The sequence below is a fragment of the Triticum urartu genome, chromosome 3A (assembly GCF_056163025.1).
Source record: "Triticum urartu cultivar PI428250 chromosome 3A, HENAU_Tu73, whole genome shotgun sequence".
Taxonomy (NCBI): Eukaryota; Viridiplantae; Streptophyta; class Magnoliopsida; order Poales; family Poaceae; genus Triticum; species Triticum urartu.
The window spans coordinates 14,101,720-14,390,077 of NC_141875.1; the positions used below are offsets into that span (position 1 = coordinate 14,101,720).

Here is a 288,358-nt window from a genome sequence, read left to right on the forward strand (position 1 = left end):
AACTGAAAGTTGCGCTTGAAGAGATTGTCGTCACGACACCAGAGGAGTGACGACGGATGCGCATCATCAGGCTGTGGTCCTCGGACCATGCATGGGTAGAAGCCTTGAGCAATGGCTTCATCTCTGGTTCTCGGTAAGAGATTCTTGAAACGGATGTCCCCCCATGGTCTCCTGATGGCACTTTTCTCAGCATACTCCTCAGTGATGAAGCGGTATTTGAACCACTGTTCTGCCCAATAGCGTTGAATCCATTGGATTCGGGTCTTGCGCTGCCCATAGCTCTCTTCTGGATCTGTTTTGTACATTTCTGCCAAGTCTTCAGGCAGATCCTTGGAAGTTCCCTCACGTCTCTGTCTGCCCCCTTCCTTGCTGCTGCTTCTGAAGCCATAAACTTTAACTTGAAAGGCTTCAAAACTTTCAAAGGCTTCAAAGGCTTTCCTTTTCTGGACCAACAGGAACTGGCTTCAGGAGAGTTTATGTGATGCTGTAGGAATTCTGCAAATGAATGCAGACTATGAGAACCGAAGGATTCTCCCACGGACATGTACCTGTGACAGCATTAAGGTGCGAGGGAAGGGGAAGAGGTCATATGCATTCTCAGAAGGTTTTGAAGATTAATCGGTTTAGAAGACATTGACCTCATCGTGCGAAGACATTCACTCATAGATAAGAAGTTGGTTCCAGATTTGTACGAACCCACAGATCAGTACAAGTGAGGAATCTAAATACTTTATGAAGCACAAGTGAATATACTAGGCATGTTATGAGATGCAGCGAGAGATCTACCTAGTGTGAAGAGAAACTTCTTATGGTAGAAAGTGACAGAACCATGAGATCAAAAGAGGCTGTAAAAAGAAGTTTTATTTACCACACTGGAACTGCTAGACGGAAGGGAGTTGATGCCGAGCAGTTCAGTCCTCCGTGCCCTAACTTGGCGACGGAAAACACCTACGGCGACGGCGGAGAGGACGATGTCCGCGGTCAGCGTGAGGACGGCGTTGGAGAGGTTGCGGCAGCGAAGCGCTTCGTCTCCGGCGTCGTCGAGTGCTAGCGGTGGTGCTAGGGTTCATGCGAGGGTGGAAGAAGGAGATAATGACCGCGGTAAGTGTGAATTTATAGGCTCAGGGGCGGCACTGTCCTATTACACAGGTGCCCCTGGCGGTTCGCATTTGAGGAACGCGTGGCCAGTTAGCGAAAGTTTGGGGTTTGTTCCACGTCCCACGCGTGCCTAAATTGTCGGGCGGTCGTTCCTGCTTCTCCGGATTTTATGTGGAGGAATGAGCATTAAAACCGGACTTTATGGTTGTCTCTATATCTTCAGCTGACAAGGACACAGTGAAGACATTCGATAGTTTCAATAGAATGCATATGACTTGGAGAGATAGAATTTGAGATAGAAAGCATAGAGAGATTAGGGTCCGATCACATTCACATAGTTCAAAAGATCAACCAAGAAGACATAGCTATAAGTGAATGCTGTAGAGGACAGAACACTAGAGTATATATCTATATAATCAACGTAGTGAAGATAATCATGAAGACATGCTGAGTTCGAAGCCAAACCAAACATGAAGATATTTCAAGGTAACGCCATGAGTGAAACACTTCAAAATGGAACGTTTGGTGGTGGCGTTACCCACCGTATAGGAAGTATTAGACCCAGACACGGTGCACAATTATCGTGGCGCTCCGAAGTCAAATTCCACATTAATGTATTCACACTTAGAATGTATGTCTTCATTGATTGAAGATATACTTTACTCTATGTGTTGCACATCAAAGTCATCAATATGCATAAGCGTTAGGATGTGTGCCTGATCACAGGACATTTGAGGATTCCAAGATATTTAGCTCACACAGTAACTTGCAAAACCTCTTCTCATCCAAGGGCTTGGTGAAGATATCTGCCAATTGCTCTTCAGTGTTGACGTGTATGATATCAATTTCTTCCTTCACAACATGATCTCTGAGAAAGTGATGACGAATTTGAATGTGCTTTGTCTTCGAGTGCTGAACTGGGTTGTTGGCAATCTTGATGGCGCTTTCGTTGTCGCAGTATAGTGGCACTTGCTTCAGATGAATGCCATAGTCCTTGAGTGTTTGCTTCATCCACAGAAGCTGAGCGCAGCAAGATCCAGCAGCAATGTATTCAGATTCAGCAGTGGAGAGAGATACACAGTTCTGCTTCTTTGAAGACCAACATACAAGTGATCATCCCAGAAAGTGACATGTGCCTGATGTAGACTTGTGATCAACCTTGTCACCAGCATAATCAGCATCCGAAAATCCAACCAAATCAAACTCTGAGCCCTTTGGATACCATAATCCTAGAGTTGGGGTGTGAGCCAAGTATCGAAGAATTCGCTTCACAGCTAAGTGATGCGACTCCTTTGGTGCCGCTTGAAATCGAGCACACATGCAAACACTAAGCATGATATCTGGCCTAGATGCACATAAATAAAGCAAAGACCCAATCATGGAGCGGTATACCTTTTGATCGAACTCTTTACCATTGTCGTCAGGACCTAGATGATGTTTGGCTGGCATTGGTGTTGTGAAGCCTTTGTAGTCTTGCATACCAAACTTCTTCAGGCAATCTTTGAGATACTTCTCTTGAGATATGAAGATTCCATTGCGCTGTTGATGTATTTGAAGACCAAGGAAGAACTTCAGCTCCCCCATCATGGACATCTGATATTGCTCTTGCATCATATATCCAAACTCTTCACTGTACTTTTGATTGGTGCAGCCGAAGATAATGTCATCCACATATATTTGGCACACAAACAGTTCACCATCATATGTCTTCGTGAAAAGAGTGGGATCCAGGGAACCAGGTATGAAGCCTTTGCTCTTCAGGAAGTACTTGAGTGTGTCATACCAGGCCCTAGGGGCTTGTTTGAGGCCATACAGTGCCTTGTTGAGCTTGTATACCATGTCAGGATGTTTTGGATTTTCAAAGCCAGGTGGTTGTGCAACATACACTTCTTCTTCAATCTTGCCATTGAGAAAGGCACTTTTCACATCCATTTGATATAGAAGTATGTTATGATGATTTGCATAGGCCAGCAGTATGCGTATGGCTTCAAGCCTAGCCACAGGAGCAAATGTTTCATCGAAGTCAATGCCCTCCACTTGAGTATATCCTTGAGCAACGAGACGAGCTTTGTTTCTGACAACTTGACCATGCTCATCTTGTTTGTTGCGATATATCCATTTAGTGCATATAATGTTGTGCTTTCGTGGATCAGGACGCTTAACCAGTTTCCATACATTATTCAGCTCAAACTGTTGAAGCTCTTCTTGCATAGCTTGAATCCATTCAGGTTCCATGGAGGCTTCTTCAACTTTCTTGGGTTCTGATATTGATACGAATGCGAAGTGCCCACAGAAATTTGCTAGCTGAGTTGCCCTTGAACGAGTGAGTGGACCAGGTGCATTGATGCTGTCAATTATTCTGTCAATCTGCACTTCATTGGCAACACGAGGATGTATAGGGCGAAGACTTTGCTCTTGCTGATCTATGTTGTTGTTGGGAGGAATGTCTTCAGGCTGAGCAATGTCTTCATTTTGATCAGGTGCTGAGATGATAAGTTCTTCTTCAGGATGAGCTTCAGAAGGTATAATCTCTCCAGTTCCCATAAGCTTGATTGATTCACTAGCTGGAACTTCATCTAGAACATTTGGCAGTTGCTCTCTTTGTGAACCATTTGTCTCATCAAACCGCACATCCACTGTTTCAACCACTTTGTAATGGAAGAGATTGAAGACTCTGTATGAGTGTGAATCCTTTCCATATCCTAGCATAAAGCCCTCATGTGCTTTTGGTGCAAACTTTGAGGTGTGGTGTGGGTCCTTGATCCAGCACCTTGCTCCAAATACTCTGAAGTAACTGACATTTGGCTTCTTGCCAGTTAGGAGTTCATACGATGTCTTGTTCAGAAGCTTGTGAAGATAAACACGATTGATTGTATGACATGCAGTATCAATGGCTTCAGTCCAGAATTTTCTTGAAGTCTTGTATTCATCTAGCATTGTTCTGGCCATCTCAATGAGTGTTCTGTTCTTGCGTTCGACGACGCCATTCTGCTGTGGCGTGTACGGAGCTGAGAATTCATGTGTGATGCCCAAGGTATCCAGATATGTATCAAGGCCAGTGTTCTTGAATTCAGTGCCATTGTCACTTCTGATGTGCTTTATCTTGGCGCCAAAATTGTTCATAGCTCGATTGGCGAAGCGTCTGAAGACATCCTGCACTTCAGTCTTGTAAAGGATTATGTGCACCCAAGTATATCTAGAGTAATCATCAACAATGATGAAGCCATAGAGGCAAGCAGTAGTAGTAAAAGTTGAGTAGTGAGTGGGACCGAAAAGATCCATGTGGAGCAGTTCGAAGGGTTGTGTAGTAGTCATAATTGTCTTCGAAGGATGTTTTGCCCTTGTCATCTTCCCTGCTTCACAGGCACCGCATAAGTGATCTTTCTTGAACTTGACGCCCTCGATGCCTATGACATGCTTCTTCTTCGCAAGAGTGTGGAGGTTCCTCATGCCAGCATGCCCAAGCCTCCGATGCCAAAGCCAGCATTCTGAAGCTTTTGCAAGAAGACATACTGCAAGTTGTGGTCCTGCTGAGAAATCTACCACATACAAATCACCCTTTCGGTACCCTTCAAACACTAGAGACTTGTCAGATTCCATTAGTACTAGGCAACGATATTTTCCAAACATTACAATCATGTTCAAATCGCAAAGCATTGAGACAGACATTAAGTTGAAGCCAAGGGATTCAACAAGCATGACTTTATCCATGTGTTGATCCTTTGAGATTGCAACTCTACCTAGACCCAATACCTTACTTTTACCAGTGTCAGCAAATGTGATGTGGCTCTTGTCGGATGGATGCAGGGTTGAGTCCATAAGAAGGCTTCTTTTGCCAGTCATGTGATTTGTACACCCACTGTCAATAATCCATTCTGAAGACTTTGAAGACGCTGGTGTCGTACCCTACAGTGCAGTTAGGGGGATAGGCTTCACGAAGAGAATTGTGAAGCAAAAACATTTGACGAACCAGTGGGTTATGAAAACTTAGATCCAGATTAGGACTAATAGGGAGAGTAGCATGCGATTCAGGAACGAAGTACATAATGATGCCATTCGGGCATTTTATCTTGCGCCCTATAAGATTTTTAAGGTCCCCAGCAATAGCGTCAGAAGATTTTGTTTTTCTGCTAGAGACCTTTCCCTGCAAAAGAGAGTTAAGCTTTCTTAACCACCCACATCTTCAAGGGTGGCTTAGAAGCAATAAGTCTAAGTGCAGCATCTGAGAATTTTGGCTTTGAAGCCTTAGCAAACAGTCTTGCAGGTGGACAATAATACTCATAGGAATAAGCAGAATAATTTTTGGTCATATGAACATGACGGTTCGATGAACCGCTCTCATATTCATATGCCTGAGTATGGTTTCCCTGCAAAACATTTGCATTAGTGTGACTCAGGTGAGTCCTCTGTTCGTATGAAGCCTTTGGACCGTATGAAGCCTTTGGTCTGAGGTTTGTCTTCTTCAAGTGAGGTGTCATGAAGACATTCACAGGAAGATTTTCCAGACACTTTTTCGGAACCCAGATCTTCTTCATAGGCGGTCCATTCCTGCAGTTAGTACCAATGTACCTGGCAAACACTTCACCATTCTGATTCTTAAACAGTTTATAGTTTGCATCAAAGGATTCATCAATGATAATGGGGTTAGAACAAGTGAAGCTAGATAAATTGGGTGGATCTGCTGAAAGTTCCTTTGCAGCAACCCATGTGGTTTTGGGGTACTGCTCAGGTTTCCAGTAAGAGCCATCTGCATTTATTTTCGTCATGAACCCAACACCCTCTTTCCTAGGGTTTCGGTTCAGAATCTGCTTCTTGAGGACATCACATAATGTCTGATGTCCTTTAAGACTTTTGTATATCCCTGTTTCAAGCAATGTCTTCAACCTAGCATTCTCATCAGCAATAGCAGTGGTATCCTCAGCAGAGGGGTTAGTCACCACATCAACAGTTGAAGATATTGCAACAGCAGTAGCAGTGGAACATTCAGCAACAGAAGTAGCATTATCACGCTCAATGCATTTAAGACATGGTGGTTCAAATCCTTCCTGAGCGGAACTGATCTGTTCGGCGCGAAGTGATTCGTTTTCCTTTTGAAGATCTTCATGAGCCGCTCTCAATTTCTCAAGTTCTTGCTTCCTTTGAAGATAATCATAGGAAAGCTTTTCATGAGTTGTTGAGAGAGTATCAAGACGATCTTCAAGTTCTTGATACTTAACATGAAGATTTTTTATGTCTTCAATTAAGGATTCAGATCGAGTCATTTCAGCACCCAACAGATCATCGCTTCTGTCTAACAGTTTTTGAATATGTTCCATAGCTTTTTCTTGTTCAGTTGCAATTTTAGCAAGTGTTTTGTAGCTGGGTTTTGAATCACAGTCAGAGTCATCGTCACTAGATGTTTGATAGCGAGTAGTGCATGTGTTTACCTTGGCACCGCGTGCCATGAAGCAGTAGGTAGGAGTGGAGTCGTTCTTGTCATTTGCATCGGTGTCGGTGATGAAGTCATTGTCTTCAGTGTTGAAGATGGACTTGGCGACGTATGCTGTAGCCAGACTCGCAATGCCAGAATCAGACTCCTCCTCAGACTCCACCTCTGCCTCCTCAGAAGCGGACTCCTCCTTTGAATCCATTTCCTTGCCAACAAACGCACGTGTCTTGCCAGATGAGCTCTTCTTGTGTGATGAAGACTTTGAGGAAGACTTGGAAGAAGACTTTGAGTATTTCTTCTTCTTCTTGTCGTCAGAATCATATTCCTTGCTTTTCTTCTTCCTTCTGTTCTCATTGTCCCACTGTGGACACTCAGAGATGAAGTGTCCAGTTTTCTTGCACTTGTGGCATGTTTTCTTCTTGTAGTCATGAGCAGAAGCTTCATCATTCCTTGAGCTTGATCGTGAAGATTTTCTGAAGCCTTTCTTCTTGGTGAATTTTTGGAACTTCTTCACTAGCATTGCAAGTTCTCTTCCAATGTCTTCAGGATCATCCGAACTGCTGTCAGATTCTTCTTCAGATGAGGAAACAGCTTTTGCCTTCAAGGCACGAGTTCGCCCATAGTTTGGACCGTAGATATCTCTTTTCTTAGAAAGCTGAAACTCATGTGTGTTGAGCCTCTCAAGTATGTCAGACGGATCTAGTGTCTTGAAATCAGGACGTTCTTGAATCATCAGGGCTAGGATGTCAAACGAACTATCAAGTGATCTCAGCAGCGTCTTGACGATTTCATGTTTGGTGATCTCAGTGGCGCCGAGGGCTTGAAGCTCATTTGTGATGTCAGTGAGCCGGTCAAATGTGTGCTGGACATTCTCATTGTCATTTCGCTTGAAGTGGTTGAAGAGGTTGCGAAGAACACTAATTCTTTGATCTCTCTGGGTTGAGATGCCTTCATTGACCTTGGAGAGCCAGTCCCAGACCAGCTTGGATGTCTTCAAGGCACTCACACGGCCATACTGTCCTTTTGTCAGATGACCACAGATGATATTTTTGGCAGTAGAGTCCAGTTGAGTGAACTTCTTGACATCAGCAGCAGTGACACCTTCTCCAGCCTTGGGAACGCCGTTCTCGACGACATACCATAGGTCGACGTCAATGGCTTCAAGATGCATGCGCATCTTATTCTTCCAGTAGGGATATTCAGTTCCATCGAAGACGGGGCACACAACAGAGACTTTGATTATCCCTATAGTCGACATAGCTAAAACTCCAGGTGGTTAAACCAAATCACACAGAACAAGGGAGCACCTTGCTCTCATACCAATTGAAAGTGCGTTATATCGACTAGAGGGGGGGTGAATAGGCGATTTTTATGAAAGTCTTCAAAACATGGGAGTTATGAAGACAGACAACGAAGATTTTGCCTATTACTATGCAGCGGAAGTTAGATTACACTAGGCAAGCCATGGTCAAGTATTCAATAGAGTGAAAGCACAAAGACAAACAGCTGCAGTGTAATAAGGATCAGGTAGGAAGAAGTTATGAAGCCAAACAGATCATACATTCACGTTGTGAAGACAAAAGATAGAGCAAGCATGCAATGGCTTCACAATGAGGAACAGTAAGTAAAAGGAAGTGAAGATGAAACCAGTGACTCGTTGAAGACAATGATATGTTGGACCAGTTCCAGTTGCTGTGACAACTGTACGTCTGGTTGGAGCGGCTAGGTATTTAAACCTTAGGACACACAGTCCCGGACACCCAGTCCTGAACACGCAGCTCAGGACACCAAGTCCTCACCGTATTCTCCTTGAGCTAAGGTCACTTAGTCCTCGCCCAATCACTCTGGTAAGTCTTCAAGGTAGACTCCCAAACCTTCACAGACTTCGTTCACTGGCAATCCACAATGTCTCTTGGATGCTCTGAACGCGACGCCTAACCGTCTGGAGGATTCACAGTCCTCAAGTGTAATAAGTCTTCAGATCACACAGACAAGAAGACTTAAGTGATGCCCAATTTACTCTGGCTCTGGGTGGTTAGGGCTTTTCTCCTCGCTAGGAATTTTCTCTCAAAGGCTTCGAGGTGGGTTGCTCTCAAACGACAAAAGCCGTGCACTGAAATCTGAGCAGCCAACCATTTATGGTTGTGGGGGTGGGCTATTTATAGCCACTTGGCAACCTGACCTGATTTGTCCGAAATGACCCTGGGTCACTAAGGAACTGACACGTGTCTCAACGATCAGATTTCAAACTCTCATGGCAACTTTACTTGGGCTACAAGCAAAGCTGACTTGTCCGGCTCTGGACAAGATTCGCTCTCATTGTCTTCACTCGAAGACATAGGTTTTTGATTTAGGCATCACTTCAGTCATTCTGACTGGTTCTCCTGGACCCCACTTAACAGTACGGTGGTTCCTATGACTCAACACAAAATAAAATGAACTACGAAAGATCTAAGTCTTCGAGCTCCATAGGCTTCATAACGTGTCTTCTTTTGTCATAGTCTTCAATGTGAATATCTTCATATACCACCTTTGTCTTCAATGTCTTCATACATTTTTAGGGGTCATCTCTGGTAGTAAAACCGAATCAATGAGGGACTTCTACTTGTGTTTTCCTGCAATTCTCACAAACACATTAGTCCCTCAACTAGGTTTGTCGTCAATACTCCAAAACCAACTAGGGGTGGCACTAGATGCACTTACACATTTCACCTTAGTTAGCTCAAAAACGATGCCCTTCACCTTAGTTAGCTCATAAACGACCCATTTCAACTAAGTTAGCTCATAAATGATCCATTTCAACTAAGTTAGCTCATAAACAACCCATTTCAACTTAGTTAGCTCATATATGATCCATTTCACCTAAGTTAGCTCATAAATGACATATACTTCTTGTTCAAGTCTTCTTCTTGTTCTATTCACCTATTTCTAACTTTCTTATTTACCATTTTGTAGATTTCACTCACTTCATGGAAGCTAGCTTGCTATGATGGAGTGCTTGCTTTTTCTTTGCTAAAACTTTGCATTGTATCTAGCTTGCCATGATAGAGCTTGCTATGTTGATGAAACTTTGCTATGTAATATGTATATGGAACAATGTGTATGGATGGAACTTGCTATGTTGATGAAACTTTGCTATGTAATATGTATATGGAATTATGTGTTGGATATGTGATATGTTTGCTGTTAAATATATCTATATATGTCATATATATTTGCTATGAAAATTGTTGGATTAAAAAAAACAGAAAAAAAGAGACAATATGCAGGCTCTTTCCGTCTGCCACCGATGGCAAAGGGCTCTTTGTCAACAGCAGCCGACGGCAAAGAGGCCATGTGGCAGGCAACTGTGCTTCCTGGGAGGCTGACCAATTTGGTCAGTTTGCCTACAGTGGCTGACGGCAAAGGCTTTGCCGTCGGCGGCGGACGGCAAAGAGTAAAAAATTTGCCTACAGTGGCGGATGGCAAAGGCCTACCGTGTAGTGACGTCGGCTGACATCATTCGGCGGACGGCAAAGGCCTTCCGAAGTTTGCCATCAGCGGTGGACGACAAAGGCCTGCCGTTAACCACCTAACGGAGTAACAGCGCATTTATTGTCGTCTGCACTCTTTGCCGTCCGCTGCTGATGGCAAAGGCCCCTTTGCCGTCAGCCGCCCGAAGCAGACGGCAAAGTAGCTCTTTGCCGAACCTTACTTTGCCATCCCCTTTTGCCGTCCGCGGTAGACGGCAAAGACCTTTGTCGTCAGCCATCCATGCCTTTGCCGTCTGCCGTGGCAGATGGCAAAGTAGCTGATTCCTGTAGTGAGAGGGATAGTTTCATGCAATATGATAAAAAAACCCATCTTGTTATCCTCGATGGCAACGATACAATACGTGCCTTGTTGCCCCTTCTGTCACTCGGAAAGGACACCGCAAGATCGAACCCAAAGCTAAGCACTTCTTCCATGGCAAGAACAACCAATCTAGTAGGCCAAACCAAACTGATAATTCGAAGAGACTTGCAAAGATAACCAATCATACATAAAAGAATTCAGAGAAGATTCAAATATTATTCATAGATAGACTGGATCATAAACCCACAATTCATCGATCTCAACAAGCACACCGCAAAAAGAAGATTACATCGAATAGACCTCCACGAGAGAGGGGGAGAACATTGTATTGAGATCCAAAAAGAGAGAAGAAGCCATCTAGCTACTAACTATGGACTCGTAGGTCTGAAGTAATCTACTCACACTTCATCGGAGGTGCTTGGATGATGATGTAGAAGCCCTTCGTGATCGATGCCCCCTCCGGCGGAGCTCCGGAACAGGCCCCAAGATGGGATCTCGTAGATACAGAAAGTTGCGGCGGTGGAATTAGGTTTTTGGCTCTATATCTGATCGTTTCGGGGTACGCGGATATATATAGGAGGACGAAGTACGTCGGTGGAGCAACAGGGGGCCCACGAGGGTGGAGGGCGCGCCTGGGGGGCAGGCGCGCCCCCCTACCTCATGGCCTCCTGTTAATTGGCTTGACGTCAAGTCTCCTGAGTTATATTCGGTGAGAAAATCACGTTCCCGAAGGTTTCATTCCGTTTGTACTCCGTTTGATATTCCTTTTCTTTGAAACCCTAAAACAGGCAGAAAACAACAATTCTCGGCTGGGCCTCCAGTGAATAGGTTAGTCCCAAAAATAATATAAAAGTCGATAATAAAGCCCAATAATGTCCAAAACAGTAGATAATATAGCATGGAGCAATCAAAAATTATAGATACGTTGGAGACGTATCAAGCATCCCCAAGCTTAATTCCTGCTCGTCCTCGAGTAGGTTAATGATAAAAACAGAATTTTTGATGCGGAGTGCTACTTGGCATAATTTCAATGTAAATCTTCTTAATTGTGGTATGAATATTCAGATTCAAAAGATTCAAGACAAAAGTTCATTTTGACATAAAAATAATAATACTTCAAGCATACTAACAAAGCAATTATGTCTTCTCAAAATAACATGGCCAAAGAAAGCTATCCCTACAAAAGCATATAGTCTGGCTATGCTCTATCTTCACAACACAAAGTATTTAAATCATGCACAACCCCGATGACAAGCCAAGCAATTGTTTCATACTTTTGAAATTTTCAAAACTTTTTCGATCATCACGCAATACATGAGGGTGAGCCATGGATATAGCACTATATGTGGAATAAAATGGTGATTGTGGAGACGACTAAAAGAGGGGAAGATAGTCTCACATCAACTAGGCGTATCAACGAGCTATGGAGATGCCCATCAATAGATATCAATGTGAGTGAGTAGGGATTGCCATGCAATGGATGCACTAGAGCTATAAGTATATGAAAGCTCAACAAAAGAAACTAAGTGGGTGTGCATCCAACTCGCTTGCTCACGAAGACCTAGGGCATTTTAAGGAAGCCCATCATTGGAATATACAAGCTAAGTTCTATAATGAAAAATTCCCACTAGTATATGAAAGTGACAGAATGAGAGACTCTCTATCATGAAGATCATGGTGCTACTTTGAAGCACAAGTGTGGTAAAAGGATAGTAACATTGTCCCTTCTCTCTTTTTCTCTCATTTTTTGGGCCTTTTTTTATGGCCTCTTTTTTTCGTCCGGAGTCTCATCCCGGCTTTTGGGGGAATCATAGTCTACATCACCCTCTCCTCACTTGGGACAATGCTCTAAAATGATGATCATCACACTTTTTATTTTTCTTACAACTCAACAATTACAACTCAATACTTAGAACAAAATATGACTCTATATGAATGCCTCCGGCGGTGTACCGGGATATGCAATGAATCAAGAGTGACATGTATGAAAGAATTATGAACGGTGGCTTTGCCACAAATACGATGTCAACTACATGATCATGCTAGCAATATGGCAATGATGGAGCGTGTCATAATAAATGGAACGGTGGAAAGTTGCATGGCAATATATCTCGAAATGGCTATGGAAAATGCCATGATAGGTAGGTATGGTGGCTGTTTTGAGGAAGATATTTGGTGGGTGTATGATACCGGCGAAAAGTGCACGGTATTAGAGAGGCTAGAAATGGTGGTAGGAAGGAAAGTGTGTATAATTCATGGAATCAACATTAGTCATAAAGAACTCATATACTTACTGCAAAAATCTAGAAGTTATCAAAGCAAAGTATTATGCACATGCTCCTAGGGGGATAGATTGGTAGGAAAAGACCATCGCTCGTCCCCGACCGCCACTCATAAGGAAGACAATCAATAAATAAATCATGCTCCGACTTCATCACATAACGGTTCACCATACGTGCATGCTACGGGAATCACAAACTTTAACACAAGCATTTCTCAAATTCACAACTACTCAACTGGCATGACTCTAATATCACCATCCTCATATCTCAAAAGAATTATCAAGCATCAACTTTTTCTTAGTATTCAACGCACTCAAAAGAAAGTTTTACAAATCTTGAATACCCAGAATATTATTGTTAAGAAAATTACCATGCTATTATAACTCTCAAAATAATCTAAGCGAAGCATGAGAGATCAATAGTTTCTATAAAACAAATCCACCACCGTGCTCTAAAATATATAAGTGAAGCACTAGAGCAAAATTATATCACTCAAAAGATATAAGTGAAGCATATAGAGTATTCTATCAAATTCCAAATTATGTATGGCTCTCTCAAAAGGTGTGTACAACAAGGATGATTGTGGTAGACTAACAAGCAAAGACTCAAATCATAAAATACGCTCCAAGCAAAACACATATCATGTGGTGAATAAAAATATAGCTCCAAGTAAAGTTACCGATAGTAGTAGACGAAAGAGGGGATGCCTTCCAGGGCATCCCTAAGCATTGTCTTTTAGGTGTCCTTAGATTATCTTGGGGGTGCCATGGGCATCCCCAAGCTTAGGCTCTTGCCACTCCTTGTTCCATAATCCATCAAATCTTTACCCAAAACTTGAAAACTTCACAACACAAAACTTAAAGTAGAAAACTCGTGAGCTCCGTTAGCGAAAGAAAACAAAAGACCACTTCAAGGTACTGTAACAAACTCATTCTTTATTTATATTGGTGTTATACCTACTGTATTCTAACTTCTCTATGGTTTATAAACTATTTTACTAGCCATAGATTCATCAAAATAAGCAAACAACACACGAAAAATAGAATCTGTCAAAAACAGAACAGTCTGTAGTAATTTGTAGCTAGCGCAAGATCTGAAACCCCAAAAATTCTAAAATAAATTTCTGTACGTGAGGAATTTATCTAATCATCTGCAAAAAGAATTAACTAAATATCACTCTCCAAATAAAAATGACAGCAGTTCTCGTGAGCGCTAAAGTTTCTGTTTTTTACAGCAAGTTCAACAAGACTTTCCCCAAGTCTTCCCAACGGTTCTACTTGGCACAAACACTAATTAAACACAAAAAACACAACCAAAACAGAGGCTAAATAATTTATTTATTACTAAACAGGAGCAAAAAGCAAGGAATAAAAATAAAATTGGGTTGCCTCCCAACAAGCGCTATCGTTTAACGCCCCTAGCTAGGCATAACAAACAAGAATAGATCTAGGTATTGCCATCTTTGGTAGGCAATTCTTCAATGAGTCATCTATCTCCCTTAGGAATTTCTTTCTTTCTAGTGATTATCAAACTCTTAGGCACAAGATCGAAAAATTCATTTGTAGCAATTGGTTCCTTAATGATAGCAAAAAGATTGGGATGAATACTTATAGATTTAAGATCCGCAGTTTCCTTACTAGATGATTCACCCTTATTTTTAGGAACATACATAAGCTTCGCAATTTTAGTAGGAGGACTTGGAGTATTCTTTACGGAAGAAAAAGCGGTTCCCAAGTTTGTAATGATACCCTCAAGTTTATTAATTCTAGCGGAATCTAGATTTATTTTCTCATTAACTATGGGTTCCTTTTCCTTAATATTTTTCAAAGTCATTCCTACCTTAGATCCATATTGAGTAATTTGATTGTGGATCTTTTTATCTAGATTTTCAATTAATTAAATGGTAGCAACTTTATTTTCAATAATTTTAAGTCTTTGCATAACATGCTCCAAAGTTAACATAGTTGCATTAGCCAAAAGAGGTGGTGAGGCAAATAAATCTAACATAGCATTATAAGAATCAAAAGTATGGCTACCCAAGAAATTCCCTCCGGTAATGGTATAAAGGATATATCTATACCAAGGACTAGCACCTACATAAAAATTGCGGAGAAGAACTGAAGTAGATTGCTTCCTAGTAGATCTATTTTGAGCATTGCAAATTCTATACCAAGCATCTTTTAGATTTTCTCCCTCCCATTGTTTAAAATTTAGAACTTCATTCTCGGGAGACAACGGAGAAGATATGAGACAAGACATGACGACAAGCGAGCAAACTAACAAACAAGCAGACAAAAAGGAAAACGGGCAAAAAGAGGCAAATAGAGAAAGAGAGGGAGGATAGAGAGAGAGGGCGAATAAAACGGCAAGGGTGAATTGGGGGGAGAGGAAAACGAGAGGCAAATGGCAAATAATATAATGTGGGAGATAGGGATTGTGATGGGAACTTGGTATGTTGACTTTTGCGCAGACTCCCCGGCAACGGTGCCAGAAGTTCTTCTTGCTACCTCTTGAGCACTGCGTTGGATTTCCCCGAAGAAGAGAGGATGATGCAGCAAAGTAGCGTAAGTATTTCCCTCAGTTTTTGAGAAGCAAGGTATCAATCCAATATGAAGCTACGCACGAGTCCCTCGTACCTACACAAAAACAATAGCTCAACGCAACCAACGTGCTTAGGGGTTGTCAATCCCTTCACGGTCACTTACGAAAGTGAGATCTGATAGAGATGATAAATAATATATTTGGCATAGAGATGCAAAGTGAAAGTAAAAGGCAAAGTAAAAAAGCAAAGCAATAATAAAGGGATGGAGATTGATATGATGAGAAAGAGACCCGTGGGCCATAGGTTTCACTAGTGGCTTCTCTTAAGAGCATATGTATTCTACGCTGGGTGAACAAATTACTATTGAGCAATTGATAGAATTGAGCATAGTTATCAGAATATCTAGGTATGATCATGTATATAGGCATCAAGTCCGAGACAAGTAAACCGACTCCTGCCTGCATTTACTACTATTACTCCACTCATCGACCGCTATCCAGCATGCGTCTAGAGTATTAAGTTAAAAACAGAGTAATGCCTTAAGCAAGATGACATGATGTAGAGGGATAGTTTCATGCAATATGATAAAAACCCCATCTTGTTATCCTCGATGGCAACGATACAATACGTGCCTTGCTGCCCCTTCTGTTACTGGAAAAGGACACCGCAAGATCGAACCCAAAGCTAAGCACTTCTCCCATGGCAAGAACAACCAATCTAGTAGGCCAAACCAAACTGATAATTCAAAGAGACTTGCAAACATAACCAATCATACATAAAAGAATTCAGAGAAGATTCAAATATTATTCATAGATAGACTGGATCATAAACCCACAATTCATCGGTCTCAACAAACACACCGCAAAAAGAAGATTACATCGAATAGATCTCCACGAGAGAGGGGGAGAACATTGTATTGAGATCCAAAAAGAGAGAAGAAGCCATCTAGCTAATAACTATGGACCCGTAGGTCTGAAGTAAACTACTCACACTTCATCGGAGGGGCTTGGATGATGATGTAGAAGCCCTCCGTGATCGATGCCCCCTCCAGCGGAGCTCCGGAACAGGCCCCAAGATGGGATCTCATGGATACAGAAAGTTGCGGCGGTGGAATTAGGTTTTTGGCACCGTATCTGATTGTTTGGGGGTACGTGGATATATATAGGAGGAAGAAGTACGTCGGTGGAGCAACAGGGGGCCCACGAGGGGGGAGGGCGAGCCTGGGGGGGGGGGGCAGGCGCGCCCCTACCTCGTGGCCTCCTGTTAATTGGCTTGACGTAGGGTCCAAGTCTCCTGAGTTGTATTCGGTGAGAAAATCACGTTCCCGAAGGTTTCATTCCGTTTGGACTCCGTTTGATATTCCTTTTCTTTGAAACCCTAAGGCGCGCCCTCCCCCCTCGTGGCCTCCTGTTAATTGGCTTGACGTAGGGTCCAAGTCTCCTGAGTTGTATTCGGTGAGAAAATCACGTTCCCGAAGGTTTCATTCCGTTTGGACTCCGTTTGATATTCCTTTTCTTTGGAACCCTAAAACAGACAGAAAATAACAATTCTGGGCTGGGCCTCCGGTTAATAGGTTAGTCCCAAAAATAATATAAAAGTGGATAATAAAGCCCAATAATGTCCAAAACAGTACATAATATAGCATGGAGCAATCAAAAATTATAGATATGTCGGAGATGTATCAGTAGCGCATCGGATTAAAGTCTCCCCCAATAAGTAGCGGCAGCTCACAAGAGTCTATTTTATTTCGAAGTTCATCCAGAAAAACATAGGACATAGAATGGTTAGCCGGACCGTATACCACCATGATTTCTAGTAAAGAATTAAGGGTATGACGAGACACCACCGTGCTAGCCCAAAAAATACCATGGTCAAAAGCGACAAAATCAAACAAGTCTCTCTTTGTGCCAAGGAGGATACCACCCGAATGACCAACAGGAGCCACAAAATTCCAATCGAATCTGTAGGTCCCAGAAACGGCTGAGAGCTCATTTGGGGAGAAGGAAGGTTTGAGAGTCTCGACAAGACGAATGATATCAATATTTTCAGAATGAACCAAGTCTTTTAGTTGGTCCCTGCGCCCCTAGCGCTGAAACCCCTAATATTCCAGAATAGTGCCTTCATCTAAAAGAGAGGTTTTTAATGCGAAAGCTCGACCTGCTAGGAGCCATGTAGGATTTGCACGTTTACTAGCTCCACATTTAGATACAGCCGGGGGAGCCTAACTCCTATCAGATCCCCCTCATCCCCACCTGCCACAACCAGTGGGGCAGTAGACCCCAGCCCAACATCCTTGGCTTTAGCGATGTCAGCCTGAGCTGTTTCGTTTGCCCAAATAATACCAAGCAAGGAAGAAGGCGAATCCAAACTAGCATCATAAGAAATACCAACATCTTCTAAAATACGAAGCAAATGATCATCAGAGTGAGACGGAAGCACTAAATGAACTGGAGAATGAACAGCGGGGATAGGAGAGGGGGTGCATGGACGCAAACCTGAAGGAGGCAGATCCCTAGCCACAGCGCGTCGAGCGGCCCGATCTGCAACCCGCTCGCCATTGTTGGAGATGCGACCGCTCTTGTGGGCCGTGGACGCCAGTGAGCGCAACAATGCAAGGCGAGCATGGCAGGGGGACGCCGCAGCTGAAGACGGGCCTGAGGCCGTACCCATATCAGCATCCAGCCTATGCCAGAGCCCAGCCGTAGACTGCCTTGAATCACCAGATGCCCTACTTTAATTGGAGTACTTCTTGACCGATGACTTCTTCTTCTTTTTGGAGGCCAAGGGGGCGGCCGGGGGCAAGTCTTCAATGTCCGAGAGGGAAGGAGAGGCAGGGCGAGTTGGAAGGTTAGAGCACACCGCCAAGAATGGTGTTCCCTTCGCCCCACCAAAAGCCGCAGCCCCTCCAACCGAGTCCGACAGCGAATCATTGCCCCCCCCACCAGCCGGAGCATTCTCCTTCAGCAGGTCTTGGTCTTCTGGAGAGAGCCCATCCCACTCCAACTGGGTGAAGCGCTGATCATTGCCATGCATAGAATCCTTCGGAAAGCCGTCACCATCCTTGCTCTTGTCATCGTTGCCGGAAGCAGGAGGCGAGGGAGGGGGCGGAGGCTGAAGGAAATATGCCCTAGAGGCAATAATAAAGTTATTATTTATTTCCTTATTTCATGATAAATGTTTATTATTCATGCTAGAATTGTATTAACTGGAAACATAATACATGTGTGAATACATAGACAAACAGAGTGTCACTAGTATGCCTCTACTTGACTAGCTCGTTAATCAAAGATGGTTATGTTTCCTAACCATGGACAAAGAGTTGTTATTTGATTAACAGGATCACATCATTAGATGAATGATCTGATTGACATGACCCATTCCATTAGCTTAGCACCCGATCGTTTAGTATGTTGCTATTGCTTTCTTCATGACTTATACATGTTCCTATGACTATGAGATTATGCAACTCCCGTTTGCCGGAGAAACACTTTGTGTGCAACCAAACGTCACAACGTAACTGGGTGATTATAAAGGAGCTCTACAGGTGTCTCCAAACGTACATGTTGGGTTGGCGTATTTCGAGATTAGGATTTGTCACTCCGATTGTCGGAGAGGTATCTCTGGGCCCTCTCGGTAATGCACATCACTTAAAGCCTTGCAAGCATTGCAACTAATGAGTTAGTTGTGGGATGATGTATTACGGAATGAGTAAAGAGACTTGCCGGTAAGGAGATTGAACTAGGTATTGGATACCGACGATCGAATCTCAGGCAAGTAACATACCAATGACAAAGGGAACAACGTATGTTGTTATGCGGTCTGACCGATAAAGTTTTTCGTAGAATATGTAGGAGCCAATATGGGCATCCAGGTCCCGCTATTGGTTGTTGACCGGAGACGTGTCTCGATCATGTCTACATTGTTCTCGAACCGTAGGGTCCGCACGCTTAACATTACGATGACAGTTATATTATGAGTTTATGAGTTTTGATGTACCTAAGGAGTTCGGAGTCCCGGATGAGATCGGGGACATGACGAGGAGTCTCGAAATGGTCGAGACGTAAAGATCGATATATTGGACGACTATATTCGGACATCGGAAAGGTTCTGAGTGGTTCGGGTATTTTTTGGAGTACCAGGGAGTTACGGGAATACGGGGGAAAAGTATTGGGCCTTATTGGGCCATACGGGAAAGAGAGAGGGGCTGCCTAGGGCAGGCCGCGCGCCCCCCCAAGGCCTAGTCCGAATTGGACTAGGGGGAGGGGCTGCGCCCCCTCCTTCCTTCCCTTCTCCTTTCCCCTTCCTTGTCTCCTACTCCTACTACATGGAAGGAATCCTAGTTGGACTAGGAAAAGGGGAATCCTACTCCCGGTGGGAGTAGGACTCCCTAGGGCGCGCCATAGAGAGGGTCGGCCCTCCCCTCCTCCACTACTTTATATACGGGGGCAGGGGGCACCCCATAGACACAAGTTGATCTTCGTGATCGTTCCTTAGCCATGTGCGGTGCCCCCCCTCCACCATATTCCACCTCGGTCATATTGTAGCGGTGCTTAGGCGAAGCCCTGTGACAGTTGAACATCAAGATCGTCACCACGCCGTCATGCTGACAGAACTCCTCCCTGATGCTTTGCTGGATCGGAGCCCGGGGAGCGTCATCGAGCTGAATGTGTGCCAAGAACTCGGAGGTGCCGGAGTAACGGTGCTTGGATCGGTTGGACCGGGAAGACGTACGACTACTTCCTCTACGTTGCGTCAACGCTTCCGCTTCGGACTACGAGGGTACGTAGACTACACTCTCCCCTCTCGTTGCTATGCATCACCATGATCTTGCGTGTGCGTAGGAATTTTTTTGAAATTATTACGTTCCCCAACAGTGGCATCCGAGCCAGGTTTTATGCGTTGATGTAATATGCACGAGTAGAACACAAGTGAGTTGTGGGCGATATAAGTCATACTGCTTACCAGCATGTCACACTTTGATTCGGTGGTATTGTTGGATGAAGCGGCCCGGACCGACATTACGCGTACGCTTACGCGAGACTGGTTCTACCGACGTGCTTTGCACACAGGTGGCTGGCGGGTGTCAGTTTCTCCAACTTTAGTTGAACCGAGTGTGGCTATGCCCGGTCCTTGCGAAGGTTAAAATAGCACCAACTTGACAAACTATCGTTGTGGTTTTTGATGCGTAGGTAAGAACGGTTCTTGCTAAGCCCGTAGCAGCCACGTAAAACTTGCAACAACAAAGTAGAGGACGTCTAACTTGTTTTTGCAGGGCATGTTGTGATGTGATATGGTCAAGACGTGATGAGATATAAGTTGTTGTATGAGATGATCATGTTTTGTTGAAGTTATCAGCAACTAGCAAAATCCTTATGGTTGTCTCTCTATTGCATAAGATGCAAGCGTCCAATAATTGCTTTACTTTATCGCTATGCGATAGCAATAGTTGCAAGAGCAATTGTTGGCGAGACAACCACGTGACGACACATTGATATAGATCAAGATGATGGAGATCATGGTGTCATGCCGGTGACGATATAGATCATGACAGTACTTTGGAGATGGAGATCAAAGAAGCAAGATGATGATGGCCATATCATGTCACATATTTTGATTGCATATGATGTTTATCTTTTATACATCTTATTTTTGCTTAGTTTGACGGTAGCATTTTAAGATGATCTCTCACTAATTATCAAGAAGTGTTCTCCCTGAGTATGCACCGTTGCGAAAGTTCTTCGTGCTGAGACACCACGTGATGATCGGGTGTGATAGGCTCTACGTTCAAATACAACGGGTGCAAAATAGTTGCACACGCGGAATACTCATGTTATACCTGACGAGCCAAGCATATACAGATATGGCCTCGGAACACGGAGACCGAAAGGTCGAGCGTGAATCATATAGTAGATATGATCAACATAGTGATGTTCACCAATGAAACTGCTCCATCTCACGTGATGATCGGACATGGTTTAGTTGATTTGGATCACGTAATCACTTAGAGGATTAGAGGGATGTCTATCTAAGTGGGAGTTCTTAAGTAACATGATTAATTGAACTTAAATTTATCATGAACTTAGTCCTGGTACTATTTTGCAAATTATGTTGTAGATCAATAGCTCGCGTTGTTGCTTCCCTGTGTTTATTTTGATATGTTCCTAGAGAAAACTGTGTTGAAAGATGTTAGTAGCAATGATGCAGAATGGATCCGTGATCTGAGGTTTATCCTCATTGCTGCACAGAGGAATTATGTCCTTGATGCACCGCTAGGTGACAGACCTATTGCAGGAGCAGATGCTGATGTTATGAACGTTTGGCTAGCTAAATATGATGACTACTTGATAGTTTAGTGCACCATGCTTAATGGCTTAGAATCGGGACTTCAAAGACGTTTTGAACGTCATGGACCATATGAGATGTTCCAGGAGTTGAAGTTAATATTTCAAGCAAATACCCGAGTTAAGAGATATGAAGTCTCCAACAAGTTCTATAGCTAAAAGATGGAGGAGAATCGCTCAACTAGTGAGCATGTGCTCAGACTGTCTGGGTACTACAATCGCTTGAATCAAGTGGGAGTTAATCTTCCAGATAAGATAGTGATTGACAGAATTCTCTAGTCACCATCACCAAGTTAGTAGAACTTCGTGATGAACTATAGTATGCAAGGGATGACGAAAACGAATCCCGAGCTTTTCATGATGATGAAATCAATGAAGGTAGAAATCAAGAAAGAGCATCAAGTGTTGATGGTTGAAAAGATCACTAGTTTCAAGAAAAGGGCAAAGGGAAAAAGGGGAACTTCAAGAAACATCAAGCAAGTTGCTGCTCATGTGAAGTAGCCCAAGTCTGGTCCTAAGCCTGAGACTAATTGCTTCTACTGCAAAGGGACTGGTCACTGGAAGCGGAACTACCCCAAGTGATTGGCGGATAAGAAGGATGGCAAAGTGAACATAAGTATATTTGATATACATGTTATTGATGTGTACTTTACTAGTGTTTATAGCAACCCCTCAGTATTTGATGCTAGTTCAGTTGCTAAGAGTAGTAATTCGAAATGGGAGTTGCAGAATGAACAGGGACTAGTTAAGGGTGAAGTGACGATGTGTGTTGGAAGTGGTTCCAAGATTGATATGATCATCATCGCACACTCTCTATACTTTCGGGATTAGTGTTGAACCTAAATAAGTGTTATTTGGTGTTTGCGTTGAGCATGAATATGATTTGATCATGTTTATTGTAATACGATTATTCATTTAAGTAAAAGAATAAATTGTTGTTCTATTTACATGAATAAGACCTTATATGGTTACACACCCAATGAAAATGGTTCATTGGATCTCGATCGTAGTGATACACATATTCACAATATTGAAACCAAAAGATGCAAAGTTAATAATGATAGTGCAACTTATTTGTGGCACTGCCGTTTAGGTCATATTGGTGTAAAGCGCATGAAGAAACTCCATGCTGATGGGTTTTTGGAATCACTTGATTATGAATCACTTGATGCTTGCGAACCATGCCTCATGGGCAAGATGACTAAAACGCCATTCTCCGGAACAATGGAGCGAGCAACTGACTTATTGGAAATAATACATACTGATGTATGCGATCCGATGAGTGTTGAGGCTTGCGGCGGGTATCGTTATTTTCTGACCTTCACAGATGATTTAAGTAGATATGGGTATATCTACTTGATGAAACATAAGTCTGAAACATTTGAACAGTTCAAAGAATTTCAGAGTGAAGTGGAAAATCATCGTGACAAGAAGATAAGGTTTCCACGATCTGATCGCGGAGACGAATATTTGAGTTACGAGTTTGGTCTTCAATTAAAACAATATGGAATAGTTTCACAAATTCATGCCACCTGGAACACCACAGCATAATGGTGTGTCCGAACGTCATAACTGTACTTTATTGGATATAGTGCAATCTATGATGTTTCTTACCGATATACCACTATCGTTTTGGGGTTATGCATTAAAGACATCTGCATTCACGTTTAAAAGGGCACCATCTAAGTCCGTTGAGATGACACAATCTGAACTGTGGTTTGGCAAGAAACCAAAGTTGTCGTTTCTTAAAGTTTGGGATTGTGATGCTTATATGAAAAGGTTTCATCCTGATAAGCTCAAAACCAAATCGGAGAAATATTTCTTCATAGGATACCCAAAGGAAACTGTTGGGTACACCTTCTATCACAGATCCGAAGGCAAGACATTCTTTGCTAAGAATGGATCCTTTCCAGAGAAGGAGTTTCTCTCGAAAGAAGTGAGTGGGAGGAAAGTAGAAAACTTGATAAGGTAATTGTACCTTCTCCCTTATTGGAAAGTAGTTCATCACAAAAAATCTGTTCTTGTGACTACTACACCAATTAGTGAGGAAGCTAATGATGATGATCATGTAACTTCAGATCAAGTTACTACCGAATCTCGTAGGTAAACCAGAGTGAGATCCGCACCAGTGTGGTACGGTAATCCTGTTCTGGAAGTCATGTTACTAGACCATGACGAACTTGCGAACTATGAGGAAGCGATGATGAGCCCAGATTCCGCGAAATGGTTTGAGGCCATGAAATCTGAGATATGATCCATGTATGAGAATAAAGTTTGGACTTTGGTTGACTTGCCCGATGATCGGCAAGCAATTGAGAATAAATGGATCTTCAAGAGGAAGACGGACGCTGATAGTAGTGTTACTATCTACAAAGCTAGAATTGTCGCAAAAGGTTTTCGACAAGTTCAAGGTGTTGACTACGATGAGAGTTTCTCACTCGTATCTATGCTTGAGTCTGTCCGAATCATGTTAGTAATTGTCGTATTTTATGAAATCTGGCAAATGGATAAACAAAACTGCATTCCTTAATGGATTTATTAAAGAAGAGTTGTATATGATGCAACCAGAAGGTTTTGTCAATCCGAAAGGTGCTAACAAAATGTGCAAGCTCCAGCGATCCATCTGTGGACTGGTGCAAGCATCTCGGAGTTGGAATATACGCTTTGATGAGTTGATTAAAGCATGTAGTTTTATACAGACTTGCGGTGAAGCCTGTATTTACAAGAAAGTGAGTGGGAGCACTACAGCATTTTTGATAAGTATATGTGAATGACATACTGTTGATCGGAAATAATGTAGAATTATTCTGTAAAGCATAAAGGAGTGTTTGAAAGGAGTTTTTCAAAGAAAGACTTCGGTGAAGCTGCTTACATATTGAGCTTCAAGATCTATAGAGATAGATCAAGACGCTTGATAAGTTTTTTCAATGAGTACATACCTTGACAAGATTTTGAAGTAGTTCAAAATGGAGAAGTCAAAGAAAGAGTTCTTGCCTGTATTACAACGTGTGATGTTGAGTAAGACTCAAAGCCCGACCACGGCATAAGATAGAAAGAGAATGAAAGTCATTCCCTATGCCTTGGCCATAGGTTCTATAAAGTATGTCATGCTGTGTACCAGATCTATTGTATACCCTGCACTGATTTGGCAAGGGAGTACAATAGTGATCTAGGAGTAGATCACTGGACAGCGGTCAGAATTATCCTTAGTGAAATAAGGATATATTTCTCGATTATGGACGTGACAAAAAGGTTCGTCGTAAAGGGTTACGTCGATGCAAGTTTTTGACACTGATCCAGATGATTCTAAGTCTCAATCTGGATACATATTGAAAGTGGGAGCAATTAGCTAGAGTAGCTCCGTGCAGAGCATTGTAGACATAGAATTTTGCAAAATACATACGGATCTGAATTTGGCAGGCCCGTTGACTAAATTTCTCTCACAAGCAAAACATGATCACTCTTTGGGTGTTAATCACATAGCGATGTGAACTAGATTGTTGAATCTAGTAAACCCTTTGGATGTTAGTCATATGGAGATGTGAACCAATCACATAAAGATGTGAACTATTGGTGTTAATCACATAGCGATGTGAACTAGATTATTGACTCTAGTGCATGTGGGAGACTGAAGGAAATATGCCCTAGAGGCAATAATAAAGTTATTATTTATTTCCTTATTTCATGATAAATGTTTATTATTCATGCTAGAATTGTATTAACTGGAAACATAATACATGTGTGAATACATAGACAAACAGAGTGTCACTAGTATGCCTCTACTTGACTAGCTCGTTAATCAAAGATGGTTATGTTTCCTAACCATGGACAAAGAGTTGTTATTTGATTAACGGGATCATATCATTAGATGAATGATCTGATTGACATGACCCATTCCATTAGCTTAGCACCCGATCGTTTAGTATGTTGCTATTGCTTTCTTCATGACTTATACATGCTCCTATGACTATGAGATTATGCAACTCCCGTTTGCCGGAGGAACACTTTGTGTGCTACCAAACGTCACAACGTAACTGGGTGATTATAAAGGAGCTCTACAGGTGTCTCCAAAGGTACATGTTGGGTTGGCGTATTTCGAGATTAGGATTTGTCACTCCGATTGTCGGAGAGGTATCTCTGGGCCCTCTCGGTAATACACATCACTTAAAACCTTGCAAGCATTGCAACTAATGAGTTAGTTGTGGGATGATGTATTATGGAACGACTAAAGAGACTTGCCGGTAACGAGATTGAACTAGGTATTGGATACCGAAGATCGAATCTCAGGCAAGTAACATACGAATGACAAAGGGAACAACGTATGTTGTTATGCGGTCTGACCGATAAAGATCTTCGTAGAATATGTAGGAGCCAATATGGGCATCCAGGTCCCGCTATTGGTTATTGACCGGAGACGTGTCTCGGTCATGTCTACATTGTTCTCGAACCGTAGGGTCCGCACGCTTAATGTTACGATGACAGTTATATTATGAGTTTATGAGTTTTGATGTACCGAAGGAGTTCGGAGTCCCGGATGAGATCGGGGACATGACGAGGAGTCTCGAAATGGTCGAGACGTAAAGATCGATATATTGGACGACTATATTCGGACATCGGAAAGGTTCTGAGTGGTTCGGGTATTTTTTGGAGTACCGGGGAGTTACGGGAATACAGGGGAAAAGTATTGGGCCTTATTGGGCCATACGGGAAAGAGAGAGGGGCTGCCTAGGGCAGGCCGCGCGCCCCCCCAAGGCCTAGTCCGAATTGGACTAGGGGGAGGGGCTGCGCCCCCTCCTTCCTTCTCTTCTCCTTTCCCCTTCCTTGTCTCCTACTCCTACTACATGGAAGGAATCCTAGTTGGACTAGGAAAAGGGGAATCCTACTCCCGGTGGGAGTAGGACTCCCTAGGGCGCGCCATAGAGAGGGTCGGCCCTCCCCTCCTCCACTCCTTTATATACGGGGGCAGGGGGCACCCCATAGACATAAGTTGATCTTCGTGATCGTTTCTTAGCCGTGTGCGGTGCCCCCTTCCACCATATTCCACCTCGGTCATATTGTAGCGGTGCTTAGGCAAAGCCCTGCGACGGTTGAACATCAAGATCGTCACCACGCCGTCGTGCTGACGGAACTCCTCCCCGATGCTTTGCTGGATCGGAGCCCGGGGAGCGTCATCGAGCTGAACGTGTGCCAAGAACTCAGAGGTGCCGGAGTAACGGTGCTTGGATCGGTTGGACCGGGAAGGCTTCCGCTTCGGACTACGAGGGTACGTAGACAACACTCTCCCCTATTGTAGCTATGCATCACCATGATCTTGCGTGTGCGTAGGAAATTTTTTGAAATTACTACGTTCCCCAACAGAGGCAACACCGAGCCCGAGTCACCCTCCACCTGGACCCTGAGCCGGAAGCCTGCAGTCGAGGGGAAGACGTCGATGGAGCCACGGATACAAAGGGGATCAACACACCACACCCGCAGACGGACCGGCCCGAGAATAGCCAACGACTCAATATCAACCTCAATAGGTTTGCCGATAAGCACCCTGAAAGCCATCTGGAAAGTCGAGGAACGCAAAACGGGAGGAACATCATCAACTAGAACCCATACATCAGACAGGGGACAGATAGCATTGGAGCCATTAGACGCAGCCTTGACCGAGACTACCAGTTGATTAAGAGGCAGCGTAAAGCTAGTACAGGAGGATATCATCCGAAGGCTTTCCTTGGAGGGGAAAGTCGCAGCAAACTCAAAATCCGAAAGCTGACGGATTTGCCAATCCCACCCCCCCCCCACCCCACATCCCACAGCCGGAGCTCATCGAGAAGGACCTGCGGTGTGATGCGTTTAGACAATAATGATGCCGGAGTTGGAGAACACTGGTATAGGAGCAACAGCAGGGACCTCCCTATCTAAGGCAAAGAAGGAGCACCCAGGGAGGCCAAGACCATAATGGACAAAGATAGGTGCCTTGATACGGTTCTGACAGTCCACAGTGAGGTGACCATCTTCCCTACAAATGAGGCAGAAGGGGGGGTTTTGCCATCGGGACTAGAAATAACCAGGACGGTGACACACGAAGCAGGTGAGAGTAGGGTTGGCGACATGAGACTGAGGAGGAATGTGACCAGATCCACGAGGGGGAGGGGGAGAATGCCATCACCAGCTGCGTCAGATCCAGAACCGACGCCCCGCCCAGCAGCAGCCCCAACGGGATGGCGGACCGGCGCTCCAGACGCACCCCGCGGGACGAAGCGCGACGGACCCAACCAGCCACCGCCAGGGCCCGCAACGGACCACCTCCCTGGGCCGCAGCACCACGCTGAGGAGGCGGCGGAGCCGGGCCAGACGAACCATCCCGACTACCCGCAGCCGCCAACTCCCATGGATCAGCAGAGATCGGAGTAGATCCAGGCAAAGGCAGCAAAGGATCCGCCGGCCCAGAACTCGAGGCAAGTGGGGGCGAGCCGGACGTCGCCGCCGCTGACCCCGCCACCAGAGCGCGCGACGCCTAGAGCTTAGCGCCCAGCGCAGCCTCATACTCCAGATCTGCCGCCGCCTCGCCAGATCCATCACGCCCCCGCTTCTGGCTGGAGACGGCCTCGCTAGAGGACCGGCGCGAACGATCCATCGCGACCACCGCAGCAAACGAACGAGAGAGGGGAGGGGGAGGAGCAGATCTGGAGAAGAAGCGAATGGGGAAGAGGCGACGACGCAGGTCAGAAGAGGAGGCAGGGAAGCCTAGAAATGGGGGAGCCGATCCCTTCTGGATCCATATATATCCGGACCGAGCCAGGCCTAAGCCGACAGGGAGGGCCGAGGGGGGAGGGGGAGTGGGCCTGGGCCATCCACGACCCAGAAACCAGGAGAGAGAGGGGAGGGAAAACGGACACGCAATTCATGGCAGGCACCGACCCAGGCCCACCAGGCCCATCAAGCGGCACAAGGGCCCGCAGCCCAGACACAGAACTATCCACAGACCCCAGCGCCAGATCTAGGTCAGACGCCGTCGCCGCCGCCGTCGGCGGGGCCGGAGCCGACCCCCCCAGAGGACACACAGGTGGGGAAGGGCACCGCAAGGGAGGAAGGAGAGGACGCCGCTGACACCGCCACCCGTCCCTACCAGGGCCCATGATCCCCTGATCCGGAGACCAGGCCGCAGCATGGCGATGCCCACGGGAAACACGGCGCCAGCCATCCCCCTCCACCACGACGTCGGGGAGCCGCCTGCGCCCTCCAGGCGCAAACTTTCGACGGCGGCCCAGGGCCGAAATGACGAAGAGGCCGCCCACAGGCACCGGACGAGGAGGGGAAGGGGAGGCATCGGAGTCCGACCCCGAATCCTCCGAATCGAGGGCCCAGAACCTGTTGGCCTGAGAAGGGGCGGGAAGGGCGGCGCGAGGCGGGTGCGCCGGGGAGGAAGAGGGGGAGGAGAGCGCCGCCAGGGAGGAGCGAGAAGGAGTCGACGGGGAATAGGGTGGAGGCCGCACGTGGCGACGGTGCCGCCTGAGGAGAGGAGAGGGAGGGGGCGCCTCCAAGGGAAGGCAAGGAGAGGAGAGAGCCATCCTCCTCTGGTAGTTTCCTTTTGCTCTGATGGGCACTTTGCCCGCACAGATGCAAGGCTGCAACAGTAGTTGTGCTTTCTTTCCCGTATGCCCAGCAGCCATGGCAGGAGTTGCCGTTTCGTTTCTTGCCATGGCTACGACAACTTTCATCTACTTTTGGATATACGATCAACTATCTGTCCTAGTACGTGCAGGAAAGCCCAATCCTTTTCCTTCTCGCACCCCCTTGTAAGGCTGAAAGTAGTTGTGCTTTCCCGTTTGCCCAGCAGCCAGTACCGTTCGTGGTAGGAGCTGCCGTTTCGTTTCTTGGATCTGCCCTCTCCCATGGCTACGACTACTTTCATCTACTTTGGGTCTTCGTTGAATATGGTCAACTATCTTCTTGGTTCCCTCTTTTCTTTCTTTTTTTCGCTGGGTTCTTCATCTATTCGCTTTTTTATTTCATTTTTCTTTTGACGTGCCAATGACTCTGTTCGAAAGGAGTACTAAATATTCCTACGCAAATAATTATACTCATACTACTCCTAAGACCATCTACGGCCGGACTTGGCAAATCCGACTCCTCAAATGCCCGCGGACGCGTCCGGGCACATCCGCGGACAGTGACCGGTCATGCCTTAAAAATGCATTCCATATGCGGATACCTCAAATCCATATTATTACATGCAACTTGAAACCTAATATAAGCGGAGTTTGCCCGGCTCCGCCGTGGCCATGTCCGGCGGCTGGCTGCGCTACTCAGAATGTTGGTTCGGTCGCCGACAAGGTAGAGTAGGGCATGGGACACGAGCCGGCTCACGGGACTCAAGGCGTTGTCGTCTCCCATGCCCTACTCTTCCTCGTCGGAGCCCAAAACCCGAACGGTGCCAGTGGACATCAGATCGATGATAGATCCGTCCTGAGACGAGCCGCAGACGTCCACCAATACGCGGTTGCGGCGGTCGGACTGATGCGCCGTACAGGGCACCGGAGAATGCGACTCCACCTCGCCGACGTCCATCGCCGCGAGGGCTGCCGCCATCTCCCGCTCCCGGTGCCTTGCACGGCGCGCACGTCATGCCATGGCCTCGTCAGACGAGGCCCATGGTGCGTCCCCATGCTCCGCGTGCCACCAGAGGGGTTGCACGTCCGCCAGGGCGTTCGGACTCCAGACGGACCGCAGGGCCTCCGGCGAGGCAGATACGGTTGGCCTAGCGCTAGATCCATGCGCCATTTGGGTGGGCTCAATGGATTCCCGACGGATGGAGTCCGAGTGCTGCCTCGCACGGGCCTCCTCTCGGGAGCGGCGGAGCGCAAGCCGGACAACAATCTCCTCCTCGGGGCTGCGTGGGATGAGCTCGAGGTCGACGGATCTGAAGGTGAAAGACTCGGATCCGCTGCCCGCCATGCCGGAGACGGCCGGCAGGAGTCGGAGATGAGCTTGGGTGGCGGAGGGGAGGGGAGTCAAGTGACTAGGATTTAGTCCGGCTAGCGGATGGTGGGGGGATTTATCTGGGGTCGGGTGGGCTAGCGTGTGCCGGGGCCGACGTGGCGGGCGTGCCCATATCCGCCCCATTTTTAGGCTGGATATGGGTGGGTGCCGGTCAGCCCGGGCGTTTAAGGGGGGCGTCTGGATAAAAAAAAGTGACCGGACAACTTGTTCAGATGTATGAGACGGGTTTGAGATGTCCGGCTGCAGATGCCCTAAGGGCTGCTTTGATTCATATGAAGCTTTATAGAAATGTGATCCACGATTTTCTTTTCCTATGGGTGTTGTTTCATTTGTAGAATGCAATCCTTAGGAATGGTTCCATCCGACCGGCAAGGAGCCTGCCCAATGGGAGGAGTGGCGAAGTTTAGAGCCGTTGGTTCGACGTGGTCCGCGGTGACGGTCGGGTACTTGTCCTGCATGGTGTGCCGGCGACGCAGGGTGACGGATTTGAGCACCATAGTGGGCGTATGTAGTTTATATTCACTAGGTTTATTTCACTTTCATGCGGCTTGGTAGAGGCATGCGTATAACGTGTGAGGAATAAAGGTGATTAAAATCGACTAACATCAGTATCACTAGTTGATGGGTATTTATACAAGTTTCAATTGCTGTTGAGATTGATAGTGGTTGCTACAGTACCAAAGAAAACCTAAACTCCTAGTGGCATTTGCAAATGTTAATGTCGGTTTGCTAATTACAGTGAACCTTCATCTTCTAAAACTATCCCCAACAACACCAAACACCACCAACTTTCAAATTATTCCCGTGCCTAACAAGGATTCAGGTTCAAAAAAGAATACGGTGTAACCCATATCACTGCATGAAGGTGGTAAATTACTTGGAATGTACATACAAGTAAACCCAGAAATAAAACCGTTGACAGCAAATCCACTCGATATTAGTGTGTTCGACTAAAATTCCCTGCGGCCATATTGTTTTCCGAATCCACCTAACACAGAAGGAGGGCAGACAATAATGTGTTACACGACACATTTTCTTACATTAACTATAACATATCCCTTAGATTGAAGAAAGATGTGTTCTGCTAGGACTCTCAAGAAGGGAAGATGTCACTTTTTTTTTACTCAGCAACAATCCTAGAACAAAAACATATTCCACGTACAATATTCATGACCTCTCATAGAAAAATTATAACACAACTCAATACAAGGGAAGACACTGTATACATGGCTAGCCTTTTCACAGACGGTCTCTGCACGATGGTGTCAAAGATGCTTGATTTCTTTGAATTGTTGAAAGCATTCAGTAGCTGTTTCCTCCTTTTGTTTTCTTGTCGACGTTTCCTTAATGCTTCCCTGAGAGGCATTTTGTACAAGTGTGTATGGTTAGCCAGCCCGTTTCCGCCTACTTTATTTGCCAAGTAAAATAGCCCACCCTGCAAGCGGCGCTCTTTGTATCTTTGGATACTATGTCTGATAGTTTGCATTGAGCTATCGATGGCAAGCCGATGCTCTTCGTAAGCTTCCCAAGTAAGCATGCCGTCCCTCACGTGTTCATTATAGTCCTGGAGCGCTGATCTAAAAAGGATGCGTTTGTATGATTCACGATACAACGATGTGGTCCTGAGCATAAGGCGCCGATCGACAAATGGGAAGGTACCATACTCGTCGTTGCGGCAAAGTCTAAAACTTTTTCTTGGTATCTTGAATTTTTTCTTTCCATGGCTTTTGCTGCACAATATAAAAAGAGTCTCCTAATACTTTAAAATATAACGAAGGATTCGGAGTACTAAGATCGATTCCTGAAATTTAATTTAATAACCAATGTAAAAGGTTGAAATTCATACCGGGCGTCTCGGTTCCCCAGTAGGCCGCTGCTAGTCTCCTTCAATCCACCCATACGAGCAGATCCTCGACAACGATCGATCTGTTTGCCGCCTGCCGATATACGTACTCAGCTGGGTCCTTGGCGAGCTTTTTATACAACAAAAGCAAGGCTGATTGTGGTTATATATTGAAATGAATGGGCTTGAGCCATTAAAAATTTCTGAAATCTCAAAGTGGCTCATGTATAAAATAGCAAGTAGTGATTCTAAAGTTTAGTACCACCCTGAACGTTGAGGAAGTGAGAGACCTCTTTATATAGTTAGTTCTCTACACCACACTTATTGAGGTGTGAAGGAGACCGCATGCGTGCACGCTCGCCTCTCCATTTTATTTTTTGATGTCTTGGCAGAAAAGTTAATTATTTCGTGTTCGGTAAGTATACGACTAAGAATCCAAGTCGGTTTGAGATCATGATCGCGACACGATACCGCCTCCGGTCCTCTTATATGTACTTCTACCGGGCCTCAGCCAAAGATACATCGAAAACACCTAGGGTTTTGCCTCATCTTGCACCTGGCGTCTTCACCATAGTCTACTCTATCCCGAACACCGGTGTGCGGGAGAGCAGGTGTTCGAAACCGTTCGTTCTTGCAATCCTGCATCAGGTGAGCATGAATTAGGTTTTTTGGGAAGCGTTCTGCGCGACTACTTAAGTTCATCATCATGGGTCATCTTCCGTCCAAGTCGGGTGGTGCTTCTTATCATCGTCGTCGGCAATAGATTTTCACCAACAACGTCGGTCCCGCAGCAACTAATGAACCATACGTCCATCGTGATATGTTCATGTGTCTACCTATAGTTGTCGTTACATGTGCAATGTTGTTGTGCATGTTTTTCTATTCATCTAGTATGCTAGATTATTGCATGCTATTTTCTATTAGAGTCATAAAGTACTTACAGGAATTAATCATGAATTTGTTCATCTAATCAACAAGGACTAAACAACCCTAATCTATAAATTACTAATCGGAAAACAGGCATCGGGATTCTCCTCCTCGCCACCGCTCACCGGAGCGGAAGGCAGAGGGAAGGCGAATCCATGGGGTCGCCGGTAAAGTCTGGAGTGAGAGTTTGCTATGACCGCCTAAGGTCTGGGGACGAAACTATTGAGATGGGTTCTGCATCTCCCGAAAGAGTGTACTTCCTTCTCTCCATCTACATTGCCATGGGACGGCGCTGCACGTCGCATGAGGCGGTGGGAATTTTTGATCGGGGGACGAGGAGACGAACGCTTGCGAGACGCCTATGATCTGTTGGAATTAACATTAATTAAGCAGGCCGTGGTACTTTTGTCCGAGTAGTATTATAGGAATTCTAATCCAATCCGTACGTGGTATAGCATATATACCTAGCACCACCGTGCGTATCCAGCCGGACGAGATCTTCCGGCAAGATCAGTCCACACCACGTTCTGGCCAGAAAGCAATCGGCATAAAGCCGCAAGCTTCTGCTACGTACGAGCTCTCGCCGGAAAAGTCGGTTACGATGGTCGTCCCCGCGGCGGCATCTCCCAATCTTTACTTGCTCGACCTCGTGAAATCCGGCCGCATGCTCATCCACCGTGGCCTCGTTCTCGCGGACGGCGAGGTGGACAACATCTATCTCCCAGTCAACACGTTCAAGCTCTTGCGCATCGATGACAGTGTTGTGTACAAGAATGTCGGTGACATCAAGGTGGTCGACAGGAGCCACCTGTACCCTGGACAGGTGGTCGGGTCGGCATCCGACATGGGCGGCCAGATCGGCGTCGTCACCGGTGTCAACACCGTGCTCAACCTGGCCAAGCTCGATAACAACGGTGTGCCGACCAAGGTCATCAGGGGGGTGTCCCCGTCTAGCCTGCGGCGCGTCAGGAGTCTCAACCTTGGCGACTTTGTCATGTCCGGGCCGTGGCTCGGCCGTGTCGTCGAGGTGTCGATCGACGTTGATGTGTTGTTCGATGACGGAGCCATCTGCAGGATCACCGACGCGGAGTCCACGAACCTGGCCAGAGTGCGTGAAATCGGCACCATGGCGACCTTGCATCGCCACCAGATGAATAGTCAATTCCACCAGGGGCAGCATGCCACCTTGCCAAGCGCTTGTTCACTCTTCAAGGATGCTCGCTGGCTTAATGGCTACTGGCATCCTTACCGACAAGTAGGCACCATTATGAAGGTGGAGACGTCCGGCATCCTCGTCTACTGGGTTGCATCCAGACATTGTGGCACCGACAAGGGGCTAGTGGAGGCATCCGCTCCTCCAGCCTACCAGAACCCAGATGATCTTACGTTCTTCTGCGCCTCGTACAATTGCTGCTGGGGCTGACCGTTGTTTTTTTCTAGAAACTAGTTCCACCAAAGAGGATGCAGCTTGTGCTCCTGATCAACACGGTGATGATGATGATGATGAGGGGGTGGAGGAGGACGAGGACGAGGACGAGGAAGAGGAATACAATGCGTGCTCACAAGACAACCAAGAGGTGTGTGAAGCATCAACCTCTGAGGTGGTACCACCAACCAAGCAGAAGGATGAGAGGTTTTATCGGAAGCAGCTAAGGAAGGTCGTATTTGAGGGCCATAGACGGGCGCAACAACCACAAGTCATGATACATGTGGAGGTGGAGTTTCCTATGGTCGTCGCCGACACCTGCACCACCGTCGATGTGTTGTGGTAGGACGGCACACGGCAACATGGCAGACGTTCAGCGACTGTCGTCTCCTTTGGGATCTGGAATGAGCAAGAGTTCTTCCCGGGACAACATGTTGTCGCCACCATTCTCCCTATTAGTGCTGCCGTTGACAGTACTCGTGACCACGATGATGTGATAACTACTAGTGTCAACAATGACATTGCTGCGTCTGGAACTGGACCAACAGAGCGTGTGGGCATCATCAAGAACCTGCAATACAAGGATCAGACGGTTTGTGTATCATGGTTCAAGACGTCAGGGCACCCAGATGAGGCTAGGGAGGTCGAATGCGACCAAACCGTCAGTGCTTACGACTTAAAATTGGACTCTAACCAGTCTACTTACTATGGTGATATTGTCATTCGTATCCTACCATCGGGATCAACAGAAGACGGTGAAAGTGCACCCTTGTTATCGGGAAACAAGAAAAATGCCGTTCCTGCCGATCTTTCATGGGTGGGGCGGGTAGTTGAACTTCCTAATGGGCATATCCAAGTCAAGTAGGGTGATGGTAGCATGTCAACGGTACGTGGATAGTTTCTAGTACCTTTCTTAGATCTACATATATGTTACGATCTCGACTCAACTTTGTTGATTTGTTTGGGCGTGCTGCAGGTATCGCCCCATGAGATCGTTGTCGTCAAGGACAAGCACTACATGGAGCTATGGCTTGAAATGGGCGACTGGGTAGAGGACGATGGCATCGATGACGCACCCGAAGAACCGGTTGCTGCCAACACGGTACATATCTATCTTTCTAAACATTGAGTCAAATACACCACGGGTACCTCAACTTGTCCGGTGCGGTCACTTTGGTGCCTAAACTTGTAAAATACACAAAACTGGTGCCGTAACTTGTCCGAGCGTTCAAATATGGTGCCTCCGTCCATATCCGAGCATATGCATGCACTGCCCACATGGCGTGCCCACGTGGCATCGGCCCACATGTCAGTGGTGTGAGAGGAGTGTCATGGTTGTTTAACAGAAAACTCCTTGTACTTTATATAATTTTCACAAAAGCTCTTACTCCCTCCTTTCCGGTTTATAGGGCTTATCTCAAAATTTTAGTTTTTCCATTTTATAAGGCTCAATTTGGTTGTTCCCCATGACATGTTCAGACTTCAAGGTGCATTAAATCATTACATGCAAGTATTAAGAAAAAACTGACCAATGCATGCACTTTATGCATGCATGCATTGCAATTAATGCATTCGTAAACATAATTTTTTGAGGAAAACAAAAGCATTAATTGGGTGCTTTTACAAAATACAAAAAATATTCCACCACTCATCATCTACTTTGGTTGGTGAGATTTTTGAATTGAGCCTTATAAATCGGAAAATAGGGAGTAACATTTTATTTAAATACGTCAAACTGCATCGATCCCACCTATCACATCTAGGCCTTGCATGTCAGCACATGGGATAAAATAGTAATAAAAAAAGTTCCCGGCAGGATTCGAACTCAGTACAAGGGCGCACAGCCTACACACATGTGCTAATCACTACGCCTATAATAATTGACTGTGCAATATCCTAATACGCTTCTATTTTACCAAGAAACTGTTGTGGGGACTATTTTGGTTTCTCCTGGTAGGCAGCAAAGTACTATTTATTCTATGATAAATGATTATATGGATGGATACACCTCAATTGATGTGGTTATATGTGGTACATCTTATTTTAGGACATTGATCTTCAGAATCTAGATAACGATATCGAAAGCGTCAGCCCGGCAATGTCAAGGACAAGCCTTTTAGGCTTTTCATTCCGGTCTTTGCTCCAATTCACCAGTGACGTGGTAGCTCGAGGTAAAGGATACCTGATGAACTGGCGGCCCTGGTCGTCGTCACCAAGCTCAGAGTTACCCGCGCCCGCAAACGATGATAGTATTGGTGGTGCTGCAATGGGTACCAACGGTGCGGCTGTAGATTTGACCAGTCACGGTTTTGCCAGGGGGGCGAAGGGTGCAGATGCTACCTGTTGCTGCAATGAATCGTCCTGCTTTCCACATTTCGATGTACTGCAGATGAGCCCTCTGGATCACCACTACCTTGACAGTACGGACCAGGTAATTATATATGTTAGAAAATGATGAAGAACGGAGGTAATTAAGGTTAGAGTAAGGGATGTTTACATGCACAATATGGTTTGTCTAACGGTGGAATCCATCTTATGGCATTCGTTTTTTAATGCAAAACTAAACTCCCTAACTTAAAATAAGTAAACAACCACACAACATGTTACAAGTCATTATTAAACAAATTTTACTAAATGTAGAACTTTTATCTATACTCTTTTCTTTCAAAGGAAATGCAGGGCGCTAGTCGTGGGAAGAGTTGGGCCAAAACAGTGCAAAAGGAATGGAAAATTCTGAAGAACGACTTACCAGGTATGTGAATGCACCTGAAAATACACGGTCCATATGCATGATTATAAATGAATAGCCAACCATTTAATGTGCAGAAACCATCTACGTGCGAGTGTTTGAGGACCGCATGGATCTGCTTCGGGTGGTGATGGTGGGCGCAAACGGGACGCCATATCATCACGGCCTCTTCTTCTTTGATATGCAGCTACCTCCGTCGTATCCGGATGCCCCACCGCAAGTGTACTACCACTCCTTTGGCCTACGCCTCAATCCCAACCTCTACGAGTCTGGTACAGTGTGCCTCAGCCTGCTGAACACATTCGGTGGCGAGGGCACCGAGGTTTGGTCGTCAACAACATCAAGCCTCCTCCAAGTTGTTGTCTCCATCCAAGGCCTCGTCCTCAATGACCAACCATACTACAACGAGGCCGGCTATGAGACACTGGTCGGCAAACTGGAGGGCCACCGCAATGCGCTGCCCTACAATGAGAATGCTTACCTACTAACCCTTCGGACCATGCAACACCTTTTACGTCGGCCACCTCGGGGATTTGAGGAATTCGTCAAGGAACACTTCCGCCGTCGGGGAAAATTTTGTGCTTAGGACATGCAATGTGTGGCTTCAGGGAAATGTTGTCGACGATGCCCATGCCACTGAAGCGACTAGGAAGCGATCGTGCTCGGCTGGGTTAAGGCTTGCACTCACAAACATGATGCCAAGCCTCATGGCAGCCTTCACTGAGATCGGCGCCGAGGGGTGTGAAGAGTTCCAGTAGCTGCAAATCAAGTTGCCATGTGTTCTCAGCACAACTCACTAGATAGAGGAGTGTTTGATGGTGGGAACTTTGCTGCACATGGGGGGCAGGTTAGTTCAAAAGAGGGGTCCGTGGATATAGGATTTTTGGTGATGGTGGTGGTCTTGTAATCAGTCACATTTTTGTTCTACAACAATTACATACTCCTTTTTTCTTTATTTTCTCGATTAAAAAGGAGTTCAGCAAGAGAGGTATCATTGTGGACTACGTCATTTATCTATCAACATATATAAAGGCTGGGTGTATATTTATCATTGTGATGCATTAATACAATATTTATCTATCAACATATTTTGTGTATATTTATCATCTATATATCGCCAAGCATGGTCATGCTTTAAGAACGTGCGAGATCTGCTTTTGGATCCAGCTCAATCCAGTTAGCAACAATAGACGGAGATGGCCTAGAGGTTAGAGAGCAGGTTAAGCATGCACTTCCAGATGACCTGTTTATATACCCCATATATAGTAGTTACTGCAAAAAGAAATGAGGTTTAACTGAATCATTAGATAGAAAACATTCTTTGGTCTAAAGCTACAAATTAAGATGGTTATCATCACCATTTGTTTAGGCGTTTCAGAATTCAATCTGCTACTTGCATCTTAATTGCACGGTGTAAAGTTGATCTTGCTACTACTATTGTTTTCTTGAGATGAAGTAATCTGGCTAAACCAAATCTGTAGACAAGATAGGAGGCAATGTTTATTCTTTGTTTACCCCAAATCTTGTAGAGGGCTGCTGAGTCCTGCAAGCTTCTCGGCCATGATACCCTCGTCTACAGTCATGGTAAGCAACATTAGAAAGAATCACCATCACACTAGATTAAAGAACAGGAAAAGCAGCCAACTGACAGCAAACTAGTTCATAGACAGAGCGGGAGGGGGTAAACCTTTTGAAATACAAAGGAAATCAAAGGCAAACGTTTGGGCATGTACATCATCAACCAATGTATTACATAATATAGTAAGTAGGCAGTTGTCTGTTCAAATGCAAAGTATCTTAACTAAAATCACAACACTTATTTTGGAACGGAGGGACTACCTACGTATACATATATATATATATATATATATATATATATATATAGTCTTTCGCTGGAGACATAGCTTAAAACTGGTTCTCCGTGCAAATAGACACAACCAGTGGTGTGAAACACATCGTCTTACTACCAGACACACATAAGGTAAAAAGGGAAAACCCTAAAAAGCTGACATCAAAAAATAAAATAGAAAGAAACAAGGGGAAATCAAACAAACGTTAAACACAGGAGTTGTAAGACATAACAAAAAAAAACAGATCAAAATACCATCAGGTCCATAGATTACAGATACTTGATTCTATCCCAGAGTAAGAGAGTTGCAGATGGAACTGCATCAGTGCATAACCTACTGATACTAGCATGGAACATAAGGTATGTAAAAATTGCTAGCAGCATGGAAGTGGCGAATGCATGATCAACAAAAGAATCACACGCGTGATACAGTCTTGATGAGGAGGTAACGTAATTTACAGGACAATAGCTAAGGTCATATGGATAACACATGTCGATAGAACCAGAAGAGCAGGGGGCATAGGCCACATTATCTTGCGAAGAGCAGTTGCAGCTCATGGCACAACAACGTGGATCACACAGAGATATCACATAGCAAACAAAAACACCAGGTTGCTACACAAATATGAGCTCAATTAGGTTGGTCTTCAGATTTGGTGCGGCACAACCAGAGTGAGGGTGTGAAGGAAGAAAGTGCATCTAGTCATAACTCATAAGCATGGGGAGTCAGTAGATCCGGGTTTTCTTTTCTTGGATTCTGCACCACTCAGAGCTTTCTGTGATGGTGTTCGGCGTCTAGAGAAGACTGTACAAAGTCTATTCATAAACTGGCAGAGAAACACACTGTGGTCTACTGCATCGACGTACGGCATGTTCAACTAAGAGAGAAACCAAAACTCTACATCCTATCCGTTGTGGTCTTGCCAGGTGGTTCAAGCATTTGTCAAGCATCCTCAAGCGAAGATGTGGTAGGCAGATTGTACAATACCTGAGTAGAATCAGGCAGAGGAAGGTCTTCCTGGAACAGATTCTTTTTGACAGAACGATCCTGAAGCTCTTTGCTTTTACTGTGGAAAAGCACAGACATATTAACTGCAGGGACACAAGTGGTGGAGCCAAGGCAGAGCATAAAGAAGCTACTGGGTCGACTATGTGTACTAGGGATATACCTAGGTTCGGGAGGTTTCACCACAGATGGTGGCGTTGGAGGGATAGACATAGAAGGTGAGACCTAGTTTAAACAAAAATGTAAGAATCAACAATACTAAGATTGCATAATGAATCAATGAGAAAAGGAAAGAAGGATGGCAACACAAGCAAAGGTGCTGACCTCCAGGGCCGCCAGAGAGCTGAGACTGAGAATCTTTAGTAGAGGCAAGTAAAGCTACATTGGTTAATGCCTCACGGGCAGGGCTGAGGGCACTTCCAGCAGATTGGCTCGAAGAAGCTAGCGCTAACCCTGTCTTCAGATGGAGTATCGATGAATGGTAATTGTTGGCCAAACACTGCATCAATCCTATGGACCTGGTAAAGACGGCTTCTCGGCATCTGACTCAAAACTTTTGGTGCACAAGAGACAATAAATCGATAGTATCTGACACATCAGCCTCTGCGGATCGTTAACTGGAGCCGGAGCATAAGTACAGAGGGGAAAGTCCAGTTCAATATTAGATCTTTCTTCTAGAGTGGTGTATCGACCAACCTGATCATGAACAGGCCCACAACTGTCCGGTACATAAACTTCTTTGGCGCTACTAGAAACTGTCATTTCACAAACCATCCCATCTCCAATCAACTCCATGAAGTCCTTAACAAGATCCTGTGTGATTTCCCCATACTAGACCCGTTGCACCCCTGGCGCAAGGACCCAAATAGAGCAGGAATTTATTAGCTTACTAACATCGTGTTAGGTAGCCAGCTCCACTGCCACACCAATAAAAGTACAAATTGGTTGTGGCATAAAAAGGCTGATGAAAAAGAAGATAGAACGAGCAAGGACATACTATAATGAAAGGTTCCTATGTAATAAGGATGACTTGGAGATAATTTTTTACTTCACAAGTGAGATAAAACTATGGTTAAAAAAGGCGCGCCTAAGCACGCATCTAGGCGACAGTTAAATGCCTAGCGCTTAATGTGCGCATACCTGCGGGTTTTTTTAAAAGGAAAGAAAAAAGGTGCAAGTCGCTGCACTCTAGCCAGAAAAGTGCAAGTCAGTGCAAAACACGCAATCAAAGCCTAGCGCTTTTTTTTACTTTGGATAATTCTTTGAAGAATTCATGATTATGCCCGATAGTTGCATACCAGTATGTAGATCATTAATTTTATAAGGTACCAACATTTATATATCTCTAGAAGAACCAGAAGATGCATCATATGGTACTCAAGAATTCAGATCTACCATGGTTTACCATGAAAGAGCACCTATCCAAGCGCCAGTTACTAATTAGGGCATCAATATAAGATGCTTACCTCATCTATGAAAGGCTAAAGGTACCACCACCAACAGTAGCAGGACACTTTTGGTTAAGTACCCTACAAATCTACAAATGGTGAGAAAAACAGAGAAGAACTAAAAAGAAGGCAATCACATGAAAAGTTTATGAGGCAATAGCTACATGAACTTTGCTTGAGGAATTTCTATAGTGAAGGGATTCATCGCCCGAATATAACATAAATGAGGCTGGCATTCAGTTTTAAATTTCTTCCAACAAGAGTAAGGGGTGTCGATGAAGCTGAATGAGAAAAGGGGGCTGCAACTCATAATAAATTATCTTCTATAGGTTTATATTCTTGATAGGCACAAACATAAATCCAACCTGGTAAAATAAATAACTGCAGGCTGAAATAATCCATCCAGGCAAATCCACAATTCACACCTTTAGTCCTTTAGTCCTCAAAGGCCCATGTGTTATCCTTCCTGACTGCAATTTCCTGCTCTGGTGTGTAGTCGTTCTATAAAATCAGCTATTGCTGGGCTCTAACTAATAAAGCATCTAAAAGAAGCAAGTACTTAACATTACCTTCGTCCATAGAGTTCTAGAACTGGGTCACAAGATCCAGACGGAAAAACACAAAAAGTACCACATGAAGTGTAGTATGATAGCTGAATAAAAGATGCAGTTGCATTACTTAAATTAAACCACTGACAAATAATACTCAGAACTGCTATAAGCTATTTAGAGTCCATGTCGTCGATGACATGAAACAAAGCTGATATCTGGTTGCACTTAAGAATTACACATGCTAATATAATACCTTAAGTTGATGCGTTACAAACTAAGCCGAGGCACCATGATGTTTTAAAACCTAGTTCAAATTTAGCAATCTAAACATCCATTATCCAACATATACACATGATAATATAATACCTTAAGTGGATACATTACAAACTAAACCGAGGCCCCACAATTTTTTAAACCTTTGTTTAAATTCAGCAATCTAAACATCCATTATCTAACTTATAGATATATCTTAAGATGCGAAGAGTATCTAAACTCTGGCTCTGCTTTTAGCTAAAAACCTTCTAGATATAGCAATATGTAGAAGAACAATAAACATTTCATGTAGAATGGTGTTCTTTTGAAATTATAAAGGCATGGGATTGGTGCAAGAATCTGATTTGGCCTCGCATTTAATTTCTTAGCATGCCTATGTTGGAAACATTTTATTGTGGTGACAATGCTTGGATAAGGCCTCAACGGTTGGTTGTTAGGAGGAAGCTTTCTAGGCCCTCAAAAGATTTACAACATTGGTTCTTTTTTGTTAGCTCTATCTCGGAAGGGGATCTGGAGGACCAAACATCCAGGGGTTGTAATTGAATCAATCAGAGGCAACGGCAACGATTGCCTAGCGTTGTTCTTGTCGACATCAAACAGCTATCTGGGGTGAGCATCACCCAACAGCTATCTGGGGTGGGCATCACCCAACCATTCTACTTGGCAGCAAGTATGTGGCCTGTATAGAATTCCTGGTTGAAGACAAAGAGTGTGATGACCATGTAAAATACACAATATGAAAAGCAATGGACAAACAATTACCACTTGTTGTCTTGGGCAGTGTTCCCTTAAAGATGCTCCAGGGCAAAAGCTCCGTGGAGTCGGACCAAGGGACTGAACCGGGGACATAGGAAATGAAGGGTGTATGCAGAACGGATGGGGTGGAGGAAGCTCTAAAGGCACCAGACCACTGCAAAGTTATATGATACCTATCAAGTGAGTTGCGGACTTGCAAGAATCAATATTCATTCACATATCAGAATAAAAACCATCATTCACTTTTCGTGACATGAAGCGTGATAGGTTTTCAAATAAATGAAAAATACATAGAATTGCTGCAATAACTGGTTCAAAGGAAATTCTTAACAAAAACTTCTGAAGAACTATCATTATGGCAAACATGCTTATTTCGGCTAAGCTTACCTAGCAGGACCATATGTCTGCAAGAAATCATAATATACTCCCTCCATTCCTAAATATATGACTACCAAAACATCATATATTGAGGAACGGAGGGAGTAGTTGACAAACCAGAAATATGATCGAAATAGTACCACACTAACTTCACAAAACATAAATACACCTAAGCTTAACCTAATGATGTTAGTCGATCAAACATATCATCAGAACAACAACAAAAATGGTAGCTTCATTAACTATCTAGGCATTTGGGAACTTAAAACACAAAAACAGAGAAATATCAAGATAGTAGAAAACTGTGACAGAGTGATCTCAACATAGCATCAATGCATTATTGAAAACCTAAATGAATCCGGTGAAGACCATATAATATGAAAAAAACAATGGACAGAACAATTACAACTTATTGTGTTGGGCAGTGTTCCCTTAAAGATGCAGATTACAGGGAAAAGCTCCGTGGAATCGGACCAAGGGACTGAACTGGGGACATAGAAGATGAAGGGCATTTGCAGAACGGATGGGGTGGAGGAAGCTCCAAACGCACCAGACCACTGCAAAGCTATATGACGCCTATCAGTGAGTTGCGGACTTGCAAGAATCAATAATCATTCACATATCGGAATAAAAACCATCATTCACTTTCGGTGACATGAGGCTTGATAGGTTTTACTATAAATAAAAATACATAGAATTGCTGCAATAACTGATTCAAAGAAAGCTCTTAACAAAATCTTCTGAAGAACAATCATTATCACAAACATGCTTGTTTCGGCTAAAGCTTGCCTAGCAGGACCATGTGTCTGCAAGAAATCATAATATAGTTGATAAACCAGAAATATGATCGAAATAGTACCACACAATCTTCACAAAACATAAATGCACCTAAGCTTAACCTAATGATGCTTGTGGATCAAACACATCATCAGAAAAACAAAATAAATGGTAGCTGCATTAACTATCTAGGCATTTGGGAACTTAAAACACAAAAATAGAGAAATATCAAGGTAGTAGAAAGCTGTGACAGAGTAATCTCAACATAGCATCAATGCATTATTGAAAACCTAAATGAATCCGGTGAAGACCATATAATATTCGCACACACGTCTGCATTGAAGTTTGAACATACAAAATTTCCAAACAAATCGACAAGACAGGGCAAAATCCCTTGGTCGGAAAACCTCTCGCCTGATGCAATGCGCAATAAATCGGCATGACTACGCATATGCGCAACAAAGAGATGGGATTTCAAACAGTGATTAGATTACTTAGAATATGATGCCACTGAAATTTTGCAATGACTTCTCCAAAAAAATACTTGCGAGGATATGAATAACCCAAAAATGGGCTACGAGCTTTGTTCCTTGGGGTAGCATCCAGATTCACCCTATACTAAGATAATTAGTTGATCACTGAATTATGAAGAGAAAAATGTGCCTGGGCTTACACAACACCATTTGTCTTAGTAAACTTAATTATCATAGCACACACTTGGTAGATAACACAGAAAATTATAAACTGTAAACCAGACACACTACCACGATAAATTTTGAAATAAGATCAGCTCAAACATATGGAGAGACAAAGCATCAAGGGGGTGGGGAAGAACTCATGAGAGCAGAGGCAAAGGAACAACGAGTAGATCAGCTAACAGGGATAGAACCCCATACCAAACCTCTAATGCACAGACTGGTTTGCACCCTCGCCAGCAACATCAGATGTGGATCTGTAAGAGAAATGGCAATATGACACGAAGAGAAGTTATATATTGCAAGATCAACATATGTGTCTCAATATGCTCATAATTTAATCTGTATGAGAATCGAATGATGGACATGCGCCTGGGTCTTATTGTTACAGATTTGTAAGCATCTGTAGATTTTATCACCACATCTCACTCCCAAAGGAGCTATGGTCAGTGTAACCATCTAGGCATCTACTTGCAATTTCCAAGCCATTCTCTATAAATGTTCACACGCCGATGTAGCTGCATCCCAAAAAAATTAATAGTCATGTCTTGCCATAACGAAAGATGTTCATATGTGCAAAGGATTTTCACAAACATGACCGTGTAGTTTAGTAATACTGGAAAAAACAATGAAAACGAGGGGAGGAAGATTTCAATTGGGGTAGCACATAAAAATTGCAAGGACGGCCCCTGATGCATGTCACACACAACATTTAATTCTGCTGCATATTTCATTTCACGTGGGGAAAACTGCTCTGAACAATCAACTACCGTTCTCAAGTACTGATCATCATCCTAAAATCCCTGCACTAAAAACCTCGGTAATCGATATGACCTTGTCCTCGGGCCTCGGCGACCGGGGGAAGATGGACAAGACACTCTCGAGGGGCCTGGCGAAATGGCCAGGAGAGTGCTGTGGAAAGACTGGTGAGCTCGGATATCCTGGCCTCGTCAGGATCGATGTCGTATTTCATCGTAGCACTCGTGCACCTGCAGAGGAACAGAGAAGCAAATAATCCGTATGGGCATGTCGTCGAACAGATGGTGCGCGGGTTTGGGAAGTAGACGGGATGGGGAGGGCTGGGCATACAAATTCGCGGAGGTGAAGTATGTCGAAGAAGCGTTCGACGAGGAGAGCGTCGTACACGAAGATGTGGTCGCGGCCGCCGGCGGCATCGGAGCTCCATCTCCGCGGCGAAGAAGGGCGCGCACGAACGAAGGAAGACGGCATCAGCCTCGCTCCAGTCCGTGATGAGCTTGCCACGGCGGACGCGGGGGGCGGCGGGGTGGAGAAGGGAAGCCAGCACTTGGCGTTCTGCTGCCTGCTGAGGAAGGTGGTTGTCGAGGGTATGGCAGGCGGTCCGGGTCGAAGTAGGCCGGGATGCGGGAGTCGGCGGCGCCGGCGGGGAGCGGCAAGTTGAGGTCGAGGAGACCGCGGTGAGCTTGGGGTGGGGTGGGGGTGCGGCAGTTGTCGGAGGTCTGCGCCGAGAGGAGGGCACTAGGAGGGGAAGGTCGTGGGAGAGGAGGCTCCACGGCGGCCATGGAGCTCAGGTCCACACCGGCGACATCGATTTCGGCGGCTGGGTCGAAGATTTTTTTCCCCTTTATTTTCTTTTCTTTTTTTATTGGAGTAGGTCGAAGAACTGGGGTAGATGACACACGGCTTACCATTATTGTTACTACTCAACAGCCTTTTTTTAGGGATATATACTCATTTTCGCACAATGTGGCAAATCGAAGTGGCATGTTCTGATGGCCTCATTCAGCACAATGTGTGATGTGTGATGTGTGATCAGGATCCTAAAACGGCTGGGCAAAAACAAAGTCTCCGTCTCGGTTTGAGCTCATACGATGTCAGCATGAATAGTAAAATCCAAAAAAATTCAAAAGAATTTGAATTTTTTTTGTTGGCAAAAAATTGACAAATGTTTTGAATGATTGCAAAGTTTCATCAGGGAATGGCATTCGTTTAAATCATGTCAAAAAACATAATTTATGCTCCAATACAAAAGTATTTTGCAGTGCTGATTTTTTTTTACCACGACTTCCACGAATGTCATTCCCTCTTGAAACTTTATAAGAGCTCATACCATTCGTTAATGTTTGCCACAAAAATAATTCAGAATTTTTTGAAATTTTATCGCTTTTATGTATTTTACTGTTCATATTGAGATCATATGAGCCCAAATTGAGATGTAGACTTTCTAACACTTTTGTCACGAATGCAAAGGACATGCACATATATGTGTTGTTTTTCTGAACATTTTGATATCTTATTTTCATTCTCCGGAGTTAGTATCAATTCGTTATGAAGTTTTCAAAGTTACGGTCAAAGCGCAAAAGGATAAGAGGAGCAGACGAGCTTGGACAAAAATGAGGTTTTTTTTATTTAGGGGCAAACAAATGGGTGTGACACAACTAGTGGCTCAAATGTAACTATCCATATATAAATCAGCTGGACGAACCAAAAAAAATCCAAAGAAACGCATTGTCCTTTATTAGTAGATATAAATCGTTTAGATGTGATGCAAGCAAGAACGATGTGATGTGCCTGCTCACGCTCTTGTACATATAGCTCCAGGATGTCAATGTGATCATCCGAGGATCCTTGTTGCTTACAATATTTGATTTATGATCATATAATTGATTTGGTCCTTTTATTTGTTTGTTAGGTTATGTAACTGGTCCTCCTCTCCTTCGAGCAATGTGCATCCTCTTTGTCCTCTACGCCAAGCAGAGAAACATGGACCATGTCGTCTCCCTGGTAGTGCCTCGTCTATGTCCTCACCCCCAAGCAATGTAGCCTCAGCTCCACTTCCTCGCCTGATCAAAGTCGCCTACGTCGTATGCTTTATTGCACGAGCAACACTGCCTCCTCTACTTCTCAACCAACTATGAGATATCTTTGTTGTTTCTACCATTCAGCCCTTAATAATCTAGTAATGGGTACTATTATGGTATTGAATTTTGCAGTTACACTCAATTGTACAAATGTAGACATTATGTGCTGTAGTTTTGAAATTGTGTGATTAGTATGTTCTATGGCTTGAAGTGGATTCTAAGTCCATGGTCAGGGTAACAAAGCTGACCACAAGCAAGCTGGGGAGGTAATAAGTTTTGATCACCTCCTTTACCACTAGTCTACATATGACTACATTGGATGCTTCAAGCTCAATAGTCAAAAAATGTTATCGTCACAAGTGCACTGATAGATAAGCAACCAGAACTTTTAGGCAGCATTATGTAGCTACGTTCTTCAAACTTTACCTCTCATCCTCTTGTTATGGAAGTGTGAGATGCAATGGGCAAGATATGTAGACACGGATCCTCTTTACACTTAATCCCAAGTCAACATGATATAAAGGGAGAGGCATCTGGCTTCATTCCACATGGTTTAGTAGATCATATTTTTTTATTGTATTACCAGAAGTGTTGTAATCATGTTTTTTAGGTATGGATTAGTTCTCAAATCATGAACTCTAGATTTGTGCCCCGACATGGTTATTGTGTTGACACGTGTGTTCTGAGCCCCGACAAGGTCCATTGATAATATGAACAAGATCGCAGATAATCCTGCATGTGCAACTTTTCTTTAGTTAATTGATATGATAATATATCACACAAATTAATAGCATTATTTGACAACTAGAAGGTAGCCAATGTGATAGATGTGCAATCAGGGATACATAGCTTACCTTGTGTTGTAGAGAGGTGGTGTCACTTTAGTATGGCAGTAGCTCTCAAATCTTGTACTTGGAGCAACCACCCTGAGTTGTAGTTTAGTTATTGTTTTCACCTTATCCCTTTAACTTCCAAATTAATATGACATGCAAAGATTGTAATTGTACATGAATTTATTTCATCAGCTTAATGGTAGAAACTAAAAAGATGTGACAAAACAATGAGAAGTTGGCTTTGTCATAAATGAGCAACATTATTCCTGATTGGATATCACAAGCGAACGAGATTAGTTCCTCTCGAAGTCCAAAATTTTGCAAGCTTGGCAGTTGCTTTTTATGCGGGTGTGCTGGACTTGTCGGACTAGCTTCTACCATATTCGGAACAAAAAAAAATGTCCATTTTTAATACATGTGATGGTCCTAATTATTTGCATGCTACTAGGATAAGTGCAAACAATTGGGTAAATAAATATTGAGGCAGGCTATCTGCCAGGAATGGTTGTAACTGTCGGCAATTGCATTTACTAGCACATAATTCTACCTTCTCGGAAAATACCTAACTGCCGAGAAATACGGGGCTCCCTGGCATTTCAATTGCTGGGAGATATGTAACTATTGGGAAATATATTCACCGTCATACATTCGTGGGGCATATCTTACAGTTGCGAAAAATTATTTCCCGACAGTTTACTTGCCATTTTGAGTGTTTTTTCCTGAGAGTTTACTTTCCCTTTGAAGTGTATTTTCCCGGCATTTTTCGTGACCCTATATTAATGTTTTGGTGTAGTGCGCTGCATGAATAAGACCACCACAACCTCCCTAAATAGTAGCTCCTCAGCGGCTCGACACAAACGATGCCGGGAAGGCCACCGCCGCACATGCCAAGCCGCCGCTGCCTGCACGGGTTGTATCTTGCACCTGCACCCTGTGCAACTGCCTGATGCCACCACCGCAACCCCAATACACCGCCCTCATGCACTCTAAGCCACTAGAGCCCCACCACCGCCCGAGTGCCGCCAGCCTCCGAGTCCATCGCGCGACCCACTACCACCTTTGGAGGAAAAGTGTGCGGATGTTGCACTCGAGCCATGAGTGGTTCGTGGGCATATATATTTTTTAGATTAGGTTATATCTTATAAAACCAAAGCAACAAGGGTGGAAAAAGTTTACACCCAATATTTGCATAGTTATACTGCACACATCCCAAACAAGATAAACACGAGTAAAGACAATAGCATACGTAGATCGCAGGAAAGAAGACTTGTTAGTGCATTATTTACATCCCTATCAATATGGTAGAACTAAAAATCAAATGAACTAGAAATCCCAAAAAACCTCTGTCCTAGAATTGTTAGCGCATTTATTTGAACTAGCTAGGGTCAGAGGGCACTCTAACACCCATCAATTTGCATCCCTATCAATATGGTAGAAGTACATTATTAATGTTTTATTACTCTGCAGTTCGGATGATTTGTAGTGTACCCATGAGTAATTATAAGATGCATCATTTAGTTGTACTACTACTTTGTACTACTACTGAGATAACCTCCTTTTCAAAGAAAAAAAGTTGTACTATTAGTATTATTGAGATGCATATCATTCTAGTAGTAATCTAGAAGTAAAATAATAATTGGCGGTGGAGAGCAGCGGCCTCGCCGTCGCCGGGCGTCATCTCGAGCCTACTTGGTCGCGGTGGAGTCGCCGGCGTCGTCGTCGGGCAGGACGCCGAAGCTGTTGACGGGTGGGGAGATGCCGCGCGCGGGCAGCTCGACCGGCTCCTGGTCGCTGCCGCGGCCCTCGCGCAGCACGACCTGGACCTTGCGCGGCGCCGGGCGCTCCTTGACGGCGTCGATGGAGTCGAACCCGGGGGTCCCGCGCCTGGCCGGCGCGTCGGGGCGGGTGGAGCGGGCGTCGGGGATCGCGCGGGGAGGGCTCGGGGGCGTCATGGGCTTCGCTTCTCTCTCTCCTCGATCTCCTCTCTCTCTATATATCGGGGGCCGGGGCGGGGGAGGAAGGAAGGGGAGAAGCTCTGGGGCTTGACGGTGGGGATGGGATGGGAGGGATGCGGTTGCCAAGGCCCTGCTTATATAGATGGCGGGCGGCGCCGGAGGGGAAGCGAGAGGAGCTTCCAGAGGATTCCTTGGGCCTTGCCGTCGCTCTTTTCCGTTCCGTTTAGTGCCTGACGGAGTACTGTGATTAATGGTCCGGGCAGCTGAGACCCGCGCCGTCCGGCTTGCGCGGAAAGAAAGAGGCGGCGGTGGCATTTGCGTAGAGCGAGACGCCGTTTGCGAGTGAGGGGCGCCCAACCCTGACGGAGGAGGGTTACACTGGTCATTAATGCAACCAACGATCGTGCCCGCGCCTTGGGCGCAAAGAAAGCGCTCCGACGCCCCAAGGAGACATCTGGCCGTCCATCCCCGATAAGGGCGTGCCCCGTCCGTCCATCCTCCTGCCACCCCGCCTCTACCTATTGGAATGGGCCCACCACCTTCCCATTCCTCTCTCTATTTTATACCCGTATTTATATTTAGAGGCTGTTCGGAATCGCTCCGCTTCACAACTCCCGGAGCAAAGTTAGTGAAGCTGTAGTTTAAAACTATGGAGTTGCCATTTAGCCGCTCCGCAGATTTCGGAAGCGAATTTTTACCGAACAGAGTCTTAGTATAGCAACTACGCTTTGGTTTTGTGACTTCTTGATGGGGTCTCCTGTTTTTCAACTGCAGATGCGTTTCGCGTGTCCTAAACTAGACCAACAAACCCATTGCTTGCTTTTAGTTGAATGATGATGAAGTGTATCAGTGTCATGAATCTCACGCACTTTTCTACTGCCTACTACTACTTGTGTCGCTCATGTATTACAACATATATAGACCCCTCAAACCCTCTCTAAATGTTTTTAGGCACACAATCTGGTCACCGTCTGATCGCCCAATAAGACCCCTCACATATCTAGGCTTCCCAAACCTAACCCATATGTTGGGTGGATATAAGCGGACTCAATGTGTCTGCCATGTCGGAACAGTCTAGATCAGCTAAGTCCAGTGGCGGAGACAAAAGGGGCCAGGAACATCAAAGATGTAGTGCCAATTTGCCCGTTTACAGTGTAAAAATAAGTGATTATTTGCTCTTAAAAGCCTGTTTTCCAATGGCTTGGCCCTCCCCCATCAGTTTTATTAGCATTCGGCCCTACTGATAAAAAAATTTCTGGCTCCGTCATTGGCTCAGTCCAACCTCACATACACCCCACTTCATCACCACGACCAAATCCTAGACCACTGTTGACCGCTACGCTCACACCCCAATTCGTCTGCTCCCCTCCCTGCGCCACCATAGCCGACTCTAGCAACAAGTTCAACCCCTTCGACTCCCCATGGAGGAATTCAACTCCACCTCACATAACAAGGAGATCGCCATTTGCATTGCCCTCCGCCAACCGCAGATGGATAGCAGCTCGAGCTCGAGCTCCACACCCGCCCATGTGGCCTGGCAGGCAAGATCAAGCTCCGCGTGTGACCACATCAGCCTGTCGTGCTCCGCGGATGTCACCTCCGACCCCTCATCTGGCACATCAGCGTTGGGTGCTTGTGCTCGCACCGCTGAGCCTGTGGCTCCCGAATCGGAGGCACGGGGCAGCTGGCCGCGTGAGGCAAAGCTGCCCTAAACCCTAAAGCCTGTCATGTTGCCCTCCTCCTCAAAGGATGACCTCCTTCGCGACATCATCCGCCGGTCCTTCACCTTGGTGGAGATAGATGTTCGCCACAACTGCAAAAATGTCAAGGCATTGCGGCTCGGCATCGAGGAGTCTAAGAGGCTTTCCCGGTAGAGGGTGTCGAACACGGAGAATGTTGCACGCCGCGCCAAGGAGTAGTCTTGCGACACCCGACATATGGCTGGACTCCTCTTGCATCCACATCCTCGTTCGATGACGACACCACCACTGACAACGACGACACACCTCCGGTCATGGACAGCAACGCCGACGAGTACTACCGCTGCTCCAGACGCGCCAAGGGAACGACCCGACGAGGAAGTGGTGATTTCTACATGTATCTACTAGTATCTAGTTCTAGATCATATTTTGCTATTGAACAATCTATGTCTGTTTCTATGTTGAACTCACTATCGGGGCCGTGCCCCCCCCCCCCCCCCCCCCCCAGCCCAAATGAGATTCATTTTTTACCTGGTAATAGTCTACGTGATTTCCACATGCCGGTCTACTCCGTGGCCACCCCCTGCAGCTTTGGGAAATGCTCATCGGCATGCATGCAGCACGCACAAGCCCATCTTTGCTTTCATCACACACGCACACATTTCAGGTTCAGCTGCTTGCCCTCTATTTCCCAGCCATGCTCGCGCACGTCTACTCGCCTCTGTCCACGAACCAGGCAACCAGCCACCCTGCCGGCTGCCCGCACTCCCTTGACGCTGACGCCAGCTAGAAACTCGCCCTGATCCATGCACGGCTGGCGAACACTACTGGGCCGAGGATGGGGAACAAGGGCACGCCTATGACCGTCGTCTTCGGCTCTTCACCACTGGTCTGGCCCCCCCATAGATTCTTGTCAAGCTCCGCCACTGGTGTCCAATCCAATCAATGTTATGTATATGTTAATCTACGTTGTGCTATTTTCACGTCACATGAATTGCATGGATTTGGGGGTTTCCATATGAGGGAGAAATATGCGGACGCGGGTATTTGAGAGGTGGCCAAGCGCCGTGCAGGGACGACCAATTTTGGTGTTTTGACCCTTTCTTGAAAGTTAAGCCAGACCTGACCCTGGTTCATTTTTTTAGGATTTGACCCTTTTTCTACCGTCAAGTCGATGGTGGTAGGGTATACCAGCCTACCGCCAAGGCCCCCAGCGGTACGCAACTTATCCACATCAACGCATTGCAGCCCTACCGCCAAACAGGCCGGCGCTAGTCTGTGCAACCCTACCGCCGAGGTGCCCGACTGTAGGAGGGTACAAGCACTCACTAGTAGAAAAAAGGCCATTTGTCCCGGTTCGTAAGGGCCATTTGTCCCGGTTCCCGAACCGGGACTAAAGGGTCGGTACTAAAGCCCTCGGCCTTTAGTCCCGGTTCTTACACGAACCCAGACAAATGGGTCTCCACGTGGCCGATGCGGCAAGCCCAGGCAGGAGGCCCTTTGGTCCCGGTTGGTGGCACCAACCAGGACCAATAGGCATCCACGCGTCAACTGTTCAGGGGCTAGGGTTTTTGTTTTTTTTCTGAAGGGGAGGGATTTGGGGGTTTTGTATGGTTAATTAAGGTGTTTCATATATTGTGTTAGGTAGCTAATTAATTAATAGAGAGAAGTGTCCTCTCGTATCTCCATACTTGGTCGACGCTACGTACTATACGTATAGAGAGCACTCGACACGCTAGCTAGTAAGGAAAATGAAGGAAACAGAAGATCGTCATGAACATATGCATACAGAGAGATGTGATATCGACCTCTCCTTCTCCGAGAGATTGGTCGAACAACATGTTTTCGCATATCTATTCGACGCTACTGGCTACATATATACAATATAAGATCTCTTACAATATAATCCTCTAATTATATATGAACACAGGGTCCACATAGTATTCTCCGTCTTTATCGATCACGTGATCAAGAAAGAATGCCGCCAATTCCTCTTGAATTCCTCGCATGCGATCTGGTGCTAGGAGTTCATCCCGCATCCGAAACATCTAATTTGAAGAAGGTGGTCAATACATATATATGAATGAATGAAACTCAACACAAAAGATGGTAATAAAGTAAAATTCTGAATATTATTGCTTACGCACTTCATATTGTTTTTTAGTGTAGCCCCGCTCACAGGTCGTGTGGCGGATGGACTCGCAAACGTAGTATCCACAGTAATTATTTCCGGCTTCCTGCCACAACCACTTTACAAGAAATAGAGGCCAATCAAACTGATAAGCAAGCATGCTAAATAGTATTGATGAAACTAGCACTTGAATCACTAGGAGATGCGCGGAACATGCTAGTAGTACTTACTTTCGGGTGTTTATATTCGAGCTTCTTCGGCAGTCCCGGAGCTTTTGAGGTAAAAAAATTTCAAACCCTGCCAGACAAAGAAAACAATTACTTGATATCAGGAAGTGAACAAAGTTGCCGATATGGTGCGATAATGATCGATTTAACTTCTCGAGAATTTGAGTCATGTCCGCATAGTCCTTGGGATCTTTTCGTCTCGAGTCTAAGACGGTTACTAGTCCCTGCTCGAGCTTAATCTCTAGGAGAATATATTGGAACCTGCGCACGCATGCATAACTCATCAATTACATTACTATAACCTCGAGTAATAAGGGAAACCGAATATGCACAAGAAAGTAACACTGACTTGAATTTGTAAGGAAGAGTATTATAGCTTTGTTTTGATTTAATACCAACGATCGTAGCAAGTTGGCCTTGGTATCTTTTTTCTGAAATTCAACCGAATATGCATCTATGATATTTGTGTTAATGAACCCAATATCACCGATTTGTCTTTTCTTAATTCGGCGATCTTCAATCTGCATAATATAGTGAGGATAATTATAAATACATGCAATGAAAGAGCTGACCTATATATAGAGACTTAATGACAAAAGTAGTACTTACAGACAGTAGCAAGTGACTGTTAATTTATCGAGGGCCTTCTGATTGAAAAACTGGCAGAACTCCTCAAATGGAACATTCAACGGATCGGTTCCAACAAGGTCATGCTCCTCTTTAACTCTCAGCGTCAAAGTATTCGTCCCCCCAGACTCTCTGCAGGTTTTCATGTACCAATCATGGAATCTTCGCATCGTCGTTGTTAGAGACCTTTCATATTTGACGAGAGGCTTCCCGTACTCGTATATGTGTTCGTCCACCTCCAAGAATTCATAATGTACATCGGCGAGCAGGTAATCTTCAAGATTGTTATAACTGGGCACCATCCTTGAATCATTAGCGACGATATCGCTGGACACCTTGAGCGGGTGGCCTCGACAACGCTTCAACGATATGGGGTGGCCTCGACGACAACACTCATTTTAACTTGGTAAATTTGGGTGGCCTCGAGAGAGTTTGTCGGGTAGGGGCACGGCGGGAGGGGGTAGGAGACCAACATCGTTTTTTCTAGGGTTTGGGTGTCCTTGAGAGTTTCGGTCGAGCGAGAGGGCCGGGGGGGGGGGGGTGGGAGGTGCTCCCGTGGTATAAGTTATCACGGTCGAGAGGGGGTATATCGACAACGACGACATACGACGACCCCTCGACCCTCGAACCCTCGGCGACCCTCCACCCCTGGGTGACCCTCGACCATCTACCCTAGCTAGTTCCCGACCCTCGCCCCTCGAACCCTCGGCGACCCCTCCCCCCTCCCCCTCCCCCCCTCATGTCGAAGTTATTGGGGAGGGGGTATATCGATAACGACATACCCGATAGAAAATAAGAAAAGGAAGAAGAAGAAAAATAAGAAGAAAAAAAGAGGAGAAGAAGAAAGGAATAGAGGAGAAGAAGAAAAAAAATAGAAGAGTTCTATTTTTTTCTTCTTCTCCTCTATTCCTTTCTGCTTCTCCTCTTTTTTTTTCCTTTTTTCCTATTCTTATTTATTTCTCCTCTTCTTCTCTTTTTTCTTTTCCCTATTCCTAAACTAAACATAAACTAAAATAATCCTAAAACTAAACAAAACTTCTCCTCCTCCCTTTTTATTTCTTCTTATTCTTCTTCTTTTTCATCCTAAAACTTTATGAACAAAATTACAACAGAAAAAACAATAAAAATTCTATGAACAAAATAAAAATTCTATGAACAAAATTACAACAGAAAAAAATCATAATTTTTTTATAAAAAATGACATATTCTTTGCATGTGAATATACAAACATTTGCATATTCTACAATAATATCATCAAAAAATCTATGAACAGAAAAAAAATCCTAACTTTTGCATATGAACATACATACAACATCATCATCATCATCTACTACTACTACAATATGAACAAAAAAAATAAATATATATGTGAACAGGGAGCCTGCTTTGTCGTCGGCGTTGGGGCGAGCGGCGGCGTTGGGGCGGGCGCGCGGCGGCGTTGGGGCGCAGGGGAGAATGGGGAGAGGAGGGGGAACGGCATGGTGAGGCGCTCACAGTGCAGGCGAGCGGCGGCGAGGTCGGGGCAGGGCGCTCGGCGTGCGCGACGGCGAGGTCGGGCCAGGCAGCGCGCGGCAAGGTCGGGGCAGGGCTTGGCGACGACGAGGTCGGGGCAAGGCGCATCGAGGTCGGGGCAGGGTGCGGCGAGGCCGGGGTAACGGCGGCGGCGACGACAGAGACGGCGGACGGGGGTGCGCGGCAGCATGGCGGTGTTGATGTCGTCGGCGTCTTCGGGGCGGAACTGCGAGATGAGAAGTGAAAATTTTCACAAGGCATGCTTATATACCCAGAGCATTGGTTCTGGTTCATAGCACAAACCGGGACTAATGCACCCTTTAGTGCCGGTTGGTGGTTGGTACCACCAACCATGACCAAAGGTTAGTTTTCGGCAGCCCAAAGGGCGGGAAGCGGCGGCCTTTGGTTCCGGTTGGTGGCACCAACCGGTACCATAGGCCTCGTGCTTCCCATGGCCATAACTTTAGTCCCACCTTGCTAGTTGAGAGGGGTGCGTAGTGGTTTTTAAGCCCCACTGCCGCACCCCTCTCGAGCTCCTCTCGATTGCAGGCTTACAGGCTTAATTGTCACTGAGATGGCTGATAGGCCTACTGGGCCTTCTGTGGTCTTGAATTCTGGCCCATGGTAGGATTTCTAGTCCTATTCAGGCATGGTGGCCCAGTAGTTGGCACTTTTTTTTATTTTTTTGTTGCTTTATTTATTTTATTTTGTTTCTACTTACAACAAAAAACTTATTGTTGCTATTTTTATTTATTTTAATTTTATAAAGTTTATTTTGTTTCTACTTCTTTATTTTATAAAAGTTCATTTTATTTTATTTTATTTTATTTCTACTTATTTATTGTATTAAATTTTAATTTGTTTTATTTTGTTTCTACTTATTTATTTTATTAGAGTTTATTTTATTTTGTTTTGTTTCTACTTATTTATTAAAGTTTATTTTGTTTCTTTCTGCTTTCCATGTTTTGAACAGAAAATACTTTGATAATTTCAGTGGCATGCATTTTATATAATTTTAGTTTAAAAATACTAGAGGTTTATAAAATCATTTTAGTTCATTCCTTTTGCTATTAGAGTTTCATAAAAAAATAGTTAATTTTCTGTTTGCATGGTATCATCATTTCATCCACATAGTATGTGCAAGAAAGTAGAGAGGGTTACGGCAAAAACTGGATGCACTTCGTGTACAAAACGGACAATCTCTTTCGAAGTATGAGGGTTTCATACGGAAACTCGTGTGTTACAAAGGGATTTCATTTTTTTGAACTTATTTGAACACCAGACTTTTTCTATGTTCAAAATGCACCATTCAAAGCCACATCATCAATTTTCAACCCTTTCTGACTTCCTTTGTTATTTTTCATGCATTTACTGATTATTTTGAGTTATAAGACTCTGAAATTAAAAACCATGTCAAATGAACTCTGAAAAGGTTGAGAGTTGGCATGGTATCATCATTTCACCCGCATAGCATGTGCAATAAAGTAGAGAGGATTACGGCAAAAACTTGATGCACTTCGTGTACAAAACAGACAATCCCTTTCGAAGTATGAGGGTTTCATACGGAAACTCGTCTGTTACAAAGGGATTTCATGTTTTTGACTTGTTTGAACTCCATAGTTTTTCTGTGTTCAAAATGCACCATTCAAAGCCACATCATCAATTTTCAACTCTTCTGACTTCATTTGTTATTTTTCATGCATTTACTAATTATTTTGAGCTATAAAACCCTGAAATTAAAAGCATTTCAAATGAACTCTCAAAAGGTTGAAAGTTGGCATGGTATCATCATTTCACCCACATAGCATGTGCAAGAAAGTAGAGAGGGTTATGGCAAAAACTGGATGCACTTCTTGTACAAAACGGACAATCTCTTTCGAAGCCACATCATCAATTTAGTACATTCAAAATGGACCATTCAAAGCCACATCATTAATTTAGTACATATAGCTCTCATGAATAGATAAGTGACCAAATTAATACAAGTTCATCATCACATTAAAAACAAAGTACATACATAGTTCTCATTGAACAACATATATAGCCCTCCAGAGCATCTAGTTAGACCATACATTGAAACTATGTAAAACCTTTCAATGCAACAACAAATGCGATCATAATCACAACCAAGGTAAAAATTGATCCAACGGCATAATCATACCAAGCGTCGGTATGAATGGCATATTTTCTAGTCTTTCTAATCTTCAACCGCATTGCATCCATCTTGATCTTGTGATCATCGACGACATCCGCAACATGCAACTCCAATATCATCTTCTCCTCCTTAAATTTTTTTATTTTTTCCTTCAACTAAATTGTTTTCTTCATCAACTAAATTTAACCTCTCGATGATACGTCTCCAACGTATCTATAATTTTTGATTGTTCCATGCTATTATATTATCAACCTTGGATGTTTTATATGCATTTATATGCTATTTTATATGATTTTTGGGACTAACCTATTAACCCAGAGCCCAGTGCCAGTTTCAGTTTTTCCCTTGTGTCAGTGTTTCGCAGAAAAGGAATATCAAACAGAGTCCAAACAGAATGAAACCTTCGGAAAAGATATTTTTGGAAAGAAAGCAATACAGGAGACTTGGAGTGCACGTCAGGGGATTAATGAGGAGAGCACGAGGCAGGGGGTGCGCCCACCCCCCTGGGCGCGCCCTCCACTCTCATGGGCCCCTGCTACCTCTTGAGCACTGCGTTGGTTTTCCTCGAAGAGGAAGAGATGATGCAGCAAAGTAGCGTAAGTATTTTCCTCAGTTTTTTAGAACCAAGGTATTAATCCAGTAGGAGGCTACGCACGAGTCCCTCGTACCTGCACAAAACAAATAAATCCTCGCAACCAACGCAAATAGGGGTTGTCAATCCCTACTTGGCCACTTACGAGAGTGAGATCTGATAGATATGATAAGATAATATTTTTGGTACTTTTATGATAAAGATGCAAAGTAAAATAAAAGGAAAGTAAAAGCAAAAGGAAATAACTAGGTATTGGTAGATTAATATGATGAAGATAGACTCGGGGGCCATAGGTTTCACTAGTGGCTTCTCTCGAGAGCATAAGTATTTTACGGTGGGTGAACAAATTACTGTTGAGAAATTGACAGAATTGAGCATAGTTATGAGAATATCTAGGTATGATCATGTATATAGGCATCACGTCCAAGACAAGTAGACCGACTCCTGCCTGCATCTACTACTATTACTCCACTCATCGACCGCTATCCAACATGCATCTAGAGTATTAAGTTAATGAAAACAGAGTAACGCCTTAAGCAAGATGACATGATGTAGAGGGATAAACTCATGCAATATGATGAAAACCCCATCTTGTTATCCTTGATGGAAACAATACAATACGTGCCTTGCTGCCCCTACTGTCACTGGGAAAGGACACCGCAAGATTGAACCCAAAGCTAAGCACTTCTCCCATTGCAAGAAAGATCAATCTAGTAGGCCAAACCAAACTGATAATTCAAAGAGACTTGCAAAGATAACCAATCATACATTAAAGATTCAGAGAAGGTTCAAATATTATTCATAGATAGACTTGATCATAAACCCACAATTCATCGGTCTCAACAAACACACCGCAAAAAGAAGATTACACAGAATAGATCTCCACAAGAGAGGGGGAGAGATTTGTATTGAGATCCAAAAAGAGAGAAGCAGCCATCTAGCTACTAACCATGTACCCGTAGGTCTGAAGTAAACTACTCACACTTCATCGGAGGGCTATGGTGTTGATGTAGAAGCCCTCCGTGATCGATGCCCCCTCCGGCGGAGCTCCGGAATAGGCCCCAAGATGGGATCTCGTGGATACAGAAAGTTGCGGTGGTGGAATTAGGTATTTGGCTCCGTATCTGATCGTTTGGGGGTACGTACGTATATATAGGAGGAAGGAGTACGCCGGTGGAGCAACAGGGGGCCCACGAGGGTGGAGGGCGCGCCTAGGGGAGGCAGGCGCCCCCCCTACCTCGTGGCCTCCTCTTTTGTGTCTTGACGCAGGGTCCAAGTCTCCTGGGTCATGTTCGTTGAGAAAATCACGTTCCCGAAGGTTTCATTCCGTTTGGACTCCGTTTGATATTCCTTTTCTTCGAAACCCTAAAATAGGCAAAAAACAGCAATTCTGGGCTGGGCCTCCGGTTAATAGGTTAGTCCCAAAAATAATATAAAAGTGGATAATAAAGCCCAATAATGTCCAAAACAGTAGATAATATAGCATGGAGCAATAAAAAATTATAGATACGTTGGAGACGTATCAGCCCCTCGTGGCCCCCTGATGTATTTCTTCCGCCTATATATATATATATCCATATACCCTAAAACTATCGGGGAGCAGAATAGATCGGGAGTTCCGCCGCCAGAAGCCTCCGTAGCCACCGAAAACCAATCTAGACCTGTTCCGGCACTCTGCCGGAGGGGGAATCCCTCTCCGGTGGCTATCTTCATCATCCTGGTGCTCTCCATGATGAGGAGGGAGTAGTTCTCCCTCGGGGATGAGGGTATGTACCAGTAGCTACATGTTTGATCTCTCTCTCTCTCTCGTGTTCTTGAGGTGGCACAATCTTGATGTATCGCGAGCTTTGCTATTATAGTTGGATCTTATGATGTTTCTCCCCCCTCTACTCTCTTGTAATCGATTGAGTTTTCCCTTTGAAGTTATCTTATTGGATTGAGTCTTTAATGATTTGAGAACACTTGATGTATGTCTTGCGTGGGATACCCTTGGTGACAATGGGGTATTCTATTGATCCACTTGATGTATGTTGTGGTGATCAACTTGCGGGTTCCGTGACCTTGGGAATCTATGCATAGGGGTTGGCACACGTTTTCGTCTTGACTCTCCGGTAGAAAATTTTGGGCACGCTTTGAAGTTCTATGTGTTGGTTGAATAGATGAATCTGAGATTGTGTGATGCATATCGTATAATCATACCCACGGATACTTGAGGTGACAGTGGAGTATCTAGGTGACATTAGGGTTTTGGTTGATTTGTGTCTTAAGGTGTTATTCTAGTACGAACTCTAGGGCTGTTTGTGACACTTATAGGAATAGTGTTGGGTAACGTAGTAATTTCAAAATTTTCCTACGCACACGCAAGATCATGGTGATGCATAGCAACGAGAGGGGAGAGTGTGATCTACGTACCCTAGTAGATCGCAGCGGAAGCGTTGACGCAACGTAGAGGAAGTAGTCGTACGTCTTCCCGATCCGACCGATCCAAGCACCATTACTTCGGCACCTCCGAGTTCTTAGCACACGTACAGCTCGATGATGCTCCCCGGGCTCCGATCCAGCAAAGCTTCGGGGATGAGTTCCGTCAGCACAACGACGTGGTGATGATGATGATGTTCCACCGACGCAGGGCTTCGCCTAAGCACTACAACGATATAACCGAGGTGGAATATGGTGGAAGGGGGCACCGCACACGGCTAAGGAACGATCACGAGGATCAACTTGTGTGTCCTAGGGTGCCCCCTTGCCTCCGTATATAAAGGATCCAAGGGGGGGGGGTGCGGCCGGCCCTATGGAGGCGCGCAGGAGGAGTCCTACTCCTACCGGGAGTAGGACTCCCCTCCCCTTTTCCTTGTCCAAGTAGGAGAGGTGGAAGGAGAGGCGGAAAGGGGGGGCGCCGCCCCTCCCTCCTTGTCCAATTCGGACTAGGGGGAGAGGGGGCGCGCGGCCTGCCCTGGCAGCCCCTTCCTCTTCTCCACTTTAGGCCCATGAGGCCCATTAACCCCCCGGGGGGTTCCGGTAACCCCCCGGTACTCCGGGGTTATCCGAAACTTCTCCGGAACGCTTCCGGTGTCCGAATATAGTCATCCAATATATCAATCTTTATGTCTCGACCATTTCGAGACTCCTCGTCATGTCCGTGATCACATCCGGGACTCTGAACTAACTTCTGTACATCAAAATGCATAAACTCATAATAACTGTCATCGTAACGTTAAGCGTGCGGACCCTACGGTTCGAGAACAATGTAGACATGACCGAGACACGTCTCTGGTCAATAACCAATAGCGGGACCTGGATGCCCATATTGGCTCCTACATATTCTACGAAGATCTTTATCGGTCAGACCGCATAACAACATACGTTGTTCCCTTTGTCATCGGTATGTTACATGCCCGAGATTCGATCGTCGGTATCCAATACCTAGTTCAATCTCATTAGCAGCAAGTCTCTTTACTCGTTCTGTAATACATCATATCGCAACTAACTCATTAGTTGCAATGCTTGCAAGGCTTATGTGATTTGCATTACCGAGAGGGCCCAGAGATACCTCTCCGACAATCGGAGTGACAAATCCTATTCTCGAAATACGCCAACCCAACATCTACCTTTGGAGAAACCTGTAGAGCTCCTTTATAATCACCCAGTTACGTTGTGACGTTTGGTAGCACACAAAGTGTTCCTCCGGCAAACGGGAGTTGCATAATCTCATAGTCATAGGAACATGTATAAGTCATGAAGAAAGCAATAGCAACATACTAAACGATCGGGTGCTAAGCTAATGGAATGGGTCATGTCAATCAGATCATTCACCTAATGATGTGATCTCGTTAATCAAATAACAACTCTTTGTTCATGGTTAGGAAACATAACCATCTTTGATTAACGAGCTAGTCAAGTAGAGGCATACTAGTGACACTCAGTTTGTCTATGTATTCACACATGTATTATGTTTCCGGTTAATACAATTCTAGCATGAATAATAAACATTTATCATGATATAAGGAAATAAATAATAACTTTATTATTGCCTCTAGGGCATATTTCCTTCAGTCTCCCACTTGCACTAGAGTCAATAATCTAGATTACACAGTAATGATTCTAACACCCATGGAGTCTTGGTGCTGATCATGTTTTGCTCGTGGAAGAGGCTTAGTCAACGGGTCTGCCACATTCAGATCCGTATGTATCTTGCAAATCTCTATGTCTCCCACCTGGACTAGATCCCGGATGGAATTGAAGCGTCTCTTGATGTGCTTGGTTCTCTTGTGAAATCTGGATTCCTTTGCCAAGGCAATTGCACCAGTATTGTCACAAAAGATTTTCATTGGATCCGATGCATTAGGTATGACACCTAGATCGGATATGAACTCCTTCATCCAGACTCCTTCATTTGCTGCTTCCGAAGCAGCTATGTACTCCGCTTCACATGCAGATCCCGCTACGACGCTTTGTTTAGAACTGCACCAACTGACAGCTCCACCGTTTAATGTAAACACGTATCCGGTTTGCGATTTAGAATCGTCCGAATCAGTGTCAAAGCTTGCATCAACGTAACCTTTTACGATGAGCTCTTTGTCACCTCCATATACGAGAAACATATCCTTAGTCCTTTTCAGGTATTTCAGGATGTTCTTGACCGCTGTCCAGTGATCCACTCCTGGATTACTTTGGTACCTCCCTGCTAAGCTTATAGCAAGGCACACATCAGGTCTGGTACACAACATTGCATACATGATAGAGCCTATGGCTGAAGCATAGGGAACATCTTTCATTTTCTCTCTATCTTCTGCAGTGGTCGGGCATTGAGTCTGACTCAACTTCACACCTTGCAACACAGGCAAGAACCCTTTCTTTGCTTGATCCATTTTGAACTTTTTCAAAATCTTGTCAAGGTATGTGCTTTGTGAAAGTCCAATTAAGCGTCTTGATCTATCTCTATAGATCTTTATGCCTAATATGTAAGCAGCTTCACCGAGGTCTTTCATTGAAAAACTCTTATTCAAGTATCCCTTTATGCTATCCAAAAATTCTATATCATTTCCAATCAGTAATATGTCATCCACATATAATATCAGAAATGCTACAGAGCTCCCACTCACTTTCTTGTAAATACAGGCTTCTCCGAAAGTCTGTATAAAACCAAATGCTTTGATCACACTATCAAAGCGTTTATTCCAACTCCGAGAGGCTTGCACCAGTCCATAAATAGATCGCTGGAGCTTGCACACTTTGTTAGCTCCCTTTGGATCAACAAAACCTTCCGGTTGCATCATATACAACTCTTCTTCCTGAAATCCATTCAGGAATGCAGTTTTGACATCCATCTGCCAAATTTCATAATCATAAAATGCGGCAATTGCTAACATGATTCGGACAGACTTAAGCATCGCTACGGGTGAGAAGGTCTCATCGTAGTCAACCCCTTGAACTTGTCGAAAACCTTTTGGGACAAGTCGAGCTTTGTAGACAGTAATATTACCGTCAGCGTCAGTCTTCTTCTTGAAGATCCATTTATTCTCAATTGCTTGCCGATCATTGGGCAAGTCAACCAAAGTCCATACTTTGTTCTCATACATGGATCCCATCTCAGATTTCATGGCTTCAAGCCATTTTGCGGAATCTGGGCTCACCATCGCTTCTTCATAGTTCGTAGGTTCATCATGATCAAGTAGCATGACTTCCAGAATAGGATTACCGTACCACTCTGGCGCGGATCTCACTCTGGTTGATCTACAAGTTTCAGTAGTATCTTGTCCTGAAGTTTCATGATCATTATCATTATCTTCCTCACTAACTGGTGTAGGTGTCACTGAAACAGTTTTCTGTGATGCACTACTTTCCAATAAGGGAGTAGGTACAGTTACCTCGTCAAGTTCTACTTTCCTCCCACTCACTTCTTCCGAGAGAAACTCCTTCTCCAGAAAGTTTCCGAATTTAGCAACAAAAGTCTTGCCTTCGGATCTGTGATAGAAGGTGTATCCAATAGTTTCCTTTGGATATCCTATGAAGACACATTTCTCCGATTTGGGTTCGAGCTTATCAGGTTGAAGCTTTTTCACATAAGCATCGCAGCCCCAAACTTTCAGAAACGACAATTTTGGTTTCTTGCCAAACCACAGTTCATAAGGCGTCGTCTCAACGGATTTTGATGGTGCCCTATTTAACGTGAATGCGGCCGTCTCTAGAGCGTATCCCCAAAACGATAGCGGTAAATCAGTAAGAGACATCATAGATCGTACCATATCTAGTAAAGTACGATTATGACGTTCGGATACACCATTACGCTGTGGTGTTCCGGGTGGCGTGAGTTGCGAAACTATTCCACAATTTTTCAAATGTACACCAAACTCGTAACTCAAATATTCTCCTCCACGATCAGATCGTAGAAACTTTATCTTCTTGTTACGATGATTTTCAACTTCACTCTGAAATTCTTTGAACTTTTCAAATGTTCCAGACTTATGTTTCATTAAGTAGATATACCCATATCTGCTTAAGTCATCTATGAAGGTGAGAAAATAACGATATCCGCCACGAGCCTCAATATTCATCGGACCACATACATCTGTATGTATGATTTCCAACAAATCTGTTGCTCTCTCCATAGTACCGGAGAACGGTGTTTTAGTCATCTTGCCCATCAGGCACGGTTCGCAAGTACCAAGTGATTCATAATCAAGTGGTTCCAAAAGTCCATCAGTATGGAGTTTCTTCATGCGCTTTACACCGATATGACCTAAATGGCAGTGCCACAAATAAGTTGCACTATCATTATCAACTATGCATGTTTTGGCTTCAACATTATGAATATGTGTATCACTACTATCGAGATTCAATAAGAATGGACCACTCTTCAAGGGTGCATGACCATAAAAGATATTACTCATATAAATAGAACAACCATTATTCTCTGATTTAAATGAATAACCGTCTCGCATTAAACAAGATCCAGATATAATGTTCATGCTCAACGCTGGCACCAAATAACAATTATTTAGGTCTAATACTAATCCTGAAGGTAGATGTAGAGGTAGCGTGCCGACCGCGATCACATCGACTTTGGAACCGTTTCCCACACGCATCGTCACCTCGTCCTTTGCCAGTGTTCGCTTAATCCGTAGTCCCTGTTTCGAGTTGCAAATATTAGCAACAGAACCAGTATCAAATACCCAGGTGCTACTGCGAGCTCTAGTAAGGTACACATCAATAACATGTATATCACATATACCTTTGTTCACCTTGCCATCCTTCTTATCCGCCAAATACTTGGGGCAGTTCTGCTTCCAGTGACCAGTCTGCTTGCAGTAGAAGCACTCAGTTTCAGGCTTAGGTCCAGACTTGGGTTTCTTCTCCTGAGCAGCAACTTGCTTGCCGTTCTTCTTGAAGTTCCCCTTCTTCTTCCCTTTGCCCTTTTTCTTGAAACTAGTGGTCTTGTTGACCATCAACACTTGATGCTCCTTCTTGATTTCTACCTCCGCAGCTTTCAGCATTGCGAAGAGCTCGAGAATAGTCTTATTCATCCCTTGCATATTATAGTTCACCACGAAGCTCTTGTAGCTTGGTGGTAGTGATTGGAGAATTCTGTCAATGACGCAATCGTCCGGAAGATTAACTCCCAATTGAATCAAGTGATTATTATACCCAGACATTTTGAGTATATGCTCACTGACAGAATTGTTCTCCTCCATATTGCAGCTATAGAACTTATTGGAGACTTCATATCTCTCAATTCGGGCATTTGCTTGAAATATTAACTTCAACTCCTGGAACATCTCATATGCTCCATGACATTCAAAATGTCGTTGAAGTCCCGATTCTAAGCCGTAAAGCATGGCACACTGAACTATCGAGTAGTCATCAGCTTTGCTCTGCCAGACGTTCATAACATCTGGTGTTGCTCCAGCAGCAGGCCTGGCACCCAGCGGTGCTTCCAGGACGTAATTCTTCTGTGCAGCAATGAGGATAATCCTCAAGTTACCGACCCAGTCCGTGTAATTGCTACCATCATCTTTCAACTTTGCTTTCTCAAGGAACACATTAATATTCAACGGAACAACAGCACGAGCCATCTATCTACAATCAAACATAAACAAGCAAGATACTATCAGGTACTAAGTTCATGATAAATTTAAGTTCAATTAATCAAATTATTTAAGAACACCCACTTAGATAGACATCCCTCTAATCCTCTAAGTGATCACGTGATCCAAATCAACTAAACCATGTCCGATCATCACGTGAGATGGAGTAGTTTCATTGGTGAACATCACTATGTTGATCATATCTACTATATGATTCACGGTCGACCTTTCGGTCTCCGTGTTCCGAGGCCATATCTGTATATGCTTGGCTCGTCAAGTATAACCTGAGTATTCCACGTGTGCAACTGTTTTGCACCCGTTGTATTTGAACGTAGAGCCTATCACACCCGATCATCACGTGGTGTCTCAGCACGAAGAACTTTCGCAACGGGGCATACTCAGGGAGAACACTTCTTGATAATTTTAGTGAGAGATCATCTTATAATGCTACCGTCAATCAAAGCAAGATAAGATGCATAAAAGATAAACATCACATGCAATCAATATAAGTGATATGATATGGCCATCATCATCTTGTGCCTGTGATCTCCATCTCCGAAGCACCGTCATGATCACCATCGTCACCGGCGCGACACCTTGATCTCCATCGTACCATCGTTGTCGTCTCGCCAATCTTATGGTTCCACGACTATCGCTACCGCTTAGTGATAAAGTAAAGCATTACATCGCGATTGCATTGCATACAATAAAGCGACAACCATATGGCTCCTGCCAGTTGCCGATAACTTGGTTACAAAACATGATCATCTCATACAATAAACTTTAGCATCATGTCTTGACCATATCACATCACAACATGCCCTGCAAAAACAAGTTAGACGTCCTCTACTTTGTTGTTGCAAGTTTTACATGGCTCCTATGGGCTTAAGCAAGAACCAATCTCACCTACGCATCAAAACCACAACGATAGTTTGTCAAGTTGATGCCGTTTTAACCTTTGCAAGGACCGGGCGTAGACACACTCGGTTCAACTAAAGTTGGAGAAACAGTCACCCGCAAGCCACCTTTGTGCAAAGCACGTCGGGAGAACCGGTCTCGCGTAAGCGTACGTGTAATGTCGGTCTGTGCCGCTTCATCCAACAATATCGCCGAACCAAGGTATGACATGCTATTAGGCAGTATGACTTATATCGCCCACAACTCACTTGTGTTCTACTCGTGCATATAACATCAAACCATAAAACCTAGGCTCGGATGCCACTGTTGGGTAACGTAGTAATTTCAAAATTTTCCTACGCACACGCAAGATCATGGTGATGCATAGCAACGAGAGGGGAGAGTGTGATCTACGTACCCTAGTAGATCGCAGCGGAAGCGTTGACGCAACATAGATGAAGTAGTCGTACGTCTTCCCAATCCGACCGATCCAAGCACCGTTACTCTGGCACCTCCGAGTTCTTAGCACACGTACAGCTTGATGACGCTCCCTGGGCTCCGATCCAGCAAAGCTTCGGGGATGAGTTCCGTCAGCACAACGGCGTGGTGACGATGATGATGTTCCACCGACGCAGGGCTTCGTCTAAGCACTACAACGATATAACCGAGGTGGAATATGGTGGAAGGGGGCACCGCACACGGCTAAGGAACGATCACGAGGATCAACTTGTGTGTCCTAGGGTGCCCCCTTGCCTCTGTATATAAAGGATCCAAGGGGGTGGGGGGTGCGGCCGGCCCTATGGAGGCGCGCAGGAGGAGTCCTACTCCTACCGGGAGTAGGACTCCCCTCCCCTTTTCCTTGTCCAAGTAGGAGAGGTGGAAGGAGAGGAGGAAAGGGGGGGGGCGCCGCCCCTCCCTCCTTGTCCAATTCGGACTAGGGGGAGAGGGGGCGCGCAGCCTGCCCTGGCAGCCCCTTCCTCTTCTCCACTTTAGGCCCATGAGGCCCATTAACCCCCCGGGGGGTTCCGGTAACCCCCCGGTACTCCAGGGTTATCCGAAACTTCTCCGGAACGCTTCCGATGTCCGAATATAGTCATCCAATATATCAATCTTTATGTCTCGACCATTTCGAGACTCCTCGTCATGTCCGTGATCACATCCGGTACTCCGAACTAACTTCGGTACATCAAAATGCATAAACTCATAATAACTGTCATCGTAACGTTAAGCGTGCGGACCCTACGGTTCGAGAACAATGTAGACATGACCGAGACACGTCTCTGGTCAATAACCAATAGCGGGACCTGGATGCCCATATTGGCTCCTACATATTCTACGAAGATCTTTATCGGTCAGACCGCATAACAACATACGTTGTTCCCTTTGTCATCGGTATGTTACTTGCCCGAGGTTCGATCGTCGGTATCCAATATCTAGTTCAATCTCGTTACCGGCAAGTCTCTTTACTCGTTCCGTAATACATCATCTCGCAACTAACTCATTAGTTGCAGTGCTTGCAAGGCTTATGTGATGTGCATTACCGAGAGGGCCCAGAGATACCTCTCCGACAATCGGAGTGACAAATCCTATTCTCGAAATACGCCAACCCAACATCTACCTTTGGAGACACCTGTAGAGCTCCTTTATAATCACCCAGTTACGTTGTGACGTTTGGTAGCACACAAAGTGTTCCTCCGGCAAACGGGAGTTGCATAATCTCATAGTCATAGGAACATGTATAAGTCATGAAGAAAGCAATAGCAACATACTAAACGATCGGGTGCTAAGCTAATGGAATGGGTCATGTCAATCAGATCATTCACCTAATGATGTGATCCCGTTAATCAAATAACAACTCTTTGTTCATGGTTAGGGAACATAACCATCTTTGATTAACGAGCTAGTCAAGTAGAGGCATACTAGTGACACTCAGTTTGTCTATGTATTCACACATGTATTATGTTTCCGGTTAATACAATTCTAGCATGAATAATAAACATTTATCATGATATAAGGAAATAAATAATAACTTTATTATTGCCTCTAGGGCATATTTCCTTCAAATAGCCCAACAGATTGATTGGAAAGAATAACTTTGAGGTGGTTTCGTACCCTACCATAATCTCTTCGTTTGTTCTCCGCTATTAGTGACTTTGGAGTGACTCTTTGTTGCATGTTGAGGGATAGTTATATGTTCCAATTATATATGTTATTATTGTTGAGAGGACTTGCATTAGTGAAAGTATGAACCCTAGGCCTTGTTTCCTAGCATTGCAATACCGTTTGTGCTCACTTTTATCATTAGTTACCTTGCTGTTTTTATATTTTCAGATTACAAAAACCTATATCTACTATCCATATACCACTTGTATCACCATCTCTTCGCCGAACTAGTGCACCTATACAATTTATCATTGTATTGGGTGTGTTGGGGACACAAGAGACTCTTTGTTATTTGGTTGCAGGGTTGCTTGCGAGAGACCATCTTCATCCTACGCCTCCTACGGATTGATAAACCCTAGGTCATCCATTTGAGGGAAATTTGCTACTGTCCTACAAACCTCTGCACTTGGAGGCCCAACAACGTCTACAAGAAGAAGGTTGTGTAGTAGACATCACGCGACAATAGGGTCGGTTGGAATTTCCGGTTCAACTACCTCCTACATAAATAAAATCTATGTCACATTGGTCGGCATAATTGTCAAAAACAATAAATGAAGAAAATAGTTATAAAAAGATAATATATACCACATGTGAATCATTGACAGGACGAGGGCCGATGGGGGCAGATACCAAAACCATCGCACTATATAATAATAAGCAATAATAAAAGTTAGAAAATTAGACAAGTATCTATCTAAAGTAAGAATTATTTTCTTTCAGAAAGAAGATAAGAACAAGAGGCTGACCACGGTGGTGCCGGCGACGACAGTGGCGGCGCCAGGAAATGAAGCCTGGGTATTCATCCAATTTTTTTTTTGCTCTAAATGTAGTATATGAACCAAACAACACAACACTAGCAATATATGAACAAAACAACACTAGCATAACGGCAATGGCAATACTTCAATGTATCAGACCATAACGACATGAATACATAAGTACCTTTTGATTGATAAAGTGATGATATCCTTCTTACAATATAACTTTGCGGTCGCCTTTTTGGAAGAGATTGATGACATCTTCATCCTTCACTTGATTGAAAAATTCTCTCTCAACAAATGTAACCAAACAATTGTTCTAATATTCATCACCCATTTTGTTCCTTAGCTTATTCTTCACATGGCTCATTGAAGAGAACACCCTTTCAACACTAGCAGTAGCTACTGGCAGAATCAATACCAACTTAAGAAGCTTGTAAACAATATGATATTGTTCATGCTTGTTTGTCTCAACAAGCATAACTGAAAGCTGACACAGATTTTTCAGGTTTTGAAACCTTTCATCTCTACGCACATTAACAACATACATGTTTAGTTGCCATGGAAGTCTTGCCAGTTCATCACTTGTAAAATCAGAAGCATAAAACTTTGTAGCAAGCCTAACCAACTTATCTTGGTCATAAGCAGCAAATAGATGAAGTGGACAGAATGCTGCCATGCAAGAAAGTAGCTCCGTGTTTACCTCATCAAATCTGCCATTCAGCTCACTGATTTGCCTATCAATGACAGCCACAAACATATCAACCTTGAAGAGGTGGTAATTGATCACACCATTACATAAACCCCTTCTAGGCCGGCCAACGGGAAAGTAAGGACCCTCCATATCAACAACTTTGATCTTATGCTTTGTACAAAAAGATGTGACCTTTGTGAGAAAATCATCCCATCCAGCATCGGGCCTCAAAGCCTCCATGTAATACTTTGTGTCACCAACAAGCTCAATAGCATGAACAATATCTTCGTCTTGCTTTTGCAAAGCTCTACACAACTCATCTGTGTATCCAAATATTTCTTGCATCAAGTGTGCCATGAAAACAAACTCAAATGATCGAAATATTGTCTCTATGGATAGAGCCGCTTGTGCCTCCGCACCATGGTACTCGTCTCCAATCTTGCGAAGGACTCGTCGTAGTGCACCATACATAGAGATGACATGGTTCACAGTTTTGAAGTGAGAGCCCCAACGTGTATCACATGGCCTTCCCAAACCCATTTCCTGATTCAGCCCACTCCCTGTTTCTACTTCTTCCAATTCCAATGCATTAATGAGTTCTTCAGCCTAAGCTATCCGAAGCATTCTCATCTTTTTACAAGACATGCCAAGAGCATTTAACAAGTGTGCAAGCTGCTGAAAGAACCAAGTACAATCACCACTCTCCTTAGCAACAGCAACAAGAGTTAACTGTAGTTGATGGGCAAAACAATGAACATAGTAGGCAGAAGGGGACTCATCCATAATCAGTTTTTTCAGGCCATTAGCATTACCTCTCTTGTTACTAGCTCCATCATATCCTTGCCCACGAACCATTGCAAAGGTTAAATTGTAGTCCATAAGCATTTTCTGAATTGCAGCTTTTAGTGTCTGAGAGGTAGTATCTTCAACATGAGCAAGACCAAGAAAACTTACAACCGCCCTTCCTTTCTTATCAACATAACGCAAGAAAACAGCCAACTGTTCATTCTGATACACATCACTAGACTCATCTGCAAGTATTGCAAAATGACCACCATCAAGTTCTTCAATGACTAGTTTAGTAGTCTCTTGTGCACAACATTTTATCACCTCTTGTTGTATATCATGGTGAGTCATCTTGCAGTTCCGTGGAGCATTCTTGAGAACAACCCTGTCAACCTCTTCAAAATTTCCTGCTAGCCAATTTAGAAGCTCAAGGAAATTTCCTTTATTTAGTGAGTCTTCACTTTCATCATGTCCTCTAAATGCCAAGCCTTGGCGCAACAGAAATCTCACACACTTGAGTGTCCATGTCAAACGTTGTTTATACAAAGCCTTGTATTGTGAGGTGTTGGAAGCAACAGACTCCCGAATTGATGTTTGTGGTGTAGTGAACATATCATACTTCTCTTGAGCTTTAGCGTGAGCACTACTTACATCACCAACATGCCTTGTCAATCTTGCTTTCATGTTCTAGTTTCTAAACCCACCCTTAACAAATGAATCTCCACCGGGGCTTTTTGTTTTATCCTTGAACAAATAGCAAACAAAGCAGAAAGCAGCCTCTTTGTTCACACTATACTCAAGCCGCTTGTAATCCTTAAACCAAGAAGGACAAAAGCGACGTTGTAATCCACTTATGTCTCTGTACTCAAAATTATGTTTCTTTGGTTGACATGCCCCCAACTTGATGTATCTCCTTCTAACTTTATCCTGGTCATTGACATTGTACCTAGAGATGGGGATCCGTTTCCCGGGATCTGACTCAAGTGCGTCCAAATCTACTTCAAATTAAACTTCATCATTTGCTTCATCATCTTCTATAATTGGGGCTGGGGAGCCACTCTCAGGTTCTGTGTGACTATCATCCGGTTCATGTGCTTGCACTAGTGCCAGTTGCAGATTGCTGTCAACATCAGGAGGAATGCTACTGCTCTCAACTTCAACATCAGGAGGATTTGGTGTAGATGTGGAAGTTCTTTTATTTGCCTTTGAAGCTCTTTCCCACAATGCAACAATGCTAACACCCTTCTTCTTCATCTATGATACAAGATCAGAAAAAGATAGATTAGCAATCTACCAAAATATACACTCTGAAAATTGTAGGTTAAAAATTAAAATATCAAAATTTCAATCTAGCAACCTGGTCGTTCCACCAAACTAGATGTACTAGCAGTAATATGTACTAGGAAGAAGCAAGCAACCTGCTCTGCTGGTCGCTCCAGCAAACTACATTAAAATAGCAAAACTGCAGTCTAGCAAACTAGTGACCAGATACTAAATTAGGAACTGGCTGGCCTTAAGAACGATTGCAGATTTGCTATTTGTCCGGATACTAAACGCCAGCAAACTAGTACTAGTAATCATTTTAATCTGGCTGGGGGCTGGCCTTCTTACTTTCTTAGGGGAAGAGATCAAGAGAACTAGAGAGAGAAGACATGGACAAGGAGAATAGAACCTGGACGCTCGACGGACGCCGGCCGCCGGCGGCTCCGCTTGCCGCTGCTCGCATCGCCGCTGTAGGAGGCGCTAGGTTAAGTTGGGGAACGAACGACCGAGTGGGGACTGGGGAATGGATTCGGGTCGAGGTCAAACGAATCAGCGAAGCGAGGTGCCGAGGTGGTCAGCGTGTTGGACTCGCTGTGTGGGCTGCAATACTGGTGGGCTCTGGGCTGTAGGCTTGTGGGTCGCCGAATAATACATATAATAAATTTTTTGGGCCAAACCTTTGGTATTCACATGAATACACGTGAATACCCCTGCCGCCGCCACTGGGCGACGAGATCGGCCCGGGCGATCGACGGCCGTGAAGACGGGGACGGGACAAGACGGACCGCTAAACCGATGCAAATCTCGGGGAAAATGGAGCTTGGAGGTCAAGTTTCGAGAGGAGAAAGCTTAACTAGCGTGGCTCGGGCATTTCATCGAACACCTCATGTGCATAGGAGGTGAGCTAGAGCACCCAAATGTCCTCTCCTCGCCGGCCAGAAAAACAGAGCACTGTGGAGTGCTCTGCTGCAACGATGCATGGGGTATATATAGGCAACTCATTTTTCCTGGTTCATGTCTGGAACCGGGACTAAAGCCCAGCCTTCTGTCCTGGTTCGAGCCGAGAACCGGGACGAATGTTTGTGGGCCAGGAGCGAGGCCCATTGGTCCCGGTTGGTGCCTAGAAGCGGGACAAATGGGTCCATACGAACTGGGACCAATGCCCACGAGGCCCCGGCCGGCCCCCTGGGCTAAAGAACCGGGACGAATGCCCCCATGGGTCCCAGCCCGTGACTGAACCGGGACTAATGGGCTTGCCCTGCCCAAACCAAAGCCCTATTTTCTACTAGTGACTGTATTTAATACTTAGAATTTTATTACGGTAGGGCGTGCGACCCTACCGCCAAGGGCTTCGGCGGTAGGCGATTATACCCTACCGCCATCAACCCTGGTGGTAGGAAAAGAGGATCTCGAAAAAAATCAAACTGGGGTCAGATCTGGTTAAACTTCCGTAAAAGAGTCAAAACACCTAATTTGCCCCTGGGACACATCTGGTTATAGATACTATTAATTGCTAGCTCCGAGCCATATGTTCATCAGATATTACCGTTTTGACAAAGAATCTTTGTCTTTTTGTACTGAAGCGATGGACCGCATGTGCTTCTTCCAGTTCAGTTAGGGCATGAACAATGGAAGCAAAAAAAGACAGGTGCTCCATCAAACATGTAGGTGTGGGAGAATTGAGGCTATCGTTGGGACACATTGCCTGGAAAACAAAAAAAATCCTATGCACACGCAAGATCTAACCATGGAGATGCATAGCTATGAAAGGGGGAGATCATCTACATACCCTTGTAGATCACTGAGCGGAAGCGTTTATCAACGCGGTTGACGTAGTCGTACACTTTCATGATTCGTTTCGATCAAGCATCGAACATACGACACCTCTGCGTTCAGCACACGTTCAGCTCGATGACGTCCTCGCCTTCTTGATCCAGCAAGAGGGGCGAAAATAGTAGATGAGTTCCGGTAGCACGACGATGTGGTGACGGTGGTGGTGAAGCTGTTTCCGCAGGGCTTCGCCAAAGCACAATGAATTTAGAGCAGAGGATGAACTGTTGGGGAACGTAGCATGCAATTTCAAAAAAAATCCTACACTCACGCAAGATCTATTTAGGAGATGCATAGCAACAAGATGGGGAGAGTGTGTCCATGTACCCTCGTAGACTAAAAGCGGAAGCGTTAGCTTAACGTGGTTGATGTAGTCGAACGTCTTCTCGATCCAACCGATCAAGCACCGAACGTGCGACACCTCCGAGTTAAGCACACGTTCAGCTCAATGACGTCCCTCGAACTCTTGATCCAACAAAGTGTCGAGGGAGAGTTCTGAAGGAAATATGCCCTAGAGGCAATAATAAAGTTATTATTTATTTCCTTATATCATGATAAATGTTTATTATTCATGCTAGAATTGTATTAATCGGAAACATAATACATGTGTGAATCCATAGACAAACAGATTGTCACTAGTATGCCTCTACTTGACTAGCTCATTGATCAAAGACGGTTGTGTTTCCTAACCATAGACATGAGTTGTCATTTGATTAATGGGATCACATCATTAGGAGAATGATGTGATTGACATGACCCATTCCGTTAGCTTATCACATCATCGTTTAGTATGTTGCTATTGCTTTCTTCATGACTTATACATGTTCCTATGACTATGAGATTATGCAACTCCCGTTTACCGGAGGAACACTTTGTGTGCTACCAAATGTCACAACGTAACTACGTGATTATAAAGGTGCTCTACAGGTGTCTCCGAAGGTACTTGTTGGGTTGGCGTATTTCGAGATTAGGATTTGTCACTCCGGTTGTCGGAGAGGTATCTCTGGGCCCTCTCGGTAATGCACATCACTTAAGCCTTGCAAGCATTGCAACTAATGAGTTAGTTGCGGGATGATGTATTACGGAATGAGTAAATAGACTTGCCGGTAACGAGATTGAACTAGGTATTGAGATACCGACGATCGAATCTCGGGCAAGTAACATACCGATGACAAAGGGAACAACGTATGTTGTTATGCGGTCTCACCGATAAAGATCTTCGTAGAATATGTAGGAGCCAACATGAGCATCCAGGTTCCGCTATTGGTTATTGACCGGAGACGTATCTCGGTCATGTCTACATAGTTCTCGAACCCGTAGGGTCCGCACGCTTAACGTTACACTGGTAGAAAAAGGGCCTGTTGTCCCGGTTCGTAAGGGCCTTTTTTCCCGGTTCCTGAACCGGGACTAAAGGGTCTGTACTAATGCCTTGTCCCTTTAGTCCTGGTTCAATCCAGAACCGGGACTGATGGGCCTCCACGTGGCCTGTGCGCGGAGCCCAGGCAGGAGACCCTTTGGTCCCGGTTGGTGACACCAACCGGGGCCAATATGCATCCACGCGTCAACATTTCTGTGGCTGGTTTTTTTTGAAAGGGTGGGGGGGTTTGGGGGTTTTTGGGGGTTCATTTAGGTGTTTCATATATTGTGTTAGCTAGCAATAATTAATAGAGAGAAGTGTCCTCTCTTATGTCCGTGCTTGGTCGACGCTACATACTATACATACGTATAGAGAGGACTAGACACGCTAGCTAGCTAGTAAGCAAACGAAGGAAACAGAAGATCGTCATGAACATATATGCATACAGAGAGAAGTGATATCGACCACCTCTCCTTCTCCGAGAGATTGGTCGAACAACAAGTTCTCGTATATCTATCCAACACTACCGACTACATATATACAATAATTATCTCTTACAAATATAATCATACGGACTCATGGTCCACATAGTATTCTCCGTCTTCAGCGATCACGTGGTCAAGAAAGAATGCCGCCAATTCCTCTTGAATTGCTTGCATGCGAGCTGGTGCTAGGAGTTCATCCCGCTTCTGAAACATCTAATTTGAAGAAGGGGGTCAATACATATATATATGAATGAATGAAACTCAACACAAATGATGGTAATAAAATAAAATTGTGAATGTTGTTATTTACGTACTTCATATTGTTCGTCAGTGTAGCCCCGCTCACAGGTCATGTGGCGGATGGACTCGCAAATGTAGTATCCACAGAAATCATTCCCTTGTTCCTGTCACAACCACTTTATAAGAAATAGAGGTCAATCAAACTGATAAGCAAGAATGCCAAATCAATAGGAGATGCGCAGAACATGCTACTATAGTACTTACTTTTGGCGTCTAAATTGCAGCTTCTTCGGGAGTCCTGGAGCTTTTTTGGAGAATTTTTTCCAAACCCTGCTAGACAAAGAAAACAATTACTTGATATATCAGGAAATGAACAAAGTTGCTGATATGGTGGATAATGATCGATTTAACTTACTTCTCGAGCATTTGAGTCATGTCCGCATAGTCCTGGGGATCTTTTCGTCTTGAGTCTAAGACGGTTACTAGTTCCTGCTCAAGCTTAATCTCTAGGAGAATATAGTGGTAACTGCACACGCATGCATAACTCATCAATTACATTACTATAACCTTGACTAATATATAAGGGAAACCGAATACGCACAAGACAGTAACACTCACTTGAAGTTGTAAGGAAAGAGTATTATATCTTTGTTTTCATTTATTACCAACGATCGTAGCAAGTTGGCCTCAATAGCTGCGGCATGAAATTTAACCTGAGTTGCATCTATGAGATATGTGTTAATGAACCCAATATCACCGACTTGTCTTTTCTTCACTTCGGCGATCTTCAATCTGCATAATATAGTGAGGATGATTATAAATACATGCAATGAAAGAGCTGAGCTATATAGAGAGACTTAATGACAGAAGTAGTACTACTTACAGACAGTAGCAGGTGATCGTTGTTTTATCGAGGGCCAATTGATTGAAAAACTGAAAGAACTCCTCAAATGGAACAGGCAATAGTTCAATTCCAACGAGGTCATGCTCCTTTTTAACTTTCACATACAAAGTACTCCTCCCCCCAGAGTCTTTGCAGATTTTCAAGTACCAATCATGCAATCTTCGCATCATCGTTGATAGAGATCTTTCATCTTTGACGAGAGGCTTCCCGTACTCGTATCTTTGTATCTGCACCTCCATGAAATCATAATGTACATCGTCGGGCAGGTAATCGCCAAGATTGCTATAACCGGGCACCATCCTCGGATCATTAGCGACGTTGTCGCTTGGCACCTTGAGTGGGGGGCACGATTGCTTCGCTTGTTCGCCGAACTGGGCAATTTGTTTCCCAGCTCGTCGTTCTTTCAGCCTTTGATCACTGACAGTACTTCCCGACCGCTCCGCTTCGGCAGATTCCTTTCCAATAATGCGCTCATAGTTTCCTTTCGGCGGAGACTTGGGTGGTTTTGTCAGGGCAGCCAGAGTGCGCTTCTCTTTCACCGGATCTACCTTCTCCTCCGGAGGTGGCTGTTTCTTTGCTTTCACCCCTTCAAAGTAGTTCTTCACTTCTTCTCGTGCGATCTCGGCGTTCTCCTCCGGGGTCCTCTCGTATGGTAACTTCTCTGGAGTCTTCAGAGAAGGACCGAATCTGTATTTCCTCCTGCCTCTGGCTGTACTGCTAGACACCGGCAGAGCAGACGGAGCGGTTGTCTTCTTTACTTGCTTACGAGGCGGAGGAGAAGGACTACGACGCGCCGGAGCAGCCGGAGCGGCGGCAGGTCTCTTCTGCCCTTGCTGACGAGGCGGAGAAGGAGGAGGCTGGCTGCTCGGGCGCGTCGGCGCAGGCGGAGAAGGAGGCGGAGTGCCGCCACGCGCCGGAGAAGGAACCGGTCGAGTGCCCTGATCGTCACTCGCTGGAGGAGGAGGCGGTGGAGGAGGCGGGGTGCCCTGACTCGCCGGAGGAGGAGGCGGTGGAGGAGGCGGAGTGCCCTGACTTGCCGGAGGAGGAGGAGGAGGCGGAGGCATCCAGTTCGGAAGGTTGATGAGCTCCTTCCGCCATAGGCATGGAGTCTTCAGAGCAGACCCCAGCCTAGTCTCCCCTTCACCAATAGGATGGTCAAGCTGGAGGTCCTCAAATCCATCTGTTATTTCATCCACCATCACCCTAGCATATCCTTCTGGAATCGGCCGGCAGTGAAATGTTGCACCGGGTTCAGTAGGATAAACAGAGCCAACAGCCGCCTTGACCTTCAAATTCATCCATTGCGTCATAAGGTGGCAATTTTGAGACTCCGTGATAGCATCCACGGGATAGCTGGCAGGAGCCGTCAAGGCATGCTCCGGCTGAAGCAGCTCGGTGGAAGCCACGCTGCTTCTCCACTGAGATGGCGGGGTAGCTTCGGGGGAATCTTCAGCAATACGTTTGCTGCGATTTGCTTCTCGTTCCTCTATCGCTTGTACCCTTGCTTGCAGCACCTGCATTTGGGTCTGCTGCAATTTTTCCTCCTCTCCTAGGATTTGTAACCGCCTGCGTCCGGAAACCCAACCTTCCACGGAATGGAGCCTGGCGTGCCTCGTGTCCGTCCAGGGTGCTCAGGATTCCCGAGGGCCATTGTGAGCTCGTCGTTCTCTCTATCTGGAAAGAACGTCCCTTGCTCCGCTACTTCGATATACTGCTAAAGCTTCCTGACTGGTATGCCCATTTGATCGTTCATCCAAATGCACTTCCCTGTTACAGGGTCCAAGGTTCCGCCAGCCCCGAAGAACCAAGTCCGGCAACGGTCTGGCCAGTTAATTGTCTCTGGTTCGATCCCTTTATCAACCAAATCATTCTCAGTCTTGGCCCACTTAGGCCGGGCTATGAGGTAGCCACCTGACCCCGTGCGATGGTGATGCTTCTTCTTCGCAGCATTTTGCTTGTTTGTCGCCGACATCTTCTTACTCTTTTCCGATGTCTTGTGGGCCACAAATGCGGGCTAGTGATCTCTGATCTTCTCATATCTGCCCTTGAATTCTGGTGTCTCTTTATTTTTGACAAACTTATTCAGCTATTTCTTCCACCGCCTGAATAGTTCTGCCATCCTCTTAAGAGCAAAAGACTTGATTAATTGCTCTTTAACTGGCTTCTCTGGATCATCCTCTGGCGGTAGGGTGAAATTTGACTTCAACTCAGTCCAAAGAACATTTTTCTGCATATCATTGACATAAGACACCTCAGGGTCTTCTGTAGCCGGCTTTAACCCTTGCTGGATGCTGATCGGGATCTTGTCCCTAACCAAAACCCCGCACTGAGCAACAAATGTGCTCTTTATCCGAAGGGGTTCAATCGGTTGGCCGTCGGGTGCGAGTGCTATGATCTCAAACTTTTCATCCAAGCTCAACTTTTTCTTCGGGCCTCGTCTCTTTACCGAAGTTGTGCTCGATCCGGAGGGCTAGAAAAAAGAACAAAGACTTAATTAATATGTGTACATACCAAAGCAATGAATGCATCAATTAGCTAGTCAGCAGAAGCTTAACTAATATATATACCTGGCCGGACTCGGTTCGGTCACCGGAGATGACATCACGGTCTCCTTCTTGCACCGGCATTGGGTCATCGGAGCCGTCCTCACGGTCTCCTTCTTGCACCGGCATTAGTTCACCGGAGCCATCATAATCATAGCCAGCTGCTTCCAGACCATCGGTGTCGTTGAGAAACAACGAGACGACGGCGTCACTTCCTCGTGCGATTATGTCCCCCAACAACTCTTCTTGTACTTTGTCTCGGGCGGTGTCCATAGTTTCTACAAATATTGACAACATGGCAATTATTATTCAAACATGACAGATGGATATATTAGTGGCAAACGTAGAACTAATATTAATTAGTGGCCTCGACGCTGCTTCTCTAGGGTTTGGGGTGGCCTCGACGCTGCTTCTCTAGGGTTTGGGGTGGCCTCGGCAACGCTTCAAGGAAAAAAAAGAAGAGGAAGAAGAAAAAAAAGAGGAGAAGAAAGAATAGAGGAGTTCTTACTCCTCTATTCTTTCTTCTCCTCTTTTTTTTCTTCTTCCTCTTCTTTTTTATCGGGAACGAGGGTCGTCGAGGGTCACCGAACGGTAGAGGAAACCCTAAATATCAAGTATCGTGGGTGTGAGATACATGTGGCCGTCGGTGTCGGACACTACATCCACGTCCCACATGTGACGTGGGCGTCGAAGCCCGCGCCACTTGTGGGACGTGGATGTAGTGTCCGACACCGACGGTACATGTATCTCACACCAATGATACTTTCTATTTAGGGTTTCCTCTACCGCTCGGCGACCCTCGACGACCCTCGTTCCCGATAAAATAAAGAGGAAGAATAAGAAAAAAAAGAGGAGAAGAAAGAATAGAGGAGAAGAACTCCTCTATTCTTTCTTCTCCTCTTTTTTTTCTTCTTCCTCTTCTTTTTTTATCCTCTTCTTCCTCTCATGTTCGACGACCCTCGACCCCTCGGCGACCCTAGACCCCCTCTCGACCCCCTCATGTCGAAGTTATCGGGTAGGGGGTATATCGACAACGACATACCCGATACATACATACATACATATCACATGCATCCATACATATATGAACAAAATTAATATCTACTAATTAACAACCTAAATAAAAAAACTAATACATATAGGAAGAAGAAGAAAAAAGAAGAGAAGAAAGAATAGAGGAGAAAACTAATACATATCATGAGCGTGATATTGATAATTCGCTTTCTTCTTCTCCTCTTCTTTTTCTTCTTTTTTCTTCTTCTTATTTATTTCTCCTCGTCTTCCTCTCCCCTCTTCTTCTCCTTTCTTCCTCTTCTTATTTCCTTTTTCCTCTCATTCTTTTTCTTCTTCTTCCTTCTTAAAAATACATGAAGTAGTATTGCTTGTTTTTTTAAAATAATGTTCAAATAGAAATTTTAGAAAAAAAAGTAAAGGTTTTGCCTAATTCATTGTTCATATGAATATGCAAATATTTGCATATTTAAAATAATCAATATCACCAAAAAAAATCTATGAACAGAAAAAATACTATTTTTTCTGTTAATCTATCTTTGCATACATATACACACATACATATACTATACATATACATATAATCAGGAAAAAACATATATGAATTTGCAAAAAAATTAAAAACAGGGGGAAGAGGGGGGCGGTGCCGGCCCTGACCAAAGCGAGAGGCGACGGCGGCGTGGGGCGGCGACGGCGAGGCAGAGGCGGGGCAGCGATGGCGTCGGGGTGGCGACGCGGGGCGGCGACGGCGTAGGGGCGCAACCTGGGGCGGCGACGGCGTCGGGGCGACGCCAGGAGGTGACTGCGACGGCGCAGGGTGGCGCGCGGCGACGGAGTCGGGGCGGTGCGGGGTGGCGACGGCGTTTGGGCGGCGCGGGACGGCGTCGGAGGCAGGGGCCACAACGAGGCGCAGAGGGGCAGCCTGGCGGCGTCGGGCGGGGAAGACGAACTGAATGGAAATTTTCACAAGTTCTAGTTATATAGCAAAGGCATTGGTCACGGTTCGTGGCACAAACCGTGACCAATGCCCCCCTTAGTCCCGGTTGGTGCCACCAACTGGGACCGAAGACCTATTTTCAGCAGCCCAAAGGGCGGGAAGCGGCGGCCACGAACCGTGACCAATTGGGACTAAAGGGGGGCATTGGTCACGGTTGGTGACACGAACCGTGACCAATGCCCCCCTTTAGTCCCGGTTGGTGCCACCAACCGGGACCAAAGGCCTTGTGCGGCTGCTGCGTTGAAAGTTTACTCCCACCTCACTAGTTGAGAGGGGTGCGCAGTGGTTTATAAGCCCCACTGCCGCACCCCTCTCGAGCTTCTCTCCATTGCAGGCTTACGGGCCTAATTGTCACTGCTATGCCTGTGGGCCTACTCGGCCTCATGCGGGCCTGAATCCTGGCCCTTGGATGGGTTTCTAGTCGTATTCAGGTCGTGGGGCCGAGTAGGTGGCAATTTTTTTGTTTTTTTGTTGCTTTATTTTATTTTCTTTTGTTTTTTGCTTTATTTTTATTCCTTTTGGTTTTAGTTTTAGAAAAATTATGAACTTTCTGTTAGTGCCATTAGTTTTCAAATTTGAAAACACTTTTTTGTTTTTTGTTTTCTTTGTTGCTTTATTTATTTTATTTTGTTTCTAATTACAACAAAATACTTATTTTTGCTATTTTTTCTAGTTTTTTTGTTTTGTTTTTTGCATTATTTATTTTCTTTTGTTTTTTTCTTTAATTTTTAATTCTGTTTGCTTTTAGGTTAGCAAAATTATAAACTTTCTGTTAGTGCCATTAGTTTTAGAAAAATTATAAACTTTCTGTTAGTGCCATTAGTTTACAAATTTGAATAGTTAAAATTTGAATTCTTTGAAATTTGTGTGAATCACAAGTTTGTGATTAACTTACTAAAAAAATGAGAATAGATGCGCTTATAGAGAAAATTCAACCTAAATTCATGCTAAATTTCTATGAATTTCAGATAAATTCACTATGAATTTAGGTTAAACTTTTCTCTATTAGGGCATCTATTTTCACTTTGAGAGGAGCTCAACAAGGCAGAGAGGGAAGGACTTATAAACCGGTGTGAGCCCCCTTCGGTTGGCGAGGTGGGACTAAACTCTGCCCGCAACGAGGACCAACCCTTTAGTCCCGGTTTGTGGCACAAACCGGGACTAATGGTCATGGGCCAGCGGCGAGGAGCAAAATTATAAACTTTCTATTAGTGCCATTAGTTTTAGAAAAATTATAAACTTTCTGTTAGTGCCATTAGTTTTCAAATTTGAATAGTTAAAATTTGAATTCTTTGATATTTGTTTGAATCACAAGTTTGTGATTAACTTTACTTTTTCCAGTTTTTTTTTGTTTTTCTGCATTATTTATTTTCTTTTTTTGCATTTTTTAATTCTTTTAGATTTTAGGTCAGAAAAATTATAAACTTTCTGTTAGTGCCATCAGTTTTAGAAAAAATTATAAACTTTCTGTTAGTGCCATTAGTTTTCAAATTTGAATAGTTAAAATTTGAATAATGGTATTACGAGGGCCGAACCATAAGACATGAAAGCATTTCAAATGAACTCTGAAAAAGTTGAAAGTTGGCATGGTATCATAATTTCACCCACATAGCATGTGCATGTACAAAACGGACAATGGTAGCATGTTCGTGTGTTACAAAGTTGGCATGGTATCATCATAATAGTTGCGGGAGAAAGTCTTCACTTTTTCTTCGCTTGTGTCATTTGCTTATTGCGCCATAACCATGGATAATCTTCATTGTTTATCAGGATGCTTGGGTCAGCCTTGACATTGAAGGGAGGAACTTCATGAAACTTTTCATAATCTTCAGACATGTCTGTCTTGCCGTCCACTCCCAGGATGTCCCTTTTTCCTGAAAGAACTATGTGGCGCTTTGGCTCATCGTATGATGTATTCGCTTCCTTATCTTTTCTTTCTCTCGGTTTGGTAGACATGTCCTTCACATAGATAACCTGTGCCACATCATTGGCTAGGACGAACGGTTCGTCAGTGTACCCAAGATTTTTCAGATCCACTGTTGTCATTCCGTACTGTGGGTCTATCTGTACCCCGCCGCCAGACAGATTGACCCATTTGCACTTAAACAAAGGGACCTTAAAATCAGGTCCGTAGTCAAGTTCCCATATGTCCACTATGTAACCATAATATGTGTCCTTTCCGCTCTCGGTTGCTGCATCAAAGCGGACACCGCTGTTTTGGTTGGTGCTCTTTTGATCTTGGGCGATCGTGTAAAATGTATTCCCATTTATCTCGTATCCTTTCTAAGTCAATACAGTCAAAGATGGTCCCTTGGACAACAAGTACAACTCATCACAAACAGTGTTGTCACCTCTGAGACGTGTTTCCAACCAACTGCTGAAAGTCCTGATGTGTTCACATGTAATCCAGTCGTCGCACTGCTCCGGGTGTTTGGAGCGCAGACTGTTCTTGTGTTCATCGACATACGGGGTCACCAAGGTAGAGTTCTGTAGAACTGTGTAGCGTGCTTGAGACCAAGAATATCCGTCCCTGCATATTATTGAGTCTCTTCCAAGAGTGCCTTTTCCAGTCAGTCTCCCCTCATACCGCGATTTAGGGAGACCTATCTTCTTAAGGCCAGGAATGAAGTCAACACAAAACCCGATAACATCCTCTGTTTGATGGCCCACGGAGATGCTTCCTTCTGGCCTAGCGCGGTTACAGACATATTTCTTTAGGACTCCCATGAACCTCTCAAAGGGGAACATATTGTGTAGAAATACGGGCCCCAGGATGACAATCTCGTCGACTAGATGAACTAGGACGTGCGTCATGATATTGAAGAAGGATGGTGGGAACACCAGCTCGAAACTGACAAGACATTGCGCCACATCACTCCTTAGCCTTGGTACGATTTCTGGATCGATCACCTTCTGAGAGATTGCATTGAGGAATGCACATAGCTTCACAATGGCTAATCGGACGTTTTCCGGTAGAAGCCCCCTCAATGCAACCGGAAGCAGTTGCGTCATAATCACGTGGCAGTCATGAGACTTTAGGTTCTGAAACTTTTTCTCTCGCATATTTATTATTCCCTTTGAAGGAAATATGCCCTAGAGGCAATAATAAAGTTATTATTTATTTCCTTATATCATGATAAATGTTTATTATTCATGCTAGAATTGTATTAACCGGAAACATAATACATGTGTGAATACATAGACAAACAGAGTGTCACTAGTATGCCTCTACTTGACTAGCTCGTTAATCAAAGATGGTTATGTTTCCTAACCATGAACAAAGAGTTGTTATTTGATTAACGAGGTCACATCATTAGTTGAATGATCTGATTGACATGACCCATTCCATTAGCTTAGCACCCGATCGTTTAGTATGTTGCTATTGCTTTCTTCATGACTTATACATGTTCCTATGACTATGAGATTATGCAACTCCCGTTTACCGGAGGAACACTTTGGGTGCTACCAAACGTCACAACGTAACTGGGTGATTATAAAGGAGCATTACAGGTGTCTCCAAAGGTACATGTTGGGTTGGCGTATTTCGAGATTAGGATTTGTCACTCCGATTGTCGGAGAGGTATCTCTGGGCCCTCTCGGTAATGCACATCACATAAGCCTTGCAAGCATTACAACTAATATGTTAGTTGTGAGATGATGTATTACGGAACGAGTAAAGAGACTTGCCGGTAACGAGATTGAACTAGGTATTGGATACCGACGATCGAATCTCGGGCAAGTAACATACCGATGACAAAGGGAACAACGTATGTTGTTATGCGGTCTGACCGATAAAGAGCTTCGTAGAATATGTAGGAGCCAATATGGGCATCCAGGTCCCGCTATTGGTTATTGACCGGAGATCTGTCTCAGTCATGTCTACATTGTTCTCAAACCGTAGGGTCCGCACGCTTAACGTTACGATGACAGTTATTATGAGTTTATGCATTTTGATGTACCAAAGTTAGTTCGGAGTCCCGGATGTGATCACGGACATGACGAGGAGTCTCGAAATGGTCGAGACATAAAGATTGATATATTGGATGACTGTATTCGGACACCGGAAGGGTTTCGGAGAAGTATCGGATAAAACCGGAGCACCGGGGGGTTACCGGAACCCCCCGGGGGGTTAATGGGCCATTTGGGCCCAAAGTGGAGAAGAGGAAGGGGCTGCCAGGGCAGGCCGCGCGCCCCCTCTCCCCCTAGTCCGAATTGGACAAGGAGGGAGGGGCGGCGCCCCCCCTTTCCTTCTCTCCCCCCCTCTCTCCTAATTGGACAAGGAAACGGGAGAGGAGTCCTACTACCGGTAGGAGTAGGACTCCTCCTGTGCCCTCCTCCTGGCCGGCCGCACCCCTCCCCTTGGCTCCTTTATATACGAAGGCAGGGGCACCCTACAACACACAAGTTGATCCACGTGATCGTTCCTTAGCCGTGTGCGGTGCCCCCTGCCACCATATTCCACCTCGGTCATACCGTTGTAGTGCTTAGGCGAAGCCCTGCATCGGTAGAACATCATCATCGTCACCACGCCGTTGTGCCGACGGAACTCATCCCCGAAGCTTTGCTAGATCGGAGCCCGGGGAGCGTCATCGAGCTGTACGTGTGCTAAGAACTCGGAGGTGCCGGAGTAACGGTGCTTGGATCGGTCGGATCGGGAAGACGTACGACTACTTCCTCTACGTTGTGTCAACGCTTCCGCAGTCGGTCTGTGTGGGTACGTAGACAACACTCTCCCCTCTCGTTGCTGTGCATCATCATGATCTTGCGTGTGCGTAGGAAATTTTTTGAAATTACTACGTTCCCCAACAGTGGCATCTGAGCCTAGGTTTTATATGTTGATGTTATATGCACAGTAGAACACAAGTGAGTTGTGGGCGATATAAGTCATACTGCCTACCAGCATGTCATACTTTGGTTCGGCGGTATTGTTGGACGAGACGACCCGGACCGACATTACGCGTACGCTTACGCGAGACCGGTTCTCCCGACGTGCTTTGCACATAGGTGGCTTGCGGGCGACTGTCTCTCCAACTTTAGTTGAACCGAGTGTGGCTACGCCCGGTCCTTGCGAAGGTTAAAACGGAGTCAAATTGACAAACTATCGTTGTGGTTTTGATGCGTAGGTGAGATTGGTTCTTGCTTAAGCCCGTAGCAGACACGTAAAACTTGCAACAACAAAGTAGAGGACGTCTAACTTGTTTTTGCAGGGCATGTTGTGATGCGATATGGTCAAGGCATGATGATGAATTTTATTGTATGAGATGATCATGTTTTGTAACCGAGTTATCGGCAACTGGCAGGAGCCATATGGTTGTCGCTTTATTGTATGCAATGCAATCGCGATGTAATGCTTTACTTTATAACTAAGCGGTAGCGATAGTCATGGAAGCATAAGATTGGCGAGACGACAATGATGCTGCGATGGAGATCAAGGTGTCGCACCGGTGACAATGGTGATCATGACGATGTTTCGGAGATGGAGATCACAAGCACAAGATGATGATGGCCATATCATATCACTTATATTGATTGCATGTGATGTTTATCTTTTTATGCATCTTATCTTGCTTTGATTGACGGTAGCATTATAAGATGATCTCTCACTAAATTATCAAGAAGTGTTCTCCCTGAGTATGCACCGTTGCCAAAGTTCGTCGTGCCCAGACACCACGTGATGATCGGGTGTGATAAGCTCTACGTCCATGTACAACGGGTGCAAGCCAATTTTTGCACACGCAGAATACTCAGGTTAAACTTGACGAGCCTAGCATATGCAGATATGGCCTCGGAACACGGAGACCGAAAGGTCGAGCGTGAATCATATAGTAGATATGATCAACATAACGATGTTCACCATTGAAAACTACTCCATCTCACGTAATGATCGGTTATGGTTTAGTTGATTTGGATCACGTGATCACTTAGAGGATTAGAGGGATGTCTATCTAAGTGGGAGTTCTATAAATTTGATTAATTGAACTTAAATTTATCATGAACTTAGTACCTGATAGTATCTTGCTTGTTTATGTTTGATTGTAGATAGATGGCTCGTGCTGTTGTTCCGTTGAATTTTAATGCGTTCCTTGAGAAAGCAAAGTTGAAAGCTGATGGTAGCAATTACACGGATTGGGTCCGTAACTTGAGGATTATCCTCATTGTTGCACAGAAAAATTACGTCCTGGAAGCACCGCTGGGTGCCAGGCCTGCTGCTGGAGCAACACCAGATGTTATGAATGTCTGGCAGAGCAAAGCTGATGACTACTCGATAGTTCAGTGTGCCATGCTTTACGGCTTAGAATCGGGACTTCAACGACGTTTTGAACGTCATGGAGCATATGAGATGTTCCAGGAGTTGAAATTAATATTTCAAGCAAATGCCCGGATTGAGAGATATGAAGTCTCCAATAAGTTCTATAGCTGCAAGATGGAGGAGAACAGTTCAGTCAGTGAGCATATACTCAAAATGTCTGGGTATAATAATCACTTGATTCAATTGGGAGTTAATCTTCCGGACGATTGCGTCATTGACAAAATTCTCCAATCACTGCCACCAAGCTACAAGAGCTTCGTGGTGAACTATAATATGCAAGGGATGAATAAGACTGTTCCCGAGCTCTTCGCAATGCTGAAAGCTGCGGAGGTAGAAATCAAGAAGGAGCATCAAGTGTTGATGGTCAACAAGACCACTAGTTTCAAGAAAAAGGGCAAAGGGAAGAAGAAGGGGAACTTCAAGAAGAACGGCAAGCAAGTTGCTGCTCAGGAGAAGAAACCCAAGTCTGGACCTAAGCCTGAAACTGAGTGCTTCTACTGCAAGCAGACTGGTCACTGGAAGCGGAACTGCCCCAAGTATTTGGCGGATAAGAAGGATGGCAAGGTGAACAAAGGTATATGTGATATACATGTTATTGATGTGTACCTTACTAGAGCTCGCAGTAGCACCTGGGTATTTGATACTGGTTCTGTTGCTAATATTTGCAACTCGAAACAGGGACTATGGATTAAGCGAACACTGGCAAAGGACGAGGTGACGATGCGCGTGGGAAACGGTTCCAAAGTCGATGTGATCGCGGTCGGCACGCTACCTCTACATCTACCTTCAGGATTAATATTAGACCGAAATAATTGTTATTTGGTGCCGGTGTTGAGCATGAACATTATATCTGGATCTTGTTTGATGCGAGACGGTTATTCATTTAAATCAGAGAATAATGGTTGTTCTATTTATATGAGTAATATCTTTTATGGTCATGCACCTTTGAAGAGTGGTCTATTTTTGATGAATCTCGATAGTAGTGATACACATATTCATAATGTTGAAGCCAAAACATGCATAGTTGATAATGATAGTGCAACTTATTTGTGGCACTGCCGTTTAGGTCATATCGGTATAAAGCGCATGAAGAAACTCCATACTGATGGACTTTTGGAACCACTTGATTATGAATCACTTGGTACTTGTGAACCGTGCCTCATGGGCAAGATGACTAAAACGCCGTTCTCCAGAACTATGGAGAGAGCAACAGATTTGTTGGAAATCATACATACCGATGTATGTGGTCCTATGAATATTGAGGCTCGTGGCGGATATCGTTATTTTCTCACCTTCACATATGACTTAAGCAGATATGGGTATATCTACTTAATAAAACACAAGTCTGAAACATTTGAAAAGTTCAAAGAATTTCAAAGTGAAGTTGAAAATCATCGTAACAAAAAAATAAAGTTTCTACGATATGATCGTGGAGGAGAATATTTGAGTTACGAGTTTGGTATACATTTGAAACAATGCGGAATAGTTTCGCAACTCACGCCACCCGAAACACCACAGCGTAATGGTGTGTCCGAACGTCGTAATCGTACTTTACTAGATATGGTGCGATCTATGATGTCTCTTACTGATTTACTGCTATCGTTTTGGGGTTATGCTTTAGAGACGGCCGCATTCACGTTAAATAGGGCACCATCAAAATCCGTTGAGACGACGCCTTATGAACTATGGTTTGGCAAGAAACCAAAGTTGTCGTTCCTTAAAGTTTGGGGCTGCGATGCTTATGTGAAAAAGCTTCAACCTGATAAGCTCGAACCCAAATCGGAGAAATGTGTCTTCATTGGATACCCAAAGGAGACTGTTGGGTACACCTTCTATCACAGATCCGAAGGCAAGACCTTCGTTGCTAAGAATGGATCCTTTCTAGAGAAGGAGTTTCTCTCGAAAGAAGTGAGTGGGAGGAAAGTAGAACTTGACGAGGTAACTGTACCTACTCCCTTATTGGAAAGTAGTACATCGCAGAAACCTGTTTTTGCGACACCTACACCAATTAGTGAGGAAGCTAATGATGATGATCATGAAACTTCAGGACAAGATACTACTGAACCTCGTAGATCAACCAGAGCGAGATCCGCACCAGAGTGGTACGGTAATCCTATTCTGGAAGTCATGCTGCTAGATCATGATGAACCTACGAACTATGAAGAAGCGATGGTGAGCCCATATTCCGCAAAATGGCTTGAAGCCATGAAATCTGAGATGGGATCCATGTATGAGAACAAAGTGTGAACTTTGGTTGACTCGCCCGATGATCGGCAAGCAATTGAGAATAAATGGATCTTCAAAAAGAAGACTGACGCTGATGGTAATGTTACTGTCTACAAAGCTCGACTTGTCGCAAAAGGTTTTCGACAAGTTCAAGGGGTTGACTATGATGAGACCTTCTCACCCGTAGAGATGCTTAAGTCTGTCCGAATCATGTTAGCAATTGCCGCATTTTATGATTATGAAATTTGGCAGATGGATGTCAAAACTGCATTCCTGAATGGATTTCTGGAAGAAGAGTTGTATATGATGCAACTAGTAGGTTTTGTCGATCCAAAGGGAACTAACAAAGTGTTCAAGCTCCAGCGATCCATTTATGGACTGGTGCAAGCCTCTCGGAGTTGGAATAAACGCTTTGATAGTGTGATCAAAGGATTTGGTTTTATACAGACTTTCGGAGAACCCTGTATTTACAAGAAAGTGAGTGGGAGCTCTGTAGCATTTCTGATATTATATGTGGATGACATATTACTAATTGGAAATGATGTAGAATTTCTGGATAGCATAAAGGGATACTTGAATAAGAGTTTTTCAATGAAAGACCTCGGTGAAGCTGCTTACATATTAGGCATAAAGATCTATAGAGATAGATCAAGATGCTTAATTGGACTTTCACAAAGCACATACCTTGACAAGATTTTGAAGAAGTTCAAAATGGATCAAGCAAAGAAAGGGTTCTTGCCTGTGTTACAAGGTGTGAAGTTGAGTCAGACTCAATGTCCGACCACTGCAGAAGATAGAGAGAAAATGAAAGATGTTCCCTGTGCTTCAGCCATAGGCTCTATCATGTATGCAATGCTTTGTACCAGACCTGATGTGTGCCTTGCTATAAGTCTAGCAGGGAGGTACCAAAGTAATCCAGGAGTGGATCACTGGACAGTGGTCAAGAACATCCTGAAATACCTGAAAAGGACTAAGGATATGTTTCTCGTATATGGACGTGACAAAGAGCTCATCGTAAACGGTTGCGTTGATGCAAGCTTTGACACTGATCCGAACGATTCTAAATCGCAAACCGGATACGTGTTTACATTAAACGGTGGAGCTGTCAGTTGGTGGAGATCTAAACAAAGCGTCGTAGCGGGATCTACATGTGAAGCGGAGTATATAGCTGCTTCGGAAGCAACAAATGAAGGAGTCTGGATGAAGGAGTTCATATCCGATCTAGGTGTCATACCTAGTGCATCGGTTCCAATGAAAATCTTTTGTGACAATACTGGTGCAATTGCATTGGCAAAGGAATCCAGATTTCACAAAAGAACCAAGCACATCAAGAGACGCTTCAATTCCATCCGGGATCTAGTCCAGGTGAGAGACATGGAGATTTGCAAGATACATACGGATCTGAATGTTGCAGACCCGTTGACTAAGCCTCTTCCACGAGCAAAACATGATCAGCACCAAGGCTCCATGGGTGTTAGAATCATTACCGTGTAATCTAGATTATTGACTCTAGTGCAAGTGGGAGACTGAAGGAAATATGCCCTAGAGGCAATAATAAAGTTATTATTTATTTCCTTATATCATGATAAATGTTTATTATTCATGCTAGAATTGTATTAACCGGAAACATAATACATGTGTGAATACATAGACAAACAGAGTGTCACTAGTATGCCTCTACTTGACTAGCTCGTTAATCAAAGATGGTTATGTTTCCTAACCATGAACAAAGAGTTGTTATTTGATTAACGAGGTCACATCATTAGTTGAATGATCTGATTGACATGACCCATTCCATTAGCTTAGCACCCGATCGTTTAGTATGTTGCTATTGCTTTCTTCATGACTTATACATGTTCCTATGACTATGAGATTATGCAACTCCCGTTTACCGGAGGAACACTTTGGGTGCTACCAAACGTCACAACGTAACTGGGTGATTATAAAGGAGCATTACAGGTGTCTCCAAAGGTACATGTTGGGTTGGCGTATTTCGAGATTAGGATTTGTCACTCTGATTGTCGGAGAGGTATCTCTGGGCCCTCTCGGTAATGCACATCACATAAGCCTTGCAAGCATTACAACTAATATGTTAGTTGTGAGATGATGTATTATGGAACGAGTAAAGAGACTTGCCGGTAACGAGATTGAACTAGGTATTGGATACCGACGATCGAATCTCAGGCAAGTAACATACCGATGACAAAGGGAACAACGTATGTTGTTATGCGGTCTGACCGATAAAGATCTTCATAGAATATGTAGGAGCCAATATGGGCATCCAGGTCCCACTATTGGTTATTGACCGGAGATTTGTCTCAGTCATGTCTACATTGTTCTCGAACCGTAGGGTCCGCACGCTTAACGTTACGATGACAGTTCTTATGAGTTTATGCATTTTGATGTACCGAAGTTAGTCCGGAGTCCCGGATGTGATCACGGACATGACGAGGAGTCTCGAAATTGTCGAGACATAAAGATTGATATATTGGATGACTATATTCGGACACCGGAAGGGTTCCGGAGAAGTATCGGATAAAACCAGAGCACCGGGGGGTTACCGGAACCCCCCGGGGGGTTAATGGGCCATTTGGGCCCAAAGTGGAGAAGAGGAAGGGGCTGCCAGGGCAGGCTGCGCGCCCCCTCCCCCCCTAGTCCGAATTGGACAACGAGGGAGGGGCGGCGCCCCCCCCTTTCCTTCTCTCCCCCCTCTCTCCTAATTGGACAAGGAAACGGGAGAGGAGTCCTACTCCCGGTAGGAGTAGGACTCCTCCTGCGCCCTCCTCCTGGCCGGCCGCACCCCTCCCCTTGGCTCCTTTATATACGAAGGCAGGGGGCACCCTAGAACACACAAGTTGATCCACGTGATCGTTCCTTAGCCGTGTGCGGTGCCCCCTGCCACCATATTCCACCTTGGTCATACCGTTGTAGTGCTTAGGCGAAGCCCTGCGTCGGTAGAACATCATCATCGTCACCACGCCGTTGTGCTGACGGAACTCATCCACGAAGCTTTGCTGGATCGGAGCCCGGGGAGCGTCATCGAGCTGTACGTGTGCTAAGAACTCAGAGGTGCCGGAGTAACGGTGCTTGGATCGGTCGGATCGGGAAGACGTACGACTACTTCCTCTACGTTGTGTCAACGCTTCCGCAGTCGGTCTGCGTGGGTACGTAGACAACACTCTCCCCTCTCGTTGCTGTGCATCATCATGATCTTGTGTGTGCGTAGGAAATTTTTTGAAATTACTATGTTCCCCAACACCCTTTATATTCGACGAGAAGGCAGTCGTGACCTTCATACTGAGCAGGCATTCAAAGAAGATTTCTTTCTCTTCTTTCGTAAGAGCGTAGCTGGCAGGACCTTTATACTGCTTCGGAGGCATGCCGTCTTTTTCGTGCAAACGTTGCAGGTCCTCCCATGCCTCAGGTGTATCTTTTGTCTTCCCATACACGCCCAAGAAGCCTAGAAGGTTCACGCAAAGGTTCTTCGTCACGTGCATCACGTCAATTGAAGAGCGGACCACTAGGTCTTTCTAGTAGGGTAGGTCCCAAAATATAGATTTCTTCTTCCACATGGGTGTGTGTCCCTCAGCGTCATTCGGAACAGCTAGTCCACAAGGACCCTTTCCAAAGATTACGTAGTGTAAATCATTGACCATAGCAAGTACGTGATCACCGGTATGCATGGCGGGCTTCTTCCGGTGATCTGCCTCGCCTTTGAAATGCTTGCCTTTCTTTCGACATTGATGGTTGGTCGGAAGAAATCGACGATGGCCCAGGTACACATTCTTCCTGCATTTGTCCAGGTATATACTTACAGTGTCATCTAAACAGTGCGTGCATGCGTGGTATCCTTTGTCTGTCTGTCCTGAAAGGTTACTGAGAGCGGGCCAATCGTTGATGGTCACGAACAGCAACGCCTTAAGGTTAAATTCCTCCTGTCTGTGCTCATCCCACGTACGTACACCATTTCCATTCCACAGCTATAAAAGTTCTTCAACTAATGGCCTTAGGTACACATCAATGTCGTTGCCGGGTTGCTTAGGGCCTTGGATGAGAACTGGCATCATAAGGAACTTCCGCTTCATGCACATCCAAGGAGGAAGGTTATACATACATAGAGTCACGGGCCAGGTGCTGTGATTGCTGCTCTGCTCCCCGAAAGGATTAATGCCATCCGCGCTTAAAGAAAACCATACATTCCTTGGGTCCTTTGCAAACTCATCCCAGTACTTTCTCTCGATTTTTCTCCACTGTGACCCGTCAGCGGGTGCTCTCAACTTCCCATCTTTCTTTCGGTTCTCACTGTGCCATCGCATCAACTTGGCATGCTCTTCGTTTCTGAACAGACGTTTCAACCGTGGTATTATAGGAGCATACCACATCACCTTCGCAGGAACCCTCTTCCTGGGGGGCTCGCCGTCAACATCACCAGGGTCATCTCGTCTGATCTTATACCGCAATGCACCACATACCGGGCATGCGTTCAGATCCTTGTATGCACCGCGGTAGAGGATGCAGTCATTAGGGCATGCATGTATCTTCTCCACCTCCAATCCTAGAGGGGATACGACCTTCTTTGCCGCGTATGTACTGTCGGGCAATTCGTTATCCTTTGGAAGCTTCTTCTTCAATATTTTCAGTAGCTTCTCAAATCCTTTGTCAGCCATAGCATTCTCTGCCTTCCACTGCAGCAATTCCAGTACGGTACCGAGCTTTGTGTTGCCATCTTCGCAATTGGGGTATAACCCTTTTTTGTGATCCTCTAACATGTGATCGAACTTTAGCTTCTCCTTTTGACTTTCGCATTGCGTCCTTGCATCGACAATGACCCGGCGGAGATCATCATCATCGGGCACATCGTCTGGTTCCTCTTGATCTTCAGCAACTTCACCCGTTGCAGCATCATTGGGCACATCGTCTGGTTCCTCTTGATCTTCACCAGCTCCCCCCGTTGCAGCATCACCGTATTCAGGGGGCACATAGTTGTCATCGTACTCTTCTTCTTCGCCGTCTTCCATCATAACCCCTATTTCTCCGTGCCTCGTCCAAACATTATAGTGTGGCATGAAACCCTTGTAAAGCAGGTGGGAGTGAAGGATTTTCCGGTTAGAGTAAGACCTCGTATTCCCACATTCAGTGCATGGACAACACATAAAACGATTCTGCTTGTTTGCCTCAGCCGCATCGAGAAACTCATGCACGCTCTTAATGTACTCGCAGGTGTGTCTGTCACCGTACATCCATTGCCGGTTCATCTGCGTGCATTATATATAATTAAGTGTCCAAATTAATAGAAGTTCATCATCACATTAAAACCAAAGTGCATACATAGTTCTCATCTAACAACATATAGCTCTCCAGAGCATCTAATTAATTAAACCATACATTGAAACTATGTAAAACATTTCAATGCGAAAACAAATGCGATCATAATCGCAACCAAAGTAACAATTGATCCAACGGCATAATGATACCAAGCCTCGGTATGAATGGCATATTTTCTAATCTTTCTAATCTTCAAGCGCATTGCATCCATCTTGATCTTGTGATCATCGACGACATCTGCAACATGCAACTCCAATATCATCTTCTCCTCCTCAATTTTTTTTATTTTTTCCTTCAACAAATTGTTTTCTTCTTCAACTAAATTTAACCTCTCGACAATAGGGTCGGTTGGCATTTCCGATTCACATACATCCTACATAAATAAAATCTATGTCACGTTGGTCGGCATAATTTTCATAAACAACAAATGAACCAATAGTTATAAAGATAATATATATGCCACATCTGAATCATAGACAGGACGAGGGCCGACGGGGGCGGATACCAAAACCATCGCACTATATAAGAGCAATAATAAAAGTAAGAAAATAATACAAGTATCTATGTAAACATACAAGTAAGAATATTTTTCCTTTCAGAAAGAAGATAAGAACAAGAGGCTCACCACGGTGGTGCCGGCGATGAGCTCGGCGCGGGTGATCGACGGCGGTGAAGACGGGGACGGGGCGTGACGGACCGCTAAACCTAGACAAATATTATGGAAAATGGAGCTTGTAGGTCGACCTTGGAGAGGAGAAAGCTTAAGTAGTGTGGCTCAGGCATTCCACTGAACACCTTGTGTGGATTGGAGGTGAGCTAGAGCACCACCAAGCCCTCTCCCCCTCGGCCAGAGAAAAACAGAGCACTGGGGTGCTCTGCTCGCGAGCGAGGGGTATATATAGGCACCTCATTGGTCCCGGTTGGTGACATGAACCGGGACTAAAGGGGAGCCTTTGGTCCCGGTTCAAGCCACCAACCGGGACCAATGGTGGTGGGCCAGGAGTGAGGCCCATTGGTCCCGGTTCATCCCACCAACCGGGACCAAAAGGTCCACATGAACCGGGACCAATGGCCCACGTGGCCCGACCGGCCCCCTGGGCTCGTGAACCGGGACCAATGCCCCCATTGGTCCCGGTTCTGGACTGAACTGGGACTAATGGGCTGACCCGGCCTGGACCAAAGCCCTGTTTTCTACTAGTGTTACGATGACAGTTTTATTATGAGATTATGTGTTTTGATGTACCGAAGGTTGTTTGGAGTCCCGGATGTGATCACGGACATGACGAGGAGTCTCGAAATGGTCGAGACATGAAGATTGATATATTGGAAGCCTATGTTTGGATATCGGAAGTGTTCCGGGTGAAATAGTGATTTTACCAGAGTACCGGAGGGGTTACCGGACCCCCCCCCCCAGAGGCTATTGGGCCTTATGGGCCCAAGTGGAGGAAGAGGAGAGGCGGCCAAGGGGCAGCCGCGCCCCCCTCCCCCCCAAGTCCGAATTGGACAAGGAAGGGGGGCGGCGTCCCCCCCCTTTCCTTTCCCCTCTCTCCTCCTCCCCCCCCCCAAGTCCTAATCCAACTAGGAAAAAGGAGGGGAGTCCTACTCCCAATGGGAGTAGGACTCCTTCGGCGTGCCTCCTCCTATGGCCGGCCGCACCCCCTTGCTCCTTTATATACGGGGGCAGGGGGCACCCCATAGACACAACAATTGATCATTGATCTCTTAGCCGTGTGCGGTGCCCCCCTCCACCATAGTCCACCTCGATAATACTGTAGCCGTGCTTAGGCGAAGCCCTGCGTCAATAGAACATCAACATCGTCACCACGCCGTCGTGCTGACGAAACTCTCCCTGAACACTCTGCTGGATCGGAGTTCGAGGGACATCACGGGCTGAACGTGTGCTAAACTCGGAGGTGCCGTACGTTCGGTACTTGATCGGTCGGATCGTGAAGACGTACGACCACATCAACCGCTTTGTGCTAACGCTTCTGCTTTCGGTCTACGAGGGTATGTGGACAACACTCTCCCCTCTCGTTGCTATGCATCACCATGATCTTGCGTGTGCGTAGGAATTTTTATGAAATTACTACGTTCCCCTACAGTGGCATCCGAGCCAGGTTTTATGCGTTGATGTTATATGCACGATTAGAACACAAGTGAGTTGTGGGCGATATAAGTCATACTTCTTACCAGCATGTCATACTTTGGTTCGGCGGTATTGTTGGATGAAGCGGCCCGGACTGACATTACGCGTACGCTTACGCGAGACTAGTTCTACCGACGTGCTTTGCATGCAGGTGGCTGGCGGGTGACAGTTTCTCCAACATTAGTTGAACCAAGTGTGGCTACGCTCGGTCCTTGCGAAGGTTAAAACAGCACCAACTTGACAAACTATCGTTGTGGTTTTGATGCGTAGGTAAGAACGGTTCTTGCTAAGCCCGTAGCAGCCACGTAAAACTTGCAACAACAAAGTAGACGACGTCTAACTTGTTTTTGCAGGGCATGTTGTGATGTGATATGGTCAAGATATGATGCTAAATTTTATTGTATGAGATGATCATGTTTTGTAACCGAGTTATCGGCAACTGGCAGGAGCCATATAGTTGTCGCTTTATTGTATGCAATGCAATCGCCCTGTAATGCTTTACTTTATCACTAAGCGGTAGCGATAGTCGTGGAAGCATAAGATTGGCAAGACGACAACGATGCTACGATGGAGATCAAGGTGTCGTGCCGGTGACGATGGTGATCATGACGGTGCTTCGGAGATGGAGATCACAAGCACAAGATGATGATGGCCATATCATATCACTTATATTGATTGCATGTGATGTTTATCTTTTATGCATCTTATCTTGCTTTGATTGACGGTAGCATTATAAGATGATCTCTCACTAAATTTCAAGATAAAAGTGTTCTCCCTGAGTATGCACCGTTGCCAAAGTTCGTCGTGCCCAGACACCACGTGATGATCGGGTGTGATAAGCTCTACGTCCATCTACAACGGGCGCAAGCCAGTTTTGCACACGCAGAATACTGAGGTTAAACTTGACGAGCCTAGCATATGCAGATATGGCCTCGGAACACTGAGACCGAAAGGTCGAGCGTGAATCATATAGTAGATATGATCAACATAGTGATGCTCACCATTGAAAGCTACTCCATTTCACGTGATGATCGGTTATGGTTTAGTTGATTTGGATCACGTGATCACTTAGAGGATTAGAGGGATGTCTTTCTAAGTGGGAGTTCTTAAGTAATATGATTAATTGAATTTGAATTTATCATGAACTTAGTACCTGATAGTATCTTGCTTTTCTATATTTGATTATACATAGATGGCCTGTTGTAGCGACCCGACCTCAGACGGTCAAGTCTCTGTGCTTAAGTGTCATCCCTGGATCGGTATGCTGACACACATAGTACTCGAGGATTTATAACAGAGGTAAATCACATGTATAAAATAACGTAAACACTATTACCTCAATCCAAATAGCGGAAGTAACAAGGTTGTGGATTCCCATCAACACCAATGGCAAAGTTGAGTGTACAAAATCGTAACCCTAACGTACCACTTACTTGTCGTAAGATATTCCTGCAACATGAGATGTTGCAGCCACAAAGGGTCAGTACATTAAATGTACTGGCAAATTCACACCATAGAGAAAAATGATGAACAATGGCTATCACTACATGCATATTTGGCTGGTGGAAAAGCTCTATGGTTATATGTTTTTTGCAAAAAGCCAATTTTTCCCTACTGCAAAGGAATAAATTTTATTTAACTATCATGGTGGTTGTTAAACATTGAGAGTGTAGACACCCTGTAACGCCCTCGATGCGGCTATATCTCCCACGTGTCGAAGCCCGACTTAGAGGCATAACCGCATTCAAAGCAATGTCGCAAGTGAGGTAATCTTCACACAACCCATGTAATACATAAGGGAAAGAGATACATAGTTGGCTTACAATCGCCACTTCACACACTTACATGAATAAAGCATTACAACATCCAAATACAATCAAGGTCCGACTACGGAACCAAAATAAAAGAAGAACCCCAAATGCGACAAGGTCCCCGATCGACCCCAACTGGGCTCCACTACTGATCAACTAGAACGAAACAACACAAAGGACAAGATCTTCATTGAGCTCCTCCTGAGCTTGGTTGCGTCATCTGCACGGACTCATCGGCACCTGCAAACTGGTTTTGGAAGTATTTGTGAGTCACGAGGACTCAGCAATCTCACACCCTCGCGATCAAGACTATTTAAGCTTATGGGTAAAGTAAGGGTATGAGGTGGAGCTGCAGCAAGCGACTAGAATATTTGGTGGCTAACATATACGCAAAAGAGAGCAAGAAGAGAAGGCAAAGCACGGTCGAGAAACTATGATCAAGAAGTGATCCTAGAACAACCTACGTCAAGCATAACTCCAACACCGTGTTCACTTCTCGGACTCCGCCAGAAAGAGACCATCATGGTTACACACGCGGTTGATGTAATTTAATTAAGGTCAACTTCAGGTTTTCTACAACCAGACATTAACAAATTCCCATCTGCCCATAACCGCGGGCAGGGCTTTCGAAAGTTCAAACCCTGCAGGGGTGTCCCAACTTAGCCCATCACAAGCTCTCACGGTCAACGAAGGATAAACCTTCTCCCGAGACATTCCGATCAGGCTCGGCATCCCGGTTCTACAAGACAACTTCGACAAAAATAAAACAAGTCCAGCAACACCGCCCGAATGTGCCGACAAATCCCGATAGGAGCTGCACATATCTCGTTCTCAGGGCACACTCAGATGAGACTAGCTACTAGTAAAACCAAACCTCAAGTTTCCCCGAGGTGGCCCCGCAGGCAGCTCCGTTTGGACCAACACTCAGAGGAGCACTGGCCCGGGGGGGGGGGGGGTTAAATTTAAGATGACCCTTGAGTCCGCGAAACCCAAGGGAAAAAAGCTAGGTGGCGAATGGTAAAACCAATGTTGAGCATTGCTGGAGAAGTTTTATTCAAGGCAAACTGTCAAGGGGTCCCCATTATCACCCAACCGCGTAAGGAACGCAAAATCCGGGAACATAACACCGATATGACGGAAACTAGGGCGGCAAGAGTGGAACAAAACACCAGGCATAAGGCCGGGCCTTCCACCCTTTACCAAGTATATAGATGCATTAATTAAATAAGAGATATATTGTGATATCCCAACAAGTAAAGATGTTCCAACAAGGAACAACATCTCCATGTTCCAACAAGGAACAAACTTCAATCTTCACCTGCAACTAACAATGCTATAAGAGGGGCTGAGCAAAGCGGTAACATAGCCAAACAACAGTTTGCTAGGACAAGGTGGGTTAGAGGCTTGGTTCAACAATATGGGAGGCATGATAAGCAAGTGGTAGGTATCGCAGCATAGGCGTAGCAAAAGAGCAAGCAACTAAGAAAGCAAAGATAGAAGTGATTTCGAGGGTATGGTCATCTTGCCTGAAATCCCGCAAGGAAGAAGAACGAGCCCAGGAAGAAGACAAATAGACGTAGTCAAACGGATCCTCACAACGCGACGTTATTGGAACCAACCCGAAGAAGCAACGCCGGAAAGAAGCACACAACATAGTAAACAACCACCACATAAACATGACATGATGCACAACCAAGTATGATGCATGTCCGGTTTAATGAAGCATGGCATGGCAAAATGCACAAGCAACCTACAAATTAAGTGGAGCTCAATATGCAACTCCGTTGCATATTGACGAAACACCACATCAATTATTTAGTAATCTCTCGGTTATGTACCCAACAAAATTAAATGTTGTTAAGCATGGCAAGAGGGTGAAGCAAATGAAAACTACCTATCTAGTCAAGGTTAAATGAGGCCGGAAACAACGAACAACAAATTCCGGTAAATCCCCATATGCATATTTTAGATTTGGTGTTGTTCTGCCCTAAACACAATTTTAGAGTTGTTAAACATGCAAATCAAGTACACCATGATAAACTAGGCAAAATTATACCCCATATACATATAAAGTTTGTTAAGTTCGGAGCTACGGTTAATTTGTTATGAATTAAAGCATTTTAACATGGCATAGGAGAAAATTTAATCAAACAACATTTTAAACATTTCAAACGTGCATGAAAGTTGGATATTATTAAACTAGACAAAATTTTAAGCAACTTTCATATATAAAACATTTTAATCCGATGCACAGTTGTGAAGTTATTAAATGCATGAAGAACAGGGACTTAACTGTAAAACTATTTTACACTAGATATTAGACAAATTTGCTCAGGAAAAAAAACAACATGGGCTGAATCTGTTGGGCGCTGGGCTGTCTCACCATGGGCTTCAACTCAACTGGTGGGGAGGAGACCGGGCAGGCCGTCTGGCTGAGGAGGCCCGCTGGGCCCTGGACGCGCTGGTCGCAGCCCAGGCGTGGGTCAACGCGCGGCGGCGCTCGCTCCTGCTGCTTGATGCAGGAAAGTAGAGCACGCAGGGGCAATGGACTCGGCCATAGGCGGCGCGATGGAGGGAAGGTGGAGGACGGAGGGGAGCGGGGCTCGATGCTGGCGTGAACGAAGACGACGGCGGCAAGGAGGAGGTCCTGCGGGGTCGCTCCATGGGGCAGAAAGACTTGGTCCCGGCGACTATGGAGCTTCAGGTTCAGGAAGTCATGGCGTGGAGCCCCTCCTGCGAGGCAGGGGACGGCCAGAGGTCGGGGATGGACTAGTCCATCCATTCCCAGTCAGATTCCGGCGAAGGCTTGAGGTCCAGGAGCCAAGGCATCGGAGGGTGCTCCTGAGGTCATCCATGGGAGAGAGGGAGAGAGGTTAGAGAGGAATAAACTAAGGAAGGAAAGGAGAGAGGCAGGGCGCGGGGCTGGCCTGGAGGTCGAGGTCGGGCACGGCCGGTGCTCGACGGCGGTGGAAGGGTGGCTGCGCTCTGGTGGTGGTTGGCGCAAGGAGCAGGAGAGAGCTCGGGCGCACTGGGATCCAGGAGACGGGGATGGTGGGCGAGGAGGTGGAGCTCGGGCTCCTACGGGATTTGAGCGTCGGCAGTCGTTCACTCGAGATGGATCCATGGGATGGATGGATTGGATCTGGGTGTGGCTGATGGTTGGTGCAGGGGGAATGAGAGGATCCCGAGGTGGGAAATGAGTGTGGCGGCGGCGGCTGGGAGGATCCCTAAAAATTAGGGTTGTCCAAAATGGACTAGGGATAGACTATATATATAGTAGGTGGGTTGACTTAGGGGTATATCGTCCCTCCGATCGCAATCGAACGATCGCGAATAAAATAGCTAGGAAGTCCAAATAAGAAAACGGTTACGTTTTGTAGACGTTTGGGGATGATCCGGATCCAACGGTGACGACTGCCCGGGTCGGGTCCGGGACAATTTCGGACGCGCGCGAGGGGGGCTGCGGGCTGATGAGAGAGGTTAGGTTGGACCTGGCGGTAGGTAGTGAGCTGTGTAGACGGTCTCGAGCTGAGAGAAGAGAAGAGAGGGAGGCCCGGCGACTGTTTTCGGAGACCGAAAACGTCCGACATTAGACTGACTATATTGCCGCTATAGTTAACCGTTGGGGCGTCAAATGAACTCCGAATGCGACGAAAATTGACAGGCGGCCTACCTACAACATAAAAACACCGCACGCCAACTTTCATCCCATTCTAAGAACATTTTCCGGACACTTATAAAATAATATTTCGGACGTGCCGCGGACGCGTGCAAGTGTGTCTGGACTCATAACGGACAACGGAAGGAATGGGGAGGCCGGGACATATGCAAGTTTCGAAAAAATGAAGATGCAATGCACATGATGACATGACAAGATGCGACACGCAAGCAAATGGCAAAGCAATAACAGCGAATAACTGGAGGACACCTGGCACATCGGTCTTGGGGCATCACACACCCTCTCAATCCCAATTAAACATCATCATTAAAACCCAACAAAATTAATTAAAGTCACATGATGAGATTCACATGATAATCCAAGTACTAGATACTCAAGACATCCATAACCGGGGACACGGCTAATCATGATTAGTTTATACACTCTGCAGAGGTTTGCGCACTTTTCCCCACAAGACTCGATCTCCTCCTTTAGGATTCTCGCACTACATGGTGTTTGAGAAATGGATGACCGGGACATAGTTTTTCAGAAGCGCTAGCACTTTACGATCGGGTAGACCGTTACACCTACTTCCCGCTACATCTGCTAGTCTACCACTGTAAGAGTTTGCACGACTTAATCAACTATGATAGAATCCATAGTAGCTTGTGGCTGCACACGGAAGTTTCTAGTATGAATAATCTCATGATCCCTTTGAGCCTGGGTAGCGGTCCATAAAGAAAAACAGGCAGTCGCTGGAATACCCAGGTGCCTCAATCCACCCAGATGTGTGTTAAAGTTGCCACCTTAAGTTGAACCATTAATTAACCATCTCACATCAGTCATGGATTTCACTCACCCAAACCACGTCTACGAGCATAGCATAGCAATATAAGCAACGCGTAGAAGTAACTCCCAAGGGTTTGAATATAACAGGGCAATAGGTTCTACCTCATCAACTACTTCCCAACCCACATGTTACTCACATCTTAATCATGCAATGTTTGAGGATTGGAACTAATGCATAAAAACTGGGTATTAAAGGAATATGATCAAAGTGTGAACTTGCCTGCAATGTTGATGAAGATGATTCGCACTCATAACTCTTGATAGTTCGACTCGTCACACTCCGTTCAATCTATCGTGAGAAAGCAATAGTAACCACACATAAGCAAACACTCAGAAGATCGGGAAGAACGAAGAAGACAGTTCGGAAAACATCAAAACCAAGCAAATAACTCTTGCAACATAAAACAATTTCTAACAGTACCAAAATTATGTGAATTTGGCCTTATCAGAAAGTTTAGGTCAAGAGCTTCGATTTGCAAAAAAAATCAACTAAATAGGAGTTATAAAACTCAAGTTATGATCAAAAGAAGTTTGAATATAAATTTAAACAAAATTCGAAATTTGAAAATTTCAAAAAGTTGACGTGACAGGTTCACTGGATAGGTAAAAACAAGACGAAGCTATAGGCGTTGGTTTCATCTAATTTGAATGAACGAGTAAAAAGTTATGGCTATTTGAAAAATCAGGGCCAAGCTGTTTTACGGAAGAAAAATAGCTACGGCTAGGGTCTAATGTATAAATACGTAGACTAATTAATAATCTAATTATTTTATCGTATTAGTCTAGAAATAATAAACTACGGAAGTATAAAGAAAGATACCTTTATAAGACGGAGAAAAGATGACTTTGGAGAAAGGAGACAATTTCTAAAAGTCGCGTCGTAGAGGAGAAAAATATTTTTATCTAGTCAAACCAAAATAATGATTTAACCCGAATCGGATGATTTTTGGAGGCTCTGAGTCTATATTTATAGATGAAAAAAAGGTTTAAGGGTTAAAGGTTAGGCAATGTGGGACTACACGTAGACGAAAATATACGAAACAGAGATGGGAGGTGCGCCATGGGCCAAAAGGCCTTTAGGCGGTTCGGCCGGTCGCGCACTGTAAAATATTTTTTTTGAACAATAGAAAACAAAACAAAAACTATAGAGAAAAAATATAGGGAAGGAATATGGCCGGCTGGGCCTGGCCCATATAGGATAAAGGAAAAGAAAAGATGGGGCACCCGCTGGTATTATGATGCGCACGTGTGCGACAGTTAGTTTCGGGCGCGCACGCAGTTTTTGTTATTTATTTTTTTAAACAGAAAACGATAAACTGAAAACAAAAATAAAACTAAAAGTTTATATAGGCATATTATATATCAAAATTTTCAGAAAAAGATTTTCTACAAGCTGAAAATTTTCCTAGCATTAAATAAGATTAACACGAATTCAGATAATTCAAAGAGTGCCGCTGGTCTAATAAAATCCAATAAAAATCACTATAAAAATACCAAAAATAATTCAAATTTATTTCTCTCCAATTTTCTGATGTAGGGAATCATGTTACCCTATTTTCCATATATTTTATTTTTGGAGAAAAATAATTTGAATAAAACCCAAATAACTCCAAATTGAAAATAATTTCAAAAGGATTTTAAATTTTGATCCTTTTAAACTCCCAACTCATATTTTATATAATTTGAAGAAGTCACATTTTATCTTCTCTCATGAAAATCATTGAGTTGCTTGAAGTTTCTGAATTAAAAATATTTCCAAATGAAATTCAAATCTTTTCAAAACCCTTTTCATTTATTTAAATGGAAGAGGTCATGTAATCTTCTCTCGAGGGTTTTGTATTTGAAAAGAATTTGAATTCACGGAGATCAAAATGCAAAAGGTGAAAGTTTAGGAAAGTCCTTTTATTCCCTCTCATTTAACTTTCAAAAAGTTTCGAATTTTACTCAATCAATCACACAACAATCAATCAAATCTATCTATTTATTATAACATTCCAAAATTTAGAATTTTGGGATGTTACAAACCTACCACCCTTAAAATGAATCTCGTCCTCGAGATTCGGAGAGGCTAGCAAGAAAGAGGTTAGGGTTTGGGGTCTTCTCAAAATCCATCGATCATCACCAGGGTCTGGGGTGCTACCACCCTTAGAAACATCGTTACGGTCCCATCAATACTCATATACTCCATCCTTATTCTTGACAGGGCCGTTCTTCTTAGATCTTCAGGATAATTCTTTATCCGGGCTCTTCCGGTAGTGGCATAACCTTTACCACAAGTCTTCTGCCCTTTCATCTTGGTAAGGTTCTTCCATGAGTAGGTCTTCTTAGCTGACGGGTCTGGCGCCAATACTAAACAACTATCGATATCTCATGGCGGTCATCCAATTAAGGTTTCTCCTGCAGGGAATGGGTCTAGGCTTCTTTCTCACCGTATGTCCTACGATTGGCAACAACTGCCTTGTACAAGGGAAAATGATTATACCATTCCAAGGTTTAAACAAGGCTTAATATCGCCGTCTCTCTACTATAGGTAAGTCACTCAGATTTACCATCCCATATAGCAAGGCGAATAATAAGAGTAAGTCGGTATGGTGATCAATCCATCCCGCACCCAAATCATTACCTTGTATACGGTTTAGCGAATCTCGCATTCTAACACTCGGTCATCCTCACAAGCATTGCAGAATTTCTCTCGTTCAGTCCATGAACTGCGTTCGGAATAATCCATTGATTCTGCAAGCCAAACAAACATCTATCGTTCCTTCACAACTCTCAGGTTTTGCGTTACTTCGATAAAATCATCTGCCGATAAACGTCGTATCTTCCTCCAGGGTTTTTCCTTCAGCAAGAATGTGCTTGCTTCTTGGCAGGTCCTGGGGCATGTGGGTTATGGCCCATCTCATCACTTGTAGTCCTTGAACTTATCATCGGGCAACTGATCATTATTCCAACTTCCAACTTCCTAGTATTCTTAAATCCATCCAATTGTACTGTCTTCCTTCCTTCTATTGGCACCAAACTAGGACATGATTACTCAGACTCATCATGGAGTTTCCATTGATCCATATTTCCGACATCATACCTCCTTTATATCCAATAGTAATTTATCTCTTCATCCTCGTGGGATATCCCTCATACCGAGATAAAAACTTATACTTATGAAGTCCATATTCCACTTCGTGGAACATCATTATCCTTTCCAAGGTCAAGCGTCCTTACAGGGGAATATTGGCCATCTCTGCATGGCACTTCTTCAACTGGGAAACGTAAAACACATCATGAACTCCTGACAGTCCTTTGGGTGACTCCAACTTGTTGGCCACTTCTCCCATACACTCCAAAACTCGGTGTGGTCTTACAAATCTTGGGGCTAACTTTCCCTTAACTAAAAATCGTTTAACTGCTCGCAGAGGGGACGAAAACATGCTCTGTCTCCAATCTCATAGACTACCTCCTTGAGTTTTTGAGTCTGCATATCTCCTCTGTCTGGACTGAGCTACCTTCAGTCTATCTCGAACAATGTTAGGGATATCGCTTATCAGGAACTTATCGGTCGACCCATGATAAGGGGTTAATCGGCCAGTTTATCGGCATTTCAGCCGATTTATCGCCATATAGGCTGATTTATCGGCCGATTTATCTTATCGGTCTGACAGCGGTAAGCGATAAATCGGCCGATTTATCGGCATATCGGAAGATATCTTGAACAGTGATCTCGAATCAACTTAACATTCTCTTCTGACTCCTTGATCACATTTGGTCCAAACAACTGACGGTCTCCAAGTTCATCCCACATACTCTTCGGGTATCACACATATCGAGACAAAACTCATATTCATCTTGTCTGAAATCCACTCAATGGAGTATCCTTATCTTTTCCAGGGGTCAAGGGTTCTTACAGGGTACTACCACCCTTAAAATGCATAAATCTTCCATAGACCATATTTCTTATATCCTCAAAAATGGTCAAAATCTTCTTCATAGAGTAACAACTCATAAAATCCATATCAGTACCAACGATGCTAACTTTATTCACTCTCAATTGATTAAAATCTCAACTCAACACCTCGATATAAAAGAAAATATTCTCACTTCTACTACTCCATTTCTTTTCTTGCAAACTCAATTATCTAACAAAAGTCTCCTTCTCCTTGAGGCATTCTCTGGCAAAGTGCCCTGCTCCATTACAACGAAAACATATTACTTCTGACAATTCCCAAGGTTTCCTTGTGATTATATAGCATCCTTGGGTCCTTGGCTTCCTTTTTGGGCAACTGCTGAGGTAGTTCCCTGACTCCTTGCACCTGTAACAGGTGATATGACTCAGGTCCTTCCTGGGATCCAATATGCTTCCCTCCCTGGACCTTTCCATGCCAATCATGGCTTCTATTTCTTGTGGGTCATATTCTACTTCCTCTGTCGGGAATTATACTAGATCCCCATTCAAACAATTTTGGGAGATGTGTCCTTCTTCTCCACATGAATAGCATGACTTGGTGCAGGGTTTAATTGGTTCTTGTTTGGGTGTGTCCCCGACATCTTCCTTCATCACGGGTTCTTCTAAAATTCCCACAAGGGCTCCTTTCTTTACTTCTTTCTTCTGTTGTACGGTTCTTCGTACCATGGGGTAAATGTGACATTGTGCAGGGTAGTGGGTAGTCCCTTCACACAAGAAACAAGTAATCTGTCTAGTTGGGCATTCTTCAACTGGGTGACTTCCTTCACAATTAGGGCACTCATCCTTGTGTTCTTTATGGGTGTGTCCTATTTCTCCACAAAGCTTGCATGCACAAGGTGTCTTCATATCCTTTCCAGAAGGCTTCAATTTCTGGGACACAAACCGAGACTTTAGCAAAGTCAACTTAAAATCTTTCCAAGTGGTTAATCCTTGCCATCCATTTATGGTTTGGTACATCCTCCGCCAAGTAGCAGCACATCTTTCAAAGCACTAAAGAGCATGCTGGGTCATATCCTTTCCAACTATAGGGTTATTCTTCATATGATTCTCCATGTTCTGTATCCATCGGTCCGTCTCCAATTGACTCATCGGTCCAAAAAAGGTGAGCTCATCTCCATTCATCCGCTTAGGGTTTGGGGTGAGATAAGAGAGATAGAGAGGGATACACACAATGCAAACAACAGTTTTAAAAGACAGATTTTATTGTGGCTATCGGAAAACATCAAACAAATGACAGCTCACAATCGTCGCATCTAACGGAGGTATATGACAGGAGTTTGGTCTTCTAAAGGTCAATAAATCTTCAAGGTCGTCTAACTCTTCAAGTCTTGTTCATGCCTCCAATGGCTTCTTCTGATCATGCTTGTCTTTCTCAAGTCCTTTTGCCAGCTCATCTGTGTTGTAGCAAAGTCTCTCGTGACATCCTTGAATATTCTGGAGTTGCATTCCAACTTCTGGGTTTCAACATCCTTGGCATGAGCCATGGTCATACTGTCCTTCAGTTCCTGACAAATCTCCGGTATCTCGAGCTTGTAGCTCCTCCAGCTTGGCTACTTTCAGCTTTTGGTGCCTGAGTTCTTCACGAAATGATTTCTTGTCTAATACGGCTTCATGGAGCTCCACCTTAAACTTCTAGATATACTACTCCAGATCCTGGTGATACACTGGCTAAGGTTAAAACTTCGTCTTACTGATAGGTGCTCCATCAGCCTTCTTCCATTCAATCCATTCTGAAGAAATGCATCCTTAACTCAGCACGGTGACAATAGCATCAGCGGGCGATGACATCACGGATAACCGTGTTTCTGCCCTTGTCATTGCCATGAGCTATCTCTCCATAGTTGATATCCCCTGCCTTAGGGTTTTCCTTGACAAAACTTCGAGTTCTAATGCTCCATGTTTCAGTCTTTCTCCAACACACCTTGATCTCGGGTATTGACAACTTCCATAGTCTGATAGGTTCCATAAAGGTAGCTTTCCTAGGTCATACCAATCTGGAAATTCTTCAGAGCCTTCAAATTCGCCTAGTCTTCGGTCTTCAACGACATTAATGTGTACCTAAGGACATTAGTTGAAGAACTCTTACAGTTGTGGAATGGAACATGTGTACGTGTGTGGGATGAGCACATGGGGGAAGAATTTGACCTAAAGGCCTTGTTGTTCGTGACCATCAATGATTGGCCTGCTCTTAGTAACCTTTCAGGACAGACAAACAAGGGAAACCGCGCATGCACGCACTGTTTGGATGATACCGATAGTATATATTTGGACAATTGTAGGAAGAATGTTTACTTGGGACATCGTCGATTTCTTCCGAGCAGGCATCCCGTAAGAAAGAAAGGCAAGCATTTCAAAGGTGTTGATGTACATGATATGGTCAAGGATTTGAAGGTAATCTTTGGACAGGGCCCTGGCGAACAACCTGTTCTGAATGACGCTGACGGACGAGCACCCATGTGGAAGAAGAAATCTATATTTTGGGACCTGCCCTATTGGAAAGACCTAGAGGTCCGCTCTGCAATCGACGTGATGCACGTGACGAAGAATCTTTGCGTGACCCTGCTTAGCTTCTTGGGCATGTATGGGAAGACAAAAGATACACCTGAGGCACGGGAGGACCAGCAACGTATGCATGGAAAAGACGGCATACATCAAGGTCATGCCAGCTACGCTCTTACCAAAGAAGAGAAGGAAATCTTCTTTGAATGCCTGCTTAGTATTAAGGTACCGTCTGGCTTCTCGTCGAATATAAAGGGAATAATAAACATGGCAGAGAAAAAGTTCCAGAACCTAAAGTCTCATGACTGCCACATGATTATGACGCAACTGCTTCCGGTTGCATTGAGGGGCTTCTACCGGATAACGTTCGATTAACCATTGTGAAGCTATGTGCATTCCTCAATGCAATCTCTCAGAAGGTAATCGATCCAGAAATCATACCAAGGTTAGAGAATGATTTGGTGCAATGTCTTGTCAGTTTCGAGTTGGTGTTCCCACCATCCTTCTTCAACATCATGACACACGTCCTAGTTCACCTATGCGAAGAGATTAATGTTTTGGGTCATGTATTTCTACACAATATGTTCCCCTTTGAGAGGTTCATGGGAGTCTTAAAGAAATATGTTCATAACCGTGCTAGGCCAGAAGGAAGCATCTCCAAGGGCCATGAAAATGAGGAGGTCATTGAGTTTTGTATTGACTTTATTCCTGACCTTAAGCCGATTGGTGTTCCTGAATCGCGGCATAAGGGCAGACCGGATGGAAAAGGCACGCTAGGAGGGAATCAAAAAATATGTATGGATGGACATTCTTTCACTGAAGCACACTACATAGTTCTACAGAATTCCGCCTTGGTGGCTCTGTATATGGACGAACACAAGAATTTTCTACGCTCCAAACACCCAGAGCGGTCTGATGACTGGATTGCACGTGAACAAACCAGGAGTTTCGCCGGCTGGTTACAGACACGTACCATGCATGACGCCTCTATTGAAGATGACCTGTACTAGCTGTCCCAGTTACCATCTTAGAATATAATGACTTTCAAAGGGTACGAGATAAATCGTAATACATTTTACACGATCGCCCAAGATAAGAAGAGCACCAACCAAAATAGTGGTGTGCGCTTTGATGCAACAACCAAGACGGGAAAGGAAACATATTATGGTTACATAGAGGAGATATGGGAACTTGACTATGGACGTGGTTTGAAGGTCCCTTTGTTTCGGTGCAAATGGGTCAATATGACATGAGGCGGGGTAACGGAAGACCCGAAGTATGGAATGACAACAGTGGATCTCAACAATCTTGCGTATGCAAACGAACCATTCGTCCTAGCCAATGATGTGGCACAGGTTTTCTATGTGAAGGATATGTATACCAAGCCGAGAAAAATAAAAGATAAGGAAGCGAATGCATCATACGATGAGCCAAAGCGCCACATAGTTCTTTCTGGGAAGAGAAACATCGTGGGAGTGGATGACAAGACAGACATGTCAGAATATTATGAAAAGTTTTATGAAATTGCTCCATTCACAATGAATATTGACCCGAGCATCCAGTTAAATGATGAAGATTTTCCATGGCTACGGCTCAAAGGGACACACGCGAAGAAAAAGTTTCACACCCAAAAGATCTGGGATGTGATCGGCTTCACTATCATCACTTTCTTCTGTGTTTCACACCCAGGAGGGAATCTCTGTAATAGTTAGGGTAGTTATGTGTTTTGGCATTTGAAACGCGAAGAAATTTTATGTGCAAACAAATTCTTTCATGCATTTACTGATTTTTTTTAGCTATATGACCCTGAAATTGAAAAGCATTTCAAATGAACTCAGAAATGGTTGAAAGTTGGCATGGTATCATAATTTCACCCACATAGCATGTGCAAAAAAGTGGAGAGGGTTACCGCAAAAACTGGATGCACTTCGTGTACAAAATGGACAATCTCTTTCGAAGTATCAGGATTTCGGACGAAAACTCATCCATTACAAAGGCATTTCATTTTTTAAATAACCTAAGCATTACCAAATTGAATATAATGATAAAGCACACTAATATTAAACATAAAAAAGAATCACTGAAAAATCTATTTTCAAAGTTAAGTTATTCACAAACTAGTGATTCACACAAATTTCAAATAATTCAAAATTTCAAGTATTCAAATTTGAAAACTACCGGCACTAACATAAAGTTTGTAATTTTTCATACCTAAAGCAAAAATATTCACAAAGAAACTCTAAATACAGCAAAAAACAACTCAAAAATAAATAAAGCAAAAAATAAGAAAATAAAAAGCCTGCCTACTGGGCCAGAGCGGCCTACATACAACATGAAACCCAACATGTTGTTGGGCCAGGATGCAGGCCCGCAAAGGCCCAGTAGGCCCACAGGGAAGCACAGAACAGGTAGGCCTAGTAGGCCTGCTTTGGAGAGGAGCTCGAGAGAGCTGTCGCACTGGGGCTTATAAACCAGTGTGGACGCCCCTCGGCTAGCGAGGTGGGACTAAACTTGCCGGACCGCACCTGCGCCAGCGCACCCCCTTTAGTACCAGGTCGTGGCTCCAACCGATACTAAAGGGGGGGTCTTTATTACCGGTTGGAGCCACCACCTGGTACTAAAGGTGGGCGCTTCCCGCCGCTTGGCCTGGCCAAAACAGACCTTTAGTACCGGTTGGTGGCTCCAACCGGTACTAAAGGTGGGCTCTATGTAAGAAAACACTTCAAAAAAATCGTCAGTTCGTTCTCCCTCTGCTTCTTCTCCTCTGCCCCACCGCCGCCGCCCCTCGTCGCAGCCCCCGTTGCCGCCCCTCGCCGCCGCCCCCGTCGCCGTCACCGTCGCCGTCCGTCGCAGTCCCCGCCGCCCCCATCGCCGTCCGTCGCCGTCCCCGTTCCCGTCGACGTCCCCGTCGTCGTGCCCCGCCCCGTCCTCCCGTCGTCCCCGCCCGGCCCGTCCCCGTCCCCGTCATCTTCGCCCCGTCCCCATCCCCGTCGTCACCGCCCGTCTCCGTCCCCGTCGTCGCGCCTCACCGGTGAGCTCGTCTGCCCCGACCGCCATGTCCACACACACACACACACATTGTTATAGAAATGTTAGCAATTTTTCTTTTTTTAGTTATAGAAATATTAGAAATGTTAGTTATATAGAAATTTTATAATTTTTTCTGTTTCTTAGTTATAGATATATTTATAGAAATGTTAGAAATTTTTCTGTTTTTTAGTTATAGAAATATTAGAAATGTTAGTTATATATATATAGAAATGTTAGAAATTTTAGAGTTAGTTTTAGCTAGATGAATTAGATTAATGTCAAATTGTTAGAAATTGCATATAGAATTTTGACATATGCAATGATAGCATTTTTTAAATTTGTATATAAGAAATCACAATCCAATAATTTAAAAAAATGTTACTTTTGCGGCATATAGTATTTTTTTCTCGACGATGCCCGGCCCGCATCCTCGCCGTCGACCCATTCGCGACGATGTCCTGCTTTAGAGGACCCATGTCCGGGACTGGGCTCCGCCGGGCTGGCACTGGGAGGTGCTACCTTCAGGGGCTCGCCGCTTGGTGAGGAACCCGGGTCCCATCGTCGACCCTGATCTCCTTTGGTGGTGTTCACGTGGGCCACATTCGGTGCAGAGGGAGACGGCCCCGTCGGAGGTGGTGCGTCGCCGTGTCAGGGAGGAGGACGAGCACGTCCGTCGCTACATGGCTGCTATGGACGTCAGGTTCTCCAATACCTGGCGGGTTGTTTGGGCAGATGATCGAAGATATGATCCTATGATGGTTCCTTCTCTTTGGGTGTCCACGTGATTCTTCTGTAGTATTTGATATTTATTATCTACCTAGCCAGTGATTATTCGAGACGATGTATTCGAGATTATATATTATTCGAGACGATGTATTCGAGATTATATATTATTCGAGACAATGTATTCGAGATTATATATTATTCGAGACGATGTATTCGAGATTATATATTATTCGAGGCGATGCATATTATGTACTATATGATTCAGTTTTTCCTTATTGATTGCATCCATGCATTGTAATTTGAATACTAAATTTTTTTATATTTCTTCTTGATTAGTGTTAAATAAAAGCTATGGCGGACAATATCGGCAGAGAGGGAGAAGAGGCCATGTTCGATATCATACGCAGCCCTACCAGGCAAGATGATCTGAATGAAGCAGATGAGGGGTCCCAATATCTGAACAATACCGGGGAGGTTGATGATAAGATATTCGATCAGGACGACCGAGCTGATGAAGTCATGAACTATGATTATGATTATGATGACACAGACAATGTTGATCTAGAAATAACAAAGACTATCGGCGAGGTATATTTATATAAGCAGGCATCTAGTGATCATCACATGTTTTTTATTTGAAGATATATTAACGAATCGATCTTTCTTCTTTCAGCCCTCCGGATTGAGCAAATCTGCTTCTACAGACAGCAGGACAAAGTGAGGCCCGGGCAAAAAGTTGAAGGAGGGTGTAAAGTACAACATTGATTCCATCAAAGCGGGTCACGAACCCCTCACGCCTAAGAACATTGCGAACAAGTTCGTTCGTCAGTGCGGAGTTCTTGTGAAGGACCAACTCCCGATATCCATTCAAGAATGAAAAGAGCCAAAAACTAAACGTCCAGATGTTAATTGGGTCGACAACAGAGCAAAATCCAATCTTTGGGAATCTCTGATGGAACATTTCACCCTACCAGATTATTTCACTGATGCAGATGTGCAGAAAGTTAAGAACGCCGCTCTTAAGAAGATGGCAATTGCATTCAACACCCACAAGAAAACTGTATGGGCCAACTACCTCGCTGCAAACAGGAAGACTCCTGAATTCACGGGAATACTGGAGAAGCAAAGAGAACACTTGCCCGCTTTTGTGGAATTCAAGGAATCAGAATTATCTAAGGAACGGTCGAGAAAAAAAAGGCCAATGCCGCAAAAAATACACAGTTCCATAGGCTGGGGCCAGGTGGCTACGCGGTGGCAATGCCTAAGTGGGATAAGTCTGAGCAAGATATGGAGGATGCAGGGGGTCACTCCGGTTACTAGGAGCTGGCCCCCCAGGTGCAGAACTTGGTTCTATGCGCATGGGGGGAATTAGACCCAAAGACAGGCGAGGTTTCGAAGAAGGCAAGTCTAAAAGGAGCCGAACAAAAGTTACTTGACGCAATAGAAGATGCTCAAAATGGCGTGTTCACGCCCAGCAGAGAGAACGCCGAGCTTACGCGCGCCCTGGGAAATCCTGAACACCCGGGAAGAACACGAGGCAAGGGCGTTATTCCCTGGTATGAGGGCTTTTCAGAATGGAACGACAACTACAGGACCCATGCAAGAAAGAAGAAGGAGGAGGAGAAGAAGAGGAAGCTGGAGGAGGAGCAGAGGAAGCAGGACGCAGAATGCCTTCAAGGGCTAGAAGCAAGGTACGCGGACTTGGCACTCAAATTCCAGCAGGAGCAGCAGCAGATCAACTCACTTAGCCAGGAAAGGGGGTCTTAGCAGCGGCAGCAGCAAGCGGATGATCGTCTAGCATTGGATAGCACCGTCCCATCAATGCCGAGAAGCAGCGTTGGTTCCGCCCTGGGCGATGCACTGCTGGATACATACCCTATGGATGACATCATAGAGAACACTAACTGTGAGCTACACTTTAAAATGAAGAACATATCCATGAAGGTGGCTGACGTCCTTGCTTTTACAAATACCCCCGAAGCAACCTTCCATTGCACCCCGATTCCAACGGGCTATGCTCGTGTCTTGGTTGATGAGGTGGTGGACCAATATTCGAGGCTAGAGCTTGACATTTCTGGAGGTGACGACGAGCACACAATGGGAGAGGCCATACATCGTATCATCCTATGGAGAAAGGATTGCATCATATTTCGAAGGCCACCGACACCGCGTCAGCCGACTCCTGCTCAAAATCCGCCATCGAGTCAGGGGACTCCCGCTCCTCCAAGTCCATGAACGCGTGAGCCAACTCCTCCTCGAAGTCCGCCACCGTGTCTGCGGACTCCCGCTCCTCCAAGTCCACCAATGCGTGAGCAGACTTCTGCTCCAACTCAGCCACGTCAGCCGTCTCCGCCGCCTCAGCAATCGCAGAAGAGACACGCCGCAGCTACGGTGCGTAGCAGTACGAGTTGAGGTAGTACAGGAGGTACAGGCGGAGGCAAGCGATATAAATATGGTCCAAGCAGCCTCGCTCCTCTTCCTCAGAGGCCTTACGACATGACCGAGGAGCAAAACAAAGCCATAGTGAAGGCCCAAGTGGACGCCCATTTTGGACCGAAACCGGCAACGCCGCCAAGGAAGAAAGTGCCTGAGGAAAAGATTGACCACTTCATTCGTATGGCTAGAGCACCAGCTACCAAGCCTGTTAACTCTGACTATGAGCGCCAACTCAGGAAGGCACATCGAGCACGACTACAGAGGGAAGCAAGCTCGAGCTCGAGCCAACAAGCAGCTGCCAAAAAAGCGGGAAAACCGTTCCCCAGCTGGGAGAACAGGCGACGCAATCGACCCCCCCCCTCTTGTTGTGCCAACAACACATGAGAGTACGCGCGCCATATATTATTGTGGGCAAACAGTTCCCGAGCTGAACAATCTGGTAATAACCGAGGAGCATATAAGTCAGGCTAAAATGCTCGGTATCAGTGTTGGACAACTCCTCGATATCGAGCCCATGTCTCCTCTTAGAGAGGAGGAAATAAAACGTCAATATGTCCGCGGCCAATCTTTGGTCAAGCCCGAGGAGGTCAAGAACCTCCCAACGAGAATGTATGAATTGCATCAGTGGTACATGGACATTATCAAGATTTTCAACCAAGAGTCCCTCATAGTGAATGTCAAGGAGAAGCATTACTTCCATGAGAAAGCTCTGTCCGTTGAGTATTCAGAACTATTTCAGTTATATAATCAAGACGCACTCGACAAATCTCTCGTCAGTTGCTATTGTCTGTAAGTGATTTATTTCTGTAATTTAAGTCTCAAGCTAGCTGTATTGATCATTTTGATCAATCATTACCTGTAATTATCCCCATTATATTCTTTTCTGTGGTATTATGCAAGATGAAGATATATGAAATGGAAAAATCTGGACGCTATGGTATTAGGTTCATTGACCCTAATACCGTTAATGAGTACACATGGAATATTCCAAGTTATCGAGCAAGTTTAGAGGAAAGCATGGTAGAGTTCTTCATGCGTCTCAATAGCAATGAAGATATACTACTTCCTTACAACTTCCTGTGAGTCACACTGTTTTGTACTACAAATTCTGTTTTTGCTTACTAGCTAGCTAGATTTAATAATTAAGTGTATAGAGTTTAGGCTAGTTGATTAGTGTTGTGCACATGCCCCTTAATTAAGACATGCAAACGTGTGTGCATGCAGTTTCCACTGGATCTTTTTAATCATTAAAGTTGATAAAGGAACAGTTGAAGTACTGGACTCACTACTTAAGCTAGAAAGTGACTTCGCCATCCTGAAGGGGATAGTCGGCAGGTAATTTCAATTATTATTAACTATATCTCGGCCTATTTAATTAGTTCGCCATTTTCTGATATCAACTATTTAATCACACCTTTATTCATTTTCTTTGCTGGCGGGCAGGGCTTAGGCAAAGTTCATCAAGGTGACTCCAGGCAAATGGCGACAAAAGCTGTATTGGTATCGACCCAAGGTAAGTAATTAAGTATTACTAGCTAGCTTACCATCTCTTTAATTTTTGTTTCAATACCATTAATTAATTATCATGCTTGATTAATTATTATTTGATTAAATTTTATTCTTGTAAAGGCCCTGAGGCAAGCTCCGGGGAATAATCTATGTGCATACTACGTTTGCGAGAACATTCGCATGATCGCGTCCGAAAGGAGCAGATCTGATAAACAGCAATGGGTACGTTTGCCAGAACACTATTCACAATATTTACATCATTATCGATATCTAGTCACACAACTAATACACATGCATATTGATCTCCTTCTTAACAGTTCAAAGAGGTGCGGGAGAAACTCCTACCAACGGAGCGCATACTAACACTTCAAAAGGAAATAGCGGGATTTTTGCTCGACCAGGTCATAGATCCCAAAGGAGAATTCTATTACCAGCTACCGCCCCATGAACCATTTGTCATCGTGCTTTGAAGACACCAAGGCAACATGTAGGAGAAATTGTATAGGGTCGCGCTATTCATCACCCTGAGTGAGGAATTCTTATTCCTCACCCCAGTCCACCCTTACGCCACACTAATCCAAAGCATGCGAAGTAAACTTACGTCATTTGACAAGAAAGCAGACCCACAAGAAGTACCGTGAGGTAATTTTATGGGGAGGAGGTGGCGAACCAGACCAGCGCCCACCACAGCCAACACAAAAGCGTCAATGTAAATTTACCTCACATAGTTACGGTCATGGATCAGCACGCTTGCCCACGATGTGCCTCCAGCCGTCGATGCAAGTAGGGCAGATAGGTTATGCCCATGCACTTACGGAATGCACTGATTACAAATCGATAAACACCTTTTCCAAAATGACAGCTAGCTTGGACTTACAAAGCTAGAAACGTAGTTTACGTCCATGGGTCAGGAAGTTCATCTTATGAAAAACTGGACCCGCTTATGTTAGTATAATATACTACTATTAAATTTCAGGTCTGCTCAATACACATAGAGACCGTGTTCCTGATATTGGGCGTATTTTATACCAGGTCTCCTACCAACATACCAGGTCTCTTTGCAAAATAAAAGACCCACCTCGCCTTGTAAAAAAAAGATATCCCTTGTTATTGGTGGTTCAATAAGACATTCGAAAGCTAGTAGAATATTCTTCTCCAAGGGGCAACAACTTGTTGAGATGGAATAAATGTTACTAGTAAATATGGCAAAATCAAAGTTAATGCCAACAAGTTTCTTGTCAAAAAATTCACATCAAAGGGATGCATGTTGCGCGGTTATAGAGGTTATAGTGGCAATACACATGAGTGGCTCCATTCTAAATGCTAAAATGCATTCAGTTGATAAGGATTCCCCAAAAGTCGGGGCAATATGTGAAATTACATCAGTATACTTGCAAACATAGACAGATCACACACATTGTAATTTTGCTAATGGAGAGACCTTCAGCTCTGATCCCGAAGTTAATATTCTTCATCTTCTCCGTAACAATGTAGTTATGCCCAACCTTTCCGGTCACACACACACACACACATGGATCAGGGACTGATTACATGCCACAATTACAACATGAGCGCGAGCTTCAGCAAACAAACAGGGCGAAAGACAGAAAATGTGTTGACTGCATAACCTGTATAGAAAACATTTGTACTACAGTAATGTCCCTACGATCTACATACTAAAAATAGACTGCATAACCTGTATATACTTCCAATCAAACTCAATTATCAAAGAAATCGAGCCACTAATTTAAATGGGCAAAAAAGGATTTGATTATGGTAACCAATCCGAACACAAGGTAATGGTGGCTCCCTGCTTGAGGTCGGTGAAACATTGGGCATGCCATTTATACGGCCCTCTCCATCTGCAAGGGAGAACGACGAGACAACCACCAAAGAAAGTCAAAGTGTGACTGGGATATGGAGGATACTTCTTCCCAGAAACCATATGGTAGGTACTAGACACAATAAATAAATGAAAAAAATAGAAGCTACTATTCAACAAGAAAAATCTCGGCCTAACTTCTGTGATAACAAGTTCAGTTTGAATGTGAAATTTTAGCCGACGACAGTAAGAAACATTAATATGAACAGCTGAGGAACATATCCCTCCAGAAATATCATCAAATAAGATTACTAAAATGATTATCGCAGTTACAGTTATGTCACTTGGTCTGCCCTACCTGAAGTCATTATCTGAGGCTACAAGGAGATGGTTGTAGGAGGCACTTAGATAAAGACAATGTCTTCCCCTCCGACCAACACGGAATCCGCTGCCTTCAGTCTGTCCTCGTTTTGCCATTGTACTTCCTACCATGCACCGATTATCCATGACAGGCTGACAAGCGACGAATCAGCTGGAGCACCACATAGAAGTACATCTGATTCATCAGGAAGCTACTTTTCTGTTTGAGAAAACCATGTGATAAACTCATAAACATGTTAACTCACTTGTACTGCTGCTCACACATAGGACATGATAACTATCACAATAAACCTTCAAAACTAGCAACAACTTTGTCCAGCGTCTATTGCCAAAATCGAAGCTTCTCTTCTAGATCGTGCAATAAATGCAACTAAAATATAAAGAGTAATTTGCGCTGATTGAAGTGCACACGTACCATAGTATAAAATCCATTGCAGCCTCCTGCTCCACTTGTGCCGTTATCTATAAATCGAATAAACCTCCAAGTAAGCAATTCAACAAGCATGGCATGAGCACAAAACAGAAATGAATATATAGTTCAGTAATTCTACGAATTAATCAAATAGTGGAATCCTAATCGTATTTTTTAAATACAAATAGATCAAACAAATAAGGACACTGCTGGAGTTATAGGAGGTTAAAAAAGAAATGATAGGATGAGAAATCAGGGCTCACCTGAAGCAACAGAGGTGAAAGCTGCAGACCAAGAAAGGATGCCCCTGCCTCTCCCGGCAAGGAGCATGCCTTCGTGAGGCGTCGACCTCAAATCTGTCGCTGGAATCTCCTGCCTTTGTTGGTTAGCCATCTAAGTACAAATTCCCAAAAAAATATAGTCATATAAAGGAGATTACTTTCCGATAGTCACAGGCAAAATACAGCCATGACACACCCGTTATACGTGTGCATCCACCTGTCGGAGTGATAATCACTAAAAGGAAGTAGGAAATAACCAAATAGTTGTATTACTGCTAAAAGGTGAATATAGTTAATTAGGCTTCTGTAACCAATCGCAAGAAACAAATATGTGTGCACCATGTTGCTGATTCGCGGACTAAAAAGCATACATGATCAATACCAGTACAAAAATAAATATGCAAACAAACTAATCTGCAAAAATGGGAGTCAAATTAAGATGCAATTGATGGGAAGACCACAGGGATATTTGTGGAGATGGATAATTGGCTCTTGTAGGTATTCTATCAAACAGGTTGTGAGCAAACCAGTCTGGTACAGATTCAAATAAATTATGGAGGGAGCAGACGTGCTAGATTGATTTCTATAAATATGCAATGATGAGTGATGGCAGGGCTATCTCACCTCCGAAAAGGGATGTGAATCCCGACTCGCCTGGCTCCAAATTAGCTTCGTACTGAATCCCTGATTTGTTGGAACTACCAAAGACACTAGTTCTGAATTAAAATCAGATAGCTGCATAGCCCAGCTAGCTAAGGTATGCCTGCTCATACTATCTTCAGGTGAAGCTAATTTCGTGGTGCACATGACTATCTCCTGAAGCAGATGATGCAACCAACTTCGCACTAATAAACTGAAGAACAATAAAACCACGCTCCTAACCAATTGGAGTACAAATGGTTCTTGTTTTGCCTCAGGCCACCCGAGCAACTCATCTATAGCCTATTTGGCAATAATGGGAAGAGGGATATGACTTTAGAGGAGGGAATCAGTAGTGTATTGGGCAAGGAATTAGTTTTTACTCCCAATCCTTTGCTTGGTTTCTTTTGGGAATTACTAGCAGCAAGTGAAGGATAAGGATTTCGTCGCTTTTTTTGATTATTAGTGGGCCAGAACAACAACTGAATTGCGAAATTGACCAGTAGTATGTTTGTTCCGCATCAAGCAACGATACGGATAAACAGCTGCCGGATCAAGTATATTGTGTGCAGTGAAGTGTTGCCTGCATGCGTCTGATTTATTGTTATATGTGTTTGCTCCTGAAGAGATAGTCCAAGATCTGAGGTAACACTTATAAGGCTACGGCCATCGGCCGGCAACATCGAGGCAATAAAGTGAGGCTACTGAAGCATATCCAGCCATGGATGCCAGCCTGTGGGATCTTGATCTACATAGGTAGTCAGGCATAATAAAGCAATCGATGGTGAAGTTGTAGTGAGAATCAATCATAGCTCCCGTAAAATAGAATCAAATTGAAAGGGCTGGATCCTGAAGCAAAATCATATGGGAGCATTTACCAATAAGCGACGAAGTACCTCTTCACGCAGCAGCCACGACGCGCTGCCCACCCGACCATAACCAGCTCGCGGCTAGACGAGGACGCCTCCAACCCCTGAGTCGCGGACTGCGCCCGACTGTGGCCAGGTGTTCGTTGCTGGCGAGGCGTCGTCCCACCACACCGGGCTTGAGAGAATGGCGCTGGAGTCCGAGCTCCCGCCGGGCCCACTCGTATCGCTGCCGGACGACGGCCGCCGCTCGCCTAGCCCCAGACTGCTTGCCGCCGCTGTTCCTCCCTGGGATCTTTTTTTTGTTGTTGTTGATTCGGCTGGTAGTGGGCATGATCCAAACCGCACGACCAAGCAAAAAAAAGCAAAAGGAGGAACCGTCATAAAGAAAAGGTAAAATTACACCACCCCACGGTGCGACAGAGGAATCGGCTATCCAGCTCGATCGACCGACCAGGGTGAAGAATTTATATATATATATATATATATATATATATATATATATATATATATATATATATATATATATATATATATACTAGTTGGATGTGCGTGCGTTGCCACGGGACAGAAACATTTATAAAGGTAATACACAATCAAATTATACAAACAGTAAATGCTCAAGGTATCTCCGGCTACATGCCTCATGTGTCATCTCCTCCTAAACTCTGCTCTGAGTCAAATATTGGGGTAGGCGACCAACAATATGGTCATGTACTAAAAACCTCACATAAACATGGATAATGAAGGGTTAGACATCTGGCGGCAACATCTCATACTACGTGGCTAATAGGAGTGGCCATCATAAACTAAAGAAGGAAATCATGCTCGGACTCTTCCCATGATTGTTACTCAAACCACAAGTCTTTACTTCCTAATGCATTCCTATCAAAAGTAAAAAAAAAAATCTATTATTTACCTTTAGTTGGTCTCTTTGCATCATGTACATCAAATACAAGAAAATAGCATGCAACATATAAGAAGATACCATGCAGCCATTTATTAGTTCACAAAAAGATTGTCTAATGGAGATTAAGCTTAGTGATATGCAACAAAGATGATGCAACAAAATGAGACAGTGATACACAAACTATTTATATCAAATATGGCTTTATTTCAACATTATAAAAAGGAATCGCAAGATTACATCTGGCTGCATACACCTAAAAAATAAAACAAAATAAGAAAATTGCACTGAGACTCCACAACCTACAAGTTCATTTCAAACAGAGTTGCTTTCCCCTCCAAGAAAGCAATCTGTTAACACAGGTAGGAGCATTGACACTTTCAGAAACCTGAAAAGAGAGGACCTGTCTCCTAGAATTTTCAAAAGAAGGGAGGAATTTTACCATGCCCCCCACGCCCTGAACCTCTAATCGAAATCAACCATAGCCGTTCCCCGGCTGCCTTCCCACGCTCGACCCCGCGAGCTTGCCTGACCATTTCTCTAGTGCATCTTTGTAGCCATACTAACCTTGTTGTATCCACCTACAATTGCAGCCATGCATGCTGCTGAATGGAGTGTAGTAGGGCAGGAACATCATGTCAATCCGACACGACCTTGGTGTCCCTAAAATGTTGATGTGTGCCCTGCAGGATCTCCTGCCTGTTGTAGTCATGCGCCATTCTTTAAAAATTGTGATATCTACTGAAAATTACATCTGATGCACTCTAATTAGCCAGTAAGAACATATGTAAATTTCTAAAAGAGTCAATTATATCACTGGTGCTAGAACTTGGCGTAAATGGTCACTTTAGTGCTTCAAGTTGTGGTGTACATTAAAGTGGTGCAAAAACTTGACTTTATGGTGCAAATACGGTGGAAAACTCGTATATACACATCCTTAGTGTTGACTAGGTGTGCCAGCGGGCACCAGTGACCAAACGATGGGGACACCTTGTGTGACCGGCTCTTTTCACACAAAATAACACTAGGAGGCCCACCTGCCAGAAACAGCACAAATCATATTAAGAGGAAAAACTGTCAAATATTTCAAAGCACGTCATACCGAAACAACCAACAACATTTGTTGTTCAAGTGGGATATGTAAATTATGTTGGGTAACGTAGCAGAAATTCAAAATTTTCCTACGTGTCACCAAGATCGATCTATGGAGAAACTGGCAACAAGGGGAAGGAGAGTGGATCTACATACCCTTGTAGATCGCTATGCGGAAGCGTTCAAGAGAACAGGGTTGAAGGAGTCGTACTCGTTGTGATCCAAATCACCGGAGATCCTAGTGCCAAACGGACGGCACCTCCGCGTTCAACACACGTACAGCCCGGTGACGTCTCCCATGCCTTGATCCAGCAAGGAGAGAGGGAGAGGTTGAGGAAGACTCCATCCAGCAGCAGCACAACGGCGTGGTGGTGGTGGAGGAGCGTGGTACTCCAGCTGGGCTTCGCCAAGCACCGCAAGAGACGAGGAGGAGAGAGGTAGGGCTGCGCCAGGGAGAGATCAAATCGCGTGTCTTGGGCAGCCCAATATTTATAGGAGGAGGGGAGGAGGGTGCGCCCCCTCTAGGGTTCCCACCCCTAGGGGGGCGGCAGCCCTAGATGGGAAAGGGGGGCGGCCAAGAGGGGGAGAGGGGGGCGCGCCCTAGGGTGGGCCTTAGGCCCATCTGTGCCTAGCTGCGCCTTGGGCCTTGTGGGAGGCGCACCAGCCCACTCAGGGGTTGGTCCCTTACCACTCTTGGCCCATGCAAGCCTCCGGGGCTGGTGGCCCCACTTGGTGGACCCCCGAGACCCTCCCGGTGGTCCCGGTACGTTACCGATACAACCCGAAACTTTTCCGGTGACCAAAACAGGACTTCCCATATATAAATCTTTACCTCCGGACCATTCCGGAACTCCTCGTGATGTTCGGGATCTCATCCGGGACTCCAAACAACATTCGGTAACCATGTATATCTATTCCTTATAACCCTAGCGTCATCGAACCTTAAGTGTATAGACCCTACGGGTTCGGGAACCATGCAGACATGACCTAGACGTTCTCCGGTCAATAACCAACAGCGGGATCTGGATACCCATGTTGGTTCCCACATGTTCCATGATGATCTCATCGGATGAACCACGATGTCAAGGATTCGATCAATCCCGTATACAATTCCCTTTGTCTATCGGTATTGTACTTGCCCGAGATTCGATCGTCGGTATCTTGATACCTTGTTCAATCTCATTACCGGCAAGTCTCTTTTACTCGTTCCGCAACACATCATCCCGTGATCAACTCCTTGGTCACATTGTGCACATTATGATGATGTCCTACCGAGTGGGCCCAGAGATACCTCTTCGTTTACACGGAGTGACAAATCCCAGTCTCGATTCGTGCCAACCCAACAGACACTTTCGGAGATACCTGTAGTGTACCTTTATAGCCACCCAGTTACGTTGTGACGTTTGGCACACCCAAAGTATTCCTACGGTATCCGGGAGTTGCACAATCTCATGGTCTAAGGAAATGATACTTGACATTAGTAAAGCTTTAGCATACGAACTACACGATCTTTGTGCTAGGCTTAGGATTGGGTCTTGTCCATCACATCATTCTCCTAATGATGTGATCCCGTTATCAACGACATCCAATGTCCATGGTCAGGAAACCGTAACCATCTATTGATCAACGAGCTAGTCAACTAGAGGCTTACTAGGGACATGGTGTTGTCTATGTATCCACACATGTAACTGAGTTTCCTATCAATACAATTCTAGCATGGATAATAAACGATTATCATGAACAAGGAAATATAATAATAATCAATTTATTATTGCCTCTAGGGCATATTTCCAACAGTCTCCCACTTGCACTAGAGTCAATAATCTAGTTCACCTCGCCATGTGATTAACACTCACAGGTCACATCGCCATGTGACCATCATCCAAAGAGTTTACTAGTGTCACTAAACTAGTTCACATCATCATGTGATTAAGACTCAACGAGTTCTGGGTTTGATCATGTTTTTCTTGTGAGAGAGGTTTTAGTCAACGGGTCTGCAACATTCAGATCCGTATGTACTTCACAAATCTCTATGTCATATCGTAGATGCTGCTACCACATTCCACTTGGAGCTATTCCAAATGGTTGCTCCACTATACGTATCCGGTTTGCTACTCAGAGTCATTCGGATAGGTGTTAAGGCTTGCATCAACGTAACCCTTACGCCGAACTCTTTATCACCTCCATAATCGAGAAACATGTCCTTATTTTCTCCAAGGACAATTTTGACCGCTGTCTGGTGATCCACTCCTTGATCACTTTTGTACCCTCTTGCCGGACATGTGGCAAGGCACACATCAGGTGCGGTACACAGCATAGCATACTATGGAGCCTATGTCTAAGCATAGGGGATGACCTTCTTCCTTTCTCTCTATTCTGCCATGGTCGATCTTTAAGTCTTAACTTCATACCTTACAACTCAGGCAAGAACTCCTTCTTTGACTGATCCATCTTGAACACCTTCAAGGTCATGTCAAGGTATGTGCTCATTTGAAAGTACCATTAAGCGTTTTGATCTATCCTTATAGATCTTGATGCTCAATGTTCAAGTGGCTTACTCCAGGTTTTACATTGAAAAACACTTTTCAAATAACCCTATATGCTTTCCAGAAATTCTACATCATTTCTGATCAACAATATGTCAACAATGTATACTCATCAGAAATTCTATAGTGCTCCCACTCACTTCTTTGGAAATACAAGTTTCTCATAAACTTTGTATAAACCCAAAATCTTTGATCATCTCATCAAAGCGTACATTCCAACTCCGAGATGCCTACTCCAGTCCTTAGAAGGATTGCTGGAGCTTTGCATACTTGTTAGCATTTTTAAGGATTGACAAAACCTTCTGGTTGTATCTCATACAACCTTTCCTCAAGAAAATCGTCGAGGAAACAATGTTTTGACATCCTATCTGCAAGATTTCATAAATAATGCAGTAACTGCTAACATAATTCCAACAGACTTTTAGCATCGCTACGTGTGAGAAAGTCTCATCGTAGTCAACTCCTTGAACTTGTCGGGAAACATCTTAACGACAAGTCGAGCTTTCTTAATGGTGACATTTACCATCATTGTCCGTCTTCCTTTTAAAATCCATCTGTACTCAACAGCCTCACGACCATCGAGCTGTTCTGCCAAAGTCTACACTTTGTTTTCATACATGGATCCTCTCTCGGGTTTTATGGCCTCGAGTCATTCATCGGAATCTGGGCCCACCATCGCTTCTCCATAGCTCGTAGGCTCATTGTTGTCTAGCAACATGACTTCCAAGACAGGATTACGTACCACTCTGAAGTAGTACGCATCCTTGTCATCCTACGAGGTTTGGGAGTGACTTGATCCGAAGTCTCATGATCAATATCATAAGCTTCCACTTTAATTGGTGTAGGTGCCACAGGAACAACTCTTTGTGCCCTGCTATACACTAGTTGAAGTAACGGTTCAATAACCTCATCAAGTCCCCACCATCCTCCCACTCAATTCTTTCGAGAGAAACTTTTCCTCGAGAAAGGACCCGATTCTAGAAACAATCCCTATTGCTTTCAGATCTGAGACAGGAGGTATACCCAACTGTTTTAGGTATTCTATGAAGATGCATTCATCCGCCTTGGGTTTGAGCTTATCAGCCTGAAACTTTTTCACATAAGCGTCGTAGCCCCAAACCTTTTAAGAAATGACAGCTTAGGTTTCTCTAAACCATAGTTCATACGGTGTCATCTCATCGGAATTACATGGTGCCCTATTTAAGGTGAATGTGGTTGTCTCTAATGCCTAACCCATAAACTATCATGGTAATTCGACAAGAGACATCATAGTATGCATCATATCCAATAGGGTGCAGTTATGATGTTCGGACACACCATCACACTATGGTGTTCCAGGCTGTATTAGTTGTGAAACAATTTCCACAATGTCTTAATTCTGTGCCAAACTCGCAATTCAGATATTCATCTCTATGATCATATCATAGATCTTTTATCCTCTTGTCACGACGATCTTTCAACTTCACCCTGAAATTACTTGAACCTTTCAATAATTCAGACTCGTGATTCATCAAGTAAATATACTCAACATCTACTCAAATCATCTGTGAAGTAAGAACATAACGATATCCACTACACACCTCAGCACTCATTGGACTGCAGACATCAAAATGTATTACTTCCAACAAGTTGCTTTCTAGTTCCATTTTACTGAAAACGAGGCTTTCAGTCATCTTGCCCATGTGGTATGATTTGCATGTCTCAAGTGATTCCAAAATCAAGTGAGTCCAAACGGTCCATTTGCATGGAGTTTCTTCATGCATATATACCAATAGGCATGGTTCGCATGTCTCAAGTGATTCAAAATCAAGTGAGTCCAAAGATCCATCAACATGGAGCTTCTTCATGCGTTTTATACCAATATGACTCAAATTACAGTGCCACAAGTATGTGGTAATATCATTATTATCTTATATCTTTTGGCATGAACATGTGTATCACTACGATCGAGATTCAATAAACCATTCATTTTAGATGCAAGACCATTGAAGGTATTATTCAAATAAACAGAGTAACCATTATTCTCCTTAAATGAATAACCGTATTGCGATAGACATAATCCAATCATGTCTATGCTCAACGCAAACACCAATCTCGATGGTAGAGGGAGCGTGCGATGCTTGATCACATCAAGCTTGGAAAAAACTTCCAACACATATCGCCAGCTCATCTTTAGCCAGTCTCCGTTTACTCCGCACCCTTTTATTTTGAGTTTACTAACATTTAGCAACCGAACCGGTATCTAATACCATGGTGCTACTAGGAGTACTAGTAAAGTACACATTAACACAATGTATATCCAATATACTTCTATCGACCTTGCCAGCCTTCTCATCTACCAAGTATCTAGGGCAATTCTGCTCCAGTGGTTGTTCCCCTTATTACAGAAGCACTTAGTCTCGGGCTTGGGTTCAACTTTGGGTTTCTTCACTAGAGCAGCAGCTGATTTGCCGTTTCATGAAGTATCCCTTCTTGCCCTTGCCCTTCTTGAAACTAGTGGTTTCACCAACCATCAACAATTGACGCTCCTTCTTGATTTCTACCTTTGTGGTGTCAAACATCGTGAATATCTCAAGGATCATCATATATGTCCCTGATATATTATAGTTCATCACGAAGCTCTAGCAGCTTGGTGGTAATGACTTTGGAGAAACATCACTATTTCATCTGGAAGATCAACTCCCCTCGATTCAAGTGATTGTTGTACTCAGACAATCTGAGCACAAGCTCAACAATTGAGCTTTTCTCCCTTAGTTTGTAGGCTAAGAAAAACGTCGGAGGTCTTATACCTCTTGACGTGGGCACGAGCCTGAAATCCCAATTTCAGCCCTCGAAACATCTCATATGTTTCGCGAAGTTTCAAAAACGTTTTCGGTGCCTCAATTCTAAACCGTTTAACTGAACTATCACGTAGTTATCAAAATGTATATGTCAGATGTTCGCAACATCCACAGACGACGTTCGAGGTTCAGCACACTGAGCAGTGCATTAAGGACATAAGCCTTCTATGAAGCAATGAGGACAATCCTCAGTTTACGGACCTAGTCCGCATAATTGCTACTATCAACTTTCAACTAAATTTTCTCTAGGAACATATCTAAACAGTAGAACTAAAGCGCGAGCTACGACATAATTTGCGAAGACCTTTTGACTATGCTCAGGATAATCAAGTTCATCTAATGAACTCCCACTCAGATAGACATCCCTCTAGTCATCTAAGTGATTACATGATCCGAGTCAACTAGGCCGTGTCCGATCATCACGTGAGACGGACTAGTCATCATCGGTGAACATCTTCATGTTGATCGTATCTACCATACGACTCATGCTCGACCTTTCGGTCTCTTGTGTTCCGAGGCCATGTCTGTACATGCTAGGCTCGTCAAGTTAACCTAAGTGTTTCGCGTGTGTAAATCTGTCTTACACCCGTTGTATGTGAACGTCAGAATCTATCACACCCGATCATCACGTGGTGCTTCGACACAACGAACTGTCGCAACGGTGCACAGTTAGGGGGAACACTTTCTTGAAATTATTATGAGGGATCATCTTATTTACTACCGTCGTTCTAAGTAAACAAGATGCAAAAACATGATAAACATCACATGCAATCAAATAGTGACATGATATGGCCATCATCACTTTGCTCCTTTTGATCTCCATCTTCGGGGCTCCATGATCATCATCGTCACCGGCATGACACCATGATCTCCATCATCATGATCTCCATCATCGTGTCTTCATGAAGTTGTCTCGCCAACTATTACTTCTACTACTACAGCTAACGGTTAGCAATAAAGTAAAGTAATTACATGACGTTTATGTTGACACGCAGGTCATAAATAAATTAAGACAACTCCTATGGCTCCTGCCGGTTGTCATACTCATCGACATGCAAGTCGTGATTCCTATTACAAGAACATGATCAATCTCATGCATCACATATCATTCATCACATTCTTCTTGGCCATATCACATCACATAGCATACCCTGCAAAAACAAGTTAGACGTCCTCTAATTGTTGTTTGCATGTTTTACGTGGCTGCTATGGGTTTCTAGCAAGAACGTTTCTTACCTACGCAAAAAACCACAACGTGATATGCCAATTGCTATTTACCCTTCATAAGGACCCTTTTCATCGAATCCGATCCGACTAAAGTGGGAGAGACAGACACCCGCAAGCCACCTTATGCAACTAGTGCATGTCAGTCGTTGGAACCAGTCTCACGTAAGAGTACGTGTAAGGTCGGTCCTGGCCGCTTCATTCCACAATGCCGCCGAATCAAGATTGGACTAGTAACGGTAAGCATATTGAACAAAATCAACGCCCACAACTACTTTGTGTTCTACTCGTGCATAGAATCTACGCAATAGACCTGGCTCATGATGCCACTGTTGGGTAACGTAGCAGAAATTCAAAATTTTCCTACGTGTCACCAAGATCGATCTATGGAGAAACTAGCAACAAGGGGAAGGAGAGTGGATCTACATACCCTTGTAGATCGCTATGCGAAAGCGTTCAAGAGAACGGGGTTGAAGGAGTCGTACTCGTCGTGATCCAAATCACCGGAGATCCTAGTGCCGAACGGACGGCACCTCCGCGTTCAACACACGTACAGCCCGGTGACGTCTCCCATGCCTTGATCCAGCAAGGAGAGAGGGAGAGGTTGAGGAAGACTCCATCCAGCAACAGCACAACGGCGTGGTGGTGGTGGAGGAGCGTGGTACTCCAGCTGGGCTTCGCCAAGCACCGCAAGAGACGAGGAGGAGAGAGGTAGGGCTGCGCCAGGGAGAGATCAAATCGCGTGTCTTGGGCAGCCCAATATTTATAGGAGGAGGGGAGGAGGGTGCGCCCCTCTAGGGTTCCCACCCCTAGGGGGGCGGCAGCCCTAGATGGGAAAGGGGGGCGGCCAAGAGGGGGAGAGGGGGGCGCGCCCTAGGGTGGGCCTTAGGCCCATCTGTGCCTAGCTGCGCCATGGGCCTTGTGGGAGGCGCACCAGCCCACTCAGGGGCTGGTCCCTTACTACTCTTGGCCCATGCAAGCCTCCGGGGCTGGTGGCCCCACTTGGTGGAACCCCGAGACCCTCCCGGTGGTCCCGGTACGTTACCGATACAACCCGAAACTTTTCCGGTGACCAAAACAGGACTTCCCATATATAAATCTTTACCTCCGGACCATTCCGGAACTCCTCGTGATGTTCGGGATCTCATCCGGGACTCCGAACAACATTCGGTAACCATGTATATCTATTCCTTATAACCCTAGCGTCATCGAACCTTAAGTGTGTAGACCCTACGGGTTCGGGAACCATGCAGACATGACCTAGACGTTCTCCGGTCAATAACCAACAACGGGATCTGGATACCCATGTTGGTTCCCACATGTTCCACGATGATCTCATCGGATGAACCACGATGTCAAGGATTCGATCAATCCCGTATACAATTCCCTTTGTCTATCGGTATTGTACTTGCCCGAGATTCGATCGTCGGTATCTTGATACCTTGTTCAATCTCGTTACCGGCAAGTCTCTTTTACTCGTTCCGCAACACATCATCCCGTGATCAACTCCTTGGTCACATTGTGCACATTATGATGATGTCCTACCGAGTGGGCCCAGAGATACCTCTTCGTTTACACGGAGTGACAAATCCCAGTCTCGATTCGTGCCAACCCAACAGACACTTTCGGAGATACCTGTAGTGTACCTTTATAGCCACCCAGTTACGTTGTGACGTTGGGCACACCCAAAGTATTCCTACGGTATCCGGGAGTTGCACAATCTCATGGTCTAAGGAAATGATACTTGACATTAGTAAAGCTTTAGCATACGAACTACACGATCTTTGTGCTAGGCTTAGGATTGGGTCTTGTCCATCACATCATTTTCCTAATGATGTGATCCCGTTATCAACGACATCCAATGTCCATGGTCAGGAAACCGTAACCATCTATTGTTCAACGAGCTAGTCAACTAGAGGCTTACTAGGGACATGGTGTTGTCTATGTATCCACACATGTAAGTGAGTTTCCTATCAATACAATTCTAGCATGGATAATAAACGATTATCATGAACAAGGAAATATAATAATAATCAATTTATTATTGCCTCTAGGGCATATTTCCAACAAATTATACATTCTTTAGATTAACAATGTACATTGATTTTTTTAAAACAAATGAAAATGGTGCGACCCAATTAGCGATTAACCACCAGGCCTGATGAGATTTAGTGCTCTACAAGAATAAATATTTTCTATACCAGTTTGGCCTAATAGCATAAATTACAACTTTAAACTCCAATGAAAAAGTTCCAGCAATCAAACCAGCGACCTCCTATCCCAATAGTGTAAACCAACAGCCGACGAAGATTGTTTCTTATACATATATAGGCTAATTTTGCTCAAAACAAAATATACATAGGCTAATGGTTCTTTTATATTGAGGTCACATTTCTATTATTCAGAAAATATTATATTTTATTTACAAATATGCACAAGAATTTTCATGAAGCATAAATATTTTGTTTCCTAAAAGTACATAAACATTATCCAAAAGCATGACAAATTTATATATTGCATTAGTAGTTTATTAAAAATGTTAATTCAAATTATATGAACATTTAATTAAATATATTTAATCAAGGTAAAATATATTTAACTAAATATATTTTTTAAATAAAAATATTAATGTATTTAAAAGTTTAAATTTATTGAAAACAATAAATGGCAATATTTGTCCCAGGAACAAGAATACTAATAAAGATAAAGATCATACCCGAGGTTTCCCCGGGCATTTTTCATAAAATATTAACGTTTTAAAAATAAATTAATATTTTTGAAAATTATATAAACAATTATTTTTATATATGTAGATAATTATTTGTATAATTTTTTATATTTATATTTTTTAATAAAATATTGATGTAGCATATAAACGTTTTCACATTTTTGAAAATGTTTATGAACTTTAGGAAACAAAATACTTATGATTTATGAAAAATCATGTGCAACACTCACAAGTAATATATTGTCTAATTAAGGAATATATATATATATATATATATATATATATATATATATATATATATATATAATTGGCGGCTCTGGTAGTTAATCTTGAATTCCTGAGATGAGATCTTTCAGGTCGCTGGTTCGAGCCCCTTGGGTACCTTTTTCAGTTGATGAGTTAAAAATATTAATTTACGCTGTTAGCAAAAGCTATAGAATGCACCTATCCCACTTGTGCACGTAATACGACATTGCCCGTTGCGGTTTCTAGGTCCAAAGCCCCGTGGTATTTTTTTTTCACAAAGCGATTTGTGCTGCTTCTGACATGTGGGCCTCCCAGTGTTATTTTTCTGTGAAAAAAATAAAAGCTGAGATTTTTTTACAAAAAGAGCAGGTCACACCCTGTACATCCGGTCACTGACAGCGGCCCCACGCCACGCTGACATGCCTTATCAGCGCCGTGGACGTATACAAATGAGTTTTGTACCGTATCTGCACCGCGAAGCCAAGTTTTTGCACCACTTCAATGTACACCACAACTTGTAGCACTAAAGTGACCATTCATGTCAAGTTCTAGCACCAGTAGTATAATTGACTCTTTCTAAAAGCATATACCAACTTTTGAAAATCTACAGTAAGGTGGGAATAGTTGCTTAATAGTTTACTTTTATGTGAATTGTAAATTCAGTAAAGGAAAATGGAAGAAAATATTGTGCAAGTATAGACTGTACATTCCTCTAGATAAAGCAAATTCTTTGAGCACAACTTCTAAATGTATGTGTATGCTCCAGTTTTTTGAAGCTTCACCTATATTTCATTTTTTATATAACCAAGACCATTGTCTTATCCTTGACATGTAAGCAGAATTAAAAATCCATGGCCTATAGCCTATAAGACCCTCATATAATCAACATGCACATTTCCTAAACATTGCAGCATATCACTGTACCTATGTAAGGGCCCAAATTTAGGGTTTCAACCAAGTTTCAAGCCACACGAGTTCCCCCCAAAGATACTTCCGTTGCTTTCACTACTGAAGCATACTGTTCGTATTGTCTGAAATCTCAGCTGCAAACATCATTGTCAGAAAAAAAAACAAGGCTTCTCGATACAAGGGGCCAAATCTAAAACTCTGAACAGAGTAGTAAATAGTACACAATACCTCTTGTGTTATGGTATTGTAATATCAACTCGTGTGCATCTACAGATCTGGAATAATAGAATTGAGATCAATACATTAATTCACACTTGAACAAGTTTTAGTTTAAATCTACATAGTGAAAAACCACTCGCGCTATTGGATAAGCCACAATATCGGGGTTCAATTTGCAAACCTCGCAGAGCACAACAGTTGTTGGTGCTTGATCTTACCCACTTGGTTATGCCCTTGTAACAGGATGATTGAGCATAACCAATACAATTCGTCAGAAAAAGGATTTAAGTGGGTGAGGGGATCTGCACAATCCACAATTAGTGCACGTCCAGAATAGCAAATTCTATATAAACTATTAGACAATAGCTCAAAAATTCTGCACAGTAACTGAAAGTTTTGGCACAGCAGTACACTCTCCGCCTGTTAAATTTCTGAACATTATCTGAAAAATAAAGAACACAACGAAGGAATTGGGAGGGAGATAGATGTCACGCTCAGAGCCACCTTGCGGAGGAGATCGGGGCCGAGCTGCCTGCAGGGAGTACGACGGTGGTAGGGGTGGGGCATGGAACGTGTGATTGTGGGGAGTAGTTTTTTTTTTTTACGATTTTCTTTTTTCGTTTTTAATTCCGAGGCGGGGATTGGAGCCTGGGTGAGTCGCGCGGGACAGAGGGATCGTACGTGGGGATCGAACGAGAGGTCGAACCATCAAGACGACCGCAGGTTCTCCTTTAATAGTAGAGATGATCGACCGAGCCAACCTTTCTCTCGGTTTGATCGATCCCACCCACGCGCTGTACCAAGCGAGGTAAGTTTTCTATGTGACGAGGTAAGTTTTCCCCTTTTCTTACTTTGGCAAAAGCTGTTTTCTGTTCGTGGGGTTAGCCCACTCCGCCTCCCCCGTTCCAATTCTAATCGCTGCGGTTTTCGGCGGCGACTCACTTCCGTTAGCTGGCTTGCGGCGTGGTGGTCGACGACTCTGTGAGCGGGCACTGGGAATGATGGCGTGGTGGTCGGCGGATAGGCTGGGCGTCATGGGGAGCAACGGCCTGGTGCTCGGTGGCCATGGCGGCGAGGTGAGCGCGGCGTGGCCTCGATGTTGGGAAGCATGGCTTGTGGTGGTCGGCTGGCTGCGGCGACAGTTCAAGTGGTGTTGGCGGCGGCACTATGAGTACTGAGTAGTGCTCACGGCGGCCCTGGTTTGACCACGACCGCTTCGTGCTATCCTCCGGCCGGCGGCCTCGGCTGCTTGCTCTAGTACGTGTTAGTGAGTTCAATACAAATCTCTTCAACGCCACCTCTATGGATGGGCGTGATGCCCAGTAATTGTATTTTTTTGCCCAAATCCCAAATTGGATAGTGATGCTACTCTATTTAAACTCTGAAGTCTCACTCTAATCATTGTTATGTTCTCTCTTTTTTATTTGAAAGTAATAATCTTCTGGCAATTGGTTGCCTCTGACTTGGTGTTACAAATCGTGAATTGTTTTGTTCATAGCATGTTGCATTTTTCACTTTCATTGGAATGTCTAATATCCAGTGGCGGAGCCAGGATTTGAGTATAGGGAGGGCCATCTCATTGGTAATTACTCATCGCTGCTACTAAAATTGTCGATCATTGGGGGGGGGGGGGGGGGGTGCCTCCCCCCTCCCCCCCCCCCCCCCCCCCCCCCCCGGCTCCGGCCCTGCTAATATCTGCACTGCATTGAACAATTAGTATCTTTTTTCACTTGCCATCTTAGAGATACACAGTTCTGTTTTGGGCAAGCTCTTTAGAGCAGACATTTGTTTGATTAATTTTCTGACCTAATGCTAATAGGATCTGCAGGTACCTTATATCTCTGGCCAAGAGTTCGCCTCGGCACCCTCACGAACTCGAGAACCCGACTAAGAGAGCTCTCCCCAATGTGTGCGGGTGTTGCTCAGCATGTAAAGAAGCTAATTGTTGTTAATACAACTACTATTTTTTCTGCTTTTTTTGGAGGGCAAATCATTGCCGTTGTGGTGCTGAGCAGAGGTCCAATTTAATCTGTTGAAGTGGATCACAGTTCCTCTTTTACTGATGAATGTCGCATGTAAGACAGCCATACTACTTTTTTGTTCTGAAGATGCAGAGGTGTCTTTTTTTTTCCAACTGCCTGATGCTTCCTTTTTCTTCACATTTGATATCCAAGCTGCTGAGGTGGCACATAATATAGAGCTTGAGAAATTGTTGTGGAACTTAGCTTGTATGAGATTCATAGAGAAGCCGATTTATTTTGTAAGGTAACATAAATTAAAAGTAAGTTACCCTAGTACATTTTTGAATTAATTTGCTAGCAGGCCGCATGCAGCTTGTGCAGTTTCTAGCCGAGGACAAAAATGATGTTTCATTGGAAAATGTAACTTCCTGATGGTTGTGCATGGCTCGCTTTATACCATGCATGTTTTATTAGTTCATCTGAAACTAGAAGAGACCTGGTCTCTGTTTCAGTGTTTAGTTTTCTCCTATGCTGCTTGAGGCTATCTACTGTTTTTTTGTTAGCACCCAAAATATTTCCCATTAAGAACCGTTGTTTTAACATTTCCAATTTAAGGATATTACCCGCTTCATTCTTTTGGAAACAATGAAGCATGGATTTTATTCATCCAAGTACAGCTAATATCAGCACAATTTAGTGATTACTGTTTAGTTGCCTTACAGGGTTAGCAAATTCTCGTATCTTTATAACTAAAATATAATGGAGCATCAAAATTATGAAGGCTAGTTGGCTATTAATCAAAAGGAAAGAAGAAAGTGAAATCATGTTCTGTTTGTAAGATACTGCAGAGTGCTTCATTATGCTTTTGTTTCTTGATATACATATGTTTCACCCCTTTATGGCAGATTTAAGAGTGACATGCTTTTAGGGTGTTACTATGGCGGCGGAGAAAAGGAGAGCAGAGAGTAAGGTGCCATTTGCAGAGAGTAAGGTGTTACTATGATCGGTTCTACGAGAAAATTTATTTATATATGTGCATAACATGTACAATACGTAGTATCATAAAATACCAGCAAACAAAAAAGAATTAAATGGAAAACACGAAATTAATGAAAAAATAAAAAATAAAACCAAAACCACCCCAAACATTTAGTGTCGGTTGGTGTTACCAACCGGTACTGATGTCCTACACGCACCCGGGCCTGGCTCATGCCACGTGGTGGCACTTTAGTGCCGGTTCGTGATGAACCGGTACTAAAGGGGAAGATCTTTAGTCTCCACTCTTTAGTGCGGGTTGTGGAACCGGCACTAAAGGCCCTTACGAACCGGCGCTAAAGCCCGGTTCTGCACTAGTGAATACTCGTCGAAGAAATGCATAAAAATGAATGTATCTAGAACTAAAATACGTCTAGATATATCCATTCCTTCGACAAGTATTTCCGGACAGAGGGACTATAAGGTTGTGATTTATCTAGCGTTGCACTCTAAATATTAATTCCTAGCATTTTCGTAATCATTTTTTCGGTACATTGTGATACAAATGTTTCGTGCTTTCCACTATACAAATTTTGTTTTTAGCTTTGCCTGTAAATTTTGGTACATATTAAGGTACTGGACGAAGTTTACAGAAGATCCGAGAATTGCGACACAAAGGAAACGAAAGTCAAAATGTTGTCAAAGTGGTGGGTCGCCCGACTATCAGTGTCGAAACGGCTGACCTGATCCAATATTTCCTCGTTCGCAAGTGCCCAAACACTGCAAGCCATCGAACAGTTCAGTAAGGCATGTCTCCACGAGTCTATCGCGCCGCATAGCGCGCACGTTGATGATGTGGACATCTTTCTATGCTCCAAAACGTCAGATGTTGGAATTGAGCTCCGAGCTAAACGCCAAAGAAACAACTTGATTTTAGCATGTATGTCTGTTTTCCATAGCTCTATGCATTCCGTTTTTGCATTGTCCGCCACAGAAAAACCACCACGTTCCTCAATCCAGTCCTCCCTCGAGATCTTGGTTTGCATAATAATTCTGTATGAAGATTTGACAGAGAATGAACCTCTCTGCTCTCCGCTCCAAGCCCAGAAATCCTCTACGTTTCTTGTACATAACGGGATAGCTAGCACAGCTTCAGCATCAATGGGCAGGAACACCGCTCAGACCAGCTGCTCATTCCAGCTCGCTGTCATTGTGTGCATCAATTCTGAGACCAACTGTGGAGGGTTCGGAGTAATAGGCGTAATGGGCCTCATCATCCCCGGTCGTGGTAACCAATTATGCGTCCATATATGCGTGGTTTGCCCATTACCAATCCTCCTGATAAGGCCTAGCCTAAGCATACCTCTTCCACCAAGAATTGCTCTCCAAATTTGTGAAGGTCTATTGCCAAGCTCCGCCTCCATTACAGATGAGTGAGGAAAATAAGCTGCCTTGAGAATCCGTGAGCTTAGTGAATCAGGATCCTGAAGTATCCTCCATGCTTGCCTTGCTAACAAAGCAAGGTTAAAAACCTCCATATCCCGGAACCCGAGGCCTCCAAGATGTTTTGGGCGTGTCAAAATGTCCCAAGCCACCCAAGCTGGTTTATGTTTCCCCGCTTTACTTCCCCACCAGAACTGCCGAATGATGGAGGAGATGTTCTCACATAGGCCTCTGGGTAATCTGAAACAGGCCATTGAGTAGACAGGCAGGGCTTGAGCCACTGCTTTAATGAAAACCTCTTTTCCTCCAACCGATAAGAGTTTTTCCATCCATCCCTTCACCTTTTCCCAAACTCTATCTCTGAGATATTTGAACGTTCTCATCTTTGATTGCCCCACATCAGTTGGCATGCCCAAATAGCGCTCATTCAATGATTCATTTTGGACTTGTAGAATTGCTTTGATACTATCTCTCAACTGTTGCGGGCAACCTTTACTGAAAAATATGGACGACTTGTCATGGTTGATACGCTGCCCCGAAGAATTACAGTACAACTCCAGAAGGTTTGAAACCTCAACCGCCCCCTCTGTACTCGCCTTGAATAACAACAGGCTATCATCCGCAAAGAGGAGGTGGTTAACAGCCGGAGCTGTGTTTGCCACCTTAATCCCCTCAAGCACAGATGACTGTGAACTGGTTTTTAGTAGGCATGAAAGGCCCTCTGCTGCAATCAAGAAAAGATAGGGGGAGATCGGATCTCCCTGTCTGATGCCTCGTGAAGGTTTGAAGGATTCAAGTTTCTCTCCATTAAACATCACTGAAAATGACACCGAGCTGATCATACTCATAACAATATTTACTCATTGTTGCGCAAAACCCAACTTGATCATGATAGCCTAAAGATAGGACCACTCCAGACGGTCATAAGCTTTCATCATATCCAATTTCAACGCACAATGACTATTGCTCTTTGCTTTACTTCGCTTCACAAAATGCAGGCACTCATAAGCGCAAATAATATTGTCGGTGATCATCCGATCTGGGACGAACGCAAATTGCTCTTCTGAGATTATATCCGGCAAGATAACTTTCAACCTGTTTGCAATAACTTTGGATGCAATTTTATATAACACATTACATAAGATTATTGGACGAAATTGTGTAAGGAGCGTTGGATCCATCACCTTGGGAATAAGAACGAGCACCGTGTCATTTACACGCTCTGTGCTTTCCTCCCCCTTAATTATCTGCAATACTGCCATCGTGACCTCATCTCCGCAGATTTCCCAGTGTCTCTGATAGAAGTGTGCTGGGAAACCATCTGGCCCTGGTGCCTTGGTCGCTCCCATCTGAAAGAGCGTCGTCTTGACTTTCTCCTTTGTGTACGGTGCCATCAGCATATCATTCATATTCTGCGTCACTTTCGTGGGTACATGTTGAAGGACCTGTTCCATATTTGTCACCCCCTCGGAGGTGTACAGGGTCTTGTAGAAATCTGTTACCAAAACCCTGAGCTCAGCCGGGTCCTCAACAGTCACCCCAAGCGCGTTAGCCAAAGCTTTTATCATGTTTCTCTTTCTCCGCTTACTCGCTCGAAGATGAAAGAATTTGGTATTTTTGTCCCCTGATGATAACCATTCTATTCTGGAACGCTGCCTCCACATAAGCTCTTCACGATGGTAAAGCTCAACAAGTCTCTCATTGATTTTGATCTCAGGGTGTGTTGGTCCTATCCTTGTGGGATCCCCACGCATCCGCTCAAGATCTTTCAACAGCTGTTTGATTTCTTTTCGGACGCACCCAAAAGTTTCTCTGTTCCACTTGCCTAGATTGTTCGCCGTGTCATTTAGTTTAGTCCGTAACTCCTCCAGGCTCAAGGCCGGCTGATCAGCACTCCAGTAATGCTTAAGAGTGTCATTCCATTCGCCATGTGTTTCCCACATCACCTCGTACATGAAAGGAGGTTTTGCTGGAGGCCTAACTTGCTCAACGTCCATCGTGATCAAGATCGGACTGTGGTCAGAAGTGGCCGCAGTTAGATGAGTCACCTCTGCATTGGGAAATCTCACCATCCATTCGGAAGAAGCTAGCGCTCTGTCCAAACAGACCCGGGTGTAGCTGCCCCCTGTTACCCTTTTTTCAAAGGTCCAAAAGTTGCCCTGATAACCAATGTCCTCCAACATGCAAACATCCACCGCCTCTCGAAATCCCTGGATTTGGGCATTGCTGCGTTCCCCAACTCCTGTTGTTCTTCTGGATGTAGAACTTCATTGAAATCACCAAAACAAATCCAAGGGAGAGCACTAGAACTTGCAATCCCTTTCATCGTGTCCCACGTCTGGTGGCGTAGTTGTGTCTGTGCCTCTTCGTAGAAACACGAGGCGCGCCAGGGATCATGGCCCTGTTCCTCAATCTTACAATCTGTATGATACATCGAGTAGCCCAAAATTTCAACCTTTATTGGATTATTCCAAAATATCCCAAGACCACCACTGCGGCCTTGACTGCTAACAGCAAAAGCATTGTCATAACCAAGAGTACTTGCTAGCTTTTCTACCCTAAATCTATCAATTTGGGTTTCGACAATACAAAGCAGGGTAGGGGCAAATTTCCGTGCTAGCTCACGGAGCTCTCGGACTGTCACGGCCTTGCCCGCGCCGCGGCAGTTCCAGCTGAGGAGACTCATTGTGCTCGGCGGTACTCCCCGGGGGAGTCCGCCGATTTTGCTTCCAGTAACTTGTCTCCTGTTTTGTTATCAACCTTCACATGTGTACTCTTCTCTCCGGTCATATCCGTTTTTGCCCTCTTCAGATCCTGCTTTTGGGGTGGGCTTAGCGGTATCTGAGGCGGTGGCAGCGCCAACACGCCGCCAATACCCGGAGCTGCAACATGAGAATTCGCCATTGCATTCATCTGTGTCCTCTTCCTGTTGAGTTCCGCATCAGACATGTGCAAATCATCATTTGTGCCCCACTCGGCCTCTGCCCGAGCATTATTGTGGTCATTCCGTGCGCTGCCATCCCTTCCACCACGGCCTCCTCTTCGGCCACCTCGACGTCCCCGGCCACCTCGACGTCCCCGGCCGCCTCCAGGACCCTGACCTGTGCGCATAGCCCAAGTAGCCTTTAGATCCTTGAAGACCAGTGCCGAAGGAGGGTGGACACCACTGCCATGTTCCTTAAACAAGTGGCCTAACATGCCACACACCGCACACCAATCGGGGAGCTTCTCGTATTTCACCCTATAAATTTGCCTTCTTCCTTCCCGTATCATCGAGACTGCATTCTTTAGCGGCTTAGTCACATTGATCCTCACCCATGCACGATGAAAATTCCCCGTAAAATCTTGTGACTGGGGTTCAATGAAAAGCACTTCCCCTATCTTAGCTGCCAAAGATGGCATTAGACGAGCATATAGAGGTGGCACATCATGAATCTGCACCCAAATCTCAATTGTGTCAAGCTGAACAGTGGAAGGTTTGGCCAGACCATCATACGGCTTAATGATGACCGCATCTCCTCTAAAGTGCCAAGGCCCTTCTTGGGTTACTCTCTCCCAATCTCCCAAACATGAAAACTGAGCTGTATAGAGGTTTTCCTCTAATGGTTTGAACCGAACCTCCTGGGCAAGATCCCATGCTGCTCTCATGTTCTTGAAGAACCAATATTGGCTGTAGGTCTTCGCACTGTGGACCTTCATGAGCGCAATCCACCGAGCCGCCTCCAATGGCGCCTCCTTATCTTCGAAAACCACGTCGTCGAGATCCTCTTCTCGCAGACCCAACTCCTTCATGAGAGTTGCCACATCATCCACCTCCGGCGATCCAGCCGTAGCAGACACCAAAGCTCCGTCCGATGCCATCTAACTCCAAACCCTAACCCGACAAACACTATCGGGCCTTCCAGAGGAACCCTAGATCCTCCCCCTCCCCGCCGCCGCCTGAACCAGTGAGCGCTGGGGCGCCCCCCAATCAAGGATAGATGGCTGGGGAACGCGGCGGAGACAGGGGAACACAGAACTCAACGGCGGCGACCAGGATCGCCCCGAGAGGAGAAAAACCCTAACAAGAGGGCGCAAGCCTTCCATACTCCGCCATTAAGCAACTTGGAAGGTGTGCTAATTGCAACTAAAGTTGTACTATTCGTACCAGTGGTTCTACCCACGAATTAACCAGAGTCGACAATCTCTGGCAATTTCTGAGGGTCATCGCTCCGGCATTAACACCGGTTCTGGATCCCGTTGTGTTTGCATGAATTCTATCTGGTTAGTTGAAACCTGGGTTTAAATGTATGCGCGCGGCGTTGGATGGCGGCCTCCCGCATTCGTATTTGTGGACGAGTGCGGGAGGAAATTTGCAGGTCACAGTTGGAGATGCCCTTAGAGAAACTCCAATGCTGAGCCAAACGGACGCACATTTTATCCGCTTTTGGTCCGTTTGGGTGGGTCAGTGGACGGCTATGTTCGCTTTTTCGTTTGGGTCAGGCCCTTGCACACCAAGCTGACCCGATGCATTTTTTTCGCGCCAAAAGAATACATACCACATACGTTCAAATTTAACTTAATTAAGCATTAAATGGCCATTAATCGCATGCCAAAGTCCACTTTAACATTAAGAAAATTTAAATTAAAAAATTGCGCCCTAGCGCCAGCTGCGCTAGGCGTCATCATCCTCCCCGAACAGGTGAGGCCGATCAATTCTGGCGCCAGCCCAACCCACATGAATGCAGCTTCCCACGCCCGTGCCGCCTCCTCCGCCGTCTGCCCTAAGGCTGCACTGCTGCACGACGGGCGCGCTCCTCCTCCTCCTCCTCCCGTGCCCAGTGGAGCACGACATTCCAATGGATGAGCCGGCGGCGGAGGCGGTGGAGTAGGCGCGCTCGACAAGCTGGCGCCGTTGTGAAGCTTCTCCTTGCTCTTGCCAAAGAAACCCATGGCTAGTGTTTTGGTGTCGCTGGGGAGGAAGCAAGCTTGGCCAAATGTGGACGGGATCCCCCTCCCCTGTGCTTGCAAAAGACGGCGACCCGGTGCTTCTACCCGCTGCCAAGCGGGTCGGAGGTAGGTGGTTGCGCTTAATACGACCGCGGGCAGCAGTTGGGCGGCCGACAGATGGGGCCACGGCGGACATCGAGCAGACGCGCGGCGTGTCCATCCCTTGTCCGTGTGAAGGCAAACCGGTCATAAATTTGGGTCTGAAATATGTCCGGACATACACTGAGTGGATACTTTTTAGGTTTAGGTCAACGAGTTGGGTTGTGGTTGGTTTCGACGCATACCAACACGTGCGTACCATTTGGGTCGCCGCGGAGTTGCTGTCATGCCGCATGCAGCCATGAAGCGACGACGGACGACCACCTCCCTCTCCCATTCTATACCTTGCGATGAGATGGTGCTGCACGTCGCCCTGGGGTGGGGCGCTGGGATTTTTGATCGGGGAACGAGGAGACCATCAGACCAACGCTTGCTTCCGAGACGCCTATATGATATTTCCTTTTCAAAAGAAAAAAAATTGTACTATTGCTTTTATATTGTATAAAAAGAAAGGAACAAAAGCCTCATCCGTATTAGGCTAGAACTCAGGACAGGGGCATATACTATATAGATATATCTACGTACAGCTTCCGTTCCGTCGTGTGCGAGATCGATCAGCTCTAGCAAATCCTCCGGCGCGCGTGCTCTCGCCGGAAATTAAAGTCGCTTACGATGGACGTCGTCCCTGCGGCTCCATCTCCAAATATTTACCGTCTCGACCTCGTGAGTTTCGGGCGCATGGTCCTCGACCGTGGCCTCGTTCTCCCGGAGGCCAAGGTGGGCAACGTCTATCTCCCCGTCGACAAGTTCAAGCTCCTGCGCATCGATGACTGTATTGTGCGTAAGAGCGTCAGCGACATCAAGGTGATGGACAGGAGCCACCTGTACCCCGGACAGGTGGTCGCGTCCGCGTCCGACATGGAAGGCCAGCTCGGCGTCGTCACCGGCGTCAACACCCTGCTCAACCTGGCCAAGCTCGACAACAACGGCATGGCGACCAAGATCATCAAGGGAGTGTCCCCGTCTAGCCTGCGGCGAGTCAGGAGCCTCAACCTCGGGGACTTTGTCGTGTCCGGTCCGTGGCTCGGCCGGGTCGTGGAGGTGTATATCGACATTGATGTGTTGTTTCAGGATGGAGCAGTCTGCAGGGTCACCGACGCGGAGGCCGTGTCCAAGAACCTAGAAAGAGTGCCTGACAGCTACACCATGGTGAGGATGCATCGCCACCAAATGAACAGTCGATTCCACCAGGGGCAACACGTCACCGGGTCGGATAGTTGTTCAGTCTTCAAGGCGGCGCGGTGGCTTAATGGCTATTGGCATCCTCAACGAGAAATAGGAACCATCATGAAGGTGGAGACGTCTGGCGTCCTCGTCTACTGGGTTGCATCGATGCATTGTGGCACCGACATGGAGCTAGTGGAGGCATCCGCTCCTCCGGCCTACCAGAACCCAGACGATCTAACATTCTTCTGCGCCTCGTACAATTGCTGCTGGGGGCTTGCTGACCGCTGTTTTTTTCTTGAAACTAGTTCGACCGAAGGGGATGCAACTTCTGCTCCTGATCAACACAATGATGATGATGATAATAAGGAGGAGGAGGAGGAGGAGGAGGAGGAGCAATACAGTGCATGTTCACAAGACAATCAAGACGAGTGTGAAGCATCAACCTCCCAGGTGGTACCACCCACAAAGCAGAATGATGTGAGGTTTTATTGGAAGCAGCTAAGGAAGGTCCGCTTTGAGGGACACAGATGGGGCAAGCACCTGCAAGCCATGAGACATGTGGAGGTGGAGTTTCCCATGGTCGTCGCCAACACTTGCACCACCGTTGACGTGTTGTGGCAGGATGGCACACGGCATCATGGCAGACCTTCAGCAACCCTCGTCCCCTTTGGGATCGTGAATGAGCAAGAGTTCTTCCCGGGACAGCATGTTGTCGCGAACGCTCTTCCTATTAATGCTTCCGTTGACGCTACTGGTGATCCTAATGACATGACAACTACTGGTGTCAATAATGACAATGTTGCTCCTGGAACTAGACCAATGGAGCGCGTGGGCATCGTCAAGAGCTTGCAGTATGAGGATCAGACAGTTTGTGTGTCATGGTTCAAGACGACAAGGCACCCTGACGAGGTTAAGGAGGTGGAGTGCGATGACACCGTCAGTGCTTACGACCTAAAGATAGACTCTAGCCACTCTGTTTACTATGGAGATATAGTCATTCGTCTCCTACCATCAGGATCAACCAACAACGGTGAAAGCACACCGTTGTTACAGGGAAAGAAGAAGGAAAATGGTGTTGATGCTGATCTTTCGTGGGTGGGGCGTGTAGTTGAACTTCCTAATGGGCACGTCCAAGTCAAGTGGGGTGATGGTAGCATGTCAACGGTACGTGGATAGCTTCTAATACCTTTCCTGGCAACTACAACTACTTCCTATGTTACAATTCTCTACACAACTCATTAGCCATTCTTGATTTGTGTGGGCATGCTGTAGGTATTGCCCCATGAGATCACCGTCGTCAAGGACGAGCACTACATGGAGCTATGGCTTGAAATGGGCGACTGGGTAGAGGATGATGGCACCGATGATGCACCTGAAGAAACGGCTGCTGCCAACACGGTATATATCTAATCTATCTTTCTAACATTATCCACTTCGACAAACAATGAGGTGAGGGGACTATTTTGGTTTCTCCTCGCAGGCACCAAAGTACTTTTTATACTATGATATAAATTATTATATGGATGGATTCACCTCATGTGTTATCTAATTTTAGGAAATCAATCTTCAGAATCTAAATAACGATGTCGATGATGTCAACCTGGCAATGTCGAGGACAAGCCTTTTAGGTTTCTCATTCCAGTCTTTCCTCCAATTGACCAGCGACGTGGTGGCTCGAGGTAAAGGATACTTGATGAACTGGTGGCCCTGGTCGTCGTCCTTACCAAGCTCAGAGTTACCCGCCCACACGAATGATGATAGTATCGGTGGTGCCGCAATGGAGACCAGCGATGCTGCCGTAGATGTGACCAGCCATGGTTTTGCCAAGGGAATGAAGGATGCAGATGCTACCTGTTTCTGCGACGAACCGTTCTGCTTTCCATGTTTTGATGTACTGCAGATTAGCCCTTTGGATCACCACTACCTTGACACTACGGACAAGGTAATTATATTTCTGTTAGAGAAAACGATGAAGAACGGGAGGTAGTTAAGGTTAGAGTAAAGAAAGTTTGCATGCACAATATGGTTTGTCTAACGTTGGAATCCATCTGCAGCTTAACTGTGGCATTCACTTTTTACTGCAAAATAAAATTGAATCCCTTTGACTTAAAATTAAGTAATGACCATACAACATGTTACAAGTCATAATAAGACAAATTTTACAGAATATTGAACTTCAATGAATGCTCTCTTTTTCAGGAAATGCAGGGCGCTAGTCGTGGGAAGAGTTGGGCCAAAACAGTGCAAAAAGAATGGAAAATTCTGGAGAACGGCTTACCAGGTATGTGAGCGCACCTCAAAATACACATGGGTCCATGTGTCTACAAAATTTAATACACAACTATTTAATGTGCAGAAACCATTTACGTCCGAGCGTTCGAGGACCGCATGGATCTACTTCGGGTGGTGATGGTGGGCGCGAGTGGGACACCATACCATCACGGCCTCTTCTTCTTCGATTTGCAGCTACCTCCATCGTACCCGGATGCCCCACCGCAAGTGTACTACCACTCCTTTGGCCTACGCCTCAATCCCAACCTCTATGAGTGTGGTACAGTGTGCCTTAGCCTGCTAAACACATTCGGTGGCGAGGACACTGAGGTATGGTCGCCGACAACTTCAAGCCTGCTCCAAGTCGTTGTCTCCATCCAGGGCCTCGTCCTTAATGACCAACCATACTACAATGAGGCCGGCTATGAGACATTGGTTGGCAAACCAGAGGGCCACCGCAATGCGCTACCCTACAATGAGAATGCTTACCTACTAACCCTTCGGACTATGCAACACCTTCTTTGTCGGCCACCTCGGGGATTTGAGGAATTCGTCAAGGAACACTTCCGCCGTCGGGGAAGGTTTGTGCTCAGGACATGCAACGCGTGGCTGCAGGAAAATGTTGTCGACGATGCCCATGCCACTGAAGCAACTAGGAAGCACCCGTGCTCCACTGGGTTAAGGCTTGCACTCACCAACGTGGCACCGAGCCTCGTGGCAGCCTTCGCAAAGCTCGGCGTCGAGGGGTGTGAAGAGTTCCAGTAGCAGCAAATCAAATTGCCATGTGCTCTCAGCACCACTCACTAGACTGAGTAGTTGCGGGTATATGATATTTTGTGATCCTGGTTGTGTTGTGATAATCATGCACATTTTTGTTCTACAACAATTACATACTCCTTTTTGCTTTATTTCCTCTCTCTCTCTCTCTCTCTCTCTCTCTCTCTCTCTATAGAGTCATCAGGAGAGATATTATCGTAGAGTAATCATTTACCTATCAACATATATAACGGCTGGGTGTATATTTGTCATTGTGATACATCAGTACAATATCTATTTCAGAAAAAAGAATCTACATATATATAGTGCTCATCGAATTGGCGCAGAACATGCATGGTCATGCTCATCTACCAATAATAGACCAAGATGTCCTAAAGCAGGTTAGAGAGCATATTAAGCATGCATTTCCGGACAGTGGCAGAAGACCATTTATGTACCCTTTATATAGTGCTCATGGGTTACAAGTTTTGCTACACCTACAGCCAATTCATCTGCAAAGGCCCCCCACACGCACAAATAAATCATCTGCAAAGGGCGGTGCCATATGGTGAAGTGAAGAAATGAACTTCCCCATCACAACTATTCACTTCCAAAAATCATAGAGTACGCTGCAAAAGAAATGGGGTTTAATTGGAAAACACTAGTTGGTGTAAAGCTACCGAGTAAGATGGTTCTGCTCTCCAAAGTACTCCATCCATTCCTAAATATAAATCCTTTTAGAGATTTCAATATGGACTACATACGGAGGAAAATGAGTGAACCTACACTCTAAATTATGTCTATTTGCATCTGTATGTAGTCAAATCTCTACAAAAATTTGTATTTAGGAATGGAGGGAGTAGAACATAACCGTATATCTGCTTCGGTCCACCCCCCTTTAACACATCGAGGGCTCAGATTAACCGATACCCCTTCCTCTTAGGTGTTTCAGAATGCAATCCGCTACTTGCATCTTAATTGCACCAATGTAATGTTGATCTTCAGTGTTGTCCACAGGGGTGTGCGGACCGAGCGATTGCATAGCCCTCGTAAAACAGGCCCCCTAAGGCTGCATTCGGTTGGCTTGGATTTGAAGGGGTCCCCCCCCCCCAGATCCCCTCCAATCCCCTTGAGACTGGGTGTAACCGAACAAAGCCTAACGGAGAGTAACAAATTTGAAAGGAAAATGATTGGGTGCGGTGCGCCGGCCGAACTTTGGGCCGGACGCGTCCACGCGAGCTTGGCCCCAGCCACCCACCAGGCGACACGTAGACACGGGGCCACCCACGCTATTCCTCTCTGCTTTATTCAACCTCGCGCTGATCTCGCCCTATAACGAACGCATCTCACGCCTCCCCCGTTGCAGCCATCGGCCATGGATGTAGCTTGGAAGATCGAAGTCCCCACCAACCATGGTTGCAGCCTCGCTCGTGTTCCCACCTCCCCCTTCTTCCTTCTCCCTCACTTCCTTTCTCCTCCTCCTCCTCTTTTCCCCCCTTTTTTGCTGCAACCGGTGGCAGGCCAAACGTCATGGAGGAGGACCGAGGTGCCTCGTGCTAGAACCATGGCGATCGGGGGGATCTGCAACTGCGACATCGGGGAGAGTTGCGAACAGTGTTTTCCCATGCTACAACCGTGGAGGCAAAAAGCTACATCCGGTAGATAAAAAAGCTTCAGCCAAACAACGGAACAGAGGAAAAGATACAACCGTTTTGACAAAAGGTTCAACCCGCAAATGAAAAAGCTTCAACCAGAGATACCGACATATCCATCTCACCTCTTTCGAAGGCCATATGGACTGCGTAGGTCACTTTTCATCCGCATCGTCGAGGCTTGCGATAAAATTTGCCATTTCTTCACCCGGCGTAGGAATGCCGCTCGTCTGATTGGTTTTAGTGCATATAAAAAAATCGGCCGCGATGAGAGTGATTGCATATGGTTTTCCAGCCAACTATGCGGATGAATATCTTTGCATTGGCGAAGATACTGCCATCAAAAGTGTCTGTGTCTTTGCGAAGACAATAATCTGGATTTTTGGCCCGGAGTATCTTCATGCTCCAAACGAATATGACGTAAAGAAACTCATGGCAATGAACGAAGCAAGGGGATGGCTAGGCATGCTAGGTAGTACTGATTGCATGCATTGGAGCTGGAAGAACTGCCTGGTGGCTTGGGCAGGATAATACACCGGCCACAAATGCAAACCCACCATCGTGCTTGAAGTCGTAGCCTCACATGATCTATAGATTTGGCATTGCTTCTTTGGTTTGCAGGGGTCTCTGAATGATATCAATGTGTTGCAGCAATCTCATTTATTTGCTAAGCTAGCTAGTGGCAAAGCTCCGGCTTGCAACTATACCGTTAATGGCTATGACTATACCATGCGGTACTATCTTACCGACGGTATTTATCCATCATGGTCAACATTTGTGAAGACCATTAGTGACCCCAAAATCAAGAAGCACAATTTTTTTGCCGAAGCACAGTATAAGCTTGCCGAAAGGGTATTGAGAGGGCATTTGGTGTATTGCAAGCTCAGTTTGCCATTGTTCGAGGTCCTACTTGCTTCCGAGATAAAAAAATCTCTTCGAAACATTATGATTTCTTGTGAAATTTTACACAACATAATCATTGAGGATGAAAGGGATTTGGACTTGGAGTACAACTATGACAATGTTGGTTGTCATCCGAAGCCGGCCAGGGATGTAGATGAGATCAGTGCATTTTTGAGACCTACCGGAAGATCGAGAACCATGATTCGCACAATCAACTCCAGCATGATTTTATTGAGCATTGGTGTCAGCTATATGGGCGGAGATAGATCACCATTTGTATCCATTTCTATCCATGTGAGATTTGAACAATTTGGTGTTGTAATAATTATTTGAATTCGAACATTTATTGTAATGATGACTATTGTTGTATTGTGAGTTGCTTGACCATTTATATAATTGTATGTTAAATTTATATTAGATTTCATTCAATTGACATTATTGTGACACGTGCAATTTTTTGATATTTTATGAAAAATTTGCGGTGCGGCGAGCGATTCGGCTGAACAGATCCCGCAGTCATGTCCCGCAAAATTAGTGGGATGCGTTTGCGGGATTTGTTCGGCCAGAGTGCTCGGCACACCGTAAAAACAATTTGCGGGAGCCCTTATACGTATTTTGCGGCAGGCGTGGTTACGGAATCCGCTATAGATGCTCTTAGGCCTTCAGGTGGGTCAGTAGTAGTAAAGCCCATGACATTCAATTTGCCACGCAACCCTTCACATGCCCCTTCGTTGCCAGTTTCTTGTCCACGCTAGCGATTCACACCAGACCAGGAGCATGCGTTCCTGAGCTTCACCACCCGTCCACCCGTGTCAGCCACCGGCGCCGAGGCCACCACTGGCCAGCTTGACTTTTTTGATGCAGGTAGCTTTCGAAACACCGTAATAGTGTGGTGGTCCATGGGCTCGAGCCATCTCACCCCTGTGAATGTTGGACTGTCATGGTAGCCTTCTTTGTTTGTGCGGCTGCGTCCTGTAACCCCTCGCATCTCATTGCTCCCTCTTTAAACCCTTGTTGTAAATTTGTGCCCCTAATTATGAGGTGAGGAATCTCCCACCCAGCAAACTTCTTTTTTTTTTACAAAAGATGAGACTGAAAGTTTTAAAAAGAAATAATGGTATGGTGACCTATAATCATACTCCTAGATGGAACCATGGAACCATGGAACCACAAACAAACCCATGTTTTTTTTTGAAGAACAGAGGACAGGAAAAAAAGTGACAAGAAAAAGAAAGTGTGCTTTATATGTTGAGCTGCAATAGCACCTAGCCCCATATCCATATTCGCTGCCATTTGAATGGTAGTATACCTTTTTATTTTTGTGTGCAGTATATCTAAAAAGTAATTGTAATGTCCAAAGCAAAAGCTCAAACAAGAATAATACTACATCTCAGAGCAGGAATAGCCAATCTCAGATCCAATTTGGTTACCGACTCTCGGCCGATCTCATATACAAGATGCAGATACAGCAGATTCAAGGAAACAACAAAATAGTATGACCGATCGACGCCCTGCCGTGCCGCCGGTCACACCCATATGATTAATTATAAGGGTCTGTCTAGGACACATCTAATTATGTCACATCTAAACTGATATCCATTCTATTTGTGGTCTATTTTTTTATCCTAGTTTTTTTTTTGTTTCTTGTTGATGCATTATGTATTTGTGGGAGCTTAATTGTGATGTCCTTAAAAAAATCTAAATATGAATTAGACAAACTGTAATTATAATTAGTTTATGCTGTTCCGTTTGCCCAGCCCCAGTGTGTGTGTCCGTTTAATCGCAGAGGTGAGGCACTTGCCCCATTTTCTTCTTGCCATCTCTCTCTCTCTGATTTGTCAGCAAAACAAGAGCTAATCAAACTATTTCCTTCAAAGTATCCGAGGCCCGCTAATTAATTTTGGAGGCACTGTTGGCTATCGTAGCCCCGTACCGTAGGCGCCTCAGTTGCCGTTCCTGGTTCCATGGTTTGCTTTACCATTTAATTTCTTTTTTGACGAGAGAGAGAGAGAGAGAGAGAGAGAGAGATCTTTACCATGTTTATGCAGACAAGGCGCTGGCTGGTTTTGCTGCCTCCAGATTGTGTTCTTTTGGTCATGTGCCAAGCCGCCCACCTCTCTCTGTGTGTGACGAGTAAATGGTCCATACTTCCAGTTCAACGTTCCTCTTTGGTATCTCCATGGGCGTGTTACAAATCGGATACATTGTCCATCCACATTACGTGTTCAAATGAGGATGCCCTTGAACTTCTCTCTCATTTTAGCCGTTGTTCCTCCTCGCTTCTTCTTCTTCTTCTTCTTCTTCTTCTTCTTCTTCTTCTTCTTCTTCTTCTCTCTCCCTATGATCCCTTTTTGACCTTCTTGACCGGTTCTTCTTTTGTTGGATCGCCACCTTCATTTACATTGCTGATGCAGGCAGTCTTGGCGGAATGGGCAATACATAGGAACCAATTGGGTTGTGCATTCAACTTCAACCAACAATGCACCAAGAGGAAGTGCTTCTTCTTCACCCTCAAGGATAATGTCCACGCATGAGAGGGCCCCAAAAGAGAACGTGCTCAAAATGTTACATATTGGGCCAAATGACCAACAAACAGAACATACTCTTGGCCTGTCCGGTGAAAAGTGTACGTATAGAAATTTTAAGGCAAACTATGGAATGGAGTAAAAAATGCATCGGGAATATGCAAGCCACCATATCTCTCATCTTTAATTACCCAACCCCCCAATGAGCTAAGTGCATGTAGAAATTAAGGAGACTATGTGTAGAATTTATTGGTGTTGATTACCGTCTAATGAGAGAAAATCAATTTTTTTCTACTTTAAAGTGCATTGAGGAAATAGAAGTACACTCTTTTATGGAAAAATTTAAAGTCAAATGTACACTCTTCACAGGACGGAGGGAGTATCTGGCTAAATTACCAACACACATAGAACACTTTCTCGGTGATTTGCGCACCACTTGGACACCGGTTTAAGAGTGTTTTTAATGTTTGCAATACTTGCTCACCGACTCTTGCCATGGCGTACCAAAATGAGTGAGCGACTTTTGTGTACCATCTCAGATCCTCTCCATGCGGTAGGGATTAAAATTCTTTTGCTCATGGAATCAAACATGAACATTGCACCAAAAGATAGAGCCTCTTTGCTCCATACCTTAAAAATGATCGAAGCTAGTGGTCAACCACACATCACACAACAATTCATACTCCCTCAAATTAAAACTTTCTCCCCTAAGTTAAAAAAAAACATTATCCCCTACCCTTCTTATTTGTGTCAGCACAGATCTCACCAAATATACTAACACATCCTGACGTGTCCACGGAGAGTGATAAGGCGGATGCCATCCAACTGTAGGCACCAAATGTCCACCCTATTACAAATGGATCTTTCGAAAAAGGACAAATTTCATCCTAAATCAGACAATATTTGTTAAATTTTGATATATTGCAAATAAAACCGACAATATTTAACAAAGTTTCAACTAAACCGAATGAAATTTTAACCAACCTAAACTAAATTAAGATAGATACCAGACAGTGATCTCGTAGGCATGGCCTCCATGGCCGCCGACACCTCCGTCGTCATTGTCATTGTCGTCTGAGTCGTCACACTTTGATGACGGGAAAATGGCGGGCGTGAGACACGCGTCCACGTCATTGATACAGAGTGAATAATTTAAGTGCATAAACAAAATGGAGATCAAACATTGCAGGTACTTTATTTTCAGAACTCTTACATTTACATAACAATTCTGTTAATTACATCTCCGAAGAGAAAACCCCTGATTAAGAATTCCAACATATCTATTACATAGCATCACAACACATGAGTAATACAAAATGTAGAAATAAAAGTCCTCCTCGCTGTCGTCTACGCCTGCGTACTCGGGGAGCCTTGAACTTCGTCTATGCTAACATATGCATTGCATAACATTCATGATTTGAAAATGTTCATTCGTATAGCGCGTTCATGCCTAGCTCATTAACCATCGCAAATATGTAGTGGTTGTCTTTTTAGTCATATGAATATATATTTAATGGTTAACTAGCTAACGGGTGTATGTGCAATATGGGGGATAAATCTTTTTATGAGTTAATGCATGTAATCTCTGTATGCATGCATGAAGTGGTGGAATATTTGGTTTACTTTATAGCAACGTATATACCGTTGCATTGAGCCATCATATGTGAGGGCTATATGAAATTGGGTGATGACATATTCAATTGCACTATGCTATTTTTAGTGCAATCAACATGATTATGACCCTAGTTAAATTTTGTAGATGCATGCACCTATATGAAAGGGATGCATGGTTTAATTTTAATCTATCTGAGAGATTATCTTATGTGACTAAGTGAATCTAGTCAAATATTTATATGAGTTTGAATCTCAAGTGCATGATAATATTTTTTTAAGTTTCACTTTACTTGTATTAGTACTACTGTTATGTAGCAGCATTGTGCCCATGTGTGGCATAACCAAGTGAAGTATGGTGGTTTCTTCTTGCTTGCACATGAGCGGCTCGCCTGGTAGAGGGCATCCAACAGGAAGAATGTCGCACGCCTCGCTAAGGAGCAGTCTCGCGACGCCCGGCGTATGGCTGGACTCCCCTCGCATCCTCATCCTCGTCCGGCGACAGCACCACCACCGACAATGACGACACACCTCTAGTCATGGACAGCTACGCCAACGAGTACTACCGCTGCTCCAGAGACGCCAAGGGAACGGCCCGGCCAGGAAGTGGTGATTTCTACATGTATCTACTAGTATCTAGTTCTAGGTCATATTTTGCTATTGAACAATCTATGTCCGTTTCTATGTTGAACTCGCTATCTCTAGTTTTATGTTGAACTTATTGTGTCCAGTCCAATCAATCTATGTATATGTTAATTTACGTTGTGCTATTTTCACGTCACATGAATTGCATGGATTTGGGGGTTTCCATATGAGGGAGACATATGCGGATGCGGATATTTGAGAGGTGACCAAGTGCCATCCAGGGACGACCAATTTTGGTGCTTTGACCCTTTCTTGAAAGTTAAGCCAGACCCGACCCTGGTTTGAAAAAAATCGGGATCTGATCCTTTTCCTACCATCGGGTCGATGGTGATAGGGTATACCGGCCTACCGCCAAGGGCCCCGACAGTACGCAACTTATCCACGTCAACGCATTGCAGCCCTACGGCCAAACAGGCTAGCAGTATCCTGTGCAACCCTACTGCCGCGGTGCCCGACGTTAGGAGGCTACAAACATTGTATCTATACTACTTATAAAAGAGCAAACATTATTTTCTCTAAGTGCACCCCATAAAACATACACGAATACATGACCACCGCATGATTAGTCCCACTAAACTCAATCTAACGGCTAGCCTTAACGTAATCCGTTCACTGTGTGCGATTAGCAATTTACATTCACCGGCCGTACTCCACCGTGAAGGAAAATATGAAAGCGCCTGGTCAATTAGGAAACTATAATCACAGACACATACTATTAAGAAACTAATCACGGGTGCATCTAATTATTAGGAAACTAACCACAAACACATCCTATTATTAGGAAACTAATCATGGACGCATCATATTATTAGGAAAAAGATCACGCGCGCATCCTATTATTAGAAAATAATCATGAGCGCATCCTATTAGGAAATTAATCACGGAAGCATCTAATTATTAGGAAACTAATCACGAACGCATCCTATTAGATAACTAATCACGAACGCATTTAATTATTAGTAGGAAACTAATCGCAAGCGTATCCTATCGTCTCCTATCAGGGAATCGCGATCGCGAGTCGCCTGCCGTCACCTGCCCACCACCCACGCAAGCCACAGTGGGAGACACGCGAGGAGGAGCTGTGACTTCCTCCGAACACACACATGTGCCGTCGTCGCCTTCGTCTTCTGCTTGGAGGCCAGGTCACTCTTCTACTGACTGCAACGACTTCGTCCACGTCCTGGGCATGCTCTCCGGGAACCACCGACATCTGCGTCGACTTCAGCTGCGTCCACAACACCCATGCTGACAACCACCCACCGCCGACACCCTTCAAGTGGGGGCAACGCTGGGTATCCTGGACCAGTATAAGCGGGCCATGCATGTAGATTCTCCTGGTTGCCAACCATCGTCGTCCCCAGGGCGGCGCAGGTCTCGGCCATTGCGCAGCAGGTGAAGCTAATCACGGCCCCATTTCACTCGCCCGAAGCCACCGCCGACTCCCTCAACTCTGACGCGTGTTGCTCCGTTGGACACGCTTGTCCAGTACTCATGCGTGGACGGCATCGTCCAAATACATCCTACCTTCGTCGGACGTTGGAACTCCCCACGCCCCGGTGCGTGGAGACCGCCGCCTCAAAGCTGGACGACTGGCTCACCTGTTTCGACAACGCCGCCTAGCTGATGAGAGGATATGGTCGCCGCGTCCGCTCACAGGCTTGAATGACGGAGACGCTTGCCTTCACGCGAACGCATCACACGCATGCACTAATTAGGTAAGTACCGGGTGTTGTTTTTTTACTGTCATCACTACCTAGACGGTGGTGACACATCTAGAAGTACAAGAACTAGAGATGAGGCGCGCTGGAGCACACACAGTTGGGTTTCAGGCAACCAATGCCTTCTTGTTTCTTTATTTTTTTCACTGATTTTCGCGTACCTGCGACAGACATCCCTGTTTTCTTAAGTACTGATACCGGTTATTACATTACCAACTCAGGACTACACAGTGAACTCACAGACAAATTCACTGAACCTAGACCTTACTTGCAGTCATGAAATTACGTTTCACTGAAAAAACCGCAGAAGTTTGCATAAGTTTTAGTGAAAAGAAACTAAAGTTCGCATAAGTTTTACTAAAAAAACCTGAAGTTTGCATAAGTGTTATTTGTTTGTCCAGCATATACATGGCAATTGTAATTTTACATGCGCATTTTCATACCATCCTTATCTATAGTTGAGTTAACATGTTTTCCTGATAGAAAACTTGGGCCACATACAAGAGAAGCAAAAAATGCATGTTGATTATGATGATGACGAATATAGGATATTTTGTGGTCATGGTAAATTCTCATATCATTTATTTTATTTCATTATTGAACTCTACATTACATACTGCGCACCACCACTTTGATAGAGGTGACGAGTTCGCATCATACAGAGAGACCAACCATGTTTCTCCGAATATCTTGAATCATGATCCTTATGACTTCATCACTACTACTTATAAGAAGTACATTTTTCATTTGACTATTTCCTGACTTGAGAGGTAAGGTATGTTTTATCCACTAGAGTTGCTAAAATTAGAAGCATGTCTACAATTTTTTTCTTTCTAAACCGGCATTTGTTGGCATTTTTTTGCCACTGTTATTCTTACAAGTGGTAGCTTACGCATGTTGAAGACCATTTCCAAATTATTTATCTTCGTATCATTATTACTACAAACTGAGAGGATATTTCTTATATTGTCAAAATTTTAGAATGATGAGCCCTTAAGAAATGTGTAGTATTCAAGTAATTGTTCCAAGTTGTCATATTAATGCTTTTGTCCAATGAATAACAAGTATAATTATACAATTTATCACTGTAATTTTTATTTGGTTTACATGTTCTATTTTCATAATAAAGTAAGTCACTTTTCTTGCTTCCAGACATTACGACACTTGTGGTGCAATAGTAGAATCAGATGGTCCAACTAGCATTTTTTTGTCTTGTTCACAGCTGATTATATGCAGTCAAGACATCTCTACACTTCTCTATCTGACAATTGCTTCCTCTTTTCAACAAACCATAGAGGTCTCTTCCCACTATTGTGGTTGACACTTAATTGTAATAATAATTCTTGATTGGAGTTTGTTGGCACTGAAACGCTTCCTTAGCTTGTCCTAAGTGACAATTTCATGTGTGATTATACTTGTATAAATGTGTGCATATGGAGAATCATGATGAATCTTCTAAATATTTTTGAGTTTTATACATTGGAAAAAGTAGGTGGTCTTTTAATACATGAGACATGTTGATTAAGCAGAAACGATATTTCAAATTATTTGTACAAGTTGGGAATAAGAGATTGTGTACTATATAGGAAAATTTCAAATTTATCAATAAATTGTCTTGTATTAAGTTTAGTATAATGTGTTAATCTAAATAAACGTGTGTTGCACGTGCTCACTTATTAGTCTAAATAAACATGTGTTGCACGTGCACACTTACTAGTTTAATACTTAGAATTTTTTATGATAGGGCGTGGGACCCTAACGCCAAGGGCTTCGGCGGTAGGCGGTTATACCCTACCGCCATCGCCCCCGGTGGTAGGAAAAGGGTTAGATCTAAAAAAACGAACTGGGTTTGATCTGGATCAACTTTCGTAAAAGAGTCAAAAACACCAAATTTGCTCTCCAGGGAAACATCCGGTTGTAGATACTACTCCCTCTGTCACATAATGTAAGACGTTTTTTAACACTAGTGTAGTGTCAAGAAACGTCTTACATTATGGGACGGAGGGAGTTAGTTGCTAGCCCCATGCCATATGTTCCACGGCTATGACCGTTTTGACAAAGAATCTTTGTCTTTTTGTACTAAAGCGATGGAGCGCATGTGCTTCTTCCAGTTCAGTTAGGGCATCTCCAAACACAATACCACAAAATAGACACCGTAAATTTCCACGGACGCGGTATACCATAGAAAATTTCCTATTTGTCCGCTTCTGCACCATGTCACCCGAGTCGATAGCGAGAGTTTGTCGCAACCACACGCGGAGCGACCTTGATGATGGGTGACCATAAGGCTCCTCATCCCGTCTCCATCGGCGCACAGCGCAGCGGACGCGCGACGGTGGCGAGGGCACCCAGGGAGCCATTCACGCCCAATTGAGTGGAGGTGCGCTCCCTCACACGAATATGTGCACACGCTCACGCCCACCTCGCGAGGGTTCATGGCGGCCTACTGCTCCTTGCCATCAGCGTGGTGGCGGCTTGCACGTGACTGAGCTTGGAAGGGATGGAGAGGATGTGGGAGCGGCGACCGAACATTTGGCATGACGACGAGGCGGTCGGACAACCTCCCTGTTTCGAGGGCGCGTCGGGCGGGACACAGCCTCACAAGGCTAGCACGATCACAGGGCGCGACCCGAGAGGACAAGTGGCTAGGAAGTGCAAATCTCCGAGAACATTGTCCAGCTACGTACCACATTGTTGACGCTAAGAATGATACTCTTGCGCAGGTGCTTAGTGTATTCCAGTCAAATATTTCTTTCAAGCGGGATTTGATTGACCCTGTCTTATGTCATGGCAGAATCTTTTATCCGGATTGAATTCGATTAACCTGACACAAGGACAAAAGGCCCAGAGTTATCATGTGGGCATTAAATTTTTTTTATAAATTTTCCATGTTTTGAAAAAATATATTTTGAATTGCCACATGACCATAAGAAACAATTTTCAAAATTTGTCACCTGTGGAGAACAAAAATTCCGACAGTTGCCTTCCAAGCGTTAAAACAACTCCATGTGATTTCAAAATTTGTCACGTGTGGAGTATTTTCCTACATTTTTCATGTGATTCTTAGCAACAATTCCATAAATTGCAATGCCTTAGACACCAAATAAATGGAAAATTGCAATCTAAAACATTATTTTGTTGCGATGTGAACAATACGAAAATTGTTGAAAATTGTCATGTGACAAGTTTAAAAATTCATAAATTTTCCATACTGACATTAAGGAAAAATGTGAACTTGTCATGTACCCAGTACAAAATTTTGCCATGGCATGTATAAGCTTTGCCATTTAATGAACTATACATGTAGGGTTTGCTATGAAATATGATTTCTAAATTTGCGAGGGAAATTTGTTCAATTGGCATCACAACCAAAATGAGTTTGGTTCATCCTTCCATCTGTATTGTACCCAAATTGGATTCAAAAATGCTCTAATAGTTACTAGTAGAAGTGCATATACCGAACAAGTTGAAGATTGGTGGCCGCAGTGTTGTGGATATAAACCTGAAAATAATACGGGATGTGTATGATGAGGCAATCATATGTATCGAGCTATGTGGATGGGAGTATGCACAAGGGATTATACAGGTTCGCACCCTCGTGGTGGAGGCTTCGTTCGTGTGCAATTCCAGAGACTGAGGTGGCACCAGCCTTACGCCAAGATTAGTGGTACAAGATTGGACGGCAGGAAAAGCGCTCAATGGGAAAGCATAAAAATCCCATGTCAGATCTATAACATTTTCATTCTATCAGTAAAATATGTAATCGCGGAGGCTCTTTTTTTTTGAGAATCAAGAGCTTTATTAATCAATCAACGGATTACATTCCTTCCTTACACAAGTCATAAGAAAGGTGGGAATATAATTTATCCATAAACAACGTTTTCTAGAAGAATTACATTGCTTTGCACACAGATGCGCCAATTCATTCACCTCCCTCGATATGAATTCCAGACGAAAATCATCAAAATTCCCGCTTAGCTCTTGTATTTCATTCAGAGTGGTAGCTATCTCCGAGCGATCTACACTTAGAGAACCCCACTGTTTCACCACTAGTTGTGCATCAGTTTCAATGATTACCCTCCTGAACCCCAAATCAGAAGCTAGCTGTACACCATCTCTTACTGCAAATGCTTCCATAGCCATAGCTGACATCCCAGTTTCATACCAGAGTGCTTGTGCGCGGATGAGCCTTCCTTCATGGTTGCGAACCCCCAGGCCAGTTCCTCCCTGGTGTGTATGTTTGTCGAAGCAAGCATCCACATTAATCTTGAGAAAAGGTTCCTCTGGTGGTTTCCAACTCTGTACTTCCTTGGCCTGTTTAACTGCTTGTTGCTTGCCCGTTTCAGCAAGATCTACAGCAAAGTCCATAGCCCATTTAACAGCCTGCAACACTGAACGAGTATCCTCGCCGTGCGTCCGTGCGTTTGTCTCAGTCCATACTGCCCATGATCCGCATAAAATGATGCAAGCATCCGACTGTTTCACCTTGAAACCTTCAACTATATCCATCGCCCAGGTCTCCGGATGTAGTGCAGGCAGCTTGACGGATGTGGCATGTTTGATCTCTTGCCAGAAAAGCCTTGCCCAAGTGCAATCGAACAATGCGTGCCTTATGGATTCCTCCTGTCCGCATGCATCACAGAAACTGATTGGTTTGATATGCCTGCTGCATAAGACCCCCTTTGTTGGAATGAATCCCTTAACAACACGCCACCAAAAATTACGGACTTTGGGGGGCACCTGTAGTCGCCATAGTTTCTTCCAGAACAACTTGTTAGGTCCCTCTGACGATGCAGGCACCTCATTATTCCTTCGCGCTGAAACCAACAACTTGTACACTGATCTCACCGAGAAATTACCCAATCTATCTGGGTGCCACGCCCAAAAATCCTCATAAGCCCTACCAAGAGGAATCCTCGCAATCATGGACACATCCGGTTCCACAAAGTTTTCAGCCAGCTTCTCCATGTCCCATTTCCCTGTGTCCAAGTCCATTAGCTCCTCTACAAGTGTTACTGAAGCGGTTGGAAGTCTGACAATTGGCTGTTTGCTATAGCTTTCCGGTACCCACAGATCGTCCCAAATTCTTATCAAACTTCCATCACCCACTCTTTTTATTATTCCCTTACGAAGTGCCTCCCTGCCATGCAAAATGGCTCGCCATGTATGAGAGGAATTACGTTTTTTCCTTGCTTTCATAAAATTGCAGTCATGGAAGTATTTTCCCTTGAGTACTCTTGCACACAAGGAATCTGGATTTGTTAATAACCTCCAACCTTGTTTCGCCAGCATCGCTTGGTTGAAGAGTTGAATGTCTCTAAAACCCATGCCACCTTCACTCTTTGGTACTGCTATATCAATCCACTTCTTCCAATGCATCTTCCGTTTTTTCTCGTCACCTCCCCACCAATAGCGAGCCAAAATATTAGTTATCTTTTTGCACATATTTTTTGATAACCGAAAACAGCTCATAGAAAAGGTTGGAATTGCTTGACAGACTGCTTTCACTTGGACTTCCGTCCCTGCACTATTTAGCAATTGTGGAGTCCAGCCATTACACAATTTCTTGAGTGAAGTAATGATACCTTCGAATTGTGCATCGGTCGATTTACCCAACGCCGTTGGGAGTCCTAAATATTTTTCCATCAGGGCTTCAGTTGCTATACCCGAAGCATTATGCACACTTTGTTTCCTGTCAGCCTCACAGTTAGCACTGAAGAAAATAGCTGACTTTGCTCTGTTCACGAGCTGACCTGAACCGCGGCGGTATCTTTCCAGAATGTTACCAATTCTGTGAGCACCATCCTCCGATGCTTGAGTGAAAATTAAACAGTCATCTGCAAAAAGGAGATGGGTAATCCAGGGAGCATGGATACCCACTCTAATACCTCTTGATAAGTGCCCTGTACCAACACACTTGAGCATACTAGTTAGGCCTTCAGAGCATAATAAGAACAAATAAGGGGATATAGAGTCCCCTTGGCGAATACCTCTTGAGGGTTTAAAGGTATCTGAGAAAACACCATTCACCCTAACTGAGAAAGTTACTGATTCCACACATGCCATGATTCTATCAATCCACAACTCTGCAAACCCCAGTTTCTGCATAATTGCTCGCAAATATGTCCACTCGACCCGGTCGTATGCTTTGGCCATGTCCAATTTAATTGCACAGTCTCCACTTTTCCCCTTTTTCCTCTTCAGGTAGTTTATACACTCATAAGCCGTCAAGACATTATCAGAGATTAGCCTACCAGGGACAAAGGCACTTTGTTCTTCAGATATAATTTCATCCATGAATGGCCTTAACCGAAGTGCTAAAACTTTTGACGCTATTTTATAAAGTACATTACATAAAGATATAGGTCGAAACTAGGCAAGGCTTATGGGATTTATCACCTTCGGTATAAGCACTAGAACCGTAGTATTCACCACGTCCGGCATCACCCATGTATCAAAGAATTTCCTTATAGCATTACAGACCGAGCTTTTCAGAATATGCCAATGTTTTACGTAAAAACCCGCTGTAAAACCATCGGGTCCAGGAGACTTGTTCGGGTGCATCATAAAAAGAGCCTTCTCCACCTCCATATCTGTTATTGGTGAACAAAGTTGTACATTCATCTCATTTGTCACCTTAGATACGACATAATCAACCACCTCTTCTGGACGTGTGTCCACTTGCGCGGTGAACAAAGATTGATAGAAGTCGATAGCCGCTTCTTCAATCTCCTTCTGTGATGTGATTGTACTGCCATTTTCCAGCTGCAACGCTTTGATCTTATTGCCCCGAGCTCTTTCTCTTGTTTGAGCATGGAAGAACTTCGTATTACGGTCACCTTCTGCCAAATAAGTCACTCTAGATCGTTGTTTTGCCATTGCTTCTTCCCTTGCCAATAATTCAGAAATTCTCCTCACTAATCTTCTCTCCTCTGCCGAAGGACCCTTGCCCAACGACTCTGCTCTCACCTTCTCAAGCCTTGTACGCATAGCTTTTAGTTGCTTTCTAACAGACCCAAATTCTTCCCTGCTCCAAACTTGCAAATCATCTTTAACTCGCCCTAAGGCCTCAGAAACATCTTGTAAACTGCCATTGATAGGCACCCACGCTTTTTCCACTGTCTGGATATAATTCCCATGCCTGGTCCATGCGTTTTCAAACTTAAAAGGTCTCTGCCTTCTATCTCCACTTGTCCAGTCAGATTTGCTAATACTAATCAGTAATGCACAATGATCAGATTCAGTTGTCTGAATATGTGTGACTGTTGTATTATCAAACAGTTCCATGAAACGGTCGTCACCAAGTCCGCGGTCCAATCTTACTTTGATATTTCGGTTACCCTGCTGTCGGTTGTCCCAAGTATATGGGAGTCCCGTGTACCCCAAATCAGTAAACCGGCAGATGTTAACCACATCACGGAATCCTTCCATCATCCACTCCTCTCTGTGTGCTCCACCAAACTGCTCATTGTCATCTAGAACTTCATTAAAATCCCCCACACACAACCAAGGATTGTCATATTCACCTCTAAGGAACACTAGTAGTTCCCAACTTCTCTTCCGTCTTGATCTCACCAGCTCCCCATAGAAGCCCGTGAAACGCCACTCCCTATCCCCTGTGCTTTCATTCTGAATCAAAACATCAATGTGTGTCCTGCTATATGATTTCAGGCTTACCACTGAATCGTTGTTCCAAAACAGCACAAGGCCACCACTCAGGCCCTCGCTCTTGTCACCAAAAGCATGCCTAAACCCCAACCGGAACCTCAAGTCTTGCGCTCTCGTAGCAGGCAGTTTGGTCTCCGAGAGAAAAACCAAACACGGGTGATGCAACTGTACCAAGTTGCAGATTTCTTGAACTGTCTCGGGCCGCCCGCAACCCCGACAGTTCAAACTTAAAATATTCATTGTGTCCGGCGGTCACCCTCGAGGGATGCCGCCGATCCTGCTAGAGTTTCGTTTTGAACACTACTGTCTACAGCCTCTCCATCTACTCCCTTTAACTTCTTCTGGGGAGCAGAGCTCGGATCCTTCTCAATATTCCCATCAAACAATCCAGCCATATTGGACACTCTCCTAGAGAAGTCAACAGGAACTAGAGACAGATTTGAATCACGGAGGCTTGGCCAGGGGGTTATTTGTAACCCAAAGGACCGGAATAATATCGGGTTCAGCAACCTGACCCGTTTTTGCGGGTAGCAACCCAACCCGTTAACCGTTAACTAACACAAGTTTTTTTTTTTTGTGCCTGTGAACCGAGCAAGCACACATGTAGAAAGGCCCAAGCTGGTGGGATCTATGCTGGTCCGACGGGCGACATATCGAACGAATACGCCTTGCCTCAAAAAAAAAAACTTACTATGTTTTGCCTCTTCTCATGTGCGTAATCGGTCGGGATTCCTCCTTGTGTACGGTTGCTGTGACGGTGGACTCCTATATATATATACTCGCCAAGGACCGAACTGAGTACATATACCGGCAGCCGGTAAACCAGAAGCTGATTCGCTTTCCACCCCCAGCCGTGCCTGTAAAATACTAGTACCATCTAGATCGATCGTTCCCGACGATCTGTTAGCAGCAGCCTAATGGGCAGGAACCAAGACGTCAGGTATGATATTCAGTTTTTTACATGAATTTTACCCCGAGGAACATGGTTAATTCCACGAATCGATCTTGGTTCTCCTGCCCTTCATTGTATTTTGAGCATCATTGGATTATAGAAGGCTGATGAAGTATTCCCTCCGTTTCTTTTTTTGTCTGATGTCAACTTCATAATAACTTTAGTATGGTATGCATACGGATATTTTTTAACATAAATTTGGTCAGACAGAATTTCACCAAATTTATATTGAAATATATATCAACATATACTATACTAAAGTTATTATGAAGTTTGACTTCACACAAATCTTATATGCGGAATAAAAGAAAACGGAGGGAATATCATACCTAATAATTCATCCATGTCTCCCGCAAAAATAATTATCCATTCATGTATCATCTATATTGTGCAGTGAAATCCATGTGAGGAAAAAATTCAAGATGCGAAGAAAAAGTTTTAGACTTTGCCGCAGCGACGAGAACGGCACCGCCTCGTTTGGGGACCGACACCGTATGCTCAGGACCACATCGTTGTACCGTGAACAATACAAGCGCATCCTTCTTAGGTCAGCGCTTGGCGACTACAATGAACTCGTGAGGGGTGGTATGCTTACGTGGGAAGCTTATGAAGAGCATCGCCGTGCAATCGATAGCTCAATGGAAATTATCAGGCAAAGTATTCGAAGATACAAAGAACGCCGTTTGCAGGCTGGGCTATTTTACCTGGTGCATGATATAGGTGGAACCGGGATAACTGTTCATACACACTTGTACCGCATGCCTCTCCGGGAAGCGCTAAGGAAACGTCGACAAGAAATCAGAAGGAGGAAACCAGTACTCGATGCTTCCAACAATTCAAAGAAATCGAATATCTTTGACACAATGGTGCTGAGACCATCTTTGAAAAGGTTGGTCATGTGTACCTTATCTTCCATTATAATAGGTTGTGTTATAGTTTTCTATGAAAGGTCATGAATAGTATGGAGTTTTTTTTTTGTGAACTTGTGCTATAGGGTTTTTGCTCCCCTTCTTTAGAGATGGTCTCTACTAATGCATAATAAAAGACAGATTTGTTCAATGTACGGGATGTGTTAATCGTTTCATCATTTTTAGAAGCGTGGAAACTTTAATTATTATACTTGATGTAAGAAAAAGTGTCATGTAACACGTTATTGTCCGCTCTAAATGAACTCTATAACTGAAGGGTGATGTGTGCATATTCCTACGTGGATTCAGTTTTAGTCAAACACGCTAATATCGAGAGGATTTGTTGTCCACGGTTTTATTCTGAGCTAACCTGCTTGTACTTGAAGGTTCACTCTAATTAGCAAACCGATATAAACATTTGCAACAACCATTTGCAATTGAGGTTTCGTCTTGCAGTGCGCAACCACTCTCACCCTCAATAGAAACTTGTATAAATACCCATCAACTAGTGAGAATCTTGTTAGTTGATTTCAATCACTTTTACTCGTCACACGTTATCAGCATTGCATCTGCCGAGCAACATCAAAGTGAAATAAGGAGAAAAGAAATGTTAAAAGAATTCAATGGATGAATCCACACACTCTTGTCTTCACCTTTGTTTGATTTCTTCACTTGGGGAGCCATTAATCTGTCTTTGCTAGGCGACGCCACCATGATGGCATTCATCGTTGTCATGGTCCAAGCAGCCACTCTCATCGCCGCTTCTTTGCCTTGTATTGTTGTCGCCGATGGGAATGCCCACTGTGGTGCTCAAGTCTGCGCAGAACGAGTGCCCAGACCGTCGCCTCGAACAACGTCGAACCAGCCGCTCCGAACTTCACCACTCCTCCATTGGGCTGGCTCCTCATTGGTTTGATGGAACCATTCCCCGAGAACTGTATCCATAGAAATCAAATAACACCCGTAGGGAAGAAAACGTCGATCACAATCCTATAAAAATCTTGTGAATCAAAGCAGCCATTAGGAGTAGTGTTGAGTATATATTATTTGTGTAACGAGTACATATTTTACTCCTTTTGCACAGACTCATCGGCAAAAATGCAAATTGATGAAACCAAAAAGCCCTACAAAAAAACAAGTTGGAACCAAGAAATATAGTCGATCCTATCGAACGAAAAACTAAAAATAGTTGAAAAGAGTCATGGTCATGGGGGAGGACCAGATCCAAGAAAGGACAACCCCTACGCTAGGTAAACGGGGAAGGAAAAGACTGGGAAAGGCGAGGGAAAAGGTTCCTTTCTTTTCAGTCAAGAGAAAGCCAAAAAGAAAAGCGTCGGGTCCGCTTTCTATGCCGTCTGCTCCCTCCGTTACGGCCGTTACCCAACCTGCGAAACTACCACCAGGTCGGTGGGCGCCTCGTGACTTCGTGAGTAGTCATTAATAACCAGCATAAAGAGAAGGAGCGAAGGCTTAATTAATTGTTGGAATATTTGTCGAAGTAGTAGTACTACAGGAAAAGACAAGAAGGCAGATAATCAATGCTTTGGACCCCACAGCCACAAGTCCGGTGCCATCCGTTGGTATGTGGGCCTGTGCCTACAGCAAGAGACGTGCCCCTTCTGTGCCAGTCTCCTCGTGTGGCCCTCTGTGGCAGGACGCTGCAAAACATCATCTGGTGATACTGCACGCACCCAGTCAATGTGGCATAAACCTAGCGATAGAGTGGGTGGTCCAGCGCTTGTTTGGGTGACTAGAGAGCCACAGTGGGAGTAATTTCAGCAATAACTTCGAGTCCAACTCAGCAAATTTGTTTATGTGGCAATGAGTTAATGAAGAGAGAAGTAGTTGTAGTAACTTAGCTAGTTACTATCCATTGTGGCTAGTCTAAGCGATGTGATCGCCCTTCCTGGCTTCATCCCGGTTTATCATGCATCTTTATATTTAATAACTAATATATAGAATATAGAAACTGTATGACTTCAAAAGGCTCTTTCAGATACAAATCCAATAATGTATTTCACATATATTTTTATTATTTGTTTATTATACAGATGGTCAAAGTCTTGCCTCAAATACAAGCAGCTCTCATGAAGGGGGTTGACCTCGCTCTTGCACGGAGTTTAGAGAACCTTGTTGTCGAGTCGAACTGCGCTATGCTAGTTCGCATGTTCAAGGAACCTGAGGTGAACAGATCGTAGATAGCAGCAATTCTTGCTAGTACTAAGAGCATCTCCAGCCGCGCCTCCAACAGGCTCTTTCCAGGCGTTTTTGCCGCGCCGGCACCAAAAAAACGGCCCAGTCGCGCCTTTAGAAGTCCGTTTTTCGCTGGCTCGGATCGAAACTAACGCCGGCGGACCCAGGCCGAACCCGGCTTCCTGGGGTCGCCTAGGGCGCCGGCACAAGCGAAAAGGACGTGTGGGTCCGCCCTGTCGGCGAGGCGAGCGTCTCTTCCCGCTGTTTCTTCCCGCGTTTTCCCCACTCCCCCCGTCCTCTTCCTTCCTCCCGCCAATCTCCCTCCCGCTCGCCTCCCTCCCAACCAGCCGCCATGCCACCGAAGAAGTACGTCGCCCCACCCCACGCGACGGCAACCGCGACCGCGTCCGTCGCCCAGCCGAAGCAGAGGAAGCCGAGGGTGCCGCCGATCAAGCCACCGGGCATGTCAAACACCGAGTGGAGGGCGGAAGTTCAGCGGCGGGAGGCTGTCACCGCTGACCGGCGGAACAGGGCCATCGCCAAGAAGGCCCGCGACAATGTGGCGCGCGCGGCTGCGGCTGCCTTGGCGGACCAAACCGAGGCCGAGATGACTCGCGCGGGGATGATGAATCCACCCGGAAGCCACACCCAGTACGCGCCCTGGGGCCAGCAAGGCGTCGGCTCTCCGCAGCCATGGGGATCGCCGTCGCCGGGCTATGCCGACGGGGACGCGCACGATGGGTTCAACCCAAACGTCACCTTCCCCCATGGATACCCGGCCCAGCGCACGCCCTTTCCCGCCTTCGCCAGCGTGCAGTACCCTCCATACAACTACTCGCCGCCCGCCTACTCTTCCTCCCCGATGCCCCCGCTACGCCGTGGCCCGCTGCCCTTCTCGCACCTCCGCGACACCGACGATACCGAGGCCGACATGGACGACATCATCGCGGCAGGTTCGGCCGCGGCCGCCGCATCTCCCGGGTTCGTCACCCAGGACGAGGTGGTGGATCTCAGCGGTGGCATGGACGGCGAGCTCGGCTACGTCTACGGCGAGGACGAGCAGGAGGAGTAGGAGGAGGAGGAGGAGGAGCCGACGCCTGCGACGGCGAAGGGGCGCAAGAAGAAGAAGCGGGCGGCCAGGACAGGCGAGCCGCGCATCAAGTGGGCGTCCAAGGAGGAGGAATGCCTCGCCGAAGTATGGAAAGTCGTCTGCCTCGACCCGACGACCGCACGAACCAGAGTATCGACACGTACTGGGACCGCATCAAGGCCGAGTTCGACGAGCGCAAGCTCATCGACCCCTACTTCAAAGGCGTCTACATGCAGCGCGGCTCCAAGGCGATGGCGAACCATTGGGGGCATATCCAGGGGGCGTGCAAGAAATGGCATGGGGTCGTCGAGGAGGTCGCGGCTCGCCCGGAGAGCGGCGCCAGCGTCGAGGATCAGGTATGCCACGCCGGCTCCCGCTTCTCTTCGCCGTGTACGCGCGCCAACTGTTTGTTCCTCCGTGCAGTTGCTACGCATGTTCGCCCTGTACCGGCAGAGCAACAGCGACGCCGAATTCAAGTACCTCCACGTCTACAAGCGCATTGACAAGTGCGAGAAGTCGGCGGAAGTCCGGCGCACCCTCGACAAGGCCAAGGAGACCTACAAGCCGGACGTGCCGACTCCTGGCGCATCGGAAGGGCGGCCGGACGGCAACAAGGTTGCCAAGAAGGGGAAATATGTCGACGTGGCCACCGCTCGAGTGCAGGAGTTCATCGAGCACTGCCTCGCCGACGCACAGGCCCGGGCCGTCCTTCGTGAAGACAAGATCGAGGCGCGGTGGTCGGCATTGATGTTGAGCAGCGCCGTCAAGCTCGACCTGCTCTGGACGAACGTCGCCGCGAAGAAGAGAAACACCGACCTGGCTTTCCCGCTGGGCGGGGCGGACATGCTCCAGAGCACCGACGAGGCGTTCAAGGCGTGGTAGTTGGCGGAGCGCGGCCTCATCCTGAACCAGCTTCCCTCAACAAGGTCGCCGACGTCGACGCACACGCCGACGCCGACGCCGACGCACACGCCGACGCCGACGCCGACGCACACGCCGACGCCGACGCCGACGCCAAGCCCGCGTGACGACACCCAGACTGGATATCGAGGCGGCGACCCCAGAGATGGTGATGGAAGAGCAGCATGCTTGGGGACGGTGTGCGGCGTTGGTCAGGTGGCGCAAGGCGGCACGATCGACCTCGTGGTGATGCGATCACATTTGGGGCAAAGGAAGGGGAGTCAATATTGGTCCGTCTGGCGCCCTACGCCTCCGGGTGTCGTGGACGTGTAGCATGTGGGCTCCGTCACTTGTCTCTAGTGTTGCGACACCACTGCTCATGACGACTGGGGGTCGTGTGGCCTTGTTCATGCAAGGGGATGGGATGTCATGGTGTCCTGGAGGTGGGGACATCGGGTGGATCGAGTGAATGGTAGAAGCTAGGTCGGCGACCTCAGAATGTGGATACCCCACGTACACTGATATGGCAACCCCGAAATATTTGGCAGCATGCACTAGTAGAAAAGCCCCATTCGTCCCGGTTGATAAGGGCCTTTTGTCCCGGTTTGTGAACCGGGACTAAAGGGTCGTTACTAATGCCCTAACCCTTTAGTCCCGGTTCTTACACGAACCGGGACAGATGGGCCTCCACGTGGCCAGTGCGCCGAGCCCAGGCAGGAGAGCCTTTGGTCCCGGTTGGTGGCACCAACCGGGACCAATAGGCATCCACGCGTCAACATTTCAGGGGCTGGGGTTTTGTTTTTTTAAAGAGGGGGGTTGGGGGTTTGGGGGGTTTAATTTAGGTGTTTCATATATTGTGTTAGCTAGCTAATTAATAGAGAGAAGTGTCCTCTCTTATGTCCATGCTTGGTCGACGCTATATATATACGTATATATAGAGAGGACTAGACACGCTAGCTAGTAAGCAAATGAAGGAAACAGAAGATCGTCATGAACATATGCATACAGAGAGAAGTGATATCGACCACCTCTCCTTCTCCGAGAGATTGGTCGAACAACAAGTTCTCGTATATCTATCTGACAGTACCGGCTACATATATACAATAATTATCTCTTACAATATAATCTCCTAATTATATATGAACACAGGGTCCACATAGTATTCTCCGTCTTCAGCGATCACGTGGTCAAGGAAGAATGCCACCAATTCCTCTTGAATTGCTCGCATACGATCTGGTGCTAGGAGTTCATCCCGCATCCGAAACATCTAATTTGAACAAGGGGGTCAATACATATATGATGGTAATAAAATAAAATTGTGAATATTATTGCTTACGCACTTCATATTGTTCGTCAGAGTACCCCCGTTCACAGGTCGTGTGGCGGATGGACTCGCAAATATAGTATCCACAGAAATTATTCTCTTGTTCCTGCCACAACCACTTTACAAGAAATAGAGGTCAATCAAACTGATAAGCAAGCATGCCAAATGGTATTGATGAAACTAGCGCTTGAATCACTAGGAGTTGTGCGGAACATGTTACTATAGTACTTACTTTCGGGTGTCTAAATTGCAGATTCTTCGGCAGTCCCGAAGCTTTTTTGGTGAATTTTCTCCAAACCTTGCCAGACAAAGAAAACAGTTACTTGATATCAGGAAATGAACAAAGTTGCTGATAAGGTGGATAATGATCGATTTAACTTACTTCTCGAGCATTTGAGTCATGTCCGCATAGTCCTGGGGATCTTTTCGTCTCGAGTCTAAGATAGTCACTAGTCCCTGCTCAAGCTTAATCTCTAGGAGAATATAGTGGAAGCTGCGCATGCATGCATAACTCATCAATTACATTACTATAACCTGGACTAATAAGGGAAACCGAATATGCAGAAGACAGTAACACTCACTTGAAGTTGTAAGGAAAGAGTATTATATCTTTGTTTTCATTTATTACCAACGATCGTAGCAAGTTGGCCTCGGTATCTTCGGCACGATATTTAACCTCAGTTGCATCTATGAGATTTGTGTTAATGAACCCAATATCACCGATTTGTCTTTTCTTCAATTCGGCAATCTTCAATCTGCATAATATAGTGAGGATAATTATAAATACATGCAATGAAAGAGCTGACCTATATGGAGAGACTTAATGACAGAAGTAGTACTACTTACAGATAGTAGCAAGTGACCATTCCTTTATCGAGGGCCTTTTGATTGAAAAACTGGAAGAACTCCTCAAATGGAACATTCAACAGTTCAATTCCAACGAGATCATGCTCCTCTCTAACTCTCAGCGTCAAAGTATTCCCCCCCCCCCAGACTCTCTGCAGGTTTTCATGTAACAATCATGGAATCTTCGCATCATTGTTGTTAGAGATCTTTCATCTTTGACGAGAGGCTTCCCGTACTCGAATTTGTGTTCCTCCACCTCCAAGAACTCATAATGTACATCGTCGGGCAGGTAATCTCCAAGATTGCTATAACCGGTCACCATCCTCGGATCATTAGTAGGCACCTTGATCGGGGGGCACGATTGGTTCGCTTGTTCGCCGAGCTGGGGAATATTTTTCCCAGCTCGTGTTGGGGAACGTAGTAATTTCAAAAAATTTCCTACGCACACGCAAGATCATGGTGATGCATAGTAACGAGGGGAGAGTGTGATCTACGTACCCTTTGTAGATCGACAACGGAAGCGTTTGGTTGATGTAGTCGTACGTCTTCACGGCCCGACCGATCAAGCACCGAAACTACGGCACCTCCGAGTTTTAGCACACGTTCAGCTCGATGACGATCCCCGGACTCCGATCCAGCAAAGTGTCGGGGAAGAGTTCCGTCAGCATGACGGCGTGGTGGCCATCTTGATGTACTACTGTCGCAGGGCTTCGCCTAAGCACCGCTACAATATTATCGAGGACTATGGTGGCAGGGGGCGCCGCACACGGCTAAGAATAAGATCACGTGGATCAACTTGTGTGTTTCTGGGGTGCCCCTGCCTCCGTATATAAAGGACTAAAGGGGGGGTGCGGCCGGCCTAGGAGAGGCGCGCCAGGAGAGTCCTACTCCCTCTGGGAGTAGGATCCCCCCTCCCCCAATCCTAGTTGGAATAGGATTCGCGAAGGGGGGAAAAGAGAGAGGGAGGCCGGCCCCCTCTCCTTGTCCTATTCGGACCAAGGGAGGGGAGGGGTGCGCGGCCCATCTTGGGCTGCCCCTTGTCTTTTCCACTAAGGCCCACTAAGGCCCATATAGCTCCCGGGGGGTTCCGGTAACCTCCCGGTACTCCGGTAAAATCCCGATTTCACCCGGAACACTTCCGATATCCAAACATAGGCTTCCAATATATCAATCTTTATGTCTCGACCATTTCGAGACTCCTCGTCATGTCCGTGATCACATCCGGGACTCCGAACAAACTTCGGTACATCAAAATGCATAAACTCATAATATAACTGTCATCGTAACCTTAAGCGTGCGGACCCTACGGGTTCGAGAACAATGTAGACATGACCGAGACATGTCTCCGGTCAATAACCAATAGCGGAACCTGGATGCTCATATTGGCTCCTACATATTCTACGAAGATCTTTATCGGTCAGACCGCATAACAACATACGTTGTTCCCTTTGTCATCGGTATGTTACTTGCCCGAGATTCGATCGTCGGTATCCTATACCTAGTTCAATCTCGTTACCGGCAAGTCTCTTTACTCGTTCTGTAATACATCATCCCGCAACTAACTTATTAGTTGCAATGCTTGCAAGGCTTAAGTGATGTGCATTACCGAGAGGGCCCAGAGATACCTCTCCGACAATCGGAGTGACAAATCCTAATCTCGAAATACGCCAACCCAACATGTACCTTTGGAGACACCTGTAGAGCTCCTTTATAATCACGCAGTTACGTTGTGACGTTTGGTAGCATACAAAGTGTTCCTCTGGCAAACGGGAGTTGCATAATCTCATAGTCATAGGAACATGTATAAGTCATGAAGAAAGCAATAGCAACATACTAAACGATCGGGTGCTAAGCTAATGGAATGGGTCATGTCAATCAGATCATTCACTTAATGATGTGATCCCGTTAATCAAATAACAACTCTTTGTTCATGGTTAGGAAACATAACCATCTTTGATTAACGAGCTAGTCTAGTAGAGGCATACTAGTGACACTTTGTTTGTCTATGTATTCACACATGTATTATGTTTCCGGTTAATACAATTCTAGCATGAATAATAAACATTTATCATGATATAAGTAAATAAATAATAATTTTGTTATTGCCTCTAGGGCATATTTCCTTCAGTCTCCCACTTGCACTAGAGTCAATAATCTAGATTACACAGTAATGATTCTAACACCCATGGAGCCTTGGTGCTGATCATGTTTTGCTCGTGGAAGAGGCTTAGTCAACGGGTCTACAACATTCAGATCCGTATGTATCTTGCAAATCTCTATGTCTCCCACCTGGACTAGATCCCGGATGGAATTGAAGCGTCTCTTGATGTGCTTGGTTCCCTTGTGAAATCTGGATTCCTTTGCCAAGGCAATTGCACCAGTATTGTCACAAAAGATTTTCATTGGACCCGATGCACTAGGTATGACACCTAGATCGGATATGAACTCCTTCATCCAGACTCCTTCATTTGCTGCTTCCGAAGCAGCTATGTACTCCGCTTCACATGTAGATCCCGCTACAACGCTTTGTTTAGAAATGCACCAACTGATAGCTCCACCGTTTAATGTAAACACGTATCCGGTTTGCGATTTAGAATCGTCCGGATCAGTGTCAAAGCTTGCATCAACGTAACCTTTTACGATGAGCTCTTTGTCACCTCCATATATGAGAAACATATCCTTAGTCCTTTTCAGGTATTTCAGGATGTTCTTGACCGCTGTCCAGTGATCCACTCCTGGATTACTTTGGTACCTCCCTTCTAGACTTATAGCAAGGCACACATCAGGTCTGGTACACAGCATTGCATACATGATAGAGCCTATGGCTGAAGCATAGGGAACATCTTTCATATTCTCTCTATCTTCTGCAATGGTCGGGCATTGAGTCTTACTCAACTTCACACCTTGTAACACAGGCAAGAACCCTTTCTTTGCTTGATCTATTTTGAACTTCTTCAAAACTTTGTCAAGGTATGTGGTTTGTGAAAGTTCAATTAAGCGTCTTGATCTATCTCTATAGATCTTAATGCCTAATATGTAAGCAGCTTCACCGAGGTCTTTCATTGAAAAACTCTTATTCAAGTATCCCTTTATGCTATCCAGAAATTCTACATCATTTCCAATTAGTAATATGTCATCCACATATAATATCAGAAATGCTACAGAGCTCCCACTCACTTTCTTGTAAATACAGGCTTCTCCAAAAGTCTGTAAAAAACCAAATGCTTTGATCACACTATCAAAACGTTTATTCCAACTCCGAGAGGCTTGCACCAGTCCATAAATGGATCGCTGGAGCTTGCACACTTTGTTAGCTCCCTTTGGATCGACAAAACCTTCTGGTTGCATCATATACAACTCTTCTTTCAGAAATCCATTCAGGAATGCAGTTTTGACATCCATCTGCCAAATTTCATAATCATAAAATGCGGCAATTGCTAACATGATTCGGACAGACTTAAGCATCGCTACGGGTGAGAAGGTCTCATCGTAGTCAATCCCTTGAACTTGCCAAAAACCTTTTGCGACAAGTCGAGCTTTGTAGACAGTAATATTACCGTCAGCGTCAGTCTTCTTCTTGAAGATCCATTTATTCTCAATTGCTTGCCGATCATTGGGCAAGTCAACCAAAGTCCATACTTTGTTCTCATACATGGATCCCATCTCAGATTTCATGGCTTCAAGCCACTTTGCGGAATCTGGGCTCACCATCGCTTCTTCATAGTTCGTAGGTTCATCATGATCTAGTAGCATGACTTCTAGAATGGGATTACCGTACCACTCTGGCGCGGATCTTACTCTGGTTGATCTACGAGGTTCAGTAGTATCTTGTTCTGAAGTTTCATGATCATCATTAGCTTCCTCACTAACTGGTGTAGGTGTCACAGAAACAGTTTTTTGTGATGTACTACTTTCCAATAAGGGAGCAGGTACAGTTACCTCGCCAAGTTCTACTTTCCTCCCACTCACTTCTTTCGAGAGAAACTCCTTCTCCAGAAAGTTTCCGAATTTAGCAACAAAAGTCTTTCCTTTGGATCTGTGATAGAAGGTGTATCCAATAGTCTCCTTTGGATATCCTATGAAGACACATTTCTCCGATTTGGGTTCGAGCTTATCAGGTTGAAGCTTTTTCACATAAGCATCGCAGCCCCAAACTTTCAGAAACGACAACTTTGGTTTCTAGCCAAACCACAGTTCATAAGGCGTCGTCTCAACGGATTTTGATGGTGCCCTATTTAACGTGAATGCGGCCGTCTCTAGAGCGTATCCCCAAAACAATAGCGGTAAATCAGTAAGAGACATCATAGATCGCACCATATCTAGTAAAGTACGATTACGACGTTCGGACACACCATTACGCTGTGGTGTTCCGGGTGGCGTGAGTTGCGAAACTATTCCACAATTTTTCAAATGTACACCAAACTCGTAACTCAAATATTCTCCTCCACGATCAGATCGTAGAAACTTTATTTTCTTGTTACGATGATTTTCAACTTCACTCTGAAATTCTTTGAACTTTTCAAGCGTTTCAGACTTATGTTTCATTAAGTAGATATACCCATATCTGCTTAAGTCATCTGTGAAGGTGAGAAAATAACGATATCCGCCACGAGCCTCAATATTCATCGGACCACATACATCTGTATGTATGTTTTCCAACAAATCTGTTGCTCTCTCCATAGTACCGGAGAACGGTGTTTTGGTCATCTTGCCCATGAGGCACGGTTCGCAAGTACCAAGTGATTCATAATCAAGTGGTTCCAAAAGTCCATCAGTATGGAGTTTCTTCATGCGCTTTACACTGATATGACCTAAACGGCAGTGCCACAAATATGTTGCACTATCATTATCAACTCTGCATCTTTTGGCTTCAACATTATGAATATGTGTGTTACTACTATCGAGATTCAACAAGAATAGACCACTCTTCAAGGGTGCATGACCATAAAAGATATTACTCATATAAATAGAACAACCATTATTCTCAGATTTAAATGAATAACCGTCTCGCATCAAACAAGATCCAGATATAATGTTCATGCTTAACGCTGGCACCAAATAACAATTATTTAGGTCTAATATTAATCCCGAAGGTAGATGTAGAGGTAGCGTGCCGACTGCGATCACATCGACTTTGGAACCGTTTCCCACGCGCATCGTCACCTCGTCCTTAGCCAATCTTCGCTTAATCCGTAGTCCCTGTTTCGAGTTGCAAATATTAGCAACAGAACCAGTATCAAATACCCAGGTGCTACTGCGAGCATTAGTAAGGTACACATCAATAACATGTATATCACATATACCTTTTTTCACCTTGCCATCCTTCTTATCCGCCAAATACTTGGGGCAGTTCCGCTTCCAGTGACCAGTCTGCTTGCAATAGAAGCACTCAGTTTCAGGCTTAGGTCCGGGTTTGGGTTTCTTCTCTTGAGTAGCAACTTGCTTGCCGTTCTTTTTGAAGTTCCCCTTCTTCTTCCCTTTGCCCTTTTTCTTGAAACTAGTGGTCTTGTTGACCATCAACACTTGATGCTCCTTCTTGATTTCTACCTCCGCAGCTTTTAGCATTGCGAAGAGCTCGGAAATAGTCTTATTCATCCCTTGCATATTATAGTTCATCACGAAGCTCTTGTAGCTTGGTGGCAGTGATTGGAGAATTTTGTCAATGACGCAATCATCTGGAAGATTAACTCCCAATTGAATCAAGTGATTATTATACCCAGACATTTTGAGTATATGCTCACTGACAGAACTGTTCTCCTCCATCTTGCAGCTATAGAACTTATTGGAGACTTCATATCTCTCAATCCGGGCATTTGCTTGAAATATTAACTTCAACTCCTGGAACATCTCATATGCTCCATGACGTTCAAAACGTCGTTGAAGTCCCGATTCTAAGCCGTAAAGCATGGCACACTGAACTATTGAGTAGTCATCAGCTTTACTCTGCCAGACGTTCATAACATCTGGCGTTGCTCCAGCAGCAGGCCTGGCACCCAGCGGTGCTTCCAGGATGTAATTCTTCTGTGCAGCAATGAGGATAATCCTCAAGTTACGGACCCAGTCCGTGTAATTGCTTCCATCATCTTTCAACTTTGCTTTCTCAAGGAACGCATTAAAATTCAACGAAACAATAGCACAAGCCATCTATCTACAAACAAGCATAAACAAGCAAGATACTTATCAGGTACTAAGTTTCATGATAAATTTAAGTTCAGTTAATTTACTTAAAGAACTCCCACTTAGATAGACATCCCTCTAATCCTCTAAGTGATTACGTGATCCAAATCAACTAAACCATGTCCGATCATCACGTGAGATGGAGTAGTTTCATTGGTGAACATCACTATGTTGATCATATCTACTATATGATTCACGCTCGACCTTTCAGTCTCCGTGTTCCGAGGCCATATCTGTATATGCTTGGCTCGTCAAGTTTAACCTGAGTATTCCGCGTGTGCAACTGTTTTGCACCCGTTGTATTTGAACGTAGAGCCTATCACACCCGATCATCACGTGGTGTCTCAGCACGAAGAAATTTCGCAACGGTGCATACTCAGGGAGAACACTTCTTGATAATTAGTGAGAGATCATCTTATAATGCCACCGTTAATCAAAGCAAGATAAGATGCAGAAAAAGATAAACATCACATGCAATCAATATAAGTGATATGATATGGCCCTCATCATCTTGTGCTTGTGATCTCCATCTCCGAAGCACCGTCGTGATCACCATCGTCACCGGCGCGACACCTTGATCTCCATCGTAGCATCGTTGTCGTCTTGCCAAGCTTGTGCTTCCACGACTATCGCTACCGTTTAGTGATAAAGTAAAGCATTACAGCGCGATTGCATTGCATACAATAAAGCGACAACCATATGGCTCCTGCCAGTTGCCGATAACTTAGTTACAAAACATGATCATCTCATACAATAAAATTTAGCATCATGTCTTGACCATATCACATCACAACATGCCCTGCAAAAACAAGTTAGACGTCCTCTACTTTGTTGTTGCAAGTTTTACGTGGCTGCTACGGGCTTAAGCAAGAACCAATCTTACCTACGCATCAAAACCACAACGATAGTTTGTCAAGTTGGTGCTGTTTTAACCTTCGCAAGGACCGGGCGTAGCCACACTCGATTCAACTAAAGTTGGAGAAACTGTCACCCGCAAGCCACCTATGTGCAAAGCACGTCAGGAGAACCGGTCTCGCGTAAACGTACGCGTAATGTCGGTCCGGGCCGCTTCGTCCAACAATACCGCCGAATCAAAGTATGACATGCTGGTAAGCAGTATGACTTATATCGCCCACAACTCACTTGTGTTCTACTCGTGCATATAACATCAACATATAAAACCTAGGCTCTGATGCCACTATTGGGGAACGTAGTAATTTCAAAAAATTTCCTACGCACACGCAAGATCATGGTGATGCATAGCAACGAGGGGAGAGTGTGATCTACGTACCCTTTGTAGATCGACAACGGAAGCATTTGGTTGATGTAGTCGTACGTCTTCACGGCCGGCCGATCAAGCACCGAAACTACGGCACCTCCGAGTTTTAGCATATGTTCAGCTCGATGACGATCCCCGGACTACGATCCAGCAAAGTGTCGGGGAAGAGTTCCGTCAGCATGACGGCGTGGTGACGATCTTGATGTACTACTGTCGCAGGGCTTCGCCTAAGCACCGCTACAATATTATCGAGGACTATGGTGGCAGGGGGCGCCGCACATGGCTAAGAATAAGATCACGTGGATCAACTTGTGTGTTTCTGGGGTGCCCCTGCCTCCGTATATAAAGGACTAAAGGGGGGGTGCGGCCGGCCTAGGAGAGGCGCGCCAGGAGAGTCCTACTCCCTCTGGGAGTAGGATCCCCCCCCCAATCCTAGTTGGAATAGGATTCGCGAAGGGGGGAAAAGAGAGAGGGAGGCCGGCCCCCTCTCCTTGTCCTATTCGGACCAAGGGAGGGGAGGGGCGCGCGGCCCATCTTGGGCTGCCCCTTCTCTTTTCCACTAAGGCCCACTAAGGCCCATATAGCTCCCGGGGGGTTCCGGTAACCTCCCGGTACTCCGGTAAAATCCCGATTTCACCCGGAACACTTCCGATACCAAACATAGGCTTCCAATATATCAATATTTATGTCTCGACCATTTCGAGACTCCTCGTCATGTCCGTGATCACATCCGGGACTCCGAACAAACTTCAGTACATCAAAATGCATAAACTCATAATATAACTGTCATCGTAACCTTAAGCGTGCGGACCCTACAGGTTCGAGAACAACGTAGACATGACCGAGACATGTCTCCGGTCAATAACCAATAGCGGAACCTGGATGCTCATATTGGCTCCTACATATTCTACGAAGATCTTTATCGGCCAGACCGCATAACAACATACGTTGTTCCCTTTGTCATCGGTATGTTACTTGCCCGAGATTCGATCGTCGGTATCCTATACCTAGTTCAATCTCGTTACCGGCAAGTCTCTTTACTCGTTCTGTAATACATCATCCCGCAACTAACTTATTAGTTGCAATGCTTGCAAGGCTTAAGTGATGTGCATTACCGAGAGGGCCCAGAGATACCTCTCCGACAATCGGAGTGACAAATCCTAATCTCGAAATACGCCAACCCAACATGTACCTTTGGAGACACCTGTAGAGCTCCTTTATAATCACCCAGTTACGCTGTGACGTTTGGTAGCACACAAAGTGTTCCTCTGGCAAACGGGAGTTGCATAATCTCATAGTCATAGGAACATGTATAAGTCATGAAGAAAGCAATAGCAACATACTAAACGATCGGGTGCTAAGCTAATGGAATGGGTCATGTCAATCAGATCATTCACTTAATGATGTGATCCCGTTAATCAAATAACAACTCTTTGTTCATGGTTAGGAAACATAACCATCTTTGATTAACGAGCTAGTCAAGTAGAGGCATACTAGTGACACTTTGTTTGTCTATGTATTCACACATGTATTATGTTTCCGGTTAATACAATTCTAGCATGAATAATAAACATTTATCATGATATAAGGAAATAAATAGTAACTTTATTATTGCCTCTAGGGCATATTTCCTTCAGCTCGTCGTTCTTTTATCGTTTGATCACTGACAGTACTTCCCGACCGCTCCGCTTCGACAAATTTCTTTGCAATAATGCGATCATAGTTGCCTTTCGGCGGAGACTTTGCTGGTTTTTTCAGGGCAGCCAGAGTGCACTTTGCTTTCACCGGATCTACCTTCTCCTCCGGAGGTGGATGTTTCTTTGCTTTCACCCCTTCAAAGAAGTTCCTCACTTTGGCTCACGCGATCTTGGCGTTCTCCTCTGGGGTCCTCTCGTATGGTAACTTCTCTAGAGTCTTCAGAGAAGGACTAAATCTGTATTGCCTCCCGCCTCTGGCTGTACTGCTAGACGCCGGCAGAGCAGACGAAGTGGCTGCGGCTGTCTTCTTTCCTTGCTTATGAGGCGGAGGAGAAGGACTACGACGCGCCGGAGCAGCCGGAGCGGCGGCGGGTCTCTTCCGCCCTTGCTGACGAGGCGGATAAGGAGGAGGCTGGCTGCTCGGGTGCGCCGGTGTAGGCGGAGAAGGAGGCGGAGTGCCGGCACACGCCAGAGAAGGAGGTTGAGTGCCCTGATCACTCGCCGGAGGAGGAGGCGGAGGAGGAGGCGGAGTGCCCTGACTCACCTGAGGAGGAGGTGGAGGCGTCCACTTCAGAAGCTTGATGAGCTCCTTCCGCCATAGGCATGGAGTCAATAGACAAGAACCCAGCCGAGTCTCCCCTTCACCGGTAGGGTAGTCAAGCTGGAGGTCCTCAAATCCCTCCGTTATTTCGTCCACCGTCACCCTAGCATATCCTTCTGGAATCGGACTACAGTGAAAAGTTGCGCCGGGTTCAGTAGGTTGAACAGAGCCGACAGCCGCCTTGACTTTGAAGTTCTGCCATTGCGTCATAAGGTGGCAATGTTGAGACTCCGTGATAGCATCCATGGGGTAGCTAGCAGGAGCCGTCAAGACATGCTCCGGCTGAAGCAGCTCGGTGGAAGCCACGCTGCTTCTCTGCTGAGATGGCGGGATAGCTTCGGGGGTAGTTTCAGGTCGCTTGCTGCGAGCTACTTCTCGTTCCTCTAGCGCTTGAACCTTTTCATGCAGCGTATGAATTTGGGCATGCTCCATTTTTTTCCTCCTCTCCTGGCATTTGTAAACGCCTGCGTCCGGAAAACCAGCCTTCCACGAAACGGAGCCTGGCGTGCCTCGTGTCCGTCCAGGGTGCTCAGGATTCCCGAGGGCCATTGTGAGCTCATCGTTCTCTCTGTCTGGAATGAACATCCCTTGCTGCGCTGCATCGATATAGTGCTTTAGCTTCTTGACTGGTATGTTCATTTGCTCGTCCGTCCAAACGCATTTCCCTGATACAGGGTCCAAGGTTCCGCCAGCCCTGAAGAACCAAGTCCGGCAACGGTCTGGCCAGTTCATTGTCTCTGGTTCGATCCCTTTATCAAGCAGATCATTCTCAGTGTTGGCCCACTTAGGCCGGGCTTTGAGGTAGCCACCTGACCCCGTGCGATGGTGAAGCTTCTTTTTTGCAGCATTTTTCTTGTTTGTCGCCGACATCTTCTTACTCTTTTCCGATGTCTTGTAGGCCACAAATGCGGGCCAGTGATCTCTGATCTTCTCATATCTGCCGATGAATTCTGGTGTCTCTTCTTTGTCGACAAACGTTTTCAGCTCATTCTTCCACCTCCTGAATAGGTCTGCCATCTTCTTAAGAGCATGAGACTTGATTATTGCTCTTTAACTGGCTTCTCCGGATCCTCCTCTGGCGGTAGGGTGAAATTTGCCTTCAGCTCAGTCCAAAGATCATCTTTCTGCATATCATTGACATAAGACACCTCAGGGTCTTCATTCTTAGGCTTACAGCATTGCTGGATGCTGATCGGGATCTTGTCCCTAACAAGAACCCCGCACTGAGCAGCTAATGCTTCCTTTGTCCGGATGGGTTCAATCGGCATGCCATCGCGCATGATTGCTGTGATCTCAAACCTTTCATCTGAGCGCAACTTTTTCTTCGGGCCTCGTCTCTTTACCGAAGTTGTGCTCGATCCGGAGGGCTAGAAAAAAGAAGAATTAGACGAGAGTTAATTAATATGTGTACATACCAAAACAATGAATGCATCAATTAGCTAGTCATCACAGGCTTAACTCTATTCGGTCACCGGAGCCGTCACCACAGGCTCCTTCTTGCACCAGCATTGGGTCACCGGAGCCATCATAATCATGTATTTCCTCCTTCATTCTTCGATCACCGTAGCCTGCTTCTTCTTCACCCTGTTCTGCTTGCAGACCATCATTGTCGTTAACATACGACATGACATCACCTCCGGCTAAGATTATGTCCCCCAACACCTGTTCTTGTTCCACGTCTCGTCCGAACTCCATTGTTTCTGCAAATATTACAACATGGCAATTATTACACAAGCATGACAGCATGTGGATATATTAGTGGCAAACGTAGACCTAGCTTATTCCGGGTTTGGGGTGGCCTCGGCAACGCTTCAAGGGTAGGGGCGCGGCGGGAGGGGTAGGAGACCGACATCGTTTTTTCTAGGGTTTGGGTGTCCTCGAGAGTTTTGGTCGAGCGAGAGGGCCGGGGGGGTGCTCCCGTGGTATAAGTTATCACGGTCCAAGTTATCCAGGAGGGGGTTACATCGACAACGATGACATACATACATGGGAAAATAATGTTATCGGGGAGGGGGTAGGTCGAACCCCCTCCCCCTCGTGTTGAAGTTATTGGGACACGGGGTATATCGACAAAGACATATCCGATAAAAAAATAAGAAGACGAAGAAGAAATAAAAAGAGGAGAAGAAGATATTAACAGAGGAGAAGATTGAAGAAAAAAAAGAAGAAAAAAAAGAGGAGAAGAATTCTATTTTCTCTTCTTCTCCTCTTCTTTTTCTTCTTTTTTCTTCTTCTTATTTATTTCTCCTCTTCTTCCCCTCCTCTTCTTATTTTCCTTTTTCCTCTCATTCTTTTTCTTCTTCTTCCTTTCCTAGCTAGATATATAAAACTTTTCTAAAAATGTAACTTTTGCATACATACATGGGAAAATAATATTATTGGGGAGGGGGTAGGTGGACCCCCCCCCTCGTGTTGAAGTTATCGGGACACGGGGTATATCGACGACGACAGACCCGATAAAAAATAAGAAGATGAAGAAGAAATAAAAAGAGGAGAAGAAGAAAGGAATAGAGGAGAAGATCATAGAAAAAAAGAAGAAAAAAAAGAGGAGGAGAAGAAAGGAATAGATGAGAAGAAGAAAAATACATGTTCTCCTCTTTTTTTTCTTCTTTTTTCCTCTTCTTATTTATTTCTCCTCTTCTTCTCCTTTCTTCCTCTTCCTATTTCCTTTTTCCTCTCATTCTTTTTCTTCTTCTTCCTTCTTAAAAATACATGAACTAGTATTGCTTGCTTTTTTAAAATAATGTTCAAATAGAAATTTTAGAAAAAAGTAAAGGTTTTGCTTATACAAACATTTGCATAATTACAATAATTAATATCACCAAAAAAATCTATGAACAGAAAAAAAATCCTAATTTTTCTAAAAATCTATCTTTTGCATATATATATATATATACAGAACATATATACATACATATATACATTTTTATAAAAATGCAAAAAACAAAAAAAATCTAAAAAATGGACATATAAACAAATATACACACATACATATACTCATACATATACATATAATCAGGAAAAAAACATCTATATATGTGCCAAAAAACAGGGAGGAAGAGGGGGGCGGTGCCGGCCCGGACCAAAGGGATGAGAGGTGCGGTGTGATTGGGGTAGGGGCACGGCGAGCGTCGGGGTAGAGGCGACGGCGGCGTGGTCGGGGAAGGGGCAGAGGCGACGGCGGCGTGGTCGGGGCAGGGCGAGGCAGAGGCGACGGCGGCGCAGGGCAGCTGGGTCGACGACGACGTGGTCGGGGCAGGGGCGCGCGGCGTGGTCGGGGCGGGCCGCCGGCGGCGTGCTCGGGGCAGGGCGGCTGCGCGTCGACGAGGCAGCAGAGGGCGGCGACGGGGCGAGCTCGGGCAGCCTGGCGGCGTCGTCGGGGCAGGGGAACTGATGCAGATGAATCTGAAAAACGCTAAGTGCTTTCTTATATAATGAGAGCATTGTTCACGGTTCATGGCACCAACCGGGACCAATGCCACCCTTTAGTCCCGGTTGGTGGCACCAACCGGGACTAAAGGAGGGGGTATTCGTCCCGGTTGGTGCCACCAACCGGTATCAAAGGCAGCCTTTCGTCCCGGTTCGAGCCACGAACCGGGACCAATAGCCTTGTGCTGGAACTGGCGCGGTGCGGTGGGATGTTTAGTCCCACCTCGCTAGCCGAGAGGCTTCGACAGTGGTTTATAAGTGCTGCTGCGCTGACCACTTCGAGCTCCTCTCAAATGCAGGCTTACGGGCCTAAAGTCACTTTATCTGCCTATGGGCCTACTGGGCCTCCTATGGGCCTGAATCCTGGCCCATGATAGGGTTTCTAGTCATATTCAGGCCGTGGGGCCCAGTAGGTGGCACTTTTTTTTGTTTTTTTGTTGCTTTATTTATTTTGTTTTGTTTCTACTTACAACAAAATACTTAATGTTGCTATATTTATTTATTTTTTAAATTTTTTGTTTTGTTTTTTGCATTATTTATTTTTTCTTTTGATTCTTTCTTTATTTTTAATTCTTTTTTGCTTTTAGGTCAGAAAAATTATAAACTTTTTGTTAGTGCCATTAGTTTTCAAATTTGAATAGTTAAAATTTGAATGCTTTGAAATTTGTGTGAATCACAAGTTTGTGATTAACTTTACTATAAAAATAGTTTTTTTTTCCATTTTTTGTTTTGTTTTTTGCATTATTTATTTTCTTTTGTTTTTTGCTTTTTTAATTCTTTTTGCTTTTAGGTTAGCAAAATTATAAACTTTCTGTTAGTGCCATTAGTTTTAGAAAAATTATAAACTTTCTGTTAGTGCCATTAGTTTTCAAATTTGAATAGTTAAAATTTGAATTGTTTGGAATTTGTGGGAAGCACAAGTTTGTGATTAACTTTACTATAAAAATAGTTTTTCCAGTTTTTTTATTTTGTTTTTTGCATTATTTTTTTTGCTTTAATTTTTAAATTTTTTTTTGCTTTTAGGTTAGCAAAATTATAAACTTTCTGTTAGTGCCATTAGTTTTAGAAAAATTATAAACTTTCTGTTAGTGCCATTAGTTTTCAAATTTGAATAGTTAAAATTTGAATTTTTTGAAATTTGTGTGAATCACAAGTTTGTGATTAACTTACTAAAAACATAATCATAGATGCGCTTATAGAGAAAATTCAACCTAAATTCATAGTAAATTTCTATGAATTTCAGAGAAATTCACTCTGAATTTAGGTTAAACTTTTCTCTATAAGGGCATTTATTTTCAATTTGAGAGGAGCTCAACAAGGCAGAGAGGGAAGGGCTTATAAACCGGTGTGAGCCCCCTTTGGTAGGCGAGGTGGGACTAAACTCTGCCCGCAACGAGGACCAACCCTTTAGTCCCGATTTGTGACACAAACCGGGACAAAGGGTCATGGGCCAGGGGTGAGGAGCATTGGTCCCGGTTGGTGCCACGAACCGGGACCAATGCCCTCTTTAGTCCCGGTTGGTGGTACCAACCGGGACCAAAGGCCTTGTTTTCTTTGTTTTGTTTTCTCTGTTGGGACAAGGGGCGAGGAGCACTTTTTTGTTTTCTGTGTTGCTTTATTTATTTTATTTTGTTTCTACTTACAACAAAATACTTATTGTTTTTATTTTTATTTATTTTATTAAAGTTTATTTTTAATTATTTTTCTTTTAGGTCACAAAAATTATAGACTTTCTGTCAGTGCCACTAGTTTTCAAATTTGAATAGTTAAAATTTGAATAATGGCATGTTGTCCCGGTATTACGAGGGCCGAACCATAAGACATTAAAGCATTTCAAATGAACTCTGGAAAAGTTGAAAGTTGGCATGGTATCATAATTTCACCCACATAGCATGTGCATGTACAAAACGGACAATGGTATCATACTCGTCTGTTACAAAGTTGGCATGGTATCATCATAATAGTTGCGGGAGAAAGTCTTCACTTTTTCTTCGCTTGTGTCATTTGTTTATTGCGCCGTAACCATGGATAATCTTCATCGTTTATCAGGAGGCTTGGGTCAGCCTTGACTTTGAAGGGAGGAATTTTATGAAACTTTTCATAATCTTCAGACATGTCTGTCTTGCCCTCCACTCCCACGATGTCCCTTTTTCCTGAAAGAACTATGTGGCGCTTTGACGCATCATATGATGTATTCGCTTCCTTATCTTTTCTTTTTCTCGGTTTGGTAGACATGTCCTTCACATAGATAACCGGTACCACATCATTGGCTAGGACGAACGATTCGTCAGTGTACCCAAAAATTTTCAGATCCACTGTTGTCATTCCGTACTGTGGGTCTACCTGTACCCCGCCTCCTAACAGATTAACCCATTTGCACTTAAAAAAGGGACCTTAAAATCATGTCCGTAATCAAGTTCCCATATGTCCACTATGTAACCATAATATGTGCCCTTTCCCCTCTCGGTTGCTGCATCAAAACGGACACCGCTGTTTTGGTTGGTGCTCTTTTGATCTTGGGCGATCGTGTAAAATGTATTCCCATTTATCTCGTATCCTTTGTAAGTCAATACAGTCAAAGATGGTCCCCTGGACAACAAGTACAGCTCATCACAAACAGTGTTGTCACCTCTGAGACGTGTTTCCAACTAACTGCTGAAAGTCTTGATGTGTGCACATGTAATCCAGTCGCCGCACTGCTCCGGGTGTTTGGAGCGCAGATTGTTCTTGTGTTCATCGACATACGGGGTCACCAAGGTAGAGTTCTGTAGAACTGTGTAGTGTGCTTGAGACAAAAAATATCCTTCCCTGCATATTATTGAGCCCCTCCCAGCGTGCCTTTTCCAGTCAGTCTCCCCTCATACCGCGATTTAGGGAGACCTATCTTCTTAAGGCCAGGAATGAAGTCAACACAAAAGCCAATGACATCCTCTGTTTGATGGCCCATGCAGATGCTTCCTTCTGGCCTAGCGCGGTTACGGACATATTTCTTTAGGACTCCCATGAACCTCTCAAAAGGGAACATATTGTGTAGAAATACGGGCCCCAGAATGACAATCTCGTCGACTAGATGAACTAGGACGTGCGTCATGATATTGAGGAAGGATGGTGGAAACACCAGCTCGAAACTGACAAGACATTGCGCCACATCACTCCTTAGCCTTGGTACGATTTCTGTATCGATCACCTTCTTCGAGATTGCATTGAGGAATGCACATAGCTTCACAATGGCTAATCGGACGTTTTCCGGTAGAAGCCCCCTCAATGCAACCGGAAGCAATTGCGTCATAATCACGTGGCAGTCATGAGACTTTAGGTTCTGGAACTTTTTCTCTGGCATATTTATTATTCCCTTTATATTCGATGAGAAGCCAGTCGTGACCTTCATACTGAGCAAGCATTCAAAGAAGATTTATTTCTCTTCTTTCATAAGAGCGTAGCTGGCAGGACCTTTATACTGCTTCGGAGGCATGCCGTCTTTTTCGTGCAAACGTTGCAGGTCCTCCCATGCCTCAGGTGTATCTTTTGTCTTCCCATATACGCCCAAGAAGCCTAGCAAGTTCACGCAAAGGTTCTTCGTCACGTGCATCACGTCGATTGAAGAGCGGACCTCTAGGTCTTTCCAATAGGGTAGGTCCCAAAATATAGATTTCTTCTTCCACATGGGTGCGTGTCCCTCAGCGTCTTTCGGAACAGCTAGTCCGCCGGGACCCTTTCCAAAGATTACGTGTAAATCATTGACCATACCAAGTACGTGATCACCTGTATGCATGGCGGGCTTCTTCCGGTGATCTGCCTCGCCTTTGAAATGCTTGTCTTTCTTTCGACATTGATGGTTGGTCGGAAGAAATCGACGATGGGCCAGGTACACATTCTTCATGCATTTGTCCAGGTATATACTTTCAGTTTCTTCTAAACAGTGCGTGCATGCGTGGTATCCCTTATTTGTCTGTCCGGAAAGGTTACTGAGAGCGGGCCAATCGTTGATGGTTACAAACAGCAACGCATGCAGGTTAAATTCCTCCTGTTTGTGCTCATCCCACGTACGTACACCGTTTCCATTCCACAGCTGTAAAAGTTCTTCAACTAATGGCCTTAGTAACACATCAATGTCGTTGCCGGGTTGCTTAGGGCCTTGGATGAGAATTGGCATCATAATGAACTTCCGCTTCATGCACATCCGAGGAAGGTTATACATACATAGAGTCATGGGCCAGGTGCTGTGATTGCTGCTCTGCTCCCCGAAAGGATTAATGCCATCCGCGCTTAAACCAAACCATACGTTCCTTGGGTCACCTGCAAACTGAGCCCAGTACTTTCTCTCGATTTCTCTCCACTGCGACCCGTCAGCAGGTGCTCTCAACTTCCCGTATTTCTTACGGTCCTCACTGTGCCATCGCATCAACTTGGCATGCTCTTCATTTCTGAACAGTCGTTTCAACCGTGGTATTATAGGAGCATACCACATCACCTTCACAGGAACCCTCTTCCTGCCGGGCTCGCCCTCAACATCACCAGGGTCATCTCGTCTGATTTTATACCACAATGCACCGCATACCGGGCATGCGTTCACATCCTTGTACGCATTGCGGTAGAGGATGCGGTTATTAGGGCATGCATGTATCTTCTGCACCTCCAATCCTAGAGGGCATACGACCTTCTTTGCTGCGTATGTACTGTCGGGCAATTCGTTATCCTTTGGAAGCTTCTTCTTCAATATTTTCAGTAGCTTCTCAAATCCTTTGTCAGGCACAGCATTCTTTGCCTTCCACTGCAGCAATTCCAGTATGGTACCGAGCTTTGTGTTGCCATCTTCGCAATTGGGGTACAACCCTTTTTTGTGATCCTCTAACATGCGATCGAACTTCAGCTTCTCCTTTTGACTTTCGCATTGCGTCCTTGCATCGACAATGACCCGGCAGAGATTATCATCATCGGGCACATCGTCTGGTTCCTCATAATCTTCAGCAGCTTCCCCCGTTGCAGCATCATTGGGCACATCGTCTGGTTCCTCTTGATCTTCAGCAGCTTCCCCCGTTGCAGCATCACCGTATTCAGGGGGCACATAGTTGTCATCGTCCTCTTCTTCTTCGCCGTCTTCCATCACAACCCCTATTTCTCCGTGCCTCATCCAAACATTATAGTGTGGCATGAAATCATTGTAAAGCAGGTGGGTGTGAAGGATTTTCCGGTCAGAGTAAGACTTCGTATTCCCACATTTAGGGCATGGACAACACATAAAACCGTTCTGCTTGTTTGCCTCAGCCACTTCGAGAAAATCATGCACGCCCTTAATGTACTCGGAGGTGTGTCTGTCACCGTACATCCATTGCCGGTTCATCTGCATGCATTATATATAATTAAGTGTGTCAAAAACCATTACAGAACATCATGAATAGATAATTAAGTTACCAAATTAATAGAAGTTCATCATCACACTAAAACCAAAGTACATACATAGTTCTCATCTAACAACATATAGCTCTCCAGAGCATCTAATTAATTAAACCATACATTGAAACTATGTAAAACATTTCAATGCGAAAACAAATGCGATCATAATCGCAACCAAGGTAACAATTGATCCAACGGCATAATGATACCAAGCCTTGGTATGAATGGCATATTTTCTAATCTTTCTCATCTTCAACCGCATTGCATCCATCTTGATCTTGTGATCATCGACGACACCCGCAACATGTAACTCCAATATCATCTTCTCCTCCTCAATTTTTTTATTTTTTCCTTCAAGTGATTGTTTTCTTCTTCAACTAAATTTAACCTCTCGACAATAGGGTCAGTTGGAATTTCCGGTTCAACTACCTCCTAGATAAATAAAATCTATGTCACGTTGGTCGGCATAATTGTCATAAACAATAAATGAACCAAATAGTTATAAAAAGATAATATATACCACATCCGAATCATAGCCAGGACGAGGGCCGACGGGGGTGGATAACAAAACCATCGCACTATATAATAACAAGCAATAATAAAAGTAATAAAATTAGACAAGTATCTATCTAAAGTAAGAATTTTTTCTTTCAGAAAGAAGATAAGAACAAGAGGCTCACCACGGTGGTGCCGGCGACGAGATCGGTGCGGGCGATTGACGGCAGTGAAGACAGGAATGGGACGTGACGGGCCGCTAAACCTAGACAAATCTCGAGGAAAATGGAGTTTTGAGGTCGAGCTTCGAGAGGAGAAAGCTTAACTAGTGTGGCTCGGGCATTTCATCGAACACCTCATGTTCATAGGAGGTGAGCTAGAGCACCACAAAGCCCTCCCCTCGCCGGCCATAGAAAAACAGAGCACTGGGGTGCTCTGCTCGCGGGCGAGGGGTATATATAGGCACCTCATTGGTCCCGGTTCGTGGCATGAACCGGTACCAAAGGGAAGCCTGTGGTCCTGGTTCAAGCCACCAACCGGAACCAATGGTGGTGGGCCAGGAGCGAGGCCCATTGGTCCCGATTCGTCCCACCAACCGAGACCAAAGGGGCCAGACGAACCGGGACCAATGCCCCCACGAGGCCCGGCAGGCCCCTGGCCTCACGAACCGGGACCAATGCCCCCATGGGTCCCGGTTCTGGATTGAACCGGGACTAATGGGCTGACCCGGCCTGAACCAAAGCCCTCTTTTCTACTAGTGATGAGCTCTATAGGGCGAAGTTATTGGCCCTCCATGGTGTGTGCGACATGTTGGCGTTGTGTGGGCAATGGTATGTGTATGTTGGCTGGGCCCGTTTTATTGTGGTTATGGTTGTTGGCGACGACAATCTGCCTATGACGCATGCCTATCGTGGCTTCAATGGATGGTTGGGCATGATTTGACGATGTTGGGTCGATGCTGATGAGCATGGCGTCCTTGGATGTCGTAACTTCTATTCGAGGTGTGGTCGAGGAGCTCCTTCACCTCCCCGAGGACACGCGCCCACCTGGACAGTGGTGAAACTACAAGGTAAGGCACCGTCCCTAGGAGGAAGTAATGGGAACGCCGCCGCGCTACAACCTAGGCAAAAACTTGTGGTTTCACTCGAGACCCAGACTCTATTGACGAGGGATGTGAAGGAGCTCCATAATGATGTCTCTAAGGGAAGTAAAGACGTCCTAGGGCATCGTCAATGCTGACATATAACGTGGCTAACCTAGGCTTTCACCTATAGCATGAAAAAAATCGTCAGTTCAGCCTACCTAGCCGACCGTCAGCAACCAAACAGTGGTAGCCATACGCGTCAATTGGCTCTCTTCCCCGTCCTCTACTAAGCAAGCCAATAAACCACCATGAAACCACACACCTCCATGGCTACCCCCATCCCAACCCTGAAGTGTGAGCGACTAATCCTGTATGACGTTTATCGTCAACGCTCCGGCCGGGAGCAAGGTGGCCCTCCAGTCGCCCACCATGGATGACTAGCTCCGCATGCGGTCCTAGCTACGGCAACATCCAATGGCTCCCACTCGAATCCGGCTTGCGTGAGTTTATTTTGTCTACAATGGCACCTCTTCTGCATTTAGTTGTAGTGTTGCCCCTCTTCTCGCGCCCCTTACTAGTCGTCTCGCATCCAGCACGACATGCAGATCATTACTCTCGATCAGTCGAATGGCTTGACAAAGAATTGCCACACATTGTGTGCCAGTATTGGCAGCCCGAAGCGGTCGATGTGAGATCACCCCCCAAATCTTGGCCTAAGTTGACATCCCGCCACCATAATGATCATTAACTCACTCTGGACAAGTCTGCTATGTTGTGGGCATGTAACCATAGCGTTTTAAAATGTTTGTACAACGTATCCCTATATGTTTCCGGCCTTTTTCTTTTTTCTTTGGGCTTGTTGAGCTGTGCCCTCAGCAGAACCCTGTACTTCTTGTTGTATGTGTGTGTGTGTGTGGCGGACTCGTGTTTGATACTCGTTGCTTGTGGCGGTTTGCTTTATTTATAAAGCGCAGCAAAAGCCTTTTTGGGTAAACACGTAAATATATGGTTATGTTCTACTCTATCCGTTCTCAAATACAAATCTGTGTAGAGATTTCAATATAGACTACATACGGATGTACATAGACATAATTTAGAGTGTAGATTCATCCATTTTGCACCGTATGTAGTCTATATTGAAATATCTAAAAGGACTTATATTTAAAAACGGATGGAGTACTTTGAAGAGCAGAACCATCTTAACCGGTAGCTTTACACCAAATAGTGTTATACAATTAAATCCCATTTCTTTTGCAGTGTACTCTATGATTTTTGGAAGTGAATAGTTGTGGAGGGGAAGTTCATTTCTCCACTTCACCATATCGCACCGCCCTTTGCAGATGATTTATTTGTGCGTGTATATGAATTGGCTGTAGGTGTAGCAACTAACTTGTAGCCCATGAGCACTATATAAGGGGTACATAAATGGTCTTCTGCCACTGTCCGGAAATGCATGCTTAATATGCTCTCTAACCTGCTTTAGCCATCTTGGTCTATTATTGGTAGATGAGCATGACCATGCATGTTCTGCGCCATTTCGACCAACACTATATATATGTAGATTCTTTTTTTCTGAAAAATAGATATATTGTACTGATGTATCACAATGACAAATATATACCCAGCCTTTACATATATGTTGATAGATAAATGATTACTCTACGATAATATCTCACCCGATGAGGAAATAAAGCAAAAAGGAGTATCTAATTGTTGTAGGACAAAAATGTGCATGATTATCACAACACCACCAGGATCACAAAATATCCTATACCCGCAACTACTCTGTCTAGTGAGTGGTGCTGAGAGCACATGGCAACTTGATTTGCAGCTACTGGAACTCTTCACACCCCTCGGCGCCGATCTCGGTGAAGGCTGCCACGAGGCTTGGCATCACGTTTTTGAGTGCAAGCCTTAACCCAGCCGAGCACGGTCGCTTCCTAGTCGCTTCAGTGGCATGGGCATTGTCGACAACATTTCCCTGAAGCCACACATTGCATGACCTAAGCACAAATTTTCCCCGATGGCGGAAGTGTTCCTTGACGAATTCCTCAAATCCCCGAGGTGGCCGACGTAAAAGGTGTTGCATGGTCCGGAGGGTTAGTAGGTAAGCATTCTCATTGTAGGGCAGCGCAATGCGGTGGCCCTCTAGTTTGCCAACCAATGTCTCATAGCCGGCCTCATTATAGTATGGTCGGTCATTAAGGACGAGGCCCTGGATGGAGACAACGACTTGGAGCAGGCTTGAAGTTTCCGACGACCATACCTCAGTGTCCTCGCCACCAAATGTGTTTAGCAAGCTGAGGCACACTGTACCAGACTCGTAGAGGTTGGGATTTAGGCGTAGGCCAAAGGAGTGGTAGTACACTTGCGGTGGGGCATCCGGGTACGATGGAGGTAGCTGCAAATCAAAGAAGAAGAGGCTGTGATGGTATGGTGTCTCACTCGCGCCCACCATCACCACCCGAAGTAGATCCATGCGGTCCTCGAATGCTCGGACGTAAATGGTTTCTGCACATTAAATAGTTGTCTACTTAATTTTGTAGATGCATGGACCGTGTGTATTTTGAGGTGGACTCACATACCTGGTAAGTCGCTCTCCAGAATTTTCCATTCTTTTTGCACTGTTTTGGCCCAACTCTTCCCACGACTAGCGCCCTGCATTTCCTGAAAAAGAGAGCATTCATTGAAGTTCAATATTTTGTAAAATTCGTCTTATTATGACTTGTAACATGTTGTGTGGTCATTTACTTAATTTTAAGTCAAAGGTATTCAATTTTATTTTGCAGTAAAAAGTGAATGCCACAATTAAGCTGCAGATGGATTCCAACGTTAGACAAACCATATTGTGCATGCAAACTTACTTTACTCTAACCCTAAGTACCTTCCGTTCTTCATCATTTTCTCTAACAGAAATATAATTACCTTGTCCGTAGTGTCAAGGTAGTGGTGATCCAAAGGGCTAATCTGCAGTACATCAAAACATGGAAAGCAGAACGGTTCGTCGCAGAAACAGGTAGCATCTGCATCCTTCATTCCCTTGGTAAAACCATGGCTGGTCACATCTACGGCAGCATCGCTGGTCTCCATTGCAGCACCACCGATACTATCATCATTCGTGTGCACGGGAAACTCTGAGCTTGGTAAGGACGACGACCAGGGGCACCAGTTCATCAAGTGTCCTTTACCTCGAGCCACCACATCGCTGGTCAATTGGAGGAAAGACTGGAATGAAAAACCTAAAAGGCTTGTCCTCGACATTGCCAGGTTGACACCATCGACATCGTTATCTAGATTCTGAAGATTGATATCCTAAAATTAGATAACACAAGAGGTGAATCCGTCCATATAATAATTTATATCATAGTATAAATAGTACTTTGGTGCCTACGAGGAGAAACCAAAATAGTTCCCTCACCTTATTGTTTGTCGAAGTGGATAATGTTAGAAAGATAGATTAGATATATACCGTGTTGGCAGCAGCCGGTTCTTCAGGTGCATCATCGGTGCCATCGTCCTCTACCCAGTCGCCCATTTCAAGCCATAGCTCCATGTAGTGCTCGTCCTTGACGACGGCGATCTCATGGGGTAATACCTACATCACGCCCACACAAATCAAGAATGGCTAATGAGTTGTGTAGAGAATTGTAACATATAGGAAGTAGTTGTAGTTGCAAGGAAAGGTATTAGAAGCTATCCACGTACCGTTGACATGCTACCATCACCCCACTTGACTTGGACGTGCCCATTAGGAAGTTCAACTACACCCCCCACCCACGAAAGATCAGCATCAACACCATTTTCCTTCTTCTTTCCCTGTAACAACGGTGTGCTTTCACCGTTGTCCTTTGATCCTGATGGTAGGAGACGAATGACTATATCTCCATAGTAAGCAGAGTGGCTAGAGTCTATCTTTAGGTCGTAAGCACTGATGGTGTCATCGCACTCCACCTCCTTAACCTCGTCAGGGTGCCTTGTCGTCTTGAACCATGACACACAAACCGTCTGATCCTCATACTGCAAGCTCTTGACGATGCCCACGCGCTCCATTGGTCTAGTTCCAGGAGCAGCATTGTCATTATTCACACTAGTAGTTGTCATGTCATCAGGATCACCAGTAGCATCAACATCAGCAGTAATAGGAAGAACGTTTGCGACAACATGCTGTCCCGGGAACAACTCTTGCTCATTCATGATCCCAAAGGGGACAAGGGTTGTTGAAGGTCTGCCATGCTGCCGTGTGCCGTCCTGCCACAACACGTTGACGGTGGTGCAAGTGTTGGCGACGACCATGGGAAACTCCACCTCCACATGTCTCATTGCTTGCAGGTGCTTGCCCCATCTGTGTCCCTCAAAGCGGATCTTCCTTAGCTGCTTCCAATAAAACCTCGCATCTTTTTGCTTCGTGGGCGGTACCACCTGCTGGGAGGTTGATGCTTCACACTCGTCTTGATTGTCTTGTGAACATGCACTGTATTGCTCCTCCTCTTCCTCCTCGTCCTCCTTGTCCTCCTCCTCCTCCTCATTATCATCATCATCATTGTGTTGATCTGGAACAGAAATTGCATCCCCTTCGGTGGAACTAGTTTCAAGAAAAAAACAACGGTCAGCAAGCCCCCAGCAGCAATTGTACGAGGCGCAGAAGAATGTTAGATCATCTGGGTTCTGGTAGGCCGGAGGAGCGGATGCCTCCACTAGCTCCTTGTCGGTGCCACAATGCATCGATGCAACCCAGTAGACGAGGACACCAGACGTCTCCACCTTCATGATGGTTCCTATTTCTCGTCAAGGATGCCAATAGCCATTAAGCCACCGCGCCGCCTTGAAGACTGAACAAGCATCCGACCCGATGACGTGTTGCCCCTGGTGGAATCGACTGTTCATTTGTTGGCGATGCATGCTCACCCTGGTGTAGCTGTCAGTCACTCTTTCCAGGTTCTTGGACACGGCCTCCGCGTCGGTGACCCTGCAGATTGCTCCATCCTCAAACAACACATCAATGTCGATATACACCTCCACGACCCGGCCGAGCCACGGACCGGACACGACAAAGTCGCCGAGGTTGAGGCTCCTCACGCGCCGCAGGCTAGACGGGGACACTCCCTTGATGATCTTGGTCGCCATGCCGTTGTTGTCGAGCTTGGCGAGGTTGAGCAGGGTGTTGACGCCGGTGACGACGCCGAGCTGGCCGCCCATGTCGGACGCGGACGCGACCACCTGTCCGGGGTACAGGTGGCTCCTGTCCATCACCTTGATGTCGCTGACGTTCTTACGCACAATACAGTCATCGATGCGCAGGAGCTTGAACTTGTCGACGGGGAGATAGATGTTGTCCACCTTGGCCTCCGGGAGAACGAGGCCACGGTCGAGGACCATGCGCCCGAAACTCACGAGGTCGAGAGGGTAAATACTTGGAGATGGAGCCGCAGGGACGACGTCCATCGTAACCGACTTTAATTTCCGGCGAGAGCTCGTACGTAGCAGAAGCTTGCGGCTTTGTGCCGATTGCTTTCCGGCCAGAACCTGGTGTCGAATGATCTCGCCGGAGGCTTGCTAGATCTCGTCCGGCTGGAAACGCACGGTGGTGCTAGGTATATATCTCTACTTTTAATGGAGCAGTTGGTAGCCTGGTACTCCGGTTTTATTTTCGTCCGGTTTTATTTCCTCCCACCTCCCATCATCCCGTACCACTGGTTTTAATCTACGTATCCACAAAAAACCAGATCGACGCTCCTCGTTTCCCACGTCCGTCCTAGATCACGAGAACGCCGCCACCGCTGCCGCCCCACATACGTCGCCCGTGGCGGATCACGAACAATACCGTCGTGGATCAGCAGACCGCCGCCTCAGGTACCCACACACCACGATCCCGTCGCGGGTCAGCAAGACACTGCCGCCGCCGCCAAGTCGGGTACCCACACACCACGATCTCGTCGCGGATCAGCAAGAGACCGCCGCCGCCGCCTCAGGCAGCCACACGCCACGGATCTCCGACGACGACGCCTACGGCGGCAAGCAGTGGAGGGCATCTTCACTAATCAGTTTTCAACCTTGCTTTCTCGAAGGTACGTACGCTCATGATCTCTTAAAGATCACGCAACGCTACAGAAGACAATTGTCACCAGATGGAGCCATATGCAACAGAGCCATATACGATGCAGCCATATACAATGGAGCCATACGAATAAATGTTCCCCATGTTCCCAGTTCAAACACCAAAAATACATCCCAAGACAATAAATGTTTATCAGATGTATACAGTGTAGTCATTTCTTCCCCATGTGCCCAGTTGGAACACCAAAAATACATGGCAAGCCAATTGTTTAGTATACATACCACATCAATACTAATGCTGTTGAAAAATCATAGGTACGAATGGGAAATGCAAATAGCAAGGCGCCGAAAGAGAAAAAGGTGTCAGATGTGCCTGTACCCCCTCTTGCTGACCTACATTCACAAGGGAGCCAAGGTATGTTAGAATAACATAAATGAGTCAGATGTCAAGGGTGCCCAACAATCATTGTATCTTGCTAATGTGTTCCAGGCCATAATGTTGATGGAAATGTTGATGAATACAACCCAGCAATCATTCCCGTAGCTGACAATGTTGACAATTATCAAATGACTCCAGGTATTGAAGTGTGTAAATACCCCTATCCATTGTATCATATGGTTTTAACATGATCAATCATGCCTAACAGACTTGGAAGCACACAAGGAAACAAATGGAACTGGCATGCCACGGTTAGAGCAGGACAAGCTTGCAAACCTAACCAAACACCCTCTTTGTGAGATAACAATTGTTGATCAGCCTGGGCATGCGAGTTTACGTACGTGGGTTCCATATTTAAACACACTATCTACCCTATTCGGTTAGTACGAAACTGCCTCATTCTGTACTGGTTTTGTTATGTAGACAACCCATCAATCTCCTTCTGTAGCCCTGATGTTGCTTCGTTCCCTGGTCCGAGTACTCTCACCGATATTTTTGCCTGCGGCCTTGCAGGAAGTTCATTTGGTATGATCCGACACGTGCATCATGGACAATTGTCTTACATCTCTATGAATGTACATGTTGACTAATTCTCATCTAGATTTGTTGTTTATGCATCGTGCAGACAATAATGTGCCTTCGTTCCTGAACCGGAGTACTCTTGCATCACTTTATGCCGCAGGTCACACAGAAGGCTCAAGTGGTGTGAGCCGATATGCCTTTCATATGGCCAGATTTGTGCTTAAAGGGATGCATGTTCATGTATTAGCCTAACCGACATATTTTCTTTTGTTCCTGCAGCCAGAGAATCTGCCCACAATGATGTGTGTCTTAATGCCCTTGGTTGTGGTAGTTCAGAGCTTGTGACACCGTCTACCCCAACATGTGATGTATACCCAACTCATTCCCAGACAACATGTGTTGTTGTGAATGACCAAGTGAGTTATAGCATAACAGACGATAAAAGGGAGCAGAGAAACGCACGACGGCGAGCAACTTATCAAAAGAAAAAGGATGAACAGGTCAAGCTCCAAAATGAAAAGCAGACTGTTTCCCGACCCCCTCTTGGTGATATCACTAATATTGATCAGCCTTCCGGTTCAATGCCAGGTACGGGTGTTTATATGAGCTTACGGCGGTGACAAACCAAATTTGGGAATCAAATATTAGAATACGCACTTTTAGCTTTGAATTAACTCACTGTAATACGAGATACATGCTGGCTAGACAAGAAATATTAGGGCATTTACAAACGAAGTATATGGAACAAAAAATGGCTGAAGAAAAGAGTAGACGTGTTGGCTTAGTTCGGGATCTTCATGATTGTTGAGCATTGATGAGATGATTATGTTTTAACTTTATTGTTGAACCAGCCAACCCATCAAACCGGAACTATACATCCCGACCCCCTCTTGGTGATATCACTAATATTGATCAGCCTTCCGGTTCGATGCCAGGTACGGGTGTTTAATGTTTTAAACATAACAATCATAATATAGATTCATTTATTGTACCCATCGAGCTTGAACTATACATCCTTATCACATGATGATGCTCCAGAAGATGGGTCCGCATCAGCCATTGCTGAATTCAATCATGAAAAAGAGTTGGCTAGGAGGCAACATGCAAGAGACCGCAGTAGTAATATGGCAGACGAACAAAGGGATCGGAGAAACGCACAGAGACGGGCATCTTATCGGAAGAAAAAGGAAGAGGGTACGATCAACCTCCAAAACAATAATCAAGTGCAGCGTGAGCGACGAAAGGAACAACGAAACAGCAGGACCCCTGATGAGCAGGGGGAGTCAAGTGCAAAGAGAAAGGCAGACTATGCTAGAAGGAAAAACACCCCGTGTGCTGAATCGATCGCAATGCCACGTCCAGATCTAACTAGCGCATTGTCCAGCTCTCCCTCTTTCAACACTCACACCAATTGTCCAACCCTCACACTTCCAACCATCACGCAACAATCCGGCTGTGAACATATAGATCGTGCTACAACTGTCAAGTCGGCCCCCACATACATTCGCAACACCGAAACCGATGGTAGTTATCCCATCAACAATCATCTTTCATTTTGTAATCATTCATCGGTTATTTATACCAAATTCGATAATGTTGTAGGTGCATACCTAAGCAGAACCTTAGGTGATGGTGTTGTAGATGGCGACCTCATCGAAATCAATGAGCACCTACAAAGTGCCGACCAGCAAACCAGTGATCCGGTAACAATTGCGGATAATGGAGTTGACAAGCAGAGTCATGAGTCTAGAGCTCGGCGTAGGACAAGAGAGCGAGCTTGCAAGGGAAGTATGGCGGCGATGAAGCGTCAGGAGAAAATTGGCAAGCGAAAAACATGTACGCAGGTGCCACGTGGTGAGAGGAATGCTCTGCTAGATCGTCGTAATGAAAGATTTGCAGGTAGGGTTAATACCCCAACCGTCAAGTCCATCTCCATACCAAAAATGAGCTCAACGGGACAACCTACCGTAGTTGAAGTACACAGTGCCTCAACATCATCTAGCACGCCGGATTACACGATCAGAAGTGAAGGTAACACCCATATCCTTACTCTCCTTGCGTCCCTTGAGACTGAACCCTCATTTGTGTTGTTTGGCACCTGGGCAGACGACATGGACACTTACCTCAATGGTCTCATGAATGATGATGTCAATCCTGACGACCTCTTTGACGATGAATATTACCTGTTTGCTGGTGAAGGTATGTACAATCGCTTGAGCGTGATCCACATGTTGGGGGTATCGCACTAATTGGAAACATTGTTTGCAGGCTCAGATGCTGATGACTTGGAGCACGACGAATTGGAAGACTCAAGACACAAAAACTATGTCGACCATGATCCATTTGACTATGTGTACTCAAACCTACCAGCTAATACACACATCCTGAAGCACGCCGCAAACTGCGACCACTGCAAGGCCAAGAAGTTTGTCAGTGAGGCCCCGGGATTCTGCTGTCGCAGTGGGTAGATCGAGCTGAAGCAACCGGAGCCCATCCCGGAGCTCATGAGGCTTTGGTCTAGCATTGATGCGGACGCTAGGCATTTTCGGGAGAACATACGGTTCTTCAACGGACACTTCTCCTTCACAACCCTCGGCGTCAGCCTCGATGAAACATACACAAACATGAAGTCTGGGGTGTACACGTTCTGGGCGCACGGCACCATCTACCACAACGTTCATTCCTTCAGGCCAACATCCCGTCCAGATCATCTACAGTTGTACTTCTACGATGACGACCCAGGCCTAACCCATCGCAAGGCTGCCACCGAGCAATTAGACCAGGATATCGTCAGAAAGTTGGTGCACATACTCAGGGAAAACCCATACTCTCAGCAATTTAGGAGTTTGGGTGCGCACAGGGACAACCTCGACGATTACAGGATATACCTCAACACTGACCAGAGACTAGACCAACGGAAGTATAATAGACCTCTGTCATCTGAGCTTGTGACATCGTCTACCCCAACATGTGATGTATACCCAACTCATTCCCAGACAACATGTGTTGTTGTGAATGACCAAGTGAGTTATAGCATAACAGACGATAAAAGGGAGCAGAGAAACGCACGACGGCGAGCAACTTATCGAAAGAAAAAGGATGAACAAGTCAAGCTCCAAAATGAAAAGCAGACTGTTTCCCGACCCCCTCTTGGTGATATCACTAATATTGATCAGCCTTCCGGTTCAATGCCAGGTACGGGTGTTTAAAGTTATGAGCTTACGGCGGTGACAAACCAAATTTGGGAATCAAATATTAGAATACGCACTTTTAGCTTTGAATTAACTCACTGTAATACGAGATACATGCTGGCTAGACAAGAAATATTAGGGCATTTACAAACGAAGTATATGGAACAAAAAATGGCTGAAGAAAAGAGTAGACGTGTTGGCTTAGTTCGGGATCTTCATGATTGTTGAGCATTGATGAGATGATTATGTTTTAACTTTATTGTTGAACCAGCCAACCCATCAAACCGGAACTATACATCCCGACCCCCTCTTGGTGATATCACTAATATTGATCAGCCTTCCGGTTCGATGCCAGGTACGGGTGTTTAATGTTTTAAACATAACAATCATAATATAGATTCATTTATTGTACCCATCGAGCTTGAACTATACATCCTTATCACATGATGATGCTCCAGAAGATGGGTCCGCATCAGCCATTGCTGAATTCAATCATGAAAAAGAGTTGGCTAGGAGGCAACATGCAAGAGACCGCAGTAGTAATATGGCAGACGAACAAAGGGATCGGAGAAACGCACAGAGACGGGCATCTTATCGGAAGAAAAAGGAAGAGGGTACGATCAACCTCCAAAACAATAATCAAGTGCAGCGTGAGCGACGAAAGGAACAACGAAACAGCAGGACCCCTGATGAGCAGGGGGAGTCAACTGCGAAGAGAAAGGCAGACTATGCTAGAAGGAAAAACACCCCGTGTGCTGAATCGATCGCAATGCCACGTCCAGATCTAACTAGCGCATTGTCCAGCTCTCCCTCTTTCAACACTCACACCAATTGTCCAACCCTCACACTTCCAACCATCACGCAACAATCCGGCTGTGAACATATAGATCGTGCTACAACTGTCAAGTCGGCCCCCACATACATTCGCAACACCGAAACCGATGGTAGTTATCCCATCAACAATCATCTTTCATTTTGTAATCATTCATCGGTTATTTATACCAAATTCGATAATGTTGTAGGTGCATACCTAAGCAGAACCTTAGGTGATGGTGTTGTAGATGGCGACCTCATCGAAATCAATGAGCACCTACAAAGTGCCGACCAGCAAACCAGTGATCCGGTAACAATTGCGGATAATGGAGTTGACAAGCAGAGTCATGAGTCTAGAGCTCGGCGTAGGACAAGAGAGCGAGCTTGCAAGGGAAGTATGGCGGCGATGAAGCGTCAGGAGAAAATTGGCAAGCGAAAAACATGTACGCAGGTGCCACGTGGTGAGAGGAATGCTCTGCTAGATCGTCGTAATGAAAGGTTTGCAGGTAGGGTTAATACCCCAACCGTCAGGTCCATCTCCATACCAAAAACTGAGCTCAACGGGACAACCTACCGTAGTTGAAGCACACAGTGCCTCAACATCATCTAGCACGCCGGATTACACGATCAGAAGTGAAGGTAACACCCATATCCTTACTCTCCTTGCGTCCCTTGAGACTGAACCCTCATTTGTGTTGTTTGGCACCGGGGCAGACGACATGGACGCTTACCTCAATGGTCTCATGAATGATGATGTCAATCCTGACGACCTCTTTGACGATGAATATTACCTGTTTGCTGGTGAAGGTATGTACAATCGCTTGAGCGTGATCCACATGTTGGGGGTATCGCACTAATTGGAAACATTGTTTGCAGGCTCAGATGATGATGACTTGGAGCACGACGAATTGGAAGACTCAAGACATAAACTATGTCGACCATGATCCATTTGACTATGTGTACTCAAACCTACCAGCTAACACACACATCCTGAAGCACACCGCAAACTGCGACCACTGCAAGGCCAAGAAGTTTGTCAGCGAGGCCCCGGGATTCTACTGTCGCAGTGGGCAGATCGAGCTGAAGCAACCGGAGCCCATCCCGGAGCTCATGAGGCTTTGGTATAGCATTGATGCGGACGCTAGGCATTTTCGGGAGAACATACGGTTCTTCAACGGACACTTCTCCTTCACAACCCTCGGCGTCAGCCTCGATGAAACATACACAAACATGAAGTCTGGGGTGTACACGTTCCGGGCGCACGACACCATCTACCACAACGTTCATTCCTTCGGGCCAACATCCCGTCCAGATCATCTACAGTTGTACTTCTACGATGACGACCCAGGCCTAACCCATCGCAAGGCTGCCACCGAGCAATTAGACCAGGATGTCGTCAGAAAGTTGGTGCACATACTCAGGGAAAACCCGTACTCTCAGCAATTTAGGAGTTTGGGTGGGCACAGGGACAACCTCGAGGATGACAGGATAGACCTCAACACTGACCAGAGAACTAGACCAACGGAAGTATAATAGACCTCTGTCATCTGAGGTCGCTGCAATTTGGGTGGAGGGCACTGACCTAGCGAAGAGGTTCGATCGTAGGATTACACTTTGTGGGAACGACAACCAGAGGCACAGTATACATGTGACGGCTGGCTCGTATGACCCGCTCTCTTACCCACTCTTCTACCCAAGGGGGGAGCTCGGTTGGCACCTGAAACTACCTAAACGTAATGTCCCTTGGCCGGTTGTGCAACGACCAAGAGGTGGACGTGATGATGATGATGATGAGGATGCAGGTAAGCCTTATGTGTATTCTGTCGTTTGATGTATTGTGTAGTTCTCATATGAATTCTAACTTCCGCGCTACTCATCCATGTGCAGAGGGGAATAGCAGGTTATGCGTCTCCATGAGAGACTACTACTGTTACATGCTGCAGACACGACCTGGGATATTCAATCCCATACTCTGTGGAGCACGATTGCTCCAGCAATGGGGGGTGGACATGTACATCAAGATTGAGAGTTGTAGGTTGAAATGGTACAGGAAGAACCAGACAAAGATCCGTGCCGACCTGTATAAAGGAGTTGTTGATGCAATTACATCCGGGGAGACCCGGGCAAGCGCTGTTGGAGTAAGGATAGTGCTCCCTGGAACGTACCCAGGTGGCGACCGCGACATGAAGCGGAGGCATATGGATGCCATGGCAATTGTCCATACATACGGGAAGCCTGACATCTTCTTGACCATGACCTGCAACCCTAACTGGGAAGAGATAGCGAATGAGTTGTTTCCTGGTCAGACAGCGTAAGATCGACCTGATCTTGTGGCTCGTGTGTTCCATGGCAAGCTAGAGGCTATGAAAGAGCTCTTGTTCAAGAAGAATATCCTGGGTGTTGTTGTCGCACATGTATACGTAGTCGAGTTCCAGAAGAGGGGCCTCCCCCATGCACACTTTTTGTTGATCATGGATTCTACCTATAAGCTTGTCGTTCCAGAGTAGTACGACCGACTCATTTCTGCCGAGCTCCCAGACAAGCAGAAGTATCCTGAACTCCACGCCTTGGTGGTGAAACATATGATGCACGGACCATGCGGTGCTCTCAACCCCAAAAATATGTGCATGCAACAGAACGAGTGCAAGTGCAGATACCCACGACCGTTCAATGAAAACACGGCACAGGGCAAGGACTCATACCCAGTTTATCGTCGTCGAGATGATGGTCGGCAGGCTAAGGTCCGTGGTAAAATGTTGGACAACAGATGGGTTGTGCCGTATAACCCTTACCTTCTGCGGATGTTCAATTGCCACATCAACGTTGAGGTTTGCTCCAGCATAAAGGCCGTCAAATACCTTTACAAGTACATATACAAGGGCCATGATAGGGCTTCTTTCAGCATCGACCAGCCCGACGCCGATGGTAACATTGATGAGATCAAAAGATACGTAGACGCGAGGTGGGTTACTCCTCCAGAGGCGATGTGGAGGATATTTGGCTTCCCCTTGTGTGCCAATGACCCGCCTGTCCTACAGTTGCCTCTTCATCTCCCAAATATGCACAGAGTGGCCTTCAATGAGCAAGCTCACTTGACCGACGTAGTCGCCTCTGAGAATGCTTCCAAATCCATGTTGACAGAGTATTTCAAAGCTAACCAAAACCACCCCTGGGCTAGGAATATATTGCACAAGGATTTTCCTGGAAGGTTCATATGGCAGAAGGGTAAGAAGTATTGGAAAGAGCGGGTGGAGCGTTATCAGATAGGTCGAATTGTGTCTGCCAATCCTGCCGAGGGGGAGCGATACTATCTGCGTGTGCTGCTAAACCATGTTGCTGGCAAGACATCCTATGAGGACCTGCTCACCGTGGACGGTAGGCTATGCGGGAGCTTTAGAGAGGCTGCCGAAAGGTTGGGACTCATCGAGGCAGATAACACGCTCGACGACTGTCTTACTGAGGCAGAGCAATGGGCGATGCCATGTTCGCTCAGGAGGCTCTTCGCGACAATTTTGGTGCACTGTGAACCAGGCGACGTGCGTGGTTTATGGGATAGGCACCTCGAGCCTATGTCTGATGACTATCGGCGATCACACACGTGCCCGATTGAGGTGGAACAGATGGTGTTGCTTGACATTAGGGGTATGTTGCAGTCCATGGGCAAAGACATAGCTGATTTCGCTCTTCCATGCATTGACGATGCGTTTGACCCAACCGAGGGCGAGGCCAGAGAAGTGATCGAGGAATCCAACATCGATTTTGACATCAACGACACTAAATTGGCATCGTCGCTAAACTTTGAGCAGAGGGTTGCATACGACGAGATACTAGCTGCTGTTGATGGCGGTGATGGGGGTGTGTTCTTTGTTGATGGCCCGGGAGGTACAGGGAAGACCTTCCTGTACAGGGCGCTGCTCGCCAAGGTTCGAAGCGAGGGAAACATCGCTATCGCTACCGCGACGTCAGGCGTCGCGGCTTCTATCATGCCTGGAGGCAGGACTGCCCACTCGAGGTTCAAGATCCCATTGAGTTGCGATGATGGCGCCTCCTGCACCTTCACGAAGCAGAGTGGTACCGCCAAGCTACTGAGGATGGCCTCATTGATACTATGGGACGAGGCCACCATGACTAAGCGACAGGCGGTCGAGGCACTGGACAACAGCATGCGCGACATCATGGGAAGACGGGACCGACCCTTTGAAGGAAAAACTGTTGTGTTTGGCGGGGACTTCAGGCAGGTGCTTCCGGTCGTCAGGAGGGGGTTCCGGGGTCAGATAATCGATGCAACCCTCCGAAGTTCACATCTCTGGAAGGGTATGCGCCAGCTAAAGCTCGTCACCAACATGAGGGCTCATAATGACACCTGGTTTGCGGATTACTTGCTAAGGGTAGGCAATGGCACTGAGGACGTTGACGATCAAGGAAACATACGACTCCCTGAAGATATTTGTGTGCCATCTACAAGCGAGGGTGACGACCTAGAGAAGCTGATTGACCATGTGTTTCCGAGACTAGATGACAACATGTCCGATCCGAATTACATGACTTCACGCGCAATCCTCTCCACCACAAACGACAACGTCGACACGATAAACATACACATGGTAGAGCGTTTTCGAGGAGAAGAAGTAATCTACCATAGCTTTGACAGTGCAGAGGACGACCCATATGGCTACTATGCCCCCGAGTTCCTGAATGGGTTGACTCCCAACGGTCTGCCTCCGCATGCACTCAAACTGAAGCTCAACTGCCCTGTCATACTTCTGAGGAACATTGATCCGGCTAATGGTCTGTGTAACGGGACGAGGCTTGTGGTCCGAGGTTTCGAGAGGAACGCCATCAACGCAGAAATCATGATCGGACAACACGCAGGTAGGAGGGTATTCCTTCCTCGAATACCCCTATGCCCGTCTGACAACGACATGTTTCCATTCAAGTTCAAGAGGAAGCAATTTCCTATAAGGCTTAGCTTTGCTATGACGATTAACAAGGCTCAAGGACAGACGATTCCGATTGTTGGAGTGTACCTACCTAATCCGGTGTTCTCTCATGGTCAACTCTATGTCGCGTTGTCTCGAGCCACCGCGAAGAGGAACATAAAGATCCTCATTGAGAAGAAGGAGAAGGATAATGGCAAGAAGCAAAGTGGTAAATCAAAGAAGCGAAAAAGACCTTCCTTGTCCTTACAAACCTCGATGAAGAACATCGTCTATAAGGAAGTCCTTATAGGCTGAAGTCCGCACTTACGAAACCGGCGGGTTTTGAATATGACAATAGCATTTACTCTTATTCTACAGATAATTTGTTGCTCTGGAGCGCTTTTGTACAAATGTTTATCTTTGTTTTTTATTTGACTGCAATCTTTATTTAAACGTGCACGACCACTATCAGATTAAGAATGCCTAGCTTCAGTGGCGTTGCTACGGGCCAGTGCACTTCATCTTCAATTTTATCACGTTTTGCTCAGACTCTCAGGATTTAGAGTATGCATCTATACAGTTTTGGCATCCAGTACACCTATGATTTGAACGTCTTGAGATGTAAGTATAGCCAATATGACCTGTTAGATAATAACATGAGACGACCGCCCCCTGTTTTAAGTCTATATGTTTCAGTTCGGTTAGTATACACTAGACAGATTTAATTATTGTGGCATTTTTGTCTATCAATAATGTGTGTGCATGTTTTCCTTAAGGAAACAACATATAGTTGTCTTCATCACCGGGAACACACTTTAGGTGCAGATCATGATATTTCAGTTGGGCAGTTTTGACATGATACATTTTTTCAGTCAATATTTGTTTATCTTAAGCAGCAGTACTTCTCTCTTCAAATGACACTACGACACCATATAGAAGTTGAATACATTTCAGCCGTTACTAATGTGACTACCATTGAAAATGTCGTGTCAGACTCGAATCACATCCTAATAGTTGTTATAAAAAAACATACTATTGCTTGCCCACACATTGAAGTACTACATTTTTTATTACCCTGTATTTCTAAATTTTTTGCTACCATGCCGGTTTATTGCTAAACTCGTAAAGGTTTTCAAAATTAAAACTGTGGTTCCTAAACCCTGTTATGCTTTTGTTTGCAACACAATATGGAGATGCACAGTTACCACTTACCAGTAAAAGTAGTTCCTGTTTTAATTTTGAGTGAACTGCTTGTTTTGGCCACGAGATACTTTTAAGTTTAAGGCATTAATTAGTTTTTCTTGAATAACTTGTGGGTGCATGCAGAAAACACATACTTCAGCATTTAATTGAAAAGGCTACTATTCTTAAATAGTAGTCTCTGTTGTTTCTCTTAAATAGAGAGCTCATAGAATGAATAAACAGAAGTGTAGATGTGATGAATAGAGTAGATAGAAGTACTGATCTTACAATTCTGTCACGTGAAGTGCATCATCGATTACGTGGCAGAAAACTCCTGTCCAATTGAAGTGCATGGATTTTCTCAAGGTCATCACGTCTGAATGCAAACAAAAATAAGAAGGAATGTCAGGATGTAGTTTGTTAATTGTAAACATAAATAATATGGTAGCAGCCGCTTCTTGTTTTGAAAATTGCAGTGCTCGGTTGACTGTATCAGATTAAGAATGCCCTTTCGACTAATCCAAAATTCGTGGCTGTAATTTCAAATTGCAGTGCTCGGTGACTATAGCCAAGAAGTAAAATTTCATATCGCCTAGCTAGCCTGATGCATAATGAGTCATTTGAAATGAAGATGATGAAGGCAAACAAGTATTCGTCTGTCAGTAAGTAATAATTCTGTTAAGAACAAAACTAAAGGCAAGAAGAGTGCAGGTCAGAAAAAATTCAGATAACTGCAGGATAACGAAGCATGCATCTCTACTACGCCATATCTGCATAAAGTTCGGCAACCATTAAATCCCTAGCCGGAAACTAATGTGTGTCCCTAAACTTACATGTGGTAGTTTACTTCGGCATCGACTGAAACTGGCCTTGATTTCAGGTAACTGAAACTTAGGATGCGCATTGAAACTTAGTATTCCCAATAGACTGCTCAGCTTCGATAGATGAAGGTTCTCCATCATTAGCCTTGTTCTCATCATCATATTTGGCTGATTCTTGCCTTTGATCTTGAACTACAGAAACCTGTAGTGTGGATATACTCAGTACATACTGACTGACAAGGTATCAGGAAAATAAAGGAGTAGAATACCAGAGTTTCAGAGTTTCAGAGGTAAATATTGACAGTAGCAGATTATATTATATGCTTATGAACAACTAACACTTGTAGGAATAACTAATACTAATTTAGTACTATGGAAAACACCACAGCTAAAAAAACAATTACCTAACTCGCAAACAAATAAAACATTCTACTATATATGAAGATCGATCCGACCATAAGGTCTCTGATTATGTTGGATATCCCTGCACTACCTCGATGATATATACACCCTGTTTATAAGTATTAAACAATACAGTAGTCAAATGTTTTATACTCCCATTCCGTCCCTCCCCTAAAAACTGAATAACAGGGATGTCATTGTTCTGCTCCAACAGAACAATTATTCCAATAGAACAATTATTCCAACATAAAAACTAATCTAACAGAACTTGTAATCAGGATGTCACATTACATATGAATCAACTTACCATCATTTGTTCAGATGATGCAAAATATTTGTGAGTATAGGCCATGTTACAAGCAGAAGAAAGTAAACATGAAGAGCCTCACCAGCACGATTGCGTGCAAGTGCCGGCGGCAGAGACGGTTGTAGGGGAAGCTGGAGCTAGCAATGCCACACTGACGCCTCGTGGGCGACTTGTTGGACATGGACCAGCAGAAGGCCGGCGTTGACTTTCTGTGCGGCAGCGGCGGCTGCTCACAGGATCCAAAACCGTCTTCCACGCCCATGGCTGTTGTCTCCCCGTCCGCCACGACAGGCGTCTCCTCGTGGCCAGCGCTGCTGCATCATTGGCCGGCTCTGCTTGCTGCTCGTGGACGTTGTGTGCTCCCCTGATGCCGCCGGAATGGAACCACCGCTGCGGCGACGCCAGGATTGCAGGAGCCACCTCCCGGACCGAACCATCGTCGCGTACCAATGGTTGGAGAAGCACGTCGCGGACGAGAGCGTATCAGATGAGGGCTTCCTTGGTTCAGGGAAGACGGCGGCAGCAGGGATGAGGTCGAGGCGGAGCTCGAACTGGAAGGCAGTGGGCGTCATAAATCTGAGCTCGGGGTGGGGAAGGTGGTGGCGGAGGGTGGGATGGGGCAAGGCCGGCGGCGTGCAAGCGCCAGAGCGTGGGCGGTACTTGGGTGCCGACGACCTCCAGCCGTCCAGCGGCGGCGAGCGGTGGACCACGACGCCCAGGCTGCATAGCAAGCAATCGAGAGGGAGGGAGGTGGCGAGCGGCGGACCTCCAGTGGCGGCGAGCGGCAGACCACTACACCGGCGGGGCACCCTAATTCTTTTGAACGGATCAGGGAAGACAGGAGAGGCGCGAGTGGGAGGAGATGGGAGCGATTCCGTCGATCCACGGCTTCCCAGCAAGCGCGGCTCGAGGATGGCGTAACTCTCGGCGAGGCGGAGTTCCTGGTCTCCTCGGGGAGGAGGTGGTCCAGCTGTGGGCCACGGTGGGCGAGGTGGGTCGGCGGTTGTTGAGCTGCGCAGGTGGGCGGCGGTGGTTGCCTCCTTCGCAGCAGCGCAGGAGGGCGGCGGCAGCGGCGGCGGCGTAGTTGGGAGACGCACGTGGTGGGCGGCGCGGTGGGGAGAGGAGGGGGAGAGACTGAGAGGGACATCGGCCAACGCCATCGCGGGGGAGAGGAGGGGGATAGAGTGAGTGGCTGGGAGGGGGAGATAGTGGGTGGGGAGAGGTTTTTTTTTCTGAGCATCGGGTGGGGAGAGGTGGCCTGTTTAACTCAGGCCGGACTGTGCCGTTGCGGGCCGGCCCATTTGACCAGGTCTGGCTGTGAGAGGAGGAAAGGAGTCATGGGAGGTCCGCATAAGGATTTCTAAAAAAAGGTCCGGATAAGATTGTAGGGTGAAAAAAATGCAATTGAAAATATATGTATTAGTCTCACTTTTGTTTTTATTATATATTATAGATGTTTATATAATACAGTATAAAATATCATTATATTTTATATGTTTCATCTTTGTCCATCATAGATAAACAGTGATGGACTCGAATGATGTTTCAAATATATCAACTGGCATATGCACTGATGTAACGATGACAGCCCGGACCGAAACACCACGAGAAGAGGTGCTACACATGTTAACGCAAAAGGTGCATTATTTTATATTATTGTTTTTCAGAATATATGAGACATAGATATGGATTTTGAAGATGCACAAAAAAACCTATTGACAATGGTTCCGAAGCGACGTCGGTGAAAGGGACCACCGGGTTTTTTACAATATAATAACATGAAAGTGGTGATATTTCATAAAAAATAAAAAAGATGTCAAATTAAACTTCAATTACTATGCAATTATGACTGTATCATATTGTCTCTACCTGTAAAATTTTGCATGCATTATCTTTATATAACTTCGTCAAATCATTTTATATAACTTCATTAAACTATTTTAGAAGCCCGTGGCAACGCAAGGGCATTCTACTAGTATGCTATATATATACTACTCGGACAAGTACCACAGCCTGCTTAATTAATTCGAGCAGATCGATCGCACACGACCGAAGCTGTATAGATATATATATAGAAGATGCTCCTGAGTTCTAGCCTTATACGGGTGAGGTTTTTGTTTCTTCTACAATAGCAATCCAATTTTCTTTTCATTTTTCTAAAATGACAGATCATAGGCGTCTCGCAAGCGTTCGTCTCTCCTCGTCCCCCGATCCAAAATTCCCACCGCCTCATGGGACGTGCAGCGCTGTCCCATGGCAAGGTAGATGGAGAAAGGAAAATACACTCTTTCAGGAGACGCAGAACCATCTCAATAGCAGATCAAAAAACAAAAAAAGAAAAAACCCATCTCAATAGTTTCTTCCTCAGACCTTAGGCGCGGCTGGGCAAACTCTCACTCCGTACTTTACCGGCGAGCCCATGGATTCGCCTTTCCTCTACCTTCCACTCCGCCAAGTAGTGATAGGGAGGAGAATCCCGACGTCTCTCTTCCGATTCTTCTTCCAGTTTATGCATGGCTAATAGGAAAAGCGCTGAGGGCACTTGCGGTAGTGTGCCTCTGACATGCAGGCCCATGCTAGAAAATGCTCGATTGCACTCAACGAGGGGTGGGGACGTGGGGCCCTCCACCGAGGAGAGAGAACGAAGTATCTCTGCAAAATGAAAAACTAGCGGTACCGGTTTCTACCGGGTAGCGCAGTTGTGTTGGATCCATTCTGCGATTCATGCGTACAAATCACTCCCGTACCACATAGTCAATGTAGCAACAGTGGCCGAACGATTTTTTGTTGTGTGTATTTGCATACAATAGATACAGTGGAGCCCACACCCGCACTTAACATATTGTATCCATCTTTCAGACCCCTGCCTCTCGGTATTTGTTTGAGGAACTGCTGGATTGGGTTGGTTCGCCGTGCCGCACCGCCCCTCGCCGCCGCTGTTCTGCAACCATGCCGCCGGGTGGAACTAGAACGGACCTCCAAGCTTCAGCGTCGCAGGTTCGTAGTCTGGATCTGACGGTCAAAGAGCAGTAACAAAGTCGAAGCTCTTCAGTATATCTTGACGCTCTTGATTTATTAGATGGCGGTAGTCGAATCCCAAATACTCCATGAGTCCCATGGCTTGTTGTTTACCGGTTGTCTAGTTATAATTACTATTATCTCTGTCAGGGATGTGGGCATATACCATTTGATGTTTTGCACATTTTCTATGAGTTAGATGAAATTTTGTGTTTTTCGTCATTTAACGGACTGTGGTTATGTATATCTGTTTTTTCACTCACGGTTTGGTTGGCAGACTAACTAATTACCCTGAAAAACATGGAAGAATATCTATCTGGAAATGAGCTCTACGCGCATAGATCGCCTAGATTTACAAATGTTAGAGTAGTCATTATGATATACGACTTCTAGTCCAAGTTAGTTTTATAACCCTACCCCAAGTCGGTTTGTACCCTCTTATATACTTTTGTATGCCGCACCAAATCAATCAATAAACAACCGTTTTATTCATCCTTCTGATCAAATACTGGTCCTAGGGTTTAGGGTATGGCTCCGCCGAGGCCGGCGTCGCCGCCGCCTGGTTACTTCGAGCGTCGGGCCGTGCTCATCGCCAAGGCTGCCAACGCCACGACTGCCTCTCTCTCGGCCCTCTCCATAGATCCACAAAACTCCCCTACACCCATCCTCGCCGCACCAATGTCTCTTGCTGACACACAATCTCCGACGTCAGCCCCTACATCCCCATAGTTCTTGATCTCGCCACCCACAACCATTACCATTGGAGGCATCTCTTCGATCTCCACCTCGGCCACTGCAACCTGCGCTCGCATGTCGCCGCCAACTGTCTTCCCTGCCCCGACGATCCGCAATGGTTGAAAGACGATCTCGTGGTCGTCCAGTGGTTCTACACCCGCATCACCACCGAGATCTTCAACATGCTCGATCACGACGGCGCCACCGCTGCCAACATCTGGCACTCCCTCCGTCAACTCTTCCAAAGCAACACCGACGCTCGGAAAAATGCTCTCCACACCGAGCTTCGCAATATGGTGCAAGGAGACACCCCAATGAACCTGTTCTGCCAGCGCGTCAAGACCATTGGTGATGAGCTTCGCTAACTCGGCGATACAGTCAGCGACTCACAGCTAATCAACATCATCGTCGTCGGCCTCAGCGAGGACTTTAACAAGAAAGCCTCGTTCATACCGATGATACGGCCTCCTCCTTCCTTCGTTGAAGTTCGTGCCCTACTCCAACTCGTGGCGGAAACACAAGCTCGCAAGGACTCTCGCCCCAAGTTCTTCCATGCTGCGGCTTGTCCTCCTCCGCCGTCTACACCAGCGCCGCCTCTCATGCCGGCTCCTACCGCCCGGCCGTCCGCGTCGTCATCCGCTCAACCGCCCCCAGGCTGGCGCCCTAGTCCAAACTACCATGGCAAAAATCCTATCTACAAGCCGTCGTCGACTCGTTCGGTTCTGCCTATGACATCACCAGCACCGAGTCCTGCACCACCCACCAGTGCTCCATCTGCGGCTGCATGGCGGCCTCCTCATGATCCTTGGACGGGGCTCATTTAGGCGTGGCTCATGCCCTGGTCCGCTCCGTCCCCACTCCGTGCTTCGCCGGCATACTCAGGTGCCTGGCAACCCAGCCTTCGGCCGCCTACTGGTGCTCCCGGGGTTCTCAACCCCCAATAGCCGGTCAATGCCTATCACGCCACCCCGACGTATGATCTTTATGGTCATTACACCACCGACGGCGGCGCCTACTACACACCTCAGCCGGCACTGCTCCTGATGCCACCCTCACCACAGCCGGCCAATGCCGCTCACGCCGCCCCGACGTATGCTCCTTATGGTCACTACTCCACCGACGGCGGCGCCTACTACCTAGTCGGCCCTGCTACCTTCACCATCATATCCGCCGGCACTGCTCCCGACGCCACCCTCACATGCGACGCGAGTTGGGATCAAGCTGCTTTTCTCCAGGCCATGAATAATTTTGTTGCACAAGGAAACTCAGGTACGCATTGGATCTTTGATTCAAGGGCCTCTAGTCATATGTCTGCATCTAGTAATTGGTTATGATCTTGCACTAAATCTCCTTTTCCTTCCATTACCCTCGGAGATGGATCATCTATTCCTATATATTGTGTTGGGGCTCAACTTCCCTCTTCACTACTCGGAAAAGGACTATAGATGAAATTGACACTAATGGCGCACCAGAGAAGTGGTGCGCCACTACTATATACTAATGGCGCACCATGTGGTGATGCGCCATTAATGTGGAAGACACTAATGGCGCACCAAGCACAAGGTGCGCCACAAGTAACATTTTTTTTTTATTTTTTCAAACATACTAATGGCGCATCCTGATAAAGTGCGCCATTAGTAGTTCTAACTAGTAATGGCGCACTAGTCATAAAGTGCGCCACTACTGTATTTTTTTTTTTTTTTTGCAAAACTACTAATGACGCATCATTGCAAAGTGCGTCATTACTAGTTAACTAGTAATGACGCACTATGCCACGGTGCGCCATTAGTATACATACATACATACATACATATATATATATATATATATATATATATATATATATATATATATATATATATATATATATATATATATATATATATATATATATATATATATACGGCTGCGCTATTGTAAGCGAGCGCGCATTCCTGCTTAGCCTACGCTCCGACCGGTCCTAATTAGGCGCGCTATTCGCGCGGAGAAGGCCACTCTCCACCGCTAGTTTGTTGAGGGTAATGGAGTGTGTAAGAAAAAGTAATGCATTTAATTTTGTTACCATGCGCCGGTCCGCTATGTCCCGATTCTGCGTTCACTATTCATTGTCAGTAATAGGGAAAGTATAGATAGTAATGGACAAATGTTTTTTTACCAGGAAGTGAGATATCGGTGATTTGATCGCTAAATGTAGTAAAACCTTGCTGACATGTAGTAATGAATTACTAGATGCTCACAAATTGGCAACAATAAAAAAATGAAGTGGATGGTAGTGCAAAAGAAAATGACCTGATATGTAGTAATGCATTACTACTTGTGCTATTTTAGTCTAAAAATGGATTGCTCTTGATCATACAGGCCGCATGCAGATGGACGCAGATGGTAACTTGTTACTACTCACTTCCTAAAGGCCATTTACTATTGCTATAATAGTGATGGTAACATGTTTTCTACGTCCTACATGGCCAATTACTGATGCTAGGAACTAACGGTTGGGCTTGGAATGTTAATCAGCGTGTGGTGATGGTAACCTGTTACTATCCTATTTTCACGTATAGGAGAAGCTGGCGAAGCAGTTTTGGTCGTAAAACGTTACGGTCGAATTTTTCCACAACGTGCGTGCCCTTTGGTCTAATTAGCGCGTCGGGCTACTTTGCGCGTACTGGCCGGTTGGTTCGAATTGGCCGGAGTATAGGCTAAGAAAGAATGCGCATAGTTATTCTTCACCCCCCTTTATTTTACCATCAATGCACCGTAATTTTACGTTTCGTAAGTTTTGTCTTATTTCCGACGCAAAAAGAGACCGTAAGAAAGTATATAATCACCGTAAAAAATATTTTATGTTATGTAAAATTACAAACGTAAAAACATAGTCTAAAATACGCATAAACTGCAAATTTTCTTGTCTTCCTATATTTTGATTTTCTTATGTCAAATTTTACGTAATGAATCAATAGGAATGTAACTATTTGAATTCCAAACATAATTTAATTATGAAATGATCGTAAGATTACCTCGGGTGAAAAATAACTTATTCTGCACCCTGGGTGATGAATAGTTATTCTTCACCCCCCTATATTTTACCATCAATGCACCGTAATTTTACGTTCCGTAAGTTTTGTCTTATTTCCGACATAAAAAGAGACCATAAAAAAATATAATCACCGTAAAAAATATTTTATGTTATGTAAAATTACAAACGTAAAAACATAGTCTAAAATACAGATAAACTACAAATTTTCTTGTCTTATGACCTATATTTTTATTTTTTTATGTTAAATTTTACGTAGTGAATCAATAGGAATGTAACTATTTAAATTCTAAACGTAATTTAATTATAAAATGATCGTAAGATTACCTTGGGTTAAGAAATACTTGTTCTGCACCCTGGATGATGAATAATAACACTATATATATAGGAAAAAGCAAACCTATGAAGCTTTGCTGTGGCGGCTGCAATCACGAGCACCCACTCATGTTGGGATCTGTCCCATCCCCTTACCTCTTTTGTATTTTTATTTTATAAGTAGTTTGATACTTATTTCCTCTTATAGAGAAAAATGGACCACGCTGCATGCGAGAGTGCGCAGCACTAGGCTGGCACAATGGCAGGCAGGGCCCATCCCGCCTTGGGCTCCAACTGTTCCTGAATGGTTCCTGGTCACAACGGTTCCAAGATGATTTTTTTAGTTCTTATAATTTCCTGGCAACACGTTTCCTGTGTCATGCTGATTCACTTGGCTATTCACGCACTCCCCCATACCGTTTCGTACTTAGGATTGGCGAGGCCGCACCACCCTAATATAATGAACTTTTTAAAATACAAAAAGTAGTGTTTAGATAACGACCCCGATAAATATACTAACGTGATATAAGTGTACTAATGTGATGAACTTTGTAAAATCCATTTTTATAACGAATATTATAATCAGAGACAGTGTGAGGAACAGATACGATCGCGGCAAGATCATTGTCGTGGAGTCCTGGAGAGCGAGCGGTCTGTTTGGGTATGGGGGAGAACGGCGGTGCTGCACATACGCATGACGTCGATGACCTGAAAGGTAAGCCTACTAAATCACTTTTTGCTGCTTGAAATCTTCTGTATGAAACCTTTTTGGCGATTCTTTTCTTACAGACCATTACTTGCAATAGTAGTTATTTCTCTTCACATTGCTCCATCTGATTTTTTTCGGAGAATCTACTCCATCTGATTATTTTGGACTAGATGCGTCCACCGGAGACCTGCGTTTGGATCAAACACCATGCAGCAAGAACATGACCGGCACTCAGACGATTGATGCGGATCACACGGACAAGGAAAATGACAGCAAACCAGTGGAAGGCGCTGAAACAGACAAAGTGTTCTAGTGGAGGAGGAGGGATGGACAAGACGGCAAAGGTAATACTCTCACTAGGCAACCATTCAACACTACAAAAAAAATTGCCGTCAGATTTTTGTAGTCACATTGATACATCATTTCAGTAAAAGAAGTAGCATGAAACTAAAATGCATGTTGGTGGATCTGCTTCGGAACAACACTACTTAAAATGAAGAGTGCACTCTTAGTAGTACCAAAGAAAATAGAACGGCAATTGTAGTTTTAAGGGCGCATCTAAGTGAAGATATAGAGAGATATGCATGTTAGAGTCACGCGCACCGACATACCTGATACTTGTGCCGTCAACGTATCCTGCCGCCCATGGAGTGTTACACGGCACGGGCTCACTCACGAGGGGGCACAGTGTGCGTCGCCCCGGACGGTGAATAGTGATGGGGGGGCGGCGGGGGGGGGGGGGGGGGGGGGGGGGGGGGGGATGGGATTCCAGCAGCACGCCGTCCACATGGATGAGCACGTGCCGAAGGACACCATTGTCGGTAAACTTGGTGTGCAGCTTCTCGACTTCCACAAACCTAGCTAGCAGGTTGATGTCACGCAGATCGTCATCCAGCGCATAACCACCGGTGAGGTCCAGATGCCCAACACGCGGGATGATGTCTGGGTGATCAACCTCCGCTTGCAGGACGTAGAATGACATGCCCCTTCGCATGTACGTATCGAGCTCGATGGAGACGATTCGGCACATGGGGGAGGAGTTTCTTCGCCATCTCAAGCGACCACGCCTGATGGGACGTGCTCCAGGAGGACGCGCATGCGGCACCGTGGCCGCACGAGCTCGCTGTCAATGTCAGGCGAGAGGCGGAATGGCGTGGCTCAGTCGTCGTGTAACACCGTCACCGATGCAACTCGATCGCGCCACCCTCCGTCCGTGAACCGAACGAGGAAGGATTGCACGGAGTGGATGGACACGTCAACGGCTGCTCTCCGAATGTCGGTGAACTCGGCGAGGATGGCTTTCTTCACCGCGCTCGGATCGACGCATGCCGCGGTGATCACCAGTGCGGTGGCTCGGAGATGATTCTCCTCACCCACCATGGCCCATGTGCGCTCAATAACACAGTGAGACACGAACGGACGGTTGTTTGGTCGGAGGTAAACGACATCGACGACCACATGTTCTCCATCGATGGCGTGGTTTGGGTTGGCTTCTAGTAGTGCAGCGCTTTTCACCAAAGGCTGTTTCATGGTTTTGGCATGACCCACCGTTATCCATCAATTTACAAAAGTTTCACATTGACACAAAATAAAAACACAAATGGAAAAGAAGCACTCCATCCATGCAAGCTTCCGTAAATTAAATCAAATCTGCAAAATGATAAACAAGAAGTTAGAAGAAGAAAAAGAAGAAGACTAGAAGAATACTAGAAGAAGAAGAACACTAGAAGAAGAATAAGAAGAATTTTGGAAAAGAAGAAGAATAAGAAGAAGACTATAAGCTTATTATGTAAACTTGATCATTTTGTGCTAACATAAGTTATTTTGGAGCTAACCTATAGGAAACTAAGCATATAAGCTCTAAGTTAGTATATTAAAGCCAACTTAGGTAAAATGAAGCTAACCTATGTCATTTTGGAAAAGAAGGAGAATAAGAAAAAGACTATAAGCTTATTATGTAAACTTGATCATTTTGTGCTAACATAAATTATTTTGGAGCTAACCTATAGGAAACTAAGCATATAAGCTCTAAGTTAGTATATTAGAGCCAACTTAGGTAAAATGAAGCTAACCTATGTCATTTTGGAAAAGAAGAAGAATAAGAAAAAGACTATAAGCTTATTATGTAAACTTGATCATTTTGTGCTAACATAAGTTATTTTGGAGCTAACCTATAGGAAACTAAGCATATAAGCTCTAAGTTAGCATATTAGAGCCAACTTAGGTAAAATGAAGCTAACCTATAGGAAACTAAGCATATTAGAGATAACATAGGTAACTAAGTATATATATATATCATTTTGGAGATCTGACATACCTGACAAGTTACCATGGTGCCTTTTCCTAGTAGTTATCAATCCTAACAGCAGCAGCAGCAAGAAGAAACTAGCAGCAGCAAGAAGAAACCAGCAGCAGCAGATAAGAACACAACAGCAGCAGAATAATAACAGCAACAGTAGCAAGAATAAGAAGCAGGACTACAACCAGAATGTTAACCAAGGAAGCTTTAACAGAATTTGCTTGCAGCAGCAGTAGCTTGCAATTTTGCTTGCTTGCACTGCTTGAGTAGTCCCAGGCTGTTCTACTTTAGGTAGTGACAAGGCTATTATTACTGCCAAAAAACTAGAGATATTGTCTTTTAACCTGGGCATATTGCTGTTGTCTTTTAACCTGGGCATGATTAATGATAATGATAGCACACTGAACTTGAATCGTTGCTACAAGTGGCAGCAGCTAGCAAGCACATTTTTATTACTATTTATCTCAGGAAAGAATAATAAGCAAAGTGGCACAACTCATCCCAGGCCGTGTCGTGCCCCCTTGATGGCCTGCACATCCCATCTCTGGCCATTCAAATATTTATATTTGTTTAAACATTTGCCCCTTGCAAGCATTATCACAAACACCTACCAAGCAAAAGGCAAATATTTATATGGCACCTTAGCATTTTTATTACTCCTACTATCTATGGCGCTGTCAAAATGCAGTTTATACTCCTGAGTAGAAAAATGCAGGAGTAGGTTTGATGTTATATGACACTGTGACAAAAATACTCTTGAGTACAAGAGGATGGCACTGACCTAGAGTAATTCACAGCAAGTTATAGAATGGCAAGTTATACTCCATTTCAAGTTACTCCTAAAATTACTCTACGATGGGCCAGGATGCAATGAAGAATTTAGCCAACACCCCAGCTGGGCAATAGCCAATGCCTGCTACAACTTTCTACAATTTACCGCTAGTTCACTGTGACACTAGAAGCAGAGTACAGAAACATGAGCTTTTTATCAGTTACTCCCTTTGTAAATATTAGTACTCCAGTTGCAATATAACTACAAAACTGAGACCTTGCTTATAGATATAAAATGCAGTGAAATGCACTACCAATAAAATGCGCTAGAGCAGCAATGTATTGACCCAAAAGCCAAGAACTTGTGAAGACTGTCTATAAGAACAGGATCCAAGAACTTGTGCAGAGTGTCTATAGGAACAGGATGGCCTGAAACTCGATCGCTGACCGCACACGAGTTTGCTCCGTTAATTTGCTTGTTTGGACGAGAAGCAAGATGCAACTGCTAACTGCTGGGTGAACAAATATACAGGAAGCAGAGCACACCTACATAGACGAATGACTTCTTTCAGGCTTACACGGGTGAAATCCCGGCGTTGCTCGCGAGTAGTTGCGGAACTAGATGAGCACAAGCAAGCACAAGTTTGTGTGCCTAATTACGCTGGTCGATTCGGCAGTAAGCTATTCCTACTCCTATCTACCAGCATGCGGAAGGGGGAGAGGGAGGGGATGGGCAGACTACCTGGCCTCCTGCTCGACGACGTGGATGGTGGCGAGGGTGTGGATGAGACGCAGGTTGGGGTTGGCCTCCTGCTCGACGACACGGGAGATGAGGGCCTGCGCGCGGTCCAGCAGCGTCTCCTCCGCGGCCTCCTGCTCCGCGTCGGCCGCCTCCGTCTCCTCCTCCTACTCGTCCTCCTCCTCTGGCTCGGGGCGCGGGGGCGGCGGCGCGGGGGAGCTACAGTAGTGGGGGCGCGGGAGCGGCGGCGCGGGGGAGCTGCAGTAGTGGGGGCGCGGGGGCGGCGGGGGTCGGGGCGGCGGGGTGGAGAAGAAGGCAGGGAAGCAGAGGCGGCGGCAGGGGACGGAGGGGACGGAGGGGGCGTGCAGGCGCGGCGGCGGCGTACAGTTGGGGCGGAGGGGGCGTACGGTTAGGTCGAGTGGGGAGGAAGGGAGGGAGGGGAATAGGTGGAGTGGGGGGGAAGCTTACTAATGGCGCACCCAGCAGCGGTGCGCCATTAGAATGTTTTTTTGCCAAAAAGTAAAAAAATAATAATTTATTGGCGCACTCTGTCGCCGGTGCACCATTAGTAGTTCTATCTACTAATGGCGCACTTTACTAGGATGCGTCATTAGTATGTTTGAAAAAATGAAAAAAAAATTGTTTTACTAGTGGCGCACCGTTTGCCTGGTGCGCCATTAGTGCCTTCCACACTAATTGCGTATCTCCACCAGGTGCGCCATTAGTATATAGTAGTGGCGCACCACTACTCTGGTGCGCCATTAGTGTCAATCCTGTCTTTAGCCCTTTTCCTAGTAGTGCAAGCCCCCGTCCGGCGATCTCCGGCCTTTCCCGGCATGGCGGACAGTGGATCTGACTCCGACCAGTCCGGATCCGTCGCCTGGGGTATCGTCCCGTGCGGGTTGGAGGAGGCAATGGCCATTTGCATTGCACTCCGCAGCTCCTGGGAGAACTACGCCCGGCTGACGGCTGGTTCTGTCCGGCGTGAGTCCATTGAGTCGGTGCCATCGTCGAGAATGAAGTTGATCTCTTCCACCGAGTCCATAGGGTTCCACATCTTACCGAGAAGCCGCTCATCCAAATAAAAAATGGCTGCAAGAATTTTATGTCAGATGGGATGAGAAAACATCAAAACCAGCATATATCGACAGTACCCCGCCGTGCTCAGCCCGAGGAATTAACATGGAAACTTGCTTCACAGTCTGAGGGACTAAGTTGTTGGGCGGATAAAGGTATTGGAAAACAACCATTAAATTTTTGTCAGCAAATAAAACTTCCGCTTGTAAACAAAAACCCAAGAACACATACACACACCTGTTGGCCGTAGACCGCTGCAAAGAGCGCCGAGAGCATAAGGGAGCAAGATTCTGAATATATATGCAAAACAAGAGTTGGACGGTGGTGTTAGTAATTACACGCTTGAAACCCAATGGAGCGACAATAACTCTGCACTCCTTTGTGGATGCATCCCAAAAGCCTCTTTCCTCTCCAAAATCTAGCTCATCATCCGGCAGGTCATTACTACAAACTGTGCAGAACTATATTCAAATTACCTTCAGTAAAAACGGAAGAGCTTCGCACCTCGGACCAGCGCGGCGCAGATTGTTTTTGCCACTCTCAAACTGTGCCGAACAGTGTCCAGCTAGCTAGACGAAAATAGCAATTTAACACTACCAGACAAGTATCCCACACCTAGAACCTTTTGTAAATATAGAATTAGCCGATTCGTCAGCTCGCCCAAAGAAGCTACTGGGGCACTCTACTGGTTCAAAAAGGTGTGTGCTCTGTTTGCCTCAAGTACACCTGCAAAGCCAGACGCTAGGTTTCCTTTTCCGGACCCTGACACCATAAAGGCTCGGCTCAACTTTCCTTCTAAGCCATGGCGAAATTCAACAAATGATAAATTCAGAACCTTATCCACCAAAGGTGTGGATCTTGAAGCAAACGAAGGGTTTTGATAACAGCCATCCGAGCTAGTGTGGATAGCAAATCCATCCTCTCTCTCTCTATATATATATATATATTACTTTTTTTTGCAAAACTATTAATGGCGCACGGCCAGGAGGTGCGCCATTAGTATGTTGGGTTACTAATGGCGCATGGTTGTGTGATGCGCCATTAGTAACCTAGGACCAGCTAGATATTTTGGACAGCCACACCTACACACTCACTTTCCCCACTTCATTCCCTCCACCTCCTTCTCCAAGCTTGTCGGCTGGCTCCTCCTCATCTCATTTGGACCATAGATTCATCAAAATTAAGTGGTGAAATTACCTTTTTTTTGATAGGTAAGTAAGGGGAAAGCTATCTTCATGTTGTAGATCTACTTTTTTTCTTCCTAGCTCGCTCCAACAACGTGCACATGCACTTTTTGTGGCCTAGCTAGATCTATGTATGTTTGTGGTGTTACATATGTTTGTGGTGTTGCATATATGTTTGTGTTTGCAGGTACCGGTATTTGAAATGCGATAGTTGCCAATATTTTGCCGGAATGTTGATTCATTTCTGTTTCGGCGAGAATTTTGGCACTATGCATTCTTTTTGGTCCTATTTTTAGGGAAAGTCATGCCAAATTTTTTCTTAGTTCTAAAATATCGTTTTGCTCTACCCTGCAGGCGACCATGGTCCGCACGATGGCCGAAGGCATCGTGAATAGGTTTTTGAGCTCCGCGAAGGCCGAGATGCTTCAAAAGAGCGAGACGGAGATAAGATGTCCGTGTCGAAGATGCAAGCTGAGGAGCCTTATTGTGGACCCAGATTCCGGGCAGGTGCCGGACCACCTGCTCTTGCGTGGTTTCATGGATGGCAGCAAGAAATGAGGAAGGGCAGCAAGACAACCACCGCGGCTCGGGTGGGCGAGAAGGCGAAGAATCTCCAGGACATGATCACGACAGTGATGTTGTACATAGTCATCATGTAGAAGATGCCGGACATGATGATGAGGAAGATGCCGGAGCAGACGAAGGGCATGATCATGAAGATGAAGATGCCGGCGGAGCAGACGACGATGGACCATCGATGGGCTGGGTGCAGGACCCTCATATTCAAGAGCTGCTTCTCAAGCAGACGGATAACGCAAGAGCTGCCGCCCGAGAGAAAGCCAAGCTGGATCAACTGTTGATAGACGCGGTTACTCCATTGTATGAAGGATGCAGACCCGAGGATACCCGCCTGAAAGTATTGCTCATGGCTCTGGAGATGAAGGTAAAACACAAAATGACCGACGCATGCTTCGACGAGAATATGTCATTCTGGCACGAACATCTTCCCAAGGGGAACAAGTGCCCGACCAGTTTCGAGGAGGCGAAGAAAGTCGTGTGTCCTCTGGATTTACCGCGCGTGAAATACCATGTGCGCATGAACAATTGCATCATTTATCGGGACGAGCACGCAGAGTCTACCATATGTCCGGTGTGCGGCGTCACTCGATACAAGAAGAGGAAGAAAGCTCCTCGAAAAGTGGTGTGGTACTTTCCGATCACTCCTCGTCTGCAGCGGTATTTCACGGACCCTAAGGTAGCAAAGCTCCTGCGTTGGCACGCGGATAGGGAGGAGAAGAAGCGAGAAGATGACGCAAATGACCCGGAGATAAATAAAAAAGACAAGATGCTGAGTCACCCTAAGGATGGGAGCCAGTGGCAAGCGTTGAACTTCGAACACCCAGAATTTGGGAAGGATCCAAGGAACATCGTGCTGGGCGTGAGCACCAATGGAGTCAATCCGTTTGGCAGCCAGAGAAGCACACATAGCACCTGGCCTGTGTTTGTGTGGATGTACAACCTTCCCCCCTGGTTGTGCATGAAGAGGAAGTACATTCACATGAGTATGCTAATTGAAGGGCCGAAACAACCAGGGGACAACATCAATCTGTATCTGGGGCTGCTGAAAGAGGAGCTAGACACGTTGTCGAAAACGTCAGCCAATACGTGGGACGCCGCAGAGAAAGAATATTTCCCTATGAGAGCCGCACTGCTCACGACAGTGCACGACTATCTCGGTTACGGATATCTCGCGGGGCAGGTGGTCCACGGATTTTCTGGATGCGTCAGGTGCATGGATGACACAATGTATCTCCAGCTAGATAGAGATCCCGGGTCTTCGAAAATCGTGTTCATGGGACATCGAAGGTGGCTTCGCGACGATGACCTATGGAGGAAACGCAAGGATCTGTTCGATGGTGAAACCGAACCCCGAAGACGCCCGCGTACGAGGAGCGGCGAGGAAATAGACGGGCTATTGAAAAATTGGAAAGATTGCCCACTGCCGGGAAAGAAGCAAAAGGCGCCAGAGCCGGGAAAGAAGCGAAAGGCGCCAGAGCCGCTGCTGAAGGTATGGAAAACGAGGTCTATTTTCTGGAACTTGCCGTACTGGAAGATCCACCGTGTGCCTCACAGCCTTGATGCCATGCATATCATGAAGAACGTGTGCGAGAGTCTGCTTGGTACCCTGCTCAACATGCCAGAGAGGACCAAAGATGGGCCGAAAGCAAGGGCAGACTTGAAATCAATGGGCATCAGGCAGGAGCTTCACGCTAATGATGATGATGATGATGATGATGATGAGGCGAAGCAGGACACAGAAAGTCGTCGCAAAGGCAAAAAGGCCAAGAAGACGGGAAATGACTACCCTCCAGCGTGCTTCACTCTAAGTTAGGAGGAGATCGAGCAGTTTTTCACCTGCCTCGTAGGAGTAAAACTTCCTTACGGTTACGCGGGGAAGATAAGCAGATACCTAGACCCAGCGAAGCAGAAGTTCAGCGGGATGAAGTCTCACGACTGTCACGTGCTGATGACGCAGATACTTCCAGTTGCAATCCGTGGGATCATGGACGCGCACATCCGTGAAACGCTATTTGGCCTATGCAACTTTTTCGACGTCATCTCTCGGAAGTCGGTTGGCGTGAGGCAACTCAGAAGGCTACAGGAAGAGATCGTGGTGATACTATGCGAGCTTGAGATGTACTTCCCGCCCGCATTCTTCGATGTTATGGTGCATCTGCTGGTCCATATCGTGGAGGATATCATCCAACTCGGGCCGACGTTCCTGCACAGCATGATGCCGTTCAAAAGGATGAATGGTGTCATCAAAGGATACGTTCGCAACATATCACGTCCAGAGGGAAGCATAGCCAGGGGCTTTCTGACTGAAGAGTGCATCTCCTACTGCACGAATTATCTAGGCATCGAGAACCCCGTTGGTCTGCCCGTCAATAGGCACCTCGGTAGGCTCGCTGGATGGGGTCACCGTGAGGGTCGCCGCGAAATGCATGTCGACTTCGAGGGTCGACTCGCCGACTTTGAAAGAGCAAACCTAGTCGCACTACAACACATAGACGTGGTCGATCCTTGGGTGGTAGAGCACAAAACCTTTATCGAGAAGACGTACAATGACCGAGGCCAACAGAGGACGGACGGAGATATAATCAAAGATCACAACTCATGTTTCACGCATTGGCTCAAGCAGAAGCTTCTGTCGTACCCTTTACATGAGGATTCTTCCGCGGAAGAACAACTCATATTCGCCTTGTCACAGGGCGCCGAGCACAACCTGATGACCTATGAGGCGTACGATATCAACGGCTACACATTCTACACCGAGGACAAGGACATGAAGAGTGATGGTTTTCAGAACTCTGGGGTAACGATGGAATCCTACACCAGTAACGACAAGGACAGATACTACGGAAGGATCGAGGAGATCTGGGAGCTGAGCTACGCTGGAGAGTAGGTCCCGATGTTCCGTGTCAGATGGGCCAAGAGCGTCCTAAAAGAAGACCGGTATTTCACCACCATGGTTATACCCGAAGCCAAATCCAAGACCGCAGGCGCAAACGTCACCGCAAAAAATGAGCCATGGGTACTGGCTTCCCAAGTGGACCAATGCTTCTTCATTACCGACCCGTCAAAGCCCAGTCGTGTTGTCGTGAGGAGAGGCAAAAGGAAGATCATCGGAATGGATGGAGTAGCCAATGATCAAGACTTCGACAAGTACGGCGACCCGAAGATCGAACATGACGACGACGATGAAGTAGCAGCATACACCACAAGAAGAAGCAGGACCACCCTACCTAAAGGACTCCGTTCCACAGAAGAACTCCATTTACGAAAAGAAGGGGAAGAAGATTGTGAACAGATAGCTTGCTAAGATCGATTGTACTTAAATCGTAGTCTTCATTTCTCGATTGTATTTCATGGGCACTTTAATTTTGAACTCATGAATATTTTTTAAATTTCATGGACACTCGATCTCGACCCCCTCCATCTCGATCGCTATCCCACCTCGCCAGATCCGGTCCCCCTCGCCGCCGAGCACCGCCCGCACCCTCTCCCCCGCTCCACCGTCCGCTGCCGCCGACCCCCCGCACCTTCCCCCGCTCCACCGCCGCCGCCGACCCCCCGCACCCTCTCCCCCGCTCCACTGGCCGCCGCCGTCGACCCCCCGCACCCTCCCCCGCTCTACTGCCGCCGCCGACCCATCGCACCCCTCCCCCGCTCCATTGCCGTCGATGACCCCCCGCACCCTCCCCGACCCACTCCACCGTCACAAATGAATGCAACTAAAATTGCAAAAAAACAAATTTGATTATATTTTCAAATAAAAAATTTGATGATATTTTCAAATAATAAATTTGATGATATTTTTTTCATATTCATAAATATTTTCAAATAACAAATTTGATGATATTTTTTAAAAAATTATTACTATTTTTATTAAAAATTATTACTATTTCATATTCATATTCATTTCTAAAAAATTATTAGATGCAACAAAAAATAATAATAATAAATTACTTATGGCGCACCTCTGGCTGGTGCGCCATTGCTATATATAAAAAAAGATTACTAACGGCGCACCGACCGCGGGTGCGCCATTGCTATCTAAGAAACATACTAATGGCGCACCGCTGCGGGGTGCGCCATTAGTAAGCTTCCCCCCCTAGCTAATTCCTCCCTCTCCCTCTCGCCAGATCCCCTTCATCCCTCTCCCTCGCCAGATCTACCCGCACGCCGCCCCGACGCCGCTGCCCCGACCCTCGCCGGACTCCACCCCCGCGCCCTCACCACTGCAGCTCCCCCGCGCCCAGAGCCGGAGGAGGGGGACCAGGAGGAGGAGGAGGAGACGACGACCGCCTCTACTCAGCTCAGCCAGGCCACGCGACGCCGAGCCGAGCGCCGCCTCCCTCACCGTCCCCCCTCCGCTCGCACCCGCGCCCTCGACGTCCTCCCGGCCAAGCTGGGACGCAGAGACAGGCGAGTGGAGGAGCCCGCCGCGTGTCACCGGAGCTTCAATGCCCAGCCGCTGCCGGAGCTTCAACGCCGGCGTCTTCCTCCATCCCTCCATCCCCTCCCCAGGTGATTCCTCCCTTCTCCTCCACCCCTCCCCTGCAAACCCTAGGGCCATGGCGGCATGTTATAATTTCTCTCCTGCATGCTTGTACTCGCTAGCAACGGCTTACAAGTCTAATTACTTCTCTTTGTACAGTTTAGTATTATTGACTGATGCATAATTAGTGTGGATTAACAAAACAAATTCCTCTTGATTCCAGCTGGTCCTCACAACACAGAACATTAATACTGTCACTCTGCAAATTATCAGCTGAGTGTTCATTCGGAACAGCCTCCGTTGTTCTTTCCAGATCAAATTTTTTGAGGTTGTTTAGTTTGAAAAATTGTCTTAACAATATGCTTGCTAATTTGAGGACAGTGTGAGGCTTCTGTTCTTTTTCTTGTTTAGTTATGACAACTGTAGTGTTGCTGAACATCTTTGATCAAATGAAGGTGATTGAATCCAACTTGTCAACAGTGAGAATTTAATATGGTATTGGTCACTGTTTGTAATGTGCAGTTGTGAAGTGGCTACCAGAAGGAAACACTTTTAGACCAAATAGTTAGGCAAAAGTTTTGTTTTAAGCATCTTTATTCCATTACCAGTTTAGTATAACATACCCAAGACACAACATTACTAGTTTATAGTCATATTTTAGCAACTTCCCGTTGTCCAAGCCATCAAAACCAAATAATGGGGTTGTTTGATATGAAGAATTGTCAATAATAGGCTTGTAGTGTATTTGTTTATTTTGGGGTAGTTGTGTTTAGTGAACAAAACAGACTACATTCAGTGACCAAACTGAAAGCATGCACTGATTGTTGCAAGTATGTTTTCATGTTACCAGATTTTTCCGGTTGATGGTTGTGTTATTTCAGTAGTCACAGTAGGATGATGTGATGATTGACTCATTTTACTTCTAACATTGCATATTTCATAGTCTACTTAGTCTGCTGCATCAGTGCCTAGTATCACCTTGCTGTTAATGTGCCCTGATAATGATGTATTTTGTCATAAAAATATATAGTGGACTGCCATGATAATGACATGGTCCTGTGTTTGCAAGCTGTCATAATTTTCAGTTTACTTGACTTTTGAGCCTGCTAGTAGTTTACTTCCATGAGTTGTTTTATTGACATGGCACATTTGCAATGGAGTTTTATATATCTTTAGCCACTGTTCATTAACAGCAAGTCAGTTTTGTTTATAGTTGAAAGTAAGTGTGTGGTTTGAAATTTCGATCTGATTATGGCATCTATAATTAATGTTTATGAAGAAGAAGAATAAACCTGCTGCTACTGTTGTTATGCCTGTATTCACTGCTGCTGCTGCTATACTTGTGATGATGTTGTACTTGTGATCTTCTGAACTGACCCATTGGCGACTTCATTACGCAGGGATAATGATTTTGCAGGTACCCCGAGAGGCCCTTGAGTTTGCCGGAATGTCGATTAACTTCCGTTCCGGCAAATTCGGGTACTCCATATGTCCTATTTTCAACAAAGGTCATGCTGAAATTTTCCATGAATTTTATCATGACTTTGCGAAAAATAGGACATATGGGGTACTTGCGACTAATGCATGGGCCGGGGTATCTTAGTACTTAGTTAAGTAGGATCAACTGCCCCGCCATTCTTGCTGCATTAAACCATAGGTGGCAATAGAGCCAAGTGATTGGGCCCAACTTAGAATTCTCCTTAGCATCGATAAACCCTAGATGATAAACCCAACATAGGTGGCAATAGAGCCAAGTGATTAGTCCCAAGTGATTAGGCCTAACCTAGGGTGCCTCGGCATCGATAAACCCTAAATGATGACAACTTAACTTGGCTTCTATAGGCTGCCTCGGTGTCGATGAGAACCTAAATGATGTACGCTTAGGCTTTTAGGGTGCCTCGGCGTCGACAAACCCTAAATGATAAAAGCTTAGCTTTTAGGATGCCTCGGTGTCGACAAACCCTAAATGATAAGACCCCGGACATCGTGATAGTCGACCCCTTCTACATGTGTGCCAAGCTCTTGGGCAGCGCTGGGGACCACCAAGTCACGAGTTCACACCTCGAAGGTGTCATTCTGGCAAACCCAGATAAGGATAACTTCCTCGTGGCTTACTTTCCAGAGTAAGGCATCCCTTAACCGCCCCGTAACATACGATTACTTAGATTTCGATCGTTCTTTTTTTCTAACATTCCGTGTTTTGTGCAGTGACACACATTGCACACTCATCCTCTTAAGCCCGAAATATTCCATGGCCACATATTTCGACCCGAACCGTGACTCCAAGATGGACTACACAAATATCAAGAAAGTTCTTGATGATGTTCTCCCCGGCTATGCCAAATCTGGAGGCACCTTCACCAGGCCAGTTCGTAGGTACGGCAAGCACGTGCTTGCCCACAATACTAAGTTCTGCTGCGTCAAGCAGCCGCCTGGTGGTCAGAAGGATGCCTACTACGCCCTCCATCACATGCGGGCGATCGTAAGGGACCATCATCACCTTCTGCTACCAGATAATCTCAAAGATTGGGCCGCGAGCTTGTCGGCAATCCAGGACGTGGACATCAGACAAGAATTCTTTCGCATCCAGTCGGAGTTTGCGGACATCATCCATCAAGATGTCCTTCATACCTCGGGGCAGTTCTACCTCAGATATCAACCGTCCTATAGGGAGATAGACGGAAAGCTACAAATCCAAGCTGACAACGCCCGCGATTTCATGACCATCATGACAGACGGCGGCTTCATCCACGCTCCGGTCCCATGAGTTGAGTCGACAGTAGTGATGCTATGTGTAGTTCTGAAACATTGATTGGCTCATGTTGTAATTAAACTTTAATGAACTTGTATGTCTCTTTGGTTTGGACAGTCATTCAACTTAGATGTAATCGATGCTATTTATTAGTAGGACCATGAATCGTGCTATTAATATCATGTGTTGCTTTTCTCTTCCGATCCTTTTGTTGCATACTTATATATTGCTTATGTATGTATCGTCTGTTGTTTGGCTTGTGCATAGAGATGCCGTCGTATGCCGTGTACAAGGGTAAGGTTCCCGGAGTCTACGACGACTGGGAGGAGTGTCGGAGACAGGTTCACCGTTTCAGCGGTAACAGTTACAAAGGGTACACCACTAGGGCGGAGGCGGAATCTAGATACGCCCGCTATCTAGCGGGAGAGAGGAGGGAGCGTTGGAGGAACCGGATGAAGACCATTTTCATCGCGATGATGCTCATCGTGATGACCGCAGCTCTCTTCTATGTGATGGTAGTTTAGATGATCGATATCGACTTGTAATGTGAAGACAAACTCGATACTCGCGGTCTCGAGACTTGTAATGTTTTATCTTTCTTCGGTCTTTTGAATTCGGAGACTAATATGATGAATTGTATTCGGAGACTAATCTTCTATTGTATCCGATGAATCTGCTGTTGCTGTGTGCTGCTGTCTATATTCTGTCAAATAATATATTTTGTAACATGTGCAAAAATCAGAAAAGTAAAAAAGAATAAAACCTAATATTCATACTAATGGCGCATCACTACAGAGTGCACCATTAGTATGCCAAAGTATACTAATGGCGCATCACACAACAGTGCGCCATTAGTATGCCAAAGCACATGGTTAAATATGGCCCCCTGGAAGGCATACTAATGGCGCATGGTGTTCTATACTAATGGTGCACTGCGTGGTGCGCCATTAGTAAGAAATACTAGTGGCGTGATACTAATTGCGCACCAGTAGTGCGCCATTAGTAGGCAAAACTGGTGCGCCATTAGTAGGCCTTTTCCTAGTAGTGCTTCCACTAAACCTCTTCTACTTCGTGATGTTCTAGTTGCACCCGCCCTCATTAAAAATCTTATTTCTGTTCGCCAATTTACTTGCGACAATCTTGTTTCGGCTGAATTTGACCCTTTTGGTTTATCTATGAAGGATTACCTGACCAAGGCCGAGATTGCTCGCTTCAATAGCTCCGGTGATCTTTACTCTCTTAGTGGAGTTCCTGCCGCCGCCCCTCCAACATCCATACTGGCCTCCGTCGATCTCTGGCATCATCGCTTGGGCCATCCCAACCCTACTGTCTTAGCTTCTATGCTTAGTGAATTTACCATACCATGTAGTAGGGATTTTCATAATTCTGTGTTTTGCGAGTCATGTCAATTAGGCAAACATGTGTGTCTTCCCTTTAGTTCCTCTAGCTCTTGTAACACTTATCCCTTTGAATTAATACATTGTTATTTATGGACCTCTCCCAGTGCAAGTGTTTCGGGTTTTCAATACTACCTTGTTATACTAGATGATTTCACCCACTTTGTCTGGACTTCTCCTCTACCCAACAAATCCGAGGTCCATTCTCTCTTTCTTAATTTTCAAGCTATGTGTCTATCCACTTCTTCCTCTCAATTCGCTTCATCCAATGTGACAATGGTCGCGAGTTTGATAACATTAAAAATAGTACTTTCTTCTTACAACATGGCATCCTGCTTAGATTCTCATGTCCCTACACCTCCCCTCAAAATGGTAAAGCCGACCGTTCTCTTCGCACCCTCAATGATATAGTTCACACTCTTCTCATTCAATCATCTATGCCTCCCAAGTTTTGGGCTGAAGCCCTACACATGGCCACCTTCCTTCTAAATAATCGACCTTCTAAAACTAAACCCCACACTACTCCCTATTATTCCCACTTTCTTTCCCACCCCGACTACTCTGTGGTTCGTGTTTTCGGCTGTCTCTGTTTTCCAAATGCCTACGCCACTTCTGCAAAAAAATTGTCAGCATGATCTATCCCATGTGCTTTTCTCGGCTTCTCTGACGAGCACAAAGGCTATCGCTGTCTCGACCTTCACACAGGGCACGTTCATGTCTCTCATCATGTCACGTTTGCTGAGCACATTTTTCCTTTCTCGCAACGCACTACTACAACATCCACCACCCCTAGCTCGGCCAACACCCCATCTCCCTGTCCTTTCCAACTATATACTCCCCTTCCTGCACCCCCTCCCGATGAACACAACATACCACTGAAGGAAATATGCCCTAGAGGCAATAATAAAGTTGTTATTTATATTTCCTTATATCATGATAAATGTTTATTATTCATGCTAGAATTGTATTAACCGGAAACTTAGTACAGGTATGAATACATAGACAAACAGAGTCTCACTAGTTTACCTCTACTTGACTAACTCGTTGAATCAATGATGGTTATGTTTCCTAACCATAGACATGAGTTGTCATTTGATTAGCAGGATCACATCATTAGAGAATGATGTGATTGACTTGACCCATCCGTTAGCTTAGCATGATGATCATTTAGTTTGTTGCTATTGCTTTCTTCATGACTTATACATGTTCCTATGACTATGAGATTATGCAACTCCCGAATACCGGAGGAACACTTTGTGTGCTACCAAACTTCACAACGTAACTGGGTGATTATAAAGGTGCTTTACAGGTGTGTCCGATGGTACTTGTTGAGTTGGCATGGATCGAGATTAGGATTTGTCACTCCGATTGTCGGAGAGGTATCTCTGGGCCCTCTCGGTAATGCACATCACTACAAGCCTTGCAAGCAATGTGACTAATGAGTTAGTTACGGGAAGGTGCATTATGGAACGAGTAAAGAGACTTGCCTGTAACGAGATTGAACTAGGTATTGAGATACCGATGATCGAATCTCGGGCAAGTAACATACCGACGACAATAGGAATAACGTATGTTGTTATGCGGTTTGACCGATAAAGATCTTCGTAGAATATGTAGGAATCAATATGAGCATCCAGGTTCCGCTATTGGTTATTGACCGGAGACGTGTCTCGGTCATGTCTACATAGTTCTCGAACCCGTAGGGTCCGCACGCTTAACGTTTGGTGACGATCGATATTATGAGTTTATGTGTTTGATGTACCGAAGGTAGTTCGGAGTCCCGGATGAGATCGGGGACATGACGAGGAGTCTCAAAATGGTCGAGACGTAAAGATCGATATATTGGACGACTATATTCGGACATCGGAAAAGTTCCAAGTGATTCGGGTATTTTTCGGGGTACCGGGGAGTTACGGGAATACGGGGAAGAATTATTGGGCCTCACGGCAAAGTGGTGGAAGAGAGGAGGCAGGGCGCCCCCCCCCTAGCCCAAACTGGATTGGACTAGGGGGACGGCCCCCCTTTCTTCCTTTCCTCCCTCTCCTTCCTTCTCCCACTCCTCCTTCCTTTCCTCCTCCTAGTAGGAGTAGGAAAGGGGAGTCCTACTCCTACTAGGAGGAGGACTCCTCCTCCCGGCGCGCCCTAGGAGGGCCGGCCGGCCTCCCCCTTGCTCCTTTATATACAGGGGCAGGGGGCACCCCAAGACACACAAGTTGATTGTTCCAAGCCGTGTGCGGTGCCCCCCTCCATCATAATCCACCTCGATCATATCGTACCGGTGCTTAGGCGAAGTCCTACGTCGGTACCAACATCATCACCATCATCACGCCGTCGTGCTGATGGAACTCTCCCGTGAAGCTCTGCTGGATAGGAGTTCGTGGGACGTCATCGAGCTGAACGTGTGCTGAACTCGGAGGTGCCGTGCGTTCGGTACTTGGATCGGTCGGATCGTGAAGACGTTCAACTACATCAACCACGTTCTCATAACGCTTTCGCTTACGGTCTACGAGGGTACATGGATGATACCCTTCCCTCTCGTTGCTATGCATCACCATGATCTTGCGTTGTGCGTAGGAAAATTTTGAAATTACTACGTTCCCCAACAGTGGCATCCGAGCCAGGTTTTTACGTAGATGTTATATGCACGAGTAGAACACAAATGAGTTGTGGGTGTGAGTATATACATATTGCTTGCCGTCACTAGTTGTTTCTTGATTCGGTGGTATTGTTGGATGAAGCGGCCCAGACCGACATTACGTGTACGCTTACGCGAGACTGGTTCTACCGACGTGCTTCGCACACAGGTGGCTGGTGGGTCAGTTTCTCCAACTTTAGTTGAATAGGATTCAATGAACAGGGTTCTTTCTGAAGATCAAAAAGCAATCACTATACCGCGTTGTGGTTTTTTGATGCGTAGGTAAGAACGGTTATTGCTCAGCCCGTAGCAGCCACGTAAAACCTGCAACAACAAATTAGAGGACGTCTAACTTGTTTTTGCAGGGCATGTTGTGATGTGATATGGTCAAGACGTGATGCGATATAAATTGTTGTATGAGATGATCATGTTTTGTTAAAGTTATCGGCAACTGGCAGGAGCCTTATGGTTATCTCTTTATTGCATAAGATGCAAGCGCCATATAATTGCTTTACTTTATCGCTATGCGATAGCAATAGTTGCAAAATCAATAGTTGGTGAGACGACCATGTGACGACACGTTGATAGAGATCATGGTGTCATGCCGGTGACGGTAGAGATCATGACGATGTTTTGTTAATGGAGATCACACTACTAGGAAAAGGGCTATAGATGGAATTGACACTAATGGCGCACCAGACATGTGGTGCGCCACTACTATATACTAATGGCGCAGCATGTGTTGGTGCGCCATTAGTGTCCAAATACTAATGGCGCACCACATCCACAGTGCGCCATTAGTAACAAGATTTTTTTTATTTTTTTCAAAACTAGTAATGGCGCACCGTGGGAGTGGTGCGTCATTACTAGTTAAACTAGTAATGGCGCACCACTCCCACGGTGCGCCATTACTAGTTAAACTAGTAATGGCGAACCACACCCACGGTGCGCCACTAGTAATTTTTTTCAATTTTTTTATATTTTTTGAAAACTAGTAATGGCGCACCAACTAGTAATGGCGCACCACTCCCATGGTGCGTCATTACTAACTTGGCCCAAAAATTCCCTCGCATGCACCCCCCCATCCCCCCCATGGACCACCTTTTTAGTTTAAAAAAATAAAAAATAAAATGATGAAAATGTCAAAAAAAATAAAAGAAAATAAGTTTCTCATGTGATATGTGGTCTAGTTGTTGGGAAAATTTACAAATATGAATTTCGACTTTATTTGCAAAATCTCTTTGGAATTTGTAAAATGGACATAATTTTTGCATACGAACTCGGATTAAAAAGTTTTCTATATGAAAAATCATCTACTCGAAAAGTTAAATCCGAATTACGGGGCTTTTAAGATCTGGAGGCAAAAAATTCAAACTTACTAGTGGCGCACCGTATGCTAGGTGCGCCACTAGTAACAGAAAAAATTAGTTTTGATTTTTTTTCAGAATTTTTTTTCAAAATATGATACGTAATATGAACGGAAGTTTAAAATATTTTTTCAAAATTTCATCACACTCATGAACATGAACAAAGTCCTAGACATCAACAAGGTTTAATAGGATTGATATGCTAGATATATCAAAAAGTGCCTATGAAGTGAGCTGGTGCTGGGGTTGGATAGAACTCTGAAGTTAAGCGTGTTTGAGCTGGAGTAGTGTGAGGATGGGTGACCTTTCGGAAAGTTTTACCACGGAGTGTGATTTGACCTGAGATTAAGCATATTGACCCAAGATTAAGCCATAGTGACCCGAGATAAAGAAAAAAATAAAAAAAATTGAAATTTTTTGAAAAAAAATATTACTAATGGCGCACTTCTATGTGGTGTGCCATTACTAAGTCAGATAGTAATGGCGCACCTCTAGGCATACTAATGGCGCACTACAGGTGCGCCATTAGTATCTGGTATACTAATGGCGCACCAGTGATGCGCCATTAATAAAAAATAGTAGTGGCGTGGTACTAGTGGCGCACCAGTAGTGCGCCATTAGTAGGCAAAACTGGTGCGCCACTAGTAGGCCTTTTCCTATTAGTGTCAAAGGCACAAGATGATGATGGCCATATCATGTCACATATTTTGATTGCATGTGATGTTTATCCTTTATGTATTTTATTTTGCTCTATGTTGGGGTGTGATAAGCTCTATGTTCACATACAACGGGTGCAAGCCAATTTTGCACATGCGGAATATTCAGGTTAAACTTGACGAGCCTAGCATATGCAGATATGGCCTCGGAACACTAGAGACCGAAAGGTCGAGCGTGAATCATATAGTAGATGATCAACATAGTGATGTTCACCATTGAAAACTACTCCATCTCACGTGATGATCGGACATGGTTTAGTTGATTTGGATCACGTGATCATTAAGATGACTAGAGGGATGTCTATCTAAGTGGGAGTTCTTAAGTAATACTATGATTAACTGAACTTTAATTTGTCAGGAACTTAGTCCTTATAGTATTTGCATAACTATGTTGTAGATCAATAGCTCACGATGTAGATGCCCGTTTATTTTTTGATATGTTCCTAGAGAAAAATAAGTTGAAAGATGATGATAGCAATGATGTGGACTAGGTCCGTGATTTGAGGTTTATCCTCATTGCTACACAGAAGAATTATGTCCTGGATGCACCGCTAGCTGACGGACCTATTCCAGGAGTAGATGCAGACGTTATGAACATTTGGCAAAGCTCGGTATGATGACTACTTGATAGTTTAGTGCACCATGCTTTACGGCTTAGAACCGGGACTTCAAAAATGTTTTGAAATGTCACGGAGCATATGAGATGTTCAAAGAGCTGAAATTGGTATTTCAGACTCATGCCCGAGTCAAGAGGTATGAAACCTCTGACAGTACTTTGCCTACAAGATGGAGGAGAATAGCTCAACTAGTGAGCATGTGCTCAGATTGTCTGGGTACTACAATTGCTTGAATCAATTGGGAGATAATCCTCCAGATAAGATACTAATTGACAAAGTTCTCTAGTCACTATCACCAAGTTACTAGAACTCGGTGATGAACTATAATATGCAAGGGATAACGAAAGTAATTCCCAAGCTCTTCGCGATGCTGAAATCGGCGAAGGTACAAATCAAGAAAAGCATCAAGTGTGGATGGTTAACAAGACCACTAGTTTCAAGTACAAGGGCAAGGGAAAGAAAGGGAACTTCAAGAAGAATGGCAAGCAAGTTGCCACTTCCATGAAGAAGCCCAAAACTAGATACTTGGCGGATAAGAAGGATGGCATACTGAACAAAGCTATATTGGATATACATGTTATTGATGTGTACTTTACTAGTGTTTATAACATACCGATGACAAAGGGAACAACGTATGTTGTTATGGTGGATAAGAAGGATGGCATACTGAACAAAGCTATATTGGATAAGAAGGATGGCATACTGAACAAAGCTAGTAGGAGTAGGAGGACTCCTCCTCCTGGCGCGCCCTAGGAGGGTCGGCCGGCCTCCCCCTTGCTCCTTTATATACGGGGGTAGGGGGCACCCCAAGACACACAAGTTGATTGTTCCAAGCCGTGTGCGGTGCCCCCTCCACCATAATCCACCTCGATCATATCGTAGTGGTGCTTAGGCGAAGCCCTGCGTCGGTAGTAACATATCACCGTCATCACGCCGTCGTGCTGACGGAACTCTCCCGTGAAGCTCTGCCGGATCGGAGTTCGTGGGACATCATCGAGCTGAACGTGTGCTGAATTCGGAGGTGCTGTGCGTTCGGTACTTGGATCGGTCGGATCGTGAAGACGTTCGACTACATCAACTACGTTCTCATAACGCTTCCGCTTATAGTCTACGAGGGTACGTGGACGATACCCTTCCCTCTTATTGCTATGCATCACCATGATCTTGCGTGTGCATAGGAAAATTTTGAAATTACTACGTACCCCAACAACCACCAACACCATTAACACCGCCATAGCCGATACCAATCCTCCCCTCACCCCACCCGAGACGTCCCCAACACCCTCGACCCTTGCTCCCTCCCCAACACCCCCGGCCCCTACTCCCACTTCACCACCCAACCCTGCTCCTTCGTCGGACTCTTCCGCTGCACCGGACTGACCCATACCCACCATACCCCCTCACGCTATTCCTACAGCAGCCCCGATTAATGATCATCGCATGCGTACTAGGGCCAAATCAGGATTTCATCAACCTCAAGACCGCCTAAACCTTCACACCACCGTATCTCTCACTTCCCTCCCAAAGAATTACAAAACTGCTCTACTTGATCCCAATTGGGCCGCTGCCATGCAAGAAGAATATAATGCTTTACTTCAAAACAACACATGGCAACTTTTTCCTCGTCCTCCCAATACAAATATTGTTTCTGGCAAATGGATTTACTGCCAAAAGTTTCACTCCAATGGGAGCCTCTCACAATATAAAGCCAGGTGGGTTTGTCGTGGCTTTTCTCAACAACAAGGAATTGATTACGACGAAACCTTTTCTCCTATTGTTAAACCTAGCACCATTCGTACCGTTCTTAGTGTTGTTGTCTCCTCTTCCTGGCCTATTCACCAACTTGATGTTAAAAATGCTTTCCTCCATGGTTCCCTTCAAGAATCTTTCTACTGTCAGCAACCTCTGGGTTTTGAAAATCCATCCTTTCCAACTCATGTTTGTCTTGTTCAGAAATCTCTCTACGGTCTTAAACAGGCCCCAAGAGTTTGGTTTCAACGCTTCTCCTCCTTCATCCAAACAATAGGCTTCATTCCATCTCTCTCTGACACCTCTCTTTTTGTGTATCATCAAAATTCTAACACTGCCTATTTACTTTTCTATGTAGATGATATCATTCTCTCCGCATCCTCTCAAAAGTTCTTAGATCATATTGTTTCTCTTCTTAGGTCTAAATTTTCTATGACTGGCCTAGGACTCCTTCATCATTTCTTAGGCATTACTATTGTTCGAGATTCCTCTAGCCTTTTTCTTTCACAACGCCAGTATATTCTTGATCTACTTAATCGTGCTGGTATGCTTGATTGTCAATCATCTCGCACTCTTGTCGGTACTAGTTTTAAACTTACGGCTGCCGGTGAACCCTTTTCAGATCCTACTCTCTATCGTAGCCTAACAAGTGCTCTCCAATATCTCACCAATACTCGTCCTGAAATCTCCTTTGTTGTTCAACAAGCATGTCTCTATATGCATGATCCACGGGTTCCTCACTATAATCATGTTAAATGCATTCTTCTGTATTTAAAAGGAACTCACAATCATGGTCTCCCACTACTAGGGAAAAGCCTAGCAGCAGCGCGGGTTTTGGGCCTCTCAGTAGCGCGGGGACCGACGCTAGTAATAAGGCGCTACAGCTAACGTATAGCAGTAGCGCCTATTGTCCCACGCTACTGCTATACATGAATAGTTGTAGCGCTCTTTAGAAAAGGGCACTGCTGATATTATCTGCGGCGCTGTTTACTGGGAAGCGCTACTGGTAGGGCGGCGCTACTGCTAAATTTCCCCCCCTCACTACTACTAGTTTTATTAGTTTTTTTCCCTGCATATTTGTTTTGTATTTGTTTTGTATTTGAATAGGCTTTATACAATAATCTTTAGCATATCATACACATACAAATGTAATCATAGCATATACATACAATTAGTCTCATCAAATCATGTCATCATCATAATCATCATCCAACACAAAGTGGTCTCTCGTCATCATCTCGAAAATAGCGATACAAGTCTCGATTACTTGCAAATACATCGTCATCCATCTAAACAATGATATACGCGAGAAGAGCTATCACTTTAAGTACATGAGTTCATATCCCTCTCTCGCATTAGCGTGAACCTAAACTAACTACTGTCTATCACTCGGAAACCGGAAACCAGTACACCTGGGCCTGACACTCTGGCCACTTGTCGTATATATACTCCTGGCATAGCACTTCTTCACCATCTATGATCTATGCACCTGCATGGTCACATGAGTCGATGATATGCAATATATATAGTTGAGCAACAGAAAGAGACAGACTTGGCAAAAATAGAAACAACATATCATAAGCATAAATAACAAAGTTCATCGTACCCCAAAATGCCCTAACTAGAGTGATTTTCGCTAGTCGAGGAGGAGGATGGTTTAATTACATCACAAATAAAGTTTCACCATGCATAACTCAAAGTTTTCTCATACAGAAAGTATGGACTAAGGGGACACATTGTCATATATCGACAATCACTCCAACATGTCGTTCCATCCATCCAAGTCAGGGAGATAGTCCTTGAGCTTAGTGAAAGGCTTCGTGTCGAGACGCTGAGAGGCTGTCCATGTTCGGACGTCTTCCCGCAACATTTGTCCTTCTCCGTAGAACATCCCTGTTTTTCCGACGACCTCCTTCATGATGATTTGTGCAGGTTCGCGCTGGATGTTATAGAACTCAGCTCGAAGTCGATGATCCTCGATATCTCCTATGTCCTTTGCCCATTGCAGAATATGGGTATCACCGGATCTAGGTGACATGCGAAGGTTCTGGTGACCCCATCTGTACTCCAGCATGTGGTGTAGGACATAGAATCCATCATTAAGAGAATCATTCGGTTCCTGGATGCAGCAGAAGTCGGTCTTATGGCCGAAGGCGGCCCTGCCGCCCCTTCTCTTCTTGTCCCTGACCTCTCCACCCCTTGCTTGGTAGTAAAACATAGCACTGTCGAGAACATCCTTGATGTGGGTGTAATCCTTTTTGTGAATATTCTTCGATGAGTCCAAGTAAAGAGCATGGGAGAATCGGGGTAGAGGATGATGAGGACGGCGCGCCCGCCGCTGCGCAAAATAAGTACACCTCAAATTAATTAGCCTCCACCGTGCAAATGAATGATTGAAATCGAAGGAAGGATAGCAGCGCGGATGACTTACACGGGATGATAAGGCACGAGAATAGCCTCCTTGTCCTTATTGGCGAGCATGAAATTGACGATGTAATCCCTCGCGTATTCACGGTGCTTTGCGCAGACTCCCAAGAAGCCCTCGTGCATGTAGTACGGGTCAGCGACACAGATATGAGATATCTGCTCAACCCCGATGATGTAGTTCATGTGCAAGGCATAAAGGCGGACAAACGTAAAATCCAGCTTCTTCATGTGAAACATGTCGAATATGTAATTGAATCGGAGGAAGAAGTTATCCGCGGGGAAGCTTTCGACATACGACATTTGACGCGGAACGTTAACCACGTAGAGTGGGTATCCTGGATCTTTCGAGGCGATGAGGCCTTTCTCTACCCGCAACACATCGTCATGAAGTCTCCTTAGATCGCCGAATCTGACCCGTAGCGCTGTTGCAGGTAGGATTGGTTGACCGGGGATATGCCATTTATCCGCATCGGGGATATCTATACGGTCCTGAAGCCGAGGCTGCTGAGGCGGCTGGATCATAGAATCAGCTTTTTTGCCTTTCCTCGCTCTCTTCCTAGACTTCTTTACTACCGGAAGGTCATCCATAATACGTTGAGACGGCAATTTAGGCACCGACTCATGACGCTCAAACCCTGAGGAGGCGCCAGTATAGACATACTATTCAGCGCCATCGTCGTCCTCATCCTCATCCATGGCGACGTCATCAGCGACTAATGGAGCCTCCTCCTTACCTCGTCCGCTATCATCCAACCCGACACCCGACGCTAATTGGGTAGGTGGGGTTTTGATGTTCATACCTTGTTGAGGCTGCGTGCTCGTGGGTGTGCTCCCGGCCGCCTCTAGACGAAGCACACTCTTTGGCCACAACAGGACCCACCCATTGCAACTATCACCAAGCCGCGGCGGTGTGTCGTCGTAATCCCCCACTAGTATTGGAGGAGGCAAATTCTCGTGGCCCGGTTTGACACTGGCCACGAAAACCTTGAAGACATTCGGGGGGATCGGCCGGTTGTGGAACAATGGTTCCTTCGGCTCCATTATCGTCGCCTTCCCCACGTCTACCTTCTGGTCGCCGATGGTGTACAATATGGTGCACGGGGTTTCGTCGGTCTGCAAAGAAAAGTCTGCGACATGAGACATCCGAAAGGCAACGAAAACGGGAGATTATACATTTATATTGAAGGGGGCCGGTGTGACAGATACCGTGAGGGCTTCGAGCTCAGCCAAAGACGAAGCACCACCGAGCACGTCCGGTGCGGGAGCAGGCGCTGGTGCAACGCTAGTCGAGCTGCTCCCCAAGAAGTCAGCAAGGGGAAAGTCCTCTGCATTTTTTTCTGGATTTTGCCTTGTCCAAGTGAAAATGCCCGTCACCAAGGAAGTAGACAAATCTGCAACCACCTGTTTTGCGGCAGCTACCGCTGTTGCGACTGTCTGAGATGATTTCTTCTCAACCGCAATCTCAACCTTCTTGTCGATGTTTTCTTCTTTTAACCTCCGTCTTTCCTTTCTCTCCTCCGTGGTCTCACGGTAGTACTTCTTCCACGTGGCGCCATCTCCGACACAATGCACGCGTCCATACGACGGTCGAGTATCCACCGGTTGTCGTTTCAATATGTTCAACGCCCGGTTGAATGGAGTGTCCCACTTGGGCCTCGCCAATGCCTCAGACGGCGAGTCACTTTCGGCCGCAATCCGGTGCTACTCTCTCTGCAAAAGGCACAAGGATCGTTTACAAATATGACTAACGTGTGCAGTCGAATTGATCAGAAACTAAAATTACCAGCAGTCTCATGAACTCCGTAATGACCGGTTTTGTCTCGTAAACCTTCTTCACTGGGTCCCAACGGTGCCGGGCCTTGAGGACGTCATGCTCCTGCGGGACGGTGAAATCCGCCAAGGTGTCTAGGATTCCCAGACTCGTGGCTTCCGCGTCGTCCTTGGCCCATTTGGACCTCTTTCCACCGTAACCACGACTTCCGAGGTGGTCACTCCCAATGTTCCTCTCTTGAAGCCCCTTCATGTACTGAGACTTTTTTTGGCAGCTTCGGCCTCGCAAGCCTCCTTATATTTGAAATTGCTCTTCCGTGATTGTTGGATTATCCTTTACAATCTCGGAGTAGGGTTCCTTCTTGTCGATGATCTTTGCTTTCACTCGATTTTTCCAGGCGGCCAACGCGTCGCTAAACTTGGTCATGGCGTGTTTGTTTATCTTCTTCATTGTCGGGTCCTCATCTGGGTCTTCATAATCCTTCTCATTCCGGCCCGGGAACAAGAATATCTGGTGAAACTTCTTTAGGAGGGAGCTCCTCATATTTTCTATCTTCTGTAGTTTCTCATCGTTGATGGTGGCGGTTGTCCGTACGATGCAGCCTATTTGATTGTCGTAGCATCGACGCGCTTCCTCGGGCGCCTTTGGCTCAAAATTGTCATCATCCACCTCCGTGACCACCAGTCTAGTAGTCCTGAGTTTGTTAGGAGGTCGTTGCCTCTTTGCTTTCGGTTCTAATCCGGCTCCGCTCCCCGAGGCAGCGCCGGTCTCAGTCTCAGCACCGGTCTCGATGCCGGTCTGAGTCTCAGCGCCGGTCTCAGTCTCAGCACTGGTCTACGTGTCGGCAAGGCTAAAAAATTTGTCTGTCGCCCGGTAGACGTCGTCGCAATCACCAGAACCATGTCCTTCATCGTTGCTAGCCATGTTTCCTACGATTAAATCTAGTCAATTAATTCTAGACCTAATAAAATGAATAATGACATAAAAAAGGCCTATTGTTTTGCAGGAACGTTGATTCCTTCCCGGTGCGGCAAATCCCGTGCACTCGATATGTCCTAGTTTGTAGCACAAGTCATGCTGTAATTCATGGAAAATTTCGGCATGACCTTTGCTAAAAAGTGGACAAATCGAGAACCTGAATTTTGCCGTAACGGAAATGAATCAACATTCCGGAAAAACATAGGCCACTCAGCTTCATTCCCTGGAAACAACAAAAGGCCACTTGGGCACAATCGAACCACTTCAATGTCTATTATGATCAATCAGCAAACACAGCTGAGGATTTTTCATATATCATGACCACTTCAAATTTGCATCTCCTAGTGTTTGACACTTCTCAAGAAAATCTACACAAATCTCATGCTCTCCGAAACTCAATTCAAAAACCAAATATAGATGGATGAACCCTAGAACTCAAATTATGAACCTAGAACTCAAATTTTGTCCTAAATTTTTGTCCTAATAAAAATTCACTAAAAATTAAGAACCTACTAGACTGGCAACACTAATAGAAATTTATATTTTTATATTGATTTTTTTCTCTAAACTAAATCCTACCACCCTAGTTAACATCTACTTAAACCTTACTTTCCTAACATGTGTAATTAAACACTACAACCCTAACCCTACTGCCCTAGTTAAGCATATACATTTTTTCCTACGGCGAGGGAGGCAGGGGCGTCTCTGTCAAAGCCCTATCTAAATTCTTTTCCTATCTAAATTAACCTAACTAAATTCTTTTCCTAACTAAATTAACCTAACTAATTTAGAGAGAGAGAGGAGGGGTGGGGGCTTACAGAGGATGGCTCCGGTGGTAGCGAGGGAGGCAGGGGCGTCTCCGGTGACGACGAGGGAGGCAATTGTGGCGAGGGAGGATCCGGTGGCGTCGACTGCGGCTCCGGTGGCGTTGATATGGCCACACGGCTCCGGTGGCGTTGGGGGCGGCTCCGGTGGTGTCGACGACGCACGGCTCTGGTGGCTCCGGGGGCGTCGACGTCGGCAGGAGACGGCGGCGAAGTGGGGCGACGGGGAATCGGGCAGACGGCGGCGGGGTGGGTCGAGGGATTTGGGGGAGAATCGGTGACCGGGGCGAAACGGTTTTTTGGTTAAGTCAAACTTAGCGGTAGCGCTTTTCGCGAAACGCGCTATAGCTAAGTTAGCTATAGCGATTTTCACAAAACGCGCTACTGCTATAGCTATGTAATTCCCTTCATATTTCTTATTTCCTTTAATGTTTCTATAGCAGGGGTCTAGGGAACGCGCTGCAGCTACGTTAGCTATAGCGCCTCTTACGAACAAACGCTACTGCTACGCCTTTCTCCTTTTTTCGCTTTTCCATTTATTTTGCTCTACATTTTATTTTTTCCTTTCTCCTTTTTCTATTTCTTTCTTTCTCATTTACTTTTCCATTTTTTCATTTCATTTTATTTCCATTAGCAGTAGCGCTCTCCGCGCGAAACGCGCTGCTAGTTATGTCCTAGCGGTAGCGTGCTTCTCTCAAGACCGCTACTGCTATGCGTAGCCTATCGTTTTGGCAATGGGAATATTAGTCTTAGCGCTTTTTCATGTGCACGCGCTACTACTACTATTGTATCTATAGCGCGGTTTTCGCACGCGCGCTACTGCTACTTAGCACTAGCTCCCGTTTTTGCCACGCGCTACTGCTAAATTTCTGTGTATAAGGTTTTCCCTAGTAGTGTCCACCTAAATAATTCATCTCCAAACTATCTTACCGCACACACTGATGCAGACTGGGCTGGTTTTCCTGACACTCGAAAGTCTACTTCCGGTTTTTGTGTTTTTCTTGGTAACAATTTAATTTCTTGGTCCTCGAAAAGATAGGTTACGGTCTCACGTTCATCGGCCGAGGCTGCGTATCACGTCGTGGCACATGAGGTTGCAGATACAATCTGGATTCGGCAGTTACTCTCTAAGCTTCACAGGCCTATTGTGCAAGCCACTATTGTCTACTGTGACAACATATCAGCAGCCTACATGACCGACAATCCAGTTCAACACCGACGCACAAACCATATTGAGATTGATATTCATTTTGTTCGTGAAAAGGTCGCTCTTGGTCAGGTTTGGGTGCTTCATGTTCCCTCTACGGCTCAGTTTGCTGACATTTTCACCAAGGCACTGCCTACTGAGCCGTTTCAAGATATCTGTTTCAGTCTCAACGTCGTCGAGCCTGCCGTTGATACTGCCGGGGGATTTTAGAGTAGTCATTATGGTATATGATTTCTACTCCAAGTTAGTTTTGTAACCCTACCCCAAGTCGGTTTGTACCCTCTTATATACTCTTGTATGCCGCACCAAATCAATCAATAAGCAACAGTTTTATTCATCCTTCAACAAAAAGACGTAAGATGGATTTAGCTGACAGTGAATCAGAAAAAACATCTGAAGAACCAATGCATGATAAGAGGAAGCAGAGCAAGATGGGTAGGTAGAAAGGAAGCTCTGAAAACAAGAAGGAAACACCGTAAATATGATGGACCTTTCTGAAAGCGAGGAAGCTCATTACAAGCCTGATAAAAAGAAGCAAGGGTCATCGTAGGAAACACGACAACATGTCAGAAAGTGAAGACCGTAAAGATAGGAACAAAACGTAAACAAAAGCACAGTCAAAGAAGGACCCAGAAAGCAGTGAATCTGAATCCAGTTTCAGAGAGCGGTGATATTGACAGAAAGAGGAAGATGAAATCAAGGAGATATGCTTCAAGTATGAGGGATGAAAGGTTTGACAGGGATAAGAAGGCTAAAGGAAGAAGAGATTATATGTCAGAAACGGAGCAGTCTGAAAGAAAGAGGAAGTCAAAGGACAGAAGAGACGACCCAAGTTCTGACAGTGAGCATGCTAAGCAGACGAAGAAGCCAAAAAAGAAGAAGCATGTCAAGATCGTGGAGTCCAGCTCCTGTTCTGAAGAATCAGATTAAAGCATAGAAGAGGAAGTAGTGGAACCAAAGAGGAACGGGAAATGCCGGAACAGGAGGAAATCATTGCCTCGAAGGGACAGGAAGCAAAGCACACAACCTAGCACTGAGCATGGACCCTATGTATATCCTACCCAAAATAATCGATATCCACTTTGATTGCACTTAGCTTTGCTGAACATAAGTAGTGACAGAAATTAACACAAATAAAAAAATCAGGTCATCGGGTTCAAGTGCGCGCCTCATAAAGTTCATGAAATTGTTAAACCGCTAAATGAAATGCAGAGAGGAAGGGTGGCTGATCTTGGATTTGCTCATTTTTTTAGATATGCCAAATTGCCGCCTCCAAGAGCCATAAATCTTTGATTGATTGATCAGGTTGATTGGAAGAAGAAAACACTGCTAATCAAAGGCAAGCACATAAAAATCAGGAAGCTTGTCAAAAGGATGTTGGGAGTACCCGATGGTAAGATAGAAATTCCAATGCCTCGGCATGGACCTTGTAAGAACAAGGTTAGGGATCCAACCGAAGAAGAAAGGAATTCAAAGAAGAGTGAAGAGGAAGTGGAAAGCCAATTAAGCACTTTGTTGACAAGCTTCCCGAGATAATGGAGCCTAGGGACCGATATGATGATTGGTTTAGGTAGGGCGGCCGGCCTACTATGGGCACCTGTAGGGATTAGTGCGTGAGACCGTGACCCACACACTGTTAAAATTAGGCCTGCTTGCCTAGGACATGCTCTTGGTACCAATCCATAACGATCAACGTTGAATCGTGAGCCTATTAATGAAGCAAATTCAATGAAACAACAACCGGTGTCGTACAGAAGGGGCCATAAATTGGAGAGTCTTGACCAATTCGAAAGAATGACATCTCTTATGTCAATAAGACCAAAGGGATGTATATTAAATGATAGGAAGTGCTAGGAAGTGAAATAAAATGAAATAGAGCCACTTTGGGCTTCCCTATGAAATGAGGCATGGAACGGAGCCACTACGAAGAAATTATGGGAGTTACAAAAGAAGCTTCGGACTCATATTGTTCATGGGTTGAGAGAGGGAGTTGAACTCTAGGAGGTCGAATCCCCCTTGTTTCTCGATGAGGATAATTAATTCGGTCATTCTGGTCGGACTCTATTATGGATTTCTGACTACATTCTCCATAGGTCCCTCCTAGATCTTCTTTCTCCAATCTTGGATTAGGGAAGAAGGCGTCAGGGTTGAGTTGAGGCGGCAGCCCGTGCGCTAATTGGGCTTCGAGGAGGCTATACGCGAAAAAAGATCGCTTTCTACTTAGGCCTGCTCTGTCCTAAATTGTTCCAGAATGTTATTTGTTTCATAGGAAGATTCCAAAAGCACATTGATGCGGAAAGAATCTTCGGAACCGGTAGAGAGGCTATTCTGATTGAAGGCTAGATAGACAAATAACACGAGGATAAGTTCAAGAAGTACTTCCTACTTATCGTGTTGTCTGTGTACCTTGCCCCAGTCAGCGACCGCGTGATGAACTGGAATTTCCTATACATTGTTCAGAACCTCGATCGTATCCCTGAGATGGACTGGTGTATGTTTGTGGTAGATTACATAGCTGACGGTGTACAGATGTACAGGGAGTCCAGAGCTGCAAACATCAAAGTGCATGGTTGTTTGCATGTTTTGCTTGTAAGTTACGATATGCTCAATTACGAGTGACAACGGATGTGTGATTCATTTACACTGGTATGTAATAATAGTAGCATGGATTTTTGATCTACCATTTTGGTGATCAGATCATATACATTGATGTTGTATGGTCACTGTTGGTGTCAAAACCGGCGGATCTCGGGTAGGGGGTCCCAAACTGTGCGTCTAGGCCGGATGGTAACAGAAGGCAAGGGACACGAAGTTTTACCCAGGTTCGGGCCCTCTTGATGGAGGTAAAACCCTACGTCCTGCTTGATTAATATTGATGATATGGGTGTTACAAGAGTAGATCTACCACGAGATCAGAGAGGCTAAACCCTAGAAGCTAGCCTATGGTATGATTGTATGTTGTGATTTTTGTCCTACAGACTAAAACCCTTCGGTTTATATAGATACCGGAGAGGGTTAGGGTTACACAAGGTCGGTTACAAAGAAGGAGATATCCATATACGTATTGCCTAGCTTGCCCTCCACGCCAAGTAGAGTCCCATCCGGACACGAGACGAAGTCTTCAATCTTGTATCTTCATAGTCTAACAGTCCGGCCAATGGAGATAGTCCGGCTGTCCGGAGACCCCCTAATCCAGGACTCCCTCAGTAGCCCCTGAACCAGGCTTCAATGGCAATGAGTCCGACGCGCAGTTGTCTTCGGCATTGCAAGGCGGGTTCCTTCTCCGAATACATCACAGAAGAATTTGAATACGAGGATAGTGTCCGCCCCTGCAAAATAAGTTCCACATTCCACCGTAGAGAGAATAATGTTTTCGCAGATCTAATTCACTAGCTTGTTTTGGCAACACGACGTTACGTCATGGCCCGGTGATTATTCGAACCGTTTCTTTTAACAAGCCCCGCACATAACGCGAGGCAGTTTTTCGACACGTCTTGTCAAAGCAGAGATCGTGTCCCCTTATTACGGGATTCTCATCAATACGGGCGTGGGTAACCCAACCGCGCCATCAATTACGACGCTTGGGGGATAAGCGAGTTTTACGAGGCAAGTGGGGACGCTTAGTTTTGTCCGCCCATATAAAGGGATAAGGATTCACCTTTCTATCCACGCCTTCTTCCTCCTCTGCTCATCCGCTCCCGCACACTCGAGCTCTAGCGCCCAAGTCCTCACTTCCATCTCAACCTTCTCCAACCATGTCTGGAGCGGGAGGCAAGTGGATGGTCTCCTCCGTCACGGAGGGAGACATCAAGAAACTGAGGAGAGCCGGATACCTGCCCGACGACATCGCGCACCGGCTCCCAGATGAGGGGCAGCTCATCCCCACCCCCAGGCCCCATGAGAGGGTGGTATTCCTCACCCATTTCCTCTGCGGACTGGGATTCCCTCTCCATCCCTTCGTCCGGGGGCTCATGTTTTATTACGGCCTGGATTTCCACGATCTGGCCCCGAACTTCATCCTCAACATCTCGACGTTTATCGTCGTGTGCGAGGCCTTCCTCCGCATCAAGCCCCACTTCGGCTTATGGCTGAAGACCTTCAATGTCAAGCTGAAGGTGGTGAGCGGCCGCCAGGCGGAGTGCGGAGGCGCCATGGTGGGCAAGATGCCCAACATAACATGGCTCGAGGGCTCCTTTGTGGATACCATAAAGGGTTGGCAATCGGGGTGGTTCTATATCACCAAGCCACGCGACCCCGCATGGGTAGCGGCCCCCGAGTTCCGATCTGGCATCCCCATGCGACTCACTTCCTGGAAGGAGAAGGGCCTGTCCTGGGGTAATTCAAAAGAGCTGACCGGACTCCAGACATGTATTCAAAACATGGTGGACAAGAAGCTCAAGCTCGTCAACATAGTCCAGGTTATGCTCGTCCGCCGGATACTCCCGTGCCAACAACGGGAGTTCACCTTGTGGGAGTTCAACCCGGCGCAGCACCGAACTCTGAACAGGCTCTTCGACACGACTCATGAAGATGCCTGGAGGGTGCTGTTCAAGAGCGCCGAGGTCCCTCCCCCCATTATTGAGGATCGCGGATTCAGCGCGAAGTGCCAAGCCAGTGCGGTAAGCTGTTTTGCCTTTCACAGGATACTTGTTTTCTATATAGATTGACTCTCTGCGGGATCTAAACTCCCGTGCCTTTGACAGGACTGGCAGAAGATGGCCGGATAGATCGACTGTCCGGCTCCTTTGCGCGAAGGCCCCGCAGACGCCCTTCTGGCAAAGATGTTGACTTCGGCCCCTTATAAGGTGCCGGAGAAGACCAAGAAGGCCAAGGGAGCTCGAAAGAGTTCCCGACGCCAGGCGTCGTCGGACTCACCGTCCGATGACTCTGCGGCGCACTCTCCCCCCGAAGACGAGGAAGAGGAAGAAGAGGCTCCTCCACCGACTGGGGGAGCCAAGAAAAGGAAGGCCGCCCCAACTGGGGAGGTCGAAGGGTCCAAGAAGGGAAGGACTCTCCTTCCAGACAGCTCTACTGCCGCCGATAAAAGTGGAGACGAGTGGTTGCCCAGGGCCAAGCCCCCGGGGAGATCATAAGTATTCGGATACCAAAGTTATCCATAGGATTCCTTTGTCAAACTACTTTTCCTAATGTCGAACTCAATTGTGCAGGCCGCCCCGAGCCGATATCGAGGTATCATCGGACGGCTCCCTGGGCTCGTCGGACATGGATAGCGATCCAGTCCCGACCGCCACCTCCCCTCATCCTGCCGACGATGCTGAAGTGTTGTCTCAAGAGGCACCGGATCGAGGGGGGGCCGTCCCGGAGGCGCCTCAAGGCGACCTTCCGGACTCCGGGAGCCGAGGGGACGGGGTCCCCGAGAGCTCCGAGTTCGGCCCTCAGCCGAACACCGCGCCGGATCCTCCAACGGTTCCGGACTCGGGTAGGCAGTCCCCTTCTAAGAGGGGTGAAACGCCAGTGCCGGTGACCTCTGCCCATCCAGAGGCACCGGACAGCCTGCTGGAAGCGCTTCGCAGCGCTTCCATCGACGAGGAGCACCACACCATCATGAGTGCGGTGATCCAGAAGGTTCAGTCCACCAAGAGCGGATTGACTGAAGCCTGTGCCAGCCTTCTAACAGGCTTCGAGGTAAGTGTTTTAAAATGTAGTAGAAGTATTACCACATAGACAGTAGCCCCTGATGCTTTGTTTGGTGTTCACAAAGAAAAGCCGAACAGAGGATCAAATAATATCGCAGGAGTCTAATATAAGTATGTCAATATGCATATGCAGGCTCCTCTGCTGGCGTCCGCCGCACTAACTACGGAGGTCGCCGTACTGAAGCAGGACCTCAATGGGTCCAAGAAAGAACTCGGCCTTTCCAAGAGGCAGCTTGAGGAGAACGAGGGTAAGTAATACCCCATCTATAGATATGTGTATATGAAAAAGGACACGATTGCAAAATGACAGGATCATTGTATATTTTGCTAGGGGCCATGACCGAGGTGGCGACCCTAAAGCAAGCGCTGACCAAGGCCGAAGATACAGCGGCCAAGGAGCGCGCCGAGCGAGAGAGGCATGAGGCTCGGGTGGGCGAGGTGCAGCAAGAGCTCCAGGCTCTCGTGACGAAGCATGAGCCATTGGAGCTTGACTTGAAGACGCGAGAGTCTGAGCTTGCCGTGGCCCGTGAGAGCGCGAAGAGTGCCAAGGCCAAGGCCCAGAAGGCCCTTCAAGAGATCGACGCGATGAAGAAGATAGCGGCGGGTAAGGCTTTCTATATGCAAAGCAAGCATGTAAAAGTGAATTACCGATTACTTACCCAAATCCGGAGCTCTTCAGGAGCATTCGCATATTTGCTCCGCAGTGTGTCCAATGTCGCACAATTCTACCAGGTCGAGGACGGAAGATCGACAGAGAAGCTGTTCTGGTCTCAGTATGCTAAGGCCGAACATCCGATGCCAATGAGCGACTAGCTGAAGCAGATGGTCGAGCTACATAAGGCGGCCGATCAGGCCATGAAGGGCTTCATAGTCCGGTTGTGGCCTGGCGACGCCCTTCCGAACAGCTTCTTCGGCCTGGTGAGGTGGCTTGTGGATGCCTGCCCCTGGCTGGAGGTCGTCAAGCGATCCGTCTGCATAGAAGGTGCACGCCGGGCTTTCGCCCGTGTAAATATGCAGTGGGTCAAGCTAGACGCCGTGAAGCTGATCAAGGAGGGGCCACCGGAGGGCAAGGAGCACCGCCACCCCGAGATGTACTACGAGGGTGTTCTGCCGGGTGCCCGTCTTATCGCGGATGAGTGTTCGCAAAATGTAATCTTTGAATGAGACTTGCTCGTGTTGTCCTGTATGTATGAAAACTTGTATCATGTTTGCTATGCAACGCTTGTGGAATTTAAAATATTACCTTCGTTTTGGCTGTTTATCCAATCTGAGAGATGGCTAGTCCTCGGCTTCAGGCCCCATGCCACGAGTGCTGGGGTGTTCGGGATAAACCTGAGCACTCTTGTTCCCATGTTTCGGTCCTTCGAGGGAGGTGCTCAGCACAACGAACAAGGCAACCGGACTAATAATTCTTTATCACTCTCACTTAGCCATAGAATTCTATAATTTTAAATTTCGGCGAAGCCCCCTGGTATTCAGAACAACGAATTCGGGGCATGATACATGCCTGTAAGCCGGACGAAGCCGGCCCCTCGCCCTAAGCGGCATAAGTCGTTAGGGACTCTGTCGGTGTCAAAACCGGCGGATCTCGGGTAGGGGCTCCTGAACTTTGCGTCTAGGCCGGATGGTAATAGGAGGCAGGGGACACGATGTTTTACCTAGGTTCGGGCCCTCTTGATGGAGGTAAAACCCTACGTCCTGCTTGATTGATATTGATGATATGGGTAGTACAAGAGTAGATCTACCACGAGATCAGAGAGGCTAAACCCTAGAAGCTAGCCTATGGTATGATTGTTGTTCGTCCTACGGACTAAAACTCTCCGGTTTATATAGACACCGGAGAGGGCTAGGGTTACACAGATTCGGTTACAATGGTAGGAGATCTACATATCCGTATCGCCAAGCTTGCCTTCCACGCCAAGGAAAGTCCCTTCCGGACACGGGACGAAGTCTTCAATCTTGTATCTTCATAGTCCAGGAGTCCGGCCGAAGGTATAGTCCGGCTATCCGGACACCCCCTAATCCAGGAGTCCCTCAGTAGCCCCTGAACCAGGCTTCAATGACGATGAGTCCGGCGCGTAGATTGTCTTCGGCATTGCAAGGTGGGTTCCTCCTCCAAGTACTTCATAGAAGATTTTGAACACAAAGGTAGTGTCCGGCTCTGCAAAATAAGTTTCCACATATTGCCATAGAGAGAATAATATTTACACAAATCTAATCTGCTGACGTACTCCGTAGCATGACATCACACCACGACCAAGTCTTTATTCGAATCGTTTTACCGTCCCACCTCAGCGCGTTTAGCGAGGCGGTTTCCTTGGCACGTCTTGTTAAAGCAGAGATCGTGTCTCCTTATCCCGGGATTCTCATCAATACGGGTGTGGGTAACCCAACCGTACCCGTTGGTATATTTTCTCGATCAAAGGCGAGTCCCAAACGGTCACGGGGAAGGCCCTTGGTATTCAACCTCTTATAAAGAGACCAAGGCCTTACTCCTTTCTTTCAATCTCAAACGAGTTCGCCCTTCTCCTCGAGTTCCAACACCCAAGGCTCCAGATTTCAGGCGCTTCGAACCTTCGACAATGTCCGGTTCCGACCTTCGAGGCCGATGGATGAGGAGGACGTGCTGAAGTTGAGAGAGGCCAGGTTCTTGACCGGCGAAATCTCGCATAGGCTGCCTGCTCAAGGGCAGGTCATTCCCACTCCCAAGCTGGTGAGAGTGTGGTGTTTGTGTCTCACTTCCTTCGGGGGCTAGGATTCCCGACTGATCCCTTCGTGAGGGGGCTCATGTTTTATTATGGGCTGGAATTTCATGACTTAGCTCCGGAGTCCATCCTCCATATTTCCTCGTTCATCATCGTGTGTGAAGCCTTCCTCCGTATTACTCCTCACTTCGGACTATGGCTCAAGACCTTCAAAGTAGAGCCGAAGATGATCGAGGGACGGCACGCGGAGTGTGGAGGTGCTTTTATAAGCAAGAATGCTGGTGCTCCATGGCCCGAGGGCTCTTTTCCAGGGGAGTCCAGCTTATGGCAACGAGAGTGGTTTTATATCACAGCTCCCAGGAGCACCAAGTGGGTGGCGCTGCCTGCTTTCCGCTCGGGTCCCCCGCCATGACTGGCGTCATGGGTCAATACAGGGCTGCACTGGGGGACGGCAAAGGACGTGCCCCTGTTGCAGGGCCGCATCCGAGATCTCCTAGAAAGAGACATCAGTCTGGTCGTGGTGACGTAGGTTATGTTAATTCGCCGAGTTCTGCCCTGCAAACGTCGCCCCCTCCGCCTGTGGGAGTTCAACTCGGAGGGACCACGAGTTCTCCAACATTTTCTTGGCATGACGCCCGTGGTGATGTACAAATTGTTCTTTGGACCACAAGTAGTGTGTCCGGATTCTACGGAGGACGCAGGTCTGAGCTGCAATCGTCCGGATACTCAAGTAAGTAGCCTTGTGCCCGGACTCGCTATCCGTATATTTCTCATAAAATTGCCCCTAAAAGAGCTGTCCTTTAAACAGGAGTGGATAGCGAAAGCAAAGCTAATCAGGTGTTCGGCCCCCCTCCCCGAGACCACGCCGGGTCTCGTGCTAGTCAGGATGTTGGAGGTTGTGCCTTCAAAGGGAAGCAAGGGAGGGGACAAGGAAGCTACAACGTCCTCAAAGGAGGTTGTCCGGAAGGGAGGAATCGAAAATTCCTCTCCTCAGGGGAAGAAGAGGACCGCCTCTGAAGACCCGGAGACCATGGCCTTAAAGCGGGGGAAGAAATCTTCGCCAGAGGGTCCTGTGCTGGGGGATACTTCGGCCGAATTATGCCCTCAAGGGGATCATCCCTCCACCGAGCCGTAAGTAGAGAGGAGTTTTCTTTTTAAGAAACGAGAGAAATCCCTGCTTTATATCTGAGAAAAGTAATCGAAAATTTACCTTGTTGCTCGGACCTTAGCCCTTCCCAGTAGAGCTCGTCTTCGGGGGATCTTCTTCCGGAGATGATGGAGAGCGGAACGCCTCCCCCTGCCGTACCGCCTTACGAGGCGGGCGACCCTGAGGTATCATCGCGGAGGGTTTCTCCGAATCTGGCGGGGCCAAAAGGTAGTCATATGCCCCCCAAAGCCCTCCGCGTCAGGCCTTCAAAAAGGGCCATCGGACGAGTCCGGCGCCGTCTGGTGCGCGGTCGGAGGAGCTGAAGGATCTGCTAGGGCGAGCATCTATCTCAGAGGAGCACCGTGCCTTGATGGGTACGGTGATTGAGAGGATTTCATCCACAGAGCGGATTGCACGAGGCCGTCAGGAGTTTACTGACAGGTTTTGAGGTACGCGAAATAATGTACCCTTTTTGGACAGTTGCGCATAAATAAGATGCGCCCTGTGTAGATAGTAGCCCCTGAGACTTTGTGCGTTGTCAAAAGTGACGGCGCGCAGAGGATCATAATCCCAGGTCTAACATGACGCCTTCATACGCAGGTGGCGAAGTGTCTGGTGGCCAGCCGGACTGATGAATTTGCCGAGCTAAAGCGGCAACTTGACGTGGCAGATGCTGACATCGTGCTTGTCATCAAGCGGGTTGACGAGGCACAAGGTATGTAATTCCTCCGGCGGCACCTGGTAAGAGGATCTTTATGCCAGTATCTTACAATGTGTGCGCTTGATGCAGATGGTGCTTCTGCCATGGAGAATCTTCGGGCGGAGCTTGCCCGAGCCAAGGAGCAAGCCAGGAAAAGTGATGCGGCTGCCAGAAAGGCAATTGAAGAGCTGAAAGCCGAACAGGCTACTCACTGCCGAAGCAAGAAGGAAATGGCCGAGATGGCCGTGAAGCTGAAGAACGCTACTGACCGTTGCAAGCTTCTTGAAAAAGAAGATCGGGCGGAACAGACGGACCTGAAGAAGGCCGTTGCCGATGCCAAGGATGCTCGCTCTGCGATGAGAGCTATGAAGGAGGAGCTGCGTCAGGCCGGAGAGATCGCGGCTGGAAAGCCCTTTATGCTGCAGAGGAAGTTCTGTGATCCTAAACATGCTCCGTTAGACCAGATGTGGAGTACGGTGGACACCTATCTGGATTTGGCAGCGAGTGCCGCAGATGCGGCCGAACACTTCCGAGATCAAGAAGATCGCGAAGTGGAAAAGCTCTTCTGGTCGCAGTTCCACAATCCAGAGCGTCCACTGTCATTAGCCGATCGTTTGGCCGAATGGGCCGAGCTAAATAGGTTGTCCGGACTCGCCATGAAGTATGTCATGAGTCATCTATGGCCAGAGAGGCCAGAGCCGAAAAGTTATTTCAACTTGGTGCAACAGTTCCTTGGTGCGGCGCCGCATATCAATGCGATGAAGAGGTCAGTGTGCATAGAGGGTGGGCGGATGGCTCTTGCCCGTGTCAAGACATACTGGGCGGAAATGGAAGCCACCGCTGTTGCATCCCCACACTCGGATGGAAGCCGAGTACCTGCCGAGCACTATTTTCAGGAAGTTCTACAAGGTGCTCGTTTGATAGAGACGCAGTGCTCGAAGGATACTATATTCGAATAGCATATATTATTGTAAAACAATATTTTGATAAATTGTAGAAGCTTTTTATACTTGTGCCTGCAAGTATTATGATACCTCCTGTGCGGCCGTTTAACATATATGAATATATAATCTGAAAGATGGCAGTCGTCGGCTTCAGCCCCCACACACATAATGCGGGGGTGTTCGCAGAAGGCTCATTTTCACACTTGATCCAACGTCTTGGTCCTACAAAGGAGGTGATAGCGCAGCGAACTAGGCAATCGGACTATGATGCTTTATCACTTTCACTTAGCCATAGGAGTTTGACAGTGAGGCTACTTATATAGCCCCGGGTGGCGTCTGCGCTCGCCCTAACTCGGGGCGCGTATGTGCCTGGCCGGGAAACGTCCCTTCGTTAATGCGGAGGAATCCTAAAGATTCCGGTAAGTCAACGAGTGGTTGACCAGTCTCACGCTATATCATGACAGTCAGTTTTCGGCTTTCTCTACTGAGGTGCTCGCCTGGCCGAACCGGGGCACAATCACAGTAGTTCTGGTGCCACCTTAGCAGATAGAGCGGAACGTAAGGCAGCAAAACACAGGAGCCGGGCAAACCCAACATTTGACCAAAGACATGATTCGGAGCTGATGCATATAAGGCCAAACTTGCGACGCCGAACACTCCCTAAGGTAATCGGTCTTTATGAGGGCGGGCGGGATAACGCCCTTAGTAATAAGCCCCTACTGTCCAGGTACGCGCAAAACTCTGACGTCGCCACATGCCAAAATGCCAGCCTCCTCCTTGGTTATACCAAGAAACTAGGGAATGTGTATCAACAAGAGACAGTAAAAAAGGTTTACGCAGGGTCTTAATCTGAAAAGAATCCTTGGAACGGGTCCCTGCTGCACGTCTGCGCCTATGTCTCCGTTGTGCCGTATCCTGGACGGGCGTAGCACGGTGTTCATCTGTAAAAAGAGAGGAACTTAGTTGAAGAAAAATCATGCCGAACATAAGTTATACTAAATAAACAAAGTGTAAATCGAAATGGGTAACATTGAGCTTTATTGTCTCTTGTTTTATATGCGCGGAGCCCCTAGTACATGGGTATACGGCTATTAAGCCTTTATCAATTGTATGTTTATGCCGGACTCGTCTAGCCATGTCCGTGGTCTTGACGATATGTTTAGGTGCTTTGGCTGGTGAAGCCGCTTTATTGTGGGGCTGTCAAGGCAGTCGCACTGTCTTCCGCGCAAGAGGAACACTCAATGTTTTCCCTTTAATGAGATGATGCCTCGTGGACCAGGCATCTTAAGCGTAAGAGATGCATAATGTGGTATTGCGTTAAAGCGGGCGAAAGCTTCGCGTCCCAGCAGTGCTTGATAGCTACTTGAGAATGGGGCGATGTGGAAAGTTAGCTGTTCGCGACGGAAGTTATCGGGGGAGCCGAACATAACTTCTAGCCGGAGAGGACCCATACAGCGGGCATCCGGGCCTGGCGTTACCCCTTGAAAGGAGGTTTTGCTATGGCGAATTTTTGTTGGGTCTATCCCCATGTTGCGGACTGTGTCCTGGTATAACAGGTTTAGACCACTACCGCCGTCCATCAGAACATTTGTAAAGTGGAGTCCGCCGATTATTGGATCTAATACCAAGGCAGTCCAGCCTGTGTTCCGGATACGTCTAGAGTAATCCTGATGGTCGTATGGCGCGTATCTCTGGTGGCGCCGTTCTGTTCGTCACGTGAAATAAGTTTACTGTTTTGACTTCTTGTGGGAAATCCTTTTGTTTCCTGGTCCTCTGCTTGTGGGGTTCGTCGTCACGCTTACTTGGTGTGTCGAGCCCCTTGTGTTCGGCGTTGAGTTTGCCGGCTTGCTTGAAAACCCAACAATCTCTGTGGGTATGGTTCGCAGGCTTCCCGGGAGTACTGTGTATTTGACATATCTTGTCCAAGATTTTGTTCAAGTTAGATAGCTCGTCCCTGTTATCCTTGAGGGGCGGCTTTCTCTGATTCTTCCGCGAGCTTTTGAATCCGGTGTTGACCGCCGTGCTCTTTGGGCTGCTTCCCTTATTCCGGCGCTAGTCCTTGCTGCGTCGGGGTTTTCCGTTTCCATCTCTAACTTCGGATGTACTTGGGTTGCTGGTGCTACATCTGGCCAACCAGCTGTCCTCTCCTGCGCAAAAGCGGGTCATGAGGCTTGTTAATGCGGCCATTGTTCGTGGCTTTTCTTGGCCGAGGTGTCTGGCGAGCCATTCGTCTCGAACGTTATGCTTAAAAGCTGCTAGGGCTTTGGCGTCCGGACAGTCGACTATCTGATTCTTTTTAGTAAGAAATCTGTTCCAGAATTTCCGGGCTGACTCTCCGGGCTGTTGAGTTATGTGACTGAGATCGTCTGCATCCGGGGGCGGACATAGGTCCCTTGAAAATTTGCCCAGAAAGCATCCTCAAGCTCTTCCCAACTTCCAATGGTGTTTTCAGGAAGGCTTTTGAGCCAATGCCGGGCTGACCCTTTAAGCTTGAGGGGTAAGTATTTTATGGCGTGGAGGTCATCTCCTCTGTCCATGTGTATGTGGAGGATATAATCCTCGATCCAGACCCCAGGGTATGTTGTTCCGTCGTACGCCTCTATGTTTACGGGCTTGAATCCCGCTGGAAATTCATGGTCCAGCACCTCATCGGTGAAACATAGGGGGTGTGCGGCACCCCTATATTTGGGTGTGCCGTGATGTTCGAATATTTGTTGTGTTGCATTGCTTACTAGAGCTTGCTTTCTTGGCCCGTATATAGATCTAGCTGGGCCGTCTTTTTGATGCAGATCCTTTGGGGGATCGCGTGCCAGCTTGTGTGCGGCGCTGCTTGCCGCTCCATGCTGGCCATGCGGTCGTCCATCCGACCGGATGGCTTTCCTATTTTTTGACTGCGGGGGCTCTAAGGACTCCTCGTCAAATTCATGTAGTAGCTTTCGCTTTGGATAGCTTTTTGTGCGGCGACTGCCGCCATATTTGTCTGCGGTGTTGCATACTTTGCTCCATTTGATTCTGAGTGCATCTTCCGCAGTTTTGAGCTTCCGCTTCTGCTTTTTCAGGCTATGCGCAGTGGCGACAAGCCTTTTGTGGAGGTTCTTCTGCTCGATGAGTTTATCTGGTGTAAGGTCGTCCGAACTATTGTTTTCGCCGGGGACGGGGTGTTCGGTTTGTTTATCCAAGTTGCCCTGTTCGGACGCTTGCTCGAAGGCATGTTCATCGTCCACCGGCTCATCTTGCTCTATGGCTGGGTCTATATGGCTGCTGTCTCTATCGAGGCAGGGCTTGGAGCGGCGCTTCGTCGCCGCTTTTATTGCTTTTCGAGTCACCGATCCCTCGTTGCATCCCTGTGTTCCTCGTTGTCGCTTCCTTTGGGTGTGTCCACCATGTATACATCATGAGATGAGGTGGCTGTCCAGTGCCTTATAGGCGTTGGTTCATGTTCATCTCCTACATCGTTGTCCATACCGTCGATGTCTTCGGAGTCGAAGTCGAGCACGTCGTTTAAATTATCGATAGTGGCTACGAAGTGGGTGGTGGGTGGGCATCGAATTTCTTCATCGTCCACATCCCAATCCTGCCAGTCATAGTCCGGCCAGGGTTCTCCTGACAAAGAGAGAGACCTGAGTGAATTCAAAATGTCACCGAAGGGCGAGTGTTGAAAGATGTCTGCGGCGGTGAACTCCATGATCGGCGCCCAATCGGATTCGATCGGTAGGGGCGCGGAGGGCTCGGAGTCCGGAAAGGAGTCCGGCACCTTGGAGTCACGGGCTTCGCAGAGGACAAGGCTGGTGTTCGGCTTGATCGCCGTAGAGATTGCAGCCCCCGAGGCGGTATCTAATCACGCATCCTTGATTGGTGTGATCGGCTCCGAGCTAGGGGTCGGAGCGGACACAGGTGCGACCTCCAGGGCACTGTTCGGTGGCAGAGCTAAATCATGCCCATCGTGACAGTGCGGCGCGCTCGGCTGTGGCTCGAATCCGTCGAAGATCAAGTCTCCGCGGATGTCGGCCGTGTAGTTCAAACTTCCAAATCTGACCTGATGGCCAGGGGCGTAGCTTTCGATCTGCTCCAGATGACCAAGCGAATTGGCCCGCAGTGCAAAGCCGCCAAATACGAAGATCTGTCCGGGGAGAAAAGTCTCACCCTGGATCACATCGCTGTTGATGATCGGAGAAGCCATCGGGCCTAAAAGTGACGACACAGAGAAACTCTCAATGAAAGCACCAATGTCGGTGTCAAAACCGGCGGATCTCGGGTAGGGGGTCCCGAACTATGCGTCTAGGCCGGATGGTAACAGGAGGCAGGGGACACGATGCTTTACCCAGGTTCGGGCCCTCTTGATGGAGGTAAAACCCTACGTCCTGCTTGATTGATATTGATGATATGGGTAGTACAAGAGTAGATCTACCACGAGATCAGAGATGCTAAACCCTAGAAGCAAGCCTATGGTATGATTGTTGTTCGTCCTACGGACTAAAACTCTCCGGTTTATATAGACATCGGAGAGGGCTAGGGTTACACAGAGTCGGTTACAATGGTAGGAGATATACATATCCGTATCGCCAAGCTTGCCTTCCACGCCAAGGAAAGTCCCTTCCGGACACGAGACGAAGTCTTCAATCTTGTATCTTCATAGTCCAGGAGTCCGGCCGAAGGTATAGTCCGGCTATCCGGACACCCCCTAATCTAGGACTCCCTCAGACTCGAAAAACCTCGCCGAACAGCGACCAGTCTCTCGCCTTATCATGACAGTCAGTTTTAGCTTTCTCTACTGAGGTGCTCGGCCCGGCAGAACTGGGGCACAATCGCAATAGTTCTCCTAGCGCTACCTTAGCCGATAGAGCGGAACATAAGGAACCAAAACATAGGAGCCGGGCAAACCCAACATTTGACCAAAGACATGATTCGGAGCTGATGCATATAGTGCTATAAGTTCGGGGTGCCGCACTTGTGAAAGTGTTCGGACTTTTCACACCATATTGTGGGTACGTAAGCCCCTAGTGCATTGGTCGTACCAGAGTGTACGGTTGAAAGGCGTCATTAATGAACACATAGATATATATATATAACAAAAATGCAATAATAGTCATAATGTCATGCATTCTATATTAAAATTGCATTAAAGCAGAGTGATACAGATAGTGCAATAAGCAAAAGAGTAGGACTATGTCCCTTCCAAGGGCGAGCTGAGGAATGATATGAAATCTGTAATCAACCTGGGAATTCCGTTGTATAACGTAGTTGTCTGCCTCCTTGGTTGCTGTATCATGTGTTCGGCAATAGAGCTGCCGGATAGTGTTTCCAGAGATTAAAGTCCTGAAAGAAAAAGAAAAATAACCAAACGGGAAGCCCCTAGTGCGGTTTAGGCCGCGTTTTGGGGCATGCCGCGGTTGTGCCCCCCCTCCCCACCTGTGCCCATGGTATTTTTAATGCGTAATTATGTATGTGCGGCAGAAATAATGCCGTTGGGCTGGGATTGGGGTGGCCGCCGTATTGCTACGCGGGCTCAGATCGCGCCAGGCGGTCTGTTTGCCGATTGCCCCGAGCGCGCTTGAAGGTGTCCGGGCTTTGAAACGCCGAACTGGTAGATTGCCTTGAGAGGCTGCTTTGCGCTTCTGCTTCAAGGGCCGCGGTGTGCTCCTCTGTTTGGAGAGAGCACTCTGTGTTTCCATTGACTGTAATAACTCCGCGAGGTCCTGGCATCTTGAGCTTGAGGTATGCATAATGTGGTACCTCATTGAATCTAGCAAATGTGGTTCGTCCGAGCAGCGCGTGATAACCACTGCGGAACGGGACTATATCGAAGATTAACTCTTCGCTTCGGAAGTTATCCGGGGATCCGAATACCACTTCCAGTGTAATTGAGCCTGTGCAGTGGGCCTCTACGCCTGGAATGACGCCCTTAAATGTTGTTTTTGTGGGTTTGATCCTTGAGGGGTCTATACCCATTTTGCGCATTGTGTCCTGATAAAGCAGGTTCAGGCTGGTGCCGCCATCCGTAAGGACTCGAGTGAGGTGAAATCCGTTGATGATTGGGTCTAGGACCAATGCGGCGAATCCGCCATGACGGATACTAGTGGGGTGGTCCCTGCGATTGAAGGTGATCGGACAGGAGGACCAAGGGTTGAACTTTGGGGTGACTGGCTCCAACGCATATATGTCCCTGAGCGCACGCTTCCGCTCCCTCTTGGGGATGTAGGTTGCGTATATCATGTTCACCGTCCGCACTTGCGGGGAGAACCTCTTCTGTCCTCCAGTGTGCGGCTGCCGGGGTTCTGCCTCGTCATCGCTATGCGGCCCCTTGTCCCTGTTTTTGGCAATTAACTTGCCGGCCTGCTTGAACACCCAACAATCCCTCTTGGTGTGATTGGCTGGCTTGTCTGGGGTGCCGTGTATCTGACACGAGCGATCGAGTATACGGTCCAAGCTGGACGGACCCGGCGTACTTTGTTTGAATGGCTTTTTCCGCTGACCGGGTTTAGAGCCTTTGAATCCGGCATTGACTCCGTATGCTCAGTACTTTCGCTGTTAATGCGGTGCTTATGCTTGTTGCGACGTGACCTTCTATTGTCGTCCTTGGTATCTGAGGTACCATGGTTCTTTGATATGTTATTACTGCGAGCCAACCAGCTGTCTTCTCCCGCACAAAAGCGGGTCATGAGCGTCGTGAGAGCTGCCATAGATTTCGGCTTTTCCTGACCAAGGTGCCGGGCTAGCCACTCGTCTCGGATGTTGTGCTTGAAAGCCGCTAAGGCCTCCGCATCCGGACAGTCGACGATTTGATTTTTCTTTGTAAGGAACCGAGTCCAGAATTGCCTGAACGAATTATGTGGCTCAAGTCATCGGCGTCTGGTGGTCGCACATAAGTGCCCTGAAATTTGTCGAGGAATGCGGCTTCCAGATCTTCCCAACAGCTAATGGAGTCCGCTGGCAAGCTATTAAGCCAATGCCGCTCTGGTCCTTTGAGTTTTAGTGGGAGGTACTTGATGGCATGTAAGTCATCACCGCGGGCCATGTGGATGTGGAGGAGGAAGTCCTCAATCCATACTGCAGGATCTGTTGTGCCGTCGTATGATTCAATGTTTACAGGTTTGAAACCTTCTAGGAATTGATGTTCCATTACTTCATCCGTGAAGCATAAGGGGTGTGCGGGGCCTCTGTATTGGGCTATATCGCGACGCAACTCGAATGGGTCCTGCTCGCTGTGTTCGGCCTGGCCGAATTTGCTTTTACTGTATCCGGCATGACGTTTACCGTCTCGTAGAGTGGTGCGCCCTCGTGATTCGTAGATCGATCTTGAATGCTTTGCTTTGTCCTCCAATATGTCTCGCAGGTCTGGCGTATCTCCCCATGCCTTTTTATTTGGATGGCATTGGGGTGGAGGCTGAGCTTTTGGCCGGAATGCCTCTCTATCGCGGCCACGAGGTGGCCGATCAGCCGTATCATGCGCATCTTCCTCCAGTCGGGGTAGTAACCTGCCCCTTGGGTAACTCTTTGAGGGATGCTCAAGTTTATATTCCTCAGCCGCGAGGACTTCAGTCCATTTGTCAGCTAGCAGATCTTGATCAGCTTGAAGCTGCTGCTGCTTTTTCTTCAGGATATTTGTCATGGCCATAAGCCTGCGCTTGAAGCGCTCTTGTTCGACGGGATCCTCTGGTACGGCGAATTCATCGTTGCCGAGGCTTGCCTCGTCTTCGGAGGGGGCATGTAATTGTCATCCTCCTCCTCTCCGCCAGCCGCTCTCTCAGGAGAGCTGGCTCCTTCATCCTCCTGCTCTAAATCTTGCTGGAGGGGATTGTTGTTGTCTTCGGCGCTATCCGGAGTGTTATTATCTCCTGTGCCGGTATCACCACTTTTGCTTTGGCGGGACTTAGAGCGGCGCCGCTGATGTCGGCGCTTGGGTTGCTTCTTGGAGGGGTCATCCTCCTCTATCTCGTCGCCATTGCCTTCATTGGGTGTATCCACCATGTATATGACATACGACGAGGTGGCTTTCCAGTGCCCTATAGGTGCTGGTTCATGTTCGTCTCCTACATCGTCGTCCATACCGTCGATGTCTTCCGAGTCGAAGTCGAGCATGTCGGTTAAATCATCGACAGTGGCTACAAAGTGGGTGGTGGGTGGGCGTCGAATTTCTTCATCGTCCGCATCCCAATCCTGTTGGCCATAATCTGGCCAGGGCTCTCCTGACAAAGAGAGAGACCTTAGTGAATTCAGAATGTCGCCGAAGGGCGAGTGCTGAAAGATATCCGCGGCGGTGAATTCCATGATCGGCGCCCAATCGGATTCGACTGGCAAGAGCGCGGATGGTTCGGGGTCTGGAAGAGAGTCCGGCACCTTGGAGTCACGGGCTGCGCAGAGGATTATGCTGGTGTTTGGCTCGATCGCCGTCGAGACTACAGCCCCTGAGGCGGTGTCTAGCCACCCGTCCTCGATTGGCGCAGCTGGCTCCGAGCTAAGGGTCGGAGCTGATGCGGGCGCGGCCTCTGGGATACCGTCCGGTGGCAGAGCTAGGTCATACCCATCGCGACAATGCGGCGCGCCCGGCTGTGGCTCGAATCCGTCGAAGATCAAGTCCCCACGGATGTTGGCCGTGTAACTCAAACTTACAAATCTGACCTAATAGCCAGGGGCGTAGCTTTCAATCTGCTCCAGATGGCCAAGCGAATTAGCCCACAGTGCAAAGCCGCCGAATACGAAGATCTGTTCGGGGAGAAAAGTCTCACCCTGGACCGCATCGCTATCAATGATAGTAGGAGCCATCAAGCCTAACGGCGACGACACAGAGGAACTCTCAATGAAAGCACCAATGTCGGTGTCAAAATCGGCGGATCTCGGGTAGGGGGCCCCGAACTGTGCGTCTAGGCCGGATGGTAACAGGAGGCAAGGGACACGAAGTTTTACCCAGGTTCGGGCCCTCTTGATGGTGGTAAAACCCTACGTCCTGCTTTATTAATATTGATGATATGGGTGTTACAAGAGTAGATCTACCACGAGACCAGAGAGGCTAAACCCTAGAAGCTAGCCTATGGTATTACTGTATGTTGTGATTGTTGTCCTACGGACTAAAACCCTTCGATTTATATAAACACCGGAGAGGGTTAGGGTTACACAAGGTCGGTTACAAAGGAGGAGATATCCATATACGTATTGCCTAGCTTGCCTTCCACGCCAAGTAGAGTCCCATCCGGACACGAGACGAAGTCTTCAATCTTGTATCTTCATAGTCTAACAGTTCGGCCAATGGAGATAGTCCGGCTGTCCGGAGACCCCCTAATCCAGTACTCCCTCAGTCACCAATGCTTGTTGTCCCTGAAGGTGTCCCCTGTTTCAAGCACGTAACAACTAAGTTGTTGGAGACACTAGACACACTCGACATGAAAGCATCTGGTCTACATGGGAAACTACAGGCATGATTTTAGCACAACAGCAATAATTCAACTTATTGTCAACAACGAATAACAACCAAGCATCTAGTATATAATACCATGTATTCATTGCCAGGTTGTTTTTTCAGGTATTGAGGGTAGCCTTGTCAACGCAGATGATTTAAGCAATGAGGAGGATGATCCAAGCATCAAAGATGGAACTGCACCACAGTTTAGGGAACTAGTTGTTCCCGAACTGGCAGCAGAGGAAAGCCCAGTCATTGTGAATGTGTTTTTGTCTATTGTGTCTTGTTAAGTATATGTTAGACCAAATAACGTATGCCATAATCACATTTACAGGACTTGAAGGCTTCCATTGAGAGGACCGGGGTGGAGTATATGTTAGAGCATCTCCAGCCGTTGAGCCCCCCAGGAGGCATTTTTTTCGCCGCCCGGGGGGCTGCCGGCGGAATTTTTGGCCTCGGGGTGGAAAAGTTTCCAGCCGTGTCCACCCCCAAGCCGTGCCCAGGCCGCGCCCGCCCCAGGCCATGGCCGGCTCGGCCTCGCCGCCGAGCTCGAGCAGAGCAACATGAGCACGAGTGCGAGCCCGATGCCGTCACCATTGTGCTCTGTGCGGAGGTCGCCAAGCCGCTGCGCCGCGCCATCCTCAACCGGGGCATCCGCGGCCTGCTGGACCGCCTCGTCGGCCTCGCTCCAAGCTGCCCTCGCTGGCGCGGCCTCACCAAGCCACCTCTGGCGCTCCTCGACTGGGGCTTCCACGCCACGCCACGCCGCCCGCTTCCCTCCCTCCATTATGTCAGGCATGAGCGTGAGCCCATTCGCTGTTGGCCATGCTGCCCAGGTCTTCTCCCCGCAGCTCGCTCTCTCACGGAACCTGCTAGCTACAGGGCGGCGATGGAGGCGGACGAGCTGCTGACGAAGATACGGGAGCTGGGGCAGGGGCAGGCCGAGCTCCTACGGGAGATTTGCGCCAGAGCACCGCGGCGCGCAGCCTGGGCCCAGCCCCCGCCCCGCGTTCCCGCTGGGGCACCCCTCCTCGTCGCGGCGCACCGTCGCCGCGCTCCTGGACCCGTGCTGGGCCAGGCGGTGCACATCATCGCGCCCGAGGGCAAGCTCCTCTACTGGTGAGGCTCCTTGTGCATCTCGACTTTGTTCGGTTTGGCGAGCGCGAGGCGGCGAGTGCTAGGCGGCGGGGGAGGCGGCGGGGGCGGGGGCGAGCGCGAGCCGGCGGAGCAGAGGAGGGCGCGCGTGAGCCGGCGGGGGCGGAGGCGAGCGCAAGCCGGCGGAGCAGGTGGGCGGAGGAGGCGAGGCGGCGAGCTCGGCGGGGCGGGGCGGAGGAGGCGAGGCGGCGAGCTCGGCGGGACGGGGCGGGCCGGAGGAGGCAGGGCGGCGAGGAAGCGGAGCGGGGCGGAGGAGGCGGGGCTGGCGAGGGAATGATTCCTTTTTCATGCAGGAAAAGAAGGAGAGAGACAGAGAGAAGAGAGGCTGACTGGTGGGGTTTTGCCATGCAAAAGTTAATGCCGGCGGTCCCAAGTGCCCCCCGATGGGCTGGGTTTCGCGTGAGGTCGCCGAGGCTACCTTTTCTCAAATCCGGCACAAAACAACGTCTTGGAGACGTGACTGGAGCCTTTTTTTTGCGCCGGTGCTAAAAAAGGTGCTTGGGGGACGTCTTGGGGGGCCTAGTGGAGATCCTCTTAGCGAAAGCTCAGGTGGAAAAGGAAAAAATGAGAAAAGTTACACAATTAGATAAGAAAAGGAGATGTGACATGCTTGTTCTACTAGGTGGATGTACACAAGCTGGCTTCAACACAGGAAAACCACCGCAAAGATCATCCTTGGATGCTGCGGCAAACCTTTTGGACCGCCCGTCAACATCAAGACAGGGTGACACACTCACTGTTAGCAATAACGATGAGAGGGTGCTCAGTTCTTCATGTGATCTAGAGCTAGTTACTGCTCGCAATCTGGAGTGCTGCCCGTCCGAAGTCACAAGATGACGAAGAGGATGAAGGAGGGAAGAACCAGATAAAAGAGAAAACAGGCTCTCACCCGCTTGTATGGAGCTGTGCAGCAATGATGCTACTAAAGTCAATATCGAGAGAACAGAAGCCAATGAGGTAGCCACTGATGGGCCCCCAAATGTTGAAGCCATGCGTGTGGAGGACTCAAACCAAAACCTACTGATGAAACAGCAAGAAATCTCGGATAACAATGTTTCCAATGTTACCTTTCACGAAAAAGAGGTTGTTGCCCAGCTGCACAACGAGATTGAGAAATGCTCGACCGGAAAGGTCTTGGTGCATGAGAAGAACACAGAAGCAGATATCTTGAAAAGTGCCAATCCTTTAGTTGATAAAGTCGAAAGAGTGCATGGTTGTCAATAGCTTGATTAGCTTGTATCTCATAACGTCGCGGATTCAACATTGTCATCAATCCGTAGTACTTGTGCTGTGGCTTCAAGCAATTCACCTAAAGTTCGAGCCAACACAAAAGCAAACCGCACGCATCAGAAACGTGAGATGAAAACGGGGGAGATAACCATTGTATTGAAAGCAACAGCAAAGGCACTCCAGAACATATGAAAACACATGGAGCTCATGCCAGAGAAGCCGACACAGTGGGAACCCCAATGGCCAAGAATGTGTCACATTATAGTAGCTCGGACGTTGATGCTGAAAATGAAGTTAACAGTGACGAGGTGCCACTATCCGTACGTTGAACCCAAAAAGCAACTACACCTCATTTACTCTTTGGGAAATACTAATTATGATATCCAGTTCATCACTAAATATGCATATACATATATATGAATTTCACTAACTTACTGAATGTAGGGTCACGTGCTATCAAATCTGGAGCCAAACAATTGAGTCTGAAGCGCATGTCAATTGTTGCCCCGTCCGATACGAGTGTATCAGAGCTAGAGCAGCCCATCCTTGATGGTCAAAGTTTCATGAATCCAGACAGTGTCGACCGTACTGCAGCAAGCGATGCTTACAAAGATCATGTGACAAACTCAAAGCTCAGGAGGTCAAAAAGAGGAAGGCAAGCCAATTCTTTGAAAACTGGCTCGCCCACTACTGGAACGGAAATATTTCCCAAGTGTACCACTACTACGACGCCCAGTGGCTTTCCCAGTTAGTATCGCTCCACATGGCGAGGCGCGGCTATCTCTCGCTTGTAGCAAGACAGTAGCTGAGGTCGCCACAAGTAGACCACATGGTGGGACAGCCCAATAGATATGTTGATCATCACGCTAACGTCACTCCACTATTCGTGCTACTCCTAAGGGAGCTCCTAGCCGGCGCTTTATGCGCCAACTAGGAGTTATGGCACCCACTAGCCGGCCGCAATAGAACAACCCATTAACCACTTGCTCGGCGGTCAACGGTTGACCGATCGATGGTTGAGCAGTTGACTTTTGAAGAAAAAATGTGTTCCTTAGATGAAACAAAAAAATTGTAAATTCAAAAATGTTCATCGATTTTGAAAAAATTATGAATTTAAAAAGTTCACCAGTTTAATAAAAAGGTACATTGCATTTGAAAAAGTTCATAAATTTTGAAAACAAAAGTTCACAAACTTGGAAAAAGTTCATAGATTTTTTAAAAAATCACCAATTTGAAAACAAAGTTCATGGATTTTGGAAAAAAAAAGTTCATCGATTTTGAAGAACAAAGTTTGTGATTGACAAAAGCTCATCAATTATGAGGAAAATTTAACAAATTTAAAAAAAGTTCATCGATTTCATGAAATAACTTCATGCATTTAAAAAGAAGAAGAAAAGTAAAAAGGACAAAGTAACCAGGGAAACATGAAAAAAGAAACGAGACCACTTGATTGAAAGATAACTGGAGAAAGACTAAAATGCTAAAAAGAATTTTGTAAGCACAAGTGTGAAGATGTCCTAGTGGTTGGTGTGGTTCTCTTCGAACTCGTTGCACGCACATTGTTTGCACCCTTTTAAAACTTAGCGGGAAAGAAAAAAAGAGGTAAATGGGCAGGATCTGAATGCGCCAAATAGGGTTTGCCTACTACTGAAGTGGAGCACATGGTGAGCATAAGTATCTTGTTATTTTTATTTTTATTTTAAATCCATATATTTCAAAAACAGAAATTTACTTAAGAAATTTAAAACCACATATTTGAATAAAAATCATAACATATTATAAAATTTTGTTAGTGCAGTTTTCCAAAAATGTTAATATTTTTTCAAAAATAATATCCATAACATTGAAAACTGTCCTGGTGTCTCAAATAATTTATGCAAAAAAAATTCTAAAATGCATATACAATGTAAAAAATGTTGTGTAACTAAAAATTTCTAGTACCATTCAAATATGTATGTACCATTTTATGCCAATATTCCTGTATTTCAAAATAATTTTCAGGACATTTTAAAAATGGTTCAAATGATTTAAAAAAATTACTTCCTCGATCAAAATTAATTTTCATTGATTTAGTACAGTATAAATTTCTATTCAAAAAATGAAGTGACATTTTAAATATATATTCACGTATTTTCAAAAATTGCCCGTGAAATTTTCAAAAATGTTTATACAATGTAATAAAATATATGTGTAGTTAAAAAATTATTGCTATTAAAAATATACGACATGGATTTGACCAAATGTTACATCTAATCAGAAAAGTGTTCACAACATCTATTTTAAAATGTGCAATGTGTATCAGAAAAATGTTTCACGTGCGCTCTAAAAATGTACATTGTGTACGCAGGAAAAGTAGACATGTGTTGAAAAAACCCGATGAAGAGACAAAAAAAAAGGAAACCTAAAAAGCAAAAAAAAGAAACAAAAAACCCCAAAGTATAGCGAAGAATGAAAGAAAAGCCGAAGACAACAAAGAAGAAAACAAAGAAATCCAAAAGTAAAATGAAGAGAAAAAACGCAAAGATGACCGTTGAAAAGCAACAGAAAACAAAGAAAAAATAAATGAAAATGAGAAAGGAAAAAGAAGGAAGAAAACTAGAGCGAGCGAACCTAGTTTGTCATTGCCCTCAGCGAGCGACAACGAGCAACCGCGCGAAATGGGATGGGCCGCTAGTCATTGCCCTAGGCAAGCGATTCCCTGTCGCGCATGTTTTTTTAGACAAAGCTGTCGCGCACGTGGCGCTGCTGTTTTTTTAGGGGAACGTGGCGCTGCTTTTCCTCTCTCTCCCGTCCCTTCTTCTTGGGCCTCTAATAGGTACCGGTGCACTGGCCCCAATTTGGGCCGATCGCACCCTGTACGTCCAATTAAAGCCTTGTTTGCCAAACTCAACTATTCTTGAGGCGGAGCTGGTTTCTCGTCCATCTCAAATATGGCATGCAGTCCTAGAGGGGCGAGATGTGCTGCAACAGGGAATTGTAAGAAGGATTGGAAATGGCATATCTACACGCATTTGAGAGGACAACTGGATTCCCAAAGAAACAGCCCCAAAACCGATTGTATCACTAGTTGCGGCACCCCCCAGGAGGGTGTCCGATCTTCTGTCTCCAGCTACTGCTTCATGGAATGAACCCTTAGTGCATTCAGTTTTCTTACCTTTTGATGCTGAAGCAATTCTAAAGATACCAGTGTGCACTTGAAACACTGAGGACTTCTGGGCTTGGAACCCGGACAAGAAGGGCGGGTTTTCAGTCATAACAAAATTGCAGAGGGAGGCTTGGCTAGAAGGAAGGGGTGACTCATCATCCAACTCTAGAGAAGAGGACGCTTGGGCTCGTCTATGGCAGCTGAAAGTCCCATCAAAGATCAGAGTCTTTCTGTGGCGTCTCGCTCGGCACTCCATACCAACTACGAACGTTCTACATAGACGGAATATGGCAACTCAGAGCGCCTGTCCGTTGTGTGGATGCCAAGATTCGTGGAGACATGCCCTCTTGTCATGCACTATGTCGAGGTGCATTTGGGCCTTGACGGGTGAAACTCTTGTGTCAAAGATGACGGAAAACATGGAGCCAAGTGCGAAAAACTGACTGTTTGAACTTCATGATGCACTAGACCATGCGAGTTTCACGAGAATGGTCGTCACACTGTGGGTTGTGTGGTATGCAAGGCACAAGGCAATTTATGGATCTTTATTCCAAAATCCACACCAAACAATATCATTTGTAGACTCTTATCTTCAGGAGCTACAACAAATTCCCACTTGTGAACCGAGAGTGCAGGTACTGGCTGTACCAGGGCAGCAATGCCGATGGATCCCACCTCCAGCTGGTTTTAATAAGATCAGTGCGGATGGTGCACTAGCAAGGAATAGCCGAGTGGGAGTGGCTGCTGCAGTCTGTTGACATTCAATTGGCAATTTTCTTGGCTCGTCAGCAGTTGTCTTTCGAGGAATCAGAGACCCTATGATTCTGGAGACGTATGCTTGTTGGGAGGCTCTATCTTTGGCGGAGGATCTGTACGAGCAGAATATCATGGTAGCCTCAGATTGTCAAGGTGTGGTGCAAGATATCAACGAAGGGACATGAGGTCCCAATGCGGCTGTTATACATGAAATAATAGACCGCAAAGCTAGTTTCTCTTCTTGCTCGTTTGTTTTTGAGTGAATGAATTTTAACTTTGAGGCTCACAATCTCGCTAAATTCGCATGTAATTTAGATATAGGTAGGCATATTTGGTTGGGCACTCCTCATAACCCAAACCGTGTACCCATGAACATTGTTTTGAATCAATAAAGTGAGTGAGATTTCTCAAAAAAAGATTAAAGCCTTATTTGCCGTCAGATACAGGACACTTTCGTCTCCACCATGCTGTTTCTACCCTGCAAATCACGTGAGCACACAAGCGGGCACGAGCGCCATGGACGGGTGGCCTAACCCGCCGGATCTCCGCCGCTAGTTGGACCTCCACTGCTCCCACCTCTCTCCGCAGCTCCAATTTGCCGTCGTTGCACACCCTCCTCATCTCCCGTCGTTCCAGCACCCCCCCCCCCCCTGTCGGATGCAGCTCTGCCAAACATCGGTTCCAGCAACTCGCGCCGACGCCGCCCATCATAGCACGACATCGCCGTCGTCGTCAACCTGCACCACACGATTCTAGCAAAAAAACACATCTCAACCCAAAAAAACTCTGGTGGGTAGTTGCAGCAAAACAAAAAACTGATTCCAGCAGAAAACAAAAGGGTTCCAGCAAAATGACTTGAGCAACTAGCAGATCCAGCAAATTGCTTGAAGCAATAAAAATCCCTGATTCCAACAAAAATTAATACGGTTCCAACAAAAAATGAGTCACCTCCGCCTGGCCATAGCTAATAATCTCAACCAACAAAGAACTTTAGAAATTGCCATCGTAACAAAATCATTTGCTGGTTCCAACAAAAAAAAGACACGGTTCCAGCAAAAAAGATGAATTGAGCTGAGCAGAAGCTGGAACTGATGATTCAAGAAGAACATGGTTCCAGCAAAAATTGCTTCTGTTTGTAACATCCCCAACCAGTGTTCCAGCAAAAATCCAGCCGAAGGTTGAAGCTAATTTACCAACAAAAATCTGCGGTACTTGGTTGAAGCAGAAAAATTTGCAGGTTCCAGCAAAATTGGAAGACGGTGGTAGCAATTTTTAGACTGATTCCAGGAAAATTGAAACAAGGTGGCAGCAATTTTTAGACTGATATCAGGAAAATTGAAACAAGGTGGCAGCAAAAATTAGGACCGGTTCCAGCAAAAAAAATGGTTCCAGCCAAAAATGCTCCTGCTTGTAGCATCCCCAACCAGTGGTTCCAGCAAAAAATCCAGCCAGAGGTTGAAGCTTTACCAACAAAAATGGTCACTGCTAGAGGTGGTATCTACCACCGTCGCCTGTTGTAGCACTTGGCAGGCCATTTCCAGCCAAGCACGCGGTTGCGGATCTGCGGCCGTAGCCATCGCATCACGAGATTCAGGAGCGCGGGGGTGGGGGTGTGTGGGGACGAAGGAGGGTAGGAGGGAGATGCACGGCGGAGCAGCAACGACTAGTGCTCCATGGCCAGATGAGGAGTGGAGGGAGAGAGGATGGAGTCAAGCTCGAGAGGCTTCCATGGTGAGAGGATTTGATGAAGAAAGATAGATGCAGACTGAGGATAAGGTGGGGAAAGGTAGCGGTGTGATGGGGAAAGTTAGCGGTGCGGGGCCACGAGTTAGGTCGCGTGTCGCAAGCGACCGGCCGAAGACCCGGCCGGCGCACCGGGCACAAACATTTACCTTCTTATTGGGCAGGCCGAGTAGCTTCTTCTATTCTTCTTTGTTCGTTCGGTCTTGTTTCTAATGTACTTTTCTTCTTAAAAATCGCATATATTTCAAAAACTTCATTTACTTAAGATTTCTGTAAAAAAAACATCACCTGGAATTTGGAACAAGTTGACGTGTGTAAACTTTTTGTTATGATAATTTTAAAATATATTATAGCATTAAAAAAGGTTGATAAATTTAAATATTCATGCCTTTCAAAAAAATTGTTGGTGACATTTCAATTTAGAGAAACATGTTCGCACAATTAAGAATGTTCCTATCATAAAAAAGTATAATGTATGTGAAATATTAAGAAAATATCCAGGGATTCTAAAAATATGTTCATGACTTTCAAAAAATCGTATAACATAAAAAAATGTTCACATAGTTTTTCTTAAAAAATCGAATCATTCAAAAATATAATTAATTTTTTTTTTAAAAATACGGGTTCCAAAAATATGTTGACACATTTGTTAAAAAAGTAAAATGTAAATAAATGTTTATTTTAAAAAGTGTTTCATGTCAATCAAAAAGATGTACGTGTCATTTAAAAATGTTTACATGTTAAAAAATATGTCCATGACATTTATTTGAAAACATTATACAATATTAAAAATATTTGGGTATTTTAAAAATATTTAGCGTGTATTTGAATAATATTTAACAGCATTTGAAAAAAATGTTCAAAATATGTATTTGGAAAATGTTAGGAGGAATGCGCTGACGGCCTAGGGGTCAACTTCCACCCCTCAACCACCCCCTCCCCCGCGGTCATTTCTCATGTTCTTATTTAAAAATAATTTGAACAGGTCTTAGTTACTACCTTCCCCACGCCGAGGATGGAACAAGGTTTTCCGAAACGCCTCACAATCGAACGATGTCATAATCTATATTAATTTTGAAGATCATTAGAGAAGCAAGTTGCTGGTTGTTTGATTTGATCCGATCAGGTTTGTTTGAAGCTTTGTTCTCGGACCGGACTCGTCCTTGGGTTCTCTGCATATTAAGAGAAATAAACATCTTGCTGATTCAAGTTTCTTTCATTTATATTTGTTCTTTCCTTTTGTTAAACGACTGGTATTTTTTCTAAGAACAGAAAAAATCAACCCAAAATTTTGAAGAGTTTATAATGCTGAGGTATGGTGCTGGTCTGCCGATTGACAAATGGCAATCTATGTTTGCACAACGCAGCTCATTCATCACCGGGATAAGAGTTTGCCTATACAAGCTCATGGATCATTGATTAGTACCAAGAATATTCATCTTGCTAGCTAATAATCAAACTTGACAAATATAACTTTGAACTGCAAGTACTGATCTTCCATTGGTACTTTAGTTAATCGGTACTACATCCAAAGTTGTTTCGCATAACCAAGAGCAGACTCATTCATGACACTGATGAGTTTGTGAGTTTGAATAAATTCTACCATTATAAATGATAACAAGCTATCCTTTACTTTACCTTACCGGTTGTGATTTTGAGCATGTACTTTTTTTTTCTTTCGCTCCGCTTGCGAGATGTAATACTTTTATGACTTTGTGCTACTTCGAGATTCTTTAATAAGATGGTTGCATGCATCATTATGATGCAGAGGCCAGGGGTACGCCTCCATTTCCAAAAAAAACAGACCACTTGTCTTCTACCATTATAAATGATAACAAGCTACATATAGCTGCCATTCGGCATGAATGGTGAGCTATATCAAAAAACAATGAACTAGCTACATAGCTGAACCAAACACAGCCTCACTCTACTTCCTCCAGTTAATTAAAGAGCATGGAGCAGTTGCTTAGAGATAGGTAGAGTTGATGGGATCCGATCAGGTTTCTTCAAAAAATTGTAGGAATTTTGTCTTCTAAACTGAAGGGATTGTACTACCACAGCTCTTGGATCAAATACTAGTTCAACAGTAATATTCATCTTACTAACTACTCAAACTAATTTTGAGTTCCAGGTTATTTACTGATCTTCCATTGGCACTTTAATTAATCAGTAGATCCAAAGCTACTTTGCATAACCAAGAGCAGCCCATTCATGACACTAACGAGTTTCTAATTAGGATAACTTCTACCATTACAAATGAAAACAAGCTACATAACAAAAAAATAACAAAACAATCTTCTAAACTCAGTCTACCTCCTCCTGTTACATGGTAATTAAGCAGCACAGAGCATTCACTGTAAGTGATAGTAGTTGCAAGGATCTGTGAGCCAAATCCTCAGTCCATAACTTATTGCCAAGATCCTTATGGCGCTGTCTGTCGATGAGTTGAGTGGCCCAAGAGGCTCTGTCCACAGCTTCTAGCTGAGATCCCTATGGTGCCACTCTGTCGATGCGGATGTGCACAATGTGCAAAAATGGAAAACATGTTATCCACTGACATTCTTAAATTTCAGAGGAAACAGCAGGCAACTTTCACCTTTGCCCATGCAGTATTTACTGCTAACCAGGGAGAAGAGGTTCTTATTTTTAGTCCCAACAACAATCAGGAAAACGTCTACATCGATGCACTCCTAGGAAGAAGAAAGTGCAGCATACATACAGTTCATAACAGAGTACATTGCGTGCAGAAACAGGAAGCGTACTATCAATCATCCACATATTTTTCGACAAAGACCAATCAGTACATGGTAAGGGATAGCTAAACTCGCATTTTACTAAGGAAACTACCCCTCAAGTTATGCTATGGAAAACATATTAAGTTTTTGAGACACAAACAATTAAGAACCTACAGAGAAGTAAAAAGAGAGCAGCTACACTAGGATTAAACACTATATTAGAAATTGAGTCCTAACTACTACCCAGTTCAGCTTTGAGACACGACCAATTAAGGTCCTACATAGTAATAGACCATCTAAAATAGCATTCCACTACTACCCACTAGATTGGAAATTCAGTCATAACTGACGCAGTTTCGGCTCCGAGACACCAACAGTTAAAAAGCTCCCATCTAGGAATCCTAGCAAGAAATGTTGATCCACTGACATTATGCCTCCTAAATTTCAGAGAAAATGGCAGGCAACTTGGCCAACCATCTACAAGCAGCATGTGCTAAACTAGCATGTCACTACCACAGACTAGATTGGAAACTGGGTCCTAGCAGCTACATATTCAGTTTGCACAGGCAACCAATCAAGACCCTGCAAGGTGCCATTTGTAGATCCTACCAAGAACAGCAGCATCCAGAAAGGTAAATGGAACTACTTCTTTGAGAATCAAACAAGGAATAACTCCAATTTAAATTCATGGCACTGAAATGCTAATCCACTGCCTTATCACATACTCTCTCTGTAAAGAAATATAAGAGCGTTTAGATAACTATTTTAGTGATCTAAACGCTCATATATTTCTTTACGGAGGGACTACAAATTTCAGAGCAATGCAGTGTCAAAAAAATCAGAGAAAATGGCAGGCAAGTTTCAGCGTGCCCATGTGCACTACATGCTACAGCAGCCTACAATTAGTACGAGGGAGAAAAGCATCCACATCGGTATATACTCTTAAGTATCCATCCACCCAGAAAAAAAAGGAAACGCAGGAACAAAGATCGAATGCGGCGGGTGCCGATTGAGCAATCTACATTGATATACTCCTACAAAGAAGGAAGTGCACCTAAATATAGTTCATAACAAGAGTGCAACGCGAGCAGAAACTAGCCATGGATAAATTATCAACATAGTAAGAGATAACTAAATTAGCATTTTACTAAACAAGCTGCCCCTCAATTATGTTATGGAAAACCATATTCAGTTTTGGGACACGAACAATTAAGATCCTACGTAATAAGGGGGCAGCTAAACTAGCATTTCATCAAAAAGTCTGAAATTGAGTCCTAACTACTACCCTGTTCAGCTTTGAGACACGAACAATTAAGATCCTACGTAGTAAGAAACCAGCTACACTAGCGTTCCCTTACTACCCACTGGATTGGAAATTCAGTCACGCTGCTACATTTTTCAGCTTCGATACACCAACCGTTAACATCCTACAAGGTCCCACTCAGTAATCCTAATATCCTACCAGGAATACCAGCAGCCGAACAAGTACAGATGTTTGGAAATATTGCAATATATGCCACCGAAATGCCGATCCGCTGTCATTATGCCTCTTAAATTTCAGAGCAAATGACAATAAGCACTATGTGCTAAAGTAGCATTTCAATACTATCCTGCTATCCTAGCAAGAATACCAGCAGCTACATCCAGTTTTCACACACAAACAATCAAGACCTTAGAATGTGTCATTTCCCATTTGGTCATCCTACCAAGAACAGCAGCCAATCAGTTTTCAAGTATAAACTAGCACGTCACTACTACAGATAGAGACTAGATTGGAAACTGGGTCCTAAATGCTACATTTATATTCAGTTTTCACAATCAAGACCCTAGAAGGTGCCATTTGTTCATCCTACCAAGAACAGCAGCATTCAGAAAGGTAAAACGGGACATATTTTTCCCTTGAGGAGCAGACATGGCATAACTGCAATTCATGCCATTGAAATGACAATCCCCTCCACTGGCATTATATCACATAGTACCCATTTCAGAGGAAACGGCCCATGTGCAATAGTATGTGGCTATGTGCTACCGCAGCCTACAGCCTACTAGTATCAGGGAGAGAAGCAGCCTGCCCCCGCCCTCTCCCGGCCTCCCCCGGCATCCCTAAGAACATCAATGGTGTTGCTTCCCTAGCGAACCTGCAAACCTAAGATAGACAAGATAAAACCTATCATCGACGGTGTCGGTGCTCCGCGCGCCTCCTCCTTTCCCAGCAGAAATGACTTACCCAAATTTCATTTTTAGACGACTGACGTCCAACTAAAGTGAAAAAGGAAAAGCAAATGAGGGTCGTGATTCGTGAAGGAAAATGTCTTGTGTGCATTGCGTTAAGTCCCACAACTTACGGCTAAAGAAAAATATTATGCTTCCATGTTGGTTCACAACCACATTCGTATCGCCATAGAGATGGTTCATGAGTTACATCTTTGTCACATCTCAGTGCAAAGTCACTTAACCCTAGCGGAATGCAATTGCTGCCTATGGATATACGCTGCCAGTTTCACGTTGCAGAAGAGCCATCACCTAGCCAGAGTTTAATCATATACGTGTCATTGATCACCTCGTCGTCGCGCGTGTTCATTCATCACCTTTACTCGAGGTGGTCGCACGTGTGATGGTGTGAGAGAGAAGCGGGTTTCACTAAAATTTGATCTGGTGCCTCTTGAACCCTGTTGAACCTCCCTCCCGTTAAAAAACAAGCGAGACACGGGAAGTTTACCTACGAGCAATTTTTGGACTCCTAGGAGACCTTTTTGCAAAATGTTCCAGCAGCTACAACAGTTTCCAGATGCCGTCCGATTCTGAAATCCAATGGCTCTGAAGCCCGTATCACGGAAGCACTTGAGCCTCGGTAGCACCTGATATTCTAGCCGCTACAGATCTCCATTTCACCAATTCAAAAAACATTTACTCAGTTACTCTATGGGCTGTGTGGAATAGTGGCAAGAGGAGGGACGCGAGTGGAATTCAGCACTAGTCAATGATGAAGGAAGCATCTCATCTCATCTCTAGTGCGGTACTGGCCGAGCTCCATTTGTTCTTGCTCCTGCTACAGGAAAAGTTTGGCCTGTGACAGAACAGACGGAGAGGGTTTTCCCCAAGAGCTAGGTAGGATGCAGGGCGCCGGCGTGGAGGGGAGGAGCAGGGGCTCGCCGTCGGCCATGGACAAGGCCGACGAGAGCGCCAAGAAGGCGCGGCTGGACCTGCCCGACGGCCACCTCGTGAAGCAAGAGCTCGTCGCGCACAACGCGGCGGCCGGAGGAGGCGCCATCGTTGCGGTGGCGGAGCACAGCCCGAGGGCGGAGCTCGCGGTGAAGATCGACATGTGCGTGCTCCACTGCCCGCTCTGCACCCTCCCCTTCAAGCCCCCCGTCTTCCAGGTTCTTCCTCTGCTCCTTTCGTTCTTTCGTCCACGCTCGATCGATTCTTTTGCTCAGACGTGCTGATCTACCGCCGGACTCCGATCTGTGTGCCTGCAGTGCAAGGGCGGCCACCTGGCGTGCGGCGGGTGCCTGGCCCAGCAGCCCTCCGGCCAGTGCGGGGCGTGCACGGACGGCTGCGGCTTCTTCGACCCCTGCCCCGCGCTGGACGCCGTCGTGTCCTCCACCAGGATCGAGTGTCCCAACGCCGGCTGCCAGAGGTATGTCACCTACCACGAGGCCGACGAGCACCGGAGCGCGTGCCCGCACGCGCTCTGCCGCTGCACGGAGCCCGGCTGCGTCTTCGTCGGTGCGGCGACGGATCTCGCCGGCCACCTCAGCGCCGCCCACTCGGTGCCGGTGCGCACCATCCACTACGGCAAGGTGAGCCGGTTCCAGGTGCCCGTGTCGACGCCGCGGCTGCTGCTGGTCAACGAGGACGACGGCCGCGTGTTCGTCCTCACCGTGGGCGCGCTCGGCGCCGCGGCGACCGCCCTGTCCGTGGTCTGCGCCAGGGCGAGCGCGGCGACGCGGCCACGATTCACGTGCAAGATGTGGGTGAACCTGGCGGCGTCGGCGGTCGCGAACGGCGGCAAGGCGGACGTCGTGCTGGTGGAGATGCAGATGAGGAGCAGCACGTCGCCCGGCGCCGTGGTCGCCGCCGGCGAGCCGACGTTCCTTGCGGTGCCGCAGGTGTACCTGGTCCCAGGAGCGGACGGGGGCGCCATGGAGATGCCCCTCAACGTCCGCATCGACAAGACTTCGCCTTGGTCCGACTGATTGACTGAGCGTGGTCTACTCTTGATGGCAATTGAAGCTTAATATTATTGAGATGCAGCTGAAACTATCTGGATGTGATTGAAGACGATTGTATGAGTTGAGCTACAAGACAACTTATGTCAAGAAACGTACTTTGTGTGTGCCTTTCTACCGTCAGAAAATCAGACGTATGCTATCTGATACTAGAACTTTTACTTTTCTGCATGGTAACATTTTTTTAATTGAATATTTGTCACAAACATTTTATTTTGAAAAAAGATCAAAACCTATCGGCAGCAATCAATTTCTTTTTAAATAGATGCAAAGCCATTGAGGCCGAAGCATCTATTTGCAAACGGAAACTAAGAAACATGGTGTGTACAACATTGACAGAAACATGACCCAAAATTCTGAGGTAATAGCACCCCAGTTACCCTAACTTGCACAAAATGTGATGATTTAGTCCTAAACTTGCAAAACTTGACTCCACCATACCCCAATTTGCACCTCATGTGATGATTTAGTCCCAGGCCAATCACAGCTCGACAATTGGCAGCCAGGTGGCTGGACCGGTCAGCGCACGCACTTCTGCAGAACCCCCCCCCCCCCCCCCCCCCCTTTACGGTTTTCTTTAATCAACCCGCACTCACCTCCACCTGAATTAAATCTGTCGGAATCCACCTCGCACTAGGTTATGTTGTTTGTTACAGTGAA

The 288,358-nt window shown here is 45.6% G+C and overlaps 6 protein-coding genes and 6 pseudogenes across 6 annotated transcripts; 7 read left to right on the forward strand and 5 right to left on the reverse strand.

Annotated features, from left to right (window-relative positions):
* Positions 1–31,693: 31,693 nt before the first annotated feature.
* LOC147977816 (uncharacterized) lies at positions 31,694–32,415 on the reverse strand. The gene is made up of 2 exons (XM_087516463.1): positions 32,363–32,415; positions 31,694–32,246 (listed from the first exon to the last, which is right to left on the reverse strand). The coding sequence occupies exons 1-2, from the start codon at positions 32,413–32,415 to the stop codon at positions 31,694–31,696; spliced, it is 606 nt and encodes a 201-aa protein (XP_087372589.1).
* A 1,472-nt stretch (positions 32,416–33,887) lies between these two features.
* LOC125547634 (putative ubiquitin-conjugating enzyme E2 23) lies at positions 33,888–38,219 on the forward strand (annotated as a pseudogene).
* A 16,213-nt stretch (positions 38,220–54,432) lies between these two features.
* Positions 54,433–186,272, reverse strand: LOC147977817 (uncharacterized). Its single transcript, XM_087514547.1, has 8 exons — positions 185,368–186,272; positions 79,207–79,923; positions 78,942–79,115; positions 78,739–78,849; positions 78,595–78,653; positions 65,723–65,730; positions 54,670–54,771; positions 54,433–54,570 (listed from the first exon to the last, which is right to left on the reverse strand). Exons 1-8 carry the CDS (start codon positions 186,270–186,272, stop codon positions 54,433–54,435), a joined length of 2,214 nt encoding a protein of 737 aa, XP_087370673.1.
* LOC147977818 (uncharacterized) lies at positions 71,883–74,402 on the reverse strand (annotated as a pseudogene).
* Positions 147,453–151,043, forward strand: LOC125547635 (putative ubiquitin-conjugating enzyme E2 23). The gene is made up of 5 exons (XM_087516464.1): positions 147,453–149,171; positions 149,280–149,405; positions 149,563–149,949; positions 150,207–150,288; positions 150,364–151,043. Exons 1-5 carry the CDS (start codon positions 147,453–147,455, stop codon positions 151,041–151,043), a joined length of 2,994 nt encoding a protein of 997 aa, XP_087372590.1.
* LOC147977819 (uncharacterized) lies at positions 168,674–169,664 on the forward strand. The gene is made up of 2 exons (XM_087545742.1): positions 168,674–168,696; positions 169,103–169,664. The coding sequence occupies exons 1-2, from the start codon at positions 168,674–168,676 to the stop codon at positions 169,662–169,664; spliced, it is 585 nt and encodes a 194-aa protein (XP_087401868.1).
* An 11,684-nt stretch (positions 186,273–197,956) lies between the features above and the next one.
* On the reverse strand, positions 197,957–201,567 carry LOC125547636 (putative ubiquitin-conjugating enzyme E2 23; annotated as a pseudogene).
* A 933-nt stretch (positions 201,568–202,500) lies between these two features.
* On the forward strand, positions 202,501–206,371 carry LOC147977820 (uncharacterized; annotated as a pseudogene).
* Positions 206,372–207,863: 1,492 nt separating this feature from the next.
* Positions 207,864–209,459, forward strand: LOC147977821 (uncharacterized; annotated as a pseudogene).
* Positions 209,460–209,897: 438 nt separating this feature from the next.
* Positions 209,898–212,378, forward strand: LOC147977822 (uncharacterized). Its single transcript, XM_087514549.1, has one exon. It carries the CDS (start codon positions 209,898–209,900, stop codon positions 212,376–212,378), a length of 2,481 nt encoding a protein of 826 aa, XP_087370675.1.
* Positions 212,379–215,005: 2,627 nt separating this feature from the next.
* On the reverse strand, positions 215,006–215,935 carry LOC147977823 (uncharacterized; annotated as a pseudogene).
* Positions 215,936–286,415: 70,480 nt separating this feature from the next.
* LOC125547652 (E3 ubiquitin-protein ligase SINA-like 3) lies at positions 286,416–287,847 on the forward strand. The gene is made up of 2 exons (XM_048711464.2): positions 286,416–286,846; positions 286,946–287,847. The coding sequence occupies exons 1-2, from the start codon at positions 286,580–286,582 to the stop codon at positions 287,663–287,665; spliced, it is 987 nt and encodes a 328-aa protein (XP_048567421.1). The 5' UTR covers positions 286,416–286,579; the 3' UTR covers positions 287,666–287,847.
* Positions 287,848–288,358: the final 511 nt, after the last annotated feature.

What these genes read in the sequence shown, in the direction of transcription:
- LOC147977819 (XM_087545742.1), top strand. Translation starts at nt 168,674, where the DNA reads ATGGGCAGGAACCAAGACGTCAG. An exon ending in GGCAGGAACCAAGACGTCAG is followed by an intron (nt 168,697 to 169,102) that starts GTATGATATTCA and finishes TATATTGTGCAG; the next exon opens with TGAAATCCATGTGAGGAAAA.
- LOC147977816 (XM_087516463.1), bottom strand. Translation starts at nt 32,415, where the DNA reads ATGGGTGGATTGAAGGAGACTAGCAGCGGCCTACTGGGGAACCGAGAC. An exon ending in CTGGGGAACCGAGACGCCCG is followed by an intron (nt 32,247 to 32,362) that starts GTATGAATTTCA and finishes TATATTGTGCAG; the next exon opens with CAAAAGCCATGGAAAGAAAA.
- LOC125547652 (XM_048711464.2), top strand. Translation starts at nt 286,580, where the DNA reads ATGCAGGGCGCCGGCGTGGAGGGGAGGAGCAGGGGCTCGCCGTCGGCC. An exon ending in TCAAGCCCCCCGTCTTCCAG is followed by an intron (nt 286,847 to 286,945) that starts GTTCTTCCTCTG and finishes GTGTGCCTGCAG; the next exon opens with TGCAAGGGCGGCCACCTGGC.
- LOC125547635 (XM_087516464.1), top strand. Translation starts at nt 147,453, where the DNA reads ATGGACGTCGTCCCTGCGGCTCCATCTCCAAATATTTACCGTCTCGAC. An exon ending in GTGATGGTAGCATGTCAACG is followed by an intron (nt 149,172 to 149,279) that starts GTACGTGGATAG and finishes GGCATGCTGTAG; the next exon opens with GTATTGCCCCATGAGATCAC. An exon ending in ACCTTGACACTACGGACAAG is followed by an intron (nt 149,950 to 150,206) that starts GTAATTATATTT and finishes TCTCTTTTTCAG; the next exon opens with GAAATGCAGGGCGCTAGTCG.
- LOC147977822 (XM_087514549.1), top strand. Translation starts at nt 209,898, where the DNA reads ATGTTGGACAACAGATGGGTTGTGCCGTATAACCCTTACCTTCTGCGG.
- LOC147977817 (XM_087514547.1), bottom strand. Translation starts at nt 186,272, where the DNA reads ATGGCCCTCGGGAATCCTGAGCACCCTGGACGGACACGAGGCACGCCA. An exon ending in CTCTTTCCTTACAACTTCAA is followed by an intron (nt 78,850 to 78,941) that starts GTGAGTGTTACT and finishes ATGCGTGTGCAG; the next exon opens with TTACCACTATATTCTCCTAG. An exon ending in ATGACTCAAATGCTCGAGAA is followed by an intron (nt 78,654 to 78,738) that starts GTAAGTTAAATC and finishes TTTGTCTAGCAG; the next exon opens with GGTTTGGAAAAAATTCTCCA.